Raw genomic sequence first — 288,358 nt, 5'->3', positions numbered from 1 at the left:
GGTGGTTTACTTATGCTCAGCAGTGATTCGGCAGCAGGTGCTCTCAAACAAACGTTAACCATTTCTTTACCATGTCTCTTGTGCTACCCCAGATGAAGGTAAATATAAATAGGTGAAGAAGGGCAGGCTGGCTAGGACGAGTTAAAAGCCCATTACATTGACACTAAGAATGCTCACCAACCATGTATTTTACGCACCTTCAGTTGTCTGGTCTTTCACCAATGTCAGCTGAGATAAAGTCATCTTTAAAAGCCATTATTGCTGTATGTTTGTGTTTTGTTTTTTTTTTATTACAGGGGGGTCACGTCCTGACGTCTGCCAAAATGTCACTTGCCTCTATGCCCAGTCGGACATCTTTCTCAGAAAACTCTGTCACTAACCTGATGTAAGTAAAGAAAAAGCTAACTGGTTTTCATTCTGCTTTGAAATTTAAAATAAAGGCATTTAGAAAGTGAGTCCACCTCATCTCTTCTTTCGGTAATACTTTACAGCTGCAAACAAAGCAGATAGCATGGAGTAAAGCTTCACTTGTATCAGTCTCAGGGGGATTAGGTGTCAAGGCCCCTCAAATAAATGCACATGAAAGCAAACCATCACCAAGGGTGGCTGTTGGAAGCAGTGCCCTAACCCTGACGTCGTCGTTCTTTCTTTCAGCCGTGAGAATGGTAGCGGAGTGTGCCTGGATCTTCAGGTAATTGATACCGTGAGAAGCATCCGAGACAGAGAAGACACAGTTATGCATCACGTCTTGACGGGAAACCTGTATAAGCCACGAAAAAGGGTGAGCAAATTCTTTACACAAGACTTCATTGCTCAATGCTTCCAGCCCACTAAATAACGTAACACAGTTCATTCTGAGCGAAGTGATTATTGCCCACTGGTTTTGATAAGTGTATAGCTGTGTTTGTCTGCATTCAGAAACTGTAGGACTGCGACTGCTTATTATCTTTGAAAATTAATGCATTTTGTGAGGCTTGGATCTTTACAGTCTCAGTTTTGTTTGGTGGAAGGTGCTGTAGGTGTAGACAAATTAGTTAGTGAAAGACTTTTAAGGAATTGCTTTGCATAGCTACAACATCCATTTCTTCACTGTGTGTCTATAATGTGTGAGGCAGAGGAGTTAGTAGGTACAAAAATAAGGCAGGACTGTATTAAGGAAAACGGAAATACGGCAAACACATGTTCTTAGAGGAATGGAGAAATGTGCTACATGGCCCATAAGTCCCACTGCCTTTGCGTTTATTTTCAGAGCCATTTCAAGGTCACTAGGAGTGTCTCCTAGTAGCATTAAGACGAGGCAGAAGTCAAAAATAGACAAGACACCAGTCAGTCACAGGACACACTCGCACTTCACACCCTTGTCAGCTTATATCAGGCCAGTGCTAGAATCTCCAAATTAACCAGCAAGCTGGGAAGGATTCATTAAAACAAACTCAATTCAGTTTATTCTTGTATAACATTCATCAGTAGACTTTATACCAATGTAGACATGTGGATCACAGCGGCCATACCACATGCACTTCAGGACAGGCTATCTACATGACGCTAAGTGTGTTTGGGCTCAGCCAATACTGGGATGGGAGACCATCTAGGAAAAATTTGGGTTGCTGCTGGAAAAGGTGTTGGTGAGGCAAGCAGGGGGCGCTTACCCTGTGGTCCGAACGTGGATTCCAATGCCCCAGTGCAGTGACAAGCATACTGTCCAGGACAAAATGGCACCGTCCTTTGGATGAGATGTAACACCGAGGTCCTGACTCTTTGTGGACCTTAAAGATCCCTGCGCGTCCTTTGTAAAGATAACCTGGCTAAATTGACCACTGTGACTTAGTCATTCTGGCCCCTAATCATCCCCCTTCTCTGATTTGCTTTCTCTCTCCACGTCACCAGCTAATAGGTAATGTGTGGCAAAAATGGCAGCCGTGGTGTCATCCAGGCGGATGCTGTACATTGGTGGAGGTTGAAATGGCTCCAAACTCACTATGAAAAGCGCTTTGAGTAGTGAGAAAATATAAAAGTAAAGAATTATTATTATTATTAACATGTAGCTCTTTTCAAAAAGTGACTGGCTTGGGAATCTAACAAGTATGCCTGGTACTAGGGGTCTGAGATTTTAGCCGCTATGCCACTGTGACCTTGAATACTACAGAAACTTCATATTTATGTGCAGTACTTAAGATTTCACTTCTAAGTATAAATACTTACATGCAGAAATTTTCTTTTTAGAATAATTAAATTTGAAGTGTGTGGCTGAACAGCCATAAAGATGTTTTTGCTCTTGTTCACAGTTCCACTCCAATTACAGCCGACACTTCATCAGTGCGAATGAGCAAGAAAGGCAGGAATGTGAGGTGTTCCAGAGGAATATGCGACGCCGGCTTGAGTCGTTCAAATCTACCAAACACAATGTCTACCCGACCAAAAGCAAGGCACGTCACAAAAGGGATAAAAGTCAAAAAAAGGCAAGTGTGCTTACTGTGGATTGCTGATTTCTCCAAAGAGCTAAGGCCTGCACACACAGGATATTTCAAATCTAGTACAAGGATTGTAAACACCTTGAAACAATAGGATGACGATGCTTTAAAAATGCACCTTCAGATTAAATGTCCCATACTGGGTTTGGTATCAACAGTATTTTATAAGGCTGACTTAGTATTGTACTCCGTAGTGTTTTGACAAGCGTCTTCTGACCAAAAGATTTGTGAAAGACATAATATTTATAATGAATAATGGCAAAATCTAATATATGAAGCAGAATGTTGGTTTGTTGAGTGTTTGTCTGCTCTGAAAATCCACTCCTTTGAACCCATCTCTGCAGAATTTTGCACAAATTCCCTGTTTGTACAGGGGAGCACCATATGATATGTTTCATTCTGAAATTGAATTGGTGCCCCCACCCTGGCAGGGCAGCCCTGCTAGTAAATAATAAAGCTTGAATGACTGAAGCCTTGGTATGATGAAATGATGACACATATATAGTGCATTCACTCAATGGGCAAATTATTAGGAACACTATACTAATACTGGACAGAGCCTGCTTTTGCTCTAAATGCAGCCTCACTTCTTCATGGCACCGATTCCACAAGATGCTGCTGATATTCCTTTGTGATTCTGGTCCGTGTTGATTAATGCAATTTGTGTCAGTGCTGTGAATCTCCTGTTCTACCGCATCCCAAAAGTGTTTTATCGGATTCAGATCCAGTGACTGGCTAGGCACTGAAGAACATTGAACTCATTGTCACGTTCATAAACCAGTTTGAGATGACTTTTCTTTATGATATGATGCATTAGCCATTAGAAGGTAAATGTTGGTCTTGAAGGGATGCACAAGCTCAGCAACAATACTCAAAATGTCCATGGCATTCAAATGATAAATGAGTGGTGTTAATGGGTTCAAATTGTTCCAAGAAAACATTCCCCACGCCATTACACCAACACTAGCCTGGACTGTTGACACAAGGCAGGTTAGGTGTATGGTTTTGTGCCGTTTACGCCTAATTCTGTCCCTACCATCTGTTTGCCTTAGCAGAAATTAAAGATTCATCAGACCAGGCAACATTTTTCTAGTCTTCAGTTATCCAATTTTGGATACTTGAACCTCAACTTTCTGTTCTTGGCTGATAGGAGTGGAACCTAATGTAGTCTTCTTCTGATGTAGCCCATCCTGCTCAAGTTTGGTGCATTCTGATAAGTTTTTCTGTTCATTACCATTGTACAGAGAGATTATCAGAGTCACTCTGGTCACTCTCTTCTGTCCTCTCTGATCAACAAGGTGTTACTGTCAAATCCCAGCAATTATAGAAATACTCAAACCAGCCTGCCTGACACCAACAGTCATGCCACAGTCAAAATCACTGAGATCACATTTTATCTTCAACTTGGTGGTGATGTGAACATTAATTGAAGCTCCTGACCTGTATGTGAATGATTTTATGAATTGTGCTGCTGCCATATGATTGGCTGATCATATAATTGCTTAGATAAGCAGGTGTACAAGCGTCTCTGATAATTTGCTCAGTGAGTGTGTATGCAAAAGGCAAATTCTCTCATATGCAACTAATGCAAAATATGGGTGGTCCCATTTTTAGTCAACATTTATATCTAGGAGTTGTGGGCCCATGACATAAACATTTCATGTGTTTACCAAAATGAATCCTACAGCCATTTACAATACATATTCAGGCACCCAAACTCACAAACAGTTCTTGTGTTTTGTTTCTTGTAGTTTTTTGTAGGCTGAAGAAATTCCATCACTGTTGTAACTGAGTCTCATTGACTGCTATGAGTTTTGCAGATGGCAGGATTCCTTCCTTTTCTCTGGAATTTTTCCACACCTTATTTTTTCTTTCTGTCCTCAACAGTGTTTCAGAGTCATGCACCGTGCTGCAAGCACCTAATTTCCTTTATATGTCAGTAATGTGAGTCAATGTGAATAGCAGGTTTCTCAGAGAGCAGTCAGCAATATGCCGTGATTAATGAACTGCACACTTCACTGGTGAAACAGGAGATTTCAGGAAAATTAGTCTGTCAGCTTAGGGACTGAAAGGCCCCATTTTGCCTGCTTTATGTGTTTCATTACAGTAGCTACATTTAGAGTTTCTGTAAAAGAATAAATGAGAGAAGAGGCAAAGTTCTACTGAATTACACAGTCAATAATTGTTTCTTGTATTTTTAATAAATCCCCATCCCATCTGAATTTGCAAATTTTTTTCATTGTTTGGTTTATAATTTGTTTTTTTTTTTTGTGCAATGGTCTTGACAGAAGACCACACAGAGTATGACTAGGAACAAAGCAGAGTTAAGAGTTGACCACTGACCAAAGAAATCAGGAAATCAGATTTTAATGCCAGCATCTCTATCATCCTCTGGAGCATGTCATAGTTAGATGTCCGAAACTCCAGGGTTTAGGGGGGCTTTTCTATACTGAAGACTTTACTGTCTGACTCAGAACTAGGAATTTAATAGAGCTCTGGACTGTACACATTCTAACTGCATGATGTAATCTTTTGTCACGAGAACATTGGAAATCCGTCATATTTAGCCCTTTGTAGACTAAAATTAGTGAGTATACCTAATGTGTAATTTCTTGGCCTAAAGCAAACTGGATTGTACTTTATATAGTGTGTTCACATTATATGTGCATTTAGCTTGCATGGTCTCAAGTTTGCCCTGACAAAACAAAGGAAAAAAAACATGTTGGATAACCAAATGAGTCAAAATCAAACCTCTCCCCAGTGACTCGCGCTTAGATAGGTTTTGGATTTATTTAATTCTCAGCAGCTCTGAAGAGCACCACTACACGGTCTTGGGAAGGTCCGTTTGTCATGAGATAGAATTTCTATAGTAAATGAATTTGGGAATTAGGCTGTATGAGTATGCACAGGAAACAAAAGTACATGTTCATATTGAATGCTCATGTCTGTATTGTTCATCTTAGTTTGCAACGGTTTACCACGAGCAGTCTAGGCATCAAGCCACCCTGCAGCAGACAGTTCCACATAAACTTTACCCCACCAGTCCTTAAAGAAGAAACACTCCATGCTCACTGGTTTCTTTGACACAAAGTTTAAAGTGGCCAGCTGTTTTTCACACTGAACAGACATTACGCTCTTCTTCCAAGAAGCCACACTCCGCATGTGCCCCTTTGTAGAAAGTGGTCTCAAGCAGCCAGCTGCCATGATATTTTTTTCCCGAAGTACTTTGATATTCCCAGATATTCCCATGAAAATTATGCAAAGCCAGCAACTTTGTCCTCCAGGGAGCCACACTTCACATACGTCATTTAGCTGTTTTTTCTTTTATAACAGCTGGAAGGGCACAGTTGGTCGACGTTCTTTCAATTCCATATCAGGATTCTCCATGAGCATCAAAAACATTTCCTGCTATTTGTCGTTATGTTAAATTATAAAGCATCATTTCTTGCTATTTGTCGTTATGTTAAATTATAAAGCAACATTTCTTTATGGGGTATCACTAACTCATCTGTGCCATATTTAGGGTCATTATCGGTCCTTGAGCACACCAATAATGGTGCATTACACTTTTTAAAAATATTTTTAATGACTTTAAGCTTTTCAGAATTGTGGCACTGGCAATGCCCAAAGGACACATGGAGTCCTGTGTAACAATTGGGCAGCCAGCTGGGCCATTCCATTTAATTTAACAAAAAAAAAAAACATTAGCCTGTAGGCTCAAGAAAACAAAATTCAACCAATCCAGCATTCCATGCAGCTTACAGTAGTAGCTCTACGCCGGGGTCTCATGTCTGGATCCAGACTGAGACACCACTCTCTGGTGATGCCTCTTTTTATTTTGTCCCAATCAGGAGAGATGGGGCCTTCTCCAGGCACTACGGGTGGGATTAGTCGTTGTCAGGGTTCCTCTGCAGGTTGAAGAGAGAGTGACAGCGCCTACTCTCAGTTCAGCGTGGTATCGCTTACCTTGCTTGAGCTTTAAGGTGCTCCCCAGGCACACGTGTGTGACACACATGAAGCAGTGAAAGATATTATAAGAGCAAAGAAAGCTAAGAAATACACTGTAGTTTTGTATTTTTACATTTTCAATGTTTCTTATTTACTTTTATGAATAATTACTAAATAACTAAAATACACATGCTTATTTTGTGATAGTGCAAGCTTATGGCAGAATATTCCATAACATTTATTGTAGGTGAAGCCCAACCCTGCATATATTGTGATTAGATGTGTGGCTACACAAGACAGAAAACCATCAGCTGTAAGTGTAACAAAACTTCATCAGGAAACTACAGTAATAACACGAGAGGAGTCAGCATGCATTTATTTAGTGGGTGTGCATTGGCCTCGGAGAGTAGTTGTGAACAGGGAAAGTGGGTATTTATGTAGGTTACATAGTAAGTCAAAGACTCTACTAGTATAGTGAAGTCAACCTGTGCAGCCTCAGAGACCTATGAGTGAAAGGGCATTAAGCAGCATTGTTAGTTGGGTAAAAAAGATTACCAACTCACCTCATTTTCTGAAACTGCTTTCCTGGTGAGGGTTGTGGTGACAACAGTCCAAGCAGTTCAGTCCGGACTTCCTGTCCCCACCTACAGATTCCAGGTCTTCTTGGGGAATTTGCAGGCATTCCCAAGCTGATTGAGAGATATGATCCCTGCAGCATGTCCTGGGTCTGTCACAGTGGGATGTGCTCAGAGCAGAGCAGCTGTAGGGGACACATCCTTATGATATACCCAAACCGTCTAAGTTGGCACCTCTCAATCCAGAGGAGTAGCAACTCTATTCTGATGATCTCCCAAATCACTGAAGTTTTCACCTTATCATTGAGTGTCAACTCAGCCACCCTGCAATGAAACATTATTTCTGCCGCTTCTACTCGCTGTCTTTCTTTCAGTCTTTACTCACAACTCATGACTATTGGTGAGTACAGAGATGGAAATGACCAATAAACTGAGAGTTTTCTCTTCAGACTCATCTCCTGCTTTTCAAACACAGACCAGTACAGCAGATTCAAAACAGTTGTTGCTGCTCCAATCCATTTATTGATCTCACATTCCCTTTTTCCATCACTTCTGAATGAGATCCTGAGATACTTGAACTCCTACAGTAAGGACACTTGTTCATCCCTTACCTGGCGAGAAAGAACCATGACAGCTGCTTCATACTAAGCAGTGAACAAATCATTATCATTATGTATAAAACCATATATTAAATAGAAGTTCATTGTTTGGTTAGGCAAAAACATTTTGATAGTGTCACATGCAACAGAAAGATTTGTAATGCAACATTATTCTTGCAGGAAGTTGATATTAGCCATTTTTAGATGAAAGCCAAAGAAGCAGGCTGATGGCCCTAAGTGTTTATTGTCTACAGTAAAGCAGCTTATATTTGCACGGCACTCTTTTCACAAGGTGGGGCTGAATGTAATCCCTTTGTTCTTTGGGTCATACTTGGAAATTACATTAAAGTGTGAAAGCTAAGTCTTCAGTAAGACAAAACAAAACTCTCAGTGTTACATGTTTAATAATGATAAAATTGTTCCTCCCTTCAAAACAGAAAAACAATGATGCAAATGACACCATTCCCAATGGCAAACCCAGAAGAAACATCAGCTGGCAAAATCCAGGTAAGACAAAGGAACAGGACAAATATTTTTTGTGGTATACATAATGTGGAGCAATATACTTTTACTTCTACCACTCAGTGTTTGTGTAATGAGTATAGCATCCCTCCTCTCCTTCCCTTCCTTCTCCTCCAACCATACTGACCATTCCTTATTACATCAAGAGAGACATTGCGAGCTGCGTTACTCCTGACTCCAAGAGTTCATCCTGGCAACCCCGTTGTCCTTACAGTCCCTAACTCCAAAGACACATAAAAAGGGAATGTCAATCCTGTAGAGGACTGACAGAATAAAGAAGAAGGCTGTGCACAATTAATGAAGTCTCCCTGCTGCCAAACATCATCATCTTCTAAATAGTTATTTCTGGGCATCTTTCCATTAATTAACAAAATGGCATTCATGCCAGAACATATTAACAATGGCACTCGTCCTAGGCAATTATCAAGTAAGTTGTATTTATATTCCATGTATACTATATATATATACTGTATATAAACATAATACCAGTCAAAAGTTTTAGAACACCTCAGTTTTTCCAGTCTTTTTAAAAATTTAATCAGTTGAAATACAATGAATGACCTAAAATAGTGAAAAGATAAGAGGTAAACTGCCAGAGGTTTAAATTTAAAGTTTAGGTTATCAAAAACTGGTCCTTCTTCAGAGAACAACAAGTAGGTCATAACAGATGTTCTGCAGCAATTAAAGTAAATTAAGCCTTGCAAGTTGAAGCAAACAATTTGCACAGGTGTCCCAACTTCTGTTGATTACTTAAAAACTCTCTGACTGTCTCAAAGCAAAATCGGAACAGACCATATTACTGAAGTACTACTTGAACAAAATTTCACTATAGAAAGTTGTAAAGCCAACTGATAATGGGAATACAACTGCAATTAACAAATATAATAAGACAGAATATTATTACTCTTTGACGTGTAAGCTTTCATTTAGAGAAACTGCAAAAAACAATCAATGTGTCACTGAGTACAGTGGTGTCCTACACAGTCTAAAGACATTTGGAAACTGGAAGAAACTCTGATAGGAAGAGATCTGGTAGACCCAAAGTCACAACCCAATCAGAAAACAAGTTTCTGAGGGTCACCAGCTTGCTTGATATGCGACTCCCAGCACAACAGCTTCAAGCACAGCTTAACAGTGCAGGTCGAAAAAAGCAAGTCTCAGTTTCTACTGTGAAGAGGAGACTTTGTGCTGCAGGTCTGACAGGGTGGGTGGCAGAAAGAAAGCCATTCCTTAATGGTCCAAATAGGGCTGTAAAATACCAGATGTGGACTCCTGCAAACTGGAAGAAAGTCTGATAGACCGATGAATCAAAATTTGAAATCTTCGGTTCATCACAGAGGGTGTTTGTAAGTTGATGAAAAGATGGTTCTTCAGTGTGTGACACCAACGGTCAAACATTGAGGAGGAAGTGTGATGGTCTTGGGGTTCTTTTGCTGAAGGCAGAGTTGGTGACTTGCACGGAGTGACTGGCATTCTGTATCAAAAGAGTTAAAATAGTTTGACTGTTATATCAGCAAGAGTTACTTTCTTGAATCAAAAATTGAATAAAATTGTGTACATTTAATGAGTCCTTCACTTATTTTTTGTTTCTATTTGCCATTATTAATTTGTTCTATGCCTTGATTTCATGAAACATTAAGACATTAAACTGCATGCATTTCCATTAAAACCGAGGTGTTCTAAAACTTTTGACCAGTAGTGTGCATATATATATATATATATATATATATATATATATATATATATATATATATATATATATATATATATATGTGCCTTCAACAATGAAATTGACAACACTTATATAGAAAATTAATGAACTGAGGTTTCTTTGACCAGGTGAAGATGCCCTCAGATAAATCTTGAATGTTTCCATTTATTTCTTTGTCAGCTCCTATTGCTGTGGAAATTGAATCTGAAGATGAAGGGAATGACAATTCAGAGACTGAGAAGGATGAAGGAATTACCTTTGTAGCTCGAGCTGCTGATGAGGTCTTTCAGGAGAGAAAACCATCAAGTAAGCTAAGCTAAATGACCTACACCATACCCTTTATAAAAACTAAATGGAACTCTCTCTTCCCCTTTGACTGGAAAATGTTACAATTTGATTTTTTCCAGCATGGTTGTAATCTTTTCAAATATTTTGTTTATTTAAGATTTGCATCAGTGAAAGGCAGTTTTATTCCTCTTTTTAATTCTGGTAGTGGTGCACCTTTAAAACACTTCTTGGTCACCAGTGAAAATGAGTTAAACACTGTAAAAGCAGTAAATAAACGCAACACAAAGATATTATAGCCATGCACTGAAGGTAAAAGAGATTTAAAACAAACAAAGGATTTTTTAATTAGGTAGAAATGTGGATCTTGAGTTTGAGTGCCCAGGCAGCAACCATGGTAAAAGTTGTTGAGTGGGCACATTAAGGGCAGGGGGGGATGACGATGTTAAGGCACTTCAGCCATACAAATGTTTGTATAGGTAAACAGTTTGGTTAGAGTAATTTCCACTTGTTTTATGTAGATAGTGCGGTCTCAAAAATGTTTTAGAAAAAGACCGAGAGTTCAGTTTAGTTCTGCATGCTAAACAGTTAAATGGCCTTGGTATGCAGCAATTTGGGATTTGGCCTTTGTTTACACCAAAGGACTGAGAAAACAATTGCAGTATTTATTCTGATGTTTTCTCACAGTGTTAATGCTTTATGTCTGCATACAACTTGCATCTAATCTCTACATTAACACATATCATGTTCAGAAATGACAACCATGCACAGATGAATCACAGCCAAGTTGTGTGACATCTTATTTTGGCCAGGTAACATGGCAAATCAACTGATGTAAAAGGGCCCAGCAGTACAGAAGGCTTAACACACTGATTGGCTGTAGCCCCTTTTCATCATGCCAATAAACATTTGCTCAACTGCTGATTTTTTTCAGGTGTACCATCTAATCTTACTTGCACAGTGCCATCCACTTGAAGTCAAGCGGTCAAACAGGACATCTAACTCTCTACTGACCTCTATTGTCATTCATCTTTGTCATTTTAACATTAAAAATACAACCTAAGATAAATATTACAAGTATGGATCTCAGTTCAGATCCAAGGATATGTGTTTATTTACCTATTTAAACAGTAGACAGATAATGTCTACATATTGGATTTGGGCCCAACAGCACTGGGCGGTATAAACATAACCTTAGAAATACATCTCTCAGTATTACAAATACTTTGGGTATTTTAATCTTTGTAAAAATGTATTTTAACAGAGCATCTTTTTTATCACATGACCCTACCTAAACTATAATACATCAGGCAAAGTGATGCTTCATGATTTTTATAGTATTTTGGGGAGAGAGAAGTAGGTTACAAGTCCAAGTCTGCTGTGTTTCTTTTAATTTCTTTAGATAAATGTTTCTTTTTTAAATGTAGTCATTTCATAATAGTAAGAGATCAATTTGTTTGATATAGAGAGATGCTTAGTCTTTCTTATTCTTAGCTGAACTTAGGTTCATGACTGCAAATGTTATCCAGACTTTAAGTTCTTTATTCAGCCTCATTTACAGGATAATTCAGATTTGCATTTTCTTATTTTGGAGTTCTGAATTTGTAAAAAGGTACAGACAATACCTTGTGCTAAAAGTATTTTTTTAAGTTAAAAACAAAAATGGCAGAGATTTTTGAATCTTTAATCTTACCTTCACTTCAGTGATCTTTAAATGGCACACAAGGCCATGTGATGATGAAGCCTGCACTTGTGAGCCCGCTTAAGTAACAGAACCTTAAGGTACCTGTATAATGAATGCATGAGTCCATTTAGCATCTTTTTAATTAGGAACATCACATATGTATATTGACTCTGTGACCTAAGGACATTTACTCTCGTAATACTATGTATGTTCAGCTCCACCTATCACACAGTCTCTATATTCTGTCTGACAGTATTATTTTCTGAAAAACCAATAAAATAATTTCTTAAATTTTAACTTAACAGCTTCTGAATTATAGCTGGATACCAGTTGAGAAAACGTGTCTCAAAAATCTTAGTCCCTGGATAAAAGGGGAATGTTTTCAAATCTGTTGCCAAGGTTGATTGTTTTTAATCTTATGGAATGTATTCTTAATTACTTCTGACCCCAGTGAATTTGGTCAGATCCAGAAATAATAACATTGCTGTTAAGATTTTCAAACAAAGGGTTTTTCTTACAGTCAGTAGCCAGATACCCAATAATGAAGAGCTGGAAAAAGTGCCTCCTTGGAAATTTGAGAGTGGCCAGCCACTTCCCTCTCTGAGCGCAAAAGTACCCCGGCCGAGTCTGGTTTTTGTGAACAAGATCTCATCAACAGAATCCAACGAGTCCCCAGAGATCAGCCATCCACCACAGCAAACCATTTAACAGTAAAGACAATGAGATTTGTTCTGGGTTTGGTTTTTTCCTCTTTTTAAATATATATATATAATATATATATATATATATATTTGTCTTACAGTCAAATCAGGTTTATTCTGACCACTTGTTGGGAAGTTAAAGTAGTTCTATGTCAAAAATGCAATTTTTGCTCAGTTAATTCTGATTCTTATTATTCTAATGAACTTAATGACACCACCAGCCAGAGTCAGATTTTGTTTTATATCTTGTAATCAAATATATAACTCTATAATGCCTTACAAAAGTACTCTCGGTCCTTCAAAGTTTTGCAGTTTTTCTGAATTATTCAAGTTAGTTTCCTAACAAAGCATAACATAATATTCTCAAACCTACTTAATCCAAGTGAATGGAGAACAGAGTCTATCTGGGCATCACTGGGTACAATGCAAGAAGAGTCACCAGTTCAATGCAGAGTGTCCATATATTCTCACTCAAAACCTGCACATTTTTCATAAGTGACATCAATTATTTAGTTATTTGTCAGCAAATACTATATACTGAAGAAAACAAAAATGAAATAAGAATTCAGTATCCTTGCATTAATATTTGGTAGAGGCATATTTCACAGCTTTGGATTTTTTTTGGGCATCCACCAAACTGCCCAAATGTTTTGGGAACATCTGAAATCATTACTTTGATTTGCGCTATTCAAGAACATTCACCTTTTTATTCTTGAGCGAACATATTCAGCTTTAGATTGCTTCAGTATTTCAGTAGACTTGGAGAGGTTTTTGCAGTGTCTGTATGTACTTTGCCATTTTCATTTTTGATATGTTTGTGAGTGCTGCAGGATGCAGTGACAACTGTGTTTCACTTCAAAGCAAACACCACACTGGAATGTCTCAATAATAAAAAAGGTAACTAAATTGATAAAACACAGGTTATATGACTAGATGTTCACTTCCTATTTTGTCATCAGAAGTAGTTAAATTATTTTGTCAGTTCTTCAACACTGTTAAAGCAACATAAGATACTCATTCACCTTATAATCTCTATAGAAATGACTCCGCAATTGTGGACGAATATTAGGTTGCTTTTGGTAGCATCCTAGATGCAGAGTACTACTTTTTCTTCTTAAAAGTTATTTCTGAAAGGAAAGTTTGAATAAATGCCCAGATTAAGGGAGCAGCAAAAAAAAGCCAACTGTTTAATGAGCATCTAAGATTTCAACATGGACCTGAGATGAACAAAGTAAACAGCTGAAAATGCATTTTCCCCTGAAATGTCATATACTAAACCTTCAATTGATATTCTGCAGCAGCGCCCATGTCCCAGTGAACAGATGGGTGCTTCAGACACGTAGTTAGAACTTCAAAGGGTGTTACACTCAATTACTGTACCCCACTGCAATGGATTTATTTCAAAGAGAATGAAACGTTTTACCCGCACTTATTGTGTGTCATTAGGCTATGAGTTGTGAGTCATAAAAGATTTGTTTTAAAATTAAAAAAAAAATACTGGTCGTGATTTGAGTTGGCATAACCTTAACATGAAGAATACTGGATGAGCTAATTGTTTATGGAACAAGGACTAAATGAGTTAACAATACAACTGAGGAGATGTTTAATATTTTAAAAGCAAGTAGTGCACGTGGCCTTTAATAGAAATGATACAAATATGGATTTTATTTAAGAATAAGCACTGCACAAGTGGACAATTTTGAGAAAATAACTTCTGCATGACTGTGGCCAGTCATATAAAATGGTTTGACTGTAACATTATTTTTCTTTTGTTATTTTATTTGCAGTTTCCCACTTCAACCCTCTTCTTCCTGGTGTTCTGGGACCTGGTCTGTTCTCCCTGTGATCACTTTTTCCTTCCATGTTGCATCCTTTGAAAGAAATGATGCTTAAACTAAAAAAACAAAATTTAGTTTTGGGGTAATTACAGTAATCTGAGTAACTTAAAGGTGTCTAGATTTCAGTTTTTTTTTTTTTTTTGCACTTCATTAATTTCATTTATCATTTTGGCTTTCATGCTTAATGAGAATTAGTAGGTCCAGTTTGTAATTATTTTTTCATTTACCAATGAGTAGTCAATAGATGTTTAATTATTTCATTATTTTATTTAATATATTCTTATATTCTTTTTTGTTTTACACATGAAATGTAAGTATGGCCGTAATCTAATCACCCGGCACTGTCAACAAACTGCAATTCTTTACATCATCATTGAGCAAATTAGAATAGCTCACTCAAAAATAAACTACCCAAGGTAACAGTTCATTTGATAGCATACTCCTGCAAAGTAAACAGCTCAAGAAAGGAGATAAAAACACATTAATATATATTACTCACCTGTGAAAATGACAAAACAGACTGTTTATTTAATGTTTTCTGGAGTTACAGTCTCCCTCAGCACAGACAAAGGGGGTTAATAGTGCTCCGTTGTTGATTATGAGATTGGCAGATATCCAATTTTGAAGAACGTGCCATCCCCATCTTGCTGTTCACATTCTTGAAGGCTGACTGCTGTGATGAAAGATGCTCGGGAATCCAAGTGAAAAACTGCATTCCCAGGGCAGGCCTCAAGGATCGGGCAAAATTTTAGTTAGTGGGTAGAATACTGATTTTGGGAGTCATTCTTAAAATCAGTTGTAAAAGAAAGGTCTGTCAAAAAAACGTAAAAAAAAGAAATTCTGGGTATTCTGACAGTATTGCAGAGAAGCAAACAAATGGCACTAGTGCAAAGAGACAGAGATCTTGATCTACTTCTTCTTCTTTCGGCTGCTCCCATTAGGGGTTGCCACAGCGGATCATCTTTTTCCATAAGAGATCTTGATCTACTATTAAGCAATATTTGTGCCGTGACTTAATCCTACAATCAATTCAATGTTATTTAAAATACAAATTCCTTGAGTCAGAAGTGTACTGTCAAGGATGGATTTTTGCTTTGATTAAAAAAAAATCAAATCCCAATGTCTATCCAGTGTGTACTATTTTGATTTAAAAGTCAAGTATTATCCATGTATAATTTCGAAAAAATGAATCAGTAGTATCACTATAATATTGCATTATTTTTTTTTAATTCCCAGTATCAGCACTATGCTACTGAGGTATAACGAAATTCCAGAATAAATCTAATATAATTTCATTTCCATCCTTTTTCTGAAACTTCTCACAGGGATCCAAAGCTTTGCCTGTCAGCATTAGGCAGGATCCAGCCCTGGGTAGGATGCTGCACTGTTGAAGAGTACACCAACAATTCTTCATACTGTATCAATTTAAAGTTAATAAAAACCTGCATGTCTTTGGGATGTGAGAGGAAATTTAACTAACTGGATATGGGCAGAATGTGCAAACTTTCCACTAGCAGTAATTAAATCAGAAATGCAAATCTGCTCCCATAAAAGTGATGCCCCAACACACTGTACCAATAGTGTTAGGCTAAGGTAGCGACAACCTTGGCCCTCATATGCCCACACTTAGGCTATGTCCACACTACTAGGTTTTCATTTGAAAACAGCATTTTTAATTGAAAACAATCTCAGTCCACCATAGCATTTTCACATCATTTACGAAAGCATCTCCATCCACACTAAAATGACTTAAAACACATATGACGTAGACGTTCACCAACACTGGGCGTGCACACATCAGTACAAAAATCCTTGAAGGAGTGGCCATGAGATATTTCACAAAATGTAGCAAATGGTAAATTACATATCTTTGTGGCGTGAATGCAGCATTCAAGTTGTACAGAATGCAGTTTATATGCATACAGGTTAGCAACACAACACGCACCATGGAAAGCTACTCTTCAATGTCCACTATGTTGAAATATGGTTTTCCTCTGTGAAGAGTGACCACTTGGAATGAGATGTTGTAATGACCAAGTAATAATCACAAATAACTCGGAACACAATTAGAATCTGTATTTTCGCAGTTCGAGTTTTCACCTGTCCACTTCACAATGCTGAGGGTACATTTTCAGAAGTATACAGCACTGGAGAACATTTTAAGATGTCTCCATTTTCAGGGGTTGAAAATGCTGGGGTAGTGTGGACGATTAGCAAAAATAGAGGCTAATGTTTCCATATTGAAGAAGTTTGTGCAGGAGCTTTTTTTTACCATTCCAATTTGCAGTGATCAGTTAGTCTACCATACATATCTTTGGGGTGTAGATGGAAAAGATCTTCATAAATATGGGGAGATTGAGCCAACATCACATATACAGTTGCTTGGGTTGGGATTTAAAACTGGAGTTCAAAGCTGTGAGGCTGCAATACTAACCACTGTATTACCACGGCTTCTGTATTTCAAATTAATTCAGTATTATCTTATAATGCCAAAATCTCTCTTAATTAGTACAGTATTATGCGCTTATGAGAACTTAGTATTATCATTTGTGAAAATATCAGTATCACTTCAGGAGATGTAAGCGTCATATTTATTTCAAATCCTCATATAGATAAACAGCAGTCCCCTTTTCAGCTGTATAGGGAGTGGATGCAGTTGAATGGTACCTCTGTAGCTGATGTGAAGTTTATGCTTTGAAATTTTATTTAATATTGGTATATTCTTTTCCTTCTATCCTTATAGATCTTGCTGTCTCACATATGACACCTGATGTAGCTCTGGACTGTATTGTTCTATATGTCTGTCTCCAGTTGATAACACTACCCTGTCTCGCATGCTTTAAAACTCCTTCTCTACTAACTATGACTAATCCCATCTTGCATTGAAGTGACCATTTCTTGACAATCTTGGATCTTCTTTCCTCCAACTATAGGTAACCTAGATGTATGCCAGAGCCCATGTGTCATTCCCCCATCACCGACATGTGCAGAGAAGGAGCTGCCTTGGAAAGGTCGGCAAGGTGACTTACCTGCCTGTGTTTCCTCTGAGACAACCAAGATCGTGCCTCTTGATATGCAGCAAGCATGGAACCAAAGCATCTCCTCACTGGAAAGCCTGGCATCGCCACCCATCACTGAGATTCAACTGCAGCCCACCCTGGCAGAGCTAGATGAATTTCCTTCCCCCGGACCAACCCCTCTCCACCTAGCCCGGTTTCAGTTTCCTGATAGCACTTTGACTACCCAACAGAACAGCGATGATGAAAGTCCGGACTCCATCCAGCAGCAAGAGCTGCAGCCTCTTGTGTCCTATGAAAGACCCTCCTGGCTGGGCCAGTCGGCCAGCTCTGCTGGCACCCGGTGGCCCGTTCAATTTAACAGGGCCAGTAGAGTTTCTCTCCTCAAAAATTTGGTTTCTGGCTCAACAAGTAATCTCGGTGGACAGTCGTCCAGTAGCCAGACAGATCTTTAATTAAAGGACCATTGTTTATTCTATGGTACTTAAACTGAGCACTTTAACAAAACAAAGATTTTGGATTTTTTCTTTACACATTCTTTTTAATACTTTATGTGGATTTTCTAAAATTATTTTTATTGATGAATATGACACAAATCCAAAGTTATATTTAAGACAAGGTGTGTTTGTTGTTAAGGCAAATAGGACGAGCACAAAAAAACCTACATACAAGGATTTATTTCATTGCACATTAAAGATAACAACTGTTAAGTTATTATCTTGTTCATAATGAATACACTTCATAAATTCAGTACTATCCTTATAATTATTTGTTTTTTTGTCTATTTTGGTAGATATCATTAACAGACTTACAATTAGGCTTTTGTGTTTCATGTCACTGTTTGACAAATATATAGAAATATATAAATGGATAATAATGATGCACTTTGAAAATGAAAGCTTGGTGCCTTCTTTCATGCACCTGGTCCATAATGTGCATGCTGCTAGGACATAAATGCCATTTTTCAATAACTAATTTTAAAAATGATATTTAATATTATTCTATCTGTATACATACACACATGTACATATAATTTCCATGCCTCAATAGACTGGTGCCTTTTATATATTCTGACATTTGTTAAAATTTCTTTAATCTTCAAATCGCTGTCTGAATTAAATACGACCTACAGTACTAAAGTCCTAATGGACTATTAGAATTTTGATTTAGACAAATTACTCATTAGCAATGATCATGATCTACCCAAACATGGTCCTTTCAACTGATTCACAGATTTCCCTTCAGGTGTGGCTAGTATTTATTTTATTTGGCTATGAGCCACAAGTATTGTCTTAAAGTTTCGTCTTTAAGCCTCTGATATTTTGACCTGTCTACCCTGACATTTTGTGAGCATAAAAAAGATTTTTAAATATAGCTGCTATGTCACTGTAGTTATTGATTATTAAATCAGGTATTTTGATAAGTTAATTTTCACTACTTTAAATTTGTGATCATTTTCTGCCATAAGTAAAAAGTTTAGACATTACCTTTTCAGACAAGTAATCAAAAAGGCTAAATTAAATTAAAGCTCAACCAGAAATGCAATCCGTTTTATGTGAGCACAAACCACTTTAAAGTGGTTCAATATAAGATCAATATAACAAAAAATGTGTTAAATATCTCTCCACCCGTTCATTTTCTGAACCCACTTTTAAACCCACCTTTAAAAAAAATCAGGTTTCAGTGCAACTAGAAAAACCATAATATTAAGTATTATTGTTTGACTGTGGCAGTTTCATAATTCAGTATAGAATAGGTGGGTTTTTAGGGAGGTTTTTTTCAAGGATGGGGTTGAATTTGTAGAAACCTCTCAGAAGAATATAAAACAAAGGTTAAGAAACTGGATGCCACAAAGTTTAATGACTCTTTGCCAAAAGTAGTGAAGTAAAGCTTTGGATTTTTCATAATGTGTGCTTTAGGTATCTCTTTCTTGCCTATCATACTGTTTTCAGATAGAAATAACAGTACAGAAATGTATTTGGAAGTCTTGTTGGTGAGTGGAAGTGTCTGTAAGATGATTTCAGAATGGGCACAAGGCCAGAAACACTGGGCTAGTTGATGGATCGTGGTTTGTGATTTGTATCAACACTAACACTGACTAGCAGCATTCTGTATCAGGGGTACCTGCTGCATCTGTCTGTGAGATAAGTGGCTGGTGGATTATTCAATGGCCTTGGTACTGAAAGGCTGAGGCCGGATTAGTGCACCAAAAATGTTTTTCTCAATATGAGGATTCGTTTATTCCCTTTTGGTTCCCAGATATTCCAGTACAATCTCAGCTATTACAAGTACCTATCTCCTGACAAAGCCAAAAAGCACCAATGGTATCCTTCAATCCATCCATTTTTGACTTGCATAATCCAATTAAGAATTACAGGGGGTTGGAACCCTTTCCACTAGTATCAGATGTAAAGCAGGAACCCACCACAGGTGTGATGCCAGCCTGTTACAGGCTACACACACATACATACCCATATTTATGCAAATAGGTCAACTTAGAATTGCCAATAAACTTAGCAGCATGTCTTTGTGATTTTCGGGGAAATCTGGACAACCCAGAAAAAATGCCAAACAAGCACAGAAAGGACATGTTAACAAAGAAGAGGCCTCTATCTCTGTCTTTATATATATATATATATATATATACAGTAGAGTCTCACTTATCCTACCTTCGCTTATCCCAAATTCCGTATTATCCGACATCCCACCGCAAAAAAAAATAAACAAACAAAAAAAAACCATCAATCGGCAACAAGAACTTAGCGTAGTCTATTTTTTGTTGCTCCCGAATCTGCCGCAGCTAATTACAGTGGAACCTTGGTTTGCAAGCATATTTCGTTGGACACCAGCTGTCCAAAAAACACACACTTTTATTACTTATCGAAGTACAACACCACACAATGTTCTATCCAACCAAATAGTCAGCCCCTTTTATACTGTTCTGGATATGCTCCAGGTGTTTCGTGACTCTCTTCCGGTGGCACTTCCTAGTGTGGTAGAAGTGCCGCATGAGCACCTGAAAACACTCTGGGTGTGTCTGGAATCTCTTCCGGCAGCACTTCCGGGTGTGGTGGAAGTGCTGCAATCCTAAGCTGTATAATCGTCTGGGCACCCCCTGGCGGTGGCCACAAACAGGCCCCAATGCACACCAGGGCGGCTGCCCTATCATGGTCCAGGAGAGGTATTGTCTCTCTCTCAGTCCTTTCAGGCATCCTGGTTGGGCAGGATCCCCATCCGTCTGCCACCAAAAAAAAATATATATATATATATATATATATATATATAATGCAAATTTGTCTGACTAACTCACTCATTAACAAAGCCACTATTTCCCGTTTATTTAAAAAGCTCAGATTTAATAGGATTGTACATCTAGGCCAGTAGACATCAGTTAAGAAAGGACATTTTGATATATTAGTATTTATGGGTTACCCCCCTGAACAGAAAAACTAAATACCCCAAAATCTCAAAAACACTTTGACTGACTTGATTGAAACTTGGTGACGTTATTGAAAAAGAAAACTAGCCAATCCATGTCTTTTTTCATTTGTTATTAATGATGCTGTAGCGAGTGGGCTTTTATTAAGGACTGCGTCCTTTTTTCTGTCCAGTGCTGAGAGGGAATTGTGCAGAGATGTGCGGCTGCTGCCATACTTAAATGAAGGCTGCTACAGATGTGAAGGGGAAGGAAGAAAGTTCAACGCAGCTCAAAGACGACGTGCTTAGCCTGTGCGTTGCCTGTAACAGTCAATGTTGTATGTAATAAGTTAAAGCAAACCATTATTCAGTTTATGTTGCCTTCGATCAAAACCCTCCAAAACTTTGTAATAGTACAAGGTTACAGATCAAAACGTTACAATCAATTCTGATTGAAGCTACCGTTGTTACAGGATGTGCTACACAGTGAAATTATATTTATACCCCAAATCATCATTATTCTTACTAATTAACCATTTGAAGCCAAAATAATTCAGGCAAAAGCAAATGTCTCTCACTAGGAAAAGCAAGAATTGATCTGCAGCAAATGGTTTTACTCCTGGGCAATTTTATGCAGCATATTCAACAGTAAGGAGCTCCAGTGACCTAATAATATTAACCCCTGGAAAAAAAAATATTGAAAACAAAAAAGTACTCAGTTAGTTACACAGTACTTCTGATACATCTGATTCACAGCATCATACCTGAGGCCCATTGATATAAGGATGCAGAATATCTGTACTTTAGAGTAAAGTATCTATCTATCTATCTAGATCAAAATGTTGATCATATGTTGATGAGCCTGTGCCACATTACAGTGCGTTATGTGGTTTTGATTTTTTTGTGAGGAGCTTCAGCTCCAACACCTGAATGACGTACAGTATGTTTTTATGCATTGCTAATGTGAGTCAGATATTCTCAAGGTTTTGTTGGAAAATAGTGTAAAAATAATAAAAGGATTATTTTACAGTTAAAACTGGGAGTGAAGTACTAAGGTGAAAATGAGAGCTGATCTTCAGTTAGTTTTTCTGTCTGCATATAAAGGCTCTTTATTTAACAATCATTCCAGACTGTGAATCTTGTGTAACATGAAACATGGACAGACCGATATCTTCTTGTTGTATGCCTTTCTGATAACAAATAATCTTAATCATATACTAAAAGGAGATGTGATGTCTGTTTACAGTATGCACATCAGCTACATAGAAGTTCTTTAAAAATACCTAAGTGCTATAGAAGGGACACCCTGACAATTCCATTGTCATATGTGCCATTGTCTGATCGATCTCTGCTAGTACTGTATGTGAGGCTTGCTTGATCTGCTAATACAAAAATATCCATTACAGGGGATACTAACTTTTTTTGTATAAATATGATTTTGTTCTGTGAGTTTTAAATGTGTTTGTTATGTTTACAAATGTCTTACCCAAATATTCAATTCTTTCACGATTACTTGAAAATTGTATATATTTTATAAATGATGCCATATTACAAGATGGCACTTTAGAGAAAGACGGGGTAAATGGAAAGTCCAGAAAGGCTGTATCTCTAGAATGTGTTTTGATTGTATCCAAGGTGGGTACTGCCTTTGCACTACATTCTTCACATTTTTTTTTGTTTTATTATTCGTCAAATCTCAACAAGTTATATAATAAAGGCAATGTTTAAAATTCCACACAAACAATGCTAATAGGTAAAAATGCATGAAGCACTTGATTATCTTCCTTTACAGAGCCAATCACAAAAAGATCAAATATCTTCTTTTGCAAGAATTTCCTGACTCCACTAATGTTATTCTAGTATTTCCAATGGAAGGTTGTTTTTTTATTAATTTAGTCTATTTTTGTATCAAGATAAAGAACAACACTTTTTTGCTAGAAAAGGGTAATGGAAAAAAAAAATCTTTAAGCTTTGCTTTGGTTGCTCTGGATATTTTAAAGATTCTTAATTACTGCTTTTTAGAAAACAAATGCCTAGCTGTTTATAAATTGTATTAGTGAAATTGTAATATTTTGTTATCATTAAGAACATAATATACATATCTGATATATATAAAATGCTTCACTGTGTATTGTCTTTATACATTACTATTTAGTGCCAAGACTAAAATTCTTTGACTTTTCTTTAAATCTGTCACAGCACATGCTGGCTACTGCTTTGCCCAGCCAAGTAACATCTTATGCAACTTTCCACTGAAAAGAAGAGAGCTGTCTTAATACGATTCATATTACATACCTCAAAATAAAAATATCACTTGGGGATAAAATGTATTCCAGGGATTTACCTACTAAAATAAGAAGATAAACAAGATGGCCTGTTTTAAAACATTTTTATGTTATGTATTTCAAAATTCAAAGTGCTTTTATTTTGAAATAGTGTAATTTGAAATAGTGTTTATCCCAAAGTCATCACAGTTTCATTTATAAACCAAGAAACAGAAAAGCAAGGATTAATCACCTGTATAATAAACACACTACACTATACACTCTTCTTCTATACCCCACATACTGATGAATCTCCGCTTGTAGCTTGATACTCTTAGAGTTGTTATCATTACGAGTGGTTGTTGTTATACTGAAGTATACTGGAGAGCTCCACGCCGACAACTTCTGCAATTCTAGCATTAGATTTGATTTTGTGCTTAGCTGGACTCTGAATCTTATTAACAAAGCTAGAAAAATTACTAGTATGTGTACAGGCTGGGCAGGTAAGAATGTGACTGGATGATATTGAGCCACCCCAACTCCTAACCAATTATACATGAGTGTTGAGATGAGTGGGCGGAGCAATAGCTGATGTCAGTGTCATGATTTAACTAGAAAGAATACTTGTCAGTATTAACAAAGTACAATAAAGTTGATACAGTAGGCAATGTTCGACTAGTTCACTGGTATCAGAAGTAAACTAAAGAACCTTCAAAAAAAGCCTTCATATGAGAAAAGGTCCAGATTAAATAATCCTAAAACAGTTGTGGGATGCAATGGAAGTTTTAAAGCAACCAGCTAAGCTAAAAACTGGAGGAGATGTTGGCAGCTCTTTGAGTTGTACAAGTAAAATCCTCAATTTTCGTCATTTTGTGGGCACAGAAGCCTTAGAAGTGTATAATACGTTTACATTTGAAAGAGAGGTACATCAGAAAAATGTAGAAGAAACTATAAAGAAATTTGAGGAATACTGTAACCCCAAGGAAAAATATAACATATGAAAGATACAGATTTTTCACGTATGCTCAAAGAAGGAAAAGCATAACACAACATGTTGCCAAGTTCAAAAAGCTGGCCAAATCTTGTGAATTTGGAGAGCTGGGAGAGTCACTAATCTGTGATAGGATGTTTTGCAGAGTTTCAGCTGAATTGCTGACATAAAGGCTGCTAAGAGAAAGCGACCTGACACTTGAAAAAGTAATACATATATGCAGAGCGAAAGAAATTACAAGGAGCAAGTTGAAGCAAATATTGGAAGATGAAAAGTCTCACATGGTGAACCATGTAGATACTGCAAGGAAAAAATAGAAAAAGCAACAAAGCCCAAAAGATTACAACTGTAGAGAAAACATTGCAATGTAAAAAACGTGGTAGCACTTAACCATGTAGCTGTATAACTTATGGAAAACAATGTAGAAACTGTGGTGAATTAAAATTATTTTCAAGTGATGTGCAGATCTAAAAAAGTGCACACAATCGAAGAGGACATGGAGGCTGAACATTTTATTGGTGCAGAAGAGGCCAGAAATAAAAAGGATGAATGGAATGTCAGTGTTACAATAGCAGATCATCATCTGGAATTTAAGCTTGATACAAGTGCACAAGCTAATGTAATTCCTCTAACAGTGTATAACAAGATAAGTAAAGGTAAATCACTGGAACCTTTTCACATATACTGGTGAAAGCAGAGCCATAATGGGGAAATGCACACAGAGGGTAATCACAAAAGTACATCCCAAGAACTTCCATTTTTTGTGGTGAATGAAAGAGTATCACCTGTACTAGGGATAAAAGCATGTAAAAGTCTGAGACAAGAGAATAAAGTCAGTAGCACAAGATGATATTCTGAAGGAATACAAAGATGTATTTGAAGGAACTGGATATCTGAAGGGGGAACACTCCATTAGGATTGATGAAATGGTGACACCTAAAGTACAACCACCTAGAAAAGTTCCAGTAATGCCAAGGGACAGACTAAAAAAACAGCTAGACAGAGTTATAAAATAATAAAGAAAATGCAAGAGCCAACTGAGTGAGTTAATCCAATAGTAACTATGGAAACAACAGCAATGGAAACTTGAGAATCTGCCTTAACCCTTAAGATTTGAATGAGGTAACCCAAAGGGAACATTACCAGCTTCCAACAGTGGAAGAAAAAACAAGCAGACTCTCCAATGCAAAGTACTACTATTTGGTACTGGATGCAAGTTCAAGATTTTGGCACATTAAACTGGATGAGAAATGTTCTCACCTTTGCACTATTAATCACACCCTTTAGATGGTACCGGTTTGTATGTATACCATTTGGTATAAATTCAGCTCCAGACGTATTCCATAGAACTGAGAAACACCTTTTTGAGGGCATGGAAGGTGTACCTACATTAATGATGTACTTGTCTGGTGGGGGGTTGGCTACCAAAGGTGAATACAACGACAGACTGTGCCAAGTCCTAGCAAAAGCAAGAGAACATAACTTGAAATTGAAAGGGTCTCCAAGAAATGAAGTACCTGAGGCATAAGGTAACTGGTAAAGGAATAAAACCAGATGACAAACTGCTAGAAAGATTCTTAGGAATGGCGACCTATCTTAGAAAATGTATTCCAAATACTATATGTCTGAAATTACAGCACCTCTTTAAGAGCTCTTACAAGATGAGGTAGAAAAACACAGACATTGGTGACTGAGGCCCCAGTGCTGAAGGATTATGATGTGCATCAAAAGCTATGACAGAAACACCACAATGATAAACACAAATTGAAAAAGACATGTTGGCAATTATTTTTGGTCGAGATCGCTTTCCCCGATCTGTGTAAGGAAAAGAAACTGTGGATGAAACTGATGATAAACTATTAGAAGCAATGTTTAAAAAGCATCTTAGTACTGCACCACCAATAATATGACGTTTGCTTATGTGTCTGCAGAAACACCAAGTGGAAGACAGATTTAAACTTAGAAAAGAAATGCACATTTCAGATAGCTTGTCTCCAGTATTATTGTCAATTAATGAAACAAAACAAACCAATGAACCTGAAGATGGTGAAATTGAAGCACAGGTACATATGTTGATAGAAAACTGACCAGTAGCAGCTAACAAACTTAATAAAATTGAAGAAGCAACATGAAAAGACACAGCATTGAGAAAATTACAGCAAATTATACAGATTGAATGGCCAACAAAACAAAATGCAGTCCCAAATGAAATGCAACAGTACTGGAACTTATGTGAAGAATGAATTCTCTTTAAAGGAGAGAAAATAATTACTTCTTAGCGATGAAATGCTTAAATGCATGCTTGAGAGTCATCTAGACATAGAAACCTGTCGTAGAAGGGCATGTAATGGCCTGGAATGGGGAATGACATCGACAAGTTAGTGAGTGCATATGCAATCTGTAACAAATTACTTAAGCACAGCAAAAAGAGCCCCAACAGTCACATGAGGTCCCTGAGAGACCACAGCAAAAGATGGGAGTTGACTTATTTAAGTTGACCAATAATGACTATTTAGTAATGGCAGATTAATTGTCAAAATACTTTGAAACTGTACTCTTAAGCCACAATACAAAATGTACAACAATCATAAAACACCAAACAACAAACTTCACTTGCCATGGCATTCCTGAAAAGGTCATAATGGAGAATGGGCCACAGTTCTCAAGTATTGAGTTTAAGAAATTTGCACAAGATTGGGAATTTATACATACTACCTCCAGTCTACAATACAAACTTTGAAGCTCCAGAAACCACAGAGATCCATACATGGCACCATTAGATTTTCAGAACACCCAGGTGCTTCACCCAGCACCTTAATGAGTGATTCCCCAATATGTCAGCAGCAGTGTACAGGATAAGCTAGAAAAGAAACAAAAAATGCACTTTGACCATAGTGCATATTCCTTACCTGCGCTGGAGCCACAAGACATGTTGTGCCTACAGCAAGAGGGAGGATGGAATCCTGCCACTGTAAAAGACGTTGCAGAACTGCCCAGATCATACATTTTGGAAACTTCAGATGGTCAACCATACAGAAGAAATAGAAAATGGATTAGTCCAGCAACAGAAATGATTGAAACCCCTGATGAAAAGTGTCAAACAGCATTAAACAATAACCATGCGTCATCTAATGTTGTAAACGAAAATGATGATGCAGAGATTCTACCACCTAATAATCACAAAATAAAACTTTGAAGTGGAAGAATTGTGCAAAAAGCAGCAAAATACAGGGATAAGTGAAAGACTGAAAAAAATGTAATGTATATGTAAACTGTGAGGATGATATTTTTTTTATGTTCATGTATGCATAAGCTTGTTTTTGTGTATAACTGTTATGTATATACCGGTATATATATATATATATATATATATATATATATATATATATATATATACAGTATATAAATTGTATATAATTAGTTAATAAGCACTACAGTTCCCATGATGCTTTGGACAGGACATACGGGAACTGTTGGAGTGATGGGGATTGAATTGTTGAGCTTTTGGAATAAAACGGGCATTGCATTCAGTACATGTTTGAGTCTTGACTTTATAGGGGGGTGTTATGATTTAACTAGAAAGAATACATGTCAGTGTTAACAAGGAACAATAAAGTTGATTCAATAGGCAACGTCTGTGTGTGAGGCTGTTGGTTATTGCTGGATGATGCCTTTATCGAACATTTCACAGTGGGGAGATGTCGATCTGTCTTAATTTATGAGCACAATGGGCACTGGCCGGGGGCCTCAAGAGCATTGGAGCCCACAATGTTTCTGATGCATACAGTGGTGTGAAAAACTATTTGCCCCCTTCCCGATTTCTTATTCTTTTGCATGTTTGTCACACAAAATGTTTCTGATCATCAAACACATTTGACCATTAGTCAAATATAACATAAGTAAACACAAAATGCAGTTTTTAAATGATGGTTTTTATTATTCAGGGAGAAAAAAAAATCCAAACCTACATGGCCCTGTGTGAAAAAGTAATTGCCCCCTAAACCTAATAACTGGTTGGGCCATCCTTAGCAGCAATAACTGCAATCAAGCGCTTTGATAACTTGCAATGAGTCTTTTACAGCGCTCTGGAGGAATTTTTTAAATTTTTGCAGAATTGTTGTAATTCAGCTTTATTTGAGGGTTTTCTAGCATGAACCGCCTTTTTAAGGTCATGCCATAGCATCTCAATTGGATTCAGGTCAGGGCTTTGACTAGGCCACTCCAAAGTCTTCATTTTGTTTTTCTTCAGCCATTCAGAGGTGGATCTGCTGGTGTGTTTTGGGTCATTGTCCTGTTGCAGTACCCAAGATCGCTTCAGCTTGATTTGACGAACAGATGGCCGGACATTCTCCTTCAGGATTTATTGGTAGACAGTAGAATTCATGGTTCCATCTATCACAGCAAGCCTTCCAGGTCCTGAAGCAGCAAAACAACCCCAGACCATCACACTACCACCACCATATTTTACTGTTGGTATGATGTTCTTTTCTGAAATGCTGTGTTCCTTTTACGCCAGATGTAACGGGACATTTGCCTTCCAAAAAGTTCAACTTTTGTCTCATCAGTCCACAAGGTATTTTCCCAAAAGTCTTGGCAATCATTGAGATGTTTCTTAGCAAAATTGAGACGAGCCCTAATGTTTTTTGCTTAACAGTGGTTTGCGGCTTGGAAATCTGCCATGCAGGCCGTTTTTGCCCAGTCTTTTCCTATGGTGGAGTCGTGAACATTGACCTTAATTGAGGCAAGTGAGGCCTGCAGTTCTTTAGACATTGTCCTGGGGTTTTTTGTGACCTCTCGGACGAGTCGTCTCTGCGCTCTTGGGGTAATTTTGGTCAGCCGGCCACTCCTGGGAAGGTTCACCACTGTTCCATGATTTTGCCATTTGTGGATAATGGCTCTCACTGTGGTTCGCTGGAGTCCCAAAGCTTTAGAAATGGCTTTATAACCTTTATCAGACTGATAGATCTCAATTACTTCTGTTCTCATTTGTTCCTGAATTTCTTTGGATCTTGGCATGATGTCTAGCTTTTGATGTGCTTTTGGTCTACTTCTCTGTGTCAGGCAGCTCCTATTTAAGTGATTTCTTGATTGAAACAGGTTTGGCAGTAATCAGGCCTGGGGGTGGCTACGGAAATTGAACTCAGGTGTGATAAACCACAGTTAGGTTATTTTTTAACAAGGGGGCAATTACTTTTTCACACAGGGCCATGTAGGTTTGGATTTTTTTTCTCCCTAAATAATAAAAACCATCATTTAAAAACTGCATTTTGTGTTTACTTGTGTTATATTTGACTAATGGTTAAATGTGCTTGATGATCAGAAACCTTTTGTGTGACAAACATGCAAAAGAATAAGAAATCAGGAAGGGGGCAAATAGTTTTTCACACCACTGTATGTATGTTTCTGTTTTGCTGTCAAAACAGGGGTCCCAGCTCACTACTTTGCCAGGGAGCCTATGATGCTGTTAAGGCGCCCCTGGGTATAAGTTTACTTACATTGAAAGTTAACTCACGTGACAAAGGCACCTTTATTTTAAAGAAATCCCCCACATTATACCCCTCCCCCATATTTAATCTCGCACAACTTTTACCTTCAATTTTATCCATGGCCATGCTTTCCACAAAAAATAGAAGGGTTCTACCTGACCAGGCAGCCCTAATCACCACCATGCACGTTCTTCTGTCTTTAGCTGCAGTTTTCATCACGACTGCTAAGGTGGATGGGGCGCTAATGAAGCCACGGTTTCTCTCCTTTGGTCGGTGCTGTCTCTGAGACTGAGGTTGGCCTGCTTTCCTTCTTTAATGTTCAGTAATATCTTGTACTTTTCTTGACTTTCTGCGTGCCCCACGTATTTGGGCATTCTTCCTTGTATTTTATTACAGTATTCTTCAATTTGAACCTCTTCCTCAGCTTATCTCTGCCCGTAAATATGCGTACAATTCGAGAGCATTTGTCCTTCGTGGTTGTCTGTGACCACGTATATCATCAACAGTCCAAAGCTTCGGTTTTAGATTGAATTGTCCGTTACAAAGGATGTTTTTCATTTTTATAAACGCAGGCGATTCTAGCTCTTACTTCCACCTTAGTGTCATAGCGGTCGTCAGACATTCTTCGCAGATATTTGTATTTGTACCTTCTCTAATGTCGATGTCAATCTTATTTTCGCTTACAGCCATAACTTGTTTTCTTCACATTAAAATGTAGCCCCATTCGAGTAACTGCATCTCAAGTCCAATTGCAGTTCTTCTTCAGTACTGGCTATTAGCGCAGTATCATCATTGTTTAGAAGTAACTCATTTATTTGTATTCCTTTTATGCAATTCGCTATTGATTCTTGCATATGTCCCCTTAATCATTTTTAATCAGAAGTAGTGAAATGCATCCTGTTTTACTCCTTTTTTATTTCGCTTCTGGTGTTTTTGTCATTCTCCAATCTGACAGTTAATGTTTTCTGACAATTTTATAATAAATCGAACATCTTTGCTGTCGAAACCTAATTGGTGTATGACATTCGAAAGATTATCGCGCTCTACCTTATCAAATGCCCTTTGTAAACCTAGAAAGCACATATGGAAGTCCATCTGTCCAGAGCCCGTCTGTTTTAACAGCGTGGAGTCTCGAGCGCCGACATATAATTACATTACACCGGAGTACACCGGAGGGCCGCTTGGGTTTTGTTGATTCCCTTTGGTGTTTGTCGCATATCAAAGAGGGGGCTTCGTGATCCGTTATGCGTACCGGTAACACCCCGAACAACACACCCGTTCGCAGCTGCGAAAAACAGAAATGCCGCTGCGTTCAGGCCGACTTCAAGCCCTGATCACGCCTCATATCAAGACGTTTTTTTTCTGCCAAATGTTTAAAGCTCACAAGTGCTTCTTGGGTTCCCAAACCTGTTCTAAACCCAAAATGTGCTTCACATTTGTGTTTTATTCTTTTCGTACTCAGTTCTTAAAAATATAATCAGTGTATGACACGTTAAACGTATCGTTCTATTTCTTCGAGTCTGGTTTCTTGACGACAAATTCTGATTTCGCCCTCTCTTTTATTAAAAATAAATCTCGAAAGGCATTTATTAACGTCAAGTGCGACACCGTTAAGTCTTTTGGCATCGATGGTAAGTCGCGCGATATTTTAAAATGTCTTGAAGGAGTCCAATACGAGGACGGTGATGAACCATCAACAGAGAAAAAAAACAGCGGTGGTGATTTTAACTGTTCAACGGTTATTCGCTGATCACTTCTGACCGATTGGGTGATGAGCCGCTTAAATCCGCAAGAGAAAAAAGCGTCTTTAGACACCGCGTCGAAGAAGAAGGCATCTTCAATTCAAGCGACTTGGAAAGGAAACCACAAAGCTACAGCAGGCGTGCTCGGCGTAAGTAAAAGCGGCCCACGTTTTTTAAAGATTAAAACGAAGTTAAGAATAGCTACGTTACGTACGTTATGTACACAAATACAGGTTTCATTAGGAAACAAATTACCATATTTTCTACTATATTAATGTTATTAATATTTTGAATATACATCCATTGTATATTTCATTTTTCCTTGCCTGTATTTTAACTGCTCATTTTAGATACGCTGAAAGTCGCGAAAGCTAAGAGTGGTTAGGCGAACATGGCAGCGAAGCGCCGTATAACGTTAATGGTGTCCCCTCCGTCCTCAGCAGGTGGCTTATTATTTGCGCTTGTTACCAACTGAACGTTTGAAATGTTGGTCAGGTATAATGTTGGAGATGATTGTACTGTAGCGTCGGCGCCGAGCAGTTTTGCCAGACTTCTCGATTTGAGCGCGACTGTCCCGAGTTCAGCAGACAAATCCCGAGTCCCGCACTGCCTCTGAAGATCCCGACAGAGCAAAAATTGTACGTAGAAAACAATCTTAGTACTATTTCTAAATTGTTAAAATGGCACGTTAAAGTTTTGTAGACAGCCTGGCGTATCACCTTTTATGACTAAAATGTATGCTGTCTGCTGTGTTTGAATCGGGTACGTCATGTGCTCATTATGGCTGCTCCTGCTCCAGTGTAATTTGTGTGAGTTATTTTTGTGTAATTTCTCTTATATATGAACTTATTTAAATATACTTATATGTTTTCGATTATACGTGATTACAGTATACAGTATAAATATAACTGAATTAAAATGATCTGTTTTTTTGTCATCCTTAGTTCCTTAACGTTTTTTTTGGTCGCTCGAAATGGTGGCTGGCCTGGGGCCTCATGTATAAACGGTGTGTACGCACAGAAATGTTGCGTTCGAACGTTTCAACGTTCAAATCGAGATGTTTAAAACCTAAACTTGGCTTAAAGCCACGCAAATTTCCACGTTACCTCATACCCTGCCATACGCAAGTTCTGCGATCGGTTTTGCAGACTGGCGGTACTCAGTGTCAAAACAGTGCTACTGTTCCTGTGTGGTTACCCATTCTTTCTTACATCCACATTCCTGACGCAGCTTTATAAATACACTGAAACTAACCGCATATTGTTTATTAGTGTAATGTATCTGATTGTAATTAACCTGTAACAATATAATGGTCCTGGGAATAGCCATAGTATTCCAAATACCATAACTGCTTTAGCGTTGTTACTGTCACTGCACCTTCTTTTTCTTCTTTCAGCTGTTCCCTTTAAGGGTTGCCACAGCGGATCATCTTTTTCCATATTACTCTCACTGCACCACTCGGAGTATTTATATCACTGTATCTGAGTGGGGAATCACAGCAGCAGCTGATCGGAAAGAGCATTATCGGGATACAGCATCAAGCACATGCTGCCTCAACCATGGCAAAATGCTTCAGAGACTTTCCTGTACGGACCTTGCGGTTCAGAAACAGTTTAATCCCAAGAACTTTAAACATAGTGAATCAGTCCATCAAGTGCTCCTAGTAGAACTGTTTGTACTTATAAGTAAAATAGCAAAATACCCACGCTTCGCAGCGGAGAAGTAGTGTGTTAAAGAAGTTATGAAAAAGAAAAGGAAACATTTTAAAAATAACATAACATGATTGTCAATGTAATTGTTTTGTCACTGTTATGAGTGTTGCTGTCATATATATATATATATATGTACACACATATAAAGATATATACATATATACACATATCTACATATCTACATATATCTATATCTACATATACACATATTTACATATACACATCCACATATATATACACGGGCGGCATGGTGGCGCAGTGGTAGCGCTGCTGCCTCGCAGTTAGGAGACCCGGGTTCGCTTCCCGGGTCCTCCCTGCGTGGAGTTTGCATGCTCTCCCCGTTCGCGTGGGTTTCCTCCGGGCACTCCGGTTTCCTCCCACAATCCAAAGACATGCAGGTTAGGTGGATTGGTGATTCTAAATTGGCCCTAGTGTGTGTGGGTGTGTTTGTGTGTGTCCTGCGGTGGGTTGGCACCCTGCCCAGGATTGGGTCCTGCCTTGTGCCCTGTGTTGGCTGGGATTGGCTCCAGCAGACCCCCGTGACCCTGTATTCGGATTCAGCGGGTTAGATAATGGATGGATGGATATATATACACATATCAACATATATATACACATACATATACACATACACACACATACATATATACATATACAGTAATCCCTCCTCGATCGTGGGGTTGCGTTCCAGACCCCCCCGCGATAGGTGAAAATCCGCGAAGTAGAAACCATATGTTTGTATGGTTATTTTTATATATTTTAAGCCCTTATAAACTCTCCCACACTGTTTATAAATATTCCCCGCAGTTATACAGCATAATTCCTTTGTATTCTCTTAGATATTAGGTAAGATTCATTGAAATTATGTATATAAACACACTGTTTATATACAGTAAAACCTAAATATTATTTTAAAGATATTGAGTGTCTCCGATATTACATATGTTACAGCCATTACAATAGACAGGCCACCAGCAATAAATACGTACAATGCAAGAAAAATAGTATACAGTAAATGTGTGTACAGTGACACTAAACGTACATACATGTACTAAGTACTGCAAGTAGAAAATTAATTATGGTTACTCACCAACAATGACACGATGACTTGTCCGATAATAATGAGTTTAATTTTACTGCACAACAAAGGAGAGCGTTACAGCTCTTCCAAAGGAGCCACTTCAGGTGATTGTGTAGCACTGCCGTTGTTCTTCTTCTGGCAGTCTTCAATCCAAATCCCTAAAGCAGAGTTCATCCAGACTACTGCCTTATTACATCCACTTACAACTCGTTTTGCACCCTGGTTAAAAGGACACTGCGGCCGTAGATCTTATAATCTTATATTCCTTTCCTACTTTTTAAATAAAAAGAATCGTAGCTTTCAACAAATCCAAAACGTTTACCTTTTCGGCAATCGTTAACATCTTCCGTTTGCGCTTGGGCATGGCCCCTGAAGCAGTAGCAGATCGTTTTGGAGCCATAATGAAGGGCTTGACTATGCACAAAGATAAACACAAAAGAGCACAACTCTTTACACAGCGAAAGACTTTCCTGGTTAACACTGCATTCAGCACGCAGGAACTTAACTGCGTGCTCTGATTGGTTAACTTCTCAGTCAGGAGAACTTAACTGCGTGCTCTGATTGGTTAGCTTCTCAGTCATCCGCCAATAGCGTCCTTTGTATAAAATCAACTGGGCAAACCAACTGAGGAAGCATGTACAGTAAGTAAAAAGACACATTGTCCAGAACCGAAGCAGCGAAAAATCCATGTTATATATTTAGTTATGCTTACATATAAAATCTGCGGTAAGTCGAAGCGCGATATAGCGAGGGATTACTGTACACATACATACATACACATAAATATACATATATATACACACATAGATACATACACACATATATATATACACACAGACACATATATCTACATATATATACATATCTACATATATATACATATCTACATATATACACATATATATATTCATATCTACATATATATACACATACATACATACATATATATATGCATATCTATATATACATATATATATCTATACTAATAAAAGGCAAAGCCCTGACTGACTCACTCACTCACTCACTCACTCACTCACTCACTCACTCACTCACTCACTCACTCACTCACTCACTGACTTATCACTAATTCTCCAAGTTCCCGTGTAGGTAGAAGTCTGAAATTTGGCAGGCTCATTCCTTACAGCTTCCTTACAAAAGTTGGGCAGGTTTCATTTTGAATTTCTACACGTAATGGTCATAACTGGAATCTATTTTTCTCCATTTACTGTAATGGAGTTGAGCTCGAAAACCGGGGGGTGGAGTTTAGTGTGACATCATCACGCCTCCCATGTCATCATGTAAACTGACTGTCAATGCAGTGCGTAGAAAACCAGGAAGAGCTCCAAAAAGCGCTGAAGAAAATATGCATTATATAATTGAGAAGGCAGCGAAACAATAAGAAGCAAGCGAGTGACATATACAACCATATTCATGAGTGCTGCTACTTTCGGAAACAAAGCAAGATGTAAACCTAAAGTTTAAATTAAGTTCGTAGACAGGCTGCCGCTGGCGTTTGTCATGCCCACGGGTAATGCGTTATACAATTTTAATGAGAGGACGCAGGATATAAACAAGAGTTTTGATCACTTTGTAACTAGGTTAAAATTGCACATGAAGGGCTGTGATTATGCAAATTCCGAGAGACTGTGTTTGTGGGGGATTGACAGTTAAAGCGGGTGAGGGAGTCACGTGATCATCTCCCCTCCCATTCACCTCATTTCGCTCTGAGCTGAGCTCCGCAGCTAACGCACGCAGTGTTACGGAAGCGACTTTGTGACGCTGCCACCAAATACTCAGAGAAAAATCCACAAGTTAATACACACGCTGTCTCTACAGTTTCTCCACACTGAATCCTTCAGGCACTACTTACAAAAAGTTACATTGACAATCGTGTTACATTATTTTTAAAATGTTTCCTTTTCTTCGCACAAGCACAGCTGAGAAGCTTCAATGCATATGCTCCATAATGCGTTAAAAAATCACACATTTAATCACACTTTGCAATGCAAGCAAAGGGGAACTTCTGTCAATGCATGATTTCATGGTACACCGATTACATTGATCAGCGCTTCCCGATTCATTTTACCCTCGCACACCCTTGGTTTGAGAAGAAGTATGAAAAAATATCAGGTTAACACAGAAAAACAGATCACCAATTGAAGCTTTATAAATAATCGATTCACCATCAATAATTGTTTTGGTAAAGCCATACTCAGTGTAATCCTATCCACAAGTTAATACACACACTGTCTCTACAGTTTCTCCACACTTAATCTTTCAGGCACTACTTACAAAAGGTTACATTGACAATCGTGTTACGTTATTTTTAAAATGTTTCCTTTTCTTAGCACAAGCACAGCTAAGAAGCTTCCATGCATGTCCTTCATAACGCGTTAAAAAATCACGCATTTAATCACACTTTGCAATACAAGCAAAGGGGAACTTCTGTCAATGCATGATTTCCTGGTACATTGATCAGCACTTCCCGATTCATTTTACCCTCGCACCCCCTTGGTTTGAGAAGAAGTATGAAAAAATATGAGGTTAACACAGAAAACAGATCACCAATTGAAGCTTTATGAATAATCGATTCGCTATCAGTAATTGTTTTGGTAAAGCCATACTCAGTGTAATCCTCCTTCCATTTTATAATTTTTCTGCCACTAGCCATGATTAAATGAATGGTAAAAAAGTAAGAGCGAAGCGAGGGTGACTTATTCAGGCAGGCAGGCGACAGCTCAATAGCTCGAATTTGGATATAAGTAGGTTCTATTTAGTCGCCAGAAATATCTTTGTTAGGAATGGAAGTTTAATTTAGTCTTTAAATTTCTATGGTAAAGAAAAAGTTATGCAATGATGACTAAATTTAACTATATAAAGTCAAAAGTTTTATATATAAAGTCATTCCCGAATATATAAAGTCAAAACTTGAATATATAAAGGCAGCGCTGAAATATATAAATTCAAAACTTGAATATATAAAGTCATTCCCAAATATATAAAGTCAAAACCTGAGTATATAAAGACGGCGTTGGAATATTTCTGAATATATAAAGTAAGCGCTGGAATATATAAAGTCAAAACTTAAATATATAAAGTCAGAGCTTTATATATTCTGACGCTGACTTTATATATTCAAGTTTTCACTTTATATATTCCAGCGATGACTTTATACATTAAAGTTTTGACTTTATAAATTATATTCCAGCGCTGACTTTATATATTCAGAAAAAAGTTTTGAGTTTTAATCTCCATACCTGTAGATGTCATATCAGCTAAATTTTCTGTTATTCACCATAACTAGTTTTCAGGAATAAAGCCCGCAACTTCAGCTAACTTCTGCTTTGTGCAGCAAAACCAGTATGTACATGCAAATATTCACATGTTTAAATGGAAAAAAGTTACGATGAACATAAGATTTTACAATATCCTTCCCACTTCACCCTCCGTATTTATAAATGCTTCACTCCATTATCGGATAACTAGTTTTGCTGCATAACACAAGATTTCACATGCAGAGCACACCATTTAAGACAGCTTCTTTGTTCTTCAGCAAAACAAGTGTGCACATGCAAATAATTACATGTTTAAAAGTCAAAATTAAGTCAGACAACGTTTTCTTCTAAGGTTGCACATATTGATGGTACGGTGATGAATGAGGTGACTTGAACTGTGCATGTGCATATGCAGAACAGCTTTGGAGTGCATTTCAATGGGTCGAGTGGTTCGGTAGAACTCCTGCTTGAGGTGGGTTCAAGGCAATCAAAAAAGATGTGTTGAGTTTTTATATTTTGGACTTTTTAATTAATGCATTTTCTACATGTTTTTGCTGTGTATTATATCAAAGTGACAGTTTGATAACATAATCATAAAATGTCATAGAATAGAAAAAAAGTGTTTATGTGGTTGTGTTTTAAAACACTGGCGGGCAGCATCACATATTGTACTCACTGAAACTAGAAGAGCATTCTTTGTGCCACTGCTGTGTCACTCCCTGAACTTGGTTGTAGTTGATGCTATAAGAAATAAACAAATGATTATTTTCTTATCACAAATTCAACATATATTTAATTTTTTGTTGCCCTTTCAAAACGTTGTCATGTTTTTGAATGAAAATGTTCCTCACTAATGGTTAAATCATTCAGTGACACACGATGGGGATGCCATGTTAGTGCCACAAGTGCAATCAGATCGGGCTTGAAGCAAATTTATGATTTATTGAAACTGTAAATATGGAAAAGGAATCAACAACCAGAGTAACTGCTGAATTGATTGCAGTAAAACTGGATATTTTTGAATTAATCTGTAGAATTGTAATTGAACTTTAATATTTGTCTGATGTTAATCATACAAGAAAACGATTACAATGAAAGTTAAGCAGCATCAAGTGAATTAAAATCAACACTTGACTTTTTAATTTAATCTTTTAATTAAGAAGAATATGAAAAATACACATTAAGGGGAAAAGATTTGGCTAAAGAGGCCAATCTATCGAGATGTATGCAGTGATAATTTTGTAACTGAATCAAAGGAAAGAATATGGAAAAGAAACATTTTTGGATTAAGAAGATAATGACTCAAGACAAAAATGAAATTCAAAACTGTTTTTGTTATTTATGAAACATCTATAAAAGTGTTTTCAAAACTTTATGAGAACATGGAAATCATTTGAATTCTTTATGAAATCCCCAAAATTTTAGAAACTGCAGATGAATCATTGATGAATAAATGCGAGTCTGCAGGAGGCACTTGACAGATTGAGGCTTGAAGAACAAAAGTGAAGAAGATTTGTTCTTTGAATGAAAACAGGTATCACACAGTGTATGAAGAAAAAACTCCTGAATCAGTTTTACATACACACACTAAACACACACTAGGTTCAATTTAGGACTGCCAATTCACCTGACCTTTGCACTGTGGGAGGAAACTAGACCACCTGGAGGAAACCAACGCAGACATGGGGAGAACATGCAAACTCCACGCAGGGCAGACTCGGAATGTGAACAGTGATCTCCTTACTTTGAGGTAGCAGTGCTCCCACTGTGCCACCCTGGCAGCCTGGAGTGGTAGTGCTCCTACCACTAACAAACCTGGAAAATGACCCTCTAATGCGAATGCACACTATTTTTGCTGATACACATGGCTGGGTTGGATGGTTATCCATAGAGAGGAAATTTGCTAACAGTAGAGACATACAAATCTATATTATTCTGCTCTTGTTGTGGCCTAAATCCAAAAAGAAAGACATGACAGACTGTACATTGTCAAAATCATTTATTCAATCTTAATATTGAATTCATTCTAAAAGCACATTATAGTTCTCATTTACATTTACAAATGTATACACTCACCTAAAGGATTATTAGGAACAACTGTTCAATTTCTCATTAATGCAATTATCTAATCAACCAATCACATGGCAGTTCCTTCAATGCATTTAGGGGTGTGGTCCTGGTCAAGACAATCTCCTGAACTCCAAATTGAATGTCAGAATGGGAAAGAAAGGTGATTTAAGCAATTTTGAACGTGGCATGGTTGTTGGTGCCAGACGGGCTGGTCTGAGTATTTCACAATCTGCTCAGTTACTGGGATTTTCACGCACAACCATTTCTAGGGTTTAAAAAGAATGGTGTGAAAAGGGAAAAACATCCAGTATGCGGCAGTCCTGTGGGCGAAAATGCCTTGTTGATGCTAGAGGTCAGAGGAGAATGGGCCGATTGATTAATGCTGATAGAAGAGCAACTTTGACTGAAATAACCACTCGTTACAACCGAGGTATGCAGCAAAGCATTTGTGAAGCCACAACATGCACAACCTTGAGGCGGATGGGCTACAACAGCAGAAGACCCCACCGGGTACCACTCATCTCCACTACAAATAGGAAAAAGAGTCTACAATTTGCACGAGCTCACCAAAATTGGACAGTTGAAGACTGGAAAAATGTTGCCTGGTCTGATGAATCTTGATTTCTGTTGAGACATTCAAATGGTAGAGTCAGAATTTGGCGTAAACAGAATGAGAACATGGATCCATCATGCCTTGTTACCACTGTGCAGGCTGGTGGTGGTGGTGTAATGGTGTGGGGGATGTTTTCTTGGTACACTTAAGGCTCCTTATTGCCAATTGGGCATCGTTTAAATGCCACGGGCTACCTGAGCATTGTTTCTGACCATGTCCATCCCTTCATGACCACCATGTACCCATCCTCTGATGGCTACTTCCAGCAGGATAATGCACCATGTCACAAAGCTCGAATCATTTCAAATTGGTTTCTTGAACATGACAATGAGTTCACTGTACTAAAATGGCCCCCACAGTCACCAGATCTCAACCCATTAGAGCATCTTTGAGATGTGGTGGAACGGGAGCTTCGTGCCCTGGATGTGCATCCCACACATCTCTATCAACTGCAAGATGCTATCCTATCAATATGGGCCAACATTTCTAAAGAATGCTTTCAGCACCTTGTTGAATCAATGCCACGTAGAATTAAGGCAGTTCTGAAGGCGAAAGGGGGTCAAACACCGTATTAGTATGGTGTTCCTAATAATTCTTTAGGTGAGTGTATAATTTCCATGTTAAAGCAGGGGTGGATAAATTGTAAATGCATATGGCAGTCTGCTGGGGTACCACCCACGCAAACCAGGTAGTCCGGGTACGCTTCCTGGTAGCCCAGTTTTATTTGCGGGGTAGTGGGTTACCGGCAGCTTTTTACAGCAGTGTTTATTTTTAAAGTTCTGTTGTACGCAATTACATAGCAGTCTTCTACTACAATATAAACACAGTCGCCATCTTGGAAGAGAATAATTTAGCAAATAGATGATTTTTAAAGGATAATCTCATGTTGATGTGTGGTCTTTTTCCAATGTACAAAAAAATAAAAGCAACACCAAAGATTGTTCATAAAGAATTTGGCCTTTTGTTTTATCAAATTTAGTTTGATCAGGAAAATATTGCATGGACAAACCATCTGAAGCATCTTGTAGCACTCTGGGCTTTGTGAGTCTGTAGTTTTGTTGTTTGGAATGAAAAATTGTGTCCACCCTGTTAAAGCAGTCATACTCATCACATGTTTATTGAACCAGACTAGTCTGTTTTAGAATCTTTGTGAGCCAGAGTGAATCCTGGTAGCATGAGTTAGCCCGTGAGATTTTCTGCATGGTAGTGTACCATTGTAATTTCAGTAATACAGTACTATCTGAAATACTATATTAAAGGGTAAAATAGAAATAATCTTGCATTCCACACACAACATAAAGGGAAGTAGCAGAATGGGGGCCCCCATTTACAGCTTTGGTTATTTACTTGGCCAATGCCTTTTATCCAAAGCAGCTTTCAATATTTGAGTTATAGTTGATTACATTTCTTTTTCCCCCCCAACTGGAGCACCAGCAGGTGAAGTGACTTGCTTTGGGGTCTCTCAGTGTCAATGGGAGGATTTGAACCCACAACTGCAGGGTTTGAAGTCCAAATCCTTAACCACTGCACCACACTGCATGCTTTAGCTTTCTCTGCTTTGTCTAAGCCATCAGAAATACTTGAGCTGCCCCTGGAGCTGACATTATTTTAAATACTTTTAATTTCGATCCTGCGTCTACTGGTAGCTTTGCTATCCCACTGCAATATCCAAGAAAAGAAAACTAATAAGGAGCAAAGACCCAAGGCAGAACATATGATTGTGACAAGCAGACAGGTACTTATGTTTCTTGCTTGTAAAGTAAAAGTGGAAGTAGTTGTTTGTTGATATATTCTGGCCCATGTTGAGTAAATAAAGTGTTATTTTTGGCCATCAGTAAAATTGAACTTGACACCCTGGTTTATAAGATATACACGTTCAGTACTAGCAGTCAGTGAATCTTTATAGTACGTGTGGTGTAGGGGAATAACATGAGTTTAATGAGGTATGCCTTTTTTAACATGGGCCAGGTAAGGAGACATTTTAGAATGTCAAAGCTGGAAAAGTGTAGTTACAAAGAAATGTGTATGTGTTTGAAAGGGTGACCTGCCCGTTTAATGTCTCTTCGGCCAGTAGGTACTTGGATTCATTTCAGGCAGGATGACACAGTTGTTAAGCCATTGGTCTACAGATCACAAGACTGGCAGATCAGTTCACACCTTGGGTAAGAACACTTCACCTGCTTTTGAGTTCATCGTGAAAAAAATGTTGTAAGCAGTTATAAACTGAGCAGGAACACTGTATGTAAAATTTCCAGAATGGGCAACGCGGTGCCATAGTGGTGTTACCTCTGCTGCTTTGCATCCCTAGGAGACAGAGCTCATATCCTGACTTGAGTACACACTTACTGGAGTTTGAATGTTTGGACTGTATCTCCTGTGTTTTTTGACAACAAATTCTTTATTAGTTTACCACTGCTTTCTACTGGAGGAAGGTTCTTTTCCTTGAATTAGTTTTAGCATTGTCTACGACCTTCAGACCCCCTCCCAGCACTACCCCTAATTTTAGGCTTATTTTGTTTTCTTCAGCTGCTCTAATATAAAACAGCTGTGTTTTTCCCACCTTTATTTTGAATAGACAGTGCATTTGTAAGCTTGCTGTCACAGGCTGTTCTTCTTCTCGTTGTTTTTATGTCTAGAATGTATATTTGTCTGCCCCTGTCTGTCTGTCTGTGCATATAGTTAAATAATAAGTGCAAAAAGTAGATTTAAGGTTTTTTGAAAATGAACTGTAATGCTCTATGTGCTGCTTCAGTGCTGGGCCCAACTCTGATGCACTGCTCCTTAGGGACAAGCTGACAGAGATGGGAGTAGATTCATACATGGTGGCATGGATCGTGGACTATCTTACAGACAGACCTCAGTATGTGTGTCTCGGGAACTGCAGGTCTGACATTGTAATCAGCAACACAGGAGCGCCGCAGGGGACTGTACTTTCTCCAGTCCTATTCAGCCTATATACATCAGACTTCCAATACAACTCGGAGTCCTGCCATGTGCAAAAGTTCACTGACGACACTGCTATCGTGGGATGCATCAGGAGTGGGCAGGAGGAGGAGTATAGGAACCTAATCAAGGATTTTGTTAAATGGTGCAACTCAAACCACCTACACCTGAACACCAGAAAAACCAAGGAGCTGGTGGTGGAGTTTAGGAGGCCCAGGCCCCTCCTGGACCACGTGATCATCAGAGGTAACTGTGTGGAGAGGGTACAGACCTATAAATACCTAGGAGTGCAATCTGGATGATAAATTTGACTGGAATGCCAATATTAATGCTCTATGCAAGAGAGGACAGAGCCAACTATACTTCCTTAGAAGACTGGCATCCTTCAACATCTGCAATAAGATGTTGCAGATGTTCTATCAGACGGTTGTGGCGAGTGCCCTCTTCTATGCGGTGGTGTGTTGAGGAGGCAGCATAAAGAAGAAGGACGCCTCATGCCTGGACAAACTGGTTAGGAAGGCAGGCTCTATTGTAGGCACGGAGCTGGACAGTTTGACATCCGTGGCAGAGCGACGGGCGCTGAGCAGGCTCCAGTCAATCATGGAGAATCTACTGCATCCACTGAACAGTATCACCTCCAGACAGAGGAGCAGCTTCAGCGACAGACTGCTGTCACCGTCCTGCTCCACTGACAGACTGAGGAGATCGTTCCTCCCCCACACTATGCGACTCTTCAGTTCCACCCGGGGGGGTAAACGTAAACGTTAACATTATACAAAGTTATTGTCTGTTTTACCTGCATTTGTATCACTCTTTAATTTAATATTTTTTTTTATCAGTATGCTGCTGTTGGAGTATGTAAATTTTTCCCTTGGGATTAATGAAGTATTTATCTATAGCATTACCACTCCCTCATAACCTGCCTGGTGTTGCCTTCTTATCAATGACCTGTTCCAGTACTGGGTGGGCTGCAATGCTAGATCACCCTGTGCATGACAGTTGTTGGTAATGTTATCTTCAGTTGTATATCTGTTTGAATTGCCTCCTAAAATGAACATCTGATAAACTTTAGGTAACATATAACAAATCAAATCAACATAGTTCTCACAACACAACCTTATTATTAGCAGATTCTCCTCCTAAGACAGTTTTCTAGCAGGCTTTGATTTTAGTATTCAGTTATTGAAGTTATATAGATAGCATCTTTAATGTTAATCTCTTCAGGAGATAAAATTCTGTTTGAAGTATAAACCCAATAACCATTATCATCCGCTTGATTTTGCCAAATTAAAAGTAGACAGTGTGTTTTTTTGGTAGTACATGACAAGCTGAGAAGTAGGCAATTGTTCCAAAATGTAAAATTGTGACCCTTTAGTTTACTTTCAGAACAATGTGGGATGCTGTTATGTATCTTTTTGAATTAAAATGTTTTTTATGTTTGTGTGCCCTGGGATGGACTGGCTTCCTTTGCTGGGTTTGTTCTTGCTGATGTCAAGATTTTGTGGGCTGTAGGGGGCACTCCAGCTCCGCAAACCTGACATAGACAGGCTCAGACACTGGTATAAAAACAGTAAAGAGTTTTTGTGAGAAACACTTCCTTTATAAGTGTTTCCCACCATAGCTACAGGTACAATCATAGTACAGAAAAGTACCCAAAAATTCTTTATCTTCTTCTCTCTCTCTCTCTCTCTCTCTCTCTCTCTCTCTCTATCTTACTTACACCTGGAAGTACTTCTGTGTGAGAGCTTGACAAAGTAGGGCTCCCTAGTCCCTGCAGCACCAATGGAACCCAACAGGGCTGTGTCAAAGAACTCCAACTCCCATAGTGCCCTGCGGGAAACTGTTGTGCTGCCGCAAATCAAGTTGGCTGCCATCTAGCAGTCTAGAGGAGACAATGCCCCATGCATGTTGTCTCCCCCTGTCCTTCCATGGTGAGGGCGTCCAGACCAGGCAAGAGTCCTGGCCGTCTCTCACAATATATTCAGTGGCCATGGATTGATAAGACTTTCAGAAAAGGGATTAAGGTGGTAGTATCTACTGTACGATACTTGTGCTTAAATGTGAGAGTTGCATCATGAATGAATGTAGCACTGTAACACATTGTAAGCTTTTAGTTGTGTTCCCAGTCAGTTTGTACTGTGCTAACATGAATGTAATACCATTTTTTTAAAGTAAGATTGCAATAAAACTGGGTAATAAATGTCATCTTCCTTGAGTCTTTTGTGTGTGTTAGCCTCAAGGTCATCGTAAGGTTGCACTGTGTGTGCATTTCCTTTATCTATACTAATAAAAGGCAAAGCCCTCACTGACTGACTGACTGACTTTATCATCACTAATTCTCCAACTTCCCGTGTAGGTAGAAGGCAAAAATTTTGCAGGCTCATTTCTTACAGCTTACTTACAAAAGTTAGGCAGGTTTCATTTAGAAATTCTACGTGTAATGGTCATAACTGGAACCTACTTATGTACTGTACAGGGCTCTAGAGTGCGACCTAATTTCTCAATGGTGCGACTAAAAAAAATCAAAGGTTGCACCGGTGCGACCAGCCGTTCGAGGGGGAAAAAAACTAAACTCCGTGACTCTTAAAGTCTCCCTGTTGTTCAACAACAGACACACATTAGGCCCATATCGTGGTCTAAACCAATCAGAGATATTGAAGGGCGGATCCCGCCCCCCCTCTGATTGGCCGTGGTCCAGATATTCCTGTACATGTGTGTACGTTTGAAAATGCATGTGATGCAGTCAGACAGAGAGAGGTGAGTAGCCCATCCGTTAAACAGTGGATGTAGCCGCGGATTATGAGAGAAGATGAAAAGAACGATTGACAGCTTTTTCGTTAAGAATGTTAAGTTAGGGCCTGATCCGTCCGAAAATCATAACCAATGCTCTGACACGGAGCCATCAACCTCCCAAGTTATAGCAAGCCCTGGTCCGGAGACGGCATTAGGTAATGAGCCACATACGATCGAGTCCGAGCCCACTGAAATTAAAAGGGATAAAGTGTATACATTTCGAAAAGAGTGGCTTGACCAGTTTCCCTGGCTAAGATACAGTAAAGCCGATAATATAATGCACTGTATGTACTGTAAAGAGTGTGGGAAGAACATGGCCGGCAGTAGTGCATTTGTGACTGGTTCTAATACATTTAGAATTGAAACGCTGAAAAAGCACAATGCATCTATAAAACACATTACATGCCGCTATAAATGCACTGCTCAAGTGTCCCCCTCCCGCTGCCTTTCAGCGGCAGGCAGCAGCAAACAGATCATCAGACGAGGGCGAGATGATAATTAAGTTTAACGTTGCCTACAATATTGCAAAAGAAGAACTTCCCTTCACTAAATTCAAGTCCGAAATAATACTTATGAAGAAAAATGGCTTGAACGTAAACCCGACGTACAGCAATGATGTCGCTGCGCCAATTTATAGGAGTCATCGCAAATACATTTAAAAAAGACGCCTGTGCAAATTGTAACAGTGCGTACATGGCATTCCTGATCGACGGAGACACAGATATCGCCAAAATGAATGCGTCATTGTGTACGTGGTCGATCTTGGAGAGGAAGACCGGTGAATATACTTATTGGACACATTGAGGTCGAGCATGCTCATGCCCAAGTCTGGAAGATTTTGATGGTAGAGAGAGTGTGGCCAGCTGGTTTAGTCACGGCCAAACTAAGGGAGTTGGCCATCCGAGGGGCATGTGACTGCAATGGAGGATAGTCCATAAGACATTGAGCCATGAGATGTTCAGTTTGAAGCCCTTAAAACACTTAATTTAGATTTTCTTTTTAGTTAATTTATCTTAAGATTTTTTAAGTTTAAATTTCAGCTCAGTAAAGCACTTTAAGCACCAACACTTTTTCAGTAAGTTACCTTTCTTGTAGAATTGTGCTTGCCTTCAAATAAAGAACTTTATATTGACCAGATTGTTAGTTAATCATTTACAAGTCAATATTGCCTATATGGACAGCGATTAAAAAAAACAAACAAATAAATAAAGTGAACGTGTAAAACTGTGGTGTTAAATGTGATGCGGTTGAAATTTTTGGTGCACCTAACTTTTGTGCTGGTGCACCTAAGAAAAAAAGTTAGGCGCACCAGTGCAACCAGTGCAAAAAGTTAGTCTAGAGCCCTGCTGTACATATATACGGCCATAGCCTGCAGCTCGGTCGCTGTGTGAGGCGGAGTTGCAACCTTAATCGTCACACCTCCCACGTAATTGAGTGCCTGCCCATATAAGTTCGTCCGTCAGCAACCATCCAATAGACACGCTGCTGCAAAATATTCGTGGGTGAAGGACTGTGCTTATGCAAACGTAGATGAGATGGTCAGGGATAGAATAGTGTTTGGCACAAACTCAGCGAAAGTGCGAGAGAAACTTTTAAGTGCCGGGTCTTAGATAAAATTAAATAAAGCCGTGGACATCGCAAGATTGCACGACATGGCACAAGCACAGCTGAGAACCTTCGATGCACATACTCCGAGCGGCTCACGTGAACTGACTTTGCAGGACTGGGAAAAGTAAACCCGTGCATGCAGAGTGTGATGCCTCAGATAAAGAGGAAGACGAGCTGTTTATTGATGCAGTAAGAAGGGAACAACCCTCTGAATCTGAACAAGCCTTTGTAGACATATCAATAGGAAAGCAAGGTGTAAAGCTTAAGTTTAAATTACGTTCATAGACACGCTACCGCTAAATATTCGCAGGCAAATCCACAACTTAATACCAGGAATGCCGGTTAAACATCTTAGATTCATGAGTACTGATTTGGGTAGTGATCACTTTGATGAATGAAACCTGTTCAAAAAACGCATTACACAATTGAGAAGGCAGCAAAAGAATATGAAGCGAGTGACGCATACAAGCATATTCATAAGTGCAGGTACTGCGGAAACAAAGCACGGTGTAAACCTTAAGTTTAAATTAAGTTCATAGACAGGCTGCCGCTGGCGTTTGTCATGCCTACGACGAATACGATATTCGCGAGATACAAGTTTAATGAGAAGACGCAGGGTATAAATGAGACTTTTGATCACTTTGTAACAGAGTTAAAATTGCTGTAACGAAGTTAAAATTGCTGGTGAAGGACTGTGCTTATGCAAATGAATAGGAAAGCAGGGTGTAAAGCTTAACTTTAAATTAGGTTCATGGACACGCTGCCGCCGGCGTTTGTCATGCCTAAGACGAATACGATATTCGTGAGATACAAGTTTAATGAGAGGACGCAGGGTATAAACGAGACTTTTCATCACTTTGTAACGGAGTAGAAATTGCTGGTGAAGGACTGTGCTTATGCAAACGAAGATGGTCAGGGATAGAATAGTGTTTGGCACAAACTCAGCAAAAGTGCGAGAGAAGTGCCGGGTCTGAGCTAACATTAAATAAAGCCGTGGACATCGCGATATTGCACGAGATAGCACAAGCACAGCTGAGAAGCTTCGATGCATGTACTCCGAGCGGCTCACGTGAACTGACTTTGCAAGACTGGGCAAAGTAAACCCGTGCATGCAGTGTGTGATGCCTCAGATAAAGAGGAAGACGAGCTGTTTATTGATGCAGTAAGAAAGGAACAACCCACTGAATCTGAACAAGCCTTTGTAGACATATCAATAGGAAAGCAAGGTGTAAAGCTTAAGTTTAAATTAAGTTCATAGACACGCTACCGCTATCCACAACTTAATACCGGGAATGCCTGTTAAACATCTTAGATTCACGAGTACCAATTTGGGTAGTGAACACTTCGATGAATGAAACCTTTTATCTTTACGATGGTTGACAAACACAGAATATACAGTGAACCCTCGTTTATCACGGTTAATCCGTTCCAGACTCTACCGTGATAAATGAATTTTCGTGGAGTAGGATTCTTTATTTATAAATCGAATATTTTCGCAGTTAGAATATAGAAAACCCGTTTACGACCTTCTAAATACATTTTTTTAACATTATTAGAGCCCTCTAGACATGAAATAACACCCTTTAGTCACCATTACACTCATATTACCCAATATATTAGACAAAATAAGAGAAAATAAGACATATTAGACGTTACAAATATATTACTAGGCACACTCGCCTTTTAAGGGCGACCGCCTTTTATCCTCAATTTTTGTGAGCTCCATGTCTACATCAGGCATGTAAGTGTAGTGAATGAGAACATCAAAGTGCCCATTCATAACATCTCCCGAAAAAGTTTTTTTTTATCCCCTCAAGTGCCTGTCCAAAGTCGTACAATGTCAGCCCGAATCTGTACCGCTAAAGACGGAGTTTCATGCACTAAATAAGCTATAGATGAGAATAAGCAAGCACCATCTCCCCTGATATTTACTACGCTGTGAGGCATTTGTACTCCATCAACATTAATTATTTCCAGAAACATAATTTTGCCTATTTTTCCAGCGCATCGCGCACAAAAGCAAGGGAACGGTGACAGCACCAGAACTCTACTCACATCGCGTCGCTTCGCACCTCAAGCCGCAAGTAGTAAGTCTGTACTAAGCGGAATACCGCTACGCTTTGCACTCATGGGACAGAAGGACAATCCCAAACGCTTTTATCTAGTAGATTATTGTACTGTACATTTAATTGCACACAGCCACTAACCTATGAAGGCACGACCTCAGTAGGAGAGTCTTCAGAGGTGGTGCAGTATCTTCAGCAGGTGCGTTGTTGTCTTCAATGAAGAAGTACTAGGAGTAGGCAGTGGGTGTCTGGGTGCGGGGCTGAAGAACATCTTGATAGGCAGTTGCTGGCGCTGTCTTTTCATATGCGTGAGGAGGCTTTTGTAGGGTATTGCAATCTTTAATCATCTCCAAGAGTTTCACCTTCTCCTGGATAGTAAGCATCTTCCTCTGGTGCTTAGTTTTATTGTCAGAAGGCTTAGAAAAAGCAGCACGTTTAGGAGCCATCGTAGGGCTTAGACAAAAGTTCTCAGAAAGCGCATGCGTAGTGACGTAAGCGTGTATGAGAAAAAAATCGCGATAGAGTGAAGCCGCGAAAGTCAAAGCGTGATGTAGCGAGGGATCACTGTAACTTGAACACTACACATCCTCCAAATACGAACCTGATTGAAAGAAATAATGATAATCAAATCCTTGATGACAGCAACACTCATAACAGTGACAAAACAATTACATTGACAATCATGTTACGTTATTTTTAAAATGTTTCCTTTTCTTTTTCATAACTTCTTTAACACAGTACTTCTCTGCTGCGAAGCACGGGTATTTTGCTAGTCTATACTAATAAAAGGTAAAGCCCTCACTGACTGACTGACTGACTGACTGACTCACTCACTCACTCACTCACTCACTCACTCACTCACTCACTCACTCACTCATGACTAATTCTCCAACTTCCCGTGTAGGTAGAAGGCTGAAATTTGGCAGGCTTATTCCTTACAGCTTACTTACAAAAGTTAAGCAGGTTTCATTTAGAAATTCTATGCATAACGGTCATAACGGTCAACAATGTCCGCCATGTTGAACTTTCTTATTTATGGCCCCATCTTCATGAAATTTGGTAGGCGGCTTCCCTGCGCTAACCGAAATCAATGTACGTACTTATTTCGGTGGTAAGATGCCACTGTCAGCCGCCATATTAAACTTTCCAACGTCACTAATTCTCCAACTTCCCGTGTAGGTAGAAGGCTGAAATTTGGCAGGCTCATTCCTTACAGCTTACTTACAAAAGTTAAGCAGGTTTCATTTTGAAATTCTACGCGTAACGGTCATAATGGTTGACAACGTTTGCCATGTTGAACTTTCTTATTTATGGCCCCATCTTCACGAAATTTGGTAGGTGGCTTCTCTGCGATAACCAAAACCGATGTACGTACTTATTTCAGTGGTATGATGCCACTGTTGGCCGCCATATTTAACTTTCCAATGTCACTAATTGTCCAACTTCCCGTCTAGGTAGAAGGCTGAAATTTGGCAGGGTCATTCCGTACAACTTACTTACAAAGGTTAAGCAGGTTTCATTTCGAAATTCTACGTGTAACGGTCATAATGGTCGACAACGTCCGCCTTGTTGAACTTTCTTATTTATGGCCCCATATTCACGAAATTTGGTAGGTGCCTTCCCTGCGCTAACCGAAACCAATGTACTTACTTATTTCGGTTTTATGATGCCACTGTCGGCCGCCATATTGAACTTTTCAACGGTCTTTGTTACATATGGGCCAATCTTCAAGAAATTTGGTACGCGGGTTCCCAACGCTAACTGAATCCTACTTACGTACATATATACGTCCATAGCCTGCAGCTCGGTCACCATGTGAGGCGGCGTTGGGTCCCCCACGTTGTTGGCTGCCTGCCTATATAAGGCCTTCCGTCGCTCCAGTCTCTACATTCCCTTCCTTGCTTCGCCACGGGATCCACATCTCCCTGCTGAAAACTACAGCCTTTTTATTTAATCCACGTCTTCTCCACTGTTTTATTGTTCGTTTTATTATGATTATAGTTATTGTGTAGGTATTTTACACTTACTTTACATTGTTCAGGTACCCATTTCCTTTATCATTCCAACCGTACCCCCATTAACATGTCTATCGAGGTGATCACCATCGATCAAAGAACTGTCACTTACCGAGTGGTTTCCATGCCCGCAGATGGCACCTACCTTTTCTATTCTCTTTGTTACATATTGCATGGCCATATCAGGCTCACTCTTGATATCCGGAGGAACATTGTGTCTTATGTATTGAATGACTGGGACAGGTTCAAGGTGTGGACTGATGATGGTACATGAGATAATTATACTACACTGGAGCACTAGAAGAATGAAATGCTTAAGCTCTTCACCTATGGTTCTGCATGTGAGTTGATGGCTGCCGCTGAACTGTTCGGTTGTCGCTTTCAAGTGTACCAAAATGGGCAAATATTTTACACCTTTTAACAACTGCCAGTGCCTCTTAAACATCTTAGATTCACAGGTGACGATTTCAGTAGTGGACACTTTGATGTTTATGAATGTTTAAACTGTCAAAAGCTGGATGTGAAGTTATCGATGAAACCGGTTGTATGCTTACAACGCTTGACAGCTGCTGAATGTCACTTCAACACAAGTCCTGCAAATACTGTCGTAATTGAAACAAACCATAAAACTCAAACTGATTATGACAGCAGCAATCCAAGGTGTGAGATTTGAAACAAGATTACTGTTCACATGGCCAACTGTACGTTGCATGCTCAAGAGTAAGCTCAGCGTACAGCTTGGTCATATTACAACTGGAGGGCCGAACTCACAATGTGGTATACAAAGAGATCCTTAACAAATAATTATTGGCATATTTTCCCTCAGTTTAAAAAGGTTTAATTTTCTTCTTTATAAAAATTTTAAGGCAGTACTTCGCCTCTGCGAAGCGCGGGTATTTTGCTAGTGAAAATATATAGCACCGAAAGGATTCGTTTTCCTGCTTGACCACATATATATATAGTGACAGATAGGGGCGCTGTCGTCCCCTTGAACCCTCAGCTTAGACTCCAGACACCAGATAAAAGTCCAAATGTTGACTTTATTATAATAGCAAATGTGCACAAACACCTCCACCTCCACTATACTTAATTAACCAATACACAATAACACTAATCACAATCACAGTCCTCCAACTCCCAGACGCGTTGTCACCCTTTTTCCCAACTCAGCTCACTGCTGGGATCTCCCACAGTCCTTTTATAGTCCTTGACCCGGAATTGTTTCTCTCCCTCTGTCCATGTGACTTTGTAACACTTCCGGGTTGGGTGAAACCTCCTTTTTCTTCAACACGGACTGGGTTGACTGGGACATACTTCCGGGCTGTATGTAAAATATAAGTCTCTGGGCCTCCCTGCAGTGTCCCCTGGCGGCCCCGACATTATCCAGCAGAGCTGTGCATTAAAACTCCAAAGACCATGATGCCTTGCTGGAATTCGGGGCAGCTCCACGTCGCAGGGAAGGCTTCATCTGGTGGCTTGGGGGTTTTGCCCGGGATAAGTTGCCGGCCATAGTCCACTATATATATATTGATATTTTCTTTTTTTTGTACAGTATACAGGGCCAGAAACCCCAAACCTTTATCTGTTTCTGTCTCCTTATTATAATATACTAGCAGAATACCCGCGCTTCGCAGCGGAGAAGTAGTGTGTTAAAGAAGTTATGAAAAAGAAAAGCAAACATTTTAAAAATAACGTAAGATGATTGTTAATGTAATTGTTTTGTCATTGATATGAGTGTTGTTGTCATATCTATCTATTTATATTATATATATATATATTATATATATATATATATATATATATAGCAAAATACCTGCGATTGGCAGCGGAGAAGTAAAAAGAAAAGGAAACATTTTAATAATAACGTAACATGATTGACAATGTAATTGTTTTGTCATTGTCATGAGTGTTGCTGGTATATATATATATATATATATATATATATATATATATATATATATATATATATATATATATGTATATATATTGTGGCTTGTGCCTCCTCCAGACCGCGAGGGGGCGTCCGTCCTGGTTCTGTTGGGGGCCACGGGTTGAGGGCATGGAAGCCCTTCCCTGTAGGGGCCCGTGGTCACCGCCAGGCGGCGCCGATGCCGTTTATCCCGTCGCGGTTGCCGGTCGGGGCTGGAGCCCGGCCGGGACGCCTTGGAGGACCGGAGGAGGGCGAGTGCCTCCTCCAGACAGAGTGGGGCGTCCGTCCTGGTTAGGCAGGGGCCTCGGGTACAGGGCTTTGAAGCCCAGCCCTGTAGGGACCCGTGGCCACCGCCAGGCGGCGCCCCGGTGCCTAATTATCCCTGGAGCCCGGCACTTCCGCCACACCAGGAAGTGCCGGGGGGAAGACTTTGTGTGGCACCCGGAGAGCTGCCAGGAAGACAGCCGACACTTCCGCCACGCTGGGGCGTGGCTAAGGACGGAACACCTGGGGCTCATCCGGGAGCCTTATTTAAGGGGCCGCCTCCCTCCAGTCATTGGTGGAAGTCGGGAGGAAGCGGACTGAGCTGGAGAGCGAGGACAGGAGGCGGCCAGGAAGAAAGGCACAGAACTGTGGGCCCTGGACTTGGGGGAATCAGTGCTGGAGGCACTGGGGTTTGTGAGTGCACAAACTTAACTTGTAAATAGTGTATATATTAAACAGTGTGTTGGGCAAAAATATGTTGTCAGTCTGTCTGTGTCCGGGCCAGCGTTCACAGTGGCGTAGTCGGCAGGATGCTCCGCCTGGGACAAGGCGGGGACCTGAGTTCAAACAATTAATTTCTGTGAACGGCCCGGCGCAGCAGCAGACCCCACACACTGGCCGCGGGAGCGCCCGTGCACAACCAGCGGGAGCGTGCTTCAGAAACCGCCACCGGACAGCGGAATTGCTTTCCCCGGGTGCGGAGGAGGACCCGACATCGCCGGAGCGCAGCGGGCTCCGAAAGTCGCGCTGTCGGGACGGACAGCCAGGCCGGCGTCGCTACGCAAAAGGCCACACCGAGGCGGGGGCCTCGGCATGACGGGATCCGGGAGGTGAGTGCCCTGCCCTGCAATAATCGGCCCTCCGGGGTCGGTTGTACTTTATTTTCCACAGGCAGGGACGAACCGGATCCGCGTCCGTGGCAGGAGCACCGGCAGCGGGCTGGCGGCATCGCGCGCACGGCAGCAGCAGAGAAGGCTGCGGAGTCGGAGCCGCTGCGGCTCGAGGAATCGCCGCAGCCACAACGCGGCGAAGAGGCACGTCTCCGCACTCGGAGCAGGGGAGGCAAGATGGCCGCGGGCTGGAGGGCCCGCCCCTGAGAGGCACGGATTGGCCGGTGTCTCTTGCGTGCCCGCCGATGATTGGATAGAGGCGGGCCCAAGGAATGCCAGTCTCGTGTCGGAGAAGGACCCGATTGGGCCAGAGGGAGTGGCCCAGAGGAGGCAGGCGCCGCGTGGAGCCGATCGACAGGTAAGCTCACCGACGCCTGTCTCTCTCTCTCCACCAGCGGCTCGGCGCTGCCTCGGAGGAATCCCTTCGCCCGTCGAGCCGACGTTTGAGGAATTGCTGCGTGTTCTCGTCGCTCAGTGTGAGCAGCTGATGGAGATGGCGGTCGCGTCGAGAGAGACACCGCGTGAGACGGAGGATCGGCGCGGCGCTGGAACCGGAGGCAGGCAGAACACGGCGGGAGTGGTGAGTGTTGCCGTTCCCGTAGAGCAAGTGGGGGGGTTCGCCGAACATGGCCGTGACCGATTACGGGACGACCGGCTCCGAGTAGGCGACCTCCCAACAGCGGATGCGGCGGTGCAGACAGCTAGCGAGGCTGGGAGATCGAACACGCAAGGGCTGGTAGGATCGGGCTGCTGAGTGCCTTGGGTCCTAGCGCCCTGCGCTTCAAGCCTGCAGCTGTCTCCTGTCGCTCTGCCTGGACGCAGACGGGCTGGATTTGAGCTTTGCTGTGCTCAGACCCAGACCGCCAGCGCCTCAAGAAAGAAGGAGGAACGAAGGGTGAATGCCGGTTCCTCCAATAGAGAGGACGCGGCGCTGGGTGCGCGTCCGAGAAGGGCCGTCCTCTGGTATGGACAGAGGAGAGCCCTGGGCGGCTGGGCGAGCTGCCTGCGAGAGCGGTGCCGAGGCCGACGAGCGGACGGGCATGGAACCTGCGGCGGAGGACTTCAGCAGGCAAGTTGGGGGCTGTCGGAGGGGGCAGGAGCACGGTCGGCACGGAGACCGACGGGCGCTCGGGGTGAGTGTCCTGGCTGTGCTTCTGGCCCTCTGTTCCTTTATTTTACAGGCCTGAAGCCCCGACGAGCGCTGAGGCCGACGTCGACAGGGACCTGCCCTCCTGGAACGGGCCGCTCCGCGGAGTGCTCCACGCCGGGAGGCCTACGGTGACCCCGCTGGGGGGGACAGCGGGGGCGAGAGCGGCGCAGACCACAGGGGGACGTTTGCGCCGGCGAGGGTGCCGAAGACAGATGTCCCAGGGTGCCGTGTTGGGCCCTGGGGACATAGTAGGACCCTCGCTGGGGGCGTGCTGCCCTTCGGTTGTGCCGTTGGACCCGTGTCCTCGCTAGCGGTGGGGCACTGTGGCCCCCGGCCGGGGCTGGAGCTTGTGCCTCCTCCAGACCGCGAGGGGGCGTCCGTCATGGTTCTGTTGGGGGCCCACGGGTTGAGGGCATGGAAGCCCTTCCCTGTAGGGGCCCGTGGTCACCGCCAGGCGGCGCCCCGATGCCGGTTTATCCCGGCGGTTGCCGGTCGGGGCTGGAGCCCGCCGGACGCTGGAGGACCGGAGGAGGGCGAGTGCCTCCTCCAGACAGAGTGGGGCGTCCGTCCTGGTTAGGCAGGGGGCCTCGGGTACAGGGCTTTGAAGCCCAGCCCTGTAGGGACCCGTGGCCACCGCCAGGCGGCGCCCCGGTGCCTAATTATCCCTGGAGCCCGGCACTTCCGCCACACCAGGAAGTGCCGGGGGGAAGACTTTGTGTGGCACCCGGAGAGCTGCCAGGAAGACAGCCGACACTTCCGCCACGCTGGGGCGTGGCTAAGGACGGAACACCTGGGGCTCATCCGGGAGCCTTATTTAAGGGGCCGCCTCCCTCCAGTCATTGGTGGAAGTCGGGAGGAAGCGGACTGAGCTGGAGAGCGAGGACAGGAGGCGGCCAGGAAGAAAGGCACAGAACTGTGGGCCCTGGACTTGGGGGAATCAGTGCTGGAGGCACTGGGGTTTGTGAGTGCACGAACTTAACTTGTAAATAGTGTATATATTAAACAGTGTGTTGGGCAAAAATATGTTGTCAGTCTGTCTGTGTCCGGGCCAGCGTTCACAATATATACACACATACATCTATACACATACATATATACAGTTATATATATATACATATACACACATACATATATACATATACATATATACACATACTGTATATATACACACACACATATATACATACTGTATATACAACATATACATATCTACATATATACTGTATATACACATATATATACAAATCTACATATATATATCTACATATATATATTAGTGGTGGGACTCGATTAAAAAAATTAATCCAATTAATTAGAGGCTGTGTAAGAATTAATCTTGATTAATCGTATGTAATCGCACACGTAAATTTGCCCCAAATCGCAAATGTTTTTTTTTAATTTAAAACGGTTTTAGTGGGCGACAGAATCAAATAATAGACATGGACATGAATATTGTAAACTGAAGCTGTTTTAATTTCTGAAAAAAGCTTTTAAACTGCATTTGAATTCAAAACAGAAACAAAAATATCATCCCTGGTTAAAATTGGGCAGACTTAAAAATAAAGTGGTAGTTTAAGTACTTTAAGTACATTTTCAGAATAGTATTGTCTTTAAATAATAATAACCAAAATTTCAACATAAAGTGCAGTTTTTTTCTTAAAAAAATAAGTCAGAAACATAAAAGGTAATTTGACCAGCTTACTCTTTAAACTCTGAGTAACATTAGCCAAAATTATTTTGTACATTAGGCTAAAACAGTGTGATCATTGAACATTTTGTAATTAGATGTATTTAGAATTACTAACGGTCACGGAAGTCCAATGATCCCCAGTAAGAGCCACAAAGTCCGCTTTCTGTAATGCATCTAATTTTGCTTGCTTTTCAGTGTGCACAAAACCATGCTTTTATCAAGGCTTCGCCGGGTAGTCGAAATGATCAGTCGTAGGAACGCTTTATTCCGACTCTAACATTTTTGTAGCTGTGATGTGTGCATCAGTGTAATGGATGTACCAGGAAATCATGCATTGACAAAAGTTCCCGCTTGCTTGGAATTGAAAGTGTGATTAAATGCGTTATTTTTAACGCGCTATGGAGTACATGCATCGAAGCTTCTCAGCTGTGCTTGTGCTAAGAAAGGGAAAATTTTAAAAATAACGTAACATGATTCTGCTAACCTAATATTTTTTCATACGTCCCAAACCAAGGAGATCGAAGGTAAAATGAATCGGTAGCGCGTACATAGTCAGTACACCCTCTCGAATCGAACCTCGAATGTCGGCGTTAGAGGCTTAAGACTCTACAATTAGCCACAGCGTGTGGCTTGTCTATGCTAAAGTATGTATTGTAGATCGGGGTATATATATACATTTATATATATATACCCGTGTACCGCAGTGGAGAAGTAGAAGTTATGAAAAAGAAAAGGGAACATTTTAAAAATAACGTAACATGATTGTCAATATACAGTAATTGTTTTGTGAGTGTTATTGAATGTTGCTGTCATCAAGGATTTGATTATCATTATTTCTTTCAATCAGGCTCGTATTTGTAGGATGTGTTCAAGTTACATTCCGTGTTTGTCAATCGCTGTAAAGATAAGAGGTTTCATTCATCGATTAGTTCCTTACTGCATCAATAAACAGCTCGTCTTCCTTTTATCTGAGATGTGACAAACTGCATGCACGTTTTTTTTACACTGTCTTCCTTTAGCAGGACATTCACTTTTTCCACCGTGTGCTTTGTTTCCGCAGTAGCTGCACTTATGAATATGATTGTATGTATAAGACGCTTCATATTTTTTGCTGCCTTCTCAATTGTGTAATTCGGTTTTGTTCAGCACTCTTTGGAACTGTTGCTTTTGTCTGCGCATTGCGCCAGTTCACGTGAGCCGCTTGGTGTTCTTGCATCGAAGGTTCCCAGCTGTACTGGTGCCATCTCGTGTAATGTCAGCTAAGACCCGCACTTAAAAGTTTCTCTCGCAGTTTCAATGAGTTTGTGCCAAACACCACCCTGACCATCTCATCTTCCTCTGCATAAGCACAGTCCTTCACCCGTGAACATTTACCGGCAGTGTTTGTATTGGATTGCCGCTGATGGACGGCCTTATATGGGCAGGCACTAAATTACAAACGCTAGTGGCAGCCTGTCTATGAACTTAATTTAATATAAACTTACGGTTCACGCCGTGCTTTGTTTCGCAGTAGCTGTACTTATGAATATGCTTGTATGCATCATTTGCTTCATAATGTTTTTCTGCCTTCTCAATTGTGAAATGGCGCTTTGTGCTCATCGCTGTTTGGAGTTCTTCCTTGTTCTCTACGCACTTACGTAGGAGGCGTGATGATGTCACACGAAACTCCCCCACGCCATCTCCAACTCAAGACTCCATTACATTATATGGGGAAAAATAGCTTCCAGTTATGACCCTTATGCGTAGAATTTCGAAATGAAACCTGCCCAACTTTTGTAAGTAAGCTGTAAGGAATAAGCCTGCCAAATTTCAGCCTTCTACCTACACGGGAAGTTGGAGAATTAGTGATGAGTCAGTGAGTCAGTGAGTGAGGGCTTTGCCTTTTATTAGTATAGATACCTGTGTGTGTGTATATATATATATATATATATATATATATATATATATATATATATATTGTAAAATAAGGACAAAGACAGCATAAAGGGTTGGGGTTTCCGGCCCGTATACTGTAAAGTAAGAAATCAATTTCAGGTCAAAATTATACAAACAAAACAATCGTTCATATGCGCGACAACTTCACATGCGTCGGCGGCCATTTTTATATAGGAGGAGCCGGAAGTGGAGGAATGCTGGGAAGGAGGCGTGAGGGATGACGGGATTCCTGACGTCAGGGAAGATGGCGGAGGAAGGGCGGAAGTGGACGTGCTGCGGTCAGGTTAAGATGGCGGAGCGTCTTTTTCCTAGAAGAGAGAGCAGAAAGGTTAGTACCCCGCCATTCCCTACCGGCGAACGTCCTTCGAAGCGATTTCAGGTCCGTCCACGGCCTCCTACTCACGCATGCGTGACAATATATATATATATATAGTTTATCTGACATTTTTTTGTTAACTAGATGCATTCTTGTAGGTTCATTTTTTTGTTCATCTAGTTATATTTTTACTTTTCAATACAGATATTTATAAATTGCAACACATTACATATATTAGTATTTTAACCACAAATAGATAATTTAATTTTAAAAAAGTAATCACAGTTTCATTAATTAACACAAACATTTGGTTGTGGAGAATGCAGTTGCAGGGCTTTACTTATAGGCTGCTTATCTTATTTGAATAACTAATGAAGAATGCAGAAGGAAAGGTAGAAGTGCTAAGTTGGTGCATTGGCATGGTGGTTATTGCTGCTGCCTCAAATTTCTAAGAACTTGGAATTTATTCTTGGCCTAGCCAGTTTGTCCTCATGTCTGTGTTGGTTTTCTCTGAGTGCTGCAGTTTCACGGATGTGCATGTCACAGAGATAGGAGTTTTTAATTAAATGCCTTGCCCCATTATGGCTGAGTGGAGGTGTGCAGTGAGTGTAATGAACCCTAGACTAGATTTTTTGTTCCTGCCTCACATACACTGCTGACTGAGTAAACCCTGGCTTCATGCTTCCTTGTCAAGCATTTTGGACAAATTGGACCAGTGTGTGATATTAAGGTAAGATTTAAAGTATAACATATAAAGCAAAGGGCGGCTATTACTTTATTTGCTGTTACATGGATAATTAACATGGATAAATAATCAGCTTTTATAGACTTTACACCTTTAGTGATAAAATATACAGTATCTGAAACCTTGAAAATTGCATTAGTGCCCAAGCTAACACATATTAATATTGTGTATTAATATTAATATTACAATGTAGAGTTATTATTTATTTCTCTATAAGGTATTTTTTCTCTGTTTAACTGTCCATTGAGGCTTTCCAAGTCTTGCTTAATAGTGTCCTTTGTAATTGACGTTGTTATTGGGAAGGTTTTAAAAGAAGAATATGTTCTGCAGATTTCAACTCCAGGGAATGGCTGCTGCTTGCTTATGCTGGAGGATTTCATTTTTAGTTGCAGTTTTACAGAATCAATATTTGAAGCCCTATGTGCAATTTTGGTCTCCAGTTACAAAAATGACTTGGAGCTAGGGCTGGGCAACAATACGACAATGACAATTATCAAATATTTTAAACTCCTTGCTAACGATAATTGTGTTGTTTGGTCTAGTCAGATGTTTTGCAGTTCAGTTCCTGGACCCTTCTATGGCTACAGGTTTTATCCCAGTTTTGTCTTTTACTTGATTTGTGCATTTAAAACTATTGGTATAACAATCTTAATTTGTTATACATGTAAATCTCACACTACTACACTTGCAGATTAAGAGAACGTAAAAGAATCATCTAAATAAACAGTTAAATTAGTTAAAGGATAAAAGACTTGCTTATTGTGAAATTGATTGGGATGTTCACCTGCAGCCACAGGGGGGCCCAGGAATGAACTTTTAAAGTCCTGATCTAGAGGGCTGCATGGTTCTAATTTTAACAGCGACACAATGATTTGTGGCTTATTACATGTTAAAACTAAAATGTATCACAGCAAATAAACAGCACATGCTTTCTTAATGAATCAACAGCTATTGATAATTGCTACTATGTGACTGATTTTACTTTTTATTTTAAAGGAGTTAAAATTGTAATTTTTGGTGCCTTTTTAATAATTATGATCACATTTTTTTAGCTGCCTTTGCCAAGGCAGACTTCTCCATTATCCAGTTACAAAAATGTCCTGTTATCTTCATTCTTATTAGTAGAAGTGTGGCCAAAATAGAAAGCTGTAGTTTAAAAACAAAGTTTGAGATGTATGCATCAAGTGGGAGAAAAAGACCTGAATCGCTTTATTCCAAAAATAGTTTTTTACTCGATTACCTAATTTACATTGGACAGTTGAATTAAGTCAAGTTTTGTGACAAGACAGATCTCTACTTCAGTCATCATAAACATAAAACCAGAGCTGCACGACAGAGGACCTAGTCAAACAAACGTGCAGACTCACAAGTGGGGGGCTGATATGTCATGTGTTGTCGTGACAGAGAATTAGTAATGTGTCAAGTACAGTAATTCACCTTCTGGTGTTTTGACATGATGAGACAGCTGGAAAATGAGAGTGGTGAAGATCAGTATATTTTATGCGTAGAGTATGCATTTGAATAGATAGGACAGTACTTTATTTGTCCCAAGGGGAAATATAGATTTTTACAGAAGCACAAGAAATAGCATAACAAACAATAACAACCACCGAAACAGACACAAGAACAGTAAAAAAAAAATCAAAACAAAACTTCTGGCTAACACAAGAGTCCTTAGTGTGTTTCTTCACACACCTCTATTGAATAATTTGTTGGCTAGAAACCCTCAATGTTGTTGTGTTCATAATGGCACTTGTTTTTTTTCTTTATTCTCTTCTCTGCTACTACCTCCAAGGTGTCCAGAGTTTCTTCCATAACCGAACTTGCTTGCCTTCTGTATTAGCTTGTTGATTTGGTGGGCCTCACTTGAAGTTATGTTACTGGACAGCACACTAGAGTATAAAAAATCTCACTGGCCATCACTGAAAAAGTCCACAAAAGGCTGCTTCCAGAACAGCCAGCTGAGGTGTGAGGAGAGATTTAAGCAAATTAGTATTATGTTAATTTTGCATAAACATTAGGACGTATTCCTTAATTCAAAGAATCGTAGACACATCTTATTTATGCAGGTAGTTAGTATGTTGGAGACCTTCAAAATTTAAAATCGAATTGATGGTGTTTTTCACATCCAAATTGTTCAATTGTTTTAATCTTCTGGTTAAATCATCATAAGATAGCAAGTAGAATCATGAAGATCTGTCACCTAGTCATACTTTAATGTAACTGAACAACTGCAAATATTTGTGTTTGTATTTATTGGCATTGATAATTATTCTTTAGTATGGTGATCCTATGTGACATCAGTATAAATATTATTATCAAATATGATCTTCTTTTTCTTTTATCAAATCAAAGTCAATTATTTATTTACTTTAATGTGAAGTAAGCATTAAAAAGAAGTAATACCAAGAGAAATGTGTTCAGGTTTTAAATAGAGAAGAGGGTTCCTGAAAGCAAGGAAGAGATTTCATGCTAAGGATGTTAGGTCTGTGTCATTCACGTTGGTTTTAGGTAGAGATGTGCAGCCACAGGAAATAGAGCTAGTCTCCTGAAATGGATTAATGGGGAAACATGAAGGTGTGGAACCAAAAAGGGTGTTATTAGTGCCTTTAGGGAAGCAGGGTGCATTCAGTCTTAGCTACAAGGCAGAAACATGTTTGTGGCTCTACTGATTTCTGGGAAATCAACACTCTATTTCCTCCCTTTTGTATCTTAGCAGGGAAGTTCAGACAATGATTATGGAGGGCTTGTTTTATATGTCTTAGAGAACTGGAGACTTGATAAAGTGGTGTTTGCTTTATTTTTGCATCTTTGCTGAAATACTTGATGTATACAGAGATGTACAGCCACTGATGCAATTAATGAAATGTTTACAGTCAGTGAAAATCCCACAAAAATAAAAGTAGAATGAATTATCATTATATAGTAAAGTATATTCATCCTTTAGTCTGTTTTAAAAAACATCTTTATTAATTCAAGATTGTACAGAGCAAATACTTCAATAATGAATAGCTTATTGCAGTTCTGTCATACATGTTACTCTGTGTGTCCAAAAACAGTCTGTTACAAGAATGAACAAGGAAATTATTAATACTATGATCCCAGCAAAAAGAACAGTAAAAAATACAAAAATGCTTGTTTATAATACTAAAAAAATAAACAGTAAAGGGGTATTTTTGTTTTTTTTTATGTATTGCCAGTATTCATGTGAAAATAGATTTGATACCCTTCCTTTCAGCCTCATTATTTTTCCCATACCAGAGTTCACAAAAACTAAACCAGTGTTCAATATCCATATATATATATTAACTTAAATTTAAACCTTTTAAGTAAAAAAACACCAAAACAACTTTTTTATGAACTTTAGAAGAGTTGTTGTAGCCTGCCTGTTTAACAGCAAATAACCTTGTCTTGAAAAGGGGGCCTTACAGGATTGTCTGTCCAGTGTTCCTAGTGGGGATTGGCCTGACATGCAGCAGCAGAAATATGTAAATTACATGGGGAGGAGCCCAGCCTGCATTCAGGGAGAGAGGCATTGCTGTTTTAGACGATACCATGTGAAAAGATCACACACTCCAGCATTGATGAGCTTTCTGTAGTTTTAATTAGCTGAAACATTAAATGGAAATCCAAAAAAGAACAGTGTTTCAATCCTTTCCCATTTTCTAGGAGGTACTTTTTTCCTGCAGACTTTTACAAACAGGCTCAGCTGTGTTTTCTCAGTACTGGTAAGTGCTTCTGTCACCTGTTTTGGAAATGCAGCCTTTTCAATTGTATTCATGTTCAGCTTGCCTTCCTATTTTAGTCACGAATACTTAAACCCTTATTTTGTTTTAAAATAGTCTTTTTGTTAATTCATAATTGCTTGTTATACTGGGCTATTTTAACAAACTGCACATGCTCACAGTACTCTCAGTGTTAAATGTGCTTGTCTTTAGCTAAAAGAGAGACAGAAGAACTTTCATTTGCACGGTTTCAAGAATGGGTTCTAACCATATTAAGGCGATATTGACTTTGTTTTGCCTTTTATGTAATGTTAAGGATAGACAGATTTTCAATGCCTTACATTTGTAGACATTTTGTAATATTTAATTGTCTTTTATTAAGTTGCTGTATTTTAAAAAGAAGGATCAGTGTTCAGCTTACTTTATAAATCACTGTGAGGCTGAAACCTACAGGCCTGAGCAATTAAACTCCTCTGTAATTATATTTCACATGATGAACCAAGCACTAGCTCGTACAAAATTACAAGGAGCTCACTGGCAAGTGGCAGCTTTGCTGTCTCATCTGTGGTGCCTTTATGGCAGTTGTAGACCACACTTTCATCCTAGTCAGTATAACATGTTACACACATAAATAAATAAATGTACAAAGAGTCAACAAATGTGTAACTTCATCTGGGAAGCTGTTGAGTAATATGACTTTAAATGTCTGATTCCCTTAACATGCAAAACACAGCACCTTGGTAAACAACACTACCATTTGCTATTCAAAAGAAAGTATTTTCTTTCTTCTGTTGCCAGTTCCCATTTTTGTTTAATCTTTCCTTAAGGTTAAAAGACACCTTGGAAAGCTGTGTATCTAGATGAATGTTTATTTTATCCCATGGTAGTATGGTTTGTAGGTTTGTGCCTTCCCTGTGTATCCAGATGTATAGTTATTTTATGTGTATAGTTATATCTTTTGTGTATATTTGTTTTGATTATAAGCCATATGAAAAGTGCTGGTTAAATAATGCAGTATGATGTATCCGTATCTTGTGATTTTCTGATAATTAGCATTTTTGATGAATTTCTTTAACAGCAAAGTCCTACATCTCCCTATAGAGCTGTGGCCCTTATTAATTTACTTTTTTAAAAGTATAGGGTTTGATATACAGGTCTTTTCATTTACAGTATGTGTGCAGTTTTCCTGTTAGCTGTTTAGAGTTGAATTTTGGCTGTTTTTAGGGATATAATTTAGTAAGTTGCCGCTGATTTCTCATTACATTCTCATATAAAAATTGCAAGATAGCATTTGCTTTGGTTTAAAATGTCCTGTAGTTAAATATTGTAATTACAGATGGATTCAAATCGCATATGTGGAAAATATTTCTTATAGTACTGAACCAAGATTATTAAGCTGCTCTCTTGGTGGATCACATGTCATCATTTTATTTTGCTCCAAGGCATTTCTTCTGCTGTAAGATATTCTTTGCTAAGGTCTGATGGTTACTCTCCCTAGTGCCTCTCCACTTTGCACTAAAATGTGTTATACTGTGCCCTCCAGCAACTTTCACACTTTGCTTCTGTTTATTTTAAGTGTGTATTTTTGAGACTTTACACATGTCTAGCACAAGTATGGCTAGAACCCCATTTGAAGGTTATCATGTTAACATTTTTCTGAGGTAAGATGATACCATTATGGTTTGTTTTATTATCATAATATGATGACAAATACTGTCATTAGAATATATATGTTGGTATAAGATACAATTAAGGGACCACTTATTATTTAAGTATTACAATTTATAACATTGAAAATAATTTTTATCTGTCCTGAATAACTATTTTACATGAAATATAGTAAAGCATTTCATACATATTGCAGATTAGGTACATTTCCTGACAGGGAGAGCAAATGTGGCAGACTTCTTTGTTGCTTCCTTCATTTTATACTAAATTTTCAAGCCTACCAAGTCTGCTTTCTGCTGCAAACACGTCTATTATCTAATTAACACCTGTCACCTTATTCAAGAAGGTGTCATTTTTTCTTTAAGCATTCCAAGAAATGTGATACCAGCGGAACATTTAGATCTTATTTTTATTCGCTTTTTCAGTATTTTTTTCTTAGAAATTAATCTGTGACACATATGTGTTCAAAAAGATATAAAAGTGAAGCTTATATTTTGTTGTTTGCCTTTATTGCTTAGCAGTCTACCTGTTTACACTTGTCTTACACTCTCCGAGTGAGGGAACTTTTCAGACTGACTAATCCATCTCCTGGGGGCAGCTTTTAGTTTGCATTTATTACTGCTGTCATTAACGCCACTCTTCTAGGCTGCCATCACACAGAATGAAGTTAAGAGGGAAATAGGAAATGTAGATCTATTGATGCAATTATTTATGTTTTATATTTAGAAATAATTTAGATACACAGGTAAAATCAAAGTCCTACATTTGAAATGTTACTTCTGTATTCAAAAAATGGCTGAAAATCGCATTTAAGTCCCAGCTCAGACAATAAATCTGTATCACTTCTTAGAGATTATTTGTGGGTTCAGACATGAGAACTAAGGCCCAGCAACATTTGTTAGTGAGTAGCTTATTAATAGACTAAGATCCTATTAGCAAAGGAAAACCATTATGTTTATGAAGTTACTGCTACTATGAAGTATTGGCAACGAATAACACAAGGAATTTTCTACACATTTATGAAAGTAAATGTAGAAAAGGCAGAAAAGAAAATAAACAAAGCTCGGATTTTCAAACATTCTAATATTAAATATAATTTCAGTATCTTAAGTTTGTATCATTATTTTGCTATATGAGGGATGCACAGTAAAACGTATTTGGTAAAAAAAATACTATCAGTTGTGTAACAGTGCAGTGCTAATTTGAAATATATCACTAATACTAAGTAAAGCTGATATAATTTAACTAAACCTTTATAAATAAAATTTAAATATAATTATGGTAAAAATGCAGAGGCTGTTGAAAATGAAGATTTCTTTATATATCTTGCCTTATGTCAAATGTGAGGAGCACATTTGTTCTTATACTGCCTTCCAGTAAAAAAGATAAATAATGCTGCTTGTTTGAGCTACAAACTGTGAATGCATAAAAAACTTAAAATGAGATTTCATATTATTAGACTGTATGGTAAACAGATTTTGGAGAGGAACAGCTTAACTGTTTGCTTTTTCAGAGAGCAAGAGGAGTTCAGTGTTATATTTTTGAATTGGCGGACTCTTGTGTGCCTTGAGTGCATCAAAGCTTTTTCCGTTTTTTTTGTTCTTTATTTTATTCTTGTATTAGGAATGTATTAGTTTTCGCATACCCCTTGGGGTCAGAGCGCATTGTCAGCCATTGTACAGTACCTCTGGAGCAATTGTAGGTTAAGGGACCTTGCTCATGGGCCTAGCAGAGTAGAATCCCCTTTGGCAGCAACGCGGATTTGAACCAGCCACCTTCTAGATAGTGGCACAGATCCTTAGACTCAGAGCCACCACTCTACCAAAGTAATATCTCCTGATGTTGGGGGATATGGTCTCCAGTTTCATTAGTCACTGGTAATTGCAACATTGGAATTAAATAGCCACCCAGTTTGCTGTGTCTTTATCTGAGCAGCTGATGAACCTTTTGTGAATATTTCTTGCGTTCTGAATTGACCTCTTGGGTTCTTGACTTTTGTTTTGTCCTTCTGACCTCGATTTTTGTCTTGCATTTTGTTTCAGCACGTTTTGATCTCCTAGTTTTGACTCTTTTCTAATTTGAGTCTCTACCTGGTTTGGCCTTTTAAAATCTTCTGGCCTTCCCAACATTACATTTATGATAGAGTCTTCATCAAACTGTCAAAGGAAATTGTATGTCTCCACAGTTTGACAAGTATTACGGAAAAGCAGTGTGTGCTTCAGTTTTCTTTTGCCCCTAGCAGTACAATCTTATAAGGAAGCTTATTCCTGCCAGTCAAGAAATGTATTGTTTTGCAAAAATGTATTGTTTATTTTTGAAAATGATTGCATTGTTTTTTAATAATTATTTTGTTACTTCAAAGAAGAACTGTGCTATTCATACATGTAAATGCTCTGGTTATCTAGTGAGAGCTAGTGAGGGAGAGGTAAAGCATGTGCATAGTGAACAATCAACTGCCAAGAACTGAACAGACATTATAGATACACATTTAATGATTCATGTGCTGGGGAGTAAACTTGATTGTCCCAGTTTGGGGTCACAGGGAGTCAGTGATTATTCCAGCAGCACTAACTGTAAGGCAAGAAACATAGATGGCAGATGACACACCAGTCCTTTACAGGGCTTAATCTCACAGCCAATCAGAAAAGAGCGTGCTACATGCAATTCAGTGACAGAAACATAAAGTATCAGTTCATCATTAATCCGGTTATTTTCTGTAGATATTTTGAAACAGTGTGATGTAGTGGCTAATAATGAAGCACTAAACACTTTTTGTTAATCAAAACCACTATTCATACATTTCCAGTATTTAGTATTAAAATAGGTAATCATCCATAATTTATTTACTACATTCACTGATACCAATCATTCCACAGCTGTGGCCCTATCACACTGCCTATGTTAGCATATATGTACTAATCATTCTAAATGTTAAACTGATTAAACCTAAATGTATACCTATAACATTTTTCACTTCTTGTCACTTGATTGCATACTGCATGTGTGACTAATAGCTGCCACTAGAGAATGAACCGCGTATCTTAATATAGTTTTTTATTCCTAAGCTTTCAACTCTGAACCCCACCTTGTCAATCCCCCTGCCACCCTCCTATCCTCCCCTTTCTATTTGTTACGTATATATTGCCTTGGATTCCTGCAAGTCTAATGATTTTCCTTTAATGATGATGCCTAATAGGAGTTGAGGAGCTGAGTCCTAGGATTGTTCCTGTCTTGCACCCAATGCTTGCAGGGATAGGTTTCAGCTCCCAGCGACCCTGCTCAGGATAAAGTGGGCTTAGAAAAGGAATAGATGGATACAAATGAACTAATGAGTAAAGTGGGCTTTTTAACATCTGACTGTTGAAAGTTAAATACATAGTGGTTATACTGTGTTTACCACTGTCAGTTGAGCACTGGTTTTGCCAAAGAGAATGATCAGGGTGTAGAGATGATTGTGTGACCAACAACACACACACACACACACTCTTGATTAAAAGAAAAAAACTAATCAAAGATTTTCTAGAGAACATCATATTGTGAGGGATTGACTGCAGAAAGACTTTAATTAGTAAATTACATACTCATTTGTACACTGTTTAGTTTTGAATGCATCTTCCTTCTGAAAAAACTGATGCTGTTCTAATCGACTAGACATTATTTCATTATACATGACTTTCTTTAGTTAGATGGCCTGTAACAACAAGCCCATATTTAAAACTGAATATGAGCTGACTATCAGAATGAGAGGGTATCCTGATGTTTCTCAAGTATTTGTATCTTCTTTGTACTGTCTGGTTTGGAATACTCTGAGAAACTGCAGGGTTGTTGTTTTCAGTAGAGTGTGGCAGTAACTGGGTTTGAACATTCATGGTAGCAGGGTTTTGTGAAGGGAGTGTGTTTAATTACCAAAAACATCAAATGCTACTGAAAAAATTGGCTTGGTAGACTACATACACTAGCTTGGCTGCCAAAAAACATTAGCAGTCTTCCCTTTCCCTTTTGAAGTTTATTATAATTTAACTAGGGCAAAGGGTGTTGGATGGTAGATTGATAATCAATGGTGCTGCTACTCAACTCCACAGGGTCCGGTCACTTTGTGTGGAGAGTTTGCACATTCGTTCTACAGTATATTGTCAAAGGCCTTTGGACTGTTGGGTTTTCTTCCCATATCTCACAGGAACACTTGTTAGATTAATTGGTAAGCAGAAAAGTCAGTGCGTTTTCTTACCTTGGGTTGATTACTGAGAGATACTAGTTTGACTGAAATAAGCAGAATACTCTAGCTTGTAAAAAGACTTCAGTATGGAATGAATTATATTCCCCATGTGGTATCTAACTTATTTTCATGTAAATGTTTGTTATTTAGAAAGACTGGCTTTAGATTTACTTGGCCACAACAGGCCCGCACAAGACAAATAATTGTGCCTTTTGATAAAAACATTAGATTTATAGCAAGCAGTAATGCTTATCAGATTTTGAGCTCATTGAAGATATTGGTTATAAACGTATGTTTCCTGTAAAATTATTTCTTCTTGCACTCTGCTCTGGACTCTTTATGAAATGCTGAATAATATTTCCTGTAGTAGAAGTTTGTCCTATTTTTGGAACAGTGTTTTCAAAAATATTTTTCCATTGTTCCATTTTTTGAGTATTCAACAAGGATTGTTTCACTTATCTGTAGTGGTATGGCTTTAAGTGAAATGAAGACATCACTTTTTATGTTTCTTGTGTTATATACTTTATTGACTGTGTATTCTGATGATGATTCCAAAGTTGTTATTCATTCCAAATTTTATTTTAAAACTGAGTGAATGTTAATGCTCCGGTTACTGTAATTATTCCTTGACAATAACAGTAAAAGATGACATTTGACTTTTAGGTTTTGAAATGTTTCTGGCACTGCATTGTTTTTTTCCTCTTCAAGGTAATGATATTTGTTTTTTCAGAATTTATGACCATCTTTCTGGTTCTAATACTTGCATGGCATTTAAAAAGATTTTCTAAACAGTAAAGCTAAATGAGAAAACTATATAAAAAGTTTTACAATCTTGAGAGTTGATACGACTTGTATTTTGGAGAAAGCAAAAGCATTGACTTTTTCTTTGGACAGTAGATGTTTGTAGTTTCCTGTCGGCTTTTGAATTCATTTTAATTTTATCCATGCACAGGGAAAATGCAGGAACCAATTCATTGCAGGACATCTCAACATACCTACACTGACCCACTTATACAGATCTAATTTGGTGTTGCTGTGTTCATCATCATCGCTGTCATTTTAAGGGTTTATCCAGATTATATGGTTGCCCCTTAAATCTTTATCCTCAACCTTTTATTGTCCTGGGCATACTTAGGGGTGAGACCCATTTTATTATTATCTGACACCACCTCCAACCATGTCTTCTTTGGCCTCATTCAGTAGTTTCTCCATATACTTCTTTAAGGAGTCCTTAGTCACATTGCTAATAGGTCACATAGGTCTTATTGGAATTTTTCAAGCAATTCCCACCTAGTATATCCTGTCTTTCTTTTACTGTCTGCTTTGCAATTCTGAATTCATTTCTCTTTCCTTTCTCTTTCTATTGAATTTCCCCTTGGAATTAATAAAGTATCTATCTGTCTGTCTGTCTGTCTGTCTGTCTGTCTGTCTGTCTGTCTGTCTGTTGCTCACATGCAAACTCCCATCTCTTAGATTATTGTGCTCTTCTAGTTGCTTTCCTAGCATTTTATTTTGCTTCCTAATTCTTTGCCCTGTCATCATGTGCCTTTATTTTCTGTCACTCGTTTTAGCACCTCATCTTTTCCTCAATTACACGGTAAATCTAAAACCTCATTTCACTCTTGCTATTATTATTTCAGCAAATTTACTTCTCACACTGTCCTTCTTTAAATTCCAGACCTTCAGCTTTGGAACATACTTCCTACTATTTTTTTTCATTCCTTTGACTTAAAGATATTCTACAAAGAAGTGATTTGTTATATAGCATTCACAATTTTCACTATAACTTTACCCAATCTCTTCAGTAAGCTTATTCATCCAGCTTAATGTCAAATATTACTGCAGGCAGCAGAGCTCTTTTAGCAAACATCTATTACCGAAAATGGTATTGCAGGTTTTGTTCTGAGCCTAATTAAATGAGCTACCCATAAGAACCTGAGGAAATGCCCAAAGTGCAAGTAATAAGTAATTCCAAAGGCTAGGGAAAGATATGTGAAGCAATTCTTAAGTAGGGTGCAGCTATGATGGCTGTAGCCATATTTTGTCTACCAAGTACAACAGAAAAGTAGCAGATTTTGAAGTTTTAATGCTCCATTTGGGGCTAGTGAGGGGGTAGTTTCAGATCTCTTACCTTCTAGGTGGTATCAGGGTTTCCAAATAAAATGTTTCCCAAATCTTTTTACTACGTATGAAGGCACTTCTGAAATCATGTCACTTAAAATGGTTAAATGTTAGCCAGTGTACTTTGACCTAATAACCAAAGGACTTTATGGACAAGCCACTAATCTAATAACTGACATTTAAGATACCTAGATTGCACCAGAGACAGTGTCGTTTCTTATTATACCGTTTTTGTTTTACTTTTTATATTGCCGTGATGGTATTGTAGCTAACTGCCACTTACACCCCGAAACATGTAATGCCTAACTGCATTCTTTATTGTATATAAAAACTGCTGAGATCTTACCCAACTTGGCACAGTATATTCTTTTTTAAACAAGGATTACTGCACAAGCTTCATTCATTTCAGATCTTAGAGGCCCTTTTAATGCCCGTGTACTATTACGATTTTGGAATGAGAATCGGACGAAGTGATGATTAATATACACAGGGCAAAAAGCCCAGTAAGCAGTTTGTGTGGTTGAGCTAAACCAACAGAGTCTTTGTGAAAGGCCAGGATACCCTCAAAATGCAGTCAGTAACCGGGATGCTGGGCAGGAACCTTCTGGATTATCCATTGCTTTTAGAAAAAAGATACTTTAGTTCTTACAGTATACCAGCAATCATAATTATGAATAAACAGCAGCACGTACCTTGAAAAACATCAAATGAACACACTGTACAGCTGCACCTCTTTGGTTTTTCTGTGTGCAGTGTGCTAAATTTTAAATGCCAAAGGCAGGCAGACAGATAACACACTGAAATATTTTAAATGATATTGGAATTGAAAGATTTAATACTTGCAAAGCATTTATTTTTGTTATTTTCTGATGCTGACGGCGTTACAGTGTCATAATTATTAATCTAATGTCCTAGACTCAAAAGTGCATTTCTGCTGGAGTTCATAGCATTTTTTAAAGCTTGAATTTTTTTTTCTGAGAATTAATTATTGCATTGCTGTCAGGAAGGGCATCCAGTGTAAAATTTTGCCAAATCAGTATGTGGACAACAATATAAATTTCCATACCAGATCGGTCGAGCCCCGGGTTAACAACAACCGCCACCAGTACTGTTAGCCAACAGGGTGCTGGTGGAAATTGGGCCACTGTTGGCTGAAGTAGAAGAAGAAGGAGAAGAAGAGAGAGGATGAGGAAGGTAAAGAGAGTGGAACTGAGGGTAGGAACTTTGAATGTTGGCAGTATGACTGGTAAGGGGAGAGAGTTAGCAAATATGATGGAAAGAAGGAAGGTTGATATATTGTGCATGCAAGAGACTAAATGTAAGGGGAGTAAGGACAGGTGGAATCGGAGGTGGATTCAAATTGTTCTATCATGGTGTGGATAGGAGGAGAAATGGAGTAGGGGTTATTCTGAAGGAACAGTATGTCAAGAGTGTTTTGGAGGTGAAAAGAGTGTCAGACAGAGTAATGATTATGAAGCTTGAAATTGGAGGTGTGATGATGAATGTTGTTAGTGCATATGCCCCGCAAGTTGGGTGTGCAATGGATGAGAAAGAAGATTTTTGGAGTGAGATGGGTGAAGTGATGAACAATGTACCCAAGGGACAGAAAGTGGTGATTGGAGCGGATTTCAATGGACATGTTGGTGAAGGGAACAGAGGAGACGAGGAGGTGATGGGTAGGTATGGTGTCAAGGAGAGGAATGAAGAAGGTCAGAGGATAGTGGATTTTGCCAAAAGGATGGACATGGCTGTGGTGAATATATATTTTAAGAAGAGGGAGGAACATAGGGTTACGTACAAGAGTGGAGGAAGATGCACACAGTTAGATTACATCCTATGCAGAAGAGTCAATCTGAAGGAGATTGAAGACTGCAAAGTGGTGGCATGGGAAAGTGTAGTTAAGCAGCATAGGATGGTGGTCTGTAGGATGATGTTGGAGATCAAGAAGAGGAAGAGAGTGAGGGCAGAGCCAAGGATCAAATGGTGGAAGTTGAAAAAGGAAGACTGCAAGGTGAGTTTAGGGAGAAGGTGAGACAGGCACTGGGTGGTAGTGAAGAATTACCAGACAGTTGGGAAACTACAGCAGATGTAGTAAGGGTGACAGCAAGAAGGGTGCTTGGGGTGACATCTGGACAGAGGAAGGAGGAAAAGGAAACCTGGTGGTGGAATGGGGAAGTACAGGAGAGTATACAGAGGAAGAGGATGGCAAAGAAGAAGTGGGATAGTCAGAGAGATGCAGAAAGTAGACAAGAGTACAAGGAGATAAGGCACAAGGTGAAGAGAGAAGTGGTGAAGGCTAAAGAAAATGCGTATGATGAGTTGTATGAGAGGTTGGACACTAAGGAGGGAGAAAAGGACCTGTACCAATTGGCTAGACAGAGGGACCGAGCTGGGAAAGATATGCAGCAGGTTAGGGTAATAAAGGATAAAGATGGAAACATACTTAAAAACGAGGAGAGTGTGTTGAGCAGATGGAAAGAGTACTTTGAGAGGCTGATGAATAAGGAGAAAAAGAGAGAGAAGAGGTTGGATGATGTGGAGATAGTGAATCAGGAAGTGCAACGGATTAGCAAGGAGGAAGTAAGGACAGCTATGAAGAGGATGAAGAATGGAAAAGCTGTTGGTCCAGATGACATACCTGTGGAAGCATGGAGGTGTTTAGGAGAGATGGCAGTGGAGTTTTAACCAGATTGTTTAATGGAATCTTGGAAAGTGAGAGGATGCCTGAGGAGTGGAGAAGAAGTGTACTGGTGCGATATGTAAGAATAAGGGGGATGTACAGGACTGTAGTAACTACAGGGGGATAAAATTGATGAGCCACAGCATGAAGTTATGGGAAAGAGTAGTGGAAGCTAGGTTAAGAAGTGAGGGGATGATTAGTGAGCAGCAGTATGGTTTCAGTATGGTTTCATGCCAAGAAATAGCACCACAGATGCAATGTTTACTCTGAGGGTGTTGATGGAGAAGTATAGAGAAGGCCAGAAGGAGTTGCATTGCGTCTTTGTGGACCTGGAGTAAGCATATGACAGGGTGCCTCGAGAGGAGTTGTGGTATTGTATGAGGAAGTTGGGAGTGGCAGAGAAGTATGTAAAAGTTGTACAGGATATGTATGAGGGAAGTGTGACCATGGTGAGGTCTGTGGTAGGAGTGACGGATGCATTCAAGGTGGAGGTGGGATTACATCAGGGATCGGCTCTGAGCCCTTTCTTATTTGCAGTGGTGATGGACAGGTTGACAGACGAGATTAGACAGGAGTCCCTGTGGGCTAAGATGTTTGCTGATGACATTGTGATCTGTAGCGATAGTAGCAGGTACTATCTGTATCTGTAGGGAGCAGGTTGAGGAGACCCTGGAGAGGTGGAGATATGCTTTGGAGAGGAGAGGAATGAAGGTCAGTAGGAACAAGACAGAATACATGTGTGTAAATGAGAGGGAGGTCAGTGGAATGGTGAGGATGCAAGGAGTAGAGCTGGTGAAGGTGGATGAGTTTAAATACTTGGAATCATCAGTACTGAGTAATGGGGACTATGAAAGAGAGGTGAAAAAGAGTGACAGGCAGGGTGGAATGGGTTGAGAAGAGTGTCAGGAGTAATTTGTGACAAACGGATATCAGCATGAATGAAAGAGAAGGTCTACAGGACGGTAGTGACACCAGCTATGTTGTATGGGTTGGAGACGGTGGCACTGACCAGAAAGCAGAAGACTAGAGTTTGAGGTAGCAGAGTTAAAGATGCTAAGATTTGCATTGCATATGACAAGGATGGATAGGATTAGAAATGAGTACATTAGAGGATCAGCTCAAGTTGGATGGTTGGGAGACAAAGTCAGAGAGGTGAGATTACAATGGTTTGGACATGTGCAGAGGAGAGATGCTGAGTATATTAGGATAAGGATGCTAAGGATATAGCTGCCAGGCAAGACAAAAAGAGGAATGCCTAAGAGAAGGTTTATGGATGTGGTGAGAGAGGACATGCAGGTGATGGGTGTAACAGAACAAGATACAGAGGACAGAAATATATGGAAGAAGATGATCCACTGTGGCGACCCTTAACGGCAGCAGCCAAAAAAAAGAATTATTGCAATGCTGTCAGTCTATGTAATATACTATATTTTTACAAGAATATTCTCAACATGCTCTATGCTTAATAGGAGCTTCTCTTGTCATTCAATCAGCGATATGAAAGCACTTGTTTACAAAAGGGCACAGCACCTGAAAGCTAAATTAATTTCAAGTGTCAAAGTGTTATTCTCCTTTGTACTCAAATGTTTGTATCTGTTCAGTTATTATCATGTGTTTGATTTAGCTGTATACCATTGTAATAATTTGGTTTTTAAAATGAAAAACATCACAAGTGTTAATTTTTTGAGATTGTTAGAAAATGTACTCAAATACATACATTAAAAAACTAGGACAATTTAGTTGAAAACAGGCCATTTAGCCAATCAGAGCTTGCCAGACCTATTTGCCTAATTTTTCAAAAAAATATTAAGTCAAGTTTTGAAAGCCCCTAAGGTTCTACTGTGCACCACACTACTCTGTAATTGATTCCATCTGTCTGTGGTTCTTAGTGTTTTGAAAAATGTTTTTAACATTTGAGTGAAATCCACCCTTGACATGTTTGTATTATTTCCATGTTTCTAGTTTCCATGTCCCCATATTTTTTTTGAAGAACTTCAAACTTAAAATAATAACTGGATCCACCATTGTAATTCCTTTTGTAATTTTAAAATTTTCATCAATGTCACCTCTTAATCTCTGTGTAAATTTGTAGTGTTATTTTACTGTTTGTAGAACTTTGTCAGCCCTTACTGTTTTGGATACACTTCACCTCCTCTTTGACTGTTGTTTCACTGCTAAAATACTGTAAGAATCTCTTTGGGTCACCTTTGTCTTTTTCTGCAGTACTTCTCTCCAAATGCCATTTAGCTTTCCTAATAACCCATTAAATCATTGATCTCATACTGTAAGTCCTATGGTCAGTACTGGAATTATTTATTTTCTATGCTTTGTAAAGCAATTTCTTCGTTTATAACTTCTTTTTCAGGTCCTTATTTTTCTGCCACAGAATCTTCTTAATTTCTTACAGCTTTTAAGTTACGGAAATGAAGTTGTCCTAAATTTTAAGTAAAATGCTTTTAAACCTCCTCCTCGACTGACTCCGCACTTAAAGGTTTATCACAATTTATCTTTCATGGACTTTGCTGCATCTGATCAAAATTTGCCCTATGAAAGTTAAATTTCACAGATTTTAATTTCTGCATATGCATTAATATTTGCAGTTAATATTTAGATAAGGCAGGCATGCGATTTTTTTTTAATGCAGAAATGCGAGAATAGCCGTGTTATATAAACTAAGAGGAAAATAAAACTTTTTTTTCTAATTTGATATTTCTCTGTGACTTTGATAAAGGAACGGATGAATAAAACTGGGATGGATTTGTGTCTCTTTCTCAATTCTCTCTCTCTCTGAAAAGCTTGGACATATACTTTAAATTAGTAGCCTATTGCTGATTTACAAATATTAATTGGTCCTGTAAGAAGTGTGGTTGTGTAGGCATTGCACTGGCAAGCTGCCGACTGATTCAGCGCTGTTTACGGCTTGTAGCGTGCGGCCGGGGCTCTTGCCCGGTTGGGATGTCTCCACGCTATGAGGACCGGGGGAGCAAGTATGGCCAGAGCGTTACCTCCTCTGGGATGCTAGATGGCAAACCCCTGGGTTGCAGCAGTGCCTCGGACACCTGCAGGGCTCCATGGGAGTTGGAGTGTGATGCAGCCCTGTTGAGATCCACAGGCACCACCAGGGGGTGCTGCAGCAGGAGCTGCTGAGCCCTTATGGGCAGTTCTTCCACCACACCCGAAAGTACTGCCGGAAATGAGTAATCAAGCACCTGGAGCACTTCTGGGTGCATTATAAAAGGAGTCAGCAGCCACTACTCGGGTGCCAGAGTCAGGAGGAGGAGTGACGAAGCTTGACCCGAGGAGTGAAGGAGGAGAAGGAAAGAGTGAAGACACAGACTTATGGAGTTGTGCTGTGTTTGTGCTTGGACTGTGACATACTTGTGGGGAACAGAGATGGTGTTTCCCACAAGGGAAAAATAAAAAAAAATCAAGAGTGTGCAATGAATTTGTGTCCCACATGTGTCTGTGTTGGATTCAGCTGGTGCCAGCCTGGTGGCCACAGGCTTTATGACTGATGCTGCCCAAGTAATAAAAAAATGCAGATCACCCTGATAATCACAGTACTTTGTACTTTATTTATGCGCATTTCAAGATGCTCTGATTTTTATATATTAACTGTAAAACTAAGAACATACCTTACTAATTGATTTTTTTCTGTACTGGCCACAACATCTGCTGTATTTTTTCACTTTTAATTACAGAAATGTAAAAGAATAGACATGAGCAATGTTACTGGCAGCAAGGAAAAAATACATTTGTAAATTCTGCTGCCTTAATTGTGAAATAAGGCAATTCAAAATTAATTGAGTGGCTGAAAAAAAGCTTGTGTAGCATTGATTAACTCTAGAATTCTCGAAGCTTACGATTTTTTCATTGTCCCTTGTTGGATTCTTGAATAAAACTGAATTTGAACGATTTTTTTGTTCAGTTATAAAACTTAATTTTAATTATTTTTTATTCAGTTTTATTCTTTGATTCTTGAATAAAAATATAATTCAGATGACATGTTGATGTGAATGTCCATATGCGAGGAAAAGTAACATCAACCGTAGACACTGCAGTGTCTGTTTGCTCTACAAAACACCAAAAAAAAAAAGATTGAGCTGTGTTTGTGTGTCTGCTTTTATCCCTTCAGTGCTAACTTTTACAAGTACTTTAAATTTACACTGGCTGTTACAGACTCAAATGAAATGTATGTTTTTATTATACACTAATAGTAACAGTAATAGCAGCTCACTACTCAAAACAGTAAATGAGAGGAGGACCCGGGAAGCGAACCCATAATCATTTGATTATGAGGTAGCAGTCCTTACTTATGCACCAGCCATGTCTGCTCTGTATTGATTGATAGTTGTGTTTCAGTTTTTACATATTGCCAGTAACATGTACATTGAATAATTTCTCTTTTTTTCAGTTATATTCTTGAATTAAAGCCTAATTGTTTTGTTATACCTTTTGCATGTTTAGTTGATATTTGGACTTCAGTCTTCACACATTATACACTTCACGTCAACACTTTGTCAATTACTACTATAACATGAAAAAAGTTTCTATTTTAGTTATATGTTCAACATTTCTTGCCTTGCATTTCCTGTCATCCTACATTTACATAAATTGTTGTATTCCTAATAATGATATATTATTTACCCTATACAATTCCACACACCTTACTTCCAACTCTGAGAATTTTGTGTCTGACTTGACTTCAGCTGCCTAGGTGGGGGATGAGATAGCAGGCTGCTTGCTGCTTGTGCTGATCAACACATTTGCAAAAAAAAAGACGCTGATGATGAGGTGCAAGGGAATTTAAAGTGTCCTGGTATTACGGATGTTTTCGTTATCTTCAGAGATTCAAGTTTTTTTTTTTAATTACAAAAAAGAGCTTTTTGTGTTGGGCTTTCACAAGAAAAAAATTGTTATCTGGCCATTGTTTTAGAATATACAAGAGCCATGAAAAATATCATGCAGTGACCTGGGGAACATTCAGCAAAGAGGAATTACATTGCAGCAGAAATTTGTGAAATTTTCATAATCTGTTCTAAGAGATGTCTACTGCTAGGATCTATGGTTGGTATTAACTGGCTGGTAATTTCCTTTCTTTCCACAGCAGTGCAGGCTAGCCTGTATATGGAGTATAGAAGACCATCTTGAGAGCATATATCTGCAGAGCTTACATTGACTCATTTATTTGTTCTGTTTGCTTTTGCATTTCTTTTGCTCTTGAGTGTTTTTATTTTTGTGTATTTTATCTGTTGCTGTGTAATCTTGTTTATTGAAGGAGAACTCGCAGAATAAGATTTTCATTGTACTGAGTACATACACTCACCTAAAGGATTATTAGGAACACCATACTAATACGGTGTTTGACCCCCTTTCGCCTTCAGAACTGCCTTAATTCTACGTGGCATTGATTCAACAAGGTGCTGAAAGCATTCTTTAGAAATGTTGGCCCATATTGATAGGATAGCATCTTGCAGTTGATGGAGATTTGTGGGATGCACATCCAGGGCACGAAGCTCCCGTTTCACCACATCCCAAAGATGCTCTATTGGGTTGAGATCTGGTGACTGTGGGGGCCATTTTAGTACAGTGAACTCATTGTCATGTTCAAGAAACCAATTTGAAATGATTCGAGCTTTGTGACATGGTGCATTATCCTGCTGGAAGTAGCCATCAGAGGATGGGTACATGGAGGTAATGAAGGGATGGACATGGTCAGAAACAATGCTCAGGTAGCCCGTGGCATTTAAACGATGCCCAATTGGCACTAAGGAGCCTTAAGTGTACCAAGAAAACATCCCCCACACCATTACACCACCACCACCAGCCTGCACAGTGGTAACAAGGCATGATGGATCCATGTTCTCATTCTGTTTATGCCAAATTCTGACTCTACCATTTGAATGTCTCAACAGAAATCGAGACTCATCAGACCAGGCAACATTTTTCCAGTCTTCAGCTGTCCAATTTTGGTGAGCTTGTGCAAATTGTAGCCTGATGAGTGGTACCCGGTGGGGTCTTCTGCTGTTGTAGCCCATCCGCCTCAAGGTTGTGCGTGTTGTGGCTTCACAAATGCTTTGCTGCATACCTCGCTTGTAACGAGTGGTTATTTCAGTCAAAGTTGCTCTTCTATCAGCTTGAATCAGTCGACCCATTCTCCTCTGACCTCTAGCATCAACAAGGCATTTTCGCCCACAGGACTGCCACATACTGGATGTTTTTCCCTTTTCACACCATTCTTTGTAAACCCTAGAAATGGTTGTGCGTGAAAATCCCAGTAACTGAGCAGATTGTGAAATACTCAGACTGCCCCGTCTGGCACCAACAACCATGCCACGCTCAAAATTGCTTAAATCACCTTTCTTTCCCATTCTGACATTCAGTTTGGAGTTCAGGAGATTGTCTTGACCAGGACCACACCCCTAAATGCATTGAAGCAACTGCCATGTGATTGGTTGATTAGATAATTGCATTAATGAGAAATTGAACAGATGTTCCTAATAATCCTTTAGGTGAGTGTATAACAATACAGTTGAAGTTTCATTCCTGTTCATAGTTTTTAAATATTAAGTTTAGCATATCCCATGACAAGGTTATTCATCATAATTATGGTATACACTATTATGCTACAGAAATTTTCAATTAACCAAGCATTTTTTTAATTAATCAAAAATATCGGTCCTGTGCTTATGGTTTACAATGGTGTCTACAGAGCAGCAATCCAAACATGAAAACCTTAAACATGAAAGCATTAAAACATACTGAATATATCAGTTTTGAAGATAGTGTTATGTTTGAATCGTTTAAACTCTTCACTATTTTGGGTCTCTTAGATTATATTGAAACATATGTTTGTTATTGGAAAATACCATTTAAGTGTTTAGATTGGTGTAAATTAAAATATATTTGAATATTGCATTGCCAGTCCTGAGTGCCACAATGGATCCTTTGCTCTTTACATGGCCCTTTAAGTGGGCTCACTATCCTTAAATGGACTGCTAGCTATTGCCACATTAGATGGAATGCTGTTTGTGAAATTTCAGGCTTGCCATGTTTTCCAGTTCCTACTGTGGGCGAATCATCCCTGGCTGATGCCACCTGTTAGCGGTGGTTCAATACATTATTTAAATGAACCTAATTAATAAAAGAGGCTGGTCTGTTAGATTTCTTCAGCCTTTTCATTGAGAACTCAGCTGTTCACATGACATGGGTCCACTGGTCTGGTGTAATAAAAGGATGTCTGTTTTTCATTCCATTTGTAATGATGACTCGAGACTCTTGTAGAGTAGTTTCTCTGACATACATATTGTAAAACAGCAAATCCATGTAGGTTTCAGGAAAAAGTATATACTTTGGTGATATTCTGCCATTGTAAATGAAGCCTAGCTATCTTTATCTGCAACAACCTTTTACACACATTGGGTGTGAATAAATGCAGCTTGTTTAAAGAATGCTTCAGTTATGGTTGTTGAGAGTGATTTGTTCTCATAGAGTTTAATTTCTCTGAGATTTAGACAAATGAACTGTCATTTTATACCAGTCACATATCTGATTATGAAGGCAGGAATACATTTTAGCATCATCACTGATCCATGCTGTTATAATCTTTAAGTTATGGAATCCCTGTTTCCCAATGGAATATTTTTGCAGAACAAGATATACTTTAGAGTTAGGATGACAACATCACTACAGTTAGGATGACAACATCACTACAGCTCAGTCTTGTTTGTTTGTTTTGTGGACACTGCTTTTTTGTAGTTGCTTTGTATGTTTGCAACCATATTTTTATGTAATGCTTAAGATGCCCATTGCTAGATCCAATGTCTTCGTTATGTGTTTCTTCATCACACAATTCATATTTAAAATCATGGGGCAGCAAGGACTTTATTGTTGTGTTGGATTCACATAGAAAACAAAAGAAATGTCTTTTGTAGTTTAGTTAGGGGTAAACAAATGTAGATAACCTAAGGAACGTTTTGCTTACTTTCTTTGAAAATCATATTTATTTCATTGTGTTGAAATGGAAACACCTTTTAGCTTCCTCTAAGACTATTTGAGGTGCCAAGACACATAGCAGAGCAGACATAAAGGCATGGATTTTTTCTTTACTGTCTTGCATCACACCTCAAGTTTGATCAAGTTACTGTGTCAACCTGGGCAGGTTATCTTGCACTATGACTTTACGTTAACATTCATTCATGCACCTATATTATATAATAAGAGCAGAAGTGCAGTAAATTAATAGTTTTACCGGCATATTATGGTGTTCCTGGCAAATTCATATCATATTCAAGATGTGTTTAGCTAAATTAAACATTAAAGCTTAGTTTATAAAATAGAAGTGTTTTTTTTCTTTTGTGCATTGATGGAAATACTGTTTTTTCAGAATAGAATTGTGCTGGTTCTTGGTAAAGGGAATGATTTCTTTAAATACAGGGTAGGCCGTATGTAGTGATACAGTTTATAATTTATTTAATGACACATACATAGTATTTGGGTAGATTTAATCCTCCAGGTGGTGAATTGATACCCATTCATTTTCATACAGTTGTACAGTCTACTTGCCATACCTATACTGCCTAACAATTTTATCATATATAATTTTAGACATTTCCTTTGTTCCATAGTATTAGTTAACTCGGAAGATTTATTAGAAAAATGTTTTATTATTATTAGAAAGTAATAGGTTTAAATTCAAATGTAAGATAACTAAAATGCATTATGATTTACCTGTTCATTTAAATGTCATGTCATTTTCTAACCCTCTAAGTCCTGAACAGGTTCACAGTGGGTGCAAGAACCGAACAGCTAGCACACGGCACAAGGCAGGACAGGGTGCTAGTTTATTTCAGAGTGAATACACAAACACATACACCCCCAACCACAAACTAGGTCCAGTTTAGCATTTCCAACCCACCTAACCCGTTTGTCTTTGGACAGGGGAGGATACCCAGACATATATGGGGAGAACATGCAGACTCCACACAGGGAGGACCATGGTCTCCTTACTGTAAGGCAACAGTGCTACTACTGTGCCACTATGCAGCCCTTCATTTAAGTATATTGTTTGTAAATACAGTATTAGATAATATGTTATTTTTATCATAAAGTACAAATTGTCAATTTTTTAGATTAAAGTCTTCACATCCAAGAGTTAACAGTGCTATTTTGAAGAACTGATGATAATGGGTATATGAAAAAAATAGCTGATTTTTCAAATTATTCTTTTGAAGAATATACATTGTTAATGGAAATTGAATTCTTTGAATTATTAAATACTTGCAATGATTAGTTTGTTTATTCATAAGAAAAGGGAAGTAACTATTTAATATCAATATTACTAGGTAAAAAGAAATCTATTCACTATTCCCTGATTCCCTTCATCCTCCCATTCATGTATTTTGTATTTTCAAACCTGCCTATCCTAAGCTGTGTTCACAGGAAAGCTTCAGCCTGTCCCAGCAATGTTTACCCTATTTTAACTACTGTGTTGCCCAGTAAGCTAATTGTTCAAAATACTTCATACAATAATTGAAAACTGGCTTGGCCAAGCATTTTCCAGTTTTCATTATAGTATGTCTTCTGTTTTGTACAAAGTACCATATACAGTGTTATTGTTGTACCAGTGAGACTAACAAATGTTTTTCTTTGTATTATTACATATACTGACATAAAGTTGATTCCTCCAAATCAGACCAATTCACAGCAGACTGTTCATGCCACATGTTTGGTTTTGTTTTGATTTAATTCTTTATTTATATATGAACTCACACATGTGAATAGCCTTAAGAAAAATAGTACCAGGAATAGGCAATAAAATTATTTTTTCCATATCCCTTTTGTTGTCACAAACATGTCGGAAACACAAAAACCATGTTTTTGTTTTTATCATTCCTGATTTGCCTCATTGCAAATCACTGGTGTTAGTAAGATAGTTTATAAAATTTATATAAAGTATCTGGACTTTGGAACAAAATGTCGCAAGGCAAATGCATATAACACAATGTTTGTGAAGAAATAACTTTTACATGAAAAATACCAAACTTATCCTTTAAGCTATGCTGCATACTCATTTGTTAAAATACTCATCAAGCTTGTATGTTATGTGCTTACTATTGTTTTTTTTTGTGATGTGCCATTTTTAAGCAACATTTAACTTGATATAATGAAACACTCATACATAATTAAAATTTTTGTTCATTCTTCCTTTTTTTTAAAGAAGACCACAAATATTTAACTTCTAGTTATTTTATATTTTCCGAGATGATGTAGAAATATATGTGGTATTTCACCTGCATAACTTGTGAATAGATAACCAACTGTGATAAAATTTTGCAATTGTTTATTACAGGTTTGAAACTAACAACCTATTGATTTTGAAGGAAGTCAGTTTATGTGATGGATTATGTAACAAGATTTTACTAGAAAAAAAAAAATTAAAATAAAAGCTGTTAAATTAAAACAGGCCTACACGTTTTCAGAGTTACCAATTTTTGTCATTTTTCATTTACTTTGGAGTGAGAGTTTCTGTGTATAGCATTGTGATTTAATATTTGAAAGAAATTTTTCAAATATAAAGTTTTGGGAATTTGAATATCTACTGTGCTTGTTCAAAATCCATTTTAGAACACTTGAACAGTAGAAGAAATCACTAAATCAGCTATAAGAAGCCCTGACTTGTCCACTTAGTAGTGTCCCACCCATCTTTAATCTCCTTTACTTACCATATCCATATACTATATTTCTTTGTGTGAAGTGAGCACTGATGGTTGGCTTTGTTTCTCTGATATTTTAGAAACAGGCCAGACTGATTTTTGCCGTAATTCCCCTTTTTGTTGTTTATTTCCACTCAATTTTACTGCTGTCATTCCCTGCCACTTCTGCTAATACTGTAGATCTTACACTGAAGTATTTAAAGAATGTCCTTAAATTATTCCTTTAAGAAAGACCTGTTAAAATCCTATTCATAGACATGAATGTAATTCTGGGGTTACAGCTGATACAGTCTTTTGAATGCCAGTGAAAAGAAATTGTGGGATTATTTTTCCAGTACAAAATGGAAGTAAACATTAATTTCTAGTGATGTATGGATAAAGTTTTATTAATGATGTTGATTAAAATGGACAGTGATTTCCTGACCCTTCAGCTGGCTTCACATCAATCAATGGGCTCCTCTGGTTTACCTTGGTGAATAGGAGGATTCTTGTAATTTTAGATTAAACAAGAAGGAAGAAGGAGGGACAGGGTTTTTGTCAGCACATTTTGAGAGTGTCATATAAATTAAACTGTAGGGGAAAGTTGCTTATAGGATTACAGTAATCAGTAACAGGTTGGTTTTTAACTGGTCTTGTGGTCTTCAGCTTTGAGAAATTAAAGCAATCAAAAACTATAAGGCCAGTGTGATTTTGCTTAGAGTGAGTTGTAAGATTGTTGAATAAACTAACTACCTCAAACTGGGCAGTTTTGAGTCAGCAATAAACCTAACCTCATGAAAGTACTTAACATTTTGAAAGCACAAAAAGACCAGGAGCATTCAGAGAAAACTTGTGTGATCATGAAAAGAGCATTTGAATACTGAGCAGACAGTAATATACTGGACATGCTCAAGAATAGAGTCCAGGTCAGTACAACTGAGAAACAGCATTAGAGGCCTCTACATCTCAGCTATTTTGCTTTTCACACTGTGTGCTTTTCAGTTCGCATATGCAGTCTTTGCATTGCAGGACAAATACTGTTAACGCATTTCCACTTTTTTTTTAGGTTAGATACTTGTATTTGCATGCAACTTATACAAGTATGTATAGTATGTTATCTCTGCATTTACATGGACAGCACTTTGAAATGATTGGCATGCACAAATGATAAGAGCTTAGAGAGGTGATGTCATAGTGACAGAAATAACTAACCATATAAAAATATATTTTGCTTGACCTTGGGGTTTTGGGTTTTTATTGGCACACCAGTACATTTTCCTTCCCATGAAGGTTTTTAGTTTTAGGCTGTTTGTGCACTGCATTTTTCTTGCCTTAAGACATTTTGTTGGCTTTGGAAATATAATTATTGGTTTATAGATGTTTAGTTTCTTGATCAAGCCCTTCTCTTCATTGAATACATTATCATGACTGTGATATTGATGTAGTTTTTTTCCAGCAGAGATGCATTAACTTGTTGCATGGCCCTGTTATGGTTCAGGTTCAGCATTTTAACTGGTGCCCACACATTCTCCTCAGGTACTCTCTGGTACAGTATGGAAATAATGGTTAACTCTATGGTGGCATGATACGTAAGTTAGAACAGTAGTCGAAAACTGTAATACTTCCACCACCGTGCTTCACAGTGGTTATGAAGCTCTTTAGGTCAAAAGCAAATTTTGTTTTTTGAAAAACTTGATATCTGGCATTGTGGCCATGCAGCTCTGTTTTTCTCACCTGTCTACAGCACATTACTCCTAATGGTCCTACTCATCTAGGTGTTGTCTGACAAACTTCAGTCGTACATCTATATGTTTTTTTGTGTGCAGAGGCCTCTTCCTTTCTCTCCTTGTATGTAAGGAAAATCTGTGAGTGCTGCTTTGAGATGGCGGACTTACAAACCTTGAAATTAACTGAGGCATGACTTGCATGTAAATCCCTTGATGTTGCCCTGGGTCTCTTGGAGGCCTCTAGCAGCACAATTTGATCTGCTTTTGAGGTGAATTTGGTAAAATACCTTGGTCTTAATAGATTGCTAGTGGTTTCAATTTTTATTTCCAGTTGTAGAAAATATCACAAACATTGGAGTGATTGTATTAGACAAACAGACATTAACAGTCTTTATTCTGAGGGCCTGAAGGAGCTCTTTTGAGTTTGGTATGATGAGGCTACAAACCGCATTTGAAAAGAACAAATCACAGCAAAGGTTTTGGTTGTTTATATAAGGCAGCGTCCTCCATGTTACTGTCTAATGATGTTCTAATTATTTTGACCAGTTTGGGTGTGCATGATTGTAATTTTAGGTATTTGGTGCATTGATAAAGATTGGGCATACTTAACATAAGGAAACTGCAATTCTGTTGATTTAACAAGTGCAAAATACAATTTTTTAAAATCAAATAATCAAATCAAAAAATCCACATGGCAGTTACCTAGTTGTATGTTAAAAACCTACAAAACACATGCTTTTTTGCTAAAATAATATGAAATATGTACTACTGGAATAATTACAATCATGTGCCTTCATCTTGGCTGGTGAATAAGCATTTGGTGGTCTGAATCTTAATAGATTCACAGACCTAAGAAAAAAATAGTTATCAAAAACAGCAAATCACATAGTCAGTCTGCATTTACTTTTTTGAATGGCAGTAATTCTTATAGCCAGTTTTGTTTCCTACGCAGTGATAATTGTTTTTTCTTTATTTAAAATGAAAAAAAAAATCCATAATTTAAATTCCACTGGTTGCTGAAAGTATGCATATTAATATCATTGAAATACTTAGTAATATTGAAAATAGATCTGTCTTGCTTGAGTTTGGTTTTATTATTTTAATGGAGTTCAGCCTTTATATTTTTAAATTTTAACTTCTGTTTTTTTTTACTATATGATTTATAAAATGTGTTAGTTTTGTTCTATTCGAATTAGCTCTCACACTGGAAATAATTATTGTAAAACAGAAGATTTATACACTTGAAAAACAAAGTTACTAAGCAGTTTTTGTATAAGATACATGAGGTTTGTGATGGTTTCATATAGGTCCACCATTTTATACAGTAAATTAGACATTTGTTCAATTTTGAGAAAGACTTAAAAATCTTTATATAAGACATTAGCAGAATTTTTGTGCATGTTCAAGTATTCTTTGTGTACTTTTATAATGTGACAGGCAATGCTTGCTGGCAAGATGTGCCAGGGTGGAAAGGGTAGGGACTCAACAGAACCTGTGCCTGGCAGTGTCCATATTTTAAAAGAGGACCCCACAATGATGATTTTTGCATGCAGATGTAGCACTGTAGGTTTGTTGCACGAGACTTCTGCCATAAAACATTTCTTTGTATAGCCTGTCACAGTCATTGCACACTTACTAGTACCAGAATAAGACATGCAGCTGTTCTGTACATTAAAGTTTTTGGATGCTAATAATACAGTACTTGTAACCTGATATTTGACATATTCCCAAAGGATGGTTGGGCACTGTGTTTAGCTGAGGGCTATAAATAAGTAGACAACCAGTTGAACTGGATTACCCTGTGATACTAATAAATTAAGTAAAAACATAGAACTGTGTTTATTCCTGTTTTATTACATGAATTTGAGGTTTTTAGTCGAATGCCTGAGGTATGTACCAAAAGTTTTTGGTCTTGTAATAAATGACTTCTCTCCTATAAAATATGTGTTGTGAAAAATTTTCCTTTCTTATATTTTACTACTCCACATTTTTCGTATAGCCACACTTAGACTTTACTTTCTTCTCAGGTTATTTAAAATAGTAAAGGCATAAGTGATTTTCAGGTTTGCAAAACAGACATTCAATTTGTGTACAAGTTGCACTTTTCCCAAATGCCACTCTCTTCTTGAGGTGAAATGTGATTTGAATTCCAGGTACTTCCGAGTTAACGGATGTTTTTAGAGATAAAAAATATTTGGAGTAAACTAGTTAATTATCAATTTAAGTAGAATCTAAGAATTGTGTTGATTTTTCAGTACTCACCTTTTTATGACTAACTTTTTAAGTTTTGCATTTTGTAACATCATTGAGCATAATAATCAGTATCCTCTTAATCATTTACTGCATTTAGCGCTGCCGCCTCGCAGTTAGGAGACCCGGGTTCACTTCCCGGGTCCTCCCTGCGTGGAGTTTGCATGTTCTCCCCGTGTCTGCGTGGGTTTCCTCCGGGCGCTCCGGTTTCCTCCCACAATCCAAAGACATGCAGGTTAGGTGGATTGGCAATTCTAAATTGGCCCTAGTGTGTGCTTGGTGTGTGGGTGTGTTTGTGTGTGTCGTGCGGTGGGTTGGCACCCTGCCCGGGATTGGTTCCTGCCTTGTGCCCTGTGTTGGCTGGGATTGGCTCCGGCAGACCCCCGTGACCCTATTTGGATTCAGCGGGTTAGGAAATGGATGGATGGATGGACTTCTTTGCATATATATGCAGTACATCATTTATTAACGTTTTGCTGTATTTTTTCTTGATCACTAGTCGATTTGATGTGACCATCGTCACTGATGTGCATATAAGGCTGCAAACAGATGGTACAACATTACTTTGGAGATTAATACCACAAATATATAATAGCTGGATAGTCTTTTACACCAGTATTAAATTAGATATCTTTTTGAAAAGAGTTTAGCCCTCTGTACTTACTATTTCAATTATGGTAATAACCTGTCATCTTATATCAGATCACAAAAACATCTAGCAAAGTGAGTATAAAGGAACAGCTGCCCAGCAGATGATTAGGGTAATTTATTTGGTAATGATACCATGTAAGACCTGTATATAATAGAATGGGGGGAGAGACATTTACTTCACTTTCTGACCATTAGCAACCATGCCTACAAAAGAGCAAAATTTTTAAATGGACAAGAATCCATTATATTGGTTTACTTTCATTCATTGTGAGTTTGGCTTTAGAAAATTAGATTTTATTTAATTTTCAGGGGACATTTTAGAAAGAGTACCTGCTTAAAGTGACTGTAGCAGTTCAATTTCAGGGTAAAAAAACCCACATCTTTTGTGACGTTCTATAGTTATGTTTAAGATGGTGGCTTTATATGAGTGGTGTTTAACTAGAAAGTTGTATTCAGCTTTGGCTGGCTGAATACAGTTAGAAATATGAAAAATGTATCTGTAGTAGAAAAGTGTTAATTGTATCAGGAATTGACCTGATAACAAATCACATCAAGAATAAACTTGTCATTTAAGTGCTATGTCAACTTACCATACAGTAATTACAAAATGGAATACCTCCTGTCAATCCAGCGGGTTAGAACTTTTCAAAATGCATTTACCCAAGCAAAGAATTAATTAAACATCATTTTATTTCTTGTCTTTCATGGAACACTTCATAAGAAAGTACTTTTTAAAGGACACCCAAAATCAACAAAATACAATAACAGTGGCAGTAATTATGTAAATGTTTACCTTTGTGTACTTAGAGAATCATCTGAGTTAGAAATAAAAGCCACTAATTGATCGCAATAGACTTTTCCTTAGATAGTTTTATTTCAGGTGGTGTTGTTAAGGTGTTGTGAGTGATTTCAGACAACAGGCAATCTGAAAGATTTGCGTAAATTTTAAAACAACATTCACAATGTGCATCTTGTCCTAAATACATTACAGATAGTTTTAGTCATGATTGTGTTACTGATGTACAATTGTAACTCAATGATAACATTCTGTTTACAAATTGAAGATGAATGTATTTTCTGAATAGCCAAGTTCCATTCCCTGTCAGAAAATCTAAAAGAAAAATCAAAATAGACACTGTTCCTTCAGAAATAGAAATTTAGTTTAAAGCGAGGAACATTTTGCTTATTATTTCATGCAAAATTCTAAACAGATGAAATTTAAAAGGTCCAACAACCATATCTAACATAATGTGTCACATTAAATCAAATACACGGAAACAAATGATATTTAAAGGGTGACATTTCTCACTACCAAATAATTCAGAAATTAATGCCAAATACAAAAATAAAAGCTACTTTAAATTGTGCCCATGCATCCTGAGAAAACATAGTTTAAATATTTTAAAGAGCAACTCCACAATATTACAAAATGTACAACAAAGAGTGAAGAAATATGTATTATTTTCAGTTTCACAGTATCATGCTGTCCTGGCTGACAATAGTAAACTTTTTGTAAAAGTTCTGCGTTAGTGTAGTGGCTAGTAATAGAAATATTAACTTTTTCCTTAACCTCCCACAGTAGTGGTTCTCAGGTTTAGTCCTGGAGGACCCCTCTGACAGCAGTATCTCCTCCCAGACAGTTTTTTCTTTTAATTGGACTTCTGCCATGTTTAAGCAAGCTATCATGTTAACCATTTGTATGTTTTATTTTGTATCAGTTTAGAAAATTCAAACGAGAATATTGGAAGATTTTCAGTGAATAAAGAAAGGATTATGTATCTTTTTGCTATTTCTATTTGTTCTTTTTTAATATTTTGGTTATTTAAGTAACTATTTACTAATACGTGCACAACTGAAATAGAAGTTATTTAGTGTTCAGGGCTGTTTGCACTGAATTAAGAAAGCAAACTTCACAGAAAATTGAATTAATCAATTATACAGTTCAAATATGGCCAAAACATGTTTCTTATTATTAATGTAAAGTATATACTTTTCTGAATGAAAATAAAAAATGAAAAGGAAGAGATCAGCTTATTAAACAGTAAGATTGGTAAAAGGTAGAAATTGCTGATTGTGAAACTGGTTACAACAGAAATCTGTAACCATAGAAGGACTGGATTGGGAACCATTGGCCTACAGCATATATTAATACAAAAAAGTCTGCATCAGAGTTTAGCAGCCCTGTAATAATTTACCATGTTTGAGAAAGTTAGGTTATACAATGGCTGAAAATAAAAATAAGAACAAATAAAAAACTGAAGAATACCACTTTGGCATATGGGCAACACTTTAATCAGATATGCTGTTTGTTGAAGGATGATCATCAGTAATGCTTTTGGATACTTTTTATTATGTATATTGATTATCTAGCGCAATAATGTTTGTTTTTTTTAAGTGAACATAGCATCAACATGTTTTTTAAATTAGCAGATCACATTAAATAAGCCAACCTGCAGCAGGCTCTTTTGTCTCTGTTTTAAGCTGTCGTAATAGGCATCCAGTTTAAGGCCTTCATGGATTTAATTTTCTTAATCTTGTTAAGAATCTTTTTTTTTTTTTTTTACTGCTCCTCCGTAGGGAGCTGGTTTTGTCTGTCTGCCTCACTAAAGCTGTTGCTTTGTTATTGTCCACAGGGAAATCAATGTAACATAATTGTAGATGCACTTATATAACAAATCAGGTTTTACTGCTAATAGGATCTAAGTTATTGTTTGTTTTTCTCCCAGTGGAAGAGCACATTTATAGAGAGCCATTTTTCTTATTTAACTAAATCAATTATTGTCAACCTTTACTTATAGTTTGAAGGCAATGTATTTTAATTAGTTATACCCTACATCTAAAGAAAAGTCAATTTGTGCCATTTTGTCATGAATAGGCTATGTCATTTCAGAGCAGTCCTCTCTTGTGCCATCAGTGTATTTATTTGGAACATGATAAATGATGAAGGGTGGCAACATTTTCACTTTGTGTTGTCTGATCATTTTAAATGAACAGATTCCAAAGTTTAGGTAAAAATTGCTTTATTTTTCTGTTTTGAAATGTTAATGTTAATGTTTATATATTAAAATACATCTTTCTTTCTTTCTTTCTTTAGGTTAAGGTTCTTAATGAAAAGGACAACAATATTATAATCTTTATGTTAATGTTAATATTTATATATTAAAATACATCTTTCTTTCTTTCTTTCTTTCTTTCTTTCTTTAGGTTAAGGTTCTTAATGAAAAGGACAACAATATTATAATCTTTAATTTCTCCAAATAAATCACTATGTAGTATTTTATTAACTTGGAAATCAATTCTAGATTTAGAGCATTGGAACAGTTTTGAAAATTTTGCTTCTTACCATTCCCCAAAATTATTTTTATTAAAGCAAAAATAAAGAATTGGACATCAATTAACTATGTGTTTATATTGTTATTTGATGGCAGCAACGTAACAGCTCCAGGGTTTAAGACTAAAATCTGCACTTTGGTCACTGTCTTTTTGCATGTTATTCCAATGTCTGTGTTTTTCCAGGTCCCATGAATTCCTGCTATGTTGAATAGGTCTTGTGTAGGTGAACATGGATGTATGTGTTGGGTTGGGGTCCACTGTAATTTAGTTTAGGTTCCTGCCTTGTGCATCGTTCTGTTATGATAATGTATGGTGCACTAAGATCTTGGGCAGCCTGGAGTGCTTGGTGTGTGTGTGTGTTTGCGCCCAGCGGTGGCCTGGCGCCCTGCCCAGGATTTGTTCCTGTGTTGTGCCCTGTGCTGGCTGCGATTGGCTCCAGCAGACCCCTGTGACCCTGTGTTAGGATATAGCGGGTTGGAAAATGACTGACTGATTGACTATGATATTACCATGGGCTTAGCAGAAAATAGGCAGTTGGATCAATTGCCATTATTGAAATTGTTTTATAAGTAAATGTATTTGTGCACTATGTACCAAGAAAATCAGCTCCTAAACACTGGAACACATACCCAGTCATTTACATATTTAGTAGTTCTCAGTGTTCTTTACCGGTTTACAAACACACACAGACATAGAATAGGTCAGGTTTGAAAATCAGACCACTGAATCTGTATAGTAAAACAGTTGCCGCCCTGTCATATGTAAAGATTGGACTCATGTGTCTAAGGGCAAAAATGAAAAAATGGCACTCTGTCTTCTGTTTTAATATACTGTACGTTATCAGCTAACAGCTAAACCTGCAGGAAAACTGAGTAGGTACCTGTTAGCATATTCACATTGGGCTGAAAAGAGATTAGTTTTCAATTTAACTTTAAAATTTAAATATGCTGTTCATGTAGCCATTTTTAATTATTTTAAATGAGTGGCATAGTAGTTAGCACTGCTATGTCTCTATTTCAGAAGCTTGAATCCTGGCACATTCTATGTAAAATTTGCATATTCTTCTCCTTTCCACATTTTTTTTTCACTGGGTAATCTGGTTAACCTTCAACATGACAAAGATATACATGTTAAGTTAATTTGCAGTGTGAAATTGGATCTTTTCTGAGTGAGCACTGTGTAAACATGATTGCTCCCTTTAGTGGACAATTGCCCTCTCCAAGGTTGAGTCCTGCCTTGTGTCCAGTGCTTACAGGTTAGGCTTTGATATCATGATTGAGATGGAATTAGCTGATTCATATGATGTGGGATGGATATGTTTTACTTCTATTTGCCCTACATTGTTGTGTTCTAATGATTCCATGAGAGGTGATGTTTTATGCAAATTTTTTGTGTTGCAAACAGAATTGAAAGTAACTGAGCAGTGCTGTCACTTTAAAATAGTGCTTTTATACCAAAGTTGTGACATCAAATTTAAAAATATTTGTTGGCTCATTAGTGAAACTTTATTGTGCCATAGAATCACTTTATGTTGTCATTAAGGATACTTTTGTTGAATAATTTGCCTTAAATTAAGTTCTTCATAAAAGTTATTTTATGCAGCTATAATTTTCCTACCATGTTATTCACCCTGCAGCCATGGTGGGAAAATAAGCATTCACAGCTGACTATCGTTTTGTTCTCACTAATATTTAAAATATGATCAACATCTTAATGATTGGTTTCATGTAAGAGTTAAAGTATCATAGGGTATTTTGTGCAAAAAAGCTATATGACATAAAATCAGTTATTTGTGCTTTACTGCATATCTCTCTAATTCAGTTTCTTTTTATAATATTTCTGGGTTATGTATCATTGCAAACAAATTCCATAACAGCACATTTTATCAAGTTGCTTTGTTAACTTTATTGTAATAAAAGACGTTATAAAACTGAGAAAAACAATTGAAATCCATCATGATTTCCAGTGTACTGTAATTCTTGTATTCTTACCATTGATGAAGTAGGCTTCTCAAGCCTGGTTGCCTTTTCCTTTGCAAACTGAGTTCTTTTGTTTGGGATTAAATCAATCCTGGGGAAGCTAGGACATATGGCATCTTCAGGGCTTTTGGAATGACCTCTGACCACTATCATCTGACTCTAGTAAAGTGACAGAGTGCAGCTTTGTGGCAGAATTACACAGCTTCTAAAGTATAACCTCAAGGTTGTAAGGAAGCGAGTTTCATTAAATGTTGACAAGTTAGTGTGTAGTAAGCATTAGAAGAAAGAGGCATTTATTACTTATCAAGCAATGGCAAGCAGGTAAATCTACAATTTTGAGGGGTGACATTTATCCAGGGCGGCACGGTGGTGCAGTGGGTAGCGGGTAGTGGCCTCTCAGTTATGACACCCAGGTTCACTTCCTGGGTCTTCGCGTGTGGAGTTTGCATGTTCTCCCTGTGTCTGCGTAGGTTTCCTCCAGGTGCTCTGGTTTCTGTCCAAAGACATGCAAGTTAGGTGCATTGGTGATTCTAACTTGTGCTTGGTGTGTGGGTGCCCTGCCTGGGTTTTTTTCCTGCCTTGCACCCTGTGTTGGCTGGGATTGGCTCCAGCAGACCCCCGTGACACTGTAGTTAGGATATAGCTGGATGGATGGACATTTATCCAGGATACGCTGCAGCTGCTATGAATCTGAACTAGATGAAATGGAAAAATTAAGTGGAATTCACCATCATCTTGGTTTCTTCAGGCTTTACAAAATGAAAATGGGAGTTTATTTTTGTTCATTTGTAGTTTATAGTAAGCTGATTTCTTTTTATGTATTCAGTATCATATGGAACAGCTGTAATATGCAAAATAAAGAATAAATCTGTTTGCCCACTGTTCTTACCAAGATGCCATGATTGCCATTGATCCCACCATATTAACTGTTAATCATATTTTGCTGTGCTAGCTTAAGTTAAGTGTATGTAGGTAATAATAAAACTATCAAAAAACTTCAAAGCATGTATAAATTTTTTTAACTAATTGTGTTTTTTGCCACATTGATAAATTAATTTTCATATTTGTTAATGTGTTGTATATGTGTATATCTTATTTCTGACAGTTCAGCTTGATGGCTGGTGTCCTGTTTCTCTGAGAATTCCCTTCAGCAGTGTAATGAGAGGAGTAGATGGGTGGAGGATAGCAACTGTTACTTTTAGATGGAGACATGTTGTCTGTGCTTTTGCTTGTGTGTGACAGAATTAAACAACAGCATTTATTTTCATACGTTTTAATTTCGGTTGAAATTGCTTTGAAATCATCTCTATCAGGGAGACACAGCTTAACACAATAGTGCAGCAAATTTAAAGTGCACATTGAAGTTGCAAAAAGTATCAGACTTTTTGTTTCAGCAGGAATGGTGGATGGGATTGAGGTTATCAACCTTCCCTCATCTAATTTAAAAACACTATGTTAAAGTAAACTATTACCTGTACTTTGGTTCCAAACATTTGCTTTTCATCTATAGTGTTTGTTTCAGGAGACATCATTTACACAGCATATCATTAATATAACTAACAGTTAAAAATGCACCTTAACCACAATTAATTGCATCAACAGTTTGAAACAACTTCTCTTCACTGCCTTTTATTGCCATTGTTCTGCTGTGTGCTATTTTGTGCTCGTACAACCTTACAAAGTGAATTTCTTGTTATAACAGAATGACTTTAAAATGACTCTGGGGGTTCGGCGTTCGCACTGCCATATTGCCAGTTCTTTTGATTTCATTGATCTGAGAGGAAATGAGACCATAAGGGGAGGGTTCCATTTACATTAGGGTAAATGTCAGAATTGCTAGGCTCACCTAAAAAGCAGTCAATAGGGGGGTGTGCTCTAATCTGATAGAATGTAACAGCTACACCTTGTGCTTTGGTGAATTTCTGTTTATTTATTGCTTGAACTTGTCTATATTTTTAATGTGCAAAGAAATATAACTGGTATAAATCCTTTTCAGTTTATCATTTCATTTAATGAAGAATTGGATGTGTCAGAAAACTGTGTTTGTCAGAGCAGTAGTGCAGATTATATTCATAGAAAGTGAAAACTAAAAATCTGCCGGGTCTGTAGTGGCACTGCAACAGATGCTGCTTGCTTAGGGATTTTGGTTCCCATCCATATTTATCACAGACGGTGATGAAAGAAATTCAACTGTGAAAATTACCACAAATTATTAAGTCTAGCACTTACCATGGCCTGGTGTCACACTTAGAGTTTTTCCCTGCCTTGCTTCCTAAACTGCTGGGATGATAGGCTAATGCTCCCTGTGAGCCTTATTAGTACTAGTGGGTTCAAAAAATGGATAAATAAATGACCTAACTTTGTTGTTCGCAATACTTTTTCAGTGTTCAATAACTGGATGACTGGGGAAAAAAACATTCAGAATTAGTGGTCATTTTTATATATGAGAGGCAAAGGGTTGAAGATTGGGCCACATTATAAGGATATCTTCATCTATTCAGTGGGATTATCTGGAAAATTTTCTACAAGGAATGCCAGACTATTAGAAAAATTCCCTGTTGGTTTCTCCTAGGCATTCTGGAGGTCAGAAGCTGACAGTCTAGTCCTCCAGGTAGGCTTGTACTGGTAGATGTTTATCTGTCTTACCATGACGACATGTCCCTTATCAGCAAACAAATCTGACCTGTTTGTTTCTTTTGTTTTGTTTTGTTTTTGTTTGTTTTGAATGGCAAAATTTGAACAATAAACTGTGCATCGATACAATGTAAAACATATAATTTAAAAATTAAAACAGGTATATACATCTGCAAAAAACACTACACCATAAACAACTCATAGGTGTCACCAGCGTTACCTGGATGAACCAGTCATTGCTTTCACTCTGCAAGCTTTTGCTGCCTAGTTATTGACGTTAGGTAAACAACATAGAAAATGTACTCATGATGTAATATCCAGGTGCATTCGGGGAACAAGTTAACTGATACGAAAGTTGGAACATTTCACATTTTTTTGTGTCACAAGGAATGTTTGTTTTAAGATAGAAAAGCATGCAGATTCGCCACTGCTTTTCAATGGGAGATTTTGAAATTCCAAAGCATTGTACAGAGCAATCTGTCTGAAATATCTAAATGAAAATTTCTTTGAAGAATAAGTGTGACAAATTTCAAGAAAATCAGTCCATGGGAGCTTCATGCAAATAGAGAGATAATAAAAAGGAATGCCATTGGGCATAAATATTATTTTAATCTTAACAAAAGTAAGGAAGGCGCAACAGCTGTGTCTGTTCAGACAATATGTCCTCTTCCCTAAAAGAAATTTCTCCATGCAGTTCCTTACTGCCATTGAGAGTAGGTATAAACAACGATTTATTAAACATATTAAATATTCACAGAACAAAATACTGGACACAGAGTGGTCATAGAGTTGCACATATAGTTAACTGCGCTTAAGTAAAGTGAACTAAATAAACATCTGCTTTTTGCATACATTCATCATTATGTGTTGTACTTTACCAGTAGTCTTTACTTCTAAAAAAAAATTATAGGCAAATATAAAAAAATCTGCTCAGTCAGCATAGGAACTTTTTCAGCATTGTTTTCTTTTTTTATGAATATGCTAGCTTCTAAATACATTTCTGAAAAGGGCAGGTTAGATAGGGCAGCATCTCTAAACTGACTTTGATGATAGTCTCTGATTATGTGCAATGTATTGGATCTGTTTCTGCTGTGCCAATCAGTGTGTTATAATTTATTTTTATTTTAAATACTCATGTCTTGGAGCTTGGGTTATTACATTATATATAAGGATATAGGTTTTTGGTTTCACATAACTCAATTTTGGCATTGTTTTTTGGTTTAACATCATTTTCTAACAATTTTATAGTTTTGTGTGTTTTTCCAGCACTATCTTTATTTTCCTGGTTGGCACCATTTTGAGCGTTAATATTATGGCTTTGCTATGCAGTGACACACGGAGGTGCCTAGTGTTGACATTATTGCCGTGAAAGGATAAAAGGTCGGTAACATACACTTTCTGGTCATCTAAGATTGCAGATAAATCAGAAGAAATTTCTGTTTGTAGTTGTTAGTATTCTTTATTAGTGTTATAGAACCTTTTCTGGCTTTGACTTTGAATTTTGATTTAGTGATTTGGTTTGGACAAAAGATAGGATAGATACTTGGCATAAACTCTTTTTCTGACATTTCTTCTTCTGTTTATCTACATTATTTCTAGTTTGCATTCTTCTACCAAACATAAAACAGTGGTGATGGAATGACTTCGGTTCAGCATCACTTTGTAATGGAATAAGTAAGCATATTCCATATTTATACATTTTGTGTTAAAAAATAAATTACACCTGTTTGGGAAGGTAGCTTCACTTCTTTGGCTCAAGGAGAACTCTCTGCACTCAACTTAGTGGAAGTTCTGTTACCACATAAAGTTATTCAGTTATGTGTCAAAAGGAGAAGTACATCTGTCAACCATTATTGTCTTAATTGTAGCAACTTCCAGCTAGTTTCAAGCAGTTCTGTATGTGCTCACCTGTCAGTTCTTCTGTTTTATTTTATACTGTAATTTTATACTTGTCACGCTATCTTAAATTAATAAATTAAGCCAGCAATGCACACATTTTATCACACTACAATGTTTTCCTCTAGCCTCTAATTTTAAGTTGCATAATTATCTGTGAATGAAGGCAATTGTTACCTGTGGTTTAAGCTTTAAAACATTCCAACAGTAACAGTTAAACCTAAAACAGTTTGTATGATTTGATGCATGGTTGTTGATGCAGCGTGTTGATGCAGATTGCTTGCTGTTGTGTGCTCTAATAATTGCAGAAGAACTTTGAAGTACTTCATCCGAATGGCAGAGTGTACTTGCATTGGTCCAGACTTGATTACTGAGAGTTATTTAAGGATGAACGCATTCCTGTCATGAATAAAGTATTGCTATTCTTGGGAATGATATTAAATATGTTCTTCTGACAGCTTCAGGCCCCATTCACTTGAAAATGTGATAAGATCATATATTATGATTTATGCAAATTTGGTAATTGACACATTAAATATTAGAATGCCATTGGTCTTATGCCAGTTTATATACACACATCTGTATTATTTAATGTGTCTTAGATTTATTATACAGATCATACAGTTATTTCAAAGCCACTAATGTTACACAAATAAAATCTCTTTATTTTTGAAAATGTAGCCTATATTGCTTTATTGTTCTAGGGCTATTCTGTGTCATTTATTTTATGCATGTCCTGCTTGCTGTATATTGTTTACAGATAATGCCCTCATTCCGTATCCTCCTTACTTTTTTGAAAGAATAGCTGATACAACTAAAACTAAACTTCTCATAAGACAATATTTCCCTTTGAAAAATGAAACAACTTTTATAAGTGAAACAAAACACAAAAATAGCCTTATTTGAACTAAAGCCTAACCAAACAAAAATTGTTAAAACCCTTCCTCTATAATGACAGTTCTTTCTTATCGTTCAGAAGCCTGTGATTTAAACAATAGACTTGCACCTGCATCTGAAGGACATGATTATACAGTATAAATTGTCAGCTCTCTCTTAAGCAGTGTTTATTGTTCAGACCAAGCACGTCTGGATGGTGGTGCAGATTCCTGTTTAACCGGTGATTTTATTTTAATAAATTGGTATCCTTGCTTTGCAAATCCCTCAGGAAGCCGTCAAAGAATAATCTGTGGTAAATAAATATTTTATTTGAGTATTGCATATTTACTACTCACTCCAAGAATAAAATACTATTTAGTTGGCCCCGGAAGCTAAGTATAAAATACACTTTACAGATAAACTATATTTAGTAAGTTCAGACAATGAAGAAAAGGTAGTGATAGACAATGAAGTTTCTTAAAGTGTAGTAAATTCTTTGAGTGCTGCCATTGCCTGAGGCAGCTACAGGGCATGTCATTTGTATTTTGAAAGAACAATAAGGCAAGGAAATAATACATTTTAAATGGTGAATTCTACTTTAGAAAGTTTGATTGTTAAAAAAGATTCCAAGGAAGCCTGAACTTTGTGCTTTACATTGTTTTTTATGTTTACTGCTTTAATTTCAATATTTTTCCTCTCCAAAATTCAGATTTCCAAAGTACACTTAAGATGTTATTAATTTAATTAAATGTTAAACAATTTGTCCTCCATACCAATGGAAATCAGCAACTTTGTTTTATGCTTACCTCTTAAATACCCACAGAGATTAAATGAAGCTGCATTTGTTTACTATTTAAGACACCAATAAGAAACAGATCACTAGAGATCAATCTGACAAACTTACCACTTCCAGCTAACATATTCATATTAGAGGTTATGCACTGAAATGTTAGTGTGTTCTGTGTTTCAAAATGTAATAGATGAAAAACATGGGGAAATTGCCAGTTACATATATCTATTACATAAAATCTCACTGGCACTGAATTTATAAGTCCTGTTGTGGCCGTGATAGGATGCAGTGTGTAGTTATAAGGTATATTTAAACATACAGTATATACATCCATCCATTATCCAACCCGCTATATCCTAACTACAGGGTCACGGGGGTCTGCTGGAGCCAGTCCCAGCCAACACAGGGCGCAAAGCAGGAAACAAATCCCAAGCAGGGCGCCAGCCCACCGCAGGGCACACACACACCAAGCACACACTAGGGACAATTTATGATTGCCAATGCACCTAACCTGCATGCCTTTGGACTGTGGGAGGAAACCGGAGTACCCGGAGGAAACCCACACAGACATGGGAAAAACATGCAAACTCCACACAGGGAGGACCAGGGAAGCAAACCTGGGTCTCTTAACTGAGAGGCAGCAGCGCTACCCACTGCACCACCGTGCCGCCCACAGTTTATACATTTAGAGGTTATTTTGGACATAGAGTGAGTTTCTGATGGAACTAGGGTGAGGGTGTTGTATGAGATTTAGGGTAGCTTAAGTTGGTTGTTAAGTGTATCTTTACAGTAAAAAAAAGATCCTGGTAAGTGTTCTATAAAGACCATATGTACAAAAAAAAAACTCTTTTTAATTTATGTTTATTTCTTATACTAAAAAGAATATAGTACTGAAACTAACAAAATAATATGGTCTTCTCTTTCCAGTTTGCAAAAGCACTTTAAAAATGTACTTCTCTGGGCTACTGGTGACAAATAAAGTTTGTTCTATCTATCTATCTATCTATCTATCTATCTATCTATCTATCTATCTATCTATCTATCTATCTATCTATCTATCTAACTGTCTGTCTGTCTGTCTGTCTATAAAGTATTCAGTCATGCTAACTTTCTGCATGCTTTATTGATTAATTTGCCATTTTTGCCCATCAGTCTAATCTCAATAACTCCTAATGACAAAGTGAAACTTGTTTTCAAAAAGGTTTCAAAATGTATTAAAAATCAAAAATTGAAACCTCTTATTTTTTTAAGTATTCAGATCCTTTGCCTGCAGTGGGCTGGCGCCCTGCCCGGGGTTTGTTTTCTGCCTTGCGCCCTGTGTTTGCTGGGATTGACTCCAGCAGACCCCCGTGACCCTTTAGTTAAGATATAGCGGGTTGGATAATGGATGGATGGATCCTTTGCTGTGGCACTCCAAACTGTGCTCAAGTGCATCCTGTTTGCTTCAATTATCTTTCAGAAGTGCACTGAACTTGACTGGAGTTCACCTGTGATAAACTGAATTGATTGGATGTCGTTTAGAAAGGCACACACTTGTACATATAAGGTCCTACAATCCTGCATGTTAGGACATAAACCTAGCCATGAAGTCCATGAGCTCTTTCTAGACCTCCATGATTAAATTGTGGTGATATATAGATTGGGGAAAAAGTGTAAAAATATTTCCAAAGCTTTGAGAGTCCCTAGGAGAAGAATGACCTCAAGAATTGTGAAATGGAAGAATTATGGGACCACTAGGACAATTCCTAGCATTGGCCATGAGTGAGCGCAAGGGGATCAAACCATTTGAAAAGATTTGAATGCTCCCAGGAGCACAGAAGCAACAATAATAATTGTGAAAAAGAAGTGGTTTGGAACCACCAGCACTATTCCTAGAGTTGACTCTCCATCCAAACTGACTAACCAGTCAAGAAGGGCCTTAATCAGGGAGGTAACCAAGAACCCAATGGTCACTCTAACTGAGCTTCAGAAGTCATCTTCTGAGATGGGAGAACCTGTTAGATTTGATGACCATCTCAGCAGCACTCCATCATTCAAATGTTCATGGTAGAGTGGCTAATGGGAGCCAGAGGCATATGACAGCTTGCTTGGAGTTTACCAAATAGCATTTAAAAGATTTTGAAAACATGAGGAAAAGATTCTCTGATCTGATTAGACCAAAACTGAACTGTTTGGGCAAAATTCAAAGCACTTTGTTTGGCGAAGACCAAGCACTGCTCATCACCCGCCTATTACCATTCTTATAGTGTAGCTTGGTGGTGACAGCATCATGTTATGTTGGTGCTTCTCAGTAGCAGGAACAGGGAAACTAATTAAGATTGAGAGAGGCAAGAATACAGACAAGTACAAAGCAGTCCGCAGTGTACACAACATCACACTGGAGTAATGGTTCACTTTTCAGCATGACAGTGACTTGAAAAATATAGACATGAAAATCTTGAAGTGGCTTGAGATGGTCCTGTAAGCTCAGAGTTAAAAACATGTAGAACATGAGAGATCTAAAGATGGCAGTTTATAGACATTTCCAGTCTAAAGAAGCTTAAGAAGATATGACATGAAAAATAGGATAAACAGTCCGAATCCAGGTGTATAGATTCTTTAGGGACGTTCCCAAGCAGACTTGAATTTCTATCAAAATAGCTTCTATAAAGTAGTGAATTAAGGGCCTGAATATTTATATGAATGAGGGATGTCAGGTTTTGATTTTAATAAATTTAAGTTTTCTGAAAGTATGTTTTCACTTTGTCATTATTATTGACAACTAGCCAACCAGCGTACCATCGCGCATAATCAAACGGTTTTTAATAATTTTTAAGCACAGGAGAAAATTTAACATTTGCAAAATCGGTAATGTAATAAATCAGCAAGAAAAGCAACATTGTAACAATGCACGGAACGAACCAACACACAATCGTCCGTGCGGCCTAGCGAGGTGGGAGGGGGGTGTGTACAAAGTGCAGGAGCATCTAAGAAGACGCATGTTTGTCGCGGATGCAAATTACTGTATGTAGCGTGTACAACACTTTGCTATGCTGCACGCGGTTGTGCGTAGTAACCGAAAACTCATTTTTTAAAGACTGCTCATTTCATTGTGTTTTAACCTCAGTTGTAAAGGAATGTTTTAATGATCCCATGGGATACCCCTCGCAAACAGTTTTACACGCCGCATATGGCGATTCACCTCCGCGAGAAACATGCCTCTATTAACAGTCAACGTGTAAGAGGGGGGTGTGTACAAAGGGTAGGGACGAAAACAGTGGGAGCGTATGAGTCGCACGTAGTGGCAATTCCACGGTTTGCAGCCCGAATGGGGTTCATTGGCTTACCCACACCTAGACACACGCTCAATCTCATGCATAATTATTTATTGAATGGTAAACACTTCTGGAAAGATACGGTTGTCTAAAACAGGTTAGTGTGAGAATACAACAGTAAGTGAATGAAAAGATGGAACTCTGGAGAGAGCAAAATACAACACAATAGTGAACCCGCGGCATAACAAACGCCGCATAATTATTTATTGATGGTTGAACACTTCTGGAAAGACACAGGGACACCCTCAAACTGTTCTACACGCCGCATACAGCGATTCACATCTGCGACAAACAAACTGTTTTACACACTGCATACAGTGAATCACATCCGCGACATGATTTTTCCTAGATGGTCCTGTCGTGTCCACCCTCGCACTCGAAGCATACACACCGCCTGCTCATGTGCCTGGTCGCAAGCTGCGTCCAGCCTCGTTCTTGAAGCATACACACCGCCTGGTCATGTGTCCGCTCGCAAGAGAAACTCACGGAGAGCCGCCCACCAGCTGCCTGTGTGTGTGCCTCTGTCTGTCTCTGGCACGGCTTTCTCTTGTGCTGCCTCTGTGTGAACCGGTCAGGCACAGAGAAGGTCAGCTGCTGACAGAGCGTCTCGACTGTTGCAGGGCCTGCATTGGTGAAGCAGGTGAGACGGTAATGAAACAGAGGCACAGGGCTTATTTGGTTTTAAAGACTGATTCCTTCATTGTGCTTTAACCTCAGTTTTAAAGGATTGTTTTAAGGATCCCATGGAAAACCCCTCGCAAACCGTTTCACATGCTGCATATGGCGATTCACCTCCACGAGAAACATGCCTCTATGAACAGTCAACGTAGCTCAGAGGTACATGACATTAACCTGACCTGCACTGCATGTGGCCTCTACGACAGACGAACATAAATGACGCCATTTTTTCTGTGTCGTTGCGTCCGAGTTGGTGGGTGTGGCCCTGCGAGTTGTCGTCGTATCCAATGGTCTTGGAGTTGGTGGGCGTGGCTCCTTTCTGTGTGCGCCATAGGTGTCTCACTTGTCGGCTTAGTGAATCCACGCCCCTTCCGGCGTGCTTTTCATGGTTGTCTTGCCTTAGTGAATTATATATATAGATAATAATATTGTCAATTATTATTGGGTTATTGAGTATACTGTATATTGATGAACATAAATATGCATTTAAAATGAAATCTACAGCACAATAAAGTGTGCAGAAAGTGAAGGATTACTTTCTTACTATATGCCTTCTGCTGTTTTTGTTGTTATTATCTTTGTTAGATGGACTTGACAAGAATGGGTGCTGACATTATGGTAGAGGGAGAACACTCAATCTCTACATGGTTGGTAGCTGGCTAATAAAGTTTGATTTGAATTCTAGCCTGTGACACTGAATGCACTCCAGTAACCCAAGGTTATCCTAAAACAGCTTTTGCTGTCACATCTGAGCTGAAATTGAATACTGTATATTAAAGCTACATTAACATCCAAAATTCTAGCAGTTAAACAAAGTTTTTTTTTTTCTTCTTGGCCATCTGTACTGCACTGACTTGTATCGCTGGCACAGTTTTCACCCACATCTGCAATATGCAAAGTGAAAAGTATATTGCAAGCTGTGCACTTGAAGTCTTGTCTGAATTAGGTTCTAGGGACGCCCAACAAGGACAAAGCCTCTTTTATTAAATCAGCTCATTCTTGTACTTTCGTTACTACTGGTTATGGATTGGTGAAAATTTAACAGTGGTTACTTCTGTTTTTTTATGTAATTGCCAGACTATGGAAAATGGTGTATTGTGTGGTCCTAAAACACAATTTTTTTTAAGAACTCTTAAGTACACCATCTTCTAGGTGAAACATAATTAAAGTGCTTTGTATTGATTTTATTATTTGTCTAAGAATTACTTGACACAGATACACAGTCTTATTCCAAATACTAGATGCTTTAAACTATCAGAGGTAAACTGCATCCTAGTAGCATTTCTTGTGTGAACTGAAGTTAGTGTACACTGTACATTTTGTGTAAGAAGCCTGATATCTGAACAGAACAGAAACTAGCTCCCTTGACAATTGCCCTGGTTGATTTCTTGCTTTCCTATAGCCTTTTATGCCTCTGTTTCCTTCTGTTTTATACATAGAAATCTAACAATTTATGGTTATTTATAAAACTGCGACAGCTTGACAACTGCACCTAACAAAATCTATTTTTGTACAGAATTCTTTTATGCTACTGAATTCTCACAAGCTGTCTTTAATATGGTGTTTCCTGCAAAGATTAATTTACATTTGCCTTGAACCACAGGAAGCACACAGAATGCTTCTGAAAGGGATGTTGAATGTGCATAGTATTGATGGCAAAGTATACTCTTACCCACCCCTTTAGATGGAGATAGTTAAAATACTCATCAGATGTTAATGTACATTTTTTCTTATCTGCATTTTTCAGATGCAACTGGCTAATAATTCATTTCTGAAAATAAAGAACGAGTTATGTATTTCTTAGGTTATAAGCCTCCAAATAGTTAATTATATTGCATCATATACCAGCAACATCAATTAACTGAGAGGTGGTGGTGGTGGTATATTAAAGAAAAAGTGAACACTCAAGATGTTTCACAAGATCTTTTGCGTGTGTTCTCATGCCTGAATTTAACTTGAACTCTGTCTATTATCTATCCATTCTGAGCCCACATAACATCATTTAGGCTAATAGAGTACGAAGTTTAAACCGCAGAATTGTGTCCAAGTTCAGGAAACGACTATAGTCTATGGCAAGGCACACTTACACACCCTCATTCACACACAGTAACTTTAAAGTAACCGTTTATTTTACTAGGCTCAATAGTTTATTTTTCCACCTCTCTTCAAATTTTGTTTAGTTCATAGGCCATCAGCAACCAAATACACTGTAAGGTCAAAGGTAGGTAGTCACATTTCCAAACTGTTGAGTTAAGGTGTTTCTGCCCCATTCCATTGTTAACAGGTGGAAAATATCAAGCACATAATAATGCAACCTTCATTGAGAAACATTGAATGTAGAGTGGATCATAGTGAAGAACTTAGTTACTTTAGATGTGGCATTGTAATAGGATGCCACTTTTGCCACAAGTCGATACAAGAAATTTATTCTCTTCTAGATCTGCCCTGGTCAACTGTAAGTGCTTATATTGTGAAGTAGAAGCATCCAGGAGCAACAGCAGGTCAGCCACAAAGTGGTAGACCATGGAAACTCAAGAGTGAGGCCGCAGAGTTCTGAAACATCTAGTTTGTAAAAACTGCCTATCCTCAGTTGCATCACTCACAACAGAACTGCCTCTGGAAGTAACATCAGCACAAGAACTGTGCGCTGGGAGCTTTTGAAATGGGATTTCAAGGCCAAGTATCTGCCCACAAGCATAGGATCACTATAAGCAATGCCAAACATTGTCTGTAGTGGTATATAGCACATCACCTTTGGACTCTGGAGCAGTGGAAATGTGTTATCTGTAGTGATTAATAATGCTTTACTGTCTAGCAGTCTGATGGACAAATCTGGGTTTTGCCAGATGACAGGAGAACACTTTCTTCTGGACTGCATAAACTGTAAAGTTCGATAGAGGTGGGATAATGGTTTGGAGTTTGGGCTAGACACTGAAAAGCACTGCTACTGCTACAACATACAAAGAGATCTTAGACAGTTAATGATTTTGTCTTGTAATATGTCATTGAGTGTCTAGAAAAACATCTTTAAATAAAGATTATTATTATTCCAACAAGCTCATATACGTAGGATGATCAGGTGTTCACAAACCTTTGACAATGTAGTGTATGTAACATAGTATGTATACTCATGCTATAGTTTCAAGATAAGAGCTAACTCCAGATTCAACGGTCCACAAGTGAGATGTGCATTATGTACGAATAATGTTGATAACACTTTTATATTTCTTTTTATTATCAGAAGTAGGTTGAAATGTAAAATCTAAATTATGCTAATGTATGGACATTTTATAGGAGACATCAACATTTCACACAGAGAGATAATATTAAGTGATCCTTAAGAAACACTTAGGTGTTTTTGATAAATTCAAGTTATACCAAAAAAGTTTTTAAGAAGTTATATTAAGAAGGATTCTACATAGGTGAGCCTAGTATACCTGATTTCTGTGTATCTGATTGAAAATAAGAGGTACAATGCAGAAGATTATAAACTGTGACATGGTGTGGAGTTGGCAATACGGGCTGTTTGGGAAGTTTTGGTTATCTGTGAAATGTCACATTTTTTCCAGTATAAGGCATATAATATCATATAAAACTGAAATTTTTAAAGAAAACAAACCTGGAACATTTTGTGCATTGATCAATCTCTGTTGTCTCATGAGGGTTTGTCGTACTTGTCAGGTAGCTAAAAATTCTGTATCACTTATTAGCAGCATGTTAATAACACATAATAAAGATGCAAAGTAAAACTTCTGAGATTAGCTGCTGCAGTTGATTAAATAATTATAATCCAGTGTAAACATATGATTAAGCTGATATAAAATAACTTGACAATTGAATAATTTTTTCTCTTTATTGATATTTTTTCCCACTATGACCATTTTTAACATTTCCTTTGAATCAATGCAACATTTTATTGCATTCATGTAATGCAAGCAAAGGTGAAGTGTGGCATAGTGTTAGAGTTAGCATAGCTTTGACAAAGTTTTGATTTGAATCCCTGTCTGGTCTTAGAGTGGAGTGTTTGCTTGATCTCTCATGTCTGTATTAGTTCATTTGTATTCAAGTTATATGCAAGTTAGGTTACTATGCAACTATAAAAGTGTCCTGTATTAGTAAGTGTGGGTTGTGCCTGAGTAGTCCTTCAATTTTACAGGTGTGCAATCAAGTGTTTATTCTTGTCTTAGAATGGCATTGGGCTTCAGCAACGCTGTTTTAGAGTAGACATATTCCGAAAATGGATAGGTGAAAGTAAATCACAAGTCATATGCAATTCATGTAGTGTGATGGGGAAACCCCTTGACATCTCCTTTCTATGATTATACTTATTCTAAGTTTAAAACAATTTTAATATCAGAATTAAAATATTTTAACATGCTAAGTGAATCGATAATGATGGAAATAAGCATAATAATCGTACAGCCAATTTAGTCAAATTACAAAAATGTTCCCGCCACCCCAGGTACAACAGCTAAGATAGATGAAGCAATTTGAAATGAAACAAGTTGAAGAATATTTTGAAAAATAAGAGCAAAATTTGATTGAATCAGAGAAAATTAAAGCTATTTTTACATGTTAAATAAATATGCAATTAAAATGTACCTCAGGGATCATTTGAGAAAACATTTGAACTCACCAGTATGGCATGAGTCCCAGTTTTGAGTTTATCTTTCTACACCGTGCGTCTCCTTCCGTTTTCAAAGCAATTGCCACAGCTATATTGCAAGCAAAAGTGTTTACACATCTTCAGTATTTTTCCTAATTATGTTTGAGATAACATGCCATTTCTACATAGATATCAAATAGTTTTTTTAAATGTAGCCTTCTTGCTTTTATTTCCAAGGTGGCACTTTTGAATCTGCAAACTAGCAAAACTGAAACAGAAAACATGCCACTTTATTTTTGGCTATACAGTGAGTTTGAAAATGACATTTTCATGAGAAATGGAAGCACCTTCTTGAATGATGAGAATAAAACATTGCTCATATGGGAAATCATAAAGTATTTGTACATTTCTGTATTTTGTAAGAGTGATAATAACTACAGAATGTAACTTTTAACAGAATACAGTACATATTTTATAAAGGTTAACATAAATGGCACTCCAGAGTTTGGCCTCTGTATTAAAACCATGAATTCAAGCGGATATTATGGTAGATATTTGAAAGGTTTTGGAAGCTGAAAAAATAACATCTGGTATCCATTTGTATTGTTAAAGAAGTAGCCTTCCAAGGCCTTAGAATCAGAGCAGAGTGCTTGAGAGTTTAATAGCAGTCAAAAACATTTCAAATTTAACCACACTTCGTAAGATTGGAAAGTTTAACAGAATATTTAGAATAAGGTCTCAGACAAACAACACCGAAGCAAATGTTCAGAGCAACAGACATAGCATTGTTGTGAGAACTATAAAGCAGAGGTTTGACAGTCACTAAAGTGCTTTTGCAGCTGTTTGATGTACTTAAATGAGAAGGGGGTGGGAAGTGAAACAGAGGCGAACAAGAGTACACTTCTTATCCGTCTCCCACATGAGCTTTTTACTAGTCAGCAAACCAGGAAGGCTGGTTCAGAAACATTCAATGTGAAAATCTAGAAATAAAATATACTTATTGTATCATGTGTATTTAATATTATAATTACATTATTATATTAGTAAAAGCAGTCTTTATAGTTATTTTATTATCACCTGCACAGCACAACTCAGATGTATACAGAATGTATCTGGCTATAGACTTTAAGACATTTTAAAATTTCAGAATAGACATATAACCAAATTAGAGTAGTGTTGACTTTTACATTGATAATTAACTGATCCCTTTTCTAACCATGCATTTTTCCAGAGATGTTAAGGTGACACATTATTATGTAGTGGTGGTTACATTAGGTTGCACTGCCAGTATTATTGTCACTTTTCTTTCAGAAATATTCACACCACCAGCTGAGTTCTTTCACTTCCTGCTGACTTCATGATCACTATTTCACTCTAGACACCTTGAGCCATTCTACAGTGCTGACCTCAAGTTTTTCCTTCCCTCAAACATGCATATACACAAACCTTTGTACACACACACACATACAGCAGCTCAAATTACAGAATTGCAAAAAGGTTTCTGTAAGTCCCAATTCTTCGTAAGCCACTTCTTTTAGAAACATGCCTTTCAGCTGCCTTTTGATCCTCAATACCAGATACAAATTTCATAATACTTTCTAAGAACCTTTAAGCAATGAGTTGATGTTTGATCCAAAAATACTGCGCCAAGGCCTTATGAATGCTATCTGTCTAGGATCATTCCATTTTATTTTAGATATCCCAAAGACAAGTCTCCATACTTGGTAGAGGATAAGATAGTAATTTAATAGCTACCACATCTTATTCTACTCTTTTGTCATCATTTTTTTTCAAGGAGGGTAAGAGCGGTAAATTGGTACGCAGGGAACACCAGACTTACCTTATCTCCAGCTATTTGAAGGGAATTTTGAGATGCTAATAAGAAATCTGATAGGCTTCTGTCTCTTGTCATTATTGCTAACTACCTCTCACATGGTTGGTGCCTTATACGATTTCCAGCAGATGCCCAAACTACTTAATCTGGTTTCTTTAGTTAGTTGTAGCTTTCCTCTGATACTCTCAAGCTCCACACACTGCTAGAGTTATCGAACCATGAAATCTTGTTTAACAGCCTCATTTCAGGGTTACAACCTTTTTTTTTACTAAAAAAGCTCATGATAGGTTGAAATAGGTGTGTTGACTGACCAGGAATCAAGGTTCATCAATGTCATAATCAACTTATACCCCTTACTAGTGGACAGGCCATGAGGGAACTTAAGGTCTTAAACTAGAAACAGTGGCTCCTTTCTCACTTGCATATGGCAATTCACTCTTTTCTGAGAGAAATCAATGACCTCAGACAGAGGGCCTAAAGATCATCTTCCCAACTCAATTCGCATTTCAATGTTATATATTCCAGTGAATAAAAGGAGATCACATTTAAATCACTTCAAAAGTACCCTGTTCACATAAAAACAGATGATACTCTCATCTAACTTCATAAATTTAGTCATAATTGTCACTCACAAGCTCTCCCACACAAGAAAAAGCCAAAATTCAGTCAAGCAAAAAAGTATAATGTTAATTAGCTCAGAAATATAATAACATACATACAAACACCAAATGTTCTAACATACAAAGATGAAAGTCAAAATGTTACAAATAATACATTTTCCAGGCCAAAGTTCCACTAGACCAATGTCCATGAGTCTCAAAACTTAAATCAGAACCTCAAAATTAGATACTCAGATAGTAAAAAGAAATCCATTTGGTTAAAAATATTGACCAATCTAGCTGACATGTTTTGGAGAATCATTCCTTCTTCAGATCCAAGTCCAGAAGCTGTACAGAAGGTAATTATCATTTTTTATCTGTTATTCATTCATTTGTATAGGTTTATGTTATACCTGTAGCTTTGACAATTGCCTCTTAAATGCATTATCGGTTTTGTGTACATTATTCACCAAATGTCTGGGGGTTGAATATGTTTTATCCAAAGCTGTTGTACATGTCTCTGAAGAAGGGATAATTTCTTAAAATGCCAGATTGCTCAATATTCTTAACTAAACAGACTTATTTTTACTGTCTGGATACCAAATTTCCATCTTAAGGTTCTTATTTAAGTTTTGAAACTTTGGCTTATTGGGCATTTAGTCTAAAGAATTTATTATTTGTAACATTTTGATTGATATCTTTATATAGTCCCACACTTGGTGTTTGTATGTATGTTCTTATATTTTTGACCCAATTAACATTATTATTATTTTCTGGTTGAAACAGATCTTTTGTGAAGTAATAACCCTCTCCTTAAAATATTGTTACTAATTTGCACTGAGAATTATGTATTATATGAATGGGCGGTTATTCCTTTGTATAAAATTTGTTTAAGGACATATGATCATAGCACCACATGGTCAGATTGACTGATTTGCATAAAGAGCAGTTTCCAGCATTTTGTAGTCAGGAACCTACAGCACAAGTAAAAAGGGAAAATTGTCCTATTTTATAGGGAGGGAGCACAGATTGGGAGCAAGACAGAAACAATTAGTTGCTGGTTATTTCAGAGTAAATATTTGACCTTCCTAATTAATTTTTAAGAATACAGGCTAGAACGATTGAGAATCCATCTTTAATCATTTCAATGAAGTGTTCTGTCATTTATATGTTACACATATATAATGCAGTTCAGAGTTTTGCTAAATCATTAAGAACATTTTTTAAATAACAAAACAGTGTATTCAAATCTTCAAAAAGTAATGTTTAAGGAATGTGATGAACGCAGAGACTTATTTTCCCTTGGATCCAATTAAATAACAAAAACTGCATGATTACGTCCATGGAGTTTGCACATTCTCTTTGTGCCTTTTTGGGGTATTTTTCCAGTTCTCTACCCACATCCCAAACGTGTTGGTTACGTCTTTAGGCAACTGTAAACTATAATGGTAAGTTTATTAGTGAATGGATTTTACATTGGTCCTTCAAGAGTTGGCTGTTTCCAGGATTGCCTGTGGCTACCCAACTCTGAACTGAATTAAATACGTTCAGGAGATAGATAGTGGTGAAGAAATGAACAATTAATACAAAGACATTTATAGTTTGCAGGAAGAAAGTAAAATTACATTATCAGGATGTTTTTAAATGTTGTCAACATCTTGTCTTGCTACTCTGTCATTCTCCCCACTCTTTAAACAAGTTTGGAAAATAAATCAATGGATATGGTAACTGATGTGGAAATATAAGCTGATTAAAAAAACTAGTAAAATCATTTTTATAACTCTTGTTTGTTTCAATGCTTTATCATTATGACTTAAAAAATGTAATTATACATGCTGTTTCATTTTCATTGTAAATACCATCCATTCGTATTCTCTATCTACTTAATTCGGTTGTAGGTACTGTGAGGTAGTGAGCAGCATGATGTTTACCAACCCACCACAAGACACATGTCATTAAATTAACAGTCGTGCCTCTGGGATATGTAAATACAATTAGGGAGAACACACAAACCCCAAACAAGCAGTGATGGGGCAGGAGTTTGAACTGAGTGTTTGAATCTGTGCAGAATCAACTGCAGCAAATGCATTTAATAACAAACCTTAAATATTTTTTCCTGGAAAATCAAATGCAAGAGAAAATGTGAAAAAAAACTCTTATTCTCAATCAGAATCATCCCAAATTTGGTTACGAGAGGTCATTTCCGGGTAAAAATATATACTACTGCTACAGCATTGTAATGTTTGTTCAGGTGATTTGCATGTGTTTGCTTTTACGTTTCTGCTATGTTCAACTAAATCATTGAAAAATGTACTTTTAGCTGATAAGTTAATACATTTTCATTAGTGTGCTACATATTTTAGATATTTTTTATCATTTACTTTTCTGTTAGATTATTTTTTTTGCCTTAATGTAGTTTCCTACATGGATATAGGGAAATAAGAAAGAAAGTTTGTTTATTAGAAGTTGTTTATTTCTCCTTCTGTCTCCGCTTGTCAGAGTGCCCCTGTGCAGGCCCCGTACATAGCCTTGAATGTTAGTTTTCACTTCAGTAGGGGGCGGGCAGGGGGTTGGAACAGTGCCCTGATCAGTGAATTCTGCAGCCTTGCTGGCCTGAGAATATCATCATTAAAGCACCAGCCTGGAGCAACACAGAAAAATAAAGAGAGAATGAAGCAGAAAATGGAAAAGAAACAAACTGAGGAGAGTGGACAAGGATAAAACAGAAGTTCTGTGGAAAAAATGGTTAGTGCAAACACCGTTTCCCCTTAAAGCTGATGGAATATTTAATGACTGAGAAGAACAGGGGAGGGTTTTCAGCAGCACACTGGGATTGCATTAGAGTGGCAAATTAATCTTGCCAGTCTGAAGATGGCCTTAGTTTAAGCTATTCCAGAGATGGAGCTAGAGCAGAAGGTTGCTACAGACTCTTTTCTGTGGAAATGTTGTTTATATTTGTATAAGGTTATTGGGTTTTATTTAAAAATAAAACTTAGAATAAAAAAAAATTAAACTTAGAATTATTTAGTCTTAACATTAAAATTGCATATTAACCTCTAAAACCTACTAGTAGAATAACATGTTCACTAGAATCTGTTTTAAAATTGTTGCTCATAACTGGATCTTTATGGCTATCTGGAAAGCAAATAATGGCAGTATCCTCATTTGATACTTTGAAAAGGAATTCTTTTTTCTGCGGCATTATGTAAAGGCTTTGAGGGATTATTCATAAAAGCCAGTAAAAACATTCCTCTGGAATTGGGAACTTTGTTTTTGTGGAACTTAACTTTTTTGCTTGTTAAATGGCAGTTTAAAATATACCTTTATACACTGAACAGAAACTCTGTATTTGTAAAATTCCTTCACTTTCAGTTGGATTTAGCAATTTGTTAATATTAGTAATATGAATGGCAAACATAACATATTTATAGTATAAAGACTTGAATAAACAGCCTGAAATGGTGAAAAGACTGAATTTACTTTAGTTGCATACAAATTTAAATAATTGACCTTTCTATTACAACCAGCAGAGTGCATATTGCATACTAACTGTACGTGTACACTATAAGGATAACAGGTGTTATTTTTGAGACTTTGTGTAACAGAAAGATGGCCTTTACAATAAATATTTTTGTATGCTTCTGCTGTGTAGTATTAACTTTTTTTTGTTAAAATTATATTTCTGTATGATATATCATTTGATGGCTAATGGTTATTTCTTTTATTTGATTATTTGGCTTATTCTCTGTTTCTCTGCATATTGAAATGTTCCTTTGGGCTCTTATTTGTTGCTTTTAGAAGAAAACATAGATTAATGGTAGAAACAGAATCCAGAATATGTTTATAGTTATGGGTCTTTGACAAGTTCAGAAACAATACAAAAAACAAGCTATACATAATGTGTCTCCATTCCAAACTTGGTTAGCTGTGCAGTTAAGCACAGAAATTATAAATTATTCCTTGTGAAACATGAATTTCATTACTGACTTGACATTAAATATTTCATCTGTTAATTTTAGTTAACCTTATAAATTGGGAATTTTATTTCCAACATATTCAATAATTTTGTTTGACAAAATGATTGAATATGCTATAAGCTAAAGAAAGGGGAACAGCAGTTAGTATAGTACATACAATGTTACATTTCTTTGTATTTACTTTAGAACAATAACGCTGTTCTTTCAGCATACCTATTTGTGTCTGAAAAGTTTTCAGCCACCATATTTGAGTCGTTTGATTTTTCGCTTTATGTTTTTAAATCATATTTTAACAAAGTCTTGAGGTGCTGATAACTATAACTCTGTAGGTGAGCTGGGAAGTGTAAACCAATTTTCAATCAGCGTTTCTTTTTCATGTAATAAAAATGTACAAGATATAAAAACTTTCCTGCTCCTTTTTTTGCATTTGTATTTTTGAAAAGGCTGTGTTGTGTAAGCAAATAATGAAATGTTAGGTTTATTAACTTGCTAAATACAGGACAATACAGTCAGGTGGCCTTGCACTGGAAGGGGCAGTGTTTACACCTACATGATTCACTCTGTTTGCTCTTACCATTGCCTTTAATGACCAAGAGAATAATGGCTTCCTGTGAACTGACATTTTCAATGTTACTAATTCCCTTTTGTTGTGAACTTTGAACTTTTGAGTATTTCTTTCAAGTGTGTTTTTATGTATCACTACTCTGCCAGAGTAAGTATTTAAATTGAGAGTCAATTAAGTATAGAACCTTAAGCACTTTGAGCATGGGAAGTTAAATATAATAAAAAAAAATACATAACATGGTTTATATCCAGAACTACAATACAGAAAAGTGCATCAGAAAATGCACAAATAATATAGAGTGGTATCAATATACACATTTACTGAATCTCACAAGGAACATACAGTATACTCTAAATATCTTTTGTTAGGAAAATCTCCTAGTTAACCAAACAGTATCAATAAAGCAGGCAGCAAAAACTGAGCTAATAAACATTCATCTTTATGGTGTGTAGTTAAGATGCTCTTTTATGTACATTACCTTTAATGTAATACTGTTTCACTTGCAAGAGTCTTAGCATGTAGTGACAGCTCCACCCTTACACATAACAGTGGTGCTAGCAGATCTGGTCACAGACACTCTTTAGACCATCTAGTCAGGTTGCTATTTTATGTGATTTGGGGTGAATCTATAAATGTGAAAGCCAGGGTTCAGTCTCAGGTGGGGGAATTGCAGTGCCAGGCACTGAGCTTACTTGATATCCTTGTTTACAGTATGGGATTAACAGGCAGGGTTTAAAGTGCTATGATGAGCAAAGCATAGATCTTAGGAGGGAGTAAAAGCCATGGTTAATTTTAAAGACCACTCCATTTAAAGAAAAATATTGTTTCATTTAAAAGAGCCATGTAGTATAATTAGACATTTTTTCTGAATGAGACAATTTGAATAGTGTTTCTAACTATCATCACTCTGTTGTTTCCTTACTTAGATTACCTGAGCTAGACACCCCATCCCATCCCATAGAAGAGGAGTGGTTTAAGCTGTATTATTATACCAAAATTATGAATACCGGTATATTTAGTTTATATGTATGTGTAACTATTAGTTTATAAAGTGATTGTAAGTAATGTCAATTAAGTAAGATACAGAGAAGCATGTTATTTGCAGGCATTACAATTGCCTGGTGTATTGAAGGATATAGAAAGGTCATGATGTAAGTTAACCACATTCATACCGCCATCTCACCTAAACATGAAGAAAGTATATGAAACCTGAGATACTAATCATTGTATAAAACCTCATTGACTCTCAGGACGCTCCACACTTGATGAAACACAAACGGTGTTGTAACTACTGTTTTACAGGAACAAATGCTAGACATTTGTGATTCTCAGTGGTAGGTAACTGCAGGCAACATTTAATGTCTGTGACATTTCTGCACCTGTGACTCACTTAGCAAATGTGTCCCTAAAACTTCATATGCTACCATTTGTAAGAATTTTTATTGAAAATGTATATTTTACTATGGGTTGTATTTTCTGTGTCTTAAATGATTTAATTTCCACTTTTATCAGTCATCTGATTTTCTCTTGAAATTGAATTATAGTGATATACAGCTCATTCTTTTATTGATAGAGGTACCAGAGTTTCCTCTTGTATATTGGTAGTCATAAGGGAAATAGTTGATGTTGTTTGTGGCCTGGTTTTGCAGGGTTTCAGGGGTTTCTTTTACTAAATCTATGTAGGAAACTCTGAAAAATGCCAGGCACTTTATAAAGTAAACATGACTTTGCAGCATAAGATCACAAAGAAAAAATAGATGAAAGTAAATTTCATACTGAAAAGTAAAGATTTTAGAAGCATGGCCTAATATGTTTGAAAGAGAGACACTTTGTAGCTCTTAAATGCACACCAATTTTGTTTTTGTTATTGTTCCAAAAAACGTCAGACAAAAAGAATCGAGCTCTCATTGCACAAATGCAGAACTAACAGCACAAGGCTATATTTCAAACCCTATAATTCAATTATGATACTGTGTAGATACATAATATAACATAACCTTTGGACTTAGTTCATTGTTGGCAAAACTCAACAGGATCATGTTGTAATGATTTGTGTTTACATTTTAATTTTCAGAAGGGAATTAAATTTGAATTATTTTTCCTGTGATATATGTTACCTCCACATGATAGCAAAGTAATGTATATTCAAATATAAATCTTAGGGACTGATAAGTACTGGGACACTAAGTAGATGACATAAAGTAATACAGATACAGTTGAAATTGTTTAATTCATTTTTCAATTTTTTAAAATTGAATTAAATTTGTCCTGTTTTTACTTTGGTAGATTTTAACTCCGCATGATAGCAAAGTAATGTATATTTAAATATAGATCTTGGAGACAGAGAAGCACTGGGACACTAAGTAGATGATGTAAATATATTTTTTGTTATTCATAATGTAAAGTAATACAGTTACTTTGCATTAAATAAATTATCAGTTAAAACTTGGTACCCATATATGAGTTATATGTTATATATTTTTAAAAAGATTAAATACTGAAGTAGCAGAATCAAAATTCAAAAGAGAAAGTCTGTTTCACATATAATTTGTATGGTGTTATGAAAAGAAGCTCTAAAACAGACCTTGGGAGAGGTCCACAGATGAAGAATCACAAGCTTGATAAGTGTTGACTAAGTAAGAGTTGCTTATGGGGATTTTAGGATCACGAGGAGGTTGGTACCTGAAAATGTCATGTATCTTATTTTGGTTAAGTGGTCATATAAGGATGTCTGGGTCTAAGAACTTTTTCATTGTGTAATCTGTTGCAGTTTTGAAGTAAGTTTTATGTCACACAGGAAGCCATTGTTATCAAGACAGCTGAAAAGTGATTGGGCCTTTTCATTTTGTTTGACCCAGATGTTTGCAACAAACTTTTGATGTTTGCTTGTTTGTTGTCTTGGTTGTATGTTTTGTATAATGATGTTTTAGGAAACACAAGTAGTATTAAAACCTTAAAGTGTCACTAACTGAAGAAATAAAGGAATCTGAACAATGTATCCTTCAGTAAAGCTTTAGACATAAGACAGACGAGGTTATGAAAGTGCAAATTATTATATGAACATGCAAAACATTTCAAGCTCTGTTAGTACCTTATCAGAATTTTTTATTTTGTGGCACAAGGTCATGGAGGCGCACAAGTCAAATGTCCTATAAATGTTTGGGTTTTAAGAACAGCAGTAGTGGCATAAGAAAGACAGAAAAAGAGTCAGTGTAGTAGAATAAACTATCTTGTTATTGATAATTACAGATTTGGAAACAATTCTGTGAAGATCAGTTGAAAGCTGTTTGTGCATCCACTACAAAGCATCAGGAAAATAGTAACCCTTTTCACTGATGTATGTTTATGTATGAAAATATGTTATCTCAAGAAGAGTTTTAGATTTTTGCTGAAATTAAATGTTGCTGCTTTTCAAAACATAAAGTCCCATAGTCTGATTGTTATTCATCGTAAAATAATTGCATTATTTTGTATGTGCTGTTGGTGTACCCCTGCCTAAAATCTGTCTGTAATAAACACTACTATTTGCAGTCTATTAGCAACATTTGTGTGAACTGAGCTCTTGTCTGGTTGGAGAGAACAGGAGATGGTTGTAAAAATGCTTCTGTCCTTTGAAACTTTAGTTTGATTACCAGTTGAAGTGCTCATGTCTAATTGCTCGTTTTAGAACTCAAGCCTATATATAAATCAACACAATTCAGATGCTGCTTTATGTTTTCTGTTTCTGGTTTATCCTTTCTGTGAATGTCTTTGGGGGTTCGGCAGTAGACTAGCTAAGATTTTACAGAGTATTACTCTTTTTTGTTTATTTTCTCACCTCAGATGGTAGTGATTGAACAGCTTTTGGACCTCACGTTGAAGGATCTGTCAGCAGTAAGATTTTCTCTGCTTTATTCCAGAGTTATTGCACTCACCAGCCAGTGAATGAGCCTTGCTTTAATAAAAGAAAGGCTATGTCTGTTTATTATGAAAAGTGCCAGAAATGACTGGTTGAATTTGTGCTCCTTTCACAATTCTTAAAGAGGAATGCATCTTTTGCAAAGTGTAATTTATATTTTTATAATTCAGCTTATAAAATGTTGAATACAAAGTTTGGTTATACATTTTATCATTTTAATAGATTTTTACTACATAAAGCAGTACCTGATGTAAGTGTTAAAGAGCTATAAAAATAAAATGTTATTACATTTTTATTATACAGGTATATAACATTACTTTAAATATAATCTTCCACCAACAATAGTAAATGTGTGCAAAACGGCATCAAAAGGATACATTTTCCTGAACAAGAGAATATATTATAATCATTACATAATAATACATGGCAAATAAACTGTGGTTTCTTTTCCAACCTGTTCAGTGTTTTTCTTTTGTGTTTGTGGGTGGCTTGTTTCATTTTGTCCCACAATGTGAAGAATGAACTGTGATACCTTAAGTAGGAAATGCATTTTGATATTTATTTGACTTGCTTGTTACTGTTTTTCCCTTAGCTTAAACATTGTTTTGATGTGCACAGTGGTTTATTGCCACCAGATTGCATTTTACTGAGTTGAGGTTGCCAGATAGTGTTAGCCTTTTGCTTTATATATGGGTTAAACATAATTTTGGATATTTTATCATTATAACAATATCTTTTAAAAGTTAAATTACATATATAGCTGTAGTAGTAAAGCCTTGTTAGGGTTAAACTCTCCAAAAATGTTATGTTGAAAAAAAAAATGGCGGCAATATTTTGGCATAATCTGAACAGAGAGAAATGCAACTCTGGTTCTTGTGTTAGCCATTTACTTACTTTCAGCTTATCAAATATTTTCATTATCTTGTGTTGCTCTTTGTTGTATAATAACTTTGTTAGATTGTTATATGCTTTACAAAGCATTTAGAGATGACATGCTCTACCAAATTTATTTAATCAATTATTATTTCATCATTATGTGAAAGGTGCTAGGTGAAGGTTTATTTACCTACTGTTGATGTAAATTCTAGAGGTTATTGATGAAATTCAGTTTTTTGATATATGCCAGTGCCATACTCATCATTGAAAGGGTTAAGATTCATTTAGCAGCTCCTTGAAATGTTCCTCCAAGAACTCTTATCAACTGAAGGGGAGAGCCAGTCCTAGTTCTTGCTGTGCAGGAGGCAGTGATTTTCATATGATGATGCCTACAAAATGTGTGCTTTATATTATGCTTATTCGTTGTTGTAACATTATGAAAAACAGAATGAACCTGTTGTTAACCCATTAGGTTGAGATATTCTTGCCTCCTTTGTGTTTTTCTTATTTAATTTTGTTTTTGGTCTTATTATTAATTTTTTAGTTATGTTATTAGCATCAACATGAAGCCATTTTGTTTACTGTTTTCCTAACATTTGTCTCTTTTTTGTAGTGTTTCCTAAGGCTGTGGCCATATTATTGTTGCCAGTGTCTTTATGTTGCTCCATGTGATTGTTGGTGGCATTTTGTATGGCATTGTTGTGTCAGTACTATGTAAAATGGTGGCACACTATGTAGTGCAACATTTATTTAGATCCTACTCACCAAAGAAAAGCTTTGCATAACTTAGTTCAGAAAGGAAAATGGCATTTGGCCAGGGACTTGTGTTTTTTGACTATGATTTTTGTTTGATGGATTGACTTTGGTAGCAGTAGACAGCAGCACTGTCTTGTATTTTTTATTTATTTATTTTCATTTTTACTATTTATGCATTTATTTATTCATTTTGGTACTCTGAGCTCAGCTTCTTTCTTAAAAAACAATCTTCATTTTCCCACTTAATCTTCTCCATATTTTACTGGTTCTTCTCTAAAAAGCCATTGCAAAGTACAACTTAAGTATGAACAGAGCATTTTATATCAGAATCTCTTAAGCATTATGTATGTTTGTAATGTCTCAGGGAATCTGTGAAAATATAGAAGAAATGCATTTTGGCATGCAAGTAAGGGAATGCATTTTTGAAATTACAGTATTTTGTTTATATGAATGTGTTGCTTCAATAAAAATGACTGGTTTAGAAAGAAACCTGAATACAGGTCAGGATAATTCTGTAATTACTGGCCTGGATAGGCTGAGTGGTGGCTCTAAAGCTAGGGATTTGTGCCAGCAATCAGTAGGTTGCTGATTCAAATCCTCTAAATGCCAAAAGTGACTCAACTCTGTTGTGCCCTTGAGCAAGGCCCTTAACCTGCAACTTCTTCGTCCTGGGTATGACATTAATCTGCATCCAGGCTTGCAAGCAGGTCCTCCAATTTGAAGGGAAAACTTGGGGGTTGGTGGCAGGATTGGCACTCCAGCAACCATAAAATACCTCACAGTGTTCCAGTGTAGTGCTGAAGTGTCACCCACTGCACTCGGGTCCCAATCCAGATGGTTTGTTGTGTGGTGGGTGTGTCAACGCACTACTAGTACATGCTCCAACTTCTCCTTTGTTCTGAAAATACAGCTAAATGTGAAGCAAAATAAAAAGTGCCACACAATTTTTTTTAATTTGTATGTATTTTACTGTAATGTGAGAAGTAAGAAGAAGCCAACAGAAAATATTGTACTGTATGTATCCAAGGATGCCATGTTTTCTTTGAATTTTGCCTAACTTTTCTTCCAATTCGCCTCTCATTTTCCATGCAGCTCGCCAGCTTGTCTCTTTTTCCTATACAGGGCATCTCGCCCTTTTCACTCTCTTGCAGCCCCTTTTTCTCTGCATATTTACAGCTTTTAGCTTGTACAGTGGTGTTGTTCTGCTTTTTGCTCTCATTTGTATGAACTGCACACCCCATTTCTCTGTGCAATCACAGCCGAAGCAACTAAGAACACTCTAGTCGCTATAGCTTTAATACTGATAAATTTCAAGAAATTGAAAAACATATACCAGCTAATGTTATTTTTTTATATAAAGTCACCAAATTTCAATCAAATCAATGAAATAGTTTTTGAGAGTTTTAGGGTATTTAGTTTTTTCTATTGTGGGAGGGGGTTCTGTCCCTAAATATTGTGTAGTAGATACCTCCTGGCCTAGGTATACCATCCTGCCAAATTGCAGCTTTTTAACTATGTGGGAAATAGTGTTTTTGTTTATGAGTGAACGAGTACTGAAAATTTCAAGGTATTTTTAAATTTCCATGTCAGATTAATTTTAACTAACATTGATAAAATACTGCAAGGTCTGTTTCAGTGTTGCTCTCAATCAGTCAATCAATATCTATTTTATATACTGCTATCAACAAAATGCACCATCTCAGAGGCTATTAATGCTAACAAGATTACAGTACCACATGATACTAAGATATTACTGTTTTAAACTTGATTTATAAGCACAAGGGGGCTCAGCCCCCTGCTTGCTTTGCTCTCCCACCCCCATGTTTGGTTTACCAGATATGCAATTTAAAGAGATTGTCATTTTCATGGGAATTGTTACATATGCATTATTTTCACTTTTACTTTAAAATCTTTTGTAAAAACAATACTTGTCCTTTATTTCCGGCCCCGGGCGTGGTTACATCTTTTTCTCGCAGGACGTATAACGCTACTCACTTTGTGAAGGGGGGCGGCTGAATGCACGCTAAGGATGCCATCGGATCATCTGCTGTCTTTCTGCTGCTGGCGAGCTGCCTGTTCTGCTTGTCGCATGTCATTGTTTTAAGAGCTGGGAGCACATGACATGTGTCTGCCAAAGCAATCCAACAACTGCTAGTTTAGATGTCCATGGACTTGTTTTAAATGATGGCTCACTGCCTTGTCTCACATGACGTTGTAAAAACAATACTAGTCCTTTATTTCTGGCCCCGGGCATGGTTAAATCTCTTTCTCACAGGACGTATAACGCTGCTCTTATTATGAAGGGGGGGGCAGCTGCTGTTGCGCTGCCCATCAATCATTTTAAAGCCTGTACAGCCGCTGTCCTTTCTGCCACTTCGTGGCTCTGCTGCTCGCGTTGTGATTGCTTCTCCGTGATCATAAATATACACCTGACCGAATTGTGTTTTCTTTAAAATTAAACTTGTCGTTGCTTTAACTGTTGCAGGACCACAGATTCTCATAGTGTATGGTCCATTATTGCGTAAATCTACGTTTTGTGCATTGATGCAAAGGCGAAAAGACTTCGTTTTTTGCTCTTTGCCTTTTATATCTGGCCTCACTTTGTCCTGCTATTTTTTCAATTACACCTGGCCCTGATGATTAATTTCCTTTTGTTTGCGCTCATGCGATCTTTACTATCTTTTTTTTGATACTGTAGCGACTGATGTAATAAAGAGTCACAAAAGTTGTACTTGAACAATCGCAGACTTCGTAACCCTAAACACAACTTTCTAGCACCCTATCCAACTCCACTTAAACATTCACTTAAAACAAATAAAGGCTTCAGCCTGGCTGGGACGCTATAATACTTTAGAAATTTACTGCTTTCATATTCTTTACCATTCTCTGCATATGTATTGTGCCATCGTTTGTTTGAGCCTTTCGAGTTCCACTGCTTTTATAATCTCTTATCTGCCTTTTTTTCTCTCCAACGCTTTTGGGTCTCTTTTCTCCGCGCTGCTCTTTCTTCTTTGCTTAGTCATTGACGTTTCATCTAGAACGTATTGTCCTTATATGCTTTATATGTGCTGAGAGCACAGGATCTGTGTGTGCTACGTGCCTTTACAGGACTGAGTGTTTTGCTGGCTGTGCTTTCTTATTTGATATTGTTTGCGTCTCGCGGGTCTTTTAAGTGTCTTCTGACAAGATCATGTCTCGTCGCCCTGCTTTTCCTTTCCAGGATTTTTTTTTATAATAGAGAGATTTGTTTAAGCAGGATGTACCAAATTTTTAACAGCAACAGGTAAAACACAATTAAAAACCATTAAACAAGATGTAAAATAAAAAAGAATAAACATTAGTAGTTCCTATAATTGATTGTAAACAAGTACATCTTAAGATGTGATTTTAAAGCAGAAAATTAATCAGATGATCTAATGCTTAAAGGAATGCTTTTTCAGAATTCGTAAAGAGCAAGGCCAGATCTTATAATCTGAGATATCTTTGAGTCTCATAAGGCTTAATATTTCACTAACATACTCTGGGGCTTAACTAAGCAGTGCCTTATATAAAATTATTAAAATTTAAAATCAGTCCTAAAACTACCAGAGAACCAAAGCAGGGAGGCACATACAAATGTAATACAAGTTGAAGATTTTATCTTAGTAAGCAATCTGACAGAATGTTCAATCCGATTCAGTGTTAACAGTTTGAGTTTGATTTGAATGTATGGAATGTTATGTACTTTTAATACATTCAATAAAAGATAAAAATAAATAAATCAAAGTTTAAACAATAAAACAAGGCATTATAATAATCTAAGCAAGATTAAATCAATTTGTGTGTGATATTTTCTGTGTTACCAAAAGGTAAAAGAAATGTGCCTTCTGTTCTAATTGTTCTAAGTTGGTCAAAAGAAGAAGGTACCATATTTTTTGTATATGAAACTCAAAGCTTCAAATAGGAAAGTGCTAATAGGTTTTAAGCCCATGACTTAACACTAGAAATGATCACCTGAACACAACACAATAGAGTCATGCAGCTCAACAATCCTAGTAAAATGAAACATAAATACATCAGCATAGAAACATGACTGAAAGGTACAATGGACAGTATACTGAAAAACAAGTATATTGTAGATCAAGAAAATAAGCAAGGTGAATCTGGCAGCTGTTTAAACTAGCAGAAGAACCAATAAATGTAATTAACACTTAAATGTTTAGCAAAATGGCAGGCACTGTGGCAAAAGTAAAATCTAGAACAGAGGTAAATAGTAGGTTGCACGTTTGACCACTGGATATAAAGTTTAAGATAGTGACATTAGATCACATATGTATTAACAGTTGGCTATGGTTAAGCATTTTCTTTGATGCGTAGGTTTACTATTATCCAAAAGCATGATGTGTCATTACTTTAAGCATTAACCAAGATCCAAGGTAATGCTATGCTTCAACATTTGGTTTATTTTAGTGAGTTGGGGTCTGGCCAGGTAGTACAACATTTATTGTTTAGTTTATTGTCCAAAACATGCTAGATTATACAGCTATTGGCAAAATATTTTTTTTAAATGAGAGAGAGGTTTACATCTCTAGCAGCTATACAGTGTCAAGAGGTCACTGCAAAAACCTTTTAAAAACTCAAAAATAATCAGTATAGTTACCTATATTTCATATTTGAAGATGATATTAAAGGAAAGATGAGTATATTATTGATATTTATTGTTGTTGCACTTTGGATGTCTAGTATTTGTTTATAAAGGTCATTTGTACTTGGGTTTGAGGAGTAGATTTCCTAGTGTTATCTCATGCATAATTTCATTTTGTGCAATCATCATTCGATATTTTTCATTTGAGTTATTTTATGTGTTTGCATGTTGTCATGATGCACTAATATTAACTTCATTGCAAATGCACATACTTATTCTGTATATCTGTTTGTGCTTCTGGTTGGTATGTAATAATAAAACATTTGTATTAATAAAACATTCATAGTAATAAAATGCATATGTCATTTCAGCAGATGGTGCATCACATACATTAACACTGCTTTTTATGAATCCCATAGCAAATGGCTAATAATGTTAGTGATGCCCCATCTATTGGAATAACAAAAGCAATGAATTTTATTACTGTATGAATTACAAAACATATTCTTATAGGTAATGCACAATGACATCAACAATGAGGTCTAAATTGACAACTTGGATTTCAACTCATCTTAGATGGGTGGCATAGCTAGCATTCTTATAAATGTACTTTTCTGAAGAAAAAAACATTTTGGTAATGATAATAATCTTAATTAGTTAATGTATACAAACTTTTTATAATGGGGAACATTTTAGCTATCAATTAGGCAATGCAAAAAGATGTACAACTTATGAAGAAATGATTTGTAAACATGTAAAGTAAATAAATTCTTCCATTGCTACAAAGCAGGCAGAAGCATGAAATAACCAATTTACAGACTGTACAAGCTATGTACACCAAAGTTTTATATTATAAACAATAGGTGTAATAGGTCATTAAAGGCATTTGTCACTAATTAGCTAGACATTAATAATTTATATATTATATCATGTGTTTTTACACCATTGACAATGACTTAACAATTATCCAATAACATATTTTTTTTAATTCAACAACATATTCTTCATGTTGAGAAGTCAAATGATGTAATACATGAATTATTATTCAATCCCATTTATAATAATTGAATTGCAGTAAAATAAATATCTGTTCGGAATTATATAATGTTTGTTGATGGTTAATTAATGTTATTATAAAAGTGTGATCAAAACTTTTTTTCAGAAAAGGAAATGAGAATACTAGGAAGCACACCTTTATTTTCATAGATTTATAACTTCCTCATAAATGGATAAATGTACTATTGAGAAATATCATCATATAGCCTTCAGAAAAAGGTGGGAAAGAAGACTAGATCAGAGAATAAAGAGGATCCTTAAGTCATCTTATTGGCTGTCTTTCTCTCTATGTCTGTTTACACAGCTGAGTCTATCATTTTGTATCTGACACCCCTCAAGGTAACCTAATATTCCAGGCCTTGCATTTTGTCTGCATCAAAGGGCCTAGTCTGTCTAAAACTTGGGAAAATGTGTTTTGAAGGCTGGTTGGCACATTTATTCTTGGGATGTTACTGTACTTTCAGATAAGTCTAACTTTGCCTTCGTCCTTTCTTCGTAGGGTGTTTTATTATTGAAAATAACTGTGAATGTTTTACCATAAAGTGATGAGTTTGAGTAAAAGAGGTTCATAATAATTTTTCATAATTGAAATTGTTGTATCGTTTTTACCTTGTTGATGACTTATGTTTAACCTGTTTAGGGTAATAGTGTGCTATGAATTTACTGTTTTATTTTTATTCTTGTAGGATTCTGAAGCTCTAGATAGCTGCATACAAAACACCTTGTCAGTGCTGTACCCTCCTTTTGAAGCTACTGCAGCTACCGTCCTATGCCAGGTCTTTGATGTGGTGGAGAAAACATACCGGGGAGACGGACTGCGTTATCTCACTGACTTCTTGGTTCCATCTAAACACATCCTGCAGTGTATTCAACAAGATGCTTGTGTAAGTGAAGAAAGTCTCTAGAATTAAAATATGGGCAAATGTGGTGTTGGAGATATTTAATTAAATATTGAATCTGCTTTTTTTGATCTGTCTGTAAAAGATCCTTAATAAAAATTAAATTATTTTTCTCACTGTTCTCATGGAAACAAGTTGAGATGGTTTGGATATGCAGTAGGGGTTTGGCTGCTACATGACTCCCTTTGTGGGTGTACTAGGCATTGCACACTGGGAAAAAGCAGATAGCGCAGAACATGCTTCAGGAAATACATCTGTCAGCTGGGAATTCCTGAGTAGAATGTGGAGGGTGGCCTAGTCTGTCCAGATCACAACGTTGTCTTAGGATACTTAACAAGCACAAGTGGATAGGAATCGTGTGAGTGACTGAATAGTTTAAAATACAGTAGCATAATTAGTGCAATGTTGTGGATGTTGTTTTCCATGAAGGACTGAGACTCCAATCTTCAAAAAAGGAAACAAATTGGATCCTGGTAATTACAGACCAGCAAGTCTTCTGTATCATTCAAAATGGTGCTAACTATAATGAGAAATAATTCAGAAAAGTACCTGTATGAAAATAATATACTGAATAACAGCCAGCATGGGTTTCTAAGAGGGAGATCCTGCCAAACCAATCTTTTAGATTTTTTTGAACATGCAACTGAAGTAACTCACAAAAACAAAGCATATGACATAAATTACTTTGACTGTCAAAAAGCCCAAGTCAAAGATTAATTCTAAAACTCAAAGGTATAGGCATCAAGGGCAACCTACAAAGCTGAATGCCAAGTTGGTTAACTGAAAGGAAATGTAAAGTATAGATAAGAGGAGAATGCTACACATGCAGTGAGATCATCAGTGGAGTCCCTCAGAGGTCTGTAATTGGACCATTACGTTTTCTGATTTATATTAATAACATTGACTTTGGTATAGTTAGTAAAGTAGTAAAATTTGCAGATGACACTAAAATTGCAGGAACAGCAGACCCTGAAGAGGTAACAACTATAATTCAAAAAGACCTTGACTAGCTTTAGAACTGGGCAAACATTTGGAAAATGCAGTTTAATGCAGAAAATTGCAAAGTCCTAGATGTGGGCAACAGAACTGCCAGTTATAAATACAAGATGGGAGACACTGTCCTACAAGAAGCTATGTCTGAAATGGACTTAGGGGTTTATGTTGACACAATGTTTTCATTATTTAAGCAATTTGTAGAAGCAATTAAAAAACAAATAAAATTTTAGGTTATATCATAAAAACCTTTGAATATAAATTGTGGGATGTTATTCTTAGACTATCTAATGTACAAATGAGACAGCATGTGAATTATTGTGTGCCGTTCTGGTCACCTTGCCACAAGAAACACATTGAAGCACTTAAAGCTGTACAGAGGACCGTGACCAAGTGCATCCCAGGACTTAAGGACATGTTGTACTCAGACATTCTTAGAGAATTAAACCTTTTTAGTCTTGAGCAGAGGACACTGTGTGGGGACCTAATCCAGGTCTTCAAAGTCCTCAAAAGTATTGATAAAGTATGTCTGGCTGTATTCTTTCAGCCTAATGGTGGATCACATACTCAAGGACATCAGTGGGCATTAAGAGGAAGTGCATTTAGGACTAAAGCCAGGAATCATTTGGAGGAATCTGGAGCAAACGACTGAGGCATGTAGTTGAAGTAGAAACTTGAGATACTGGGACACCTCAGCTATTAGCTAAACAAGCAAGCTTGATGGACTGAATGGTCTCCTCTCATTTGTCATATTACTTATGCTATTATTTATTTCTCAAATAAACACAGGATAAATGTGCAGGATTGTTATTAAATGCAGAGTGAAATCATCAATATTACATGTATCAAAATTAAATGCACTTCAAAAACTAGTTTAACTAGAGAATTAAGAGAAGGGTGTGTTTGTCTGTTCAAAAGAATGCATTGACATGTATCTCTGTGTGCTGGTTGTGTGAAATAAAAAATCACGGGGCTCAGCTATAGCCAAAAGTGTGCCTGTTTTTGATTAGGGGATAGCTATAAAGAGATTCTTAGCATGCTTATTTCACTTTACACGTTATTTATCACAGGAATTGTTCCCCAGGTAAATAATAGTGGTAATAATATAAAATATTTTCACTTGAGTGATCTGCATTACACTCCAATGCTAAGTGCAATGATTGTTTTTGCTTTTAAACTTTGTATACCATAATGTCTGCTGAAAAAATAGTGCAGTACCACTTCGTTGTTTTATTTGTCTTTTTTTATGAATATATCGCTCTATTATAATAAAATCTTGGAAGGAAACATTACGTGATTTTGTTAGAGACAATTTAACGTCCCGCGAGACAAGGCAGTGAGACAAAAGGACAGCTGCAGCACAGGCTTTTAAATGATCGTCACACAGCGTGACAAGCAGAACACACAGCTCGGCAGCAGCGGCAACAAGACAGCAGCTGATCCGACCGCATCTTCTTAGTGTGAGTTCAGCCCCCTTACCCCCACCCCCTTCACAATGCAAGTAAAGCAAGCAGGGATTTACAGCCCCCTAGTTAACCTAAAAATAGTTGAAGTTATATTCCAGTTACTTTATTACAAAACTTTAATTATCTATGAAATGAATAAGTGTTTTCTTCCCCAATCAACAATTGAATTATACATTTTATAGCAAACCTAATCCAAAAATACATTGCAGTATTTTATTAATAAAAAAAAAAAACATTGTATAGAGAGAGCTTTAGTAATTTGCATGGGCTGAGTCACTTAATCATAATCTTAAGTAATCTTAAACTAAGAGGCAATGTTGTGTTTGCAACCTGTGGCTTTTGTACTTCCATGTCTAGACAGTAGAATGTACTGCTTAGAAATGTGATGTAAAATGACACCTCTGATGACATCAATATTTTAAATTAGTCATACAAAAACTACTGTTCTTATTTCAACTCTCCCTTTTCCTGTTATTTTAAGCATATGCCTGCTGTCTGCATTCTTCCATTGTTAAATCCATCCCTCCTTTCTATGTTTAGAACTGAATTACATCACAATAGACTCTAATCTGAAGTTGTTGCTCTACAGCAATGTGGGAATGTGCTGTGCTTAGTGTCTGGTTAATGCTACACATGAGGTTATTATTGGAAGTGCCTTGCATCTTTTAAGAAAATGGGGTTGGTAATTATTGAGGTTATGTTAGTCTCGCAATTTTGAATTGAATTGTACAGATTTATAATATGCACCATTCTTGTCCTCTGCATACTTTATATTTTACACTTTTAAACAAGAGTGGTTAGTGCTGTTATGTCATCGCTACAGGTGACTGGCTTCAAATCCTGACCCAATCACAGTTTCTGTGCATAGCTCAAATTCCCCTTGTATTTACTTCAGTTTCTCTTGGGATGTTGTGGTTTCATCCCACATTACAACGATACTGTATGCGTTATTCACAGTAGTGAAACAAAATTGTATGGTGTGTAGAAGAAGTATGTTTTTTGGTGGATAAGCATCCATTCTAGGGTTGGTTCTTGTTGTGCATCCAGTATAGCGAGGTAGACCGCAAACCCCCACAACCCTGGAATTATTAGGTTTATTAAACAGATAGATTGATGAATATTTAAAAGTGAAATGGACCAGACACAGGTAAAGTTTATGCAGACCTTAGTATTCCACATGTGAATTATATTGCAAATGTGGTAGACATTAACTGGGAAACATGTTGTAAATTTAATGTTATACCTTACTATAGTATAACTTTTTTCCAGGTACACTAGTTCTCCACCCTCAATCAAAGGCATGTGTGTTAGGTGTTTCATAACTGACTTCTTGTGAATGTGAGTGGGCCCTGTGATAGAGTATCAATACATTTAGGGTCAATTCCTGCCTTGAGCCCAGCACTGACAAGATAAGTTTTGCCCCCTGAAACCCTGAATTAGGTTAAGCAAGTGGAATAATGGATGGACAGATAGACTTTGTTATAACAACACCACATTTTATTAGTGACTGACCAAAATCAATTCCTATTTGAGTCCTGTGTTTCAAATTGATTAGGAATAAAAAGTTTATGGACATTGTCTTGTGTTTTTGGTGTAGTAAACCCAAGCACACACGAATATCTGCAGGCCACAGACTTGACCATGAAGAGCGTTAAGAGCATTTTATACCCAAACCCATATGTTAATACTCTGATGCACACTTTCATGTGGATGGGCTATTCCCAGCAATAATGGAATGTGGTTGACTCCGCAGATGTACAGGCACATTTGCAATGTGAATATAGGCTACTTACATATTTTACACATTGGTCTAATGACCATTCCAAATTCACCTAAAATTCAAAAATGGATTGCATTACAGAGTTACAGTGAAACCTCTAGATACGAGTTTAATTCGTTCCAGCACTGAGCTCGTATAGCGAATTTCTCGTATCTAGAACAAACTTCCCCATTGAAAATAATTGAAATCCAGTTAATCCGTTCCGCACCCCCAAAAATATCAACATAAAAATCAATTTTCCTAACAAATAACACTGATAAATAATATATACTGTAGTTTACCTTTAATAAATAACACTGGTAAATAATTCTGTCACTCTTACACCACGCTCATGTTTATCTATGAATTCTTTCTTAATTTCAACGGCCATGGCTTCCTTTTTTTTCTTTGCAGCACTATCTGAGGCAACAATCTTCTTGAGAGGCATCGTGGAATAATTATTTTCACCTTAAATGCAAAAAAACCAATGAAATCACAAGCGCACAAACGCCTAGATCCTCACGCTACGGGAGAACAAAGAACACTGAGTGAGCTGACGGGCGGGCAGCATCAGCTTGGGTGAATCCCCGAGTTGAGGTGGATCGGGAAACGCGTCACGCATACCCACAGCCTGGTTCGTGGCTCGTTATGCGAGCCAATGCTCGTATTTAGATCTGAATTTTTCGCTCATACTTTCCTTGTATCTTGAATTTCTCGTATACAGAGCTGTTCATATCTCGAGCTTCCACTGTATTTATGGGGACTCTCTCTAATCATTTGCTTGGGCCTTTGACTTTAAACTGGCATTGTAGACTCATCCCATCAAACAGACACAAGAGATTAATTGTGTTGTTAAATGTGGATTTTAGGTGAGGATGTTGCCAGGTGTATCCAAAAAAGAATAAACTAGGCTTAGACAAAATCTTTAACAAAACAGGATAAAATAAACATCATATTTGTAGAAAGAGTGACATGAATGTTTAAGTTAGATAGAAGAATGCAGAAAAACTGGAAAAAATAAGAAATGCAAATAAATAATAGGGTGGCACGGTGGCACAGTGGTAGTGCTGCTACCTCGCAGTAAGGAGACCTGGTTTTGTTCCCCAGGTCCTTCCTGCATGGAGTTTGCATGTTCTCCCAGTGTCAGCGTGGTTTTCCTCTGGCTGCTCCAGTTTCCTCCCACAATCCAAAGTCATGCAGATTGGGTGTATTGGAGATCCTAAATTGTCCCTAGGGTGTGCTTGGGGTGTGTGTGTGCGCCTTGTGGTGGGCTGGCGCCCTGCCCGGGGTTTGTTCCTGCCTTGCGCCCTGTGCTGGCTGGGAGTGGCTCGCAGACCCCTGTGACCCTGTGTTAGGATATAGCGGGTTGGATAATGGATTGAAATAAATAATAGCTAAGTGCCAAAAACCTGCTAAAATATTAATTAAATATTAAATATTAATTAACATTATTACTACTGTAAATTTAAAAAAAGCATGGTGACTTTGCATACATTGCTGGTAGATGCAGAGTGTGGCACTGGTAATCTCAATCACATGAGCTGTTGTGTTTTCCAAATTGTCATGACTCATTCAATCTGTTTATAAAAAGGCCTGAGGAAACAGATGTCTTATTTTGGAGCATTTCAAGGTGAGTTATTTTGATAGAGCAGGAGTATGTAATTTTTACAGGAGTTATATTCCCTATTTATGTTTAATCCTTATTTTTCTTATTTTCTTCCACTCCCTTATCTTTATCTTGTACACATTTTATTTTGTGTTTTTCATTTTATGATAGTGTCGTACTCTGAATTAGGTTCTGTGTTTGTGGAAGCAAGGGTGACATAATGAATTTTGACTGTCAGGTGCTGCAGTTGTTATGGTTGCAGTTACATGAGAGGTCAAGTGAAGACTCCTGCCAGCTGCTAGTTATTTAAATTGATATTTGATAGCATTAGCTTCTGTACTTTTTGGTCATTTCTTTGTTATAAGCTATAGTTATGTTTTTGAGAATTCTGCTTAATTAAATTTAGAATTATAGTTTTTTATTTCAGACTTTAAGATTTGGGTTGTATTTTGTGGCTATTCCTTATTTTCTGTTGGTTAATTTTATATGTTTTGGCCCTCCTGTTTTGACAGTATCGCAAAAGAGTCAAGTCACCGACGTCAAAGAAACTGAGTACCAAAACAGAAGGACAAAGGGAATTTTATGTTTAAATAACATGCAATATGTTTAATTCAGGAAGGCTTTTTTTAACAAGAACTTAAACCCAAAATTCAAATTGAAAAATTGTAGTCAAAACTTTGTGGAAGTCAAGCCTTTTAGTCAGAAAGAGACCCTAAATATTGTGCCTAAATACTACAGAGGCTGTGATGCAACAACAGGAGATCTGAGTGCGCAGCTAGCAGATGAGCTAAACTGCTTCTTTGCTCGCTTTGAATCATCACAACAGCAGCACTCACCTGCTCCAGCCCTGCTCCCACACTCACCGGGTTCCTGCACTACTCCGCTCACTGTAAAGGGGCACGATGTCAGACAGGTGCTCCTGGCAGTGAACCCCAAGAAGGCTGCTGGCCAAGATGGAGTGCCTGGTAGGGTGGTCAGAGCGTGTGCCCACCAGCTCACCTTTATCTTCAACCTCTTCCTAGCCCAAGCAGTTATTCCGTCCTGCCTAAAATCAGCCACAATCATTCCAGTGCCAAAGAAGTCTCCCATCACCAGACTAAATGATTATTGCCCTGTGGCCCTCACTCCGTTAATCATGAAGTGCTTCAAGAGACTGGTTCTCCAGCACATCAAAGACTGTCTCCCCCAAGACTTCGATCCCTACCAATTTGCATATTGTGCGAACAGATCCACAGAAGACACCATCGCCGTAGCTCTCCACTCTGTGCTGAGCCATCTAGAGCAGCAGCAGAGCTACATCTGGATGCTCTTTGTGGATTACAGCTCAGCTTTTAATACAATCATTCCTGACATTCTCATCACCAAACTGGTCACTCTTGGCCTCCCCCCTCTCACATGTGTCTGGATTAAAGACTTTCTTTCCAACCAGCTCCAGACTGTGAAACTTGGTCCCCACCTCTTCTCCATTCGCACACTGAACACTGGTACCCCAAAAGGCTGTGTGCTGAGCCCCCTTCTGTACTGTCTCTACACCCACAACTGCAGTCTGGCTCACAACAACAACCTCATCGTCAAGTTTGCTGACGACACCACAGTGGTCGGACTCATCTCAAAGGGAGACGAGGCAGCTTACAGAGAGGAGGTCCTGAAGTTGGCAGCCTCGTATTCAAAGAACAGTCTGGCTCCAAGGAGATCATTGTCGACTTCAGGAAGCATAGCACCGACTTAGCCCACCTTTACATCAACGGCGAGTGTGTGAAGAGGGTCCATACCTTCCAGTTTCTCTGTGTCCTTATCTCTGCTGACATCTCCTGCACAGACAACATCACAGCAGTCATCAAGAAGGCTCAGCAGCGGTTACACTTCCTGATTGCCTTCAGAAAACACAACCTGGACTCCAACCTGCTACTGACCTTATACCGCTCGTCTATTGAGGGCCTGCTGACGTACTGTATCACAGTATGGCACGGCAGCTGCACCATGGCATACGGGGAGAGGTTTCCACCCTGGCTCTGATCTGTTTGACCTGTTGCCTTCAGGGAGGGCTACAGGTGCATCACAACAAGGACAAACAGACTCAAGAACAGTTTTTTTCCCAAAAGCCATAACCATTCTAAACTCACACATGCACTGACAACACAGTCTAACCCCCCAACCCGTGGACTTCCTTTTATCCATCATCTGTGCAATATCCAATATCTAAATGATACTGATAATAACTGTGCAATATCTGTATACTGTACAATATCATTACTCTCAGGCTCCAACATCCACTACTCACTGCACATGATCATCATTATTGTGCAATATTTAAATTATGTGCAATAACCCAATAGTGCAATAGTTATTATTCTTTCCATATGTATACAGGCAGTCCCTGGGTTACATACAAGATAGGAACTGTAGGTTTGTACTTTAGTTGAATTTTTATGTAAGTTGGAACAAGGTACATTATTTTAATAAATGCTGTTGTTGACCGACTGTAACCAAGTGCTCTGCCAATGAGTGATGGAGTTTCACCTCTTTCTGATCTTTTTATTATTTCTACTTTATTTTCAGTGGTGATGGTTTTTCTCTTCATTACTGTATCACCAGCACTTGCATCAGATTTGTGTTTCAGAGACATTCTTGAAGGGTGAAGACAAAAGGTTAAGATGAGCTCTTCTGCACAGTGCTATACACGCTATCGCAGCAGGAAGGCACCCGTCAACACGTCTGATGTACTGACAAAAGACAACTTCCTGCTATGTGTGTAACAGTATAAGCAGGCTTACTATTAAGAATGACTGGGGGTGGCGAGTGGGGGGTTCATCACTCGCCCACCACACAGTCACCTCCACTACAGTATGCTGCCTGCAGCATCCGCCCACCGAGAACGAACACGGTGTGGCCAAAGGCAGGTAGTGAATCGCCCAACCCCAATTCAACAGGAAGCCATCCGAGGCATACTACATTGCTACCCCCGCTGCCCCGTTCACCCTCAATGGCCTCTGTTCAGCCACAACTGGGTCACCGCTTGCAGCATTACCAACTGTGTGTGCTGGGCGGACAGTGAAATGTCCCCCTCCGCTCCATCCAGCCTGCATCCAGTCAGGAGCAGTAGCTGCGGCGGCGTAGTGGGCGGGCAGCGAAGCATTGTCCTGCACATGAGCGATAGCTGTGGCCCCGGTGACTATGGATCACGGGTCACCGCTTGCCACCGGGAGCCATGGGAGGGACACTACACTGCGCAAGCAGCGAAATCGCTCCCCTCCAGCTACTGCTTGCAGCATCCCCAGGCCGAAGATGACAGAGCAGCAGTTACTGAGGCGCATGCATCACAGCTGCGGCCTTGTTCGTAAGTCGTAGGTCAGATGTCCGTAACCTGGGGACTACCTGTGTAGCATCGCAGAACTTTTTTGCAACTTCTTTGCAACATTTTGCACCATTTGTTTATTTGCTTATTTACTTGTTGTGTTCTACATATGTGTCTGCACTGAAGGAGCTGCTTTTAATCTCATTGTACATGTGTATAGTGACAATTCTGTTCTACAAAATGTAAAGCAAAACTCATAGTAAAGTTGTTATTGCTGAGGTCTAAATACATAATTTGAAAAATAGAGCAAAAGGGCAGTCATAGAGTCTTACTGCAGGACTTAGCCATGCTTCAGTCCATGGGCAAGTGGCCTGTCGCTCTTCTGGAGAATTCTTAAGTAAAGATCCTTGATTTCTTGGTAGATGTGTAGAGCCCTTTTATTTTAATATAAAGTAGACATTACCCTTCATTGATTTTTGCTGTTGCCTTCCTACCCCAGAAAGATAATGAAAACCTTGCACATACTGTATTTATAGTGTTCAGAAAGTTTAACAAGAAAAAATGATTTAACAATGAATTGGCAGATCCTAGTGTACATCTCTGTATTAATCAGAGCCTGTCCTTTATTTTACTAGTTTTTAATATGCATTTACATGTGATTTTTATAAATTCTTTATTGATTTTTTTTTTTTCTCATTCCTAGTTTCATTACTGTGGATACATCTTTCGTCATGAAGGATGGCCTTTATGTATCCATGAGAAGGTCATAGTTCATTTGGCTTCCCTTGACTGGCGTCGGCTAAAGCCAGGGGATTTCTACCTGCAAATAGTTCCATATCTCAAGAAAACTCCTCGAATTGTATTAAAATGTTTATCGACGGACAAGCACAATATCGAAGAGCTGGAAGTACCAGATGTTATGTATACTTCCATTTTCACAAAGGAATGGTTAGAATTGATTAACAGAGAACGAATGGGAACAAGTTTGGAATACTGTCTGCTATCTACTGACAGCACTATTTTTCGGGTGCCTTGGAAAGAGATTGTCTGTCCAGAGTTCATTAGTAGGCCAGAAATAACTGAAAAAACGCATGGGATGAATCAGACTGGAGCCACTGGTTTTGAAAAAACTCAAGCCACCCAGACCTCAGTTTTACCTAATTTTTCATTATCCACTTCAGAGGATATTGTTGAGCACAATGAATCAGAAGAAACGGATTTGAGCAGGACTCGTCATTCTCACACTGATGCTGTTAATATGCTGGATATTTGTGACAATATGTCTGAAAAGTCTGATCAGGACCTAGAAGGGGACTATGTTGAACTGGCTGATATTTCTTTTCCCAGGTTTTGCCCTCAGAAAGGCTCATTAACTGAATCTCTTTGTCAAAATTATAGAAACATAGATAAAAACCATGGATTGGAAAGAAAAGAAAAACCTGTACCAGATTGTACAAAAAGCACTTGCACTCAAAGTTTGATATGTAAGAATCTTATAGACAACAACTTTAACACAACAGACTCATGTGAAGTTAGCTTAAGAACCATAAGTAATGGGCAACAGAAAGATTTAAATGGATATGTGTTATGCAAGAACAGGACTTTGAACCATGTGGAAGGTATACCATCAACAATTGTCTCTGTTGTGTCTGCATCAGACAGTGCTTGCTATAATCCTAACACGTTCAGTGGCATGGGCTCATTAACAAAGGACTATAGTAGCATGTTTGACAAAGGTCTTCCTGTTCACAGTCATAGCTCTAGTAGCGACTCATCACTAAACGATGCAGTTCAATCTTCCTCAGCATTAGGTTTTGAGAATAGCTTTGATACATTACAAAAATACAGAGGGATTCCTGATAATGATTCAATGCAAAGTGAGAGCACTAGTAAAGCTGACTCATTAATATCTAGGGACATGAGTCACAATACATCTGACATCCAAGCTGGAGAAAATGATAGCCTAGTAACTGACACTGTCCCTGTATCTAGCACTGAAATACAATCAGAAAGACATAGTTTTCATTGCTGTGATAAGGACAAAACCAGATCCGCATTTATGAACTTTACACAAACATACAGTCCAACAGAGGAAAACCGTAGCTCCCCATCAAATGTTTCTAAAGCAAAACTTCCAGATATAACTTTAGGGTTTTCTTCAGAGGACATTGCATCTGATGAGAAGGTGTGCACTGGTGAGCCAGATATAATTGTCAGTGAGCCTTATTTAGCAAGTAGCAATTTAAGGAACACTTCATCAGAGAATTTAAAATACTCTGATGCTGAGTACAGTAAATGTATGGTTGACACCAAAAATTTAAGCCCTGCTTTCAGTTTTATGGGAAATGTACAATATGATACTGAGCTGTCTAGCAGAGAAGCTAATGGAGATATTGAAATTGTTACAACTGCAACTACTCAGTGTTCATTTTCAGGTTTATCATCAGTCATTTGTAATAAGGATGATAGCTTAACTACGAGCATTAGTGGCATGTGTGTTCAGAAAGAAAATTGCCTCCAAAGTACAACTTACAGAATGGAGGAAGTACATCTGCAATTGTCTGTGCCAACAGAGGCAAACTGCAAGCACAGTGTAGAGGAGGATTGTCAAAGAAACCAAAGCCATGCGGATGAATGTGCATACATTCTCAGTAGCAATGATGTGGCTGATGTGGAATATATACAATACCATGATATTTCTGATGGTCTTTCATGTGAGGAATACTCTTCTGACTCGCACATATCAAAGAGTGAGGAAGGCAGTGTTAATAAAGGAAAATTTCTGGAAAATGGTAACCTTTTATCTACCATTGTTGGGCAACAGAAGCCAGAAGATTGTGTGTACATATGTGGAATTGAGCCCTCGGAAAAAGTTGCACAGGCTACAGATTCATTTACAGTGGAAGCAACTGCCATAGTGGCAGGTCATGGTGCCTCACTGGAGTCGCATGAGAAAGGTAGATAAGCAGCAATTATGCTTTGGTTTTTATATTTACTTTTTTTCTTTTGAAATTATTGACTTTAAATTTTATACTTATTTTTAGTATTGAATCACATATTTTATTTTTATCAAAATAGCAAATACATATAAAAGGATTATACAATTTCTGCTATAGTATAAATCTCTTCACGTACACAGATGATTCTGTTATAGGAATATGAGTAATTTATTATTGTAATTTATACATTTTAACAATTTTTATACATTAAAGAACATTGTTAATAGTTTTATTTGTTATTTCAAAAATAGGCAAAAGGCACACTGATGATGCTGCTAGGGAAACTTCATGTTGGAAAGTAATAGCTATCTTTTGCATTCTTCATCCTGTATTTAATTAATTTTCCTATCAAAAATATTAATTTAATTGCAGTTCAATTGCAATGTGAACACTTTAAAACCTTGAACTTTCAAAACTTTTTCTGATACGTTAGCTTCATGTTTGTAAAATTATTTTCATGAAATATATCTTTCTGTACATTCAGATTGATTCACACTCAAATAATATGTCCAATAGTGGTAGTATACTGTAATATTATGCTGTAATTAATGTAAAAAGTTCATATTTTACATTTACTGATGTATTACAGTATATCCGTCCAGTCACTAAACTTAGGTTTTAAGGCGCTGTGGTGGCTTTTTGGCTAAGGAGTTGCAATGGTATCTGGAAGGTTGTGGGTTCAATTCCCCTAACTTCCCTGAAGGGATCCTATTCCATTGGGCCCTTGAGCAAAGCCCTCTTGGCTGACCCTCCAAAAGATAATGCTAAAAAATAATTCCCCGTTTGAGATTAATACAGTGTTTTGCAAGGAGCTTGTATAATAGCAGTACATTCATTTTAATATTTTGCAGAAATGCCATATAATGACTTAAACATACATATTTCACTTATTTTAAACTTCCCTTTAAGTTTATTGTTTACAACCTACAATGCATTTTATAGCGGCACAGTGGCGCAGTGGTAGCGTTGCTGCCTCGCAGCTAGGAAACCCGGGTTCGCTTTCTGGCTCCCTGCGTGGAGTTTGCATGTTCTCCCCGTGTCTGCGTGGGTTTCTTTGCACAGTCCAAAGACATGCAGGTTAGGTGCACTGACGATCCTAAATTGTCCCTAGTGTGTGCTTGGTGTGTGTGTGTGTGCGCCCTGCCCAGGGTTTGTTTCCTGCTTTGTGTCATGTGTTGACTGGGATTGGCTTCAGCAGACCCCCATGACCCTGTAGTTAGGATGTAGCAGGTTGGATAATGGATGGATGGATGCATTTTATATGATAACTATGCTGAACAGGATGTTTCAAAGACTTTTATTTGCAATTTAAAAAATTAATTGAGCCCCACTATATTGGACTTTTTAGTACTATATAATTTGAATATGACAAATAAAATTTTATTTGTTTTGATTTAGATTATTCAGTTAAATTGGATGTCAACATTAACTTGCAATTCAGTCCTTGTTATAATAGTTGCACTTAGTATAAATTATTTTACAACTGCCTTATCCATCCATTTTTTTTAGCTTTCTTTTTTAAGTACAGGATTTCAAAGATCTGAAGTCTGAGTCAGCAGCAAATGCACAGTAGCCAGTTGCCAACCCAGAGAGGACACCAGTCTCTCATATACTGTAGCGCTTGCTCGCTCACTCCTGTTGAGCTAGTTTAGTGCTGGCTGTTAACCAGTATGTCTTTGCACTGTTGTTGGTAAGTTAAATCTCTACAGAAAGCACCCAAGAAGAGTGGAGCATATGCATCTTCTATTTGGAAGGTACTTTAAGTTGAACATGTGTTGGAGCTCTGTGGAGTAACAACACTTCTGCTTTGCAAAATAGTTCCTAGGTGGCATCCATTGTGTTCATAGTGCTTTATTACAGAAGCAAAACTGTGCTGAAAATCGTAACATTATTTTTTGCTTAATTTAGTACTTTTATTCCAACTGTTTAGTAGAAATAAAAATATGCAGCAATTCCCTTACATCTGTTACATATTTATAATGAAAGGCACAGTGCCTTTGGGGAAATGGAAGAAAGAAGACAAGTGTTAAATAAGAAGTAAAGCCATCTAGTTTCCAATCTAGTTTTCAGTGAGGCAGTAAAAGCTTGGAGAGCTCCAGCTAATGAAGATACTAGAAATTTAGCATTTCAGTATGCAGGTAGATGAATACTTCAGTCATTTTCCCTTAATTCTACCATGCAATTATGGTAAAGCCCTCTCAGAATGTTTAATCAAAGACCCATGCACTGCATAGCATGTTTTGAACAGATCATTTCTTATGGCACCATTAGGCTTCAAATGGTGTGAAGCAGATCGGAGCAGTTTCATAATGAAGAGATATTACTCATTTTTCAAAATAGAGACATAAATATTCAGGGCCAAAATTAAATTAAAAAAAGAGCTAACCACAATGCTGCCCAAAGGTATATATCTTTATAAACTTTCCATAATTTGATTGAACAGGAAAGCATAACCATCCCATCCTGGATCTCTTGAACAGGAAAATAATACAGGATGGGCAAAATCCTTTGATGAGAGGTGTTTTATGGAACTTGCTAATAATAGGTTGAAATCTTACCAATTAAAATGGTTCTGCTGCTTTTATGTGTGTTACATTTGTAACGATGCCAGTCCCCTACAGACTCCATCTTCCCACATGGGAGTCTGCTGAACCAACATCGTCGATAGTTATGACCGAGATGAGCTGACAAGTGAGGACAATTCTCTGATGATGCCAGAGGATGGTAGAAAAAGTGCTTTTCTTGAAAACCAATCAAAACAAAAGTAAAAATCAGTGTTCATAAACAAAGTACATATATAAATCCATAAAAATCAGTAAAAAGTGTGAATAAAAAAATCAATAAATAAATCCGTTAAAAATCAGAGGTTAAAAATGCAGACTAACTTCTTCCAATCTCAGTCCACCTCCATCTTTTTCTCCCTGGCTCACCCATTGATGGCATAGCCGAGACTCGGCAGCCACAAGCTCCTTTTGGCCGACCTCTGTCTTGACTGCCTCACATGGTCGCACCTTGGAATCCTAGGGAAGGCACCAGCCTTGCTTACCACACTCCACCTGAATGTTCAGTGGGGCGAACTGGCCCCTAGAACGCCACAGCTAACTCTCCTTCGTGGCGTCCTTCATGCTTCCTCCTTTCAGGTGGCCATATCCTCCTGCTAAGGCTGCCTTTCATGTCTTTTAACCTCTTTTCTTTGATTTCTTCCTTCCTTTGATTTCTTCCACTTTCCTTGTGCCGACCTGCATATATACCCTCACGTCTCCGTGGGCACAGCGCCTTAATCACACGCCGCAGGAAGCCAATGAAGCAATTGAGAATGATCGCACCCACACGCAAGTGTGACTTGCTCCAACTACTTCATTAACTCCCGGTGGTCGTGCAGTAATTCCCATGGAGAGTGATACAGCTCTATGGATTTAAAACTGGCCCTTTTTTTTTTTTGAAGCTGCAGACCCGCTATACCACAACGTTTCCTACAAATTACCTTAATTTCTGTTTTAGAATACTGTATTCATTGAGCATATTTCTAATTAAATTTGTAGCAGTAATAATAATATGAGAGCAGACCAAGGTTATTATAGTTTTGCCTTTTTATGTTAGTTTTTATTTCTATATTTTTTCTGACCTTACTTGGAAATTCAGTTTAGTTTTAGTTTTCCTTCATCATGTATTTTTAGTTTTAGTTTAGTTTTTATTTCACAAAGACATTTCTATTTTATTTTTATATATATTAGTTTCAGTTTTAGTTTTAGTAATTATGGCATGGAGCGCCTACAGAGTTAGATTTGTGTCACAATCAGACAAAACTGTACACTTAACAGATTTGGATATGAGTTTAATGTTAGTGGAAGCTTACTATACTGCCTGGTTTATTATCTGGCTTTATTTTTGTCTGATAAAAACAAGCATAATCAAAACTAGACACTGAATATGAACAATTTTAGACAGTTTTATCATTTTTAAAATATTTTGTCATGAAAATCACACGGGCTTAGGAAGAACAGGGCTTTTAGACTTGAATCAGTGTGCAGACCCCACCTAGCTGTATTGAGGGAAACAAAGAACAACAAGCATGTAGTGTCAAGGTTAGGTGTGGTGAGTCTTGAATAGCCCACCATAAGAACAGTAAACCCATAATGAGCAGGGCAAGAGCAGGTAATAAGAGTACAGACAGGCACAAAACAACAGAGACAGCGTCTGATATTAGGAACAATATATACTTTATCAAAACTTATTTATCCCGAGGGATTTCAGAAAACCTGGAGCCTACCGCAAGGCAGGAAAAATCCCTGGTATGCAATATATATGATAAGGCTGATGTTAAAAACAAAAAGAATATGATATTTCAACTATCTATTTTGGGAGAGAGAGAAAAACATTGAAAAAAGGGAGACAAATATTTTAAAATATTCTGCTAATGGATTACTTTCACAATATTAGGGATTTTGAGTTGGGAATATGAACTAAAAAAGATAAATTAATAAATATGGAATAAATACAAAACCCACTAGTAGTTTTTCATTACTTGTCAGACTCTCTACCTTTGTTTGTATCTCGTTGTTAAACAATGTTTTTAAAGCAAAAGTGATTGGTCAGTAACAATATGCTGATCTTGTATGATGACCTAGTCAGTCTCTCGATCGCCGTTTTATTTTTAAAATCCGGAGTGCTCCCCTCGACTTTCTTGTATACTCAGATATGGGGATGGATATTTGAGGAGTAAACTGCAAGACAATGATTATATTTCAATATTATGTACATTACCATCAACAACAAATCAAATTAATAATATATTGAACAATTATTAAAAAGTAAAGTTGAATAAATCGGACTCTGCAGCTGTATAAATAAAAAAAATTGAGTATGTGTTCAGATAAAGTACCACTTCTGGGTGATGGATTTGGCCCAAAAGTTAATACAGATCTACAATTGTGGTGTAACAACCACATGCCGAATTTCATCCATCTATCTACGTTTTGAGTTAACGTGTTTACACACGCACAGAGACGCAGCACACGCAATTCCAAAAACAGTATTGTTGGACACTGGTTAGTCTATAACGTCAAGATTCATCAAAATATCGAGGTCGAATTTTTTCATGATTACTATACTTTCTGTATACTTCATATATGAGAAAGTAAAAACGATTTCTCCTGTGCTAAGTGGCAGGTGAATTGCTGTCAACAAATAGCAGACACCTGAGAAATAAACTGAAACGTTACTCACTTGTGATTTTTCTATGGTAAAGCGTTTTATTGACCAGCACATTCTGATTTCAGCCATCTGAATTACATCTTGATACACAAAGAAAGGCGCACGCAAATCGCTTTCTATTTCACATGCTTTATGCACCGCACTCAGTTTGCTCTGTCACCGCAAATGCTTTGTGAACTGCTGCCCTCCTTCACCAGCTGCCGTTCACTGGATGAATATATGCGGGCGGCTCGTGGTGGATGACTTTCTGTTTTAGAGGTAAAACTTAAAGGGTTAAAGACTAACGGCAAGAATATTCATTCAAAACGAAAACTACAAATATTTTAGTAAATTATTATTTTATTTCAGTTAGTTTTTCCAGCTACTTTAATAGTTTTGTTTAGTTTTAGTTTTTCATTTCGGTTTTGTTAATTATTTTATTTCAGTTTACGAAAATGTTTTTTTAATAATAGTTTCAGTTTTGATTTTAGTTTTCGTTAACTATAATAACCTTGGAGCAGACCCTCTAGAGTTTTGACCCTTTCTTTATTTTTGACTGGTTTACATTCTATATCAATGGTAAATGGTTTTCCCTTTCTTGCATGGGTTTCCCGTGCTGACAAAGGTAAGATGTTGGGCCATTTGGCAATTCTGAATTATTTTATTTTGGATCTGAGCAAGTCCTTTGAAAAATTGACATTCAGTGGTAGTTCCTGGCTTGAGTGCATTTGTTTCAGGATAGTTTCATACTTCTTGTGGGCCCCTACTTTAGAATGGGTGAATGTATATAATAATTTATAAGAACCAAAGTAGTATTTTCAATTCTTCTCTTTCAAACCTCTTTTACTCTCTTTTTTGAAATTGATCACCTAATATTTACATTATACTACTAAACCATTGTGCAGTTTACTTAATTTTGATATGATTCGATTTCTTTCTAAAAAATAAATATTATGTGAATTGAATCAGCAATTATAGCTTGACAACAAAGACTATGTCCAGACTACTACATTTTCATTTAAAAACTGTATTTTTTAAATGAAAAATTCTTTGTCTACACTGGGGCTTGAAATCTTAGTAAAGTATTTCTGCCCACGCTAAAATGACCAAAAACACATGTAACTTGGACATTCACCTACTGTATACTGGGCAAGCATACATCGATGGAAAAATCCTTTAAGACATGGTAACACTGCTGGCCATGGCAAAACTGTAGCAACCGGTAAATTATTTGCCTTTTGTGCATGTACTGTATGCAGTATTCAGACTTTACAAAATAAGTTTAGATGAATGCAGGTAAACGCCATAACAGACACAAATTGAAACAACTCCTCTATGCCTGCTATGTGTTACTGGTTTCCTTACGTGAAGGGTAACCATTCAGAAAATAAATGGGACATTGTAATGAGCAGTATCCAATCAGGGAAGAGCTATGTAATAAGCATGAACCAATAACAACAACAACAACATTTATTTATATAGCACATTTTCATACAAACAGTAGCTCAAAGTGCTTTACATATTAAAGAATAGAAAAATGAAAGACATAATTATAAAAAATAAATCAACATTAACATTGAATAAGAGTAAGGTTCAATGGCCAGGGGGGACAGAAAAACAAAAACTCCAGACGGCTGGAGAAAAAATAAAATCTGTAGGGATTCCAGACCATGATACCGCCCAGTCCCCTCTGGGCATTCTACCTAACATAAATGAAACAGTCCTCTTTGGATTTAGGGTTCTCACGGAAGGGCTTGATGATGATGATGGTCACGTAGACTTCTTCCTTTTAATCCGTCCATCATTGTTGAAGCATCATGAAGCTTTGAGTAGGTGGAGGTGGCGAGGCCACCACCACAAAGAAACCGGAAAAAGAAACAGAAAAGAGAGTAGGGGTCAGTACCGATTTTAGAGCCACCATGAATAGTTGTTATGATGAATTGAACATACAGAGTATAAGGATTAAGTTAAATTACGATTAAAATGAAGTTATAAAAAGGCCATGTTAAAGTAATGTGTTTTCAGCAGTGTTACCAACCAATCATAGTGAGATTAGAGTCTGCAGTTTCACCCATCCACACTGCAATTCTGAGCCAGGGTTTTCATAAGTTTACAGCTCTAGAGATCATACTCATCATTTTCAGACATGAACTTTTTAAATGAAAATGTAGTATTGTGGATGTACTAAAAGTATTAACATATAATTTAATTGACTCATAACATTTTTTCATGCAGAAAATGATTAGTGTACCTTTTTAAGAGAGAGAGCGTCACCAGGAGTAAATAGCCAGTCTTAATTATTTAATTAAAGTGATGAGTTATCCTTTTATTAAGTCCCTTAAAAAAAGGCTTTTCAATAATTTATCCACCCCACAGTGAATAAGATTAATATGAAATGGGATCTAAAATTTGACAGACTTTTTCAAATAAAAGGGGACTAATTGGGGACAAACTGCTAAAAAAATAAGATTGACCTGCATTCCTTAAAATATTGAAGGCACTGCAGAAAACCACATTAACCAAAGTTTCCAAATATTTCTTGTAGAGAAGTGATAAACATTGAACTTATGATGCCATTGGGCATAAGAGAGAAACCAACCCCAGGCTAGGCAGTAATTAATTGCAGAGCCTGCTCAGCCACACACACAGGCCCAAGTTTGAACTGCCAGTCTTGTTGAGAGAGCACATATGGAAAAGGAACCATATAACAAAAAATATACATTATTTAGAGGCTTAACCATTCTGTTTGCAGAACAAAAGCTGCCAAAAATTCCATGAGTATTAATAGTGTTGGAAGTCAAATCATTTGGAACAAACCTCCAAACATAAATTCTTTAATATACTTACTAGGGGGCTCTCCCCCTGTTCACTTCGCTCACCAATCCCCGGGTGGGCGCTACGTGCAATCCACTTCGCACATGGGGAAGTGGATGTACAATTTAAACAGATTGTTATTTTCATGGGAATTGTCACATATGCATAATAGAACTAATTATTTTACATTACAGTAAATAATTAATCATAGTAAAAAATAGTAAAACGTAATAAATTGAAAGAAAATTATGTTTCATGTTGCCTAATTTATTAACAGAATTATATTATCGTTTACAATTGTGGGGGGGGAATTTTTTTCCCCAGGTTGGGGAATAAATGGATTGGATGGGGGTTTTTGGGGCTTTTTTATATGATAACTATGCTGAACAGGATGTTTCAAAGACTTTTATTTGCAATTTAAAAAATTAATTGAGCCCCACTATATTGGACTTTTTAGTACTATATAATTTGAATATGACAAATAAAATTTTATTTGTTTTGATTTAGATTATTCAGTTAAATTGGATGTCAACATTAACTTGCAATTCAGTCCTTGTTATAATAGTTGCACTTAGTATAAATTATTTTACAACTGCCTTATCCATCCATTTTTTTTAGCTTTCTTTTTTAAGTACAGGATTTCAAAGATCTGAAGTCTGAGTCAGCAGCAAATGCACAGTAGCCAGTTGCCAACCCAGAGAGGACACCAGTCTCTCATATACTGTAGCGCTTGCTCGCTCACTCCTGTTGAGCTAGTTTAGTGCTGGCTGTTAACCAGTATGTCTTTGCACTGTTGTTGGTAAGTTAAATCTCTACAGAAAGCACCCAAGAAGAGTGGAGCATATGCATCTTCTATTTGGAAGGTACTTTAAGTTGAACATGTGTTGGAGCTCTGTGGAGTAACAACACTTCTGCTTTGCAAAATAGTTCCTAGGTGGCATCCATTGTGTTCATAGTGCTTTATTACAGAAGCAAAACTGTGCTGAAAATCGTAACATTATTTTTTGCTTAATTTAGTACTTTTATTCCAACTGTTTAGTAGAAATAAAAATATGCAGCAATTCCCTTACATCTGTTACATATTTATAATGAAAGGCACAGTGCCTTTGGGGAAATGGAAGAAAGAAGACAAGTGTTAAATAAGAAGTAAAGCCATCTAGTTTCCAATCTAGTTTTCAGTGAGGCAGTAAAAGCTTGGAGAGCTCCAGCTAATGAAGATACTAGAAATTTAGCATTTCAGTATGCAGGTAGATGAATACTTCAGTCATTTTCCCTTAATTCTACCATGCAATTATGGTAAAGCCCTCTCAGAATGTTTAATCAAAGACCCATGCACTGCATAGCATGTTTTGAACAGATCATTTCTTATGGCACCATTAGGCTTCAAATGGTGTGAAACGCAGATCGGAGCAGTTTCATAATGAAGAGATATTACTCATTTTTCAAAATAGAGACATAAATATTCAGGGCCAAAATTAAATTAAAAAAAGAGCTAACCACAATGCTGCCCAAAGGTATATATCTTTATAAACTTTCCATAATTTGATTGAACAGGAAAGCATAACCATCCCATCCTGGATCTCTTGAACAGGAAAATAATACAGGATGGGCAAAATCCTTTGATGAGAGGTGTTTTATGGAACTTGCTAATAATAGGTTGAAATCTTACCAATTAAAATGGTTCTGCTGCTTTTATGTGTGTTACATTTGTAACGATGCCAGTCCCCTACAGACTCCATCTTCCCACATGGGAGTCTGCTGAACCAACATCGTCGATAGTTATGACCGAGATGAGCTGACAAGTGAGGACAATTCTCTGATGATGCCAGAGGATGGTAGAAAAAGTGCTTTTCTTGAAAACCAATCAAAACAAAAGTAAAAATCAGTGTTCATAAACAAAGTACATATATAAATCCATAAAAATCAGTAAAAAGTGTGAATAAAAAAATCAATAAATAAATCCGTTAAAAATCAGAGGTTAAAAATGCAGACTAACTTCTTCCAATCTCAGTCCACCTCCATCTTTTTCTCCCTGGCTCACCCATTGATGGCATAGCCGGCGGAGACTCGGCAGCCACAAGCTCCTTTTGGCCGACCTCTGTCTTGACTGCCTCACATGGTCGCACCTTGGAATCCTAGGGAAGGCACCAGCCTTGCTTACCACACTCCACCTGAATGTTCAGTGGGGCGAACTGGCCCCTAGAACGCCACAGCTAACTCTCCTTCGTGGCGTCCTTCATGCTTCCTCCTTTCAGGTGGCCATATCCTCCTGCTAAGGCTGCCTTTCATGTCTTTTAACCTCTTTTCTTTGATTTCTTCCTTCCTTTGATTTCTTCCACTTTCCTTGTGCCGACCTGCATATATACCCTCACGTCTCCGTGGGCACAGCGCCTTAATCACACGCCGCAGGAAGCCAATGAAGCAATTGAGAATGATCGCACCCACACGCAAGTGTGACTTGCTCCAACTACTTCATTAACTCCCGGTGGTCGTGCAGTAATTCCCATGGAGAGTGATACAGCTCTATGGATTTAAAACTGGCCCTTTTTTTTTTTTTGAAGCTGCAGACCCGCTATACCACAACGCTTTCCTACAAATTACCTTAATTTCTGTTTTAGAATACTGTATTCATTGAGCATATTTCTAATTAAATTTGTAGCAGTAATAATAATATGAGAGCAGACCAAGGTTATTATAGTTTTGCCTTTTTATGTTAGTTTTTATTTCTATATTTTTTCTGACCTTACTTGGAAATTCAGTTTAGTTTTAGTTTTCCTTCATCATGTATTTTTAGTTTTAGTTTAGTTTTTATTTCACAAAGACATTTCTATTTTATTTTTATATATATTAGTTTCAGTTTTAGTTTTAGTAATTATGGCATGGAGCGCCTACAGAGTTAGATTTGTGTCACAATCAGACAAAACTGTACACTTAACAGATTTGGATATGAGTTTAATGTTAGTGGAAGCTTACTATACTGCCTGGTTTATTATCTGGCTTTATTTTTGTCTGATAAAAACAAGCATAATCAAAACTAGACACTGAATATGAACAATTTTAGACAGTTTTATCATTTTTAAAATATTTTGTCATGAAAATCACACGGGCTTAGGAAGAACAGGGCTTTTAGACTTGAATCAGTGTGCAGACCCCACCTAGCTGTATTGAGGGAAACAAAGAACAACAAGCATGTAGTGTCAAGGTTAGGTGTGGTGAGTCTTGAATAGCCCACCATAAGAACAGTAAACCCATAATGAGCAGGGCAAGAGCAGGTAATAAGAGTACAGACAGGCACAAAACAACAGAGACAGCGTCTGATATTAGGAACAATATATACTTTATCAAAACTTATTTATCCCGAGGGATTTCAGAAAACCTGGAGCCTACCGCAAGGCAGGAAAAATCCCTGGTATGCAATATATATGATAAGGCTGATGTTAAAAACAAAAAGAATATGATATTTCAACTATCTATTTTGGGAGAGAGAGAAAACATTGAAAAAAGGGAGACAAATATTTTAAAATATTCTGCTAATGGATTACTTTCACAATATTAGGGATTTTGAGTTGGGAATATGAACTAAAAAAGATAAATTAATAAATATGGAATAAATACAAAACCCACTAGTAGTTTTTCATTACTTGTCAGACTCTCTACCTTTGTTTGTATCGCCGTTGTTAAACAATGTTTTTAAAGCAAAAGTGATTGGTCAGTAACAATATGCTGATCTTGTATGATGACCTAGTCAGTCTCTCGATCGCCTTTATTTTTAAAATCCGGAGTGCTCTCCCTCGACTTTCTTGTATACTCAGATATGGGGATGGATATTTGAGGAGTAAACTGCAAGACAATGATTATATTTCAATATTATGTACATTACCATCAACAACAAATCAAATTAATAATATATTGAACAATTATTAAAAAGTAAAGTTGAATAAATCGGACTCTGCAGCTGTATAAATAAAAAAAATTGAGTATGTGTTCAGATAAAGTACCACTTCTGGGTGATGGATTTGGCCCAAAAGTTAATACAGATCTACAATTGTGGTGTAACAACCACATGCGAATTTCATCCATCTATCTACGTTTTTGAGTTAACGTGTTTACACACGACAGAGAGCGCAACACGCAATTCCAAAAACAGTATTGTTGGACACTGGTTAGTCTATAACGTCAAGATTCATCAAAATATCGAGGTCGAATTTTTCATGATTACTATACTTTCTGTATACTTCATATATGAGAAAGTAAAAACGATTTCTCCTGTGCTAAGTGGCAGGTGAATTGCTGTCAACAAATAGCAGACACCTGAGAAATAAACTGAAACGTTACTCACTTGTGATTTTTCTATGGTAAACGTTTTATTGACCAGCACATTCTGATTTCAGCCATCTGAATTACATCTTGATACACAAAGAAAGGCGGCACGCAAATCGCTTTCTATTTCACATGCTTTATGCACCCGCACTCAGTTTGCTCTGTCACCGCAAATGCTTTGTGAACTGCTGCCCTCCTTCACCAGCTGCCGTTCACTGGATGAATATATGCGGGCGGCTCGTGGTGGATGACTTTCTGTTTTAGAGTTAAAACTTAAAAGGGTTAAAGACTAACGGCAAGAATATTCATTCAAAAACGAAAACTACAAATATTTTAGTAAATTATTATTTTATTTCAGTTAGTTTTTCCAGCTACTTTAATAGTTTTGTTTAGTTTTAGTTTTCATTTCGGTTTTGTTAATTATTTTATTTCAGTTTACGAAAATGTTTTTTTAATAATAGTTTCAGTTTTGATTTTAGTTTTCGTTAACTATAATAACCTTGGAGCAGACCCTCTAGAGTTTTGACCCTTTCTTTATTTTTGACTGGTTTACATTCTATATCAATGGTAAATGGTTTTCCCTTTCTTGCATGGGTTTCCCGTGCTGACAAAGGTAAGATGTTGGGCCATTTGGCAATTCTGAATTATTTTATTTTGGATCTGAGCAAGTCCTTTGAAAAATTGACATTCAGTGGTAGTTCCTGGCTTGAGTGCATTTGTTTCAGGATAGTTTCATACTTCTTGTGGGCCCCTACTTTAGAATGGGTGAATGTATATAATAATTTATAAGAACCAAAGTAGTATTTTCAATTCTTCTCTTTCAAACCTCTTTTACTCTCTTTTTTGAAATTGATCACCTAATATTTACATTATACTACTAAACCATTGTGCAGTTTACTTAATTTTGATATGATTCGATTTCTTTCTAAAAAATAAATATTATGTGAATTGAATCAGCAATTATAGCTTGACAACAAAGACTATGTCCAGACTACTACATTTTCATTTAAAAACTGTATTTTTTAAATGAAAAATTCTTTGTCTACACTGGGGCTTGAAATCTTAGTAAAGTATTTCTGCCCACGCTAAAATGACCAAAAACACATGTAACTTGGACATTCACCTACTGTATACTGGGCAAGCATACATCGATGGAAAAATCCTTTAAGACATGGTAACACTGCTGGCCATGGCAAAACTGTAGCAACCGGTAAATTATTTGCCTTTTGTGCATGTACTGTATGCAGTATTCAGACTTTACAAAATAAGTTTAGATGAATGCAGGTAAACGCCATAACAGACACAAATTGAAACAACTCCTCTATGCCTGCTATGTGTTACTGGTTTCCTTACGTGAAGGGTAACCATTCAGAAAATAAATGGGACATTGTAATGAGCAGTATCCAATCAGGGAAGAGCTATGTAATAAGCATGAACCAATAACAACAACAACAACATTTATTTATATAGCACATTTTCATACAAACAGTAGCTCAAAGTGCTTTACATATTAAAGAATAGAAAAATGAAAGACATAATTATAAAAAATAAATCAACATTAACATTGAATAAGAGTAAGGTTCAATGGCCAGGGGGGACAGAAAAACAAAAAAACTCCAGACGGCTGGAGAAAAATAAAATCTGTAGGGATTCCAGACCATGATACCGCCCAGTCCCCTCTGGGCATTCTACCTAACATAAATGAAACAGTCCTCTTTGGATTTAGGGTTCTCACGGAAGGGCTTGATGATGATGATGGTCACGTAGACTTCTTCCTTTTAATCCGTCCATCATTGTTGAAGCATCATGAAGCTTTGAGTAGGTGGAGGTGGCGCAGGCCACCACCACAAAGAAACCGGAAAAAGAAACAGAAAAGAGAGTAGGGGTCAGTACCGATTTTAGAGCCACCATGAATAGTTGTTATGATGAATTGAACATACAGAGTATAAGGATTAAGTTAAATTACGATTAAAATGAAGTTATAAAAAGGCCATGTTAAAGTAATGTGTTTTCAGCAGTGTTACCAACCAATCATAGTGAGATTAGAGTCTGCAGTTTCACCCATCCACACTGCAATTCTGAGCCAGGGTTTTCATAAGTTTACAGCTCTAGAGATCATACTCATCATTTTCAGACATGAACTTTTTAAATGAAAATGTAGTATTGTGGATGTACTAAAAGTATTAACATATAATTTAATTGACTCATAACATTTTTTCATGCAGAAAATGATTAGTGTACCTTTTTAAGAGAGAGAGCGTCACCAGGAGTAAATAGCCAGTCTTAATTATTTAATTAAAGTGATGAGTTATCCTTTTATTAAGTCCCTTAAAAAAAGGCTTTTCAATAATTTATCCACCCCACAGTGAATAAGATTAATATGAAATGGGATCTAAAATTTGACAGACTTTTTCAAATAAAAGGGGACTAATTGGGGACAAACTGCTAAAAAAATAAGATTGACCTGCATTCCTTAAAATATTGAAGGCACTGCAGAAAACCACATTAACCAAAGTTTCCAAATATTTCTTGTAGAGAAGTGATAAACATTGAACTTATGATGCCATTGGGCATAAGAGAGAAACCAACCCCAGGCTAGGCAGTAATTAATTGCAGAGCCTGCTCAGCCACACACACAGGCCCAAGTTTGAACTGCCAGTCTTGTTGAGAGAGCACATATGGAAAAGGAACCATATAACAAAAAATATACATTATTTAGAGGCTTAACCATTCTGTTTGCAGAACAAAAGCTGCCAAAAATTCCATGAGTATTAATAGTGTTGGAAGTCAAATCATTTGGAACAAACCTCCAAACATAAATTCTTTAATATACTTACTAGGGGGCTCTCCCCCTGTTCACTTCGCTCACCAATCCCCGGGTGGGCGCTACGTGCAATCCACTTCGCACATGGGGAAGTGGATGTACAATTTAAACAGATTGTTATTTTCATGGGAATTGTCACATATGCATAATAGAACTAATTATTTTACATTACAGTAAATAATTAATCATAGTAAAAAATAGTAAAACGTAATAAATTGAAAGAAAATTATGTTTCATGTTGCCTAAGAGGTATTCATTGCGTTATACATTTTCATTCTGTTTGGCTTTGGAATTCCATCCATCCATTATTCAACCCGCTATATCCTAACTACAGGGTCATGGGGATTTGCTGGAGCCAATCCCAGCTAACACAGGGTGCAAGGCAGGAAACAAACCCCAGGCAGGGTGCCAGCCCACTGCAGGTCATTCTTGCAGTCAATATTTTTTTCTTTTCCAAGGATATCATTTAAATGATTTTTTTTCTAAATTGGCAGATTAGTAATTCTCAGTCTTTCACATTTTTCTCTTAAGTTTTGTTCCAAAATTTTTAATAAACCAGATAGTTTATAATGGATACACACAGGTGTAAATAGACACAACTTATATGGAGATCTGCTGGTTCCTTTTTCATTTTGATCTAATTGCTAATAAGAAGGAATTAAAAACAGTGAAAGAAGCTGTATAAAACAAGACATTAAGGGTGGGGAATCTTAATAATTGAAACAACTAAAATGTTGTTGAAGCATAAAAATGTTGATTGAGCAATACGTGCTTCAGCAGCAGTAATTGATTTCACATTAAGCAGCTGTGTTGGAACAAAAAAATGCTGATCTCTGTGGATGGCTGGTGTAAAACACAACAATTTAGATAAATGTAATGAGTTAAAAACCAGCAGCACAATTTCAAAACCAATTCTAAAGCTAACTGGTATCCAGTGTAAAGAGGTTATTGTAGATACAATGGCCAAATTTTTGCCCCAACTAGAAAAACGAGCAGCTGCATTTTGAACCAGCTACAACCTGTATATTAGGGATTTACTGATCCCAGAATACAATGAGTTACAGTAATCAAGTCGAGAAAAGATAAAAGCATGTGTAGCTTTCTCAAGATCCCAAGGAGATAAAAAAGGCTTAACCTTGACTAAAAGACAAAGCTGGATAAAGCATCTTTTGACAACAGAATTAATCTGTTAAAGGAGAAAAAAATCTTCCTTCTTAATTGTGTAGAAACTCAGTATATGGTAAAAGTATGCTAGCCTTAATTAAGTAAGTAATATGTACAAAGCAATCAATAGAGATATATCAATAGAAATATATAACACGGCTGCTGTTAGGCAATGTAAAGGGGCCAGTAGGAGAAATAATTCATCTTGACAGTGATGAATCCAAATGCCTAAAATCTGCAAGGAAAGGTAAAGGTAATTAAAAAATTAAATTGAGAATGAGACTAAGAATGAATTAATTCATAGCAGCAAACGTACGTTAACAAAGAGAGAAGGACATAGATGAAATATTTAAATTAAGCTACCCCACAATGGAAGCAATTGTCTAGAATATCAAAAGTGCACACTTGGCAAAATAAGCAAAAATGCAATATCAAGGGAAAATGGAGTTATAAATCTATAGCCAATTATGCTTCACTATAGTAAAACAAAAATTAGTTGTTATTGAATTGATATAGATTTTGAATTGGAAGAGACTTATAAAGTGAAGGGACTGGATACATTTGCTTAAAATGCACTAGAAAATATATTAGACACTCAAGGATAAGCTAAATAATCAAGAATGTGAAAGCATTGGAACTTACACCCAAAATAGGCTACAAAACATTTCATTGTTCTGCATATAGTAGATGTCATGATCTTATCTGTTACTTAAAATCTGATTGGTTTAAATTTGAGTAGAACAAAAACAGTATTATGGAAAGGGGATGAGACAGAATTAAAAAACTGCAGGAACCAAGACTGAAGAAAAATATCAACAACGAAAGCTGACAAGGCAGAATATAAATACCAACATACAGAGAGTGAGAGAGAATGAAAGGTAGCTAGACTGAATAGAAATGACAGCTACAAAAGCGTGTGGTGCAGGCTACGACAGGACATAATGAGGTGGAAGATGAATTAAGTACATCTGTGCAGTAAAACTTGAGTGGAGGATAGCAGAGGGAAGTTGATGTCTGAGAATGTCCAGTAAATTGATATCAGCTGTAAAGTCCATTAGATGGCTTGTGGAATGCTGCCATTGCATTGTGACAGATTGAGATGAGATAAAAGGCAGATGCAGAACTGGAATATACAGGTGGCAGTCTTTGGGGGGTAAGTAACCCTCTAAGTGGATCAGCTACTGAGACATAAATAAGTGCAAAATGGTCCGCAGAACGCAGTTGTTGCCCAACCACACTACAGTTCAGTACAGCTAATTCAATGGATATAACTATAGGTTCAGGTTTGCAAGGCTTTGGAGCAAACTATGGCGCACCACTGTATATGAGATTATAACAGCATATATTCAATCTAGAAAGTATCATGGAAATCTGCTTACAATGCTGTTTTGAGTAATTTATTCAGAAGTCATTTAGAGAAAGCTTTGAGTAACAAAACCATGCAAAGTTAATGGACATGTAGCTTAGTGCAGAACCCGTTAATCTGGAGTACCTACTCCAGACAAACCTGAAGTAACAAAAATTAAACTTGTGATCAGAAAGACATGTTGCTGAAAGAGAGTAATATGACAGGGTGACAATGACGGTGAAATTTAGTTTATTAAATCATAACTTCTGTGGTACATCTTTATAATTAGGAGGAAGTCATTGCTGAATTTCTTTTAGCAAAGGTCACATGTATATAACACACATATTACTTGAAATACATTCTGAAGAGGGAGAATTTCAGCAAGTTTATATTAGAAAATTGAATTGTTACATTAAAAATTGAGATTTTGAGCTTTCTTCTTCTTGAACTCATAACAATGTATCATATAAAATTATATTTAAGCTTTACCTCTATTTGCATAGCCTGAGTTTATGTAGAAAGTGGAGAAGTAATGGATCATGTATGGTATTTGCATTAAATCTATTGGATCAATTGTGTAATACTAATAGTTTATTGGATATAAAATAACTTGAATGTACAATTTAATTTTGTAGGAAAGCTACATATAAAAGTATGTTTTTTTTGCTTTTGACTATGGAGTAATTGTGCCTGGATGCGAAAGAGGAAAAGCTAATGCATATCTAGGTTTTGGTAAATTTATTTATGTATAATAGCCATGTTACCTGTCGAAGACAAGTAATAGAATAATTAAACAATATTTGTTATTGTTTGCCCAATATGTAATTTCAGTGCCTTTCTTTTGTATCTGCGCATGTCTGAACTTCTCGACTGGCACTCCCTCTTACAAGGGTGAAACCTTTCCCAAGGTTCCTTCCATTTTTTCCTTACAAGGGTTTTTTGGGAGTTTTTCCCTGTCTTCTTAGAGAGTCAAGGCTGGGGGGCTGTCAAGAAGCAGGGCCTGTTAAAGCTCATTGCGGCACTTCTTGTGTGATTTTGGGCTATACAAAAATAAATTGTATTGTATTTTATGTATTGTATTACTGTAAAGCCTGCAGGTCATTATTTTCGTGGCACCTTTCTTGTCTCCTGTCCACTTTTATACATTTATAACTCTCTCAGCATGCCTCCTATGCCTTTTCTTCTCCTTGTGTGTCTCACACCAGCACCAACACTAAAGCCATACTGACCAGTCATATTGCTCTGAGAGACAAATACATACACAAACCATAGTGTTTTATTATATAGTAGGTAGATCTCAATCTGCTATATATATATATATATATATATATATATATATATATACACACACACACTAGTGGGCTTTGCCCCCTGCTCACTTCACTCTCCAACCAACCCCCGGGTTTGTTTTTCCGGAAATACAATGTAAAGAGACTTTTTTTTCATGGGAATTGTTACATATGCATTATGTTCACTTCTACTGTAAAACTTCAGTAAAAACAATATTTAGAATTAACTTTTCTGATATAATTTTTTATTGTCTTCCACTGTTAAAGTTTCATCTGCTCTCTTTCTTCACCTCTGATTAGTCTGTTTGTTCTTGAAGTCCAAATTGCTGCATCGTTAAATCTTCTGCTTCTAACATGTCTTTGATGAACGAAAGAGCCATTTGTTCATTCGACTTTTTGAATAATGGTCCTTTGAACACTTCGCATAATTGTAACACATCAACTTATGCCATCATAATTAAGTACACGAAGAAGTGTCTTAATTTGTCAGGCATCATTACAGAAGCGGCATCAGACATCATTTCAAACATATTGTCATCCGATTTACATAACCCAGCTGCTCGTGCTGCTTCTTGAAAGGTACTGTATGTAGTTCCATCTATAGTTAGAACATCTTTATAAGACGTTGCTCCTTTTGATTCACGTAACAAGAATTTTAAATGAAACAGTTCGATATCTTTTGGTGATACAATATTTTAATCGAGCAACCCTTTTCAATTAATTTTTCTTGGATGCCATGTGTAATGCTGAGGAATTTGAGCATACGTATATGCTTTTGTATTTACATCTGTATTATTAAGTTCAAAATAAGCCAGTAATTTTGTATGTCTGTTTTTTGCTACCTCTAAAGGTTCTGCTTCTTTGTCCTCTTTAAATTGAATTATATTCTGACTTGGTAAATGAATCAGTAATAAATCAACAGAATGACTTTGACCATTCATTGGCAATTGCATTGCATGTCAGTGTAATAAATAAATCTGGCCGACCGGTAGTTGGGGATATTGCCATTGCATCATGATATAACTGTTGCAGTGCTCTTGGACTACCTTGATATGATGATGGTAATATTACTGCTTTACCTATTTTGAATTTGTCTGAACTATTGATATTTGAATTTTTAATGTGATCAATGATACCTTGCGTATGTTCCATTCTAAGTTTTGCTTCATTAGATTTAATAAAGAAGAGATGATGAGCTTCGAATTTTAGATACGCATTAATAATGTAACTGAGCGGTTAGATGACAGTATTCTTGTTTGAAAATTATTGTAAGTAGGGCGTGCCAGCAACTGAGAGGTTACATGACTGTGATCTTGTTTGAAAATGTGTGTTAATTTTTCTTTGTGTTAATTATCTGAATTTTATTTGATTTTGTCTCATCCATCTACCAGTCTAGTCTTGGACCTTTACTTTCCAACTTTCCAGCTGGACAGAAGATAATCATGGACAAACAAAATTGAGTGACCCCAAGATAAGATGTGTATTTGTTCAATAAAAGCAATTACAGAAAGATGTCATGGAACTTAAAAAAACAGCAATCTACTGTTCTTGTTTTAACAATTAGTCACTAAACTAAACAAACAACAACAACAAATACTTTAGACACATTAAAGGAAACATTACACCATGCTAGCTATAGTGGCCAGAAGGAGCCAACCACACCCCATCCCTCATGATTTTCTGGAGATTTAAAGAAGTTTATAGGGTTTTTGCATCAGTGTAGGTGGATCTTTAATTAACGGCCTAATACATAGCCCCAGTGTGTTCAATTTGTAAGCCCCTTAAATCATTTTAATCATCCTTGTTGCTCCTCCGTAGAATATTTATAAATCATTTAGAAAAATGTTTGATACTTCAGTATGCTCAGAAGGGATGGTAAATTGCTTCTTGGGTTTAAACAGGCAACATGAGCATAAGTGATTAAATGGTCACCCTTCAAACAATAGCCGCAGATGTGGGTTGGGAGGAAAATATGCTAGTGTTCTTATTCAAGAAGGGATTGTCATTGTTGTGATTTCTCTGCCTGTTCACCAAATTGAAAAAGGTACAAGCTCCAAAGACAAAATTCATACTGTACTCTCACACAAGTGTGAACAACAAATGTAGCCCTCGCCTCTCCAAGCTCAATATGTACATTTATGGCCTGCACAGGGGAAATAGTTGAAATAAAGTAAAGTTAAAAATAAGTGAGAGAAGAAAACTATAAAATCCTTAAGCCAATAGTATAATCCTTTAAATAAGAAAAGATTTATTAAAAGTATGGCCACCCAGAGGGATGTCATTGAACCCATAACCCCAGACACATCTCAACTATAAGACAGTCCTGTGTTCAAAACTTTAATTTACCAGACTAACTTTAACAGACATGTTTTTTCTCAGCAGCTCGGCACAGTCCACCTTTCTTTCTCCTCTGCTCCTCCCAGACGAGTGTTGTCTGTCTCCTCCCCTGACTTTGACTCCCCTGGAAAATCAGAGAGCTCTCTATTAACCCCAACTCCGGTTAATCCACTATCTCCATGAAGCCCCTCTGGGTGAAGTGAAAAGCCCTGGTTTTAGGATGGTCAGTTTCTGAAAGCTCCCTCTGTCTGTCCCCTTGTAACCCAACAGGCACTATGGGATCACAACTCTCATGCTGCCCTGTGTGTCCTCATTCTGGGGCTCACCAGAAGGGAAGCAGCCACCAAGTGCATGGGGGAATGGTATTCCCTTGTTCAGGACAGTGAATGTCACAGTCCCCCAATTCCCAAACCAAAAACAAAATCCATTATACTGGACCCCTGGCCTAGTAAGGGATAAAGAGTCCATCCATTATAACAGAAAGAGAGGAACTTAAAAATAAAGTATTAGACAAATATCATAAACAAAACATTGCCTACAAGAGGCAAACCAAAGCCTAAGAAAACAAGTCCAGACTCCTAAAATTAGGGCCTAAATCAAAACCATAATCTCCATAAACTGAATAATCCATCCGGTGACACAGATCTAAAAAAGGCAAGTGAAATCAAAAAAGCATTAATAATACCAATGTCAAAGCAGAACATTGAGGAGATGCTGACCCTTAAAAAATACTAGGAGTGGCCCCCTAGCTGCTCTATCATATGGCCCTGCCCCCAGTGCACATAGCAAAAGAAACATACACAGTAAGATAGAACAATAACTTAAAACATTTCATTAGGAAAATTCATGTAGACAAGAAAACAAAACAAAAATTAACCATATATTTACAAAATAATTGAAATATAGGAAAAGGGTTAAATTAAGTGAAAACTTTATCTAGGAATTAAACCCTGGCTGTATTGTAACTATCACCTAAAATATAAAAGATTAATTAGCAAATGATAATATGGAGAGTGCATTAGGAGAGCTTATTGATTTATTTCTGAGTTTAAGAAAACCTCCTTTTTGACAAATGTGATCACCCAATTTTTTCTCTTTGTAAGACTATTTCTTCTCGCTTGTCCTTAGATTTTATCTTTCAGTTTGCATATAGGGCTTAGGTGATTCTCTCCGATCCCCTTGCTTTGTTCCTCTACATTGTGATCTGTCATTCTGTTCCCGATGCTGCCCTCCTTTTTCTCTTAGCCAGTGGTGTAAGCAGTACAGGAGTCAAAAGAGAGAGGCACATTATAGGAGCAATACTAAAAAGATAAAAAAAGATGCTCCAGAACCAAGGAGATAGGTAAACCCAATTTAAGAGGGAAGAAGAGATCCCAGCGGATGAATGAAAAGCTATGTTTTATTAAAGCAATTCAGGACATGTTGTAGCCAACTACCCAGATATAAAGGGAAACTAAAGTACCATTGGTTTGTCAGGTGTATTGAGACAAAAGAAACAGATTAGAGGGTTGGGAACCTCCAAGATGCCCTGTTTAATGTCCATAAAAAATAAGACTAAAATAACAGATTATGCAAGCATAAAACTAACCTAATTGAAGTGTAAATGTCGACTTTTGGTCTCTTAGTTTCTTAAATATGGTGTGATGCAGAAGAAATGGGACTTCTGGGTCTGGAATAGAAGAGACAAAATTGTTCTTTCAAAGAGAGTAGGAGAAAAAGGAAACATTAACTTCGTTTCCCCCCTCTCCCCTTCCCATTATTCAGGCGTTATTATAGTCCTGAAGATGTTCCTCAGTTGTGCATGTCTGAAACAGGGTTGCTGGGGAGGGCATTTGTAGTCTCACTCTTTTTGAAAACTCGTTTATGTTAAAAATTCTATTAAAATACAACCAAAATTTTGGTCTGTTTATGAAAACTCACTTCCGCTACACCTCCAGTTTCTGTGCAAGTTGGGGTTCAAATGAGACTATGAAGAACATATACAGTTTGCATAGTATGTCTGTATTCATATGTTTATATGTATACTGTATGCAAAATGCCAGTGCTTGAAAAATTACTGTATAGTCTATCAGATGAGAAAAATTATTTAAATTTTCACTTTCTTAGCTCGTCCCTCATTGTTAGTTGCAGTGGGTGAAGGATTTTAGTAACCATTTTGATTTGACACTCTCCTTTTGAACAAAGAAGTATAATTCTCTTATCAAAGTCATTAATGTTTTTTTCCCTTGTATACTATTGTGTCTTGCTTCAAGTTACGTTTTCAGAAAGCAGTCGCTTACTAATAGATAACAGCATCTGTATTTATTATACATTTACGCAAACTTTCAGTGGTAGCGCTTATCTTAGTAAAGCTGGTTTAGCAGAATTCTTTAAAACTGTTTAAATCTTAAATATTGAGTCACCTATTTAAGGCTATAAATTAAATTGAAGTTCATTTAAGACAATGGCCAAGAAGCACTCAACCACTCACAGTTGAACCCTTGACAGCCCTTAAATGGCATCCAGAATGAAATATTGGGACGGGTTAGCTATTAGCTAACCAAACAATCTTTAGGGACTGAATGGTCTACCCTTATTTGTCAAATTTCTTATGTATGTGTTTCTGTAATAGTAAAACATGCAGTATTGTGAGTGAAAAAATAGCTGTTAATGATTAATGTGTGCATTTGTTTTGAAGGTAATATTAGAGGAACTTGCATTTTTTAGCAACCTACATTATAGGAGCAAAAGTGGGTAATTGTAATCATTCTGGTAAGGTATACAGTGGTTATATGTAAAATACAAAATATTTAAAGTTTATAGAGCACCTGGAAATATCAAGTTTATACAGCATCTGCAAATATTTAATGTAATTATGTAACTAACTTTAGGTTTTGCTTTTTTCAATTGAAGCTCACAAAAAATTAAGCATTTAGTTCCATGACAAGGTAACTACACCTTTGTAAGTTTCTGCATTACTGTTTTTTCCACAGTGATTTATAAAGTCGGATGAAACTTAATATTAATTGAATGGTACACTGAGTAAATCAACAACATATACTTTTTATGTTTATATATTTATTTTTTAATTAAAGTTATTCTACAACCACTGCCCTGTGTGAAAAAATACCCCACTCCTGCTTAGCTCAGTAGCTGTTTACATCCCCTTTAGCAGCAATAAGTACACAGACATTTTCTGTCATTATTGATCAGTCTCACATACTACTATGGAGAAGGTTTCACCCCAGTGATGCCTTAAATTGTTTTTACATTGCTTGTGCAGTTAGCATGATGCAGTAATGTGGAAGATCAACAAAAGGGCAAATACATTTTATAGCTTTTTAATGATTGCTTATGCATTTTGTTTGGTTGCTTTGTCTCATGGATTGCTTATGCATTTTGTTTTGTTGCTTTGCCTCATGTTGTATATTTTTGTGTAGAAATGCTTCAAATCATCTAACAAGCAGAATATATGTTCTTTATGCTGGGCAAATTAACAGTTGACAAAATACAGTATACCCTTATCCAAGATGACCTTAGAAATGTAACATTGTTTACATTATCATTGCTTATTATTATAAAGCAGTGAATATAAAAACATATATTCAGTGCAATATATAATTTATTGAAATGATGCTAAAATATTTTGAAAGAAAGCTAATTTCAGTGGCATATGATTACAGTAGCATAGAGAGGAAATCCAACTCAACAAGAAAATGTTTCAGAATTAGACTAATAGAATGGAATATAGAGCTGACACAGAGCCTTCCTTCATCTGAAATGCTGAGAAACAGTTAACCCTTGTGCATGCATCTGGGCTCTTTCTCATCTCCTGAATATATAATTGTATACTTTTCTTCTAGAAGGAAGCATTCTTGGCTTGGAGAATGGGAAAGAGGGTTCTTGGGAAGGTACCACATCCATTCAAAAGCAGTTGTGTCAGCATGGTGATAAAGAAGACAGATGCACATTGAGACATCAGGAATCCCTGCAAACTTTCAAACCCAGCTATACAAAGAAACAGTCACTACCATGCAAAGCACTTGATTTAAACCAGGATGTATTGCATTCAGGGGTTATCTGTCTTCCTGGTATGTACATTTATCGAGCAGTTACCCTCACCATATAATGTCCATGTGGCTGATTACTGATCTTAAGTTAGAATCTCTCATAATGTAATTAAATGTCAAAGTAATCACTAGTGTCTTTGTTTCATACTATACAGTATGTATTTGTACTATATATCTTCATTAAGCTGAATTTTTTTTCTAATGAGACCTGAAGATAACTGTAGAAACTATAATGTGTATTTCCTTAAAACATGGGCCCTGTTAAATATTCAGTATTAAATCTGTATGTGGTAGTATTATTTCAGATACCATTCTTGAATCTAGACAACACATCTAGGAATCATTATTGCAGTGCTGCATGCACATTTATGAAGTTGTTCATTCATTCATTTGTTATTGATATTTAACCCTGCAGCATTTTTTTTAGGTACAAGAGATAAATGTGGACGTGGAGTTGTGATCATAACAACCAGAAACACTGTTTGGCTGAATCCCAGCTGCAATAGCAAAGAACTTGTTAATCTTCTTTTATACTTCTATGCAATCCTTAGGTACTGTTTATTTTAAAAGTATTGGGGAGGTTTGAGAGTGTTTACTTAAGTAATTTTTCGCTTTTTGAACATGTTATAAATTTTCATAATTACAGTAATTAAATTGCAAAATAAACTATTGTTTCAAATATTTATGAAGCCTCAGAATAACTCTTCCAGTCTCACTAGACACTTCAAAATGTATAGCCAAGTCACATTCACCAATGTCTCATAATTCATGCAATGTACTTGTACAGTATGTCTTTTTCCAGCATCTTTAATTTCTGTATTGGTCCTTTCAATGTAAAATGTTTTTTGAGTTAGGACTTAGCTCCAGTATTTTAATTGAATTAGCGTGGCTTTGTCAGAAACAAAGAAGAACAAAGTAAAAATTGAACACAGCTATTAAAAAATTGCAGAAACAGATAGAAAGAAAACATCAAACTGTGATACAAAACATTTTATAATTTTGAACTTACAAGGGAAAAATGTTTATTTTTAAGGTCATTTGACATTTTCATTTGTTGAATTCAAGAGATAAAAGTAAATAAACCTTGTTACAGTTACAAGTAGAGCTTGTTTTACAATTTAGTCTAATCTTTAAAACAGTTAAATATATTTACACAACCTAGTCTGTTTATATAAGTCACTAAATAGTATTTTTAATAGCCAGTTGTCTTATTTCCTCTATTTCTTTTGCAACATATGAAAAATCTGAACCTTTTAGCTCTGCCAAATTTGTTCTGAATTATTTCAAATTAAATATTTTGAGAAAGACTTTGGAGTTCAAGTGTATTTGTCATTGTCCACAAAGACACATTAGAGTTATACAGCATGCTGTGTCAATCACAGATTAGGTCAGGTACAGTAATCCCTCCTCGATCGCAGGAGTTGCGTTCCAGAACCCCCCGTGATAGATGAAAATCCGCGAAGTAGAAACCATATGTTTGTATGGTTATTTTTTATATATTTTAAGCCCTTATAAACTCTCCCCCACTGTTAACATTATTAGAGCCCTCTAGACATGAAATAACAACCATTAGTCAAAAGTTTAAACTGTACTCCATGACAAGACAGAGATGACAGTTCTTTCTCACAATTAAAAGAATGCAAATATATCTTCTCTTCAAAGGAATGCGTGTCAGGAGCACAGAATGTCAGAGAGAGAAAGAGCGTGCGCGAGAGAAAAGCAAACAATCAAAAAATCAATACGTGCTTTTGGGCTTTTAAGTATGCCGAAGCACCGCGATAAAGCAGCATTTTTTAGAGGAGCGTCCGTATCCTCTAGGCCAGAGGTCCTCAATCACGGTCCTGGAGGGCCACAGTGGCTGCAGGTTTTTGGCTCCAACCCATTTGCTTAATAAAAAGCATTGCTTTGCTCAAGTAACACTTCTGCTTCACTTTAGTTGTCTCGCTCTTTAAGATTTTGAAACCTTATTGCTTATTTTAGTCTTAAACAGCTGTATTCTTGGTTTTTAATTGATCCTAAATAGCAATAACATGCAAAAGACAAAAGTGACCAGCATTTCTCCATTTAGCTTGTTGCCATTTACACCTTTGTGTATTAATCATGCACTATTGGGTTTAATTAAATACTTGGAAGGAAAATAAAGAGAAAAAAGTGAAAGACTGAGAATTACTCGTCCATTTTATCCTTCAAATCATGATGATGATAACCTTAGAAAGGGGAAGAAAATCTAGGATATGATAATTACTTGACATAGCAGAGTTAAAGCACTAACAAGCCATGAAATTAAATTATTGGCAAGAATTGCTTTATAATTAAGCAACCGGGTTATAACAAAAACCTGCAGCCACTGCGGCCCTCCAGGACTGTGATTGAGGACCTCTGCTCTAAGCAAACAGCCCCTCTGCTCACACCCCCTCCGTCAGGCGCAGAGAGAGTGAGAGAGACAGAGAAAAGCAAACAATCAAGTACCGCACGGGAAGCATATCATAAATCATTGAGGAGTTTTAGTTAATACGTAATACATGCTCTGATTGGGTAGCTTCTAAGCCATCCGCCAATAGCGTCCCTTTTATGAAATCAACTGGGCAAACAAACTGAGGAAGCATGTACCATAAATTAAAAGACCCATTGTCCGCAGAAATCCGCGAACCATTGAAAAATCCGTGATATATATTTAGATATGCTTACATTTAAAATCCGCAATGGAGTGAAGCCGCGAAAGTTGAATCGCGATATAGCTAAGGGATCACTGTATACTTTAGTGTATAGTGTTGAAGTCTATAACACCAAAAGGGCATAAAGTGCCAGACTGTGCTGAGAGAAGAGATACTAGATTGATTACAGCTAGTTTAAAGGAATTGAATGTGTCAGTTGAAATAAACAAAATTGAAAGGAGTAACATGATAACAGTATTTTAAATAACTGTATATGAAGGAAGTTAATGGGTTAGATGGCAGCAGTTATTTTAAAATGATTTAAAATGATGAAGCTGATGAGGGGTACATTTCTCACAAATATTAGAAAATATTTCTTCACACGGAGAATCACAAACAATAGTATCTAAGGATGTTCAAATGTTGACTTAATGATTTTTTACAAACATTCTGTAGAGACCTGCAAACAGAATTAAGTTAAATTGTCTGTTCTTGGCCTTTTTTACATTCTTACAACTTTTTATCTGATTCCTAAGTGTTTACATTGATTTTTCCAACCACATGAAATGCAGTAGAAATGAAAATAAAAAGATACATTTTAAAGTACAATTTAAAGATCTTAATATTTTTTTTACAGTTTTGATTCACATAATATTACTAAGCTGTTTATTAATCATAGGTATTTTTACCAAACAGGAAGGATGTTCAAGCCATGGGTTTGACTGTCCTTGTTGATGCTCGTAGGTGTTCCCCTGTTCCAGCCCTTTTCAAAGCATTTAATAATGTACAGGTAAGAACAAACGTGGAACTTTATTGGAAATTGTGTTTATAATTATAAGTAATTTCTTTCCACTTTTCTATGGTAGAATTGCCATTTATTAGAGGCTTACAATATCATAATTGAAATTTTATTTATATGTGTGCTGCAAATGCAGGGCTGTGGAGTGATTGAAAAACAGCTTCTAACACTCCAACTTTAAAAATTTTAAAAAGTAAAGTACAACTCTGACTGGGACTCCAGGTGTCTTATGTGCCATCTATCAAAGTATAGCTTTTATATGAGACATTACTGTCCTTCTTGTTTGGTCATTTTTAATTTATCATAATGTAAATCCTGATGCCCACCATAATGTCATGTAGTATACTGTAAGTGAGGATGCTAACAAATGAAGATGTGGATTAGAGGTGTATACAAAACCTTTTCATGCTCATGCTGATAAAGATGTGGCGCCCAACAATGAGAAATGCAAGATGACAAGATGGATATATGTTGTGTAGTAAAACTCGAGTAAAAATGATATTGCTTTGAATATTGACAATAAATGATTTGTTTACATAATACAAATGTTGGCAGATTTGATATTTGAGCATGAACAAAGGTTTTAAATGCAATGTACACCAAAGTATAACCAGGCATATTCTGTTTCTTACTTAATTGACAGTAGCTCCAAAATGCACATATTACCTTGTAAGGGACACTGTAATACATCTTTGATGCATATATGTTAACAGTGACCATGTTTGTACTGCATGGGATACAGTTTCCATATCAAGCCTTAATAAACAAAAGCAGAGCTTGCTGTCTGAATCCAAAACAGTGCTTTCAATAAATGAAAGCTTGCATGTCAAAAGCATGTGCCTACTTTAAGACTATTAATATTGTAGTGGTTTACCTTCTGTGAGTAGATTTGAAATTAGTTTAATAGATGGGAGTAGTCAGAGTATCTGTGGAAACAATGTTAAAACACAGTCCAGCACACAGCTTTGTAACATGCGTACACCTACAAGCTTCATTGGTAATCACTCTCACCCCATAAATTAATTTACATTTCCAGTTTGTGCTGTATAGCTTACAGTAAGTTATTTGGTATCCCCACTTTACATTTGCAGTTCTGATATTAGTGTGTTTTTATCAATGTGTTAGTCACTAACAACCTTTAAGATGTCAAGCTTGAGTTCTAGTCCTGTTTATTAAAGGCAATGAGATTGAAGTGCTAAAGTCTGAAGGGAGATTTCTTACCAGTGCATTTGTCTCTGCTGTCTTTTTTCTTCATTACATTTCTTACCATGTGCTTTTGTCAGGACACCCTGTTATGTCATGTCACTGAGGTGAATACTGTGACTGTTTCTCTGGATACATACAATATGGTATGCTTTGAGAAGGGCCTTCTAGCTGCTTTTGAACATTTAGATATTCATACCACTAGATTAGATTCAGATGAGTTATAATAGTTAGATGGTCTTGACAGGTGATTAAAGAGCTACCTTCTTCCTGAACAGTTACTTTAGATATAATAAAACTGTTTGGTCAAAAATGCCAGAAGTAAATCAAATACATTTTGAACAGGTATTTGCTGATGCGGTGAAGCACAGTGGTACATATAAACTACATTTTGCTGTAAACCCACAGGTCTCTATCTGAAACAGTATGTAAATCATATTTTCAAACATTATATTTTTGTTTTATATATGTAGACTTAAAAGTTCCATATTTTTACAGTTGTAAATAAAGTGGTATGACACCATGTGAACTATATACCTTATGTAGCTAATAGTCTGGAGTCACATTCTGTTTAATAAATATAATCATGACATTGATGAGACAGATAGACTTTTGTCATCTCAAAAGCAAGGTAATGGCTTCAGGTTAGTGTACTTTTTAGATTTTAGATATTATTTTATTATCAAAACTCTGAGAAACACACTGGGACAATACCATTTTGCCTATTAACAAAGTACAGTACTTAAATAAGTGCTTTAATAACTAATCTTGGCATAGTTAACTCAAATAATTTTAAAAGTCTAATTTACTCAGACTGCATAGATGAAACAAGAAAATTTACAGAAAGTGGTGAAATTAAGAAATTGTTATTTGCTGTATGAATTAGCATTACATTTTATTACTAAAATAAGCATTACATGTTATTACTAAAATCACAATCTTAAACAATGAAATGAGTAAAGCATAGTTAATAATGGAACAATTTTCTGTTTGCCATAAATATGAACATTTGAGATAGTGAAAATTATTAATTCCCTTATATAAAAGCTTTGCCATATTTTCCTACAGAGGATCTAGAATGTTTCCTTTGTAAAATGTTTCCAGAAGAGTGTTACAGTATACCTGAGATAGCTGTAAGCAAGGCCCCTATTTATATCGAGGCTCCTAGCAGAAGGAACCTCAGTCTTCTATTAAAGCTGAGAAAGTCTATTACCCGGGTAGGAGATCTTTGAAAAAGCAAATGTGCAGTGAATTTGTGATATTTTGAGCATGAGGCTGTGTTTTGAACTACTGTATATGACTTGCAGCAGCTTTCAAAGTATCTGAAATTCATCTGTCTTTTAAACTGTATCTTTATGAAAAGCATCAGTTTTTATGGTTTCGACGCCTCCTATGTTTATCATCCTAACAAAATTGACAGTGTGCAGTTTGTGATGTCTGAAATATTTACCCAGAGGTGGCATTTTAATATGACTATTTTTTGTTTTCCCGGAGCCATTTTAACTATTAAGGTATTTGACACTCCATAATATTTTTTGAATTAACTGAAAATAGACATGAAATGTCACAGTTTAATTTTCTTTTCCAGTTATTCATGTTTCGGTATACAAGAAAGGACCTAAATCTTGATGGGTTTTATCCCATTGCAGGGAACCCTGGAATGCACATATCAGTACTCAGTCATACTGCTTCAGTTTGGAGTCACCAGTTGAACTAGCATGATTAAAACATCCTTAATAATATGGAGAAAAATCAGAAACTTAAGTTTGTAGAAGCTAGTCTGGCAATTAAACAAGTATTTAATTCACAAAACTAACAATGCTCTTTATTTCATTAAAATACATTTTTAGGAATGTAGAGTTTAGCTAATAATAATAATAATTTGAATTATCCTACATTTTATCATAACAGCTATACATTACAAGGTTGTTATAAACCACTGAAGTCTGTTAGATGTAAAAAAATGTTTTATATTGTTATGTTACTGTTACTCATTTTATCATATTGGTATGTTAAACTATAGAACCATACCAGTATGTTACCATTGTGTGTACTTTACCATGATAATGAGTAATCTTCAAATTACCTGTATATCACCCAGAATAGTTTATGGTACTAGCCATAAACAATGTTAATGGCTAACATATACATTTTTATAATTCCTAGTCATCCACTAAAGTGCTCGTCAAATTTTTTAGTAGAACAGTCTTTTCAAGTAATGTTTAAGGTAATGCACCTCCTATACAGTAAAAACATTACTATTTAAAATATGACATAATTGTGACAAAAACAATCTGTATCATTTTGTGATAGAGCACTTTTCCTGGCTGCATCAATGCTATTTTACTGCTTGCTGAGAGAGACCTTACCTTCCGCATGGAAAAACCCACAGCTGTTCAGGTAATTTTAGAAAAAGTAGTTTCTTTGTTTTTTATTTCTGTAATTTTTCATTTATGAAACAATATGAGGCCTATCATTTTTGCAAAATTGTACAACATTGCAACAATTTGTGAATGAATGTTTTTAAAATTAATTTGTGGTGTTTAAATATATGAGACTTAAAGTCTCTCTGGTTTGATGCTTGCGTGATGCTTTATTCTCCTTTAAGACTTCCTGCTGCAGGTTTACTCTGTGTTTACCACAGCAGGAGAAGTTCAGTTTTCACTTCACAGTCCATAATGCAATTTTGTCAAGAATGAGATGATATTACGCCTTGAAGCCTTCTAGCACATATGTAGTATTTTTTTCTAGTCCAAGTCACAAAAGGAAGTGCTAGCAATGATTTGACTTAGCAGTCACATGTCATACAGATACAGTATGTAACTTAAATCCATGAGGAAGTAATGCTCTATGACATTTGTCTATTAGGTGTTCAAACTTTCAATTATTTTGACTTCATATGTATTTTCATATTTCATTATTGGTTATTGGTTATTTTTATTTTTAAAGTAAGATAATTTAGAAGTAGCAAATAAAAAATATACTTTATGTTGCTGAATATACTGCCTACTGAAACAGAAAAATATATATATATTTCTACACCTTCATTTTATATCACACAGTACCACTAAACCAGAAGGCAGGATCCAGCTGTGGGTGATGCCATTCTATTGCAGGGCACTCACACTCATTCTTGGTCGATTAAGAGTTTATTTAACTTGCCAAGTATGTCTTTGGGATGTATACAAATCCCAGAAACCTAAAGAAAAACCACATGAACGTTGCAAAAAAATTCAAGATGCTCAATAGAGACTTGCAGGGCTAGAAATGAGCTATAAATTGAATTCTGGTCTCTGTGCTTGAAACTGTAGACTTGACTACTGCATTGTTTTACTACCCTAGAAAAAATTCAGCTTACATAATTATAATGTGCATACATGCATTCTATATGGATTTGTCACGCTGTGCATCTTCAGTCTATAAAAAAAAATGATTGCCAGAATCAAGGAAAATAACAGTGTATACATTAAAATTAACCTGTACTCCCTTAAGCATTTTATTCTACAGATGTGACAACTGCATTTTTCTTTCTTTATCATGGCTTTAATAGATGCATTCAGCCAGGCATAGTACTGTATTAGGTAACGGTGAAGGTTGATAATGCTAGTTTTTCCTCTCTGTAAATGTTCGAAATTGTTTCCATGTTTTTCACCAGTGCAATTTTTATATTGTTAAAGTCTGAAGTTCTTTAAGTGACGTATGACATTGCACCAACAATACATCTCTTTCTAAAATCTTTTGTTTCTGCCTGCAGGTTGAGCTTCTCACATCTCTAAAGTCTCTGCACAAACACATTGATGGCTCTCAGCTTCCTTTAGAGTTTGATGGAACCTTTCCTTTCTGTTACAGTGACTGGGTGTCGTTTCGCATGGTAGGTTATACTGTAAACTGAAACTGACTATTTAAATCTATTGCAAGGTATACAATTAGGTCCATAAATATTTGGACAGAGACAACTTTTTTCTAATTTTGGTGCTGTACATTACCACAATGACTTTTAAATGAAACAACTCAGATGCAGTTGAAGTGCAGACTTTCAGCTTTAATTCAGTGGGTTGAACAAAAAGATTGCATAATGTGAGGCAACTAAAGCGTTTTTTTAACACAATCCCTTTATTTCAGGGACTTAAAATTAATTGGACAAATTAAATAACGAAATAAAATGTTCATTTCTAATACTGTACTTAGTTGAAAAATCTTTGCTGGCAATGACAGCCTGAAGTCTTGAACTCATGGACATCACCATATGCTGGGTCTCCTCCTTTTTAATGCTCTGCCAGGCCTTTAGTGCAGCGGCTTTCAGTTGCTGTTTATTTGTGGGCCTTTCTGTCCAAAGTTTAGTCTTCAACAAGTGAAATGCATGCTCAATTGGGTTAAGATCAAGTGACTGACTTGGCCATTTAAGAATTTTCCACTTCTTTGCTTTATTAAATACCTGGGTTGCTTTGGCTGTACAGTATGTTTTGGGTCATTGTCCATCTGTATTATGAAATGCCACCCAATCAATTTGACTGCATTTAGCTGGATTTGAGCAGACAGTATGTCTCTGAACACCTCAGAATTCATTTGGCTGCTTCTGTCCTGTGTCACATCATCAATAAACACTAGTGTCCCAGTGCCACTGGCAGCCATGCACGCCCAAGCCATCACACTGCCTCCACTGTGTTTTACAGATGATGTGGTATGCTTTAGATAATGAGCTGTTCCACGCCTTCTCCATACCTTTTCTTGCCATCATTCTTGTAGAGGTTGATCTTGGTTTCTTCTGTCCAAAGAATGTTTTTCCAGATCTGTGCTGGCTTTTTTAGAAGGTTCTTTAGTAAAGTCCAATCTAGCCTTTCTATTCTTGAGGCTTATGAGTGGCTTGCACCTTGCAGTGCACCCTCTGTATTTACTTTCATGCAGTCTTCTCTTTATGGTAGACTTGGATATCGATACACCTACCCCCTGGAGTGTGTTGTTCACTTGGTTGGCTGTTGTGAAGGGGTTTCTCTTCACCATGGAAATGATTCTGTGATCATCCAGCACTGTTGTCTTTCGTGGACGTCCAGGTCATTTTGTGTTGCTGAGTTCACTAGTGCTTGCTTTCTTTCTCAGGATGTACCAAACTGTAGATTTTGCCACTCGTAATATTGTAGCAATTTCTCGGATGGGTTTTTTCTGTTTTCGCAGCTTAAGGATGCCTACTTTCACCTGCATGGAGAGCTCCTTTGACCGCATGTTGTCTGTTCACAGCAAAATCTTCCACATGCGAGCACCACACCTCAAATCAACTCCAGGCCTTTTATCTGCTTAACTGATAATGACATAACGACGGACTTGCCCACACCTGCCCATGAAATAGCCTTTGAGTCAATTGTCCAATTACTTTTGAGCCCCTGAAATGAAGGGATTGTGTTAAAAAAATGTTGTAGTTGCCTCACATTTTTATGCAATCATTTTGTTCACCCACTGAATTAAAGCTGAAAGTCTGTACTTCAACTGCATCTGAGTTGTTTCATTTAAAATTCATTGTGGTAATGTACAGAACCAAATTAGAAAAAAGTTGTTTCTGTCGAAATATTTATGGACCTAACTGTAGTCTAAATTTTGATGCTAGTGTGTTTTGTTTTTCCATTGCTGATTTCATTGTTCAAATACAAATGTAAAGTTTTTAAATACTGCCTGAAATGTGATCTGTTTGCTTCCATTAACTATTTGTCAAACAGTACAATTTAATGCAATAACCTAAGTATTTGTCATTTTCCTTTTGTTTTATTTGCTTATGATATTTCTCTGTTTGACTTATAATCATTGATTTGCAAGTCTTCTGGGTTCTTTGATTCTACAGGCAATGTATGCAGTGGCAAAGGTAATGTCAAAGAAAACAGTCTTGTGATACCAAGTTCTTTCATCAACTTAACCATTTTAGAAATAAGGGGAAATGTTGTTTTTTTTTTTTCATTTTCCTTTTATTCATTTATCAAAATGCTGAAATGTGACACCCAGAGAGCAAATCATCCTGAAATGACACAATAGAATCCTAAAACAGGTTAAATGGAGTAAAAATATTCAAATTGAGCGTGTTTTATGGTTGGCTTTTTTATCTTGGGGCTTATCACCTGAGACTAAGATATGTTTTTACCAATAAAGAAAATGTTAACTAACAGCAAATGAAAGCTAATGTGGTTGATTTTAGGATAAACTAAGCTAAGCCAAGCTGAAAGCAGTGAGAAAATGTAGTAGTTAACAGTAAATATTAAAAAGCAGTTTGTGCTCAACAGAACCCTGTATATCATAAAACTTACATACAATCCTAGAGTACTGTATTTTTGAAAATTAATTTCTAAATTGTACTACGATTATTTTTTCATTGTTATCTATCTAATCTATTTCTCTCTCTGCCAGGATGTAATGTACAGTATTAATGAAATAAGTCATGAGTGAATTGAAGATTAATTTGAATTGTAACTGTGAATTGTAAACTATGTGGTTTGGTTGTTACATTTTGCTAACTTGGGAAAGATTAGTGATTTAGAGAAATTTGCTTAGTATTATATTATGATAATAATTTAGCACTTTATATAAATGAGAAACATAAAGTAGTTGAATTTGGTTAGTCTGAGAATAAAGTATTATTTTTTATGTATTTTTTGGACTGTACACTGGTAAATGGGGGATTGATGAAGGCTTGAACTGAAGAAAACACTAACAAACAGCTTGACATTGAAAGCATAAACAATATCTCAGCTATAAACAGTCCCATTCTTAAATTCAGCCACAATCTATTCTGGTAAGATCTGTTCCAGTGGTCAGCTACAGTTTGTATGCATTTTAGACAATATTTTACATTTTAATTAAAGTTAGCGAAAAAACTTCTTTGACTGAATCAAAAAATTGCAAAAATGTAAAATTCAAATATCAAATGAAAAAGCACAAACACATATTTCATTCTAAGGTATACAATAAAAATGTGATTTATCCCCAACCCTAAACTACATAACATTTTTTTAATAGAAGTTCCCATTGACTGCCTGCCTTTTTGTATTCTGTAGTCAAAATTTTGTTTTGTTTCTCTTTCAAATTCCATAGCCTGCACTATGTCAACTTTAGCATAAGTCCTGCACAGTGGTGCCCATTTAGGTATATTGGTCCTCTCTTTAATTGTGATTTAAGGCTTTTGTTAACAACAGTGATTAAGTAATCCAGATGAAGAGTGTAATCGGTATTGTTGTCAATCTGTTCAATGTTTTACAGAAGTGTTTTTTAAATATGAGAGTGCTCTGAGTGTAGGCCTGTTTATTTCATTAATTTTCTACAAGTCAATGGAACTAATAAATAGTAAAAAAAATTGTGGCAAAATATGTTTTCTTTGTATGTTTATTTATTGTGAAGTATTTGCAAATTATAAGTTGTTTACAACATTTAAAAGCCATTTTTCATTATAGAATTTTTTTTAATTATGGGAACAGTCTGTGGATAGTTTACATAAATTTTAATTTGTGAATTAGCAGCACATGATTTAAAATATGTGTTTTGCCTAGAAACTGGAACAGCTAACAGAGCTGTGTGAGACAGCATCCACCTTCCTTTGCCAAATTATTGAGAGCCTGAGATCTACCAGAGTGCCTTCAACAGCAGAGGTCAGAATTCTTCATTGGTTATATAAGTGATGCTCTGGTACTCATCTTTGCTGTGTAATCTGTTTTACAAGAGTATTTCTTCATAAAAAGTGTGGTGTACATGCAATTCTAATTTCAAGATCTTTTAAGATCCATAAATGAACAAAATAGAATGGCTTCAGAATTGTGATTCTCCTGCTTAACTAGGACTGGTTCTTTACAAATGTAAAAACAAAAATCTTCAAAAATATTTCCAAACAGGTTTTTTTTTTCTTAGTTATATCTATATTCCCATTTGTAGAATATTTCACTAAATATTTGTATTCTTTGCAAGTGACAGTGCTGCTACTACTACTGCTAACTTGTCATATTTGCACAGTATGCTTTTGTTTATATCAGATAGTATTGGGGTAACACATTAAAAGTAAGGTGCGTTATGTACTCAGATTACTGTAGTAAAATGTATTGAGTTATCCTAACACAGTCTTTTTTCTATCGAGGTAAAAATAACTGCAATGCTTAAAAGAAAACAGATATGAAGTTACTGTGTTAAAATGGGAGTTTTTTCCCACCACTCCAAAAAAATGACTGTTATTTAGCAGAAGCATTGCCTTTTTTTGCATGTAATCAAGTGAAACGAACTGAACAAGTTATAAGTATACATTTAATCCTGCATAGAACATTGGGCAAATTTAATTGGCCTAGTTTGGGGTCAAAGGGATACTGTGATCATTGTAGTACTACTCGTAGACTAGTGGGATAACGGAAACATGGTGGATGGTATGGTGGCCCTTTACGTGGTTTAGTTGCACAGCCAATCAGAAAACAATGTGTTGTGTGCAATTCAGCAACAGAAGGCTATAAGTAAAGTATCTATTTTGTTGTAATTCAGTTATTTGCTGTAGATATTTTGAAACAGTGTGATCTGGTGTAGGCCAGTATTCATACTGTGTTGGTGTGAAGAGGGGAAATGGATGTTATTTACTTCACAGTACATGAAAAATTAATTATATATTAAGTAACTTTTTTTTAGTAATGAGTAATAAGTAATGAGTAATGTATCTAAGTTACTTTTAAAAGTAACATTCCCTATAACTGGTGTCAGATAATCAATAATATAAGCCTAAATGTAAATATGCCGTGTAAATGTGTTTATTCTTAAAATTGTGTACTTTACTTACAGTAGGTCCCTGTGTTGAAGTAATTAACTATTCTGATAAATCAAATGTTGTGTTTAAATATTAGAAGAATGCCTAAAAAATATTGTAAGATTTTATTTTTGTCACATGTCACGTTCATACTGTGGTTAATGTTTTTGTAATCTTTTTCTTTGTTAATTGTTACTCTACATTTTTATCTGTGCCTAATTTTGTTAACTAATTATCTAAATATTTGTTATTTGGTTTAGTTTTGTTCTGGGCAATTACACTTTGTTAGTTGAACCCAGGGGCCTGGTACTCCTAATTACATAGGTATATTATTGTTTGGTCATGTGGCCCTATTTTAGAAAATGCCAGTCTGATTATTGGGGCATGAAGTTTTCCTCACTGTTCCTGGTAACTCTTCTATGTTTAAGGTACCCACTCAACCACCCCAAATTCCCTCAAGAATTCTGCCAGTGCAGTACTTTTTGCTGTAGCAAAACAATTAATAAATTTTTGTGTAGAACATATGTTAAATGTTCATAGTTAGTGTGAAAAAATCATCAACTTACTGTTCAATTCACCCGGATGTAGTCAAATGGGCTACTGTTATGATTGGGATTTTGTTGTTACTTTTGTTGGAACATGTGTGTGTGATCTTGGTTTTGTTTTGTTGCCAGAGAATTAAATTCCATCATTTGTTTTCGATTCTCCTAATATTTTAGGAGTTGTGTACTTTTTGGACTGTTTTGTGTACCATTTTAAAATGTTAACAATTGCTGTCTGTGTCCTTTGTTGTCAGGGGCTTAAAAGGTTGTGAAGGCTTTAAAGGTCGGCTGCAGGCGCCCTTCCTCATCTGATCTCTCAGACCTTTGCTAAAATACTTTCTTGATTTTTGCTTTTATGGTACAGACCTCTTACTTCGTTTTTTTTTTTCACCTCAATTTTTGTCTCTCGCTGTGGTTTTGTTGTTGTTCTTTGATCTCCTGGTTTTGATCCTTTTCTGCTTGATTGACATTACACCAGCAGAAAGACAAGCACATCTGTCTGTTGGGATGGAGTGAGGCTATCCTTTGTCTTTTTGGAATTAAAATATACATGATGATGATGTTTGTGCACTGCCTCATCAGTTTTTCTTGGGAGGCTGGTGTGTTATTTTTCCCTTGTGTTTTTTTTTTGCTCAAAAACTTGTAAATCTTTTCATTAATATTCCTCATATGGTGAATTGACCTTTTCCAATGTGCCTCACAGCCAATTGAGGAGCACTAGAACTATATATTTAGATTTATGAACCTTGGGGGTAAAAGTAGAAAACAGAGATTAAACAGTATAGCTTTGTTGGAGCCCCTGGGGCATATGTATCTTTTAGAATCAATCTCTGGTTATTGAAACAGCTAAATGGGACTCGATACTAGTTTGAAGGCCAGTGAGTTGAGTGATGGTATATTGATCTTTACCTTCTGTCATTTGAAAAAAAACATGATGAAAGGGTTTTATTTACATATTGAACAGTACTTTGGTAGTAGATCTGTGATAAGCCAAAAAGGCCAACTGTTCACTCTCATTTTATTGTAACCATGTTGTGCTTATCGCATAATAGGAATCGTTTCACAGATGTCATTTGGGGATCACAGTGCAGAGAAAACCCAAGCAATACAGGTTTAATACCTTGACAGCGGAGTTAAATTTGATATTAACAATTGCTAAGCATTCAGTTTATGGTAATTTGTGCAATGTCTGATTGCTGAGATCAGGTTTCTTTCACGGTTGCCATCACTTAGTAATATAAATTTTTAACAGGCTGAAATCTGTGAATGCCTTGTTCGATCTACTTAAAATTTATAGGCTTGAAATGAATAGCTTGTCTACTGAGTTAAACTAAAGAACAGTGTTGCCTATTAAGCGGAAGTTAGTTATGACTTCTGTCCTTTTAACTTTTGTTTGTCTAGCATAACTGTTTTATAAAAATTAACCCACTTTCCATTCAACATCAAAAGACATGTTGCAGAAAACACCCACACAATTTACAACTTTTTTCAGTTTGAATCTCCACCTCTTTGTAGCTTTAGAACTGCAAAGCTGTTTAATCGCTAAAGTGACCTCAGCCACAGAGAGAGACCCATTCTCAGTAAAAATTTCTGATACTGACTCCTCCCAGAGGAGGGCATATCCACCAGATTGTGGAGTTTTTCAAAGTGCAGTTTCCACCACTAAACATTATCCCTGGTAAAGATTAATGTTTCCTCACCCTTGTTGAGAACAGCCTGGGTTGTAAAATAGTTTACTACAACGCCTTTGAAGCTGTCCAGAAGTCATTCTCCATTACTTCAGCAAACGCCAGCTAGCACTGTACAGGAGGCCACCTTTTTTCCCAGTTTGAGTAGAGTTGAACCCAGTAGTTTACGATCTCTAATTTTCTGTGGGTAGCCCTAACATACCATAGTTCCAGGCAAAATATCTTTTAAGGATTATTGAGGCATTAAAGTCCTACCACAATGCCAACTTCATAATTCTAGGAGAAGTACGTAATTTATTTTTTTTTATATATATTTAGAAAGCTGAGTATGCCTTAAAAGAGTATAAGGATCAAATGAAAAATATTTTGGAAGATAAGCGATTGGTCATGTTACAGCTGGAAGGAGGATCAATTCTGTCAAGGCTGAAAAAGGAGGAGTCCTGTGTGTCACTTACAGATAATTACAGGTAAGAAACAAAGTATAGTATCTGGTGTCAAGCACTTTGTCACTTAAAGATTTCTTACTTTGCTTATTAAAGATCACAGGATTTTTCACTCTTAATTAGAAGAGCTGAAATACAACTAGTTTTTATTTTTAATTGGTTCCATTAAATGCACTTCCTCTTCTGAATTATCAGCATTATATAATAATTACAAACTTAAATGAAAAAAGGAAATGCAACATAAATGAAAAACAATGTTGGTTTGATGAGCTCTTTTAGATCATATGGATGGCCATATCATTTGTTATTACTTTACAGTTCATTAAATGTCCCTAATTACGCTGTGCTTACCATGTAATTAATTGATGTAATTATCTGAATAATTGTACTGTAACTATATGTTGTTGCTTTGTACTTGTTGTGTAACATTGTGTAACACTATAGTTACTGTAAATGCTCAGTTGTAATTTAGATTTGACAGTTTATATAAGTTCAGTGTAACAATTTATCACTAATCAAGTTACAAGTTCATTTGCATAATTACACTGTATCTGTATTTTAAAATGTAATCATAACATCAAGGTATGTAACAGCTGTTGTGTAACAGATGTTCCAGGGTCTGTGCAATTTTGTTACCAATCACTCTGTAAACAAATGAAAACAATTCATTTTGACTGAAGATGACAGAATAATAGATCCTTCATTTGTGACAATGCATCTTCTCCAAAGATGACTAAGTTCCTTAAAAGGTACAGAGAGGATAACAAATTAAAAGGAGTTACTACAATGAACTGAAATGCATTGTAACAGAGGAAAGTGAAACAACCTCAGCAGTTCTAACAGATATATTCTTTGCTAAAATAATGAGCCTTCAGCTTTTTTTGAAATACTCAGAAATATGGAGCTTCTCTAATATTCGTAGGCAGATCAAAAGGTCTGCCACCAACACTAGTTTTATATATAAGATGGCCCAAGTGTTTAGAATGAAGTCTACAACTTAGAGTACTGGCAGTAATAACTTCTGTAATGTAAAGGGAAGAGGTTGAATAACTTCAGTGTTAGAAACTGAAGTAATTTAAAAACTCTCCCACTTTTTTCCTGAAATAGAAAAAGTCTGTTCAGGTTGTACTTCCTAATCTTGAAACATGCAACATTGTGTTTTTTATTCACAACTTAAGTTTAATATGAATTGCATAATGTAGTACATTTTCAGTTAGATTCACATCATTCTGCTTAAGCAACTTACTTATTGATAAAAGTACTTGTGTACATATCAGAATAATAATTGATTCCAGAATGAAACCATTTATAAATTTTCAAGTGTTACATTATAGCTGACATTAAACTCTTCCTTCATTACTGATTTAAAAACATGAAATGACAGAAGTGATATAAGTAGCTGAATATATTCATTTTGTTATTAGGCCAATTCTTTTCAAATATAATTTAGACCACCAGAAAAGAGTGTAAATAGTTGGTTTTTTTTTCTAAATTCCAAAATTGTATGTGTAAAAAGTAGCTTTCCATTAGACTGGTTCCAAGTTCAGAGCTGGCTTCTGCCTTGTGTTCAGTGCTGCCTTGGTAGGCTTCAGTCCCCCACCACACTGAACTGCACTGAGCAGGTCTGAGAATGTTATATCATGTTAAATACCAGCCTGACAACAATGATAAAGATTTTATTAATGATCACAATCTTTTCTTCTTTCGGCTGCTCCCGTTAGGGGTTGCCACAGCGGATCAACTTCAACCATGTCTTTCTGTTCTATGCATCTTGTTCTGTTACATCCATTGCCTGCATGTCCTCTCTCACCACATCCATAAACCTTCTCTTAGGCCTTCCTCTTTTTCTCTTCCCTGGCAGCTCTATCCTTGGCATCCTTCTCCCAATATACTCAGCATCTCTCCTCTGTACATGTCCAAATCAACGTAATCTTGCCTCTCTGACTTTGTCTCCCAATCGTCCAACTTGAGCTGACCCTCTAATGTACTCATTTCCAATCCTATCCATCCTCGTCACACCCAGTGCAAATCTTAGCATCTTTAACTCTGCTACATCCAGCTCTGTCTTCTGCTTTCTGGTCAGTGCCACCGTCTCCAGTTCATATAACATAGCTGGTCTCACTACCGTCCTGTAGACCTTCCCTTTCACTCTTGCTGATACCTGTCTGTCACAAATTACTCCTGACACTCTTCTCCACCCATTCCACTCTGCCTGCACTCTCTTTTTCACCTCTCTTCCACAATACCCGTTACTCTGTACTGTTGATCCCAAGTATTTAAACTCATCCACCTTCACCAACTCTACTCCTTGCATTCTCACCATTCCACTGACCTCCCTCTCATTTACACACATGTATTCTGTCTTGTTCCTCCTGACCTTCATTCCTCTTCTCTCTAGAGCATATACTCCACCTCTCCAGGGCCTCCTCAACCTGCTTCCTACTATCACTACAGATCATAATGTCATCAGCAAACAGCATAGTCCACAGGGACTCCTGTCTTATCTCGCCTGTCAAACTGGTTTGTGCATCCCCTGTGGCTAGGGTATTTTGTTAATGATCACAATATTTTGTTAAAATGCCATAACCAAAATTATGTTGACTGAAAAGATTGGTTATACTGTATTTTAAAACATTAATCTTGCTGCACTTTTTATCTTGTCAAGCAGGTAGTTTTTCAATAACTGATGATTTTCTTAAAAAAATCATTTTTTGTTTATTAAATATGGATATATTTTTTAACATTAACTTTTAAATATAACATGAACTTCAAAATATTAGTTCTCTCAAATAGACTTATTACTTTATTAACATGTTTGCTTGCCATGCTAGCTAGAGATCACTAGCATGAAGAACTTTTATGAAAAACTTGAAACAGCTCAAAAGTTTTAGTGTAAGTAGTTATCATAGAAAATTTAAGTTGAGTGAGATCTTTTTTTCTCTGATTCCTTTATAGTCACTAAAATTATTAGTAATTAATGGCCAGCCATTGTTACATGTTATGAGTAATATAAACTAACATTAATCATGTTAAAACTAATTTAGGTTCGATTATAGATTATTGTTGCCAGTTGTTCCAGTTGTAATAATGTTACTTGAATATTAAGACTAACTTTCAATAATTTGTACTCCGAGTTTTTACTACTGTATATAGTTTTCAACAAAGGAGAGTTATATCTTAGCTTGATATGATTAACACAGTAATTGCTCTCCCTTTATTGCTGTAACTTTAAAGTGCAACATTGTGTATAGAGTCATGGTTGTTTAAACTGTATTTCTTCCCAGTTTTATTAACACTGGTTTTTCCATTTTCCCTTACATTGAGGAATATCACATACAGCATACTATATATTTTGCTATAATAATGTATTGCATTATATTAAACTTTGATAATAAATTTAGCTTTACTGTTTTATCATTATTCTTATTAGCTAAGAATTGCTTTTGTTTATTACTTCCTGTTTTACATCTTTTTTCTTCTGTTTATTGGTAGTAATTAGGTTCCCCATAAGATGAATCAACCCTGTAGGTGCATTTCATGTTTTGTATTATAGTTTGAATGGCCTTGGTTAAACAAAGCCATGTGAAATAGCCAAGTCAGATACTGTAAGTCTTAAGTCATTTCCCTGTATACAATAACAAAACAAGCCTTATTCATTCTACCCCACAGCTTTTATACTGAATAGGAGCTACTGCTTTGTTTTCTGACTTACATGTAGTACTTTAGTATGGAATATATTTAATAATGCACTTTAAAAGAATCATATCTACAGCTGCAGATATCTTAAGAGTTAGAGAATACAGTGGGAAGAGACAGCTGTGCTTGGAGAAAGGAGACTTTCTTAGTGGGGCAGTGGTAAATGGTAAATGGTAAATGGCCTGTATTTGATATAGCGCCTAACTAGAGTTCAAGAACCCCCCTAGGCGCTTTACAACACAACAGTCATTCACCCAGTGCCATATTTTAGAGCAGTATGGTTAACTAGGACACAGTAAGATATAAGTGAGTTCTGAAGCAAAATGCATTAGAATGTTGGCAGTTTGGCTTTGTTAGTAAGGGGACCACAGCCATGCTTTAACAACCTAGTTCCTTTAATTTGTACAGCTTGGAAATCCTTTTGTTTTTGTTTTTAGTATAAGTAAGATTTATGTTGTATATTTCCCTTTCAGTATTTTTTTCTGTCTAGTGAATGCTTGTTAACAGAATGTTTATGCCTATATTAAATGAGGGGTAATTTGATCAGTGCAAAGATACTCCAGAGACACAGGAAAGGACATCAAATAGTAGTCCCAAGCTAAACCTGGAAATACTTTTCATCATTTCAATAATTTTTGCTTTTTTATTTTATGCTTATAGTTTTTTTCCTGTGTGAAATAAATGAAAGCTTGAAACAGAAAAGGGCTTAGAGAAGAAAATTACATTAACAAAGAAAGATTCTGTCTGCATTTTTTTTATTATTTTAAAACTATGTCTTAGAGGCTCTGCATATATGAAAAAACAGTACATCAGGAAAGAAATATCAATATAAAATTAAACCACCAAGAGAAAAAAAATTGTGAATACAAGTGTTAATGCTAAATAAGTGTACAATATGGTTTAGTGTCATTTATAAAAACACTCAGAAATATTAAAATACATACACTGTGGAAAAATATATTTCTCCCGTTTGCTTAGAACTTTACAGAGTGTAGTAGTCTCCTACATTTTTCAAAATTGTTAGTTAATTATAAATGATTCATTCTTAGAAATATCCCTGAAAATAAATGCTGTTTTTATTTATTAAGTGGTAAAATTTAAAACAAAGAACTTTTTCACTGCATAGCCCAAATGCTTTGCAAGAATTTGCATAATAATTGAGAAAAATTCTCTGTGCTGAATAGACTTGTATTGTCAGGGAGGCTTGTTGCTAAGGATTACAGAATATATATGATATTTTTTTTCATTCAAAATATATGCTTTTATATATTTTCTAATTAATGTGGCAGGAATGAAATGTGTGTTCATGTTGCTGGCTAAAATGAAAGAAAGTTTCAGGCTTTTTGTTTGTTGTTTGGTGGACAAATGTTCATATTGCTTTACAGACAGCTGTTCAGATAGAGCAGTTCTAAGATGCTTTAAACATAAAATTGCTAACAGTTTGGAATCTTTATTCACAAACATAAAATTACTATTTATACTGTAATGAAGGAATTCGCTAAAAGTTAAAGATACACATGTAACTTTTCAGTATCCATTCCATCCAGGGAGACGGTGTGCAGTGTCACTTTTACAGTGTGGCAAAAAGAAACAATTTTAACTATCCACCATGAGAAAATGACTGTAGATGCTTAGGCAGGCAATGTGGTGTAGTGGTTAAGGGTTTGGGTTCAAATCCCACTACTGACACTGTGTGATCCCGAGCAAGTCACTTGACCTGCCTGTGCTTCATTTGGAAATACAGAAGTAATGTAACCATTTGTATTATAAATGTTGTGAGTAGCCTTGGGTAATGGTGTCAGCCAATGTAAATGTGTCTAAATTATAATTAAATCCCTGTTCATTTAAGCAAAACATCTTTATGGTTATAATGGCAGCTACATAACTACTACAATATATTATCCTCTTTGTTTCATGCGTGATCCAAAACATTTTTGTAAGTTTACATGGTTTTTAGAAATCTAAAAGTTTAGACATTTAAGTCAATGGTACCTTTGAATTGTATGTTATAGTACTAGAAGTAAACATTGCTTCCACTTTTTAAGAGATGTAGTGGCACATATAACAAATAGCAGAACTTGAAACTGCTTTCATTTTCTCTTTATTTTGTGAAATGTTGCCTCTCATTTGAAACCTTCCAAGGGAATAGCTGTGTGAAGCAACTTTGAGTATCACTGTTAACAGCTTTAGTACATTGGCTTACTGAGTGCATCCTTTCCTTCTGTGGTTTCTGCGCTTCCTTCTGCAGTAAAGTGGTAGATAGGATGTTACATCTGTATTCACACAGTCTATAAACTCTCAGTCACCAATTATTGGTGTGTAAGGATAATGCTACTGAAGATACAATGCCTCTGTAATGTTTACGTTTTATATGTTTTCACCTTTTAGGGATGAAATTGAAACAGCGATGAGTTTGTACAACAAAGTTGATGAGTTGGTACATTGTCTTGTGATGCTTTCCAATAAGCACATGCAGGAGCTGGAGTTTGTTGTCGAGTTCAAAACATTGGAAGAAGGTTTCAAGAAGGTACCCGTGTTTTTGTTTTCATCTCACATAGCAATCCCTAGGTAGTACAGCAACAGAAATGCTTTTCATCCTACATTATACGTCAACCTAAAAATTGACATGCAGTTTGTAACATAAATGTAATTCTTAAGAACAGCTGCACAGAATCTCTATGTTTAATTTTCAAGTTAAACTTAATAAGCATGTGTCTATGCCAATAGGTTTGTGGATGGATAGAGGACGTAGGAGAAAGTCGTCTGAGGAACTTTAATGACCTAGAAGATTCACTGGAAAGTTTACGTGTGACACATACCGAGTTCAAGGATTTCTATGCATCTGCATATGTAAGATGTTTATATGAGTTGTAATATTTAATTCCAGTTACTGTACATTGATGTGTGACTGATCACTGCACAACAATTGTTTTGAAAAGTCTTGCTTCCTGAAATGTTTTTGCTGATTGTGACAGGTACCTACTGGGTATGCATAAATATAGTTTTGGTTTTACTGCATCACTTAGGAACTCTGAGAAATTAACATTTATATGTTTAGTGATAATAGCGTATTTAGTCACGTTTATGTTTCGCATAAGCTATTAAATTCAACAGAATTAAAAGTGTTTTGCTCCTGATTTTCCTTTGTATTCAATGTCTGGTGCGTCACGTTGCAGTGTCCAACAGTAGTCAACAAGCATTAACGGATTCCAGTTGCCCTGGTATCGTTTCTCCATCGTAGCAATGTCCTGGTGAAACCTTTCACCGTGTTCGTTACTGAAAGCACCGAGATTTGCGGGGAAGAAAGCCAAGTGTGAATGGAGGAAATGAATCTTGAATGACATGTTGTACTTCATTGTCTTGTATGCTTTGAGAAGTTTGGCTGCCAACTGAATGTAGTTTGGGGCTCTGTAATTGCCCAGAAAATTGTCAACAACGTCTTAAAGGCTTTCCAGACAATTTTTTCCTGTCCAACTAACAGATCTTCAAACCGCTTGTCACTCATAACATGTCTGATCTGGGGGCCCTCTTTGATCTTGGTGCCAGTTATTCTTGGGAACATCTGTCTAAAATAACGAAAACCTTCGCCTTCCTTGTTCAGTGCTTTCACAAAATTCTTCATGAGTCCCAGTTTTATGTGAAGAGGAGGCAAAAATATCTTTGCTGGGTTGACAAGCGATTCATGTGCCACATGTTTCTGTCCTGGAACTAACTTTTTACAGAGTGGCCAGTTCTGTTGAGAATAGTGCGACTTTTTGGTATGGCTGTCCCATTCACAGATGAAACAACAGTACTTTGTATAGCTAAACTGCAGTCCTAGTTACAGAGCAACGACTTTAAGATCTCCACAGATATTCCAGTTGTACCTGCTATACTGAACATGCTTCAGCAACAGTTCCATATTCTCTCATATGTTTCTTTCATGTGTGCTGCATAGCCAACAGGTACTGAAGGATAAACATTGCCATTGTGTAGCAGAACAGCTTTCAGGCTTAAAATTGACAAATCAATGAAGAGATGCCACTATTCCGGGTTGTGATCACAACCCAAGGCCAAGAACAATCTTTGAATGTCACAACAGAAACAGAGACTTGTGCAAAAAATTTGGTTATATCATGATGTCGGCCTCGAAACACAGAAATTTTCATACCTGGTGATAGCAAACACCATTCCTGCAGTCTCTAACCCAGCAGCTTGGCTTTTGCTTTTGACAGACCCAAATCTCTGACCAAATTGTTCAATGTGTTATCAGATGTGGATTGCCTGATGAGCACGGTTCAAAATCCGGGTCAATGTCACTGTCAGTATCCTGCATTGCAGTTTCTTCATCTTGTCTGTCTAAGGTACAATCGGATTCTCTGGTGGTTTCGGAATTGGAAGGCTGTCGTCATGTGGCACAGGTCTCATTGCTGAAGGCAGATTAGGATATTCAGTTGACTTCTTGTTTTTGGCAGAGAAACCAGACACATTAGTCAAACTGAAGTAACAGTCCGTCACATGGTCTTTCTGTTCTCCCCATATCATCGGAACAGCAAACAGCATCGTCTTTCGAGTGCCTCAGAGCCAGGCTCTCAGACTGACAGGAGATGTCACACAGCAAATGTGAGGCGCCCATTCCTTGTCTTGATCACCAATTTCGCAGCCGAAATACAGATGATAAGCTTTCTTCACAAGAGCAGTTATGCAACATCTCTGAGGCACAGGTGTATATTCGCCACAGATACAGCAGAATGTATCGCGGCTGTTACAACATTGACAAGACATATCGTCATGACGACACCAAAATATCTATAGCATCATGCTTACTTACTGTTGTATTGCTACAGATAATATACTTTACTATACTGATACTATACATACACACTGACTATCTATATAAACCAAATGAGCAGGATCGGTGTATGCAAGCCACCTTTATAGCATGCTGAGACAGCATCAAGCTCGTTCAGACCTGCCCAGGATGTCAACTTCCACAGAAAAGCTTCCAACCTGGCCTGATTCCATGCCAGGACATGTCCAGGCTGCACAAACCATTGTTGATAAGTCACTTACGGGAGCGAAAATGTTTGGATACAAATATTAAAAAAAATCATAACTAAACTGAAAACGGTATGTGATGGGTACAGTTTGATGTGATATTCGTGATCAGCACCCGAAAATCTATAAGAAACATCCAACAGTGTTCAAGAAGCAAAAACTTTGTTGTGCAGTGTTATGGTAAATCTTCATCACGAGATTTTAGTGTAGGCTGATATATTGCATCAGTTGTTACTGGGATAGAATCTTGCTTTCTTCTACTGATATAAGAAAGTTTAGAAAATGAATAGATGGTATTAACACATGCATTTATGATGAAAAGGCACCATTGCATCTCATTTCTTGTTATCTTTCAATGAGTCAGTTTAATTAATAAATGCAGGTGCTATTTATGTGTTCCATTCACTCCTGCCTACTTTTGAGCAAATGATATAATGACATAATGAATTCATCAATGATGTGAATTATAGCATAGTTTTGTGAAAAAAGAAACTATAAAGAAGCATGTAAAAAATATAAAGCCAAATTGCATCCAAATATATTTCTGCCCATTTTTGGACTGGCAGGAGATATTTTCAGCAAAAAGAAAAAAAAACTAATCAAGAAATAGTAAAAAAACTGACTTTTTAATTTTTTTTTTGCTAATAGTTGTTGGATTAATTAAATTTTTTTTATTTCCTGTATGTTTTATGTACCAGTATTTAATAGGCATTAACAATAGAGCACTGTACAGGCCAGACAATTGGGATGCATTTCCCAAAAGCATCATAACACTAAGAATATCACAAGCACCACCTTACCATGTTTCCCCCAAAAATAAAACCTACTCCGAAAATAAGCCCTAGCCTGATTTTCAGGCTGTTCTGTAATATAAGCCCTACCCCAAAAATAAGACTTAGTCAAGATCATCAACTGAAAAGTAAGGCGCCTGAGGCCAGATTTATACTTCACGCGATCCGAGGAATGTGCCCAAAACATCCATTAAATTCCAAGGACACCTTGCCACAATATCTTAGAAAATGATGTTTAATGATTACATCCATCAATTCGGGGATACGCCCATACCTGCAACATCGGCACAAGACAGAAACAAAATCTCTGGACGGGGCATCGCAAGGTGCACACAAGCACACACATACACTGGCATCATAGTAGCTTCACCAAATCTCCAAACCTTCATGTCTTTGGATGGAAAACTGAGCACACTGTGGAAACCCACCAGGGAAACATGCAAATTCCAGGCAGGGATCACAAGGAACGTGACTCCCTGTGAAACAGCAGCGCTACTGCTCCGCCACCATGCCACCCCATATGTGTAACTATTAGCAGTATTCATTATTTAAACAAAGTTAACGATGTATCTGTAAAATGTAACATACATATTTTAATGCATTTCATCATGAAAGTGATATCAAGTATAAATCTAAGAATTCTAAATGCAGAGAGCTGGAATATTATAAATTTAATGTGTTCTACGTGGTGATGCTGCTTGCCACTGCTGTCGGGTCAGGAGGAAGGCCCAGAAGCAAGTAGCGATTTAACAGCTGGGTCGGTTTTAAGATGATGTTTACGATGGTCTGCTTTAATGACAAAGTAAAGTATGGGATTAAAGAGGACATTTCGAGTTTAAAGCTGAAATTTCCACTTTAATTACAAAATAAACATTTTCATGATGTCCTTATTTTATTTTTCTCTGTGGCTCAAATACTCAGCCATGCATTCTGATAGTATTGTAAAGGTATAAAAAAAAAAGACTGCACAGAAGATGGTATGTGAGACTTTTAAAATACAGTATATTGTGTCATTACTTTGGGGAATAAGCAACACTTGAATATCAAAGCACCACAAATGCATTTGTATGTCAGCATTTTGCTTCACTACATCGAACCATTCATCAAATGTTGAAGCACGCACATCGATCCTGGAGAATCCTAAAAGCGTAGCAAGAAATTCAGGGTTTGAATGTGGAGAGTTATGACGATATTTCAGAAGAAGGTGACATGACTGTATTTGGAAAAATGTATATTGTTGTACGTGATGTGATGGATGGCCGGCTTCATATTCCGGCCCTCACCCCTAGGCCGCCAGGAGGAGTTCTCCCGACAGCATGGACGGGCCCCGAATTCCAGCAGGGCCTCATGGACTATGTAGTTTTTATGCACAGCGCTGCTGGATACCCTGGAGACCACTGGGAGTCGCTGTCGGGAGACCAATGGACTCATTTATGCCCTATAACCCAGAAGTGCGTCATAATCCCGTGACAGAAAGAAATTACATGCTTCCGGGGTGAAGATAAGGACTATTTACCCTGACCCGGAAGGAATAAGGACTTGTGGACTGTTGGGCAGGAACACCTCCGGTTCAGGGAGTATAAAAGGACTATAGGAGCTCCCAGAGGGCGAGCTGAGCTGGGTGGTAGGAGGGCAACGCATCTGGGAGTTGGAGGATTGGTTATTGTTATTTTTATTATTATTGGAGTATTGTATTTGGTTTATGAGTAGTGTGGAGTGGAGGGTGCTTAGTGCACGTTATTATAATAAAACGAATAATTGTAGCACTTTTGCCTGGTGTCTGGCGTGGTACCTGAGGGTTCAAGGGAGCGATAGCGCCCCCTACTGTCACAGTGAATAAATATAAGATATCCCCTGAAAATAATCCCCAGTGCATCTTTTGCAGCAAAAATGAATATAAGACCCTGTCTTATTTTTGGGGAAACACGGTAAGATCAATCGTTCATTTATGAGTGTTTCATAAAAAAAAACAACATTGTAACTAAACTAGCACATTAAATGCTTGTAATTTGTATGCTTACTGACTCTCTCATTAATTGCTATACCTTTTAAACTGGCTACCTCTTGCAATGACCATAAATACAGATAGCCGCCACCATTCAAAATATATTAAATTCCTGTTATGAAGATTCTTAGCACATTTACAATACAGTATTACAGAATAAATTAGGTATTTTTCAAGTCAAAAGTTTTTTTTTATTTGGTACATTTCCTCACAATGGGACACCAGTATCTATAAGCTCAATTTATAAAACACAGAGGAGACTAGTTATCTTTTAATTTGGGGGCTTCGCCCACCACCCCTATACCCCCAGCACTATGCACCAACCACTTTGTGTCTCTGCCGCTCGCGTTGTGAAGAGCGGGGCTGAATGCACCACAGGAGACACGCTCACTCCTCTGACACTCCCTCTTAAACAGTGATACAATGAGAAACACATGTACTTTTTTTTTCTACCCCCTCTTTGCTCGATCAGCTGTTGGCTTGCTGCTGTGCTGCATGATGTGCATTTGGAGTGGTGCACTTCTGTCATATCACCTATCCTATGTCCATATATTCGTTCTCTTTTAACTTTTACTTTTTCATCAATATCACATTGAAATTTGATTCCGAGTTTGGAATTACAGCATGACAACGCTCTGTCTTGCGTATCCCATGGTCTTAGAGTTGGTGGACGGGGCTCTGTGAGTTGGCGGGCGTGGCTCTGTCGTGTGTATCCCATGGTCTCTGTCATGCGTAAACCATGGTCGGGCGACTTAGTCAATTATATATATATATAGATTGTTAAATGAATCCTCTTTAATAAAACCCCTGTGTGCGTCCAGGTGTCCGTGTGTGTGTGGGTGAAGTGCGCATACGCGTGGCCGCATGGCATGTGTTCAGTCTCTTCCTGTGCATTCCCTGTGCAGAGAGAGAGACACACACACAGGCGCGTGCGCAAGAGAGAGACACACAAACACAGGCACGCGAGAGACAGACCATACACACACAGGCGCGCGAGAGACACACACACATAGGCGCGAGCGAGAGAGACACACACACATAGGTGCGCGCGAAAGAGAGACACACACACAGGTGCGCGCGAAAGAGAGAAACACACACAGGCGCACACGAGAGAGACACACACACAGGCGCGCGCTCGAGAGAGACACAGATGAGAGAGAGACACACACACACACTGGCGCGCACGCTAGAGACAGACATACACACACAGGCCCGCCAGACAGACACACACAGACAGACACAGGCACGCAAGAGAAGCACACACACACACGCAGGTGCGTGAGAGACAGACACAAACACACAGGCGCGCGTGCGAGAGTGAGACACACACACACACTGGCGCGCACGCGAGAGACAGACATACACGCACAGGCCCGCGAGACAAACACACACACACACACAGGCGCACGCGTGCATTGTTGCAATGTTACTTTTTTTGATTGTTTATTAAATTACGGATTTTTCAAATGTTAATTTTTTTCCCTGTGCTTAAAACTCATTAAAAAAAGTGTTTTTAGCAAGCGGTTCGTAGCGCTATAGCACGAACTCTTGCAGTGTTAGTTTTTTCTGTTGTTCAAGGTTTTCTTAGTGTTATTCAATGTTTTTACATTTAGTTTACTATTACGCTGTGCATTCAATGGTATGATTAACTATATTTGTGCTTAAAAACTTAAAAAAATATATATTTACATACAGTTCATACGGTTTGGAACGGATTAATTGTATTTACATACAATCCTATGTTCGCGACCAAAATCGGGCTACGACCAGAGTTTTGGAACGAATTATTGTCGTGAACAGAGGTTCCACTGTATTACTGTCAGAGAAAATTACAGGCATTTTACGAAAATACAAACCAGTATTACTGTGAGAGAAAATGAAAGGCACACAATACAGTGACACATATTACGCGTACAAGGTCCCTTGCCACTAATGTTTATGCACTACTGTTCTAACGCCTGTTATTGTAATGTGCTTAATGTCTAGTTTTAAATAATTTATACTGTTAATAATTGCAAACTTACAAGTTGATAATATTTCTACATTCTTGAAATGTTTTAAAAATCCAGGGTATAAGGTTGTAGCTAGCTTTACTTTGAAGTAGTTTTTTTTTTGTGTTGCAGTTATTTAAGGAGGTAAAAAAGGGAATACCCATTTAAACTAGTATCTTGTAGCCTAGATATACCTGTGTGAAGGTTTATTACCCTGAATTGTACATGTGGCTTTTACAGATTCTGTGACAAAATGGCCTAGTAGTATATATGATGCCTTTAACTAAGCCAGTTAAAATGTGTGTCAAACGACAAGAAATGCTGAGTTTGGTAGTGGATGGCTACTGGGTGATACTTGGTGGTATGTCATGAAATCACACAATGATCCATCACAGGTTGCACATTTTGGACTGTGGTGACTGCACGTGGACACAAAACTCGAACCCACAACATCTGGAATGCAGTTGTCCTCAGAAGCAGTTTCTTAGCAGCAAGAGCATTAGAACAACTCTTGTGCCCATGTGTGTAGATTTTGCCTCTAAACAGTGCAAGCAGAGCACATCCTGGTGACAGCTGCATGAGCTCCGTCATATTTATCCCTCCACCTTTTTTGCACAACACTGCCACTAATCTGGACGTCCCCTTTATGCATACCTGTTAACACATATAACTGACCCACAGAAATAATGCAACACTTATAAACAACTGCAACCTGTCGGAACATATGATATGGTTATATGGCTGGTTGTATGTTCACTCACTGTCTTCATAAATCATAAATAGATTCTGACAAGATTTTGCTGTGATTGTTTTTCATGAAATTCTGCTTATTACTGTTATAGCAGCCATACCATGACCCTATGAATAAGAAGAAGTTAGGAATAGAGGATGGAAAATGTCAAAATTCATAATTGTAGAGATAAGTGTGCATATCAGATTGGTGTGGAGGCTAGAAAGATCATCAGCATTACTGCTTTTACATAGTTCATTTGTCTTGGTGACCAGTTTCAATTTAAAAGACTTTGTTTATATGTCATGACACTTGAGTTAGAACATTAGAAAATTTGTGACAATAAGAGGCCACTTAGACCAATAAGTTTGTCCATCCTGTTCACAAAGATTGTCCAAAATAATATCAAGTTGAGATTTGGAGGTTCCTACAGTCCTTCTCTCCAGCACACCACTTCATAATTTATTCCATTTGTCTAGGGTTCTTTGTGTGAAGGAAAACTTTCTAACATTTGCACAATCTACCCTTAACAAGTTTCCAACCATGTTCCTGTGTTCTTCTTGCAGAATTTATTTTAAAGTAACAACAAGGTCCTGGTGTGCTAATTCCTTTCATAAATTTAATCATGTCAATAATGTCCCCTCTTGAACTGAAAAGGTGTAGCTCCTTCGTCCTCTCATCATACTTCATATCTCTTAGTCCTGGAATCAGCCTAGTTGCAATATTTCTGCTCATTGCAAGTGTGTGTTTTGTTTATTGTCATTGTAAATTGTAACTACCTAAAATGCAGGTTTCTTTCATAGGCAATAATCTCATATAGAATATCTTAAAACACTAGAAAATGTCAGAATTACATGTTGTGTGACCATATATTTTTAATTTTCATGCTTTAGTGCTAATAAGCAATATATTTTTTTCCTAGCTGCTTCTCATAGGTAAACTTTTTTCTTTGAATCAGTAAATATTTTTTATTGCTTGCACTAATACTCTATTTGAAGAGATTACACTTCCTTATGTGTTTTCATGATATAGTTTTGTGACCTGACCTATTTTATGCTAACATCCACATTCCCTGTAATTAAGAGTAATTTGTTAATCCTCAAATTTTGCATTAAAATTGTGTGTGCATATTCATTATTATGTGTATAAGACCCTGTGCTGCATTCATATTTAAGTGCTCATTTAACTATTAAGAAAATTGAAATCTTTGATTTTCTCTGCATATTATACCATTTGACTGAAAAATCATATTTTGCCCCTGCTGGCAAAATACTGTACATCATATAATACATTTTTTATTTTGGTAGGAATACTGCAAGACTGGAGAAAAACTGTTAAAGAAACTGGAAGAGTATGAAGACATCTCTTCTTCAGAACTGCAGGTTTATGAAGTTAAAGTTCATTCATTCTGGAAGAAGCTTAAGGATTTTTCTCAGAAGGTAGAGGATACTCGGGAATGGATTGATAAAACAGTAAAGCTCTATGAGTTTTTTGACAAGGTGAGACTTTGAAAATTTGATTTTTTTTTATAATATTACAGGTATTTTGAACATTTCAGCACTGAAACATTCAAAGATAATACAGTATTTCTTTATGAACTAGTTATAGTCACTATTGACTTAGTTTTATAATTATAAATCACATCTGTTTGTAGTAGTTATTCAAAAATGGTGTATATAAAAGAAAAGATCGATAGCTTCAGAAGTCATTGTATATTGACATTGTTCAGATTTTCCGATGTGTTAAAGTACTGCTGGTTCCATCCATACTTTATCTCTCTCATTTAATAGAACTGACTAGGTACTAAACTCTTCCTGCTGCTGCTGTCCCACCTCATTAAAGGGAGAGCAAAATAAGTTCAATTAATAGTACAATACATTTTTGCAAGTATTTTGACATTGCTTTTACCATGTATGAATCTAGTCAATTTTTAGATTGGCAAGTAAACATCCAAATTGATAGGAAGAATTGTGTCTTTTGAGAAATGCTCACCCTTGACAAAACATGTATAGTTGCCAGAATGTAATTTATTTCTTACTTTAGGAGAAGGAATTTTTTGTTTCCTTCTTAGCAGCTTATAAACATTTGTGAAACAACTATCAAGTTTTGACCAACGGAGCACAAGGTTAATCAACTACATTATTATACAGTAGTATAGACTTTAAGTTTTTTTTTTTTTTTTTCGATGCAAGCACTTTGTGTTTTATCTTCGTGGGTCTGTTCTAATTACTTTCATTTACATTAAAAGAACTTCTAGTACTAGTTAAAAATAACAAGTAGATGCTGTAGATTTATAATCATTTTGAATGTCTAACCAATGCAACAAAATCAGTTGTTTAGTTTAGATTTACAACCTGCCTTCTTTTACAAATGTCTTAGTTTTATTATTTGAACCATGGTTACTTTTGACAAAGTATTACATTCTTTCAGTTACATCAGTAAATATGGTCTGTTTCAAATGGTTACTTTAAGTTAAGCATATACTAATTAAAGATAGGATGAAATAGATATACAGTAATATTTTGCCATGTATTTTTTTAACTATAAGACAATTGTTTATTACTAAATTATTGTAGATGTGAAATACATTATTTTAGATTTTAAACTTTGATCAATTTTCAGAGCACTCTTGGATTAAAAAGAGAACCTTGTGCCATAAGCATTGACCACAAGCCAACGAATAACCCTATACAAGGTGCCAGTCCATCATTGATCATGGCAAAAATGCATAATCATAGCAGGTCAATTTTAAAGTCATCATAGTTAGTTTGCCTATGGGTTGTAGGAGGAAATAGGAATAGTCAGAAAAGACTATAAAATAGCATTGCCAACTACTTTAACATCATGTTTAACCTTTTAAAAATGAAAGGAAAGCAGACAATTAGATATGGGTTCTTAACTTCTGGAACATCTCAAAGGACAGGTTAATAGGAATCAGGCATATTGGGAGCAGACAAATAGACCAATAATAATGTGGCAAAAGGTAACATTAGCTGACAAGGCATTCAAAATCAATCACAATTAAAAATAGTCTCGGACTCCTTAAATCAACCAATCAAGAAGTTCTTGTTTGGTGATTCAGCTCAGCGATACTGCTTAGGTTAAATTTTTACTTTGTTTAACCTGATTTGCAACCACAAGATCTTTTTTTTTTATTTTAATTTTTTGCTGTTTTTAATGAAAAGGTCTTTATATTTCCTTTAATAATGCAAAGAAACAAATTGGCAATTATAAACGGAATACATATTCATTCTAATGCAGTTAATATGCGTTTAATGTATAAAGATACTGTATACCGAATACTGAATTTCAGTATACTGAAAAATAGAGTGCAAAAGTAGCAGGACACTCTCCACCGAAGTGTAGGAAGTGACTTTATGAAATTGAAAATAATCTTAATAATCGTAATTGGACTTTACCAAGGCAAGTAAAGGATACATATACGTAATATAAATGTATGTTCTTTCTTGCCTTGACACTACATACATACTCTGAAAATATAATAGCCATCATCACGTACTTGGCATAAGCTTTGGACTTGCATTATATATTTAGATGAGTGCATAGTGCTATTTTGATATACAGTACAATAAAATTTATGAAATCTTTTTTTTCTTTAATTTTTTCTAAGTAATGTACTGACTGTTTTGCTCTGACCTTTGAGAAGCTATATATTTTACTTATTGGACTACTAATGTCTTGAGCTTTTAATTTCTAAATTTAATCTTCTTGTGATACATTTTCTCTTCAATATTCAATACAAAAACTTTGTAAAAGCAACCTCCCCTAGCTTCTCTCACCTTCCATCGATATCTGACCCTGAGGTGTCAATGTCTATCATCAAGACAGAATGAAGACTCTCTAGATGTAGTATGTGAAAATATATTAAGGTCTTACCCTAAGTGATTTTAGGGAACAATGGAAAAAGAGTCCCTCAATTAAAATTTTAGAAAAGGAATAACATTAATTATTTCTTTACTGAGATGATAATTTTATCTTTGTCCTTTATGAAGTGAAAAGCTGTGTTTTAAAAAAGATGAAAACGTGTTGTTGGCTTTTATTGTTCATGGAGGCTTACTCCATCATAGTCTTTATACAGCACAGAATTCCATTCTTCGATGTAATAGTGAGTTTGTTTTCCTTTTGGGTGTCTTCAAAGGTATGGAACACTGTTGTTTATGTTTACTTATTCTAACACAATTTGACAGATGTGTCTTTGTTAGATTTTGTTTTTCTTTACAAAGTAGCCCAATTCCTGGAGAAACCTTACATTAAAGTATTACCATTATATTGTGTGTTTAAAATTTTAATTATTCATATATACAGTATATAAGTAATTGCAGATAACCTCCTGGTCATTTTTTAAAAATATTCCTTTAAAATTTTAGTCCTTATGTCGATCAAAAATGAAGATAATAAATATTGTCTAGTGTTGTCTAATATTCTACTACTATAGTATTGAAGTTTTGTTAATAGTATATTTGGGTTTCATTCTTTTTTCTTAATTGTATTTAAAATCTGTGCATTTTTCCATGAGATATTTTGGACTATAAAGCCATCTGGTATGTTTTTTACAGTTCATATATTCAGAAGTCTTCAATTAAATTTTGTTTCCCTCTTTGTAAAAGATTCCAGCTCACTGGGTTTGTATGATTTTTGAATATGGGAGACATTAATGGGATTGGAGAGTTCTTTTAAAGTAAATACTACTCTAATTTTATTGAACTAATGAAGAACATGTGCTTTCTGGCTAGAGAGTTTTCACATTTTGCATTAGTGGAAAATGGTGTTGTCATCCTTTGCCTTTGGTGTTTCTGAAATATACCATGTCAGAGTATTTTCCTTCCAGTAGTTCAGTGGATTTGCTTTTGCAGTTATAACAAGGATAAATTTCTTTGAAAATGCTGCAAAGATGTATCCATACTAGCATAGCTGATGCAAAGTTACAAAGGTATAAGCACAGCAAAAACCTGCTTTAGTCAGGTAATCCACTGCTGAAGCTTTAAGGTCCAAATCTTAATTTGGTTGAAAATGGCACTTGACAGAAACCATTTTGTTTTTATGTTAGGACAGTGACTTTCAGAATTAGAGTGATTTAGTATAGAGCAGTATACAATTTTTTCACAGTTGTAGGAGGTTGTACAGTAGTTTATTGATATACATCTTTGTATATCTGACTAAGCTTCAGAACTAAACTAAAAATATAGGACTCTAATTACAATATTTATTTCTAAAATATAGTCTGAATAAAATATAAAAATACAACTTGTTCATTTGCATTTGTAGAAAATCTAGACCTTCTTTCTGTAGGAAACGCAAAACATATCTTAATAGAAGCCCATTTTATTAATTGTATTACATGAAAATAATACTTGCCAAATAATAAAAATGTTTTGGAATGTTTCATATGGAGAAAATATAATTATTTCCAATTTAATTAAAATATTGCGCTATAGAAGGTGATACAGGATTCCTCCAGCTGAGTAAGATTAGTTTGTAAGATTGTAAGATATCATAATATGTTCCAATCTTAGATCTTAGATTTTTCATGACAGTGTTGTTCCAACGGGTGTTACTCAGAATAACGCTGTTAGAGGATTACAATCAATTTCAATTCAGAATTATCTATGAAACCCACAAAACAAGTATCCTAGTGTAGTGGGCACTCAATGACATTTTTCATAATTTGGATCTTGACTTGGATATATTTTGTATAATCTTAGTCATGATATGAACGTATGATGACTGAAGTGTACCATGATTTACCGAAGAAGAGCTGGGGCCTCATGTATAAACGGTGCGTACGCACAGAAATGTTGCGAAGAACTTTTCCACGTTCAAATCGCGATGTATAAAACCTACACTTGGCGTAAAGCCACGTACTTTTCCATGGTACCTCATACCTTGTTGTATGCAAGTTCTTCACTCGGTTTTGCAGACTGGCGGCACCCAGCGTCAAAGCAGTGCTACTGTTCCTGTGTGGTTACACCTTATTTTCCTGACGCGGCTTTATAAATACACTGAAACTAACCGCATATTGTTTATTAGTGTAATGCATCTGATTGTAATTAACTTATAACAATATAATGGTCCAGGGAATAGCCATAGTATTCCAAATACCATAACTGCTTTAGCGTTGTTACTCTCACTGCACCTTCTTCTTCTTTCAGCTGCTCCCGTTAGGAGTTGCCACAGCGGATCATCTTTTTCCATATTACTCTCACTGCACCACTCGAGAGTATTTATATCACTGTATCTGAGTGGGGAATCACAGCAGCAGCTGAACGGAAAGAGAATTATCGGTATACAGCTTCAAGCAGATGCTGTCTCAGCCACGGCAAAACATTTCAAAGCCTTTCCTGTACAGACCTCGCGGTTCAGAAACAGTTTCATCCCAAGAACTTTAAATGCACTTAATCAATTGCTCCTTGTAGAACTGTTTGTACTTATAAGACCAATCACCCCACTGTAAACTTGCACTACAGTTATAATATCGCACAATCTGAGCCACTTTATAAAGCGCGTATTTATATATGATGACGATATCATTTTTAAGATGAAATGCAGCAAAATATGTTTATTATATTATACAGATAAAACTTTAACTTCATTTAAATAATCTATATTCTTCACTGGGACTGTCGTGAAGGATAGAATAATTAAACATGTACTACGAAGATATTTCAATGTTCCTTAAACGTTTTGAAGAATCGGCGCTCTAAGCTTACAGATGGCTTAACGTCTATTACAGAGCTGATTGTGTGGCGATCGGTTACTTGGAGAAAGAAAAGGTGCAGGGGCAGCTACGTCAATATATATTGAATATAAAACAGAAAGAGAAAATAACAACACAGCTAAAAACGCAGCAGAAAATTTCGGCAAAAGTTAAATGCTATGCAGTGTCCGCAATGGACGTGGCCATCAACTGTGCATAAGCTACCTTATTGACATTGGCGAGTAAAAGGGGCCACCGATTCTTTCTCTGCCCAGGGCCACCACAAGCCTAGATCCGCCACTGAGTACTGCTGCAATAAATTATTTCATCGAAGGTCGCACACAATCACTGCGCGTGAAACCCATGTTTAATAAGTTGCTTTAACTCCTATCACCATGAAAATGATATAACGTATACATCTCAGTATTTTAGTTATTCAGAGAGCTGTAATATCATGAATGTAATGGATTCTGTGTCCAGTTGGAGGAAGAAAGCCAGTTTAAGAAGCAAGTAGTGATTCACACACATAGAGCACATAGAAGATCACATACATAACAAAGCATTTAACGTGCTACTTTAATTACGATGTGATTTGAGAAACTGGTTAATTAAACGATTTTAAGATGAAGTTTATGATGTTCTACTTTAATGACAAAATAAACTGCGTGATTAAAGTGGAAATTTCGAGATTGAATTTGACATTTTGTGCTTTTTCCCCACTGTGTACCTTTTTTTTCTCTGTACCCTAATAAGCTTTCATATGACACTCAGACAGTGGGCTACAACTCGCCTTTTCACGGCGACTTTGATATGTGACTTCTTTTTTATTTCCGGCACTGTGCGATTTTGTGAACATGAGCTTTCAAGTTTCTCCAACACGCTATGTCACTCGATCAACTTCCTTTTGTTGATTATACCACGGTTTAATTAAACAAATAGTATGTTTTTCCTTTGCCTCCACTTGGTATTTGCTGAAATTCTTATATTTGCCCCCATGCTTTTCACATTGTCTTTTCACAGAAGGCTGCGCTTAAGGGTGATTTGTATTGATTTGCATATTCAAAGAGGCGTAATTCTGGGAGGAGTTGGGGCGTTAGATAAAGCGCATGCACGAGCGTTACTTTTCACACTGATCAGGATTTATGTAGCGGAAGAACGTGGAAGTTGGAGTACGCACAAATTCCTGCATCTGGATTTTTCTGTGCGTAAGCACATTTCGGCTTTTGTGCTTACGCTATGTTATAGTGCGAGTTCTGCGCACGGCGTTATACATGAGGCCCCTGATCTTAACCATGGCTTGTTTCCATTCATTATTTGATATAACAGTTCAAAGGCCTCCTTTCCATTGTTAACAGCTATGGATATTAATGGATGTTTGGGGTGATTAAGCAGGTTTCTTTTAACAAAATATTTCAAACTTTTCCATAGTAAACCTACTGATAAAACTAGTGATAAGGCAAATATAGATGTGTCTAAATGTCCACATACCAAGTAGCTTCTTTGATTTAAACAGTATATTAATGGTCATGGCTGGAAGGAAACAATAGTTATCATGGGCAAAAGCTGCTGGCAGTAGCATCACAGCCTTAAATTGTTTCCAACTATGAGAGCAAGGCCAGTAGCAACCCCTTGCCTAGTTAACAGAAAGCATTAAATGGGACAATACAGGGCTATACAAGCCCTGAACTTAACTAAATAGTGCCGGGTGAACTCTTCTTAGTGGGGTAGGAGTTCCCCAAGGTGGTTGGTGAAATAGCAGAGTCTCTTTGCAATTTGTTGCATTAGGGACATGGGGTGGACAAGCTATTTCGGCTCTCTCTGGCAATATCTGTTGTAAGATGGGGCATCAGCACCTAGGTTCATTCAAGAGGATTCTGAGAATTTATTCCCAGACCTGTTGTGTATTGTCTGGGTCCCAAGCAATGCTTCTCAAGATTTATCTGTTAGTGGTTCGCTGGACTTAAAATCATTCTCCAGCAAGTATAGTGGTGAACTTTGAATCACATAAGCATGTGACAGAGCTCAAAGTGAGGGAAGGAATTAGGAGGCCAGAGTGTAGAGAGGGGTGTTGTGAAAATTAAGTATACTTATTTGTTACTCTGAATTATTATTGGATCAGCCACCCTACGTAATAGCAAGGGGCCTGTTCTCTCCTTATTTTTCTTGAATTTTCCCTTAATAAATCATTTATATTTTCAAAGTTTTGCATACCTTAAGTGGTATTTGGGTTTAGTAATGGCTTGGGTATGCCCTGCACAGTCCACATTACATGGGTAAAATATTTTGAGAAGTGTTCTCAGACATTACTGGTAAATTGGTGATAAGCAAGAAGCATTTCATTACTTTTGGCTTCCTTCCTTTCATTGTCATAAAACACATACACTGAAAAAAGTATAACCTCTATTCAACATAAAATAATTAAGGTAATGATTCACACTTAATATTTTCAATCTGAACCAATATAATTCTTTTTATCTTATTGAACCCACAATTTTTAAGTTGTGGCAAATCATTTAGAGTGATTAGGTGTAATTCACTTATTTTATACTGAAGTAAATCTATTTTTTAAGTTGTTACAATTTAAAATGGTTTATTAATCATAACCTTTTTTTATGCTATTATAAATATTATGAACGTAACACATTCCAATGCTGTACTTTTTACATTTATTTAAAAATCTAGTGCAAATACACAAGCATTTTGCAGTGTAAATCTTAAATATACAACAAAATATTATTAAACATTTCTACAACTTTCTTGAAAGTATGTTTTATTACAAGTTCTTATAATTAACAGTTGAGAAACAGGGTTACTTACCAGAAATCCTCCGTTATAAAAGTCTGCTGCTGAAAATGACCTGACCTGTATAGCCACGTCCACTCCACTCGGGAAAGTGTTCTTCTTTTTCAGTTGGAAAGCCAGCACGCTGAAAAGTTCTACCAGAAGAATATACAAACGGCCCCTCCCACACAGCACATGAACAACCTAAAGTATTAGGTTAACTGAAATAGCTTATAACTTACTTTGGTACAAACAATTTTTTTTTACTTTGATTGAGATCTGAAACCAAATATTTCAAGCTACAACACTAAATGACTAATCTTAAGTTGCTTGAAAGAGAAAATTTATATTGAACGAACAACATCAATGTTATACTTTTTTCAGTGTGCATTCACAACCCAGTAATGAAATTGGAAGTTTGTTAGTGTCATGGTCCCCTCTGCTTATGGTCTTTGCAAAACTAGTGTCAAACTAATAAAGGATTTTTTAGTGTATTTAGCAGCATACTAAGAAAGAAATTAATCAATTCACCTAGCTAATCTGAGAGGAAGAGAAGACCATCTATTAAAATAATATTCTGGTTGGTGGTTTCCATCACTTTGCAAAAACTGAATTTGAATAGAAGTTTTTTTGTTACTGTAATTTGTATTTTAACTGTTCTAATATTATCAAGCAAAAGTAATCCAGATTAGTCTGAATACTACTCACAGGAAAAAGTACACTCTTCCTCAAGTTAATTTAAAACTCAGATTTTGTATAGAATTCCTCTGCTATGTTGAGTATTTGTGGAAGAGTTGATTTTGAATCTGTAATATAGAGTGCCATGTTATTACCATAAAGTGATACTTTTTGTTAAATTCTTCCCATATAATTCCTTAATCTCTGTCTGTTTGTGAAGGCAAATAGTCAGAGGATCAATAGCAATTGCAGAAAGCTTTGGTGATAATGGACAGCCTTGTCTGAATGCACATTCTAGAGTAAACAAGCAAAATGTGTTTTTTTATGTTAATATAGGTTTTATGAATAGAATATTATCATTTAATCTGTACAACTATTTTGTGTCTCAGCAAAAATTGTTGTTAGTGCGAAGAACAGAAGACCCTAATTCAAGTCTTTCAAAGGATTTTTATGCAACCAGAGATAGTAGCACCACTTGAAGGTCTGATTCAACGGGGTTATGTTATATGTTATGTTATAATGCAACAGTCATAAAAGGTTAAAAAGTAAAAGTCAGTTTTTAACAAATCTTGTTTAATTTTTGAATATTATAAAATGGAGCACTTAATTTGTTCTTTTTGCTAAAATATTTGCCAGGATGATTGCCTTATTGTCCAGTAGACTATAGGATGCCCACTGTATTCTTCTTTGGAAAGTCAATAATTGATGCCTGACATAGTCAGTCAGTCATTTTCCAACCTGCTATATCCTTACACAGGGTCACATGAGTCTGCTGGAGCCAATCCCAGCCAGCACAGGGCGCAAGGCAGGAACAAATCCTGGGCAGGGTACACACCAAGCACACACTAGGGACAATTTAGGATCGCCAATACACCTAACCTGCATGTCTTTAGACTGGCCTGACATAGTGTTTTAGAAATATGTTATCTCCCCTATCTTTCTTTTGAGTTTTGTTTTGAGTCAGAAAGAATTAAAAAATGAAAAAGACAAGTTTGCAGTCTGAGGATCATATACTTTTTTCTTTAGAAATGCAAAGGGCAGGTTTTTCATACTAAACTCAGAGGTACCACCATAGCTATTTGACATTTTGATCTATTTGTAGTCTTATGTAAATTCATGAGATTACATGACAAATTTGTGTAATTTAACATCTTCTAATTTGGAGTTAGCATTACGGGTAAGTTTGTAATTTGCGTTTGTAAGAAATGTAATAGATTTGTACATTTTTATGCTACCTCTTAGTCAAAAGAAGCATACTCCTTTTTCTTATTTGGTTTCATATTCATTTTAATTATCTGCTAAGTAAGGTTTTTTCTTTATCCAAATAACCATTTGTATATCCAAATGCAAATAAAATGTAGAATACAAAAGAGCTGCTCATTCTGTAGAGGATGTACCAAAAGATTTAATTATTTCTTTCCAAACATTTAATTTAGTGTTGTTAGTTGGTAGAGATAAAAATTGCTTTTCTTAAATTATTATAGTCATACAGGCCTATAACGAGTATTATTATCTTTATATTAAAACCAGAAAAGAAAAAATATAAACATAAAGTTGAATTTAGGGATGGGTTAAACACTGCTTTTACTGTGTATGGTTATAATGTAAAAAGTGCCTACTGCAGTTGGCATGTCTTTCTGTCTGTCTGCTTGAAACAACTCAATACCCAGTGGACAGATTTTGTTGAAATTGGAAACACTTATTCTTCAATGAAATTTTACAGAAATATTTCATTTTCTTTGGCTGTCTCAAGTACAGCATGCCATACAAAGTTAGAAATTGAGCTGAAATTCCGAATTTGCAATCTCATTTGTCTTAAAACAAACATTCTGTACAACTTCGATTTTTGATTACTTTACTGCTTCAAATTTACCTTAAGGGAAGTCACATCAACTTGGATATTTAGTATATATTCGGCAGTCATTCCTAACCGCAAAAACAGATCTCCAATACAAGGCCAGTGCTGGGAGAGGCACACAAAAACCTCTTATATACCAGTTCACTTCTGCTGTTGCATAAACTAAGTTAATTGTAAAAGTAAAAAAAAAGAAAAGTCACTAGTCTATAAATTATTGTAAGAAGAAAGGAATTATTTATGCATCACTTTGTAAACATAGAGCGAGCAAATATGTACTCAATTTTTATGTTACACTAAAAATAACTTCATTTTTGCATTATCAACACATTATAATGATTCAGCATTTTTCTTACGCCATAATTTATTGGTAAAGCTCCAAACCTTCTATCTGTCATGATCTGAAGCAGCCAACAATTTGACCTTGAGATTCATCAGAGATTTTATCTGTCCATTGGGTACTTCTTTCAATAATGTTATATTTAACACAATTGGTGTACAGTTAGTCACAGACACTCTACAACCAGCAATAGGACATCAGTTGATGCTGTTTTTACATAATTTAAATTGGAAGCTTATGTCTATGAAAGATGTTTAAATTCCTTATAGTTGGAACATAAACTGGTGAAGTGACTTGCACAGGGTCTCATGGTGAGTCAGGGACCTCTAGACATGTTACTTGTATTTCATCATTTAGCCTATGTTTAGAGAATTTCTGGAAAAGTGGATCTCCCAGTGCATGTGGATGAAGGGATGTTGTATTATACTGTTAATGCAATTGTTTAATTTAAAAAGTCCTTTTTACTATATTTGTGGCCTGTTAATCCCACAAATAATATTCACAAAATACAATTTGTAAAGTATTATTTCTTATTGCATATTAATATATATAAAATGTTCATGAGGTGATCTTTGTGTTTGCCCTTCACAGGCAAAAATGCCAAAAGGAGACCAGAACTGAACACAAAAGGCACTTTTATTAAACACATTACTCAAAGGAGATATATAAAAAGGACAGCATAATGAACAGATAAAGAGATAGTTAAAAGAAAATCCTGCTGCTTCTCTGATCCTGCCTAAATTGTCATTGAACTCCTGTCTGTCTGCTGGGGTGACTTCCCCACATTCTTTTTACAATATTCCACTGTAATCCCCTTTTATCTTTTAGCAAAAAGATTCCATTGTCATTAATAGTCTGTATTTACCGGTTTTTGTTAGTCCCCTTGGCCCCTGCCACAAATACATCCAAGAAAGAAAAAATACAGTAATGCTATATTGCTTATACAATTTACATCGTTTTTCTTTTTCATATTTCAAACGTTACTTTTTGGTTGATTGGGCATTCTAAATTAGCATTATATGACTGAATGTGGCTTTGTGCTTGAGTGTGCCCCACCCAGTTTCTGCACTGCACCAGATGTTGCCAGGATAACATGTGGCCACTGGACCCCCTCCACAACAAACCACTTGATCAGTCAGGTTTAAAAATGGATGAATAGACAGATGTCCCCAATCAATCCATCCCAATCCCAACCACCCCTCCCTCCAAGACGCAAACACACTTTCTCACACCAGGAAATGACAGACAGAAGAGAAAAATTGGCATCTAAGTTTGCTTGGGGGGATAAAAAAGATAATGTGCATTCAATAAAAAAACATTTATTTACATGGTATAAAAGCTTGATAGGTGCCAACTGAGTATACTTAAATTTTTCTGATATCAGATGAAAATAGCATATGCCTAGGCATTCCCCAAGTAGAGGTTAGTAGCATTCTTTAAATTTTGAATTTGCTTCTTCCACAAAAATATTACCTATCCCAGAAGACCATAGTGATTTTGGTCCATCACAGAGTGTACACTCTCATATACTAGCCAGTTTTAAATTTACATTTTTTTCCACTATTCTTATCTCTAAAATGTACTATGATTTCTGAGTGACTAGAGAAAACAATGATTTATAGGAAATGTGTAGTCTTTGAGCCATCTGAAGCCTTTTGATCTCTGAACCAGCAAATCAGCATTATTAACTACAGTTGGCAGCATGTCACAATTCACACTTCTCTAAATGCTAAGAATTTATAATCGGTGTAGCATAGATTGAATTTTATACTAAGATAATGAAGAGCTTTTAAATGCAAAGAAAGATAGAAAGATAAATTAGAAACATTTGCTGGACAGAAGTAACTATAAATCTTAACTGACTGAAATACGACAAAAATGATAACGAATTGTTTTATGTAATAGAAATGCTTTTGTGTATACTGTATGGTACAGTATGTCTCCAATAAACTTTAAAGCATCTTTAGGCAAAGTACTTTTTTTTTTCGTTTGGAACAAAGTTGAAACTTTTAACATTCATTTTGAGTTAAGTTAACACACAGAGAAGCTTTTCCATTATGGATTAGTTAATCAATGCAAAACCTCAAGCTCACTATTGCAAGAAAATATGACTGCAAATTTCCACTGGGCATTACTTTTCCCAAAGCAGCTGCCCTGCTGTTTTTAATGAAAATATTATGGGAGAAAAAATCTAAAGGCAGGATATCTTAAAAGATTAAGTAGTTACTGTGTCATGCTGTGTAATGCATAAATCTTTTATTTATAAGACTTTAACATATTTTTAAGTAATGGTTTTCCTTTGTTTTATAATAACTGCACATTTAAATTGACAGATCACAGCATCAGATTGTGTCCCACTACAAAATAATATTTTTATAATTACGGTAATACTACTTCAAGTTAATGTAGTAAACATTTAGAAAATACATATCAGAATCTTTTTTTAGAATGGTAGTAATAAAAATATTTTTTTTTACATTTGGAATATTTCATACTAAATTGGATCTACCATTTCATAGTTTATTTTTAATCAATATCCTTTATTGTATGTTGTATAAGTATCAAATGCAGCCAGTTGTATTCAATGAGCTTTTGTTTTCTCGCTAGCTGTATTGTAAATTTTCTCAAATTCATTTAGAGTGAAATAGTGATCATTTTTTAGTATTACTGTGTTTTATTTTTTTTTCAGATTCACTAAAATATGCATTGTATTTTGGTGTTCTTCTTTAAGCACCCTTTTGTAAGCGCATACTGTGAGTTTTTAAAAGCCATCACTGGTGTGCAATTTAGAAGTTTTGTTTGTTTAGTTTATTTTCCCCCAAAATAACACTACAATGACAAGCATACTTCTGTTTTTCTTGTCATTCTGTCTGCAAAATCTAGTAGCTTTTCTTGTTGGTACTAAGAGAACTCCTCCTTTCCCCTCCCCCTCCCATTTCCCAGCTTGCTTTCTTTTTTATTTAGTTACCGCGGGTAGCCCATCTGGTATTTTGGCTAACATTTGCCTGTGAATAGTAGGAGTTTGTAGAGAGAAGAATCTGGGCGCCACTGGCTCAGTCTGACTCTGCACAGAATGTCAGCACTACCACACAGCACAACTGAAGAAGTTTTACCAACCCTCAATATAAATCCAGTCTGGAGGGATATCCAGGTACAAGAAAACAACCTTCCAGCCATTTTCAGAATTCACACTAAGCACCTTGTGCTTTTGTTGTTTAAAGAAGATGAATTATAATACAAAATGTTCCTGCAAAGGATTGCTGGATTGCTGGAAATCTGATAAAGGTTTGTTGAAGTCAATACATTTTCTTCTATGTGGAACTGAGTGACTTTTTCCTCCTTTTCCACAAAATTTGCATGGTGCATGTTAGATATTGTTCCATGATTATAAAATAGTTTCCTTTAGTAAAATGTGTAAGTAGAAGCTGTAAAACTAGCCATATGTATTTAATCTTTTGACTATTAAATGCTGCAGTATTCGTAGTAGTACAGAACCACTAATAATAAAAAGTGCAATTGGAGCATCTTGTTTAAGTAGGTTCCAGTTCTGCTAAAGGAGCGTTGTGAATTAATTGAATGGCGGACACACTCAGTCTTCAGATAGACAGCAAGTTATGCTACCCTAAAGAATCCACTGTCCTTGCTCAAATCAACATATAGTATGTGAAGTTTTCACATGGTTAAATGCTATGTAACTTAACTGCTTACCCGTTGCTCATACAGCTCAATGAATTGCCTATTAAATTAATATTTTTATTTATTATATTTAAGAACATTGCATACAGTCAAGGTAAAATAAAAATAAAGAAATAAAAATTGTGAATTACAGACATGCTTCTTTTAATTTGTAACAGGTTGCATTTTAATCGTTTGCTTGCTGATTCAGATGGCAATTTATGTAGGCATAAAATGTTTTCATTCTTCATGCTGCAGGCAAATTAGCATTTTTCCAAATGACAGGTGTTTCTTTGAGTTCCAGTTGCATAAAGTCCAAAGGAAAACTTACTGTTGACCTTGAAAAAAGTAAAATCCCAGTAAGCAGATGTCACGTTGCTAAAGGTTTTAGGTTCTCTGTTAGTACATGCCATGAATCTTTGTTTTTACAATTCATGGAAAAGCCAAAGGCCTAATATCTTGCTGTATATTAAATATCTTTCTTCTTTTTTATCCCAGCTGAATTTGAAATGGCCTTTAAGTTCACTTAGTCTAACTAGATGTGATCAGGGCTATAGCTGAGTTCCAAATATTGAGATGGTTATTGCAAATCTGTGCATGTTTTAATGCTTTCTTTATATGCTTTAGGCCTGGTGAACAAGCTTAACAATTAAACTATTTTTTCTAACCATACTAATTTCATAGTTTTCCTGACATAGTTAGTGGATTATGTTATAATGTTATAGAATATGGAATAATATTATATCTGAATGTGAATAATTATCGAAAGCATAAAATTTTGAAAAACATTTCATATGTCTCATATCAAATGCATTCAGTTTGCGTGATATGTTGCACCTTAAATGGGTCGAACACTGTTATGTTATCTGGATAAGATACTGGGAAAGCTTAACTATTAAGTAACTAAACAAGCTTGGTGCACTAAATAGTCTCTTCTCATTTTTCAAACACCTTATGTTCTTATTTTGTGCTCTCTTATAATTATAGGCTTAATTACTACAAGGTTTATGATGTCAATTGTACTCTTTGGCAAGCTGAAAATATTTCTGTAATATATGAGTGATTCTGTTTCCTTTGCTTCCAGTATTTTCTTTTCAAAGATTTTTTCTTGTGACCCTGTGTAGCTATGTTGTATATTATTTATTTATGGTTAATTTTTTCCTTTAGATCTTAACTGTTCCAGTACACCTCTGTTTTATGTAACATGTTTTCATCTTAGGTCAGTAACAGTAACCACCCAGACCAACAATTATTTATCCCATTTGTATTCAAAACCAGTATTTGCTACTTCAGAGATGTGGAATACTTTAATTGACACTATCCAAGGCACCAGTCTATTGAAGGTTACACACACCCATACTGAAATACATACTTGACCAATTTAGTAAGGAGTCCAGCACAGATAGTAAGAACTGATTTTGAAGCTTGGCAAGTAGGATACCACTGCTTTGCTGTACAATAAACATTTGTGTTGTACTGTTCCTAATACAGTTGCCCACGCAATGTGAAATAAATTCACTTTTGATCTAAGGTCAGAAGCTTATACTTTTAAAATAGGAAAGAGAATGCTTCTTTCCCAGGACTGCATTGTACTTTCATAATGAGTGCTACTATCTTATAGCCCTTATAGGAGCCTAGGTTCGGTAACCAGCACTTTATGAAGTTCAGACATTTTCCCTGTGTTGTATGTTTCCCAGTATTCCCTAGGATATCCATGTCCCAAAGACACACACCTGTTAAGTCAATTGCCCACTAACTTTCCCCTGTACGTGTGTAATGGTGGCTGTGGACTTTAGATTGTCTTGCTTCCAGCCACTGTTTGCTTCTGCCTTTTATCCTTTGCTGTCAGAATAAGCACAATCTCTATTTATCCTTGTGCTATATATCATATGTATTTATATAATGAATAGATAGATCAAAGGACAATTCTCTCCCAAGTAATGCATCTGTGTGATTAGTGTGTTCAAGTAGGTTAGCCAAATATTTTTTTTATTAGCGGGTTTGAAGATATTAAGTTATGATATTACTGCATGTGAACTGTGTGGCAGTGCACTGTCTATTAATTTTGAACCGTTTTAAAATGATTAATCATTTTATGATGTAACTGTATTCCCAACATATATGTAAAAATGAACCAGAGCTGAAAAGAAATTATCATTTAGCTTGACAAAGTCTTTGGAATAAAATGCCTGAACCTAGGAAAGTTATTGTGCCTTCCTCGCTCTTTCTCCCTTATCAAACTGGCATTGGCAAATTCAATTCTGGCAAGGATAGTATTTGACCCTTGTCGGTTTTAAAGAATGAATGAAATTACAAGAAAGTCCTGCAAAAGGTAGCCTGTGTGATGTTACCAGCTTGCCTAATTAAATTGTCTATACGAACCTGACACTGCAACATATATTTAATTTATTTAATTTCCAAACCCTTTATTAATGAACTATGTAATATAACCATATAAAATATGTTTAAAATGACTTCACTTGCATGCAGTATGTCCTTGTATTTCTAATGTCAAACTGGATGTAACCAGATTTAATTGAAAACTAAAAATATATTATTTTTTCAACTGTAGAAGAGTAACAGACCTGATTTAGAATCACCAGAATGTTTGTAAGAACTGGTATGAAATTTTGCTTTTGCTAAACACAGCTAATTTCTCATTATAAAAGATGGGCCTTTGTAAGTAACTGCTGAAATCACATGTCAGTGCAGCTCACTGAAGGAGATGCCACATTGCAGAGGTGTAATTAACTGGAAAGTTGTCCTTTATTGTTAACCTTTCTTCCTTTTAATTTTTCGAAGAATGCAAGGATTACTCACATTAGAATCTGAAGCTTAGTGCAACTTGGCAAGTTGGTCAAGTTAGGTGTTTTCTCAGATTTTGTTGTGACTGGATGTGCCTCTTAACATGTTTATTTCTTTGTATTTTAAATAAGGGTCCTTGCTAAAGGATTTGCTGATATGTATTACCTGGAGTAGAAACAGATTGGCACAAGGCTTAAGACTATATTTTGTTGTGGCTTGCTTGCTTGCTTTTATTTATTTACTTATTTATATATCAGCGAATATCCTAATTACAGTTTCTAGACTTTTATTTGAAGAATATTGTTCCTCTCCACTGACAGCATCTGACATCATAACTGCAGAATCATGACAGATGTTAGGCACCCGACGTACTGTACTTGTGAAGCAAACAAGCACGTTCTTAGGTTTTGATGACAGCCATGGAACCTGTCAGACTTCCTGTTTCTTTTTGCATAATTAATGAGAGTATTTAAACACAACCACATTTGCTTTTATTCTCATCAACAAACATAAAGTAAGAAGGCCTATCTGACATGAGAATCTACATCTGTTTTTAAAGGTTTTTTTTTTCATTACAGTGTATGACCTAATGAACCAAAGGTACAGACTTAATTGTTTTGTCTTTATACAAGGAAGTATTGAATTCTTTCTGCAGTATACTGGAAATAATTGTCAGGATTGTAACTTTTTCTTGGTTACTGTATGTATCTTTTTAATTAATAATTACTACATAGCAGTGGGTGGTCCAAGTCATAACAGTAATTAAGGGCATGTGATAAATAAGGGGCCTCTAAAAAGTATTTACCAGATTTATTGTTTAGCGTATTGTCTCTGCTTTTTCTTAATGTCAGGGCGAGAAAATCAAATGCAGCCTTTGTTAAGCTTTAAATTCTAATATATTTAACCTATCATCGAACACCTGTGCTAAAAACTGGTCCTAAATAGTGTTTATCTGTTAACAATGTCAAATGCTGTCAGAACTGTAGCTCTGGTAATATTTGTTTCATTTTGAATAGTGGAAGATAGGAGTGCCATCAAAATACTGAAGTAAGGTGATTAAACAGTTTAAATACTATGTTTTGCTATTTCAGATTAATGAAGTGAGAACTCTAAGAAATAATTGTCAATGAAATTTTGGACAATGAATCCTGTGTGAAAAATGTCATGAAGGAGGACATTATCGCTAGATGACAGCTATAAATTGAGATGGTTGTTTTAAGGTGTCACTGCTGATGCCTCTATTTTGAATTCTCAAAACTCAGTCACCATCTGTGTAGAGCTTCCATGGACCCCAGCCACCCAGTTTTTGCTTTATGAATTCTTCTCTTGCTACTACTTCCTAAAGATTATTGTGTGTTATGGTGATTGGTGATTCTATACTGGCCCTGTGTGGGTGTGTGTGAATGGGGCCTGCAAAGCACTGGCACTCTGTCCAAGGCTAGTATCCTGCATTTTGCTCCATGTTGCACCACTAGCTTACATTATTGTATAGACTTGAAAAATCTTAAACCTTTATAATGATTTTGTCCATGTTTGTCTGTCCTGTAAAAGTAATAATATTAGGCTGACGACACTTTTGTTGTAACGTAGTACTATATATTTAATTTCTTCACTGTTGTCCCATTCCTGTTGTTCTTTTGTTAATTCCATGTGACCTTGGGGGGTACATACTGCCCCCAGTAACTTGGTGCAGCCTAACTGAAACCCTTGGTATGTGGCAGCAATGTCACATCACCCTTTCAGAAGGTCATGTGTGGTATGCAGAGTTGAGTCAACCGGGACTTGTCAACAAGAGAGAACATGATCACAAGGCAGTTCAAGACAAGAAAGCTTGATCGGAATCCTAGCAGCCATCTTTCTGCTCAATAAGCAATGGCACTGACTTGTCCTGACAACTATTACAGAGTCATCATATATTAAAATTATTCCATGGGAATTAGATTTATCTTTGATCTACCCGTTACACAAGTTCAATGTCTGTAAGACACTTTTTATTTTATTTATTATTCATACAAATGACACTGTTGTAAAAGAAATAACATACCATGTAGGATCTTCTGGAAGTGAACGGTATTGTTTTTTACAATGGTGTTATAAACTGGTCTTGTTCATACAGTATTTACATTCATTGCTATATGTAGATTTATTGCTCTACCCAGTTTAGTATCAGAATTACCCTCTGTGAGTCTTTCCTGGATCTGATAACAAAGGACAAGGCACCCTTTAAATATCAGGGAAACACAGAAAAACAGAATTGCCTTTTACTTTGTCTGATGGAGCAGTGATAAAGAGGCACTTGTTCACTTCACTGTTGTAATACTGGAGCACTTAGCTGGCTGGTGTGCACTGTGCCACACAGTACCCTTTTAACACCATGTGGTGCAAATAGATTTAATTGATGTCATCATTCTTCATCTTTCAGGCTCCAATTGCTTTTTATTTTTTCTCACTTCTTTCAGGCTTATGAGTGGGCTCTGGAGGGTATGCGTCGACTGGCAAGCATCACCATGGAAGACTGCAGCATGACAGAAAAGTGTGGAACAGTTATCAAATGTCTTGAGGAATATCGCCGGCAGCATCCTGATATCTCAGAAGCTAAGTTTCTGGAGATGAAGGAACTCGCTTGTGAACTAAAAAGTGAGAAATGTCAGAAGCAGTGGAAGTTTGCCTGGTCAAAGTGCCAGGAAACTAAGCAAATGTTTGAGAAGAAGCTAGAAGCAGCACTGAGAACAAGGAGGTCCTTACCCTTGGGTAAGATAGCCTGTGATGTTGTTGGTTCTGCAGGTAGGAGATATTCTGAAGGAACAAATCACAGCATGTTATATGAACGGAGCAACAGCATTTCATTTTCTAGCAGCCAAAGGGTATTTTCCAGTGGATGGTCTAGAGACAGACTGGGCTCTCACTCTTCCACTGGCTACTATGGAGTTGCAAGTGGTAATGTTGAGGATTCCAGTGCAGAATGTGTTTTCAGCACAACTCCTATTCTGAACCGGCATGCAATTAATCAGCAAATTTCAGGCACAGCTACCTCTCTTATTTGTAGAGTGTCTCCAGACTCTTACAAGCTGACTCGTAGTGTTTCTGCTGATGAACCAAACAGAGATACCCAGCCACGCATTCAGACTAGGACATCTTCCTGCTCCAGTGCATCAGGTACAGGTTACCATGGAAAAAGGCAGCTAAGGAAAACTCAAAGTTTTGATGTTGCTCCCAGTGAAGTAGCACGCTATGGCACTTGTCAGAGAACCCTGAGTGAGCCAGCAAGGCATGGAAATACAGGCGTTTTCATAAAAGGATTGGAAGTAAGCAGCACTGAAATTGTTGAGCGTCCTTACTACAGGCAGCAGACAATTCAGAACTGGACTCAAGGCCTGGCAGAAGGGTGCAGAAACAATAATCCAATACCTGATTCTAGAGCTAAAAGCAGGTAGGTACTGTGTTATTTAAGAATACCCATTATGTTTAAACAATTTTCAATAAAATGAAACACTAACCTACTAAAAAACAACTCACAGATAAAAGTAGAAGTGTACATCATCGTGTTTAGGTTACCATCCATTGTACTTTAATGAATTTTCAAGAAGCCATTATTATCTCTTATATATAACCTCAAGTTATAACGTAATTTTCTTGTATTTTGGACAGAAAAATTGATCAATAACAAGCCTGCAAAGAATTGGGTACTGTCCATAGTGTTTGTTATATATCTTTTTGTAAATTGTTATCTTTTTTCATTAACATGTATTTTGTCTATAGTGGTCTATCAGTGTTTCATTTAAACTCCAAAAAGTGACATTAGATTTTTCTGATTTTTTCTTTCCAGAAAAAGACATATGTTGCTGGAAATTAACATGTATTGCATTGCAGTGCTGGTATTCACTTTAAATTGTCAGCAGAAATTCAACAAGGAGAAACACTTATGTTTTCTTTCTATTCTATTCACTGACCCATTTTTTAATTTATCACATACCATTCTCGATTATAGGAAAACCAGATCCTACTATCATTTAAATATATGTGTGGTTGTCGTTACAGGATTCTCAATTTTTGCATATTCTCTTATAATGATATTTTTCACCTATGTTAACATTGTGCACACATACAACAGCTGCACAAAATTAGAAAAAGACCTTGGATTGGAGGCCATAATGTTTAATATCACATGAATCATTTTATAAAGGCCAGGGCCTCATTTCCCTGCACACAATGAATGTCTTGACTGGTCTCTTTAAGAGGACAGAAGGAAAAAAGAGGGAAATATATGATTGAGCACTCCAGTGCAGTATCTGCCCTCCAGTGATGGGATGTGCTAATAAAAGACTTGGTGAATAATAGCTTCTTGTAGACATCTTCAATATTAAATTAATCATTTGCCTAGTTTACAGGCCAGGGCATAGTCCATGACTTTATCAAAAATGCAATCCCAGTCTTTTTAAAGACTAGACCTGCTAAAATAATGTGTTTACCAAGAATTCTTTGAAAAATAATGGTATATTTCCATTTATCCAAGGAACTAAATATTTCCAGGCTTTTAGTGATATGCATATTTTTATTCTGTGAATGAAAGGGACCTTTTTGCTTATGTGTTGTGTCTGTCAAAAGGAAATGAGGTCTGGAATTCATCTTAAAATTTGTGAAATTAATAATTATTTTGTACTTTACAGAAAATTCTTTTTTTTATAATATCAATATTGACAAATTATAGTTGCAATATTTCAGAGAGATATGTGCTTATATCGTCTGAGATGGGCTGGAGGTAGTGACTCGTTTGGTTCTTTTTCAACTCCTTGCTGAAAATCTGAGACAATTGATCTACTGCAGGCACTTTTTAATCAGTTTCATTAGTTTACTAGTAAAACATGCACACCTGAATTTTCTAAAATTAAATGCAAATAAAAAAACAAGTTAAAAATAAGGAGCTATTGATACTTCTGTTATTTTCTCTAGAAGTCATTATGTATTTTATTACTTCTGGTGGCTCATCAACTGCAAGCAGAACTTTTCTGTTTTGGCAGCACTTTCTTTTGTTTTCAGCATCAAAAAATATAGCTTGACATTGATCATATTCGCGATGTAACTTTCCCAACCCGTGGTGTTCAAAGTAATGTAAGGAAGTAAGAACAATTGTTTTATTTGGCAGAAGGTTCAGCTATTTCACCACCTTCTTGATTGTTGCTATACATTTCTCTGTCTGGGGCTTTCTTGTGTTATATATCCTGCATCTTGTCTTCTTTTGGTTTCTCGTTTTTTGTTACTTAATCGGCTTCTGTGATTTGGTTGATGCCCAGCAGATGGCATTTCTCTTCTTTTTCTTCCTGCTATCACATTGCTGTAAAGAAACAACCACAGTTCACTTTGCCATTGTTTATTTATGTTCAATAAAGTTTAATGCTTGATGATCAATAAACGTAATATTTACACTTGATTATGAATGTGAACAAAGATGTACTATGTCCTGAGGGATTATTAATATATGGGCTTGTGGGGACTATTCTTATATTGTAATAAACCTTTCTGGCCACAAGGTTGTCTTGGCCTAAAAGTTTTTGAATTTTTCAGAACATAATCTGGGTATTTTCAGGAGTACTTTGTGCTTGTATATGTGCTTCTGCATCTTGTCTTCTTATTCTTTTTTGTTTTTCATCACTTAATCGCTTTCTGCAATGTGCTTGATGCTCTTGTTTTTCTTTCTGCCATTGTGTTGGTAATCATTTGGTTTCTCAATCACATTTGCTGCAAAGACATGTCCACAGGTAATGGCTACAGGTTTCCGCCACCTCAATTTTTTTGAATTTCCAGCACATATTGTGGCAAAAGGTTTCAATTAAGACAAAGATCTAATTTCTAGCCCTATCAGTTCACGAGTAACCGCATAACAGACACACAGACTGACTTTGGCATTTTATATATACATATGGTTTTGTGTTTTTAACCTGGAGGTCTCTGAATATTTTTAGATTGTAACAATAATCACGACCCATAGATTTTGTCAAAAGATATATATGCTACTAGCTACATATAATCAATAGTTAGTTAAATATATAGAGCTTGCAAACTATTAAGTGCTTTTACTGTTTATATATCAGCTGAAAATTCACAGTATATTTATATTGTGATGTCAGTAATAAACAGAAGGGTTAAATGTATGTACATTTTGAAATATCCATCCATCCATTATCCAACCCGCTACATCCTAACTACAGGGTCACGGGGGTCTGCTGGAGCCAATCCCAGCCAACACAGGGTGCAAGGCAGGAAACAAACCCCGGGCAGGGCGCCAGCCCACCACAGATTTTGAAATATTAGAATCTTTATTTGTGTGTTCAGTAAGAAAATAGATTGTTTAAATATTAATTTGTATATATTGGCCATTGTTCAATACCTCACATATTTAAATTGCTTCTTTACATGGTGCATGCTGAGAATCAACCTCTATGGTTAAATTACAACTGCGGTGTCCAGATGGTGCTATTGCTTTATTGGTCAAAATCATTTATTAGCAAACCCTCTCGAGATAGAGCAGATATTACAGTTAATCACTCAATCACATTTAATCCATTATTCCTTTTTTTAATCTGTGTTAACAAATGGAGTCTTCGACTATGTGAAACATGTTAAAGCTTCATTTGATCCGGAACAGCTTAGAAACTTCAAAAAATAATTTAAGTGTTTAGGTTTAAAGACTTCTGTGTTGTACTTAGACTGCTGCCCCTTTGACCACAACTGTCCTCTACCTGACCGGTCAAGAATACTGCTGCTTATGAAGTTATTAAGTTGAGCTTCACTTACCCAAACAAGTATCACTAGCAAATGCCAGCTTCTTGGTTGTGAAAAATACATTCAAAAATTCTGTACTTATCCTTTAAATTGTTATTGCTATTGCATTATAAATGTGAGACAAGGCACAGCTGACATGTATACAACAGTGAAACATGACCTTTTTAACACAATACCTTAACCAGTAATAGCATAAATAACATTCTTGGGCCTCACATGTTTAACTACATTTAAGATTCTAAATTTTAAGCAGCTGTAGGGATCATTTTCCTCTTTTTACTAACTGTACTATCTGTACCATATTTGCACTTTCAGTGAACAAGAAGATCTCAAGTTTTAGCAAACTGAAACAGTCTACCATACTATAGACATAGCAGGCAGACACACAAAACTGATACAGTATCCATCACCCCCTCTCTAACACTTGAAGAAGATGCAGACCTGATTTTTATTGTGGTGTCCATGCATGGTTGACGAAAACAAGAAGAAAAAATGTAATACAGCAACCAACAGAAAATCTTTCTTTAACTGATGTATTTTTATTTGCATATACTAAATTTACTGCCCCACCTGCTCATCAACCCGCACATACAGGGCTGCATGAAGTTCATCATTACTGTATTTATCATCCTCATATAACACTTGAACACCTCTCCCTACTATGTCAGGCCATCAATTCTCCCTATTCTGAATCAGCATAGCAACCAATATACATACATCCATGCATCCAACAATTATCAAACCTGCTTTTAATCCAGTTCTGGGTTACTGAGAACGCTATTCTAACAACATCAGGCACAGGGCAGGAACCAGTCCTGATTGGGTTATCAGTTTATTGCTGGGCAAACTGTTTGTACACACTCACACTCAGTCATACAGGGCCAATTTGGAATCGTCAGTTAGTCAAGCAAACATCTTTCATATATGGGAGAACATGTGCATTTACCACAAAAACAGTGCCTTGTTGGTTCAGTACTTTATATCAAAACTCTGGGTCTGTGAAGCTGCAGCATTAAACACCTCACCACTGTGGAGACCACCAGTAAACATGACACATATTATTAGCTTCTTATTGACTGTTGGAAGAAGATTCATGTGTGGCACGAATGCAGCAGCTTTTACCAATAGTTTGTGAAATTGCAAATTGTTGTGAAATATCCTTATAATTTTAACTGGAATTACAGGAAAATGCTGTAAGAGATATAAAAAATTGCAAACACAGAATGTAACACACATTTTTCTTCTAATTTTTTGTATCTCTTTTCTATGATTTTTGATCAAGCTGTGGTCTCATAAAAGCAGCAGAAAAAAAGAGATACTAAAAGGACAAACCACATCAGAAATAAAAAAGAGACCAGCTCATTTAATTTGTAGCCCACTAATAAAAGGACTCTATAAAACCTGTGTCAGGAGTTTTGCCTAGTTACACATAAAGATAAAAATTTAATCTAAACCATCTTCTGTTGTGGATTTAAAAAGTAGTCATAGCTATTCAAGTCAAGTGAGCTAGGGTTTTCATAACCACTATCATTAGAAAGTGCCCCTTTTTAAAATCCACACTAATGACTTTTCCATGAGCAGAAGAGAATTATGTCTTTAAGAAACCAGCCTTCATATGGAAAAGTTTGGTTAATTATAGGAAAATTTTCCTTTATATCACTATTCGTAGTGCTTCAGTATCTTAGTACTTCTTTTAAACTGTTCAGTATAAATAAAGAATATGCGTATGCTGAAGGAAAACAGGACAAAGCCTTAAAATACTTGCCTATATTTTTCAATCCAGATAAGCTCATATTTTTGAAGTATATACATGTTTTTTTCAAAAGATGTTAGAGAAAACTAAAATGCAGTCATTCAGAATATCTGGTTAATACAAACTATATAGCTATAATGCAAACATAGTGAAAATTGTCTTCTACTTTTACACATTCTAATTAATACACAATGTTATATCTCAAGAAAGATATAATGTAATGCTATAGTCACACAACATACCATATATATACTTGTATTTTTGTATATATTGTGTGACCAGTAGGGGCTGCTGCAAACACAACTTCACACACACTGTCTTGGGTTTAAAACTCAAAACTTTTTTATTAAGCAAATGGTTTTAACATGCTTCATCTTGATTCACACAGCACCATATAGCACAGAAATGTTATTCTTTTCCCACTTACTCCCAAGAAGATAAGTGTTGCTTAGCTCCTCTTCCAATTTACAGATCGTTTGTATGAGGAACAGCAGGAGCATTTCTGGTACCACAGTATTATTACATGTCGAAATCACTTTCAAGTCACACATAAGCTGCGTGAAGCAGGAAGGGTCTCCTCCTGCCACACCTCCTTAGCGGTACCCAAGGTCATCGGCAGGGCTGCCCTTCCTCACTTCAGTTCCCAGGCAACTGTGCAGGTGTCCAAGTTGGTAGCAACACTGAGGAAAATACTGCCACTTCTCATGCTGGGGAATGAATTGTTCATAATGTCCAACCTTCCCCCGTCCATCCGCTATTCGTTCATCCTGACTGGAATAGGAACTGAGGATCCTCTCAGTTGGTTAATGCTTTCTGAGGTTCTTATATTACAGCCTTCTGGCTATTTAGAAAATTATCCTCTGTCTCAGTCGGGATACAAGTAAATCCATGCTGGCACTCACAAATATCACAGGTTGACTATAACAAAGATATATTAAACTCATGTCATTGCAAAAGTTCCAAAAAAGTTGCAATAAAAGCTAAATTCTATAATTTGGTAATTGACTTGAACCTTTATTTAACAGGCAAAAGGACAAAGAAAATATTTTCATTGTTTTCATTGACAAACTTAATTCTATTTGTTAAACATAAACAAATTTAGAAATTGATGTCTACAACACACTCCAAAAAAGCTAGGACAGAGGCAAGTTTACCACTAGGTCACATCTCCTTTTCTGAAGAAACTAATTGTTGCAGTTTTTCAACAAACTTTTCTTGGACATTTTTAAAATGGGGTTTGTAAGCTACGTACATTTGACTACTGTATATGACTGTGTGTTTTAATTATTGCTCTATATTATTGTGAATATAATTGTTGCACTGTTTAGCATTTTTTGGGGTTTTGCGTTAAAATTAGTGTTAAGCTTATTTTCGAATGTAATTTTTTTCAGGAGGCCATTCAGACTCCGAATTATTCAAAGTCCGAATCAGTTTTCCTCATTAGTAATAATAGAAAGTGAATTAATACGTTTCCAAACAATACCCATTTAGATATATTTAAATAGCAAATACACATAATTTAAGGTAAAAATAACATAATTAAATGCCCTAAATAATGAATAAAAACACAAAACAGTAAAAAAAATATGTAAATACTGCTTAATAAAATGTACCTTTGTGAGGAGTCGTGATATCCCATGTGATTGGTGGAGAGGAAGAGAAAGGTTGCTGTTTGGAAGCAAAGTCAACTTCGGTATCTTAAACATGGCTGCCACATCGGCCACACATGTACCACTTTCATGCTTTGCGATATGCTCCTTTTTCACCTCAATCGTTGATACTACAAGCTTCCTCTTAGGCTTCATTGCTTCCACACTCTTCTTGATTGCCATGGTTAATAGATAGGGGTTTCTGTATGTATATAACCAAACACACCAAAATAAAATGAAAAAAGCACTGACAATACACAGGCATAACGTAGCGCAAAGAATGCTTTCACAGCAAGACCAAAAGATGACTTGGCACACAACAGATCTGTTGCTGCATTTTTTCACTGTGCATGCAGTTCGAACATAAAAGCATTGTTTGAACTCTAGATTGAATTTCTCTTGAGTTTGAACCCTGGAATGTTCAAAGTTAGAATTGTTTGAAGTACGAGGCACTACTGTATAGAGGGTGCTTAAAATACTTACTTGACCTTGTAAATGGGAGATTGTGATCGGGGTGCATTGTTTTACCTGGAAGGTTAGACATTTTGATAGGTGTTCCTTACTTAACTTGTAAGCCACCTCAAAGCTTCAAGAGTATTTTTTTTTTTTTCCACAAAAAGCAAATGTTAAGGAGTATGCCTCATTACTCAAGGGATAAATAAACTTTTGCAGTGAGAATGTTCTCACAAAAAAATGAGAGTGTTTACCATCTAAAAGCCAAAGATAAACAACAACATGTGTGCACTGCTTAAAGAACAAGATGTGGCTTTTAGGTTGGGAGACAAACATGCTTACACAGAAGAACAAGGAACCCTCAAGACATGCATCAAGTATGATAAGTGCAAATCTGAGCCGTGCATGGTGCAACACCTTGAGAACAACCAACCATGCAGTATGTGAAATGGAATTAAGGCATTCACGGAATGCAAGGTTGGCACTCTGCAGTCTAGCGATGACACCAACCTGCCTGATGCCCTGAAATAGTTTTTTGCCTTTTTTGACACTTAAAGCAGTGGGGCTGCTCTTTATACTGCATCGTCTGTACGAAAGCATTTGCTGGTCCTACAAAGCCCACTGTATGAGATGCACATTACATTGAAGTCATGCCAGCAAAGCAGCAATACCAGATGGATTGTCTGGACAAACATCGAAGGCACACTCAAATCAGTTAGCAGAGGTGTCTACTAATATATTCAACCTCTCATTATAAAATGCTGCTCTTCCAGTATGCCTTAAATCCTCCACCATTATGCCCGTGCCCAAGAAGTCGAGAGTGAAGTGTTTAATAGACTATCACCCAGTTGCTCTCACTCCAATAATTATAGAGTGTTTAGAGACATTGATGCTGTCAGACATTAGATCCTCATTTCCTCAGATCTGGACTACCATCAGTCTACAGAGGATCCAGTCTTAATTGCATTACATATGGATTTGACACTCCTATAACAATTAAACATCTACATGAGAATCCTAGTTGTGGACCGTAGCTCTGCATTCAATACCATAGTCCCTCAAAGAACTTAATAATAAGTCCTGAGTAATAGACTTCCTCTTGAAAAGTCCACAGTGAAAGTGGCACAGAGAATCATTGGGAAGTGTTAGCCTAATTGAAGAAGAATGCTACCAGCATTAGCAGAGACCCAACACACTGCACATCTCAGTTTGATCCATTACCATTTGGTAGACATCACTGGGTGATCCAGTCCCACATAGAACAAAACATTACCTTTTTCATGAAACTTTCCGTTTGTGGCAGGCTGCTTCCCATAATTCTTTACCACAAATGTAAGTAAGGCAAAAGAGTAAGAGACAAAGTAAAATTTATATTCACATTTCTGATTATGTTTTTCTGGTTTCATTAATACCCTCATGGTAAGTTTTTCTCCTTGCTCTATTCTAGTAGTTACCAACCTTTCTATGTCCCACACCCTTAGAAGAACTTTGATTTATGTTTGTACCCTCTACAAAAGTAATATCATACTTGAAGATGAAGAAGGCAAATTTCTAATTTTTGAACCACATGTAGTACTTGAGCTCAAAAAAATTAGTTTATAACTGTGCATAAAATTTAAATATAAATGAGCAATTTACCTTTATAAATCTGAAATGTCTTGTAAATGTGTCCTGTTAAGATTAGACACTTGATTGAGGATTAGGTGGTTGGGGTATCCTGCAAAGCATCAAGCAGTGCAAGGAAATGACACACTATGATGGAGTTTGGAGACCACCATGAATTACTGCTAAGCAATGAAACACTTTGAGCTTTGGGTGAGCTTTGTCCCCCGATAGCACCTGCACTACAGTTCAAACACAGATGTGCCACATAGTTAAAACTGCTGTGCTTCTGTCAAGACTGCCACCAGGAGAGTGTAAGCACCAAGTGTTGCAATCAGTTTAGTCCCGCTTGTCCCACCCTGACAAAAATGTCAGTCAAACCTCAAAATCAGTGATGTTTTGTGATTAGGGCTTGCACAAAAATCAATACTAGACCTCGTCCTTCGCAGTGGATTATTGCAAGGTTCCAATTTCATTCTTTTAATAGACGTTATTCACCTTTACAAACATTCTGCCCGCAGTAAGGAACTTGCAAGAACGCGCATTTCTGCAGCTCCTTCACAGGTGACATGTACTGTCATATCATAAAACCGTAGCACTAACTAATAAATGACCTACAAATGATGGCAGACTACAAAACATCAATTGCACCATGGTAACGTTTGACAACGCTCCTCACTCAATTTTGGTGAATCCCAACACAGCCTTCCTTTTTGTCACACCCACTGAAATGCTGATTCAAATGATTTATGGTGTGTAACATACTTTATTTTTCCTTTTAGATTGAGTTTTCAGATAAGTGTTGAGCACATCGTGGGAAAAATCTTCAACCTTGTACAGTACTGTATATAATACTGCTTCCTGGCAAGTCCAGTCTTTGCTTCTTTCTGCCCACTTTTTGAGAGCCTCTCATTTAACTAATCTAGCCCCTTTTTTTATGAACACTCGCATTTTGTTTTGTGACACTCCAGCATGCTTTTGACTTGATCAGCCCTTTGACAATGCAAACACTAGACTTGTAACGTCTTCAGTTGAACTGAAAAAGGAACCACTGGATATTATTGTGTAAAATGATAATTTCAGACATTTCCTCTACAAAAACCTACAGCATAATTTAGGATTAGGTTATGGTCATCTGCGATAAATAATGAGAGTTAACCAAAGCACTTCTAACATGTGACGCATTAGCTCACCTCTGCTAGATGTAATATTATTCTAAGGTGTAAAATGTTTTGGTTTTCTAGTCAGCCTTCACTCTTATGCTGTACAGTACAGCCCCAAAATTTGCGGGGGGTTATGTTCCTAGAGCACCCGTGAATTGTGAAAAACAGCAAATTTTGGATGTGTTTAAAAAAATGCCTATTTTTATAGTTTAAACCCTAAATATGCCCCCAAAACACTTCAAACTCAGCTTAATATATTACGTAAAACAAAAATGTAAAGGTAAACCTATATACTGTACAGTGCTGTACTGATATGTCACCTGCAGTGCTAGAATGTAAAACACTGATGTTACCGCTATATGTACTGTAATTAGTGCAAGCGTGTTTTCATTGCCAGAAGCCTTAGAAGGTGCAGGGCGTTTCAGCATCATCTTGGGACATTAACCCTTAAACTGCCACATACATGGGGGTTAATGCACCCCTGGACGCCAAATACTTTTTTGCTGCACTTTAGGTAAATGTCACAATTCACAAAGAAAACGTGAAATTTTAATGGAACACATTTTTTTCATGCAAAGAGCATCAAAATTACTGCAACACTGATCATTTTACACACTGGTAATGAACTGTAAAAAATATTTTAAAAACTACTAGAACAATATGTACAAAGTACAATTGACGCCATGGATGAAACTTAGTAAATCACTGAGCCAACTGTGCTTGAACTGGCTGCACTTAAGCACCCAGAGGTAAGCGCTGATGCTGGCAGCCTAGTCTAGTGCAGCGGCTCAATACCAGAGACTTTAAGGGTTGAGAGGAACAAAATGGAAAACACAAGGACACTCAGCTGGAGATGCATCACAGTCAATCAGCAGTAAGGAGAAATGAATAACGCTGTAGCGGTCCAGTACTGCCAAGATTTACACCGTCGAGAAGATGCTGATTTATTTATTTTTATGGTGGAGATTCCAGGGACGCACCCAGCCTTGGCCCGACTTGCACGCACTCACAAACAGAGATAAAAACAAAGCAAACTGGTAATCAAACAGCAAATAAAGAATGTAATGAAAACAAATGAAATAAATGAAAACAACAATACCACCCCTGTTCCCCTTATGGAGATTACACATTAAATACAACAAAGCACAAACAAAACACACAGTTAATCATGAAAAATGTTCATGAAAAACGGTAACGGATGAAATCTAATGATGAAAATAGATAGTCCAGAAATCCGCATGTTGAATGGGAATGTAAAGATAGTCCTACGTCTGGTTCCTGAAATGGTGAATACGGGTGGACGGGTTCAGGAGCGCTCCTTTCTTTGCAGGATGGCCATGAACCCACTTACAGTCCTCATGTACACAGGCAGACAATCCAGACACACAAAATGATCCAGGACAAAACGAATAAGTACAGGTAACCCAATAAAAGGCAGACAGACAGGAACTTGAAACACAAATTACAAAAACTTTTTTTTTTTGCTTTTGGTCACGGCCCCCTTTTTAAAAGCCACGCTGACCTCCTTTGACCCCACCACCCTCAGCAGAAGACCAATCAGATCCACTATAGGGACTGCTGGGAGTTGCAGTTTCAAATTCTATTGGCTACTTTCACCATCCCAACCCTTGTTTTCATCTACAGTTGCTTCCTATTTTCTCTACAGTACAGTATTGCCATGAAAAAAGCCATAAAAATTGCGGAGGATATTTGCGGTTTCCGCTAACAATTATTACATAGGTTCTAAGGAAAAATCTGCAAATGACTGAGGCCGCAAACTCTGAATCGCAACTTTGTGGGGGTCTATGAGGAAAGTATTGTCTGTGTAATATAATTTTCTTGAATTTGTTTAGGGAGCTTACCTGGCTATTCTTGGTGGATATATTTAGAATAAAACTTAACTCTGAGCGAGCCTTCATTATGTATGTGGTGAGGCCCTCCAAGAACAGACACAAACCTTATCCGGCCACATATATTACAAGTGACATAAATGCAGAATGAAGCTTTCTCAGGGATTTAATGTATTCACCTTCCTTACTTGACTTCATCATCTCCTGTGTAATAGTTGTCTCCTTTAAGATGTTGAGACACACACAGTGAATTGAGACAAAATACTAACATTCTTCAGTAAATACTATATGGCTTTTATGAATATTTCAGATGTATTATTTCAATTTATCCAACAAAAAAGTCAGTCTACTTTAAGAAGTGTTGATCTTAATACTTGAATTTTTGGGTTCAAAGGCTTAGTTTCTGTTCATAACAACACCCTGTTATATTTTAATAGTTACTCGGGTTTCCATTAATTTTTTAGACTTCTTAAAAATACTTTTATTTGTTTGACAACATTTCTGTGGCAAGTCAGACTGTAAGGATGCAAAGGGTGGACATATCTATTACCTAATCATATGGGTGTACTGATGGAGTTGTTTCCCTTTTTGCTGTGGGGGCATCTATGGGATGCCAGGAAGCTTTAAGTTGCTGTTATTTACATGTCTTGTTTTGACATGTTAAATGCATTCATTGCTTTAGTGCCTATACACAGACATTTTATATCACTTGATTGTTCTCTGACTAGATTAAAACAGCTAGGCAAATATCTTAGAGTAAGTACAATATGTTGAATGTTACTTGTACAGTGCCGGGCTAATAAACAACAAATTTTAGTTATATGTCAAAGTTGAGCTTGTGTTTGCCTTAGTTTTTATTTGAATATAGGCACATAAAAACCCTTTCAATTACATTCAATAAAATGCCATATAGTAAAATTTAAAATGAAGAACATGAAGATATTAAATTACTGTATGTCAACATGGTTCAGTCCAGTACCTACATTGATCTGTGCTAATTCTTGAACACAACTTTCTATACTTTCCATTCACAGCTTGCCAACCCCTGGAAGATTGTAAAATATACAAACTATCCATCCATTTTCCAACCCGCTGAATCCGAACATAGGGTCACGGGGGTCTGCTGGAGCCAATCCCAGCCAACACAGGGCACTAGGCAGGAACCAATCCCGGGCAGGGTGCCAACCCACCGCAGGACACACACCAAGCACACACTAGGGCCAATTTAGAATCGCCAATCCACCTAGCCTGCATGTCTTTGGACAGTGGGAGGAAACCGGAGCGCCCGGAGGAAACCCACACAGACACGGGGAGAACATGCAAACTCCACGCAGGGAGGACCCGGGAAGCGAACCCAGGTCTCCCAACTGCGAGAGGGGAAGCTCCTTTGATAAACCCAAAGTCAGTCCAGTAATAATGGCTAATAAAAAAATGGGACAAAAGCAAGGGAATGGATCTGATACAATTGTGGGACATAAAAAAGTCAAGTTTATTGATGAGCCCAAGTCCAGTATATTTTCTTTCGTTATTTTCTTAAATTTAGCACCATTTGATTGTATGTAAACTATTTCAAAGGCAGCTTAGTTTTTAGTTTTGTTCATTTAAATTTTTTTACATCATAATTCGTACAGTATATCCATCAACGAAATTACATTTACATCCATTAGAAGACAAGTTTAATTTTGGTAACGTATCTCACTTTTCTAATCTCATTGGCTTTTTATCATAAAAGTTCTAGTTCAGCTGTACCAAAATTTTTTTTATGTGTGCAGACTTATCTAACGTTTACATCAACTTACCACACAGATAATATCAGTCCCTCATTAGTTAATGACTAATGAGACATGCTTGTTCATGCACTGTTCAAGCCATAAAAGTCAAATCACACAGTATGGTTTGGTGCCTGATCTGTCTCAATTGGCATCAGATCATTGTGATACACTTTGACCTGATCGTCATCTGACAAAATACAGCTATACAGATTAAATTAAATAAATATTAATTGAGTAAACTGAGAGCCTAGCAACACATTTTCCATTGCCGGAAATGTAATTGTTAGATTCTCAAATAATAAATAGAAGCCATCCCCTGACAGAATGCATTTTTATTATTAACTGCAAAAAACGTTATATTGCATATAAATAACTTTATACTTAATCTGCCAAACATTACATTGGAAATAGCCTCATTACATAATCACCATCTTATTTTGCTCATATCACAGTATTCTAATCTGTATGCACAATGGTAAATAAATGTCCTGTATATAACATACAGTGAATTCTACAAACAGCAACTTGGAGTTTTCAACATTGCAGCTCATAATGTCCTCACCTATAATTTCCTCACCTATAATTTCTTTTTACATAACCCTTATCCTTATTGAATTGCTGTAAGCCTTTTAGTCATTTTGCACTTTGGATAAATGTACTCTTCTGTGATTCTCCCTTTCTCTCTATTTAGTGTGTTTTTTGTTTGAAAAAAATAAAATAAATTTAGAGTGGAGAAAAAACAATTCAGTGATACTATAATTTTATCTAAAAAGGGTCTTGCAATTCATGCAGCTTGTTTTAATTAAGTTTTAGCTCTTTGTTAGCTTTTTCTTTAATTATATAATCTAATCCTGATTTTCTGCTTATGTACGCCAACTCCATTACTCTGTATTAAGGATACATAAAAAGTAAAACATTGTGTTTCACTCCAAAATAATTTTTAAAAAATCATTAAAAAGCCTTACTGTACCCAGTTTATATAGTGTCCAACACTATCTCAGTCATTTTAACTTTCATTTTATCCAGGTTTTTCTCATATATGAATAGCAGTTAGGGCAGCACAGTGGCGCAGTGGGTATCGCTGCTGCCTCGCAGTTAGGAGACCCAGGTTCGCTTCCTGGGTCCTCCCTGCGTGGAGTTTGCATGTTCCTCCCACAGTCCAAAGACATGCAGGTTAGGTGCATTGGCAATCCTAGTGTGCGCTTGGTGTGTGTGCACCTTGCGGTGGGCTGGCGCCCTGCCCAGGGTTTGTTTCCTGCCTTGCGCCCTGTGTTGGCTAGGATTGGCTCCAGCAGACCCCTGTGACCCTGTAGTTAGGATATAGCGGGTTGGGGTAATGGTTGAATAGCAGTTATTGCCATTTCTTTGAAAAGATAAATCCATATTCTTTTATTATTTTTGTGCAGTACCATGCATGTTAAGAACAAGTAAGATGGGAAATTATATCGAAAAGATTACTTCTAAATATTTTTTTTCTCATTGCAGCAAACTGAGACACATTATAGAAGAGATGGTGATGACAGAGCGGGATTATGTTCGTTCACTGCGCTATATTATTGACAACTACTTTCCTGAAATGGAGCGTTGTGACCTTCCTCAAGACCTGCGGGGGAAGCGGAGCATCATCTTTGGCAACCTGGAGAAGCTCTATGACTTTCACAGTCAGTATTTTCTGAAGGAGCTGGAGAGTTGTTGCAACCACCCGTTACGAGTCAGCCATTGCTTCTTAAGACATGTAAGTATTCTTGATGTGAGTATATGTATAAGAAGACATTTAAATCCATTCATGGTACACTTAATCTATTATATTACTGCTGTATCTTGTGGCTAACACCTCCAAACATAATAGAACACCAAGGGAACCACAATATAAGCAAAATAATCAGTTTATTACAACAAAGAAGTAACAATACACAAGGATACAAGGCTTTGGAGGCAAAAAATACAAAAAGGGAACAAGTCAAAACCCCTTTACACCTCTCCCAGACTACTCAGTTTAACTTATCTCCCAGATGAACTCTTGTCCACTCTATGTTCACACAAGCAGTGGCTATTGGCCTCTCAAGTGTTTATCCTCGGAGTATGTTCATTTTGGGTCTCCTGTGAAGCACTTCCAGGTCAGATATAAAACTACAAATCACTTGATATCTCCTGTGCAGAGACCCATCTGGCAGCCTTAGGTATTCTTATCAGACTGCTAGTTGATTTTTTTCAAAAAGGATCAGACAGCCCTGCAGGAGCTTCAATAACAACCTCCTGCCACCAGCAGTTACAGGTGTAGGGAATGAGTAATATTTTATAATAAATTCCTTAACGCCCTTCCATTACACACACAGAAAAATCAAAGGGACTGTCTTTCCTGAGTCTCCTCCTGGCATACCTAACAGGGAAGGTTAAGATTTGCCTCCTGTCTGGGATGTAATAACAACAACGGCTGATTCAAGTCCTGACCCCAACTACATTTTTGACATTTAAGCTTGTTTACCTGTGTTCTTCATTGTTTGGTTTACCTTTATAATTATGCTAAACTTAAAACACTTAATGTGTCAAGTGAAATCATCCTGTAGGTTATCTTTTTAAAGAATCAATTAGTTTTATTTGAGCATTGCATAAGAAAGAAAGTAGGAAAGAACTAATAAATTACAGCGTGCAGACAAAGTAAAACCACCTGGATAAAGTTCTGGGTGGGTTGCTTTTCCTTCCTCCAATCAAAAAATTAAATTAGCATAAGGGATGAGCAGTGGGACAGATTTAATCACACCATAGAAAAAAAGAATAATAATAGAACAATCGCATAATAGAGAATCACATAAGAATCGCATAAGAAAGTCAGTCACAATCCCAGCATGCTTTTTCTAAAATTGCATTAATGAACTCTGTTCATCTTTTATAATACTTTTGGGCGAATCTTCTTATGGAGAATTTTATTTTTTCTAATTTGATACAATATAGAACATTGCTTATGGACTGAATTATAGAAAGTGGGTTGGGAGTCTTCTAGTCAAGCAGGATAGGTCTGCGTGTTAGTAGTGTGGTATACACTAATACAATGGATTTATCCTTATACACTTTAATACCATTCGGGAGTACACCAAATATCACTGTTAATGGATTAGGTATGATTATGTCACCAAGGCTCCCTGAGAAGTATGTAAAGAGTTTTTAATTTAATTTAGTGCGCTCCAAAAATATATGGCCTAGTGATGACGGAGGTAGATGGCAACACTCACATCTTGTTTTTTGCCTCTTTATATGCCAGTGTGCACAACTAGTAGCAGTAAATCCTGTATATTACAAAGCATTTTACTGAAGTGCATTCTGGATTAGTATGATAGATGGAGTATGTAATTTACTAAACTAGTTACATCGTTTAACTGTTCTGTGCTGCAAAAAGTAAGTTCAAATACCATCTCTAAAAAGTCATTGTTTCAAAGGAAAGCTAAAACACGTGTTTTTATGTTTCCTATGCTGAAGTACATTTTTAATTTATGAATATTGGTTTACTGCAAAATCAGTTGCACTGTGTGCAATATTGTAATTATTTTTGCAGCCCAAAGAAAATACTGCTTATGGCCGCTTCACCCTGTACTGCGTACAAGGTTCTAATTTTAAGTGTGCTTTCTCTCTCAATTTACACAGAACTGATGAAAGTTGTGGTTTGTGTTTCTGTTTGTATGATTTTGTTGAGTTTGTAGAAATTTCAGTTAATAGAAATTCATTATTTCTTTAATACAACAAAAATCCTTCTTACAGTCTGAGACAATTGTTTACCTCAGTCTCTACTTAAACAAAAGCTAATCCTTTTATTTATCTTCTTTAACAGATTTTGTATGTACAAAAGGACAAGCATATTTTACTGTATTTGTGATATTCAACAATCTAAACATTTGCAGCACATAAGGTGTCTTTATTCATGATTAAATGATAATATCAAAGCAGATAAAATTACTTTTGTTAAAGAAACCCAGTGAAACTTTATAATGTTTTTTGACATTTCAGCAGATTAAACAGCTCTGATATTTAATAAATGGATTCTGAATCTAATGAAACAGCTTAATATTTAGTTTCTTTGTTGGGCTTCCCTTTGTCTACGGGAAATGGTCTAGACAAAAGCAGAGACTTTCAGCCCTCTCTTGTTTTCATGGGCCTGCTGCAAATGAAGCAGTGAAAAGGATGGAGGAGGAATTGTAGGAAATGCAAACAGATACGTAGAGGGATTTGACATGTTTAAATATTTGAGACTTAATCGATTGTCAGTTGTACTCCTCTTAAACCAGCCTTTGAAAGGTCCTGTTTAAAACATACATTGAAGATTTTGACAGGAGATAATTCTAAGATCCTACTGCTACGTTACACCAGTATACTTTGCTTTTTATGATTATTGTTGTTGTCAGAAGGATTTTTTTCTCATTTTGCTTAGTCCACTCTTAATGTTGAGATTTGAAACATGATTAAAGGCATACAAAAGGTTAATGTTTCTCAAGTAAAAAATGTATATCCTAATTAAACTTTTGCTTTGTCAAGTTTTGACATGTTTTATAATGAATTTTGAAATGTAATTGAGTTCACAAACGTGTAGTGTACCGCATGTTGAATTTTTCTTGTGTGTTTTTTCCTCTCAATAACTCTGATGAATGTTTGCCTTAATGCAACTAATGTTTAGTTTTTTTCTTTCTCAACTAATTACAGCAAGACCAGTTTGGAATGTATGCCTTGTACAGTAAGAACAAACCAAAGTCTGACTCCCTTTTGGCCAGTCACGGAAACATATTTTTTAGGGTAAGAGCTGATTTTTTTTGTGTGAAGTCTCATTTTCAGATTTGCTTTTATGGGTTACTTAAAATATCGTTTCGCAGTGTATGGAGGAAGCCTCACTTTGGCTTCTCATTACTTACATTACATTATCTTATTTTTACTTCTTTCAGTTTAAGCAGCTACAGTTGGAAGATAAAATGGACTTAGCTTCATATCTACTAAAACCAATCCAGAGAATGAGTAAATATGCGTTGCTCTTGAAAGACCTGTTTAAAGAGTGTAGTGAAGCTCAAGAGCAAGAGCTTAGTTACCTCAGAGCTGCAGCAGAAATGGTCAAGTTTCAGCTTCGCCATGGCAATGACTTGCTGGCTATGGATGCTATTAGAGACTGTGATGTAAGTATCGGCATTTGTCTTTTGTATATTTTTTCTTACCTTATGGAAACATGGATATATATAATGTACACAGACTACTCTGTTTGAATCTGATTTACTTATATTCCTAAGAAGAAAGGATTTTACTGTGTTTACTGTGCATGTGAACTGTAAGTCAACCTCAAAAAAGTCCTCATTAGTCCAAAGTGAAGAAAGGGAAAACAGTTGAGATACACATAAATATACAGAAGTTAATCTTTACATTTTGTGGGCTTTCTGATTATAGAATAAATTATACCAGTAAGAGGGTCCTATACAGGATACATAGTTCCTTACTTTTAGTAAGTACACAGAATATATTGCAGAAGTATAGAGGAGAAAATCAAAGAGTTGCTCTACAGTCCATTTCCACACTCTTCTTTGTAGAAATCTTTTTGGCAAAGTGTTTTCCCACTGTCTGATTTTTCTCCAGAGCTGTCTGAGAGTTGTAATTATTAGTACTAGGGTGTCTGGCAATGTTTGAAAGTTAATGTGGTGGGAGGGTAACCACCTGCAGTGCTATCCTCTTATAGACCTGAGCATTTGTTTCTCCAGTGAGATAATCCTGTCTGACTTCTGAGCAAGGGCCTTTCTAAACTGACTTTAGTGTTTTTTACTTTGAGGTGCATATTTCTATGGCATTTTACTTTACTTTAAAAGTATGCGTATTTTACATTCCAGAAAGCATTTTTACATGCTTGCGATTCCATCCATTTTAATAGGTTAACCTGAAGGAACAAGGGCAACTTGTCAGACAGGATGAATTTACTGTTTGGTATGGACGAAAGAAATGCCAACGGCACGTATTTCTATTTGAAGATCTAGTTCTATTCAGCAAACCCAAGCGAATTGAAGGAGGCCTGGATGTCTATATATATAAACATTCATTTAAAGTAAGATGTCATCTTTTTCCCTATGAAGTAAAAACAAAGTATTTAGAGTGTTTAACTTGGTCAGAAGTTATTTTTTGTACTTGTACTTTGTTCTAGACTGCAGATGTTGGTCTGACTGAAAATTGTGGGGAAAGTGGCATGCGCTTTGAGATTTGGTTCAGGAGGAGAAAATCCAAAAATCAAACCTATGTCCTTCAAGCAAGTACACCTGAAATCAAACAAGCTTGGACCACTGACGTAGCAAAAATACTGTGGCAGCAAGCTACTAGAAATAAAGGTAACACATGCTTGAAAAAGCTAAGCTAGACAAAAGGAGGAACAGTTTGCTTGAGATGTTTATATTACATTTTATTTATGTTGTTCTGCCAATAGCTGTTGCATTGTGTTTTTCTTGTAGAAATAAGAATGCAAGAAATGGTGTCGATGGGAGTAGGAAATAAGCCATTTTTAGATATTAAGCCAAGTGATGCTGCCATCAATGACAGAGCAATTGACTACATCATGAAAGGAAGAGGTTGTTTTTTTATTACTCTACTATACAGATATACTCATTATGTACCAGACGTAAACTTGGCATTAACTGACTAATGTTTAGTGTCCCTGTAACTTCAAACAAAGCGGTACTAATACAGAAGTATGTGTGTTGCACTTGTAGTAAGTTTAAAGCCTCTTTTACAACCAAAGTTATCTTTTTATTTCAATTCAATGTTATTTTCACCATTAATTGGTTAAGGACACTTAGTTCAAAGTATGTATTTTAATTAATAATAAAGTTATAACAATAAAATGTTAAATAAATATCTTTAATAGTTTCACAGTTATTGCTGCTTTAGACATACACAGGTGATTTGTTTTATTTATGGGATTTGGTCTTTAAGTTTAAGTCACTGCTTATTTAGCAATAAAATACCAATAGTTAATAATATTACTTTATACCCTTTTCTTGTGTCTCCAACAGTACAAAAAAATAGCTATGAACATGTTATACTTTTGAAGAACCTTGATGAGAAGTTTGTATTCTAATGAATTCTTAGACATGCTCTCCTGTTGTTTCAGGGGCCAGGACAAGAGCTTCCATTGCAGTGTCATTGTTTGATCACTCTGATCCTTTTAAGAGGACACAGACACCCATTTCAGCAACTGGCAGCCCTATCATTAACAGTTCTTCCTCCTCATCGTTATTGGGGCCATTGAATCTGCACATGTACACAAATCAGTCACTGATGTCTGGAGGCGTCCTTACAACTGACAGACCTTTCTGTATCAGCACCTGTATAGAAGAGGATGAACAGGAGCATGAGACAAGCAGTCAACCTTCAATGAGTACGTTTGTATTTCAGATGAAGCATAATTCCAGTTTGGGTATAATATTACCTAACTCAGTAATTTTTACACACAAAAAAATAGAAAGCAAAACAACTCGGCTTGTACTTTATGTAGTATTTGAAGATCATCTTACCAGGGGTTCAAAGTTCAATAGTTGCCTTAAATAGTGCACTATAGTAAGTGTGCATACGTTTGTTATCAATCAGTTTATTTATTGAAAAACCTTAATTTCATTTCTGTGTGAAAATGGGATATAGACTGTCCCAGCAATATTGGGCAATACAGTAAGGCAAAAACCAACAGCTGACATATCACCAGTCTATTGCATGTTGCATTTTTTCATTAACACACTCACTCTTCATTATACATGGCTAATTTTGGGTTGTCAGCTAACCTAACACACGTACTGTACATATTTTAATACCTTAAATACACCTACATTCAGTCCACAGTTTTATGTGCCAGTATATAAATGAAATTAAAAATCTAATTGTTTGAGGATGGATTACATATGCAGTTAGGGCTAGTGCTGTTTTGTACTGGTGTAAAGATTAAGTTTATTACATACAAAAGGGAAGATACCCATTTAGAGAACTCTGTCTTTAACACTGCACCTGCTTCACGTTGGTATTTTTCCTATCTCCTGAATCAAAAAAAAAAAGAAGGAAATTTTGAAGTAGCATTTTGTCATTTTGTATTTGTATGAGGCAATGACAACATTAGAATTCCTGTGGCTTCTGCTAGCAGATTGCATTGTTCAAAGTACAACTAGAAGCCAAAATATTTATCTTAATTATTTCTGAAAATTTACCAATCAAGTTTATTGACCAATCACAATTAGACTTCTATTGTAGTGCCCTTTAAAACTTGAGGAATTTCATCCAAAACAGGGATACATACTGTAGACCCATTCCAGGGAGCAAGTTCTGTGGGGTGGTATTTCCTGGCAAGCACCATCTGGAAGCTGGGTAACCCATGTAGCCAGATCAGGCTCAACCCAGCAAAGATCTGTGGAATATCTGTGTGGTCTGACTGTTTTGGCATTGCATTTATTTCAATGGAATATATGAGAGGTTGAATGCTAGGCATTTTGTGGGAAACAGTGGGACAGACTGTAATGAATCAGAACTTGGTAATGGAAACTGCTTTTTTGCATGTGGAATATTCTATCCATTGGCTCCAGCAGACCCCCATGACTCTGTAGTTAGGATATAGTGGGTTGGATAATGGATGGATGAATGGATATTCTAGCAATAATATAAAATACTAATTCAATGCCTTATCACACGTTTTGAGGGGTTCTTTTGAGTTTTTCTGGATGTATATTTCCGGGTCCCCAAGACTGTTTTAGGTTGCTTGCCTTGGTCTGTTGTTTGGGAGAAGTGTCAAACATATTTGGTTCTGGGGCCATTTTCACATAACATTCACTCCCTATACTGATTCCCCATCATGTCCACTACCTTATCATTAAGTATTACCTTTTTAATCATGTATCTTTTTCATAACTGGAATGTCAAGGTTTAACTACAGTGCATCCGTAAAGTATTCACGGCACATCACTTTTTCCACATTTTGTTATGTTACAGCCTTATTCCAAAATGGATTAAATTCATTTTTTTCCTCAGAATTCTACACACAACACCCCATAATGACAACGTGAAAAAAGTTTACTTGAGGTTTTTGCAAATTTATTCAAAATAAAAAAACTGAGTAATCACATGTACATAAGTATTCACAGCCTTTGCTCAATACTTTGTTGATGCACCTTTGGCAGCAATTACAGCCTCAAGTCTTTTTGAATATGATGCCACAAGCTTGGCACAGCTATCCTTCGCCAGTTTTGCCCATTCCTCTTTACAGCACCTCTCAAGCTCCTTCAGGTTGGAAGGGAAGCGTCTGTGCACAGCCATTTTAAGATCTCTCCAGAGATGTTCAATCAGATTCAAGTCTGGGCTCTGGCTGGGCCACTGAGGATATTCACAGAGTTGTCCTGAAGCCACTCCTTTGATATCTTGGCTGTGTGCTTAGGGTCGTTGTCCTGCTGAAAGATGAACCGTCACCCCAGTCTGAGGTCAAGAGTGCTCTGGAGCAGGTTTTCATCCAGGATGTCTCTGTACATTGCTGCAGTCATCTTTCCCTTTATCCTGACTAGTCTCCCAGTTCCTGCCACTGAAAAACATCCCCAAAGCATGATGATGGTATTGGCCGGATCTGAGCATCTCAGAGCATTAATGCTGTTCTTCCAAATCATGGGGGTCTATTCATTTTGTGAGAATGCCAACTGAGAAGGCATATTAGTACATACCCAGGACATACTTAAAGTATTACGTATCTTAGATGGACCAGAACCGATTGGGATTCATCTTAAGAAATTCAAATGGGTTTAGTTTGTAAGGTGAGTTGATAGCACTTTTAAATTAAAATGAAAATATTTTGGAATTTCCTAATTGGAATTGGTTCAGAAAGGTAAAAGAAATATGTAACACCCAGAGAACTGTTATCAGCAAATGTTAGAACATTCTTTTTATGAAGAGAACTGGCTTACCTTGAGGATAAGCAGTCTAATTTCTTGTTTGTTCTTTCAGCAACAGAGAGCTCAGAGTCTTCCTCACATTGCATGTCTGGCAGTGGCTCCAGTGGTTCAGACAGTGGTTGTGTGTCCAGTATACTTCCTGAGAACCTTTCAGAGGAACCCGGCTCTCCCTGTGATATGGCCTGTTACTCTTATCCTGCCTCTCAGCACAGCTCAAGCGCCACTTCCCCTCTTGAAGAAAAAGCCAAGTTCAGTAACAGCCAGTACATTTCAGCTGTAAGTATAGTGAAAAGAAGAGTATTCATTCAGTGAGAGAGTATAGTTGTGTGGCCTTTTGGTTCAAAGTTGGAGCACTACATCAGAAATTAATGATATGTGTGGCTGGCCCCATAATTGCTTGATATGTAACCTGTAATGAGCACACAGGTCTGTACATTTACTGCTCATTAACTGACATAATAAAGGATACACATGTCTAAATTGGCATGATCGGGAGTGGAATACGACCCAGACACAGACAGGTAGACATTGTTAACAGCACCACAACACGTTTATTTACAACTATACACAGTGAAACACAGCACACAGCCTACTTTCACCCCCAAAGTCCAGGCCTGTGTAGGTCCGCCTCCACTCCTCTCCTCCGAGCTCTATCCTTCTCGTCTGCCGACTCCAGCCATCAAATGGAGTGAGGCGGCCCTTTTTAAGCTTACCCAGACGAGCTCCATGTGCCTCCCGATTAGCTTCTGCCGGCCCTTCCTGGTGTGGTGGAAGTACCGGCGGCACACCCAGAAGCACTCCAAGTGTCCCTGGTACTCCAAGTGTCCCTGGTCTTCTTCCCCCCAGCACTTCTGGGTGTGGTAGAAGTGCTGAGGACCAGGGTTCCGCAGGCATTGGGGCGCCTCTGGTGGTGACCACAGGCCCCTATAGGGTTGAGCTTCTAAGCTCTGTTCCCATGGTTCCCAAAGCCACCAGGGCAGTCGCCCCTTCATGGTCTGGAGGAGGCGTAAGCCCTCCTCTGGTCTTCCAAGGAGTATTGGGCAATCACAACCCACAAGAACAGCATCAGTGTGGACTGACTTTGTAGAAAGATGCAGTTTCATTCTTTCATTTGGTGATGACTTCACCAGGATCTCCCATAGGTTCTCAGCTGGATTGAGACATAGAGACCAGGGTATGGTTTACACTGTAGTCATGCTCTTCAAGTCATTTGTTAACCGATTATACCCTGTGGATGGGGACATTTTCCTTGACTTTTGCCCACTGCTCAGTACTGATACATCAGCCTATTGTTCACAAAAGCAAATTTTAGGTGTAATAATGGACTCGTTCTCATGGACACTTCCTGACATTAAGCATGACTAGATATTATTTATTTCATTATCTCACCTGCATTTAGAAGAATGTGTATGTCTGTTTTTAATCAGTGTATTCTTTATTTTGTCTTGTACCTGTAAAATTGCTTTTGATAATGTCCTTAGAATCAAAATTTACAGAAACTTAGGACCCAAAAATGTGTGCATATGTGTCTGTATTTTATCTATAAAGTGTACTATATGCTTTTACTTTAACACATTTAAACACACTGACTTACCACAAAACCTGCTTGCCTTTCATAATAATTTCAGGTTGCATTAAACCCCTAATTTTTATTGTTATAATAATCCATGCTTATGTACATTTTAAGACAAGTTATTAACATAACATAACCATTTTGATTTAGTCCATTTGTAATGGCTGCTTGTCTCATCTGCAGAAATCAGGTCAAATCATAAGCCCATCCACAGTAGTGTGAGCGCTAGGATCCCAGCTTTGTTGAGAGTAAGTGGGGCGTTGCTTTTCTAATTTTACTTGTGCATCGATCTGTGTCTTGTATTGTGCTTGTGTATTGCTTCTGCTAGACAGGCAATTGTTCAAAGCAATATACTGGAAAAATGATGTTGTCTTATCCTGAGCAGAGTTGTACAAAACTTTTATTTTTCCTCTAGTTTCACCATGCTGAGCCAATACTGTGCATTTTTTCTTCTTAGGTTTGATGTTTGTCTTCTCTTAAAGACAGTGATGAATCCAGATATTGGGAGAAGTAGAGCATTTAATCGACTCCTCTGGACTTTGGTAAATCTTGAAAAACACTGTACTTGGAATATTTGCACTCCCAGAAGAAGCCCGAGCTTTTGAACTCTTTTTGCAGCCCCAAGGACAAATGTTTGACTGCACATATTCTTCTGTTTATGTTTTTGAATTCAATGCGTTTTGGCTGTGTATAATTTGGATATTTTGTACATAAGTATTTTAATAGCTTTCAATTTTTCCTTTTATATTTCACCATTTTAGTGGAACACTGTTAGATAATTTAATTGCAGTTTCTGATCCATAACTGGAAGAAGGTGTAAACTGTTTACATGTGGATATTTGGTCAAAGTAACATGTAAACTGTTAGGCCGCCATGTTTATATTATTTGCGGAATAAAAGTTCACAGTAAGGTGACATTCTGTGTCACATTTACTAAAGAGCCTCAACATGTGTACAGTATTGTACAGTTTATAATCTTTATAATCTGGAATCTACATATCCACGGCTCAATTCAGTGCACATGTAGAAAGTCATTCTAATCGTTGCTCCAACATTTGAGGGAAAGCTGAGACACTAGTTTTTTTTCTTCTGTGTGTTTTTTTTAATGCAGCTCTTTCACTGCATGCAACCACTCTATTTTCAAATACCACTCTAAATATTAACATTGTGCTAACATTCTGATGTGCCTTCTTTTTTATTTTGTAAAGGCACACTTGATGTTACTAGTTCATATGCAGCATTTTAGCAGTTCTTGAATTCTTGTAAATAAACCATACTTTGTAGCTGAGCTGCTCCGTGGTTTAGGGAGAGGGTCATACGGTTACAGATCTTTTTACATTTGTATTAACTAGCAAAGCAGGGACTCAGTAAAGTGCCATTCATAACCTCTAATAAATTGGTGGGTTTTTTTTTTTCTCATTTAGAGTTGCAGCAGGAAGTGTTTACTGTGTTAATTTAAATGTATTCAATAAAGATGAACTGCTTTGCATTTAACATCTTCTAAAGTATTGTGGACGCCTTTTGGAATTACTGTAAGAAGGTATATGCAGAAACTGCAAAAGAGGTTTTAGGAAATTAAGAAGAAAAGAAATAAGAAATTGATCACAGTATGAACATGGCAAAATATAAAGGAAGAGGAGAGATAAAGAAAAACTTCAAAGTCGTTCATAAGGTGCAAATGGTAAATTTCATTATAAAGAAAAAGTTCTAAGAGGGTTTTAAGTTTTGTAAAAGAAACACCATACAGTAGACAGTGTCATGGGCTGAGGATAGCAGTAATGGCAGCAGCAGTAGTAGTAGTACACTCTCTGCCACCATGAGAAGCAGGAATACATCAAAATATACATCTCCTGTTATTTATAGAAAATACAAATCAGGTTATCTGATTGGTTTCCATACCTCTTGCTCATATTAGGGCTTTACTTGCTGTCATTTTTTGCAACAATTGGGTGTTTATTTACATGTTTTTGGTTATTTTTTAACCTTTACAAGTTCATTTTATTGCTAACATCACAAATGTTCAAAATTGTGCCATAGACAAACAATGGACAAAATTACAATGGGAACATGTTAAAGATTCATCACTATGCTGCAGTAATTTGTGACACCTCACATAATTTTCTTTTCATTTTGATTTAGATTCCTTTATCTTTTATAAAAACATTCCCAAGACACTGAAATGTATATCATGAAAACCATAAACATCCATAAACTGAATTTTTAATAATATACTTGTCATCCATCCTGACTCATATTATTCATGATGCATAATAAGTCTATAATCTTGAGAGTAAGGTGGTTGGGAGCACTAATTATAAATTCATGCAAAAATGTTTATGTTGTGAGAATAAGCGCTTCACCAGCGCCAACACGACACAGACTGACAATGGAAGCACGTGTGTGCCTCCTCAGCAGGGCCATCAGATAAAGGTGGGTGGACCTGTGGTCTTACACTTGGACCTCTACTCCCTTCTTGATTCGACTCACCTCTGCAGGTATGTCTGTCTCACCCTTATAAATTAGCGTTCTGATCTACCTGGGACCTGGAGGCTGCTGGGTAGATGTGTATAGGTGACTCCAGGAGTTCTATGGAACATTCCTTACTTTAGAAGGGATTCAAAGTTACGGTCTGGAGGTACATCCAACAGAGTGCCTAAAAACATGAGAAACTGAGAGAGCTGCAGGTGACCTGAGTGCAGAATCCAGGCATGGGCTTGACCTGGCAGGGAGGAGGAGGAGAAAAAGAAGAGACAAAATGTAGTGAAAAAGAGGGACTGGTGAGTGAAACAAAAATGCATGAAGTAAGAGCACTAAAAAGAAAACATTTTTTTTTAAACTACACAAAACAAAGAAGAAGAAGCTGTTTCAATGTTTACCTGCTAGGTTGAGCAATAATACCCTTGTATCTCTGAGAATGTTGTCAAGAGGATTCCTGTTTGTATTACAAAAAGAAAAAGAGCTTTATAGACTGAAGACAGTGTGCATTACAGAGGTAGGTAGGAACACCTTACATTAACTCATTTACTTGTCCTTAAGAAAATTTCAAGTAAAAATGAGCTTTTCGTGGTGTTTTTTGGTAACTCTTACTTGAGTATAAGTAGAAATGAACTTTGTCATGTGTTTCTGTTTTCCTCTTTGCCGTTCAGTCACAGTTTGCTGTTCTATGACTTCTGTCAGGTTTTGTCAATTATTGTGTGGCTTTCTTTGACTGCAATTGGTGTCAGGCACGGGCGTCCTTGCTAGAGAGGTTGGGATCATGCGCTGATAGAAACTATCAAAATTTAGACAAAACTTAATTTAAAACACACTTTAAAAATGAGGATGATGATATACTTTAATAATCCTAGAGTGGAAATTGTCTTTTCACATGATCTTCGGGGTTCAGAGTGCAGGGTCAGCCATTGTACTGCCCACCTGGAGCAATTTTCAGGTTAAGGGCTTAATGGAGTAGGACCCCTTCTGGGAGTGATGCTGCCCATTTTTTTATTCTTCTATCTTGCTAGGTAAGTCGAGAGTTATAGAGGGTCATTGAAGAGTTTACTAAGTAGCTAAAGTGAAAATCTGTGCCTTCAAGTGAATTCAATGATCAGAATAAAATAATAAAAAAGGTATAAAATCTATACAAATCAATGCAGAAATTGCAGCAGATATAATCTCCATTTCCAGTTTACAAAAAAATATATGGCTGTGTTTATCTCTCTCCTGTTGCGTAGCTAACCAGATAATTCAGTATCAATGTGGTGGTTGTTTAAAAAAAAAGCTAAATACGTGAAGTTCTGCTTTTGATGTCCTGAATGAACTGTTATTATTAGCACTATGATGAATACTGAAATGGAAAGACAGAGACATGCACCAGTTAGTAGTTAATCCTAACAATGGGCACGTTTGTCCGCACCTTGGGAAGCCTGAGGTCACTAGTCACACTTTCTCATTATTACAGACCATGGAAAACATGCCATAAAATAAGAAATATGCAGTTGATTCAGCTACTCTCACTTGCACTGTCCATGATCGTTCAATTTACTGTCATGTTCTCTCTCTCTGCCATCCTCCAAAGATCAGACACTGTCTTTTGCATTTGTTTTTTATTTATCTTCTTTTCTGAATGTCTGCCTTCTTGAATCTTCCTGGACTTGCAGGATGTAGCGCAAACTTTAATGAAACTTGTGGAATGCCACAGCCACATACCTGTTAATCAGGCATCCAGCCTCATCATCTTCATGGCAATCTGGTGGTCACTGCACTATTACATAGCTATCAAATCTGCTAAAGAGTAAGAATAAAACAGTTTTATGCTACATCCACACCATTTCATTTTGGTTTAAAAACGTACACATTAGTCTCCAGTTTTTTCTTTCATCCACACTATCCAGGCATTTTTAAACTCTGAAAGCAGACCTTTGAAAATTTTTGCCAGAGCCATATACTTCTGAAAACCCCAGCTCAGTCTTGCAATGTGGAGGGGTCAAAATGAAGACTTTGGAAAACACAGACTCTAATCACGCTCTGAATTATTACATAGTCCTTCCCTGATTGGATTCTGCTCATTACAACTCATTCCCTGACTGGTCGCCCTTAATGGAAGAAAACCAAATTCCATATAGTGGACACAGAAGGCCTGGGGCCTCATGCATAACGCCATGTATAGACTTCACACTAAAACACGGTGTACGGACAAAAGTGGAAATGTGTGTACGCACAAACAAATTCAGATGCACAAAACTTCCATGCACTTCCACTACATAAATCCCGGTCAACATGAAAAGTAATGCACATGACTACCGCCATACCGTGACCCCTCCCAGAAATTTTTCATATTTTAATATGCGATCCAATATAAATAGCCTTTTCCGTTCAGTGTTTGGTTAAAAGACAATGGAAAAAGCACATGAAAAAAAGTTTCAGTGAATGTGAAGTTGAGGCAAGGAAAAACATACTATTTGTTGGCTTAAGCAGTGGTATAAACAACAAAAGGAAGTCGATCGAGTGGTGCAGAGTGCAGAGAAACTTGAAAGTTCATGTTCAGAAAATTGCAGTGCCCGAAGTAAAAAAGAAGCGGTCAGCTATCAAAGTCGCTGAAAAAAGGCAAGTCATCCACCATCTGAGTGTCATATGGAAGTGTATTAGAGTACAGAGAAAAGAAAAAAAAAACAGGGACAGTGAAAAATGGTCAAAATTTCCACTTTAATCACAATTTATTTTGTCATTAAACTAGAACGTCATAAACTTCATCTTAAAATTATTTAGTAACTAAAGTAGCACATTAAATGCTTTGTATTCTATGTGTTCTTCTTTGTACTCTATGTGTGTGAATCACTATGTGCTTCTTAAACAGGCTTTCTCTTACATTACATTCATAATACCATTCATGATACCACAGCTCGCTGGACAATTTAAGATTTATACTTCATATTATTTTCATGATGATAGGAATTAAAGCATGTATTAAACATAGGGCCACAGTGGCACAGGGGTAGGGATGAGCTGGTGCCCCATCTAGAGATTGTTCCTCCCTCCCGCAAGATGCTCGCTGTGCCTTGCGCGACCCTCAATAAAATAATTTATTGCAGCAGTATTGTCTCTTTCAAACATACTAACCCCCAATTCCTGTCCTTCCTTTTCTTTCTCCAAGTAACCAATCACCACACAATCAGTGTCATTTTAATATCAATATCAATCATTTTAATAAATGTCAAACCATCTGTAAGCTTAGAACTCTGATTCTTCAAAACTTTTAAGGAACATTAATAATATTTTCATAATACAAGTTTAATTATTCCATCCATCCATCCATCCAGGGTCACGCCAGCAAGCATACAGTGCGAGGCAGGAACAATCCCTGAACGGGGCGCCAGTTCATTGTTACCATTGTCCACCGTGTCCACACATTTAATTATTAACAGTTTACATTATTTAAATGAAGTTAAAAAATATATCTGTATAATGTAATATATATATATATATTTTTTTTTTTATTTATTTTTTTTTTACTGCATTTCATCTTAAAAATTATATCAAGAGCTCCAAGAAGATAGCGTCTGGAAATCTAAATTGACTTGGAAGCCAGTCGTCATCATCTGTAAATACGGCAAGGTCCCAACAGGAAAGGCTCTGAAGATTTTGCCGAAAGGGAGAAGTTCAAATAGACTGCACATGGCAGAGGCAGCATGCGCTAGTTGCTGTATCCAGATGTTTCTCCTCGCTCTTGATACAATCTGCCATAAAGCTTTCTGATCAGCTACTGTACAGCTGTGATTCCACACTCAGATACATTGGGTTAAAATGCTCCAAGTGGTGCACTGATAGTAACAACGCTAAAGCAGCTATGGTATTTGGAATAAATTGGCCTTTACGTGCACCATTATATGGTTAAAAGTTGATTACAATCAGATGCCTTAAACTAAAAAAGGATAAACGGTTAATTTCAGTGTATTTGATAAAGTCGCGTCAGAGATGATGTTCAATGGAAAACTGTAGTTGTGCCCTAATGATCTTTTTACCAGCAAAGGCTTTTTCTTGACACATGCAGGTCAAATTTATGCAGTCTCTGATTGTAGAAGAATGCAGTTTGGCACCAAACATTTGCAAGAGTTACCTGCAGATATGTGATGAAATCTGTGTGCTCTTGGAGATTTCTTTTAGCATCAAACAGTCAGCTCTTGCTGGACTGGTCAGTCCTGAGAAAATTAGCAGTAGTTTGAAAACTACACCTCTTGCAGATGATTCTCTTTACAGTGGAATGATTGATTTCGAATAACCTGATCATCTTTTTAATTCATTGCCAGACTGCTAGGTTTCCACTACCTTCTTTCTAAGGGCCTTAGAGAGCGCTTTTGGCATGATGACAATTCACACGTCAACAGCAATGAGAACAGCAGACACTCTAAATCTGCAGTTTAAATAAAGCAGGGTCAGCCTGAATACTCCTTAAGAAGGCTCTAATCATTGACACCTAATCTGGAACAGCTGATTGTAATCTTGAGGAATTGGCGTGGTGATAAAAGTAGGAGTGGACTTACTCTTTTCATGTGACAAGTCTGCACTTCTGTAAATTTAGATTATGAGAATGACTATCCATCCATCCATCCTCTTCCGCTTATCCGAGATCGGGTCGCGGGGCAGCAGCTTGAGCAGAGATGCCCAGACTTCCCTCTCCCCATCCACTTCTTCTAGCTCTTCCGGGAGAATCCCAAAGTGGCTCCAGCGTGTCCCCGGGGCCTCCTCCCGGTTAGATGTGCCCGGAACACCTCACCAGGGAGGCATCCAGGTGGCATCCTGATCAGATGCCCGAGCCTCCTCATCTGACTCCTCTCGATGCAGAGGAGCAGTGGCTCTACTCTGAGCCCCTCCCGGATGACTGAGATTCTCACCCTATCTTTAAGGGAAAGCCCAGACACCCTGCGGAGGAAACTCATTTCAGCCGCCTGTATTCGCGATCTCTTTCTTTTGGTCACTATCCATAGCTCATGACCATAGGTGAGGGTAGGAGCGTAGATCGACTGGTAAGTTAAAAGTTTTGCCTAACGGCTCAGCTCCTTTTTCACCACGACAGACTGATGCAGAGCCCGCATCACTGCGGACGCCACACCGATCCGCCTGTCGATCGCCCGCTCCATTCTTCCCTCACTCGTGAACAAGACCCCGAGATAATTGAACTCCTCCACTTGGGGCAGGATCTCACTCCCAACCCTGAGAGGGCACTCCACCCTTTTCCGGCTGAGGACCATGGACTCGGATTTGGAGGTGCTGATTCCCATCCCAGCCGCTTCAAACTCTGCTATGAACCGATCCAGAGAGAGCTGAAGATCACAGCCTGATGTAGCAAACAGGACAACGTCATCTGCAAAAAACACTGACCCAATCCTGAGCCCACCAAACCGGACCCCCTCAACGACCTGGTTGCGCCTAGAAATTCTGTCCATAAAAGTTATGAACGGAATTGGTGACAAAGGGCAGCCCTGGCGGAGACCAACTCTCACTGGAAACGGGCTCAACTTACTGCCGGCAATGTGGACCAAGCTGTAACACCGGTTGTACAGGGACTGAACAGCTCTTATCAGGGGGTCCGGTACCCCATACTCCAGGAGCACCCCCCAAAGGATTCCCCGAGGGACACGGTCAAACACCTTTTCCAAGTCCACAAAACACATGTAGACTGGTTGGGCAAACTCCCATGCACCCTCCAGGACCCTGTTAAGGGTGTAGAACTGGTCCACTGTTCCTTGACCAGGACGAAAACCACACTCTTCCTCCTGAATCCAAGGTTCGACTGTCTGACAGACCCTCCTCTCCAGGACCCCCGAATAGACTTTTGCAGGGAGGCTGAGGAGTGTGATCCCTCTATAGTTGGAACACACCCTCCGGTCCCCCTTCTTAAAGAGGGGGACCACCACCCCGGTCTGCCAATCCAGAGGCACTGTCTCTGATGTCCATGCAATGTTGCAGAGGCGTGTCAGCCAAGACAGTCCTACAACATCCAGAGCCTTTAGGAACTCCGGGCGTATCTCATCCACCCCCGGGGCCCTGCAACCACGGAGTTTTTTGACCACCTCGGTAACCTCAGTCCCAGAGATGGGGGAGTCCACCTTCAAGTCCCCAGGCTCTGCTTCCTCATTGGAAGGCATGTTAGTGGGATTGAGGAGGTCTTCGAAGTACTCCCCCCACCGACTCACAACATCCCGAGTCGAGGTCAGCCGCGCACCAACCCCACCATATACAGTGTTGACGCTGCACTGCTTCCCCCTCCTGAGACGCCAGATGGTGGACCAGAATCTCCTTGAAGCCATCCGAAAGTCGTTCTCCATGACCTCCCCAAACTCTTCCCACGCCCGAGTTTTTGCCTCAGAAACCACTGAAGCCACATTCCGCTTGGCCTGCCAGTACCTATTAGCTGTCTCCATTGTCCCACAGGACAAAAGGGTCCTGTAGGACTCCTTCTTCAGCTTGACGGTATCCCTCACCGCCAGTGTCCACCAACAGGTTCTGGGATTGCCGTCATGACAGGCACCGACCACCTCACGGCCACAGCTCTGGTCAGTCGGTTCAACAATAGAGGCACGGAACATGGCCCATTCGGACTCAATGTCCCCCACCTCCCTCGGAATGTGGTCAAAGTTCTGCCGGAGGTGGAAGTTGAAGCTACTTCTGACAGGGGACTCTGCCAGACGTTCCCAGCAGACCCTCACAACACGTTTGGGCCTACCAGGCCTGACCGGCATCCTCCCCCACCATCGAAGCCAACTCACCACCAGGTGGTGATCAGTTGACAGCTCCGCCGCTCTCTTCACCCGAGTGTCCAAGACGTGGCCACAAGTCCGACGACACGACCACGAAGTCGATCATTGAACTGAGGCCTAGGGTGTGCTGGTGCCAAGTGCACATATGAACACCCCTACGCCTGAACATGGTGTTCGTTATGGACAATCCGTGATGAGCACAGAAGTCCAATAACAAAACACCACTCGGGTTCAGATCGGGGAGGCCATTCCTCCCAATCATGCCCTTCCAGATCTCACTGTCATTGCCCACGTGAGCATTGAAGTCTCCCAGCAGAACGAGGGACTCCCCAGAAGGTATGCACTCTAGCACCCCCTCCAGAGACTCCAAAAAGGGTGGGTACTCCAAACTACTGTTTGGCACATACGCACAAACAACAGTTAGAACCCGTCCCCCCACCCAAAGGCGAAGGGAGGCTACCCTCTCGTCCACTGGGGTGAACCCCAATGAACAGGCTCCAAGTCAGGGGGCAATAAGTATGCCCACACCCGCTCAGCGCCTCTCACCGTGAGCAACACCAGAGTGGTAGAGAGTTCAGCCCCTCTCAAGGAGATTGGTTCCAGAGTCCAAGCTGTGCATCTAGCACTAGCTCAGGCTCCTTCCCCTTCAGAGAGGTGAAATTCCACGTCCCAAAAGACAGCTTCTGTAGATGAGGATCGGACCGCCAAGGTCCCCGCCTTCAGCCACCACCCAACTCACACTGCACCCAACCTCCTTGGCCCCTCCTACAGGTGGTGAGCCTATGGGACGGGGGACCCACGGTGTCTCTTTGGGCTGTGCCGGGCCGAGCTCCATGGGTGTAGGCCCAACCACCAGGCGCTTGCCGTCGAAGCCCACCTCCAGGCCTGGCTCCAGAGGGGTGCCCCGGTGACCCGCGTCCGGGCGATGGAAAACGCCGTCCAGAGTTTTTGTTCTTCATAGGAGGTTTACTGAACCGTTCTTTGTCTCATCCCTCACCTAGGACCAGTTTGCCTTGGGTGACCCTACCAGGAGCATAAAGCCCCGGACAACAGAGCTCCTAGGATCATTGGGACATGCAAACCCCTCCACCACGATAAGGTGGCAGTTCAAGGAGGGGTGAGAGTGAATACTCCATGTCAAATGTATTTGTCATTTGTTCAAGTACATCAGTCACCTTATCTGGAGGTACTACGTGAATATCTAATGTTTGCCTGTTTAAATATGTCGAAAACATCAACAAAGTCCATGGGGTGTAATTACTTTTTCACCTGTGTAATATGTAAGCCCGGACCGTTGCTGTGGGTGGGCCACTGTGGTCCCTGCGATGCCAATCACACCTCTTGGCCTATCCGCTAGTTTTTAATTTAATGAAGGAAAAAAACTCTCTTTACTATTAAATTGACTGACATAGTTGTAGACTGACAAATGACTGAATCGGAGAGTTTTGATTGATATGCGCCCCTCTAGCGAGTGTGATGACATTTCATACGCAAACTGGTTAATCGACACGGACAGCAACCCATCATTACCGAGGGCAGGAGGTTGAGCGTTCGTCCAAAGTCACCAACGTTGACCGTCATCAATTTCAAACAGTTACACTAGAGATACTGGAAAATACTGGACATTGCCGCCGCCGCTCTTTAATTACATGGCCATCTACCCGATATTTCACCTTAAGATTCTCCTCATATTGGCACTAGAATTCAGCCATGATGTGGTAGGATCTTGCGCGACAAAGACACCGAACTGAATAACATGTGCCAAGTATAATCGCTGCGGATGACTTGTGCACGGACAATCTTAACCAAACGGTACTGAAGAAAGCAAGCGGTGTGCCCTACGGGGATGATCTGTTTATGTGCTTTGATGAGTGAGTGTGCGTGTCCAGCAGCAGCCGCCGCCACATTGTCTCTTTTGCTTTATACGTATACGCGCTGTCTATTTGATGCACACTATTCTGATGTCCAGTGCGTCATCAATATAGGCTGTAGAAACTTACTGATATTCTGAAGCTTGCAATGCGCGTCTATTGGCTGGTTTCATGATTATTATGGAAGCCTCGGCTTAATGCTGTTCTTCGACGGCGTCTGTGCGAGAGATCCACTCTGTTGATATGAGCGTGTCTGCTGCTCAGAGTGGCACCAACCTCCTGTAACTAATCATCCCTTCACACAAGCGCTTGATTAATTAGCGCATTGTCATCTCTGTCAACCTTTTATTTGGAAATCAATGCCATGTTAAAATACTGAAAACTCGTACTGACTAGTACAGTCCGCATTAGGCTTCGGCGTGCGCCAATCCCGCTTTAATTGCATTACCCAGAGTGCTGTGCCTTTGGTGTAAACAGGAAGCAGTGAAGAGTCCACGTGCTGTAGTGCCCGGCTTGTTAGGTCGCAGCGAAAGTGAAGGAGCAAAAGCGTTGGAGGGAAAACCGTACTTCTCTGTCCAAGAGAGGTGAGTACCAGCTATCGAATATCTAGTGACCAAGCCTTAGTGAATTCATGCTTCCTGAATACAAGTAATTTGACTGCTTTGATACTTCGTTTTATTAGTTTTATCTCCGAGTGGCAAGGTGGTGCAGTGTTTAGCACTACTGCCTCACAGCTCAGGTCACAGTTTTGTCCACACTAATCGTTCCAGCATAGCTGGCAGATGTTTCCGTTGCCCTCAGGCACACTTAAAAGACCACTGCACCATTATAATTTACTCAAAACTAGTTTAGTTTCTTCTTCCCCGATGACTTTAATGCATTTCAATGAATTTGGCTAAGTTCCTGAACATTTTAGTGATTTTGCCAAACTGAAGGCAAAGCGAATTCAGTGGGGCTCACTCATCAATACTTATAGCTAAATAAGTTCATTAATACTGATTGTAATATCGTGATATGGCATACTGAAGGCCCTGTGGTTAGTGCTAACACATCCCGAAATGAGAGATCCGGGTTCAAGATCCTTTGCAGTGCACCTCTTCTCCAGTTTCCTCACACGTCCCAAAGACGAGATCAGCATGCTTCACAACAAGTGACAGTCTGCCATGTGGTTAGTTACTGTGAGTAGTTGATGGACTGGCATCCCATCCAGGGTCGGTTCCTGCCTTGAATAAAGTGAATGCTAAAAATGGAAGGCAGAGAAGTAGCTGTGCGAAGACCATGAGACATCCCAAATGCAGCCAAAGATAAAAAATATGCGTCAGCAGTGCTCTAAGAGCTGGCAAATGAATCAACAAATTCAGTACATTTCTGTAAACTGGCACATTTGAAAATGTTATTCTTTTTTTTTTTATTTTTTTATTACCCGATTTTTTTTTTTATTAATTGCCCTCTGAAGTCAGGCTTTGGCTTAACAGTTCTTTGGCGCCGCCCAGTGGCCCACATTAATAGATGCAGTGATAGTTTTAAAGACTGTTGATGGTGATGATGATGTGATGCAGGAGAATTAAGCAGTTTTCAGAGCTGCTACTTCATGGATTCAAAGCCCACAGATGATTGTTGTGTGAGTGCAGTCTCTATGTTTTTTTTTTGTGTGTGTGTTTTTTCAACCACTTCACCAAAATCTCTAAATTGTTATATTTGAGTGGGCTCTAGTATGGACTGGTGCCCATGTTCTGCTCTCTGCCCAGCACCCAGTGGAGGGGTAGGCAGGCTGGAAGATGTTCTGTTATCATGGTGGTGGAGAACTAAACAGCCCAGACAAGCTCAAGAGTCTCAGGTTTCTGATCACTTAGCTTTCAAGATTTACAAAGAACAACTGCTCAGCTGAGGATCCTTCTTTATACACACGTGAAGCACCGAGAGGAGTGTGTCTGGCAAATCAAAGCAGATAAAGGCCATTGGACCTAATCAGTGTGGAGCTGCTAGCCCGTGTCTGTGCTGCCCTCCTCCAGGCCACATCTCACCCCCTGCTGTTTCGTGTCCCTCTTGGCTCATTTCTTCACCTTTTTCCATTCAAGATGCCCCCCTTGGCTAACACAAACACTTGAGGCAGGGATTACAGAGCTGCTATCAGGGCTCAGCAGTCGTCCCACCACAGCTTACTGTCGATCATTGTGTTGCCTCACTTGTACTCCCCTTTAGCTATAACATATTTAATGGTGGGGTTTCTTTTCCTGTGCTGAATTTATTTTTTGCAATTTCAGCATAAATGGACTTCTGCTGACCTTAACACAGAATCAAATAAAAGCAGAATGTGGAGAAGGGAGATGTGGAGCCTCAGGGGCGGCCCGGCACCTTTGAACAGGTCCTTCAGTGCAGATTTGTTATTCTATGTTGAATTCAAAAACTGTGAAAAAATTACTGCTTGTTACCTGGAGCAGGATGCATGTTTTGGCGCAGACAAAGTCTTTGATATTGATACGCTTTGTTAATCTCCGAAGGGAAATTGCCTTTTTGTATGACCTTCTCTCTTTTTTTTTTTTTTTCAGAGGCCAGGGTCACTCGCTTACCAAGAGAAGATGCAGAAATCCCATTTAATAGGCTCCACTGGTAAGACTGCACCCTCCTAAGGATGGTAGACCTGCGTTCAGCTCCTGGGTCCCTCGCCATCCCTGTGGGGTTTACAAGTTCTCGCTCTTTCCAGCTACTTGCTTCTCCTTCCATATTCTAAGGAGGAGCAAATTATTTTATTTAATTATAATGTTGTAATTATTACATTATATAGTAGTCATGTTGGTAATTCATATTGTAAACTGTTCACATCCTTGATAGCACAAAGCATGACAATATAGTGAAACGACACAATTAAAATAAGACACTAAGTTTGGGAATCAAGTGAGTAAGAATTTTGTGACTCATTCTCAGGTAATGATTTAGTTCAAACTCAAAAGAATCAGTGAATAATGTAACTCGGTGCATTCAATGAGCCATAAAAAGCCTGTGCTAAAGTAAAGCTAAAAGCAAATAGTTGTTAGAAATGTGAATAATATTTTTAAAAGGTTCAATTTTGTGTGACATATTTCTTGACTGTACAAAGGGATATCAATGTATTACTTTAATGTTGTTTGAATATTCTATTTAAGACAATTCCGATCAAACATTGTACAAACCAAGTGAAACATTCTAATATTGATGTTGCCTAATTGTATTTGTATGATGAACGAGGGAATGAACAATGACCGAGTTCTCCTCTGGCAATAATGATTTCGTTTTAAGCAGACCCAATCGTAAGCGACCTGAGCGCGAGCCATGAAGCAGACGGACGGCGCCTGCGCTTTAAACATCATGCAGGTGCATTAGCACACCCGTAGAGCAAACGAAACGGTCCACGTGAAGCTGCAGCCGCCTGTTTCTCTTGTATATGTCACAAAAGGCGGCTTCTCCTCCTAATGTCGGTGTGTTTTTCTATTTGCAGACTGTCTATCTTCATATCAAGCAATCTGTATGCCTAAGATCTCCATATCAAACTGATAACATTCTCCAGGTCTTATTTATCGCATATTCTGTAGTGGCCGCGTAAGATTCCTCTGTTCAGCCAATGTGTCTCCCCCGTGGGACTTGTGCCCGCTGACTATGAGCCAAGTGACTTGCCAGCCTCAGGTCAGATAGAAATGATGATGTGTGGTATTTGAACATGAATAAGTAAATAAGTAAGTAAAAACACGGGCCTCTCAAAACGTTTCATCATTATTATGTTAACGCAACACCAGTTTTCTTCTGATTTGCAACAAATGGGTGGGCGGTCTGAATTTTACATTTCACCAGTAGTTCTGTTAAATTTGCCTGAATAAATAAATATTTATAGCTAACAAACAAACAAACAAAATCCCACTCTGAGCTCCGTATTCCTCTCTCCAAAGCTCTGCTCAGTTGCTCAGCACATTAAGGGCTACGGGTTTACGTTGTAACCTGATGGTCCTGTCTGCTCCTTTTTGATCACGATACATAATCAAAGGTCTTACTGATTAATTTTATACATTCTCTTGCTTTGATAAGTCATCTAATAAAAAGGAGGCCTGCTCACAAACAGTGCCAAAGGGTTTTATAACAATGAATATGTTGGGGTCGCTGGTGATCATGTTTAATAAACATTTATTTTAGAAACTCACCCTATGGCGTCCCATGATGCTTTGCAAGATGCGCATGATATCGGAGAGCCGAAGCAGCCCCCCTGAGTATGCAACACCAAGGGCTAAAAATTAGAGAACAACTTGCAAATATATTTAAATTCAAAATGTCCAAGCAGAAGGAAACTGGAAGTGTGTTGGTGTATTCGTGTCTTAATGGTAATATCTCTTTGTATGCAATTGAACGTGACCTGTCTGCAGGGGCGGTCCTAACCTGTTTGGTGCCCTGGGCAAACACCCCCTCTGACGGCTCCCCCCTCATGGTTCTAATAAACACTAAACAAAATCAGTGCAATAAAACACAGTACTTTTATATATTTACGCATTTATTTATTTATTTAATTAATTTTGTCCGAAATATTCCTCCATATTGCATTAGTAAGTTAGCACGCAAACATATATATCCATACACAAAAAACTCTTACTAACTCAAATTATTTTATCAACATGTTCAAAATCTCATTGACGATATTTTACCGTTTTAAAGCCTATAAGTTGCACTCCAATTATGGTGAATTTACTAACCTGTGATAAAGAATCGAGAGAGCACAGGCATTGAGCTGGCGTCAGCTTCACACAGGAGGATTTATTCTTCCTGTTTGCTGTACTCTGCTCTACGCTGCTCGTAAAAGAGCTCCCATCTAACGATTTCTGCGATTTCGCACAACCCAGAAAAAATGGTGACATAATGGGCTTGGACTGACAATATTATGAATGAAATGTGCTTTATTTGGAAGCACCGCGCCCCCTCCCCTTTCGACAGATTCTGTGTGAGACTTCAGCACAGCAGCAGCAGCAGCAAGCAGGCGCACCGAGGGCCCTCGCGCTCACTTCCCGCATATATGGGTGTGATTGAATTTAGAACAAACATGAGTGCAAATTATAAGTCTATCTCATAATGTCTGGTGCTTTTGTGTTTGTTTGTTTTTATTTTGTTTTATTTTGCGAGCTGGTTATTAGATGCCGCGCCAGCCAGCCAGAGAATCCCCCGCTGACCCCCCGCCATCCTCCCTGTGCGGCAAGCAGCAGGCGCACCTCGCAAATGGAGGGTGCCCTTACTCCCTGCAAATGGGCAATAGAAAACCGATCGGTGCCCATGCAATCCCAAAGATGCACTACCATGATGTCGGGGCAGCATGGGCGCGTGCAAAAAAATAAAAAAATTTTGCAGATGCCCACGATGCTGCACTGGGCAAAGGCCCATGTCGCCCATATCAAAAACTGCCACTGCCTGCCTATATTACTCCTTTACTAAAATTACCCAGAGTGCTGTGCAGTTGATGCAGACAGGAAGGAGTGAACAATTTGTGTGCTTTAGCGTTGCACTTGTTTGGTTGCAGCAGCAGTGAACGAGCAAATGCATCAGGGAGAAAAAACACAAAATTCACTTTTCGCTTTGAGGGAGGTGAGTACCTGTCAAGTCCAGGTGAATTCTTAAATACCGTCTGCAAGAAATCGTACTATTCTGAAATTTAATTGTATTAATCTTATCTCGAGGAAGCATGGTGGTGCAGTGGTTAGCACAGCTGGCTCCCAGCTCAGGTCACATTTCTGGCACATTTCAAGCATAGTTGGCAGATGTTTTTTCTGGCTGTCGGGGACATTCAAAAGACCACCGGGCCATTATAATCCACTGAAAACTTGTTCAGTGTCTCCTTCCCCATTGACTTCATTTTGCTCAGTTTGGGGAATTTCTCGGAAATTGGTGCGATTTCGCCAGAATTGAGGTGAAGTGAATACATCACTACTCCTGGACACTCACAGAAGAGAATCCTGTTTTTTTAGGTGGGGGTGTACAGTTCCAAGAAATGGAGCATTCAATTATTTGCACCCTTGTCCATCGGCAGTGCTTCCAACATCATGGGGGACCTCTCCCACCCCTCTTATGGACTCTTTACCCACCTGCTGTGTGGAAGAAGGCACACAAGCATCTATTTTATCTCCTCTATTCAGTCTTTCCACAGGCTGTCAGGCTCATCAACGGCACATTGTTTTAGTTTGCACCAATATGTCTCCTTGAGTTGATATGTCATTGTATTGGTGTGTTTAATCTCACTTTTTGAAGCTTGTAGGCAATCTCTGAATAGGCACTGCCTTGTTTTGCACCAAATGTGACCTCCTTGTGTGTACAAATACCATATATGTGTGAAATCTTTTTATTTTTGCCATGCGTCATTCCATGCCCTTATACTTGTGTACAGATGGTATGACAATAAAGCCTAAAAGACTAACAAAAACACTTAGCACTTGCTCACACCCGAGTCTCACAAATGGAACTCAACTGCAATTTAGAAACAAAAAAATGACACTCAGTTCAAGGCTCCCAGAGTGAATGTGTGGCCTTGCTAAGTGTCTCTGGCGATTGATTGTGAATGCACCGATTCAACGGGATAATAAGCAGGCAGGCTAAGCCTACTTATTAAGAGTTGAATTGCCATGAAACCTCGGTGGCCTTCCTGACCTGCTCGGCCCGTCTTTGCTATCAGCTAACGAAGCCGTTCGCTTATCCTTTTGTCATTTGCACTGTGCGAAAATGCCGTCCTGCATCAAGTCAGGCAAACTTCAACGCGACGCAAGGCTGCCCTCTAGCGGTCATCTTTTTTTCCAATGGGTTTATTCTGCGTGAGAGCTGATAAAGAGCTGCGCGGAGTCCTGAACCGAAAACAAGGCAGATCTTCTCAACACGAGAGGGTGTTACCAGTCCATTGAAAAGGAGTGCGCATTTCGGCGCTCTTAGAGGCTATTGTCTATGTAAAGATCGCTGACTGCACTTAAAACATGCTCGGTGAGGCGCTATATCTCCAGAAGCGAGGCGGCTTTTCATTTTCATTGTTACATTCGACGTAGCTTTGTAAGTTCTCAGTAGGCGAGTCGTGCCAAAGCGGCCGAACGATAGGACAGCGGTCATCGCGTCCCCTGAGCGCACGGAGCTGACCTGGTGCTGATTGCCCCTGCCGTCCGGGTTGCCATTGATTCGAGAGCGGCGGGAGCCTGAAAAGAGACAAGGTCTGATGAACGACGAATTCGATTAAAACGACACGATCGTGAAGTCAAGTTTAGCACAGTTTATTGTAGTACCGTGCGTCTGAACATTGTGGTATTCGACAATAAAATGCATACATAAATATAAAACCATCCAGATCACACCAAATCATTACCAGTTATACAAGGTTATATATATATGTGTGTGTATAAAACATAAATCTGTGGTGCACACTTAAATATTTTTATACAAAAATCGACATTTAAAATGATGCAGCACTTTGCAGATTTCACATTATTGTTTCTTCATTTTTAGTCCAAGCAGTTCCTTCGTTGGAGTCCATTTCCTTGCTTACTTAAGCGAGTCCCCTGTGGGTTCAGAAGTACACACACACACACTCGCACACTGATTCACTCACAACAGGACGGTGTAGTCAACAATGCTTTGACTCTGGAGTCCTTACAATCTTAAAAACACGGCCTCTTTAATGGCACTTTATAGTTCTTTACTGGGTTGTGTGGTTCCTTAGAACTATTGTTTGACAACACACCATTGCATTCTGGGAAGGGTTCTTTGCAAATGAAGTTGTTTCTTTGTGCATTTGAACAACTTCCTAATATGTAGAAGAAACCTGAAATCTTTAGTGTATGGTAGGTTACTTAGGAGGACAGTAACGTATTAAGAAAACGTGAACTTAAGAAGTGTTATTGTATGCAGTGAGAATCCTTTTAAAATCATGTGCCACTGGTATACCACAAATCTGTCTTTGCCATTTGTGGAATCCCATTAATGGTTATTTGTCGAGCCTGTTATGGATCTAAATAAATAAATGGCCTTCACATGGATAGGCCTTTTGGACACCAAAAATGGTTCCTGAAAAACCCCTCGGGTACCTTTATTTTTAAGTGTGTAAAAGAAGTCCTGGCAAGCACAGGGAGAAAATGTAAAATCAAAGAAGTGTCTGAGGAGTAAATTCATGAAGCCTGCATTTACTGTGTTGTTCCCCACGAGGAATCACTATAAATGTCAGAAAAATTCAAAGATACGCTTACTCAGAAACGACTGTCACAATAAGAGAGAAGTATAATACTATTTTTAAACCTATACTGTGTCTTTAACTCAACAATGAATCAAATTCCTAAGATTAGATTAAACCGTGTCAGTCAAGAGAAGCCCACCTATACACTTATTAATATCTCAAACCTGTTTACTGATATGATAATTGCACCTCAACAGTATACACCGAGTGCAAAATTCATCATATATCTTCAACAGAAAACCATTGCACAATTATATAGTGCCCTTGCATTAAACACCCTTAAACCCCAAATACAGGGGGTCTGTAGTTTTTTTGGCTCTAAAGTAGTTTACAGTATTGTGAGATCTCTGTGTTCAGTATTTGTGTAATGGTGTTCTGATGAAGATCTCTTAGTGTGACGTTCCCCGCGCGTCCTCATGTTTTTGCCTTACCTAACTTCCTATTGTGCCCCTGTGTTGTTGATGGCATCGCTGATACCAGTTGCCTGCCCCGCCATGGTGTGGCTGTTCAGTCGGCTGCTCACGTGGGCCATCACACTTCATGAACATGAACCCCACTGGTCTGCTGTCTCTCAAACAAATCGGTGTAGATTGTGGTGTACTGAATGTATTTCTGAAATTGGAATTTCTCTACCCGAAATCATTTTAGTGAGACGTCAAATTCAGTAAAGAGCACTATTTTGAAGAACAAGTTGCTTGTTTTAGGGCATAAGTATTTTTTTATGTTCAGAATATTATTTGAAGTATAGTTTGAGATGGAAAATGGCAGTCTTCATTGTTCTTAACATCAGTTGAGGTGGAAACAACCCCAGAATAAAGTATTTGCTACACGTTTTGCTCTTTATCAGTATTTTTTTCTTTCTTCTTGTACATTCAAAATAAGAAAGGAATTGATATTTGGAAGGCTACAAAGATGTCTTTTTATTGTTCAAAACAGCAAAAGTTGTTGTTTAAATGGTTTTTATGGAAATTTGTAAGGTTGGGTTGATCCACTCATTGTCTTAAGCAAATAGTAAAAGCAGTCACAGCCTTCCCTCACTGAAAAAAAAAATACAAAAAGCCTGAGCCACGATATTCTTGGGAATACAAAGGCGGAAAACTGTGAGGAACTACTTGAGGAGCTTCTGTCCTTCTGTGCCTACTTCTTGCGTACAGCTTGTCTTTTAAAATCCTCTGCCTGCGCTCTCCTTTAGAGTTTGTCCCCCCCGAGAATAGAGAAGTGGTCTCTGATGCACACGAGGAGAGGTCCCACCAGGACATGACACACATGGACAGACGTCTGGTGGACAGTGGACTGAGTGTGTCCGTCGTGGTGAAACACCATCAGGGGACTATAAGAAGAAGAAGAAACTACCAAGTGGCTGCTTTTTGTAAGTCATAATTATATTAAAAAAAAAAATGATTTGTGTAATTTCTAAATTTGTAGATAATTTGTTTTAAAAATATATTACGTTTTTCTCTAAAATAGCTTTTCTTCATTTTAAATCTCTCCCTCTCAAAAGCTTTATGTTCCTGAGCAATTCTGTGGCCTCAAATCTGTAAAGACGTTTTTAGATTATCAGTTCGTTACAAATTGTAAAAAAATAAATCAAAAGGTGAACATTTCAGAATGAGCAGATGGACTTCATGCTTATTTTAACCCAATTCCAGCAACCTGTTGTGCTGTGGGTGATACTAATGTGAAGTGTTGTGAGATTGTAAGTCATGAAACTTGTCAGGTTGTTGTGTTTCTCCTCTAGACTTATTCCAGTGTTTTTAGCCTGTACTCGGTGAAAGGCGCTCTATTAAAGTAAGTGGAACTTCACTCACACACACAGTTTGCTAAGGTTTGCAGCTCATAGCAGGAGTTCCTGAGCTAAAAGATGAGCCAGAAAAAGCAGATCATCAATCAAGCAAAGGCTTAATGAAAAGCAGAAGCTGGCCGTACTTAAGAAGGTTGTTCAGTGGCTCCTCCAAGACCAGGACCAGAAATCCGCTCTGAAAATTCAGCCATTGAATGACTCCTGATGTAAAGGCAGTCACTGCAAGACTGCATCCAACTCCGTGTCCAGGCAGCCCACCCTCCCTGGTGTGCCGTTTACTGAGTCTTTCAAAGGACATGCATTCAGAAATTCTGGAATGTAAATGAACGGTCAAGCTTGGGTGGTCTTAACCTGCTTATCAACCTTTCAATATTCTGTGTTCAGTGACGTCCTCATCCTCCTTGATAAGCATGGAGGTACAATCAGAAATCCCACTGCAGTATGACCTTTGTGGTGGTCAGTCGGAGAGCAATGCTTGAAGGACACATGAGGGCACATCCAAAGTCACAGAGGCTCAAGCTGGAAGGCTGGAGGTAATTCTGCTCCCTTTGCAATCTCTTTAAATGCTTATGGTACTAAATGCGTTGACCAAGTCTTGTCTGGAGGTTCGGTTTGTCTTCAAGACTGAAATCAGGTGTAATTGAGTCAAATGGGGCATGTGCTGAGCCGGCTGTACTGATTGACTCGTGCAGCAGACGTCAGAGGGGGTGACCCTGTGGCACGTCGAGACGCAATGGCTTTGGAAGAGAAGTCATCAAGAGGGTGACTGGCTGGCTCCCCACTTTTGCTAAGCCGCTGGAGTAAATACTCATTTGTGGAAACCAAGGACCTGCAAAACCAAAGACATTAAATATGCAGTCAGCAGAAGAGCAAACTGGGCAAACATTCTGAAAATAATCGCTCAGCTTTCTAAGTTTGTGTCCAATCCTGCTTTCACTATTACAAGATGACCAGAGTGGAACACACCTTGGACAGGATTTCAGTCAATGGCTGGGCGTAAACACCCAACCTAGAGTCTCTGATTGACCTAATATACACGTCTGTGAGAGGACACCAGGCCTCTGCAGATCCAGTAAGTTTGTGTAGACTTGACACCGACAGTGACGGGACAGGAATCTAATGTGGGTGTCTGAAATTGTGAGGCAGCTGTGTTTGACAGTTTATCAGCTAACATCAAACATACCTGCCCATCCAGTTTCATTCCAGTACAAGATCATGAAGGGCTAGCTTGGCAACCACGGGTTTAAGTCAGGAACACTGGAGAGGCCTCCAGCCTTCTTCACGCACACTCACACTCATATGCCAGGTCAATGTAGAGTCTCAGTTTAACTCCACGCACACGTTCTATGAAAGCCCAGAGGAATGAAGGGTACCTGAAGAGAAACACCCTTTAGCCTCCACACACACACACACACACACACACACACACACAATGACAAACTGGGACTTCAATACCCTTAACTGGTATGGAGAGGCAGCAGCACTGACTACTACAAATTATACATCTAAAACGACAGTCTCAATTCACATATTGCATAGCTTCAAATTCCAAATTTACTTTTAAAGTTAACTATTTTTTCAGAGTTGTGCCTGGCTGCATAGCTGGGCACAAAGAAACACAGAGAATCACAAAAGGCGACTACAGGAAGGCCACAGTGATCCGCAGACCTTCTTAAATACCCCTGTGTTAAACTAAATATCATTGGCATATGCTTGCAGTCCCCGTGGGTCATACCTGTGGCTCTCCCGCAGCATGTTCATGGCTTCCTCCAGTCTGCCAAAATGCTTTATTTGCTGACTGACACTTAGATCTGTCATCTTCTGGGAAGTACCTGGACACAGGAACATGAAGGTTGTTAGTGCCTGCCTTGAAGATTTGTGTTTGTTTGTTTTGATGTGATGGAAAGCAGACTGCGCTGGTCTGCTTCCTGCGCTCCTACCCTGAGCAGGTGGGTTAGCCCACTTAGAGAAATGCAGGAATTTATGCAAACAAGTGTGCCACAGCAAGTGTCTCTTACTTGTGAGGTACTATGCGAACAAAAGATTTAGTTTCATTTTTAAAAGTCAGAGTTCTTTTGATAAGTTGGTTTTTCATGTTTTTTCACACAATTATATCCAAGATTTTCTATTATAGATTTATTTTTTTCACAAGGTTTCATGACCTGGGAGCATAAATGGACAGCATGTACACTGACTGTACCTTCTGTTTCATAAAATGAACTTCATCATGGCGCTGGAGAGTACTATTATTATGATTATTTTTTATTAATACTACTACTACTAATAATAGGGTACTTGTAGAAAAAGTTGTGGAAAATGGGCACACCATGCAGCCTCCACACAGTGGAGTGACAACAAGTAGTAATAAATTAACTCTACTACTACTAATAATAATAATTATTACAATTACTACTACTATTAAAGATAGTAGTAATAATAATTTTTTATTACTACTAATAAAAATAGGGTTCTTGTACTTGAAAGGGTACTTGAATCTGAATTACTTCTTCTACAACTACTAGGAGTAATAACCATAATGATAATAATAATGAAATCAGTAGTGGTTTTGTTGATTGTAGTGCATACAGCAAAATTCTTCATTGTGTGCAGTAGAAATGGCAGCATGCACATCACAGATATTGTCCACCCCAGCTGATGCTTACATGCCATGGCAACTCTGTGTCCACCTCATGCCAAGCCTTGATAACTGGATAGGAGGATAAGTAAAGACTGGCAATGCTTACATGTCTTCCCTCTTATTGTGTCACCAAATTCCAGCAGAGGCAGCTGACCTTTATCCCCATCCCCCTCAGCTCAGGACAGTCCCTCTGTCCATACCCCGTATCAGCCTGGCACCCACTCCTGTTCACTCCTAGCCCTCACACCAAGGCTTGTGTCCCTTCTAGTAGTCCCACTTTCAGGACCAGGGGGTCATCTGCAATAGCCAGTGGCAAATATGCAGAGCTGACCGTGAGCCTCTGTAGTTTAAGCTCCCAGAGATGATGGCTTCAGTATTCAGAATTGAACTTTTTCAAAACTGCATTACTCAATAGCTGTGTATCCTTGATACAAAGGGCCTGGGCTGGATTAGATTGCAGAGTTGATGTGAGTAAATGGGCACAGGTTGAGGATTTATACATTTAAAGAAAAACCTGTGAGAGTTCATTACAGACTGCTTTAGTCTACTTGTTCATGGGATACCTGGTTACTGTGTGATACAGTTTTAAAAGTGTTCCGTTCTTTCTGAATTACCCTATTTAGGGATAACCAGCATGAAGAACTTTAGCGTAAGACTCGAGAGTCATAAATCCAGTGCACTAACAGCCTCCCCACATTTGCCTGCTGTCCTGTAGATGACAAAATGACATAAGCTGTCCCAGTTTCTAACAAGCCTTTTCATATCCTCAGTAAAGCAAACCCCAAATCAGTTAGTACCCATTCCAGGAGAGAGCAGGGAGGATGAGGAATTCAATTCTGTCTTCATTATCTTCATCCTCAGATTGTTATTTTCTTGCACCACATCAGCTAATCTTGTCTTCAGGGCTTCCTAAAGGTGGAGAATGGGTGAAATGAAACACAAATTCTCTACATACGTTTTTGTCTTTCATTCGTTGAGAGTTCCCAGTTCCCTTTTCATAAAGTTAGCAAAAGTTGATAGATAGATACTTTATTAATCCCAAGGGGAAATTCCCAATGAATGAGATTCTGATCCATGTTACTGTTCTACACCAGCCTGCCTGATCCTGGAGTCCAGTTCAATCCCTGTCATTGTCAAGGTATCACCTCAATGTACTATACTACAAACCTTATTTTTAGACCATGCTTTATTCCATTCAACCTCAATGTTCTTACCGTTCCAGTTCCTTCTTAAAACCAACCAAACCAACCTCAATATTCCATGCAACCTCTCCTCACAACACCGTGCTTGATTACACGTGATGGAAACGTGTCACCTGACTGATTCCAAACACAGGGTCCTACTTTACTGCTTCCAACCCGAGCCCAAAGCTCCCTCCAAATGCCACCTAATACCCTACACTATCCAAACTTCTTAACTATTTCATACCACCTCGAGTCCCAGTGCATCTCTACCCAGCTGATGTGATCCAGAATCTGACCCCAGGATGCTGGATAAAATATTCTCGATTTATAACAGCAGAAAGCACCGTAACATCCTGCAAGAATACAAATTCTTTAAAAAAGTAGACAAGATCACTTTTGAAAATTGTATACCCATCATACTTCCCTATTTGGATGGCAATAATGGTAATAGAAAGCTGTCTGCTACTTACCAGGTCATCCTCGGTCTCTGTCAGCTGCAGCCTAACTTTTTGCAGCTCCAGTGAATTGAGCATCATACTGGGTCGGCTCTTCAGAGACCTGTTCTCTTCAGTCAGTTCTTGGATCTTCTGCTCCAGCTTCTTTATTTGCTGAGAATCTACACTTGCTGAGGTGCTCAGTCCTGCCAGCAAATCATGTGCTGGAGCTGCAAGAAAACAGACAAAAGTGAACTGGCTTTCTATCTCTGTTGTGTGAGGCCTTCAGAGCTTAGAAAACATAAATCCGATTGCTATAAGGGCATATGCTGGCAGAGCGCCGAGATGGGAACATGCAAAGGAGACTGGAGTACCAGTCAGGAATAACTTACTCAAGAACTCGTGATTCTGGTGCAGTGATTTGGAGCCATTCCAGTGGCGGTCAACAAGGTCTAGGAGTTGCTTCAACACTGAAAGGATATTTGAAATAGGAAGTGGGCTGGTGCTGTGTGGCGCCGGGTTACCCAGACTCTCTGAAACCTGAAAGAAGCAAGGAATACAGAAGATGCACTTGATGTTTTCTTTGAAGCTCACAAGCCTGAGTGAAATAAATGAGTGAGGAGTTATCGGGGAAGATCTGCAGAAAGTGGAACTCTAAAAGATAAGTTTGAGAATAACAGGACATTTAGCTTAATACAGTTTGTCCATCACTGTACACCTCAACTGTGTGAAATATTAACAAATTCAATTTTAAAGCCCCCATTTATAACTTCTATCTACTGTACATCCTTACCTGCTAATTTATTCCACAAAGTTATGGTTCCCTGCAGTTTATCGCAGAAAAGTACAAAGTGCTACATGTTGTCAAAAGGAACGGTAGTTATAAATACAACATGGGAGACACCGTCCTACAAGGAGCAACCTCTGAAAAGGGTTTAGGGGTTTGTGTCAACATAATATTTTAATTGTTTAAGTAATGAAAAGAATCAACCAAAAAGGCAAATAAAATTTTAGATTATATCTTAAAAACTGTTAAATATAAATCGAGGCACGTTCTGCTTAAACTACATAATGCACTAGATCGACCGTATTTGGAGTATGGTGCACAGTTCTGGTCACCACACAGTTAAAAAGACATAGCAACACTTGATGATGTGAAGCGGAGAACAACAGAGTGCATCCCAGGACTGAAGGACATGTCATACTCGGACAGTCTAAGAGAATTAAACCTGTTTATCCTCGAGGCTGCATGGGGACCTAATTCAGGTCATCAAAATTCTCCAAGACATTGGTATAGTAGATCCAGGTGAATTCTTTGAGCTTAATGGTGAATCACGTACTTGAGGACATCAGAGGAAATTAAAGCAAAGGAATTTAAGATTGAAGCCGGGAAGCACTTCCTTATTCAAAGAGTTGTGGAAATCTGAACAAACTACCAAGTCATTTAGTTGAAGACGAAACTTTGACAACCTTTAAGAATTATCTGGATGAGATACTGGGACAGCTCAACCATTAGCTACGGGTCGGGTCTGATGGACTGAATGGTCTTTTCTCTTTTGTAAAATTTCTTATGTTTTTATGTTCTAAGAAGAACTTTCTAACACTTCAGCGGCTTCCATCTGTGCCGCCATGCACTTGTTGAAGAACTTGTTTTAAAATAACAGCTGGAATCCTTAGTACTAATTCTTAATGATTTGGAACTTGTAAAGAGAGAAGTTCTGCTTAGATCAAGTCACCAGGACCAGATCAGATTTCTCCTCAAGCACTTAATGGAGTTACTGAGTACATACAGTATACAATCCCTTGACACGTATTTTTCAAAAACCACTACACACTTGAAAAATTCCAAAAGACTAGAAGTTAGATAATTTTATCCCATTATATGAAAAAGGTGATTTGGCTGATCCAAGAAACTATAGGATCGCTTAACATGCATCATGGGTAAAATAATGGAAGCAATTATTAAAGGAAAGATCAAGCATCATATGTCATGACCAAGGTTATTAGTGAAATGTCAACAGGGATTTAGACGCGGGAGATCGTGTTGCACTAATATGCTGGAATTCAATGAGGGCGCTACAAAAGCACACAATCAAACAGGTGCATGATATTATTCATCTTTGTTTTCAGCAAGCTTTTGATAAAGTACCACATGAGAGGCTTGAAATTTAAACTAAAATGTGAGACTTCAAGACACAGTATGCCTTATTAATATGCTCATGAATATTTGTTTTCATTCAATGCTGTGATGCAGGTTAAGCTTACCAGCCTATGGTTGTCAGAATCAGCCTCATTGCATTTTTTAATATAACGAGACAACTTTTGAGAATTTCAGTCTTCATGATTTTGTCCAATATCAGGCACCCATATCCAAATCGCCATAGTTGGCTAAGGCTTGAATCATAATTAGTGATGCTGCAATCGATCAGTCGCTGATCTAAATCGGTTGATTTTCTCTCTGAATTATTTGCTCAGTGATCAGTAAATTGTCCTGTCTCAAAAAACAATCTGCTAACAATTCCTTTACTAAGCTTTGCAGTAATTTAATTGAAGTGCTCCTTTGCACAAGTTGATAAGGAACCTGAGTAAGCACACATGTCATTTCGGAAACAGAGAGGCTGACAATCAGACTTTAGGAGAGAGTGCTGACAGGAATATTTGCTTTATAAATTAAATAAAATTAAATAATAAACTGAGAAAAAGGAATCTGAGGAGTTTACATGGAGTGGAAAGGAAGACACATGTGCTATCCAGCTTGGATATGAGTCCCTAGATTTATTTTGAGTTATGACAGATAATAACAACATGTGGCAGAATCGTAGTCAGTGTGATGCGCGCTCTGTGGCACAGTGCAGGTTTTTAAAGAAATCATTGTGTCCTGTGAAGTGCAGGCTCCAGGGATGATTGGACATCTTGGCTGATCGTACATACAAAGGCGAGCAGATCAGTCAGATGCCTCACTCACACCTTGGAGGTAGCAGCATATCACACCTCCACCCAATCAGGCCTGATAAAAGGAGCCTGCATAACAGACAAGGGGGCCAGAAAGAAAAAGAGAGTCGGAGGTTAAAGATGTGGGAGAAAGAAGGCAGGCAGCTGGGAGGAGTCCCAGGAGAGAAGCGAGTGAATGCCATTCAAGAGGGGACTGAGGGTCAATCTTGCTGTGCAATCTGAGGGAGCGGGAGTGACAGACAGCTCCAGGAAGAGCTCCTTCACAAGGCCGGGGATGGCAGTGAGAGTCGGATGAGCTAGGCTTGGTGCAGCACCCTGACAGGATTCGATGACAACAACAAGGGCCTGATCCAGTCAAAGGCTTGGTTGTGCCTGTCGGTAAGGATGTCTCCTCTGACTGCAGGATCCCATTGGATTTTGACGGATGTACCAGGGCTCACAAGTTTTTTTTTATGGAACAGCTTCCTGCCTGTGAATTTTAACCTTATTTTTATGGAACTGTTTAATGACTTTTAACCTCCACAGCCACCTTGGTGTTATTTATATTTCTTCATTGGCTATTTATTGAAGAAAAATTTGTTGCACTGAACTAATTGCACTTTGGTTTTTGGTTTGAGATTTTTAATAAAAACACTGGCACTTTTTGCACCAACCTAGTTGCATGTATCCTCATTTTCCCGGCTCATCTCGGTTCATGTCTATCAGTGGTTTCAGGTTGAAAAGCCTCCAGCAAACGACAAGGGAGCATGGAGCCGACCCAGACTGTCGCAGTCCAGGCAAAAAATCAAACCCAGGAGATCAACAAGTATGCCCAGCAAACAAGGAACTGAGGCAAAACACACAAACAAAAGCAAAGGGAAGATCAAAACCAAAACACACCTAGCAATTGGCCTCCTTTGAACTGGAAGTAAGTGACACTAAAGTTTGGTATTTTTTTTTAATCTGACTGAATTACCTCGACTCGCACCACAGCCATTTTTACACAGGAACTTCCATTTACATCACAAGCACATCGATCACAGTCACATGACCCATAAATCACATCACCTAAATAATAAACCAGAAAAATAAAAACAATATAAACAGACGCATCTCCAGCAGAAATTAAAAGAGAAGCTTCTTTAATGTGTTCACACCTTTTCATTTTGTCCCTTAATTAAAGAGCTGAATGGTGATTGAGGTGGTGTTTAGTAGAGCAGCTCACATTTTTAATTAGATAAAGAAAAGATAAAACAATTAATCTGAAATTGCTGCTTAGTAAACAATAAGCTTGTCTGTTTCATATGTAAACTTCTTTAGGATGTTAGCCTTGTATTTTCCTGATAAAGTTCTTTTAAACATTTTATTAGAATTGTGGTATTTTATGTTCTTTTATGTCCTAAGTGTTATTTTCTGTAAATGTTTTATTAGTTATAAAAAGGATATTTTGAGGGGATTTTATTTATTTTTTTCAGTAAAAATGCATAAGCCTACAGGATTTAATTTTGTTAAAAATGAGCTGGTAACACTTGTGGTCTGCAGTTTACTTGTAAAATTGTACCACTTTAATATAAAATAAGGCTTCTATGTGGCTGGTTATGCAGGAGTTTAATGTACAAAAGCAGAAATTAGAATCAGGAGTGTAACTGGTGATTGGCATCGGCTCTAAAAAGACCCAGTTGGACAATCGATGGTCACAGTCTTGTGTTTTTTTTGGCCTTGTTGTGATGACAGGTTTGATAAAATGCACAAGACACAGGTGGAGAGGCATCTGCAGTTTGCAATTGAAGCACTCTAAACTGGTGTACTGCTTTTTGGGAAGCTTCCTATTCTATAGTGCCATGCTACCTGATGTTTTGTTCAAGTGTCCACATGCTTGCTCCAGACAACCTTCTTGGTGTATCACTTTGATTGGGAATTGCTTTCATCCAGATTATTAGCTCAAAGATGTCAAGTCCTAGTACTTAAAATCCCACTGCCTTGTGAAGTGTGTAGGGCAGATGAAACTTACTGAACAGTAAGGAATTCGGCCTTATAGTCCATTGCCACCTACTGTATCACCTTACCTCCACCACAGGTGCTCGCTGCTCCAGCTTCATCAGCAGGCTGTTCAAACTGCCAGTTCTCCGTATAGATGAACTGGATGAATGGTACTGAGGACGAGTCCTTTGTGTTTTCTCTTGGGACCAAGTCAAAGGTTTCTTAAGGAGTTCCTCGGTGGAAGGAAAAGTGAAGGAGGTGAGAGGAGATGAGGAGAATCTGTCACCCAGGCCCTTATGAGAGGACACCCGATCAGCACAGTAGGTAGGAGTAGGATCCAGGTACTTGGAGGATAGGCCTGTTTTAAAAGAAAAGAGAAGACGAAGATCTTCTTCATAGTGCCAATAACTGATTTAGCCATCCACAAATGTGTCTTAAAGCTGTTGCTTTACACAGAAATTCATACTATGACATAAAAGAAAACAAGGATGTCACTAAAGAAAAAAGATAAACAGTAAAATCAGCAATATATAATTGAATAGTTCGGGATTCAGGCAGCCATGACATGAGAGCTGAGTCAATGAGTTCTTGGGCATCACTTTGACTCACATAACGTAGTCAAAAAACTAATTGTGTGGCATTTATTTCTGATCCTTGTTAATGAAGAGTGAGCTTGATAAGGATTCTGAAGCAATTAGTGGACACTACAGACGATAGTGGGCCACCTATAGCTTCTGCACCTGGGCTGCGAGAACAAGAAGTCCAGGAGATACAGTACAGGGAACTACAGTATATGAGAGAAAAACAGTAAGTCCTGCTCTACCCAAATACAAAGGGTTTAAAAAGCAAGATAAGACTGTGACAGATGAGGAGCCACCAAGAACTGGCCTCATTTAGTGAAGAGTACTCAACACGCTTGAGACTTTCAGGTGGGCAAAGAAGGTTAACTTTGGACTTCTGCTCTTCCTTATACCAGCTGCAGCTTCAAATGTTCATGAAGCACAAAACCAAGCAAAATATTCATGTGTTGTCTGAGAAATGGAGACAGTTTTAGATGGGGGAAGACTTTAATGTTAATTGTGTCCTTCATTCATCATTCTCATTATTATTGTTTTTTCCACTTTTCCTGTTGAGGTCTGAATTATATTGTGAAACACCATCTATTGTGTGCAGTACTGGGGCAGGATGGCCATCATGGCACAATGTCTCCTTTCTTGATGCGCTCTTTTGATAAGCAGTTGGCTTGGGCTCTACATTGGCCAATAGACTGGTCTGTCTGAAGGATGGGTGATACTTTGAGGCAGCTTTAATATGGTAAATGAGTTAGAGAAACAGAGGAGAATGGGACACAGAGAGGACATGGGAGAAGGACTTCAGTTTAAGAGTAATCTACCTCTCTCAGCTCCATTCATCCATCCATCCATCCACCACAAACTCACCTGGTTCCAGGTTCTTTGCCTTGTCTGCATCCACCTCAGCATCAGTCTTGTTGATCTGACTCTTGAGAAGATTAGTGAAGGGTGTTTGGTAGGGCTTCTCAAGCAGCAAACCACCCTTCAAATTATTTGTCTTCTCATCAGTATCGGCCGTCTTTGCAGACTTTGCAGTCTGAGACTCTCTGGAAGCAAAGGTGCGTTCTGTTCCATTGGACACAGAAGTCTGAGCTGTAGATGTCCAGGCTGGCTTCACATTACCATTAGAGGCCGAGTCCAAAGTGGTGTTGTCTGCGAATGTCACCCTGAAGCCCTCCTTGAGCCGAGTGGGAGATTTCCCTGGAGATCGGAGTGAAGACCGAACTGGAGAGGGCAGCTGTCTGTATTCTGGAAGACAAACATGTACATCACTTCCTGATTCTCAAACGTAGTCTACATAAGATCAGTAAGATTCTGAAACTGCCTTCACTGAATGGCCAATCCAAAACATTAAACCTAAAAATCTGGCAGGTGTATTCTGCGTACACTTGATTTTATTTTTTCTGCACTGGAAAACTGCACCTAAACATTTTGTTGTACGATGTCTCATTGCTACAATGACAATAAAGATTTTGATTTTGAATTGATTTGAAGTCCCATTTTTTTCATTCATCTTTACGGTCCCAAGCACCCTCATACTCCTGCTTCTTCTTTGTCTCTAAACCCACGTGCAAAAAGTATGACAAACCTCCAGTGAGCCACTGCCACCATTCATTATTATTATTATACTAGCTGTGTAAGCCGGTGCTGTAAAAAGCCCAGGGTCCTAGAAACTATTGAAATTGCCAGAAAAAAATTGAAATGTAGAGATGTCAGATAATTGAAAGGAACTACTGTGGGCATCTCTCTCCTAGGAGGATTCATGCTCGCATCTCTTGTGCAAAAGTAAAAGGGATGCTGTTTTGCCGATGTTAGCGGCTAAGCAACTTTGTCTTTCTTCTGAGGTTTCATTTTGCTGACATGCTGGCCTCGCTTGTGTTATTAGCTGCTAAGAGAGTTTTCTGTTTCCTCGGAGGAGGAGCCCTCACTCCGACTCCACCTCCCACCTCTCACTTCCGGACCGGACAGACACACACACTTCCACTCATAGACGTTTATATATAAGATATATAATTAATAATAATAATCTGCTGTGGGCTGGTGCCCTGCCTGGGGTTTGTTTCCTGCCTTGCACCCTGTGTTTGCTGGGATTAGCTCCGGCAGACCCCCGTGACCCTGTAGTTAGGATATGGCGGGTTGGATAATAATAATAGTAATAATAATAATAATATTGATTTATCCAAGGCAACTTCCAACATTTTTAGGTGCATTTGGTTACAGATCTATTTTCCCAGTTGGAGCACAGTCAGGTGAAGTGACTTGCTCATAGTCACAAAATGTCAGTACTGGGATTTGAATCCATAGCCTCAGGCTCTGAAGTCTGGGGTCCAAAGCCTTAATGCAATTGCCTACCATCAAGATGAGCATTATATCATTCATGGCCAACTGTTTTCTTTCCATTCACAGCTTCTGTTCAGACCAAATGCGACAGCTCCACTCTCATCTCACCCACTCACTGTTACAGGCTAGCAGTGTGAAAGTGAAATTTACTGTACCTTCAAGAAGATCATTATACAGAGCTTCTGTGGACCTCCGCACATCCTGTACCTGTGAACATGAGATATGTTAGACTTGAGGTTTTGGGACGATGTGTAAATTGTCATTAGTTGGTGGTGCACCCATACAACTGCAGATGTGAACACACACAGCCATTTCTGTTAGTTGTCACTTCCTGTTCTGTCTTTGCAGAGAAAAAGGAAATGAAAAGAGTGAGAAAAAATGTAATGAATGGTTGGTTATCAAAAAATCAAAAATTACAAAGGTTTGCAAAACCAAAACAAAATCCAAAAATCTAAGTCAGAGATGCTCTTGATAAAGTAATGAATAAATAAAAAAGATCTGTAACTGTAATTGCTGCCTATTTTTAGTAAGTCCATAAGTCTGGATATTAAGACTAGCATGCTGACATGTTTTTACAGAAGCCAACGCCTCATTCCATGACTTCTAGTCAGTGGGGATGTCAGACTTGAAGACAGCTCTTGCTGATCTTGGCACTTTAGGACGTCATATTACTTGACTGTAGGTCGGTAAGGACAACAAATTACACGTCACGGTGGCGACTTTCCAGCACAGCTTTACATTTCCTAAGTATTGTGAGCTTGACCCTTTCTCTGATTGCCAATAATGTGCTCTCTGACCACGCCAGTCCTGTATGCATGCTTTCCAGGTATGACGAGTTTTATTTATTTTTTTGTTTCTCTATTCTGTTGTGGTATCTAAATCACTAGATTTCAGACAGATAAGCCTTCTTTGCTTGTGAGGTCCAAAACACGCTCTTTCACTGTTTCCTTACTGCTCCCATTACATGCACCGCACTTACTTGAGGCAAAATCAAGAATGCTTGATTTAGTTGGGATGAGTTGCAGACTGGGTGGACTGAGTTGCTGGGGATGTCAAACTATACAACAGATGCCCATGGGAGTGCACAGCAATTCACTAAGATTGTGTAAATGAAGTCTATGACTGAAAATCGCTGGAGAAAAATGATATGGAGTGATTAGGGCCTTGACAAAACTATGATGTCAGACCCCACATGATGCAACCCTAAACAACAACCATCACAAAGTGGTGGTGCTCATGCCATTTCAAAACAGGATTTCAAAAATTCTTAAGAAGACTTCAAAGAGAACATACATTAACACAAGACAACACCATCCAACCACCTTCACCTCACTGTTTTTATGATTCTTTACTAGGGATGAACTAAAAATGTTTAAACGTTTACCTGATTTGAGGTTAACACCTCAAAATGGTTAGCACCTGAGCCCCGCCCCTTCTCTTTACACCCAATCATAATGCACTTTGCAGAGAAAATGAGATTCCAGCATAGCCATCTTGTCAAACTTGCACAACTAAATCAAATCAATTATTATTAAAAGGCAACTACTGACCGTCTCCGGTAAAAAGGTTTTGGAAGCCTACTTTGCCAGACCCCCTCATTCTGTGTGCTTTAATGATGTGCATAATCAGAAATTGTAAAAACAGTAAGGATTGCCGTACAGGAACTTTTACAACACAGGCAAGGAGGCAACAAGGAAATGAGGTTATGGTTTAGCAGCCAGCAAATAAATTAGAGAGAAGGCGAATGTCAGCGAGACTGAGATACGGGAATGTGTAGCATGGACACGCTAAGAACAGAAGTGGGTACGATAATCCATGTTTATCATCACATTTGTACAAAACTGCATAGTAGCCAGGGTCTCACTGGGCTACTTTTTCTGCTTACAGGCGCATTGATAGACTGGTGGTGTGCAGATTGGTTGATTGTTCAGTATTTTAGCTTTCATAAAAGAACATTGTAATGAGTTTTTAAAACATTATGTTTGCAATCTTATGGTTTTATCCCTCTTGGTTCCTACTGGAGCGGCAACACAGTTGTGACTTTCTGACTGTAGGCATTCAGGGGCCTTTGAGTGTCTTTCATGCTTTCTTGTTTTATTTCATAAAGTACTTTGATTCTAAACTTTCATATTGTTGTTACTGCTGACCTTTGAAATGAGCTTTAGTGGCCCACAGAAGTGTCCCTCCATTTCAGAGTATGTAGTGTTCCTCAGCAAATCAACGATCAAGCAGTAAAGCAGTCAAATGTCCTTGCACAGGTCACTTACTTCTTGACGTTTGCTGTATGGGAGGCGAGTTCATGTGGGTATTAACTAAGAACAGACGTACTCTGCATTGTGTAAATAAGTCTCACTAGTTGATTAAAGTCCACTATTCAAATACTGTTTTTACTTTATTCCTCTTTTCGCACACTGAATTGAAAAACAACCAAACAGGCAGAATTAGCTCTGTGTGACAAGCTGCTATACAACCCACTTCACACCTGCCATATAGTGGAGCAAGGAAAGGGTACAGCAAGAACGGGAAAAAGAGTAAAGCATCTTAGTAGCAAACAGGGCAACAGTTGGTGCACATTTGAAACCCACCTAACCACCTCCCACATAAGCATAAAACATGAAATAAATTGGGGCGGCACGGTGGCGCAGTGGTAGCGCTGCTGCCTTCGCAGTTAGGAGACCCGGGTTCTCCTTGCGTGGAGTTTGCATGTTCTCCCCGTGTCTGCGTGGGTTTCCTCCGAGCGCTCCGGTTTCTTCCCACAGTCCAAAGACATGCAGGTTAGGTGGATTGGCGATTCTAAATTGGCCCAAGTGGGTGTGTTTGAGTGTGTCCTGCAGTGGGTTGGCACCCTGCCTGGGATTGTTTTCTGCCTTGTGCCCTTTGTTGGCTGGGATTGGCTCCAGCAGACCCCCGTAACCCTGTGTTCGGATTCAGCGAGTTGGAAATGGATGGATGAAATAAATTGCTGCTCCTTTCTGTCAAATGTCTAGCAGACATTTTGGAGGAACGCTGTGGGTCTTCTGGTACTCAGCAGAACAAGCATGGAATAAAATGAAAATTAAAATCTGCCTTTTTCTAGTTGCTGCAATTTGACATCAAGTCTTGAATTCCATGTAAGCGTTTACATGTTTCTGATTCTTTATACAAACTGTTTACCAAATTTCTTGAATTTTAACATCACTATTCTTCTCACCACCCAAATATAAGTCTTCAAAATGAGAGATGATACAGTAAGTAGGAATATGTGTGTGTGTGTGTGTGTGTTTTTTAATAAATTAGCACTGTTAAGAACTTTTTACCTAGTGGCCCTCATTTCAACATTATAACATCACTTTATCCTTAGAGTGTTGATCATCTCTTATGAGGCCATGGTTTGAACCTACCATGCTGCTTTGAACCCCACAATCCCCTGTTACCATTGAAGCATGTTATTTCCAGGATTAAGTATCCCTCCAATGCTGGCTTCATGATGAGGGCATCATAAGAACAGGAGACTTAACCTTCAGTGCTGATTTCATCCTCATAGCACACGTTTTGCCCCTTCACTACTTTTTAAACCTGCACAGCTGATTTTGTCACCACGCTGGTTTAATCTTACAACTCTGTCCTTGTGCTATTTTTATTCTCCCTAAAATATTTCATTCCTGCAGTCCGAGCTTTGTTCCCGCTGGGCTGAGTTCATCTCTAAAGTGGTGATTTCATTTTTATAAGGCCAGTTTCACCCTCACAATACCATGTTTGTCCTGAAACAGCTGTTTTCTTTCACAACATCAGCTCTGGTTTTGCAGAGTTGATTTCATTCCAACATAACACTCTTTTTGTCCCTCAAATTGCCAGTTTTGCCACATATTTTTCAGTTTCTTTTCTCACACGCCATAGGTTTCCTCTCATGTTCTTTGAGTTTTGTCCTCTAAGCATTGATTTTGTTTCTGCTGCTTCAGTTGTGTCTCCAGCATCATAGTTTTAGTTCCCACTGCTCAATTTTCAATCCCAGAATCATTTTTTATCCCAGATTTCTACTTTTTACCCAGAGCCTGGAGTTGTTTGGACAATTTCCAATGTTTCCCCAAGCAGTGTCCCTTTTATCATAAGAGGCAGAACTGAATCTCCACAGGCTTCCGCTCTTTTGCACAACACTGGCATGACACCCATTTCCAAATCCCCACTCACCAATCCTATCCAGAAGAAGCCCACTGTAAAAGAGAACTGACCTTCTCCGTAGACCTGAGGGCTAGCTGGGGGTCCCGTTGTGTGATGCTCTCCTGAATGCCTGTGACACAAAGTAAAATTTTACAGAGATGACAGGACACCTCATCTGACAGTAAACACAATACCCCCTCCAGGGTAACCAGTTCTAAACTATATATCCATTAAAAAGTACCCATTGTCTTTTATCTCAGTGTGTTATAGTTGTGTGTGCTCCTTTGCTTTGAATTTGTTGTCAAGCCTACAAGAATTTGGTGGGAAAGGCAGTGGATTGTGGAGTTCTGATGGTTGGGGTTCATGACATCAGTTCCTATGTTAGATGTTCTCTGTCCAAACCACTGGGCAGCAGAATTAGATGTGAATCATGTCTGCAAAATGCACTTCTCTGTACCACAAGCAAACTATGGGGTGGTCAATTCGATACATTCTTTGTCTTTACAACACTAGAAAGATTTAGACAAGAGCCGTCCATTCAGCCCAAGAAAGCTTGCTAGTTCTATCCAAGTAATTCTTCCAAATTAACATCAAGTTCAAGTCAAGTCAAGTCAAGTAGAGCTATTTTTGTCATCCTAACAATATACTTACAGTACACAGTAGGACAAAATATTGTCCTCCAGAGTCAAAAGGTGCAATACACAAGATATATATATATATATATATATAATAAAAAGAAATATACAGTGTTATGTAGTGCTATGTAATCCAGAGAGGGTAAGGAGTAAAGAGTCCAGTGTGGAGGAGGGCAGCATGGTGTTCAGGAGCCAGACTGTCTGAGGAAAGAAACTATTGCACAATCTAGCAGACCTGCTACTGATGCTGCAGAGTTGTTTTCCAGATGGAAGAGGAGTAAACAGTTGGTGGGAGGAGTGGTGGGGATCAGCCATGATGCTAGTGGTTTTATGAAGGCAGCGTGATGTGTAGATCTCCTGCAGACTGGGTAGTGAACTGCCAATAATGCGCTCAGCGGTCCGCACAATCCTCTGAAGGGCTTTGCGGTCGGAGGCATGGCAGTTTCCATACCAGACTGTGATGCAGCTGGTCAGGACGGTCTCTATGGTGCCTCTGTAGAAGGTGGTAAGTATGGGTTTGGGGAGGTGCACCTTGTTCAGTTGTCGCAGGAAGTAGAGACGCTGCTGGGCTCTTTTTGTAAGATAGGTGGTGTTTTTGGTCCAGGACAGGTCCTCTGTGATGTGAACACCGAGGAACTTGGTGTTCTTCACTCTCTCTACTGTGACGCCATCAATGGTGAGTGGAAGATGGTCAGCCTTGGTCTTCCTGAAGTCAACAATCAACTCTTTTGTCTTTTCAACATTAAGAGACAGATTATTGTCTTTGCCCCAAAGTGCCAGCCGTTCCACCTCTTCTCTGTACGCCGCATCATCGTCGTTCTCGATGAGTCCCACTATTGTAGTATCATCGGCGAACTTAATAATGTGGTTTGTGTCAGAGTTGGAAGTGCAATCATGGGTCAGCAGCGTGAAAAGTAGTGGGCTCAGCACACAACCCTGGGGGGCACCTGTGCTCAGTGTGATGGTGTTAGATCTTAAATTCCCAATCTGTACTGTTTGGGGTCTTTCAGTGAGAAAGTCCAGAATCCAGTTGCAGGTGGAGGTGTTAAGTCCACGCAGATTCAGCTTACTGATCAGCTGCCTGGGGATGATAGTATTGAATGCTGTTCTAATTTTTTAGGCCTGCATGCACCACAGCATAGACAATACCAATCTCCATAGTAAAACCAGTTTGCTCTAAACTGGTACAGATAGCAGTAAGGAAATCCTTACTGGAGAGCACACTGTTACAACACATAGTGACACAGAGAGAGAAATGCTGAAGATTGGTGTCACCGAGGGTCCTTATCAGATGAAGGGACCTCCATAAGTGCACAGAGGAAAATACAAAGTGTTCTGAACCTTCTCTGTGGCAAACATCCTCAAGGAAAGGGCATTCTTTTCAACTTCTCCTTGTTTCTTATTTTGGAGGAACCCACCCTTATTATAGGGTGATCTGACACATGAATGATTGGGGTACCCTGTACATACCAAATAAATTTCATGTGTTTGCGTGTGTCTTAAACAGAATGCTTACCATTTTCTGTTGTGTAGCCAAGATTCCACTTAAACTTATCTGGCAAATTGACACCTCGAAGACCTTCAAGTCCAGATTTCTTCTTCAGGAGATCTCTAAGATAAGAAAAGAGTGCAACTTAAGTATACATCTCTAGTGAGAGAGGTCACGTCTGGCTAACCATATCTACAATCAGTGCTCTGTTCCAGGTACTGAAGGAGTACTGATTGCTTTGTTTCCTTGGAAATGTGATACTATGGTGAGCTGGCAGAAACTGAAATTGTGAAATCAGAAGGTGAGTTTTCTCTGAGAGAAGCTATGCTGCTGCACACAATACCTGCTTATTAAGAAAGCCTATCAGATTTGAGTGTTGGGACTTTATTATCTTAATCCATTTTACAATTAGATTTGTTCAATTTTTGTTGGTAATAATAAATTTTATATGCCAAGGAACTGAGCATAAGCCCATACAGACTCAATTTGTGATTTATTAAAAATGTCTACATAATGAGATTAAAACTAAAAAGATGTGGCTTCTTTAGACTGTAAAGGTGGCAGACTTCTGCTTTATTTTGATTTAAAAGTCAGTTTGACTCTGTGATTGTCACTCACACATGGTTTGAATGGGAATGTCACAAAGTTCATTCTGGTGAACATTAATCCTGCTGTACCTGGCAGGTAGAGACGATGAATGAATGAATGAATGATGACACATGGTGCAAATACTTGTCCAGAACATACAAATAAAACAATCACACGATCTTCATTTACCCACCCTTTATCATATTTGATTCATCTTAGTCACAACCATGAAAATCGAAGCCTGTTCCAGAAGAAATTGGTGCCTTCCACCAACTTCACTCACAGATCCAAAATTCACATTTAAAAGTGGCAGCTTTCCAAAGAAAATCTACATGAATACTGAGAAAGTGTCCCAAATCCAGACACAATACACCAGCCCACTTCTGATCAAGGCCATGTTCCTCATATCTCTTTTGGTCAGCCCTTTATTATCAGATTCCTCCCCTTACCAGCTACTACGGTTTGTCATTTGCACACGTCGTCTAAAGTAGGGTCCTATGTTTTTAATCACATCCCCACATTATGCTATCTTACTTGGGCTCTTTTAAACACTTGGTAGTTTAATTTTATTTATAACCAGCAACTGTGTTTAGGCCCTTCGTGACTCCTAATGAGCTTTCCTACTTCTCCCCACAAATCACAGCAGGCTATGAGATATCCCAAAGTCCACAAAACATCAGAAATTGCAAAAGGAACCTAAAAGCCATCTGAAAGTGACAAGAAGATGGGTAGTGGACAGCTGAAGCCTCACCTGTCTTTATCTTGGATGCCTTTACCCAGGGACTCTGGGCTGTTAAGGTATAGAGATGCAATGTCCTTCTCACTGTCCTTCATAAACTCCTCGTCAGAACGCAAAAAGACTCGTGTTGCCATTTTTCAGACAAACTTCAGTTTGAGAAAAGACCAGAGTGAAGATATTCCAGAACCTTATCTAAGCATTGCCAAAAAGCAAGTGAGCTGTTTACTTTCTTTGGGACGCCAGCAACTGGCTTGGTCGCTACGGCAACTACAGTACCCAGCCAAGCCACTAAACAGGTAAAGCTGATGGCCGTGAAAGCGGAAAGCCTCCCTCTCTGCAACTGAAAACGGCCGGCTTCCTGTTCAAAGGCTCAGCAGCACACACTCACACACACGCACACACGCCGATACACACACTCACTCACACACCATTCTGCACAATAAGAGTTGTCATATAAAGCAGCTCTGCTTTGCCAGGTTCATCTGAAGAGAGACGGCTCCATTTGGATTTATTGTCCCAAAAGGGCCAAGACATCACATTATAAGCACAGTAAACAAAAACTCAGCCATCAAACATAACTTTGTATAAATAAATAATAATAATAATATGAATCAACAAAATACAGAAGTGAATGTAGTACTTATGATGTCATACCGAGTCATACATGTAATATATGAAAATTAAAGCAGCCTTAAGGCTTGCCCAGTGACTGACAAAAATGAGAAATTTTGAACTACAAGTTAACTCTGTGGATGTTTATTAAAGTGTACGTTTTTAACATTGAGATAATTAATAGCATTTGGAATTAAGCCGTTACTTTCTATCCTGAGAAATTTGAACTGTTGACTGGATAGCAACAATTGGAAATGTGAATGCAGTGGTCGAGTCCTGCTGTCCACAAAACTGACTGTTAGCACCTCCTTATTTTAACGATCAGTTTTACAATTTGATTTATTGTTTTTTTTTATTGCTAATGTTTACATTTCCAAACCAAACCAATGAAACAAAAGCTATGACAGACTTAATACTGCATTTGTAAAAAAGAAAATAACAGCATATTAGATTTTAGACAGTAGAGGTGGTGTTGTCCCTTTTTGTGGACGGCTTTGAGCCTTTAAATGTCCCCAGGTATTTATAACTTTCAACAATGGCTACTGCTGGGTCTTTGATGATTATTTATTGTGTGCCCGTGGTGCACTCTAAACCGCAATACTTAAATGCATTCATTGAAATTTAATGAATTAAATTATTTAATTTAAATATAATGATTTTTTTAAGCCTGCAAATATTATGTAGTAAGATGTGCTGACACAGTGATAATAGTAATTACTTCAGCTTACTACTGTAAGTCATTTGAACTCCATTTTATTAACTCCACAAAGTTATGTTGAGGTAACTTAATCAAGTTGGTTGGGAGATATGCGTTCTCTGCTTGTCACTATTTAACTTGAAAATGCTTACAAATAAGGAGATTTAACTATTAGTAACAACTTAAATGTGTGTAATGTTGTCAGTGCCTTGAGGGGCAGCACAGTAGCGTGGTGGTAGCACTGCTTCCACCCAGTAAGGAGACTAGGACTGGCATTCCCACTCCTCCCCGTGTGGACTCGGCATGTTCTCCCTGTGCCCATCGGAGTTTCTTCCCAACATGCAAAGACATGCAGGTTAGATGAACTGGTGCTCAACTGGCCCCAGTGTGTGGGTCTGTGTGTGTGTGACTGTGTGTTGACCCTGCGATGGGTGGGCAACCTATCTAAGGTTTGTTCTTGCCTATGCCTTGTGATTCCTGGGATAAACACTGCCCTGGGTAAGTGGTTTTAGGAAATGGATGCTATTTAAAATATCTTCACATATTAAGAAAAAGGCACTTTGGAACAATTACATTTTTTTGTGTAACCAACTTCGGTTTATAATTCTTAAGTACAGTGGTACTAGGGAATCCATTCCTGGACATTTTTCATTCCCGCATTGCCGGGAATTAAACTCCTTAATTCCCGGGAAACCGGGAACAGCCAAGCTTGCATATATAACGCGTAAAAGTGTAAAAATTGATCAAGAAATTAGTTATAGAGTTATAGATGAAAATAATTAAGTGGCACAGTTTTTTGGCCCACGGTGCAGTGTGTTGCCGATTAATTCAGTCAACAACAGACCAGCAGTCAGTCTCCCGGCTCCCACTAAGACTAAGCACAGTGGACTGGGAGGAGTCTGCACTCTGCAGCTCACGAATGCCGGGACGGGGCAGAATTCATTGACGTCTCTCAGACAACAGCATTGAACAGCAACTTGAAATTACAATGCGTCAGTCTGTTGCATCCGTATTATCCGTGCCAAGAAATTTGCCATCACAGAATGATGACAAGAAACTGGATGCATCAGTAAAAGCTGAAGTGGCGGTGTTTCAGAGCAACAGCAAGCGCGAGCGTTGTTTAGAACAAGTGTATCAGTATCTGATGACTGTGCCGCCTACTTCAGTGGAGCCAGAGTGTGCTTTATCAGCAGCTGGCTTACTCAGCACGAACATGCGCTCTCACCTGGACGACCGCACGCTGGACACGTTGTGCTTTCTACGCTCTTATTACCGCAACTAACTAGATACATGTACTTATATGACAGCATGAACTGCTTGTAGATAAGGTTAGTCTTTTATTGGTGTCAACATATTGCAGTAGTTTTATTAAAAATAAGTGTCGGTCATTCTAAAACTGTTCACATGTGAGATGCCCGTGCACTATGTCATCCCCGGGTTCCTAGGATTCTCGGGAATGGACGAACCCGTCCGGGAATGGATTCCCTAAGTGGTACCTCGGTATACGTCCAGTTTGGAATAAGTCCAACTTAGTATACATCCTGCTTAGATGCGAAAAATTTTGCTTGGTATACGACTTTTGTTTGGAATACGACTGAGGTACCACTGTACTTGGTAATTAAAAACAGTTTTGAATGTAAAGTAAAAGCTGATTCTCCCTACTCTTTGTGATGGCTCGTAATTTTAAAAGAAGATGATGTAACAGCTACTTGCAAACAGTTGTGTTCATTTTTTGGTACTTCTAAAGTCAACTATTAGTTCTGTGGCTTTCCTAAAAATAACTTGTAGAAGTGATTCACACCCAACAATTTTTAAGATGACCCTCTTTTCATATTTACTGTGACACCC

The 288,358-nt window shown here is 37.7% G+C and overlaps 3 protein-coding genes and 1 long non-coding RNA gene across 5 annotated transcripts in view; 3 read left to right on the top strand and 1 right to left on the bottom strand.

Annotated features, from left to right (window-relative positions):
- The window catches only part of slc9a5 (solute carrier family 9 member A5), a 159,446-nt gene extending 139,400 nt beyond the window's left edge, over positions 1 to 20,046 (top strand). Inside the window, exons 11-17 of one of the 2 annotated variants that reach the window (XM_039762958.1) lie at positions 297 to 385; positions 655 to 781; positions 2,286 to 2,459; positions 8,031 to 8,100; positions 10,007 to 10,132; positions 12,316 to 12,505; positions 17,268 to 17,355. In XM_039762958.1, coding sequence (XP_039618892.1) covers positions 297 to 385; positions 655 to 781; positions 2,286 to 2,459; positions 8,031 to 8,100; positions 10,007 to 10,132; positions 12,316 to 12,503 — 774 coding nt within the window. In that variant the 3' untranslated portion in view covers positions 12,504 to 12,505; positions 17,268 to 17,355. Of the gene's footprint in view, positions 1 to 296; positions 386 to 654; positions 782 to 2,285; positions 2,460 to 8,030; positions 8,101 to 10,006; positions 10,133 to 12,315; positions 12,506 to 17,267 lie in introns of both variants that reach the window. The other variant, XM_039762957.1, reaches the window with a different exon arrangement.
- Positions 20,047 to 62,908: 42,862 nt separating this feature from the next.
- plekhg4 (pleckstrin homology domain containing, family G (with RhoGef domain) member 4) lies at positions 62,909 to 245,911 on the top strand. The gene is made up of 25 exons (XM_039762361.1): positions 62,909 to 63,002; positions 63,957 to 64,075; positions 129,057 to 129,254; positions 139,092 to 141,345; positions 166,519 to 166,746; positions 167,153 to 167,276; positions 170,076 to 170,169; positions 173,695 to 173,781; positions 175,136 to 175,252; positions 178,905 to 179,003; positions 182,679 to 182,827; positions 188,888 to 189,026; positions 189,227 to 189,349; positions 198,361 to 198,552; positions 218,362 to 219,332; positions 234,410 to 234,659; positions 237,614 to 237,703; positions 237,850 to 238,074; positions 238,815 to 238,985; positions 239,082 to 239,262; positions 239,383 to 239,499; positions 240,042 to 240,308; positions 242,897 to 243,120; positions 244,601 to 244,665; positions 244,875 to 245,911. Exons 1-24 carry the CDS (start codon positions 62,909 to 62,911, stop codon positions 244,637 to 244,639), a joined length of 6,552 nt encoding a protein of 2,183 aa, XP_039618295.1. The 3' UTR covers positions 244,640 to 244,665; positions 244,875 to 245,911.
- Positions 245,912 to 256,030: 10,119 nt separating this feature from the next.
- On the top strand, positions 256,031 to 265,010 carry LOC120535246. Its single transcript, XR_005634874.1, has 3 exons — positions 256,031 to 256,108; positions 258,074 to 258,134; positions 264,926 to 265,010. It is a non-coding gene; the product is annotated as an uncharacterized LOC120535246 (long non-coding RNA).
- Positions 265,011 to 265,671: 661 nt separating this feature from the next.
- On the bottom strand, positions 265,672 to 285,370 carry LOC120535245 (leucine-rich repeat-containing protein 36-like). Its single transcript, XM_039762956.1, has 11 exons — positions 285,214 to 285,370; positions 283,902 to 283,996; positions 281,822 to 281,880; positions 277,769 to 277,820; positions 276,141 to 276,521; positions 274,788 to 275,059; positions 270,183 to 270,330; positions 269,827 to 270,020; positions 268,970 to 269,081; positions 267,270 to 267,366; positions 265,672 to 266,363 (listed from the first exon to the last, which is right to left on the bottom strand). Exons 1-11 carry the CDS (start codon positions 285,333 to 285,335, stop codon positions 266,180 to 266,182), a joined length of 1,716 nt encoding a protein of 571 aa, XP_039618890.1. The 5' UTR covers positions 285,336 to 285,370; the 3' UTR covers positions 265,672 to 266,179.
- Between the last annotated feature and the right edge of the window lie 2,988 nt (positions 285,371 to 288,358).

Source organism: Polypterus senegalus, chromosome 9 (assembly GCF_016835505.1).
Source record: "Polypterus senegalus isolate Bchr_013 chromosome 9, ASM1683550v1, whole genome shotgun sequence".
NCBI lineage: Eukaryota > Metazoa > Chordata > Cladistia > Polypteriformes > Polypteridae > Polypterus > Polypterus senegalus.
This window is presented reverse-complemented; position numbering and strand designations above follow the sequence as displayed.

Coding starts and splice junctions, on each gene's coding strand:
- LOC120535245 (XM_039762956.1), bottom strand. CDS start 285,335: ATGGCAACACGAGTCTTTTTGCGTTCTGACGAGGAGTTTATGAAGGAC. Junction 281,881..283,901: donor TGGCTACACAACAGAAAATG/GTAAGCATTCTG, acceptor TTTGTGTCACAG/GCATTCAGGAGAGCATCACA. Junction 270,021..270,182: donor CCAGAATCACGAGTTCTTGA/GTAAGTTATTCC, acceptor GTTTTCTTGCAG/CTCCAGCACATGATTTGCTG.
- plekhg4 (XM_039762361.1), top strand. CDS start 62,909: ATGGGGAAACATGAAGGTGTGGAACCAAAAAGGGTGTTATTAGTGCCT. Junction 189,027..189,226: donor TGGAAGAAGGTTTCAAGAAG/GTACCCGTGTTT, acceptor CTATGCCAATAG/GTTTGTGGATGGATAGAGGA. Junction 238,986..239,081: donor TATATAAACATTCATTTAAA/GTAAGATGTCAT, acceptor ACTTTGTTCTAG/ACTGCAGATGTTGGTCTGAC.